The sequence below is a fragment of the Erinaceus europaeus genome, chromosome 7 (genome assembly GCF_950295315.1).
Source record: "Erinaceus europaeus chromosome 7, mEriEur2.1, whole genome shotgun sequence".
Lineage (NCBI taxonomy): Eukaryota > Metazoa > Chordata > Mammalia > Eulipotyphla > Erinaceidae > Erinaceus > Erinaceus europaeus.
Genome location: NC_080168.1, coordinates 132,916,672 through 133,198,753, shown reverse-complemented (window position 1 = coordinate 133,198,753; position 282,082 = coordinate 132,916,672). Strand labels below are relative to the sequence as shown.

General features: G+C 45.3%; 5 protein-coding genes, 1 long non-coding RNA gene and 1 other non-coding gene across 15 annotated transcripts in view; 2 read left to right on the top strand and 5 right to left on the bottom strand.

Annotated features, from left to right (window-relative positions):
- The window catches only part of NR1H4 (nuclear receptor subfamily 1 group H member 4), a 123,739-nt gene extending 93,365 nt beyond the window's left edge, over positions 1-30,374 (bottom strand). For 3 of the 7 annotated variants that reach the window (XM_060195630.1, XM_060195626.1, XM_060195627.1), the window contains exon 1: positions 14,038-14,307. The gene's annotated coding sequence lies outside the window, so the exon portion shown is untranslated. Of the gene's footprint in view, positions 1-14,037; positions 14,309-30,144 lie in introns of those variants that run through there. The other 4 variants (XM_060195628.1, XM_060195631.1, XM_060195625.1 and 1 more) reach the window with 3 other exon arrangements.
- Positions 30,375-93,187: 62,813 nt separating this feature from the next.
- SLC17A8 (solute carrier family 17 member 8) lies at positions 93,188-138,406 on the bottom strand. The gene is made up of 12 exons (XM_060195624.1): positions 138,083-138,406; positions 126,884-127,136; positions 115,470-115,588; positions 114,289-114,403; positions 112,430-112,517; positions 108,922-109,008; positions 108,250-108,389; positions 108,000-108,149; positions 106,412-106,544; positions 102,021-102,131; positions 96,392-96,519; positions 93,188-93,695 (listed from the first exon to the last, which is right to left on the bottom strand). Exons 1-12 carry the CDS (start codon positions 138,181-138,183, stop codon positions 93,339-93,341), a joined length of 1,782 nt encoding a protein of 593 aa, XP_060051607.1. The 5' UTR covers positions 138,184-138,406; the 3' UTR covers positions 93,188-93,338.
- Positions 138,407-141,701: 3,295 nt separating this feature from the next.
- On the bottom strand, positions 141,702-200,192 carry SCYL2 (SCY1 like pseudokinase 2). Of its 2 annotated transcripts, none has more exons than XM_060195622.1 (18): positions 199,803-200,192; positions 187,490-187,694; positions 179,129-179,286; positions 177,150-177,294; positions 171,775-171,924; positions 170,123-170,344; positions 169,587-169,703; positions 168,910-169,035; positions 168,365-168,541; positions 165,947-166,069; positions 158,566-158,679; positions 155,828-155,960; positions 153,516-153,634; positions 150,297-150,397; positions 148,378-148,444; positions 147,852-147,947; positions 146,097-146,216; positions 141,702-144,723 (listed from the first exon to the last, which is right to left on the bottom strand). In XM_060195622.1, exons 2-18 carry the CDS (start codon positions 187,664-187,666, stop codon positions 144,076-144,078), a joined length of 2,793 nt encoding a protein of 930 aa, XP_060051605.1. In that variant the 5' UTR covers positions 187,667-187,694; positions 199,803-200,192; the 3' UTR covers positions 141,702-144,075. The 2 variants fall into 2 exon arrangements, with proteins under 2 accessions (XP_060051605.1, XP_060051606.1); XM_060195623.1 differs by having other exon boundaries at positions 147,852-147,944; positions 199,803-200,189.
- On the bottom strand, positions 156,584-156,685 carry LOC132539646 (U6 spliceosomal RNA). The gene has a single exon (XR_009550979.1). It is a non-coding gene; the product is annotated as a U6 spliceosomal RNA (small nuclear RNA).
- Positions 199,882-227,362, top strand: DEPDC4 (DEP domain containing 4). Its single transcript, XM_060193539.1, is given in 7 exon segments — positions 199,882-200,011; positions 200,714-200,839; positions 210,784-210,942; positions 226,931-227,067; positions 227,159-227,192; positions 227,195-227,276; positions 227,278-227,362. Coding segments are annotated over 7 exon segments (753 nt in total).
- Positions 227,363-249,440: 22,078 nt separating this feature from the next.
- Positions 249,441-272,951, bottom strand: ACTR6 (actin related protein 6). Of its 2 annotated transcripts, XM_007536647.3 has the most exons (11): positions 272,795-272,951; positions 262,398-262,515; positions 261,269-261,337; positions 257,700-257,823; positions 256,661-256,796; positions 256,508-256,564; positions 255,546-255,644; positions 255,374-255,452; positions 253,032-253,203; positions 252,216-252,354; positions 249,441-250,128 (listed from the first exon to the last, which is right to left on the bottom strand). In XM_007536647.3, exons 1-11 carry the CDS (start codon positions 272,860-272,862, stop codon positions 249,999-250,001), a joined length of 1,191 nt encoding a protein of 396 aa, XP_007536709.1. In that variant the 5' UTR covers positions 272,863-272,951; the 3' UTR covers positions 249,441-249,998. The 2 variants fall into 2 exon arrangements, with proteins under 2 accessions (XP_007536709.1, XP_060051577.1); XM_060195594.1 differs by lacking the exon at positions 255,546-255,644.
- An 89-nt stretch (positions 272,952-273,040) lies between these two features.
- LOC132539333 (uncharacterized) lies at positions 273,041-274,347 on the top strand. The gene is made up of 2 exons (XR_009550583.1): positions 273,041-273,183; positions 274,125-274,347. It is a non-coding gene; the product is annotated as an uncharacterized LOC132539333 (long non-coding RNA).
- The last annotated feature ends 7,735 nt before the right edge of the window (positions 274,348-282,082 follow it).

Below are 282,082 nucleotides of genomic sequence, written 5' to 3'. Positions count from 1 at the left end.
TCTTTAATTGGTTTGAGTCACTATCCTCTGATATTTCCAAGAATCAACTATCACTGGTAAAATGTAGTACCTGGAATTTAAATTCTAATCAAAGTTATCTTCTCTACTTATTCCACAGAGCTGTTTGGAGGGTCAAATTGAAAAATTATGTGAAAGTAATGAAATATACACAGTCACTACCATTCATACTGTGCCATAGGCAAAACAAAATGGTGCTGGTGTTCTGAAGACCACAAAGCCAGAAATCTCGACCTTTTGCCTCAGCTTCTAAAGAGAGTTTTTAAGGACAACGTGTGACAGGCACTGAGCACAAGCCAAGGCGGACGCCCGTGGGCTGACGTGTCCCTTGTGTTGACATCTGAGTGGAGCTCTCTGCAGCAACAGGTGACCTTTACCGTTCTTAGTGACCTTGACATTCCATTTCTTGGGAGGAAGCAGAATAAAACAATACAGCCATCATTTTATGAGTACTGACTACGGGGCAGGCACAAGGCTGTGTTATCTCAGTCCATCTACAATAAGACAAGTGCGTAATGATATAGATGCTTTTCAGATGAAAAAGGCAAAGGCCCAGAGCAATTACACAACCTCTCCAAGGCCAATCTGTGACTAAGGAGCAGAGTGGGGCCGTTAGCCCAGGCTTCACTCTGACAGGACGCTGTCCTGGGCAGCTCTCCCACTGAAACTGTCATGAGTCCCTCACTGGTGATTCTGCAGTTCCTTATGCCTAAGACATTCAACACTAGCTACCCCTACTGCACAGACTCAGCAAGCCTGCAGTTTGCTGCTGTTTCGTTTCTCCTCAAGACCATTTGATCGTATGCTAAGAATACCCTCGTCAACCAACACCTGCAGTGTTCAGAGCTTCTGCTCTCTCTGGAGATCACATACAGGGCTGAGGCAGTGCTGGTGTTCATTTCCAAGTAGATGCGTGATGAACACTCGAGCCTCGTGGATGAAGTTGAGAGAGCCTCCCTTAAACCAGGGGCACCTCACTTCCTTGCTCTGCCACCAGCCCTGAACGTCAGCTTCCTCGGCAGAGCAGACCACCTACAATCATTCACAGTACTGGGCACATCGTCTCTCAGTGCTGCTCATAGCTGTGATTCTACCATGCTTTTGTGGTTATGTGATTGTCTACCTCTGTCACTGGATTCTCAGCTCCAAGATAGCTGACAGAGGAGCCCTGGTACGTGACACACTGCCAGGTACATATTAGATAAAGAATAAATACTCATGAGCTGACTGAAGAGGAGATAGATGAACAAATAAACTAATGAGCTATAAACAAATGAAGAAGGGGAAGGCGGGCGGTGGCACACCGGCCTAAGCACACAGTACAAAGCACCGAGACCTGAGTAAGGCTCCCAGTTCCAGCCCCCAGCTCCCCACCAGGGCTCACTTCATAAGTGGTGAAGCAGGTCTGTAGGTGTCTATCTGTCTCTCTCCCTCTCCGTCTTCCCCTCTTCTCTCAATTTCTCCCTGTCCAAAAAAAAAAAAAAAGAAAGGAAGGAAGGAAGGAAGGAAGGAAGAAGTAAGTAGCCACAGGAGCAATGGATTCGTAATGTAAGTACCAAACCCCAGTGATAGAAGAATTTTTTTTCCAGGAGGCAAAAAAAGAAGAAGAGAATAATTTATCTTATTAGAATGATCTTTAGAATCAGTCTGATTTGAATCATGGGATAATTAGTGAAGAAAGAGGCATAGGAACCATTTAAGTACCAGCTGAAGAGGTTTATTTTTTAGGTCACAAGTCGGCTCACCCACTAAGTCGTCGTACCCAATAAACAGTTCTCCTTCTCAAAAGTGCCTTAAGCCGTGAAGAGCTGACCCTCTTCGCCCACCAGAACCATCTTAATCATGGGCCAGGAAGTACTGTTAAGGATTGCCCAAGATGTCTCTGTGTTAGTTTCTCTTTGATTCAAATTATTAGCAGCAGTTGTATTTAATTAATGTTCCCTCTACATAGAGGAAGAAATTGTTTGTTATTTTCTCATTATCTGCTTTAGTAAAAAATGGACAAAAAGTTGTTTCTTACAGGCTGGGGGTGTGGATCAACCTGTCAATGTTCATGCCCATTGGAGAAGTAATTACAGAAGCCAGAACTCCCACCTTCTGCACCCCATGAAGAATTTTGGTTCATATGCCCAGAGAGGGAGAAATGTTAGGAGAAGATGACCAGAGGGCTGTGAATCCTAACGCCATCAGGACCTGGAGAGAGAAGAGAAAATAGGGAAGCACACTCAGAAATGGTAAGAGGTATGGGTGTGGCTGAGAAAGAAAGAAAAGGAAGGACCTTTGGAAAAAATGGGCAAATAAATAGAAAGATGATAGATAGATAGATAGATAGATAGATAGATGGATAAATAGATGGATGGATAGAGAGAGATGGATAGAGATAGATAGATGATAGATAGATGACAGATTAGATAGGTAGGTAGATAGATGGATAGATAGATAGATAGATAGATAGATAGATAGATAGATGGATGGATAGAGAGAGAGAGATAGATGGATAGAGAGAGAGAGATGGATAGAGATAGATGATAGATGACAGATTAGATAGATAGGTAGATAGATAGATAGATAGATAGATAGATAGATAGATAGACAGATAGATAGAGATAGTTAGTAGACAACCCATATCTGTGACCTTGAGAGAACTCTGCAGTTTCCAATGGAGGGAAGAGGGACACTGAACTCTGGTGGTGGGAACGGTGTGGCATTACACTCCTGTTGTCTTATAATTTTTTTTAATCAGTATTAAATCACTAATTTAAAAAATTGTTTTTTATGTCTTTCAATGACTGATCTGTCATCTTTTTTCAAATACTTCATTGAATCTCCTGAAATTTTGCTCTTGGAAAAGTGGCCACAACAACTTCTTCCATCCACCGATACTTGTGTAATGTGAGTTTGTCACTTTCCAGCAACTGCTGACGTCTAAGAAGAAGCCTGTGAACCTTACCTGTTCTGGTGATTTCTTTGACTCACAGAATACAGGTAAAAGTAGCGTGGGGTTTCTGAGTCCAGTCTTGAGACTGCTGTGATGGTGACATTATTCACAACAGCCAAGGAGTGGAAACAGCTTAAATGCCCATCAGATGGCTGGCTATAGGAGCTGGGATATAAATTTCATGAATCACTAGTCTAATAAAAAAAGATGATAGATATTGTGTCCTTTGAGACAAAATGGAGGATATTATACTTAGCAAAACAAGTAAAGAGAAGAAAGACAACTGCCAGAAGGTTTCACTCCTATGTGTACTCCACAAAGCTGAGACACATGAACTTGCAGACAAAACAAACAAAGAGAAGAAGCAAATAAGCTGCCTCTCAGGTTGTGGAAGAACTCTGGTGGTTATATCTGGGGGTGGGATGGTGGGGGCACTCTGGTGGTGTGTGTGGTGTGGAACTGTACCCTGTAATCTTACAATCTTGTGACCTGATATTGATCACAAATAAGAAAAGAAAAGGTTTCTGTTATAGAACTGAGCACAGGCTCCTTCAGGAGCACCAGACCAGACAGTCATTCTCCAGCAGTCACAAGCTCTCCACTTTGGTGCAATTATTACGACAAACAGAATGGCTCATTCTCAAGAAACTAAAAAGGAAACTCACATATTCCACTTACCCCATTTCTGGGGATTTGCACAAAAAGCACAAAATGCTGATTCAAAAGACATATGTCTCCCTGTGTGCATGGCAGAATTATTCACAATGTCCAAGAATCAGAAAAACCCTAAGTGCTAGCTTACAAATAAAGAAGTTGTGGTATGTACACAAACACAAAATGGAATAATATTCAGTCATAATGAAAGATGAAATCCATGGGGTCAGGCAGTGGTGCACCTGGTTAAACACACACATTACAGTGCACAAGGACCCGGTTCAAGTCCCTGGCCCCCACCTGCAGGGGGAAAGTCTTGCAAGTGGTGAAGCAGGGCTGCAGGCATCTCTGTATATATTCTGTATATATTCTTTCTCTGTATATATTCCCCTTCCCTCTCCATTTCGCTCTGTTTCTATCCTATAGTAAATAAACGAAATTTAAGAAAGCCAAAATCTTAATAATTGTGAAAGCATGGACAGGCTTAGATGGTACTACACAAAGTGAAACACATCAGGAAGAGAATAACCTATCAGGTGGCCCCATTCATATCTGACATACAGGAAAGCACGTCAAAGTCAGGGCTTACCTGAAAGGAAGGGGAAAGGCGTGGGGGGGATGGGAGGCACGATTCAGGCAGAGGAGACCCGTACATTCGTTTTCAGTCATTTACACCTGACTCCTAAATGAAGCTACCATGCTATAATATTGCGTAGTTTAATTATTTAATAGTTTAATAGTCCTTTGATTTGAATCTTGGAAAGGAACTGATGGATGAACAGGAAAAATAAATTCTATCCTCGTGGTGCTTCCATTCTAGCAGGAGAGATAGGTTTTGACACAAGTAAGTAAATACTAAATCACGCAGGTGTCCATTGCTGATTGCCGTAAAAGTAAGGAGATGGTGTTTTTCATGGACACTGTTCTAGAGACGGTAATGAAGGAAGACCTCTCAGAAGAGGGGGGGCGGTTTGAACTGAGATGTGGAGAACAAGTAATAAGCCAGGCAGAAAGCGAGTGAGTCAGGCAAAGTCGGCAGCGAGTGTGAAGGGGCTGGGCATGGAGCAGTTCTGGAGAAACTGCAGAATGCTCCCTGAAGCTAGAGACGGTGAGCCAAAGAGCAGAAGGAGACGGGCCCGTAGCAGGCCTGTCTCACGTGACCTTGTCCGACTCTCCCAGGATCAAGAGTCTGGATTGCATGCTACGTGGAAGTCCTTGGTGGGCTCCACAGGGGTCAGGGAATTGGACAAGCATGCTTCACTTCAGACTGTGTCCAGAAATGTCAGGCATGGAATGTCAACCCTTCAGCCTCATTACTCAAGTGAGACCTTTCCTTTCATAAGATTCTCTAATTCCATTGCAGGTCATTCACTTCCTAACAAACCTAGATACAGACCAGGTCCCATGAGATAGAGCATATGTTCACATGTATCCATAAATTAGAGCAAAATATATACCTGAAAACAAAAGTACACAATAGTCAGTACACAGTGAGTCAGTATAAAGTTCATAATGAAATAGTGTCTACTTAGACCTAGATACCCTCCTCACCTACTTCCTATTACTCACTCCAAAGCTATAATTCCCTATAATTCCTATAATTCCCTCACTCACTCCAAAGCTAACCTTGTCAAAGTAAGACTGCAAAAGTTGAATAAGAGCAAGAGACTGGCATACTTTAACGATGACTCTTTAGTCACTATCAGGTCACCCCATCAGCTGGGGCCCTAGTCAGGGAGTCCTGAGATTCCCAAACAGACAGGACAGGTCTAGATCTCGATTAAATCCCTCTCTCCATTGTTACTGGTCATTTCTATCAGGAACAACAGAATAGACCCCTTTGTGGGCCTCCATAGGACCTTGCCCTCAACTTGGATCAACAACGGTAGAGAAAGGAGGATAGACAACATACTTTATGTTCCACCCAAGGAAGACGGGTCCTGATATTGGGGCAGTTTAGAACGTTCCTACTCATGACCACAGAATGTGAGCTCAGATCTACAGGGATGCAGAGATCACATGGGCTCCTAAGTTGAATATGGGCCCAGATCAGATCGAATCGATGGGGTTTAGAGTCAACAATATTTATACCCCTTTCCCATATTAGGAAGCTACTCTCTTTTCTGGTCCTTTTTCCAGCCATGACATCATTTCCCCAGATAATAACTTGGATCCACCTGCAGATCAGATGTTAGGCTCAGGAAAAAACTAGTATAGTCATGGGCTTTTTATTACTAAAATAGGCCTACTAGCTATCTTCAAAATGAAGACCCCCCCCCCCCAACTCTTCATACGAACCATTCCAGCCTTTAGGTCCATGATTAGTCAACAATTTGTTTGGCTTTATATGTTAACTCTTTTCTGAGCCACCAGGTTCCAGATGCTACCATGATGCCAACCAGACTTCCCTTGGCAGACAACCCCACCAATATGTCCAGGACCCCTGCTTCCCCAGAGCTCTGCCCCACTAGGGAAAGAGAGAGGCAGGCTGGGAGTATGGATCCACCTGTCAATACCCATGTTCAGCGGGGAAGCAATTATAGCAGCCAGACCTTCCACCTTCTGCATCCCACAATGACCCTGGGTCCATACTCCCAGAGGGATAAAGAATAGGAAAGCTATCAGGGGAGGGGATGGGATACAGAGTTCTGGTGGTGGGGATTGTGTGGAGTTGTACCCCTCTTATCCTATGGTTTTTGTCAGTATTTCCTTTTTATAAATAAAAATTTTAAAAAGACACCCCAAAATATAAATAAATAAATAGTGTGAAAGTACGGTTTAAAAAAAAATCAATTATATGAAAGAAGCTGGGAGAAAGAAACTGTTTACAGGGTAAATAACAGTAAAAAAAAAAAGTTAGTATAAACAATGTATAAATAACTCTTATAAATAAAAACAGAAAGTGTAAACAATCCAAGGGGAAAACTGGCAAAGGACATAAACTGGAAATTCACCAAAGGAGAAGTATAAGAGAAATATAAGAACATCTGGAACGTGTTAATGTCTAGGTAACACTTCCATTATCCAGCTACCAAAAGTCTTTGAAAGGTCATTCATACTGAAGGGTGGAAAAGGCAGAAAGAAAAAACAAGTATAGTCATGGGCCCCTTGGAATCTAATTAAAATAGGCCTACTAGCTGTCTCCAAATTAGAGACCCCCAAATCTTCATCTGCACTATTCCAGCCTTTAGGTTCAGGATTAGTCAACAACTTGTTTGGCTCTATATGTTAACTCTTCTTTCAGCCACCAGGTTCCAGATGCTACCATGTCACCAACCAGACTTCCCTGGACAGACAACCCCACCATGTGTCCGAGCCCAGCTTCCCCAGAGCCCTGCCCCACTAGCAAAAGAGAGAAGCAGGCTGGGAGTATGGATCCACCTGCCAACACCCATGTTCAGTGGGGAAGCAATTACAGAAGCCAGAACTCCCACAGAAGTACCCACAATGACCCTGGGTCCATATTCCCAGAGGGATAAAGAACAGGAAAGCTATCAGGGGAGAGGATGGGATATGGAGTTCTGGGGGTGGGAACTGTGTGGAGTTGTACCCCTCTTAGCCTATGGTTTAGTCAGTGTTTCCTTTTTATAAATAAAAATTTTAAAAAAAGAAAAGAAAAGTCAACCCTGTTGGGTAGTATGCCACCTCCCCCTGGCTTCTGCTTAACCATATGCCTATATAGGGATTTACTGATCCAAAGCTTTGGTCTATTTACATAAATCACTTTTACATTTACATAAAGCACTCCCTCCAGGGCATTGGTGGTTCAGTGATAGGATTCTTGCCTGTTCCGCCCCCTCCTTGTCACACTCTGATTTTTACCAGTCACTTTTCGCTCCACCCTCTCTATGTCACATCCTGTTTCCACCCTACTTGGAGAGTATAAAAACAGCTGCTCTTCTGATTAAAGACACTTGGAAATTGCTTTCCAGCTCCGAGAGTTCCAGAGTGTATCTCCTGCGGAAGTTAGTGCGGCATGAGTTCCTGATCCCTCTCCCACGCAGCAGCCTAGATCGGCTCCAGTTGAGTTCTCTCCAAGCCAGAGAGCACTAGCTCGGGAAGAAGTACCCTCAGGCTATCCCGGCACAACCCCACCTGAAAAAAGAAAGAAAGAGAGAGAGATAAAGAAAGAGAGAGAGAGAGAGAAAGAAAGAAAGAAAGAAAGAAAGAAAGAAAGAAAGAAAGAAAGATTCTCATACACTGGTAGTGAGGGCACAGTCTCTAGTCTTTCTGGAAAGCCTGTTAACTTTATATTAGTATAAAAATGATCTGATGTCTGGGCATCTGCCTTGGATCAACCTCTTGCAGATATGGACAAGGACGTTGTTTGCATCATGGTTCTAACGGTGGGAAAGCAGAGGCCGTCTACAGGACCAGCAGCTCTGGAGGGACTGAACACGGTGTTCCATGTTCAGCCTCATATCCGGGCCAGTGTTCAGGGGAAATCAGATGAGATTTTAGACTGAGTTATATGATGATGCTACTTCTTTGTAATTTATTCGTTTTGATTTTAATAGGACAGAGGACATTAGAAAGGGGAGAAGACAGAGGAGAGACGAGAAAAAGAGGCACCTGTAGCCCTGCTTCACTGCTTGTGAAGATCCCCCCACTGCAGACGGGGACAGGGGGCTTGAACCCGGCACAAAGCAATAGAGTCTGTGCCCAACAATGTGCGCCACCTCCCAGCCCCAACGATGCAACTTCTTATGAGATAAACACGTTGACATGAGAGTGTCATTTCTGGCTCACCACTCGGCCAGCTGCCCAGTTGGATGCTGTAAAGAGACAAATTTGGAACCGGGGGGGGGATTCTTTTTATATATATATTTATTTATTTGTTGTTTTATTGTTGTAGTTATTATTGATGCCGTTGTTGTTGGATAGGATAGAGAGAAACAGAGAAAGGAGAGAAAGACAGAGAGGAGTAGAGAAAGGTAGTCACCTGCAGACCTGCTTCACCGCCTGTGAAGCGACTCCCCTGCAGGTGGGGAGCCAGGGGCTCGAACCGGGATCCTTACGCCGGTCCTTGTGCTTTGCGCCACATGCGCTTAACCCGCTGCGCTACCACCCGACTCCCGGGGTGGGGGTTCTAACACGCGTGGGATTGTGCAGCATTTCTGCGCTTTAGTGAAAATTACAGACCTTGCTGTCTAGGATCACACGTGCAGATTCTGTTAGTTAACAGCTTCATCTCTTTAGAGCAGTGTGAAGCTTTCAAAAAACTGAAGAGGAAATATGGTGTCCAGGAACGCACCCTTCCCGCGAGTGTGAGATTTCTACCACCACTGGCATCATCATCACTGTGTCTCTTACACTAAAGGCTGTGCACGGACTCAACAATGTCCCCCACACCCCATAGTCCCCACCGGGCGGGTTCCCGGCTGGGGTCACTCTCTGGGTTTTAATAAGTGCAAAGTGTGTGAACCCATCACTGCAACACCTTACCCAACAGCTTCACCACCAAACAGACCCTGTAATGTGAACACACTGCAAAGTACAAAGTCCCGGAGAATTCCGGCCCCCTTGCAGCCCACTCGTGACCTCAGAGAGGAGACCTGGGATGCGTTCCTCTGTCCTGGGCCGCCACCAGCTCCTCTTCCTCAGATCCGGCCTGGTTGTGGGCTCTGCATGCACATCTGTGTTCAGTCAGTGACGGGCCCAGGCTGTGGGTCTCCTCTCATCGGTGACACACCTCAGCACGGCTATCTTTTCTCATGAACAAATAAATGAGTATCACACCTCCTCTCCTCGGCAGCTAGTCACGCAACTTCTCCTTTGCTCTGAATTAATGACACTAATTAAAGTATCAGGGAGCCCAAATCATACCAGGATCTCAGGGGCTTGGAAAAAGGAAACAAAATCTTAATATTCTATTAAGAGTTTTAGCTTGAAAAAGGAAAGTCGGGAGTCCGGCGGTAGCGCAGCGGGTTAAGCACATGCGGCGCAAAGCGCAAGGACCCGTGTTGGGATCCCGGTTTGAACCCCCGGCTCCCCACCTGCAGGGGAGTCGCTTCACAGGTGATGAAGCAGGTCTGCAGGTGTCTGTCTTTCTCTCCTCCTCTCTCCCCCTCCTCTCTCCATTTCTCTCTGTCCTATCCAACAATGACAACATCAATAACAACAGCAATAGTGACTACAACAACACTAAGAAACAAGGGCAACAAAAGGGAAAATAAATAAATATTTAAAAATTAAAGAAAAGAGAAAAGGAAAAGGAAAATCAATTAAAGAGTCATATTCATATATATTAATTTTAGTAAACATAACTCTGCTGTAATTCTTAGATTTAACAAAAAAAATTATATTATTTTTCCAGGCATGATTTCATTTCCTGTGCAATGTGTCACTCTGCAGCCAAGCTGGGTTGTTTAGTATTATATTGAAACAATTGACAGAGAAGAGAAAGAGTAAGAATAGCAGAAATTTCTTCATTAAGAAATTCTGCAGAGGGATAAACCAAGGGAGAAAAAAACTCACTCCAGAAGGCAAAAGGGTCGGGAGATGGCAGGGTGTGGGGAGAGAAAAGGGAGATGAGAGGGAGGAGGGTGGATATTTTTATCAATACACAGTGACAACGCCTGTATCCTCCAGGAGTCAGGAGACTGAGGCACTTGCAGAGTGACTCTTCTGACTATCTCTTCACAGTAGACCACATGGGAGCAACGAGATGCCACAGTGTTCTGAGCAGGGGCACAGAAGACAGACGGGGGATCTGGAACAATGGTGCTGGGACAGCAAGTCTTAGACACACACACACACAGATGTGCAAATAGTCTTAATAGGGCTGGGTGGTAGCACAGCTGGTTAAGTGCATGTATTACCAAGCACAAGGACCCAGGTTCAAGCCCCCAGTCCCCACCTGCAGTGGGGTCACTTAACGAGTGGTGAAGAAGGTCTGCATGTGTCTCTCTGTCTCTCTCCCTCTCTAATCTCCCCTTCCTCTCAATTTCTCTCTGTCCTATTAAATAAAATAAAGTTAAAATGAAAAAAGAAAATATAGTCTTAAATTTTAGAATACTGTAAACCTATTTACAGACTGGGCTCTGGGCTAAAGCAGACAGTGCTGGAAATGTCCTGGCCCCTGCTCACGGTAAAGTCACTAGGAAAGGGAGGGCGTCTAGGAGACGGAGCCCTAGCTTTGCCCATGGAGTGCATGCCTTGCCATGCGTGACGCTTGGGCTCACACCCTTATACCACATGGGAGTGCTACAGAACTGGGAGAAGCTCCAGGGCTGTGTCTGTGTCTCTGTGTGCCTGTGTCTGTGTCTCTGTGTGCCTGTGTCTGTGTCTCTGTATGCCTGTCTCTCTGTGTGCCTGTCTCTGCGTGCCGTCTCTCTGTGTGCCTGTCTCTGCATGCCTGTCTCTCTGTGTGCCTGTGTTTGTGTCTGTGTCTCTGTGCTCCTGTCTCTCTGTGTGCCTGTCTCTCTGCATGCATGTCTTAGTGTGCACATCTCTCTGTGTGCCTGTCTCTCTGTGTGCCTGTGTCTGTGTCTCTGTGTGCCTGTCTCTCTGTGTGCCTGTCTCTCTGTGTGTCTGTCTCTGTGTGCCTGTCTCTGCATGCCTGTCTCTTAGTGTGCATGTCTCTCTGTGTGCCTGTCTCTCTGGTCTCTCTGCGTGTCTGTGTTTCTGTGTGTCTGAAGATGAAAGGAGTCGAATATTCACCTTGGGGGTTAGTAGAATTGCAAGCACCTTAGGCCCAGCTGCTACAAAGAGGAAGTACAAGTAGGCAGTACCCGGTGAGGTTTTAGGAGTCTTCAGAGCTGTGTGGCACTTAACACCTCACACCTGCCAAGTAGAAAGGTCCACAGGGCCGTGCTCAAGATCTCACCTTTCCCAGCCTCCACGGGTAGAAAGGTAAGGACTGACTTTAGAATCAGGTACTGGGGTCAGGTGGCAGCGCACCTGGCTGAGCACACATGTTACAGTGCACAAGGACCCAGGTTCGAGCCCCCATCACCACCTGCTTTGGGAGTGGTGAGGAAGGGATGCAAGTGTCTCTCTGTCTCTCTCCCTTTCTACCTCCCCCAACTCCTCAATTTCTGGCTATCTCTTTCCAGTGAATAAAGGTAATAAATAAATAATAAATCCAGTTCTGCTCCATCCTGCCTGTGTAGCCTAGGCATATGCCCTCCGCCTCCTCATCTGTCAGAAAGGTCAAAGAAAAACAAGCAACTTGGCCAGTGACTGGATGGAAATGCAGGCTTCGTGCACGTGGACCCAGGCCCAATGTCTGGCAGCTGCTTCTGCTGGAATGGTGTTCTTAACACTTCTCTCTCTCATATAAAGAAATGAATTTTTTTCCTTTTTCAGTTTATTATTATTATTGTTTATTCCCTTTGTTGTCCTTGTTTTTTATTGTTGTTGTAGTTGTTATTGTTGTTGTCGTTGGATAGGATAGAGAGAAATGGAGAGGGGAGGGAAGAAAGAGAAGAGGGGAGAAAGACAGACACCTGCAGACCTGCTTCACCACCTGTGAAGTGACTCCCCTGCAGGTGGGGAGCCAGGGGCTCAAACCAGGATCCTTACTCTGGTCCTTGTGCTTTGCACCACGTGCGTGTTAACCGCTGTGCTACCGCCCGACTCCCTGAAATGAGTTATTTTAAAGGAAGAAAATTCCAAGCAGGGCCATTGTGAGAAGGACATTGGAAATGTCGTCAGCAAAAGGTCTCCCTTGTTAATAGACCTTCAGTGAAAGTCAACGTCAATTTACACTCCTGCAAACATGCATTTTCCTAATCCTTACAGTGTAAGGAAGCTTCTTTTTTTTCTTTTGCGACTCTTTTTTTTTTTTTCACAACTGTTGTGCACTCTACTGAAATTGGGTCAGACTTGTGGTGTGTGGGAAAGCACATGGTGGAGGGAGAGGGGGAGGGAAAGCCCTGAGGAGGGTCTGGGGATGAGAGCTTGTCATCTCTGGCCAGAAGTTTATCAGCTCCCCAGGCCTTGCATCAGTCCTATTGCAACATCTGGGCCTGGGCAAAGGTCCACAGCTCCCCAACCTGCAGGCAGGGAGGAGGGGACTCACACATGGAGGTGTGTATGGTTTGCAGAGTCGCACCAGGCAGGTCTACGTGGCTCCTCCCACTGTCCTTCTGCCCCTCCTGTCCTCACCGCTGCAGTGAGGCTACCGCAGCCCTGGTGACAGCCAGGGGTTTCTCTAAAGCTCAGAGAACTTCCGCCCAGATAACAGAACTCCATAGCGGCTACAGAGCCAACCCCATGGCAGACAAGCAATGGCTCCTCTGGGTCGGATCTCTCACACACTCATAAAACAAATAGATCAATAATATTTAAAAGAAAAACATTCTTACATTTTTTTTGAAGAAGTGACCGAGACTCACCTGACAGTTGCCCCATTCACTATGGTAGTAAGCAAAGAGATTTTATTTGATAGACCGTAGACAGCTTGTTAATAAAGCTCTTCTAGCATTTTCAAAAAGCATTTCCATCTTGTGAGACATGGAAAGCAATTGATCTCGTGGCCGACTGTGTTTAGACATCTGTTCTCCTAACTACAGGACGTATCATTGGAATTGGAGAGCACAGAAGTTTGGTAGTGGATGAGGTGTGGAACTACATATACCCTGTGATCTTAAGATTTTGTAAAACACTATTAATCATCAATTTAAGAAATAACTTAGGGAAAAGGGAAAGAAAACATCTATTCTAGGAAAACTTTATTTTATTAAGGATAGCCTGACTTTTTCCCTACTTATGGCTTCCAGGCCACGTAGACGTATTCCCAAACTCACGTCAGGATTTGCTAAGTTGCTCAAATGCACAACATTGTATACATCCTGCTGGATGAGAAGCCAGAACAGAAGCATTTCTGAAATTCACATCCCTGAGTCACTAGAGTGACCCCCCAGTGTTAAAAAAGAAATATTCTAGAGGGTCGTGTGGTGATGCACCTGATTGAGTGCACGTGTTCCAGTGCGTAAGGACCCAGGTTCAAGCCCCCGGTCCCCACCTGCAGGGGGAAAGCTTTGCGAGTGGTGAAGCAGGGCTGCAGGTGTCTCTCTGTCTCTCTCCCATCTCCCCCTTCCCTCTCCATTTCTGGCTGTCTCTAGCCAATGAATAAAGATCATTAAAAAATTAAAGAATTAGTCTTAATTCTTCAGTGAGATAAGCCACCGTTAGACCCTTCAGCTCCTGCTTCCTTGTCCTTGCTTTAAAAAAAAAAAAACATATATATATATATATATATATATATGTATATGGAGCATTGACAAAACCATAGGATAAGAGCTTTTTTAGGGTTTCTTTCCCTTTTTCTGTTTTTAACTTTAAGGACTTTATCATCTAAGTCCAGCAACCCAGAATTCATTCAGCGACTAGACTTGTTGATAATAAAGAGACACTGGAAAGGACTCCTTCCCTTCTGTGGGCTGGAGACACCACCCTCCCCAGAGGAATTAGGTTCTTACTTGGATCCTTGTAGGTGAAAGATGAGCTTCCAAGGCCTGGGCAGAAGCCTGCTCCCGTTGTCTTCCCCAAATCCCACTGACCTCAAGTGCTCAGAATCCACTTTCACACTGAGGGGGAGTCTGGAGGAGCTTGGGGGGAGGAGGAGAAAAAGGATGAGGAGGAGAAAGAGAAGGAGGAGGCGGAGGGGGAGGAGGGGGCTCCAGCACAACCCTGGACGGTCACAGGCGACCTCCGGGCCAGCCGGGCAGCAGCCTGGCTTCCCTGGCTCAGAGCCTCAGGAACACAGATTAGTCATTAACAGCCCTTTCCCTGCTCCATGATATAAACAGAGAGCAGAGCCTTGGGAGAGCCTCAAGATTCCCAGGACAAACTCTCACCCCTCCCTACTCACCCAGAACAGGAAATGTGGCCAGGACCTCATCCTTCAGAACTTCTCCCTGGGCTGCGTTTTAGGGCCCCAGGCACCCAGATTCCTATGCACAGAATCTACTACAGTTCACCTGGCACCTCCCCTGCCCCTCTCCTCTCTTGCCATGGCCCTACCACCGCCCCCCCACCCCCCAGCCACTAAGGTTAGGAGCTCTGGGTCTTGCTTCTTGGTCTTTCCTGGCCTCCAGCACCAAGTGAGGCCAGGTTGTTGACTGTATATCTCTGGAGTGAATGTCTGTCTCTTGTTGTCAGTTCGCCGAGCCCTTCTGCTACCTGGGGCCCTCCACAGCTTCCTTTCTGAGGAATACCAGTCCTCCACGTCTCCTCCCATGCTTCTAATCCTCCATCCTCTGTTCCCAAACTGCACATCCCTTTCAAGAAGAGGCCCTGCTTGGAGGCCAGGACAGACTCCCTTGGCACAGGCTCAGGTGAAGCTCAGCCTCTCTGAGTTTCAGTTTCCTCCCCTGTAAGATGGAGAGAAAATAATACCTGGGCTGAGCTGAGGATTGTAATCATAGTTAAAAATAAGCAAAGTGGCACTGAGATTCCAGCTCACACCTGTGAGCAAGGGCCCATCAAAAGACCCAGAGAAGATCAGTGTGGAGAGGATGTGGCAGGGGGACTCTAACACACTGCTGGTGGAGTGCTAGCTGGGGCGGCCTCTGTGGAGCACAGTGTGGAGACGCCTTAGACAAATGCAAGTGGAAGTGCCTTGTGACCCAGCAGTCCAGCCCTAGGCACACACCCAAAAGATGTGGTGACTCTGATTTGAAGGGATATGTCACCCCATGTTCACAGCAGCTTTGGCTTTATTCACAAGCAAAGGCCTGGAAACAGCCAAAATACCTTTCAACAGATGACTGGATTAAAAAAAAAAAACAGTTGTGGTTCGGGCGGTAGCACAGAGGGTTAAGCACACGTGGCGGGAAGTTCAAGGACAGGTGTAAGGATCCCGGTTCGAGCCCTCCGCTCCCCACCTACAGGGGAGTCACTTCACAGGCGGTGAAGCAGGTCTGCAGGTGTCTGTCTTTCTCTCCCCCTCTCTGTCTTCCCCTCTTCTCTCCATTTCTCTCTGGCCTGTCCAACAACAAACAACATCAACAATAACAATAATAACCACAACAAGGCTACAACAACAATGGCAACAAAAGGGGGAAAAAATGGCCTCCAGGAGCAGTGAATTCATAGTGCAGGCACTGAGCCCAGCAATAACCCTGGAGGCAAAAAATAAAAATAAGTCATGGGATGTACACTCAACAGAAAAGGGCAGTTCCGTGTCGTTTAGGGTGACATGGGTGGAACTGGAGAAGATGATATTCAGTGAAGCCAGTCAGGAGGGGAAGGGCAGCTACAGAGGAGGTTCACTCGTGCAGAATGCAGAGACTTGGGCATATGTATGTGGGGGAGATGTTGACCTATTTCTGAGACAGGGAGAACAAGAGTGGTTATCTCTGGGGGTGGGGACGGGGACACAGACCTTTGGTGACGGGAGTGGTGAAAAAAAGTTTAATAGTGGTTATATGAGCAGACTTCTATACTACAGCTCTGAGGTTCCAGGTTCAATCTGCCAACCACTATAAACCATAGCTGGGAAATGCTCTGGTTAAAAATACATGGTGTGTGTGAGTGTGTGTGTGTGAGTGTGTGTATGTGTGTGAGTGTGCGTATGTGAATGTGTGTGTGAATGTGTGTGTATGTGAGTGTGTGTGTGTATGTGAATGTGAGTGTGCATATGTGAATGTGTGTGTGTGAGTGTGTGTATGTGAATGTGTGTGTGAATGTGTGTGTATGTGAGTGTGTGTGTATGTGAATGTGTGTGTGTGTGAGTGTGTGTGTATGTGAGTGTGTGTGTGTATGTGTGTGTGTGAATGTGAGTGTGTGTGTGTGTGAGTGTGTGTATGTGAATGAGTGTGTGTGTGTCTGTGTATGTGAGTGTGTGTGTGAGTGTGTGTATGTGAATGTGAGTGTGCGTATGTGAATGTGTGTGTGTATGTGAGTGTGTGTGTGTGTATGTGTGTGTGAATGTGAATGTGAGTGTGTGTGTGTGAGTGTGTGTATGTGAATGTGTGTGTGAATGTGTGTGTATGAGTGTGTGTGTGTATGTGAATGTGTGTGTGAGTGTGTGTGTATGTGAGTGTGTGTGTGTATGTGTGTGTGTGAATGTGTGTGTGAGTGTGTGTATGTGAATGTGTGTATGTGAGTGTGTGTGTGAGTGTGTGTGTATGTGAGTGTGTGTGAGTGTGTGTATGTGTGTGTGAATGTGAGTGTGCGTATGTGAATGTGTGTGTGAATGTGTGTGTATGTGAGTGTGTGTGTGTGAGTGTGTGTGTGAGTGTGTGTGTGTGTATGTGAATGTGTGTGTATGTGAGTGTGTGTGTATGTGAGTGTGTGTGTATGTGAATGTGTGTGTGAGTGTGTGTGTATGTGAGTGTGTGTGTATGTGTGTATGTGAATGTGACTGTGTGTGTGTGAGTGTGTGTATGTGAATGTGTGTGTATGTGAGTGTGTGTGTATGTGAGTGTGTGTGAGTGTGTGTATGTGTGTGTGAATGTGAGTGTGTGTATGTGAATGTGTGTGTGAATGTGTGTGTATGTGAGTGTGTGTGTGTGTGAGTGTGTGTGTGTGAGTGTGTGTGTGAATGCCAATGTGAGTGTGTGAGTGTGTGTGTATGTGTGAATGTGAGTGTGTGTGTGAGTGTGTGTGTATGTGAGTGTGTGTGTGAGAGTGTGAGTGTGTGTGTGAGTGTGTGTGTGTGTGTGTGTGAATGTGAGTGTGTGAGTGTGTGTGTGTATGTGAGTGTGAGTGTGTATGTGAGTGTGTGTATGTGAATGTGTGTATATGTGTGTATGTGAGTGTGTGTGTGAGTGTGAATGTGAATGTGAGTGTGTGTATGTGAATGTGTGTGTGAGTGTGTGTATGTGAGTGTGAGTGTGTATGTGAGTGTGTGTATGTGAATGTGTGTGTGAATGTGTGTGTATATGAGTGTGTGTGTGAGAGTGTGAATGTGAGTGTGTGTGTGAGTGTGTGTATGTGAGTGTTAGTGTGTGTGTATGTGAAAGTGTGTGTGAGTGTGTGTGTGTATGTGAATGTGTGTGTGAGTGTGTGTATGTGAGTGTGTGTGTGAATGTGTGTGTATGTATGTGTGTGTATGTGGGGGGTATCTGTGTGTGTTTGTGAGTGTGTGTATGTGTGTGTGAGTGTGTGTATGTGAATATGTATGTGAATGTGTGTGTATGTGTGTGTGAGTGTGTGTGTGTGAGTGTGTGTGTGTATGTGAATGTATGTGAGAGTGTGTGTGTGAGTTTGTGTGAGTGTATGTGTGTGTTGTGTGAGTCTGTGTGAGTCTGCATGTGTGTGTGTATGTGTGAGTGTTGTGTGAATGTGTGTATGTGAGTGTGTGAGTGTGTGTGTGAATGTGTGTATGTGAATGTGTGTGTGAGTTTGTGTGAGTGTATGTGTGTGTTGTGTGAGTCTGTGTGAGTCTGCATGTGTGTGTATGTGTGAGTGTTGTGTGAATGTGTGTGTATGTGAGTGTGTGAGTGTGTGTGTGTGTGTGAGTGTGAGTGAGTGTGTGTGTGAATGTGTGTGTATGTGAATGTGTGTGTATGTGAATGTGTGTGAGAGTGTGTGTGTGTTTGTGTGAGTGTATGTGTGTGTTTTGTGAGTCTGTGTGAGTCTGCATGTGTGTGTGTATGTGTGAGTGTTGTGTGAATGTGAGTGTGTGTGAGATTGTAAGTGTGTACATGTGTGTGTGAGAGAGATTGTGAGTGTGTGCATGTATGAATGTGCGTGTGAGTGTGTGTGCATATGTGTGTGTGTGTGCACACAAAGTGTGTGTCCTGCACATGCTAGATGCTTTCATAATAAAAAAAAAACCCAGTGTGGTGGAGGCTGTGGAGCCGTGCAGGTTGCTCTGTGGCCTTGTGATCTCCAGCAAGTAGAGGAACAGAGCTCCCTCAGGGTGCCGAGAAGCCCGTGGTGGGAGAGTGCGACTTGCACACGCAAGACCCCAACTTCGATGGCTGGCAGCACATATGCCACGGGACCTCCGTTCTCCCCCAGCCCTCTTAGTAAACAGACAGTTCTAACGTCTCAGGAGTTCCTGTTGCCTGGAGATCAAAAGGCCACGGCATGCACTTGGAAGCTGCCTACTCACACAGATCTAGCCTTGAAGTCTTTCTACCAAGTCTTCACGCACTGTCCCTCCCAGGACCTCGAGGGCCAGAGTCCCTGCAGCAAGTCCTCTTGCCTCCATGTCTTTGCTCAAGGTCCCCCCTTGACCTAAGATCAAGCATCGTCCTCCCTGAAGTCAACCTCCTCTTTCCCTGCCCCGACTCAGTCTGGCAAACTTCCCCGACTTGTCTTTCTCTCACCGTCCTTTGATCTATCTCATACTTTATGCTAACGTTTCATGATTATCTTGTATATAAGGACAACATTTTTAAAGGGCAGAAGCAGACCTGCCTTTGATGCCCCCTGGACTTTCCCACAAAAAAAAAAAAATGCTGTAGGACTGTGTGAACTAATCAATAAACAAAATCAGAGAAGAACAGCTTTCCTTTCCTTTAAAAAAAATTTATTTATTTGATTTTATGAGTGAGGGAGATCCTGAGAGAAAGCCCCAGAACCCTGCTGAGAGTAGAGGAGGCCTGAAAACATGGGGCACACAGGGGTGCAGTGCTGTGCTGCTGGGGGCTGACAACCAGTCTCAGAGAGGGCCATGCGGGCAGCAGCAAACACACATTTGTACACATGCACAGACATGCATGCACACAGAGAGATACATGTGCATGCACAGACACATGTGCACAGAGAGACACGTGTGCATGCACAGACACATGCACACAGAGAGACACGTGTGCATGCACAGATATGCATGCACACAGAGAGACACGTGTGCATGCACAGACAGAGAAGAACCCGCAGCCCTGCCTCACTTCTCATGAAGCCTTCCCCCTGCATGTTGCGACTGGGGGCTTGAACCTGGGTCCTTGTGCACTGTGATGTGAGCACTTGCTTAACCAGGTGCTCCACCAACTGGTCCTGTCTATTTCCTTCTTTATCTCCCACTCCCGTCTCAATTTCTCACTATCTCTATGTGATAATAAACAAATAAAAATACTTAAAGAAAAAAACGGACGTCTTTTCTTTGCCACTGTGGAGACCTGGGCATGAGCTCTCAGCCTCAGTTCCTACAGAACAAGCTGCTTCAAGGCCTTAGAGCAAACCCCTGTCAGCAGTCTGCACTGCAAACACACACCAGGAAGACGGCTGAGAACTTCTGTTCTGCCCAAGGCTTGTACTTCATTGTTCCAGCCCCAGCTGGAGAAGGGTGTCCAAACTGCTCTCCACTCTTGTTAAAAAAAAAAAAAAGGTCTTAAAATAGGATGGCCCCCCTTACGCTGGGTTAATTGGATGTGAAATACTCATAGCAGATTCTCAGGGAAAGACAGAACAGGGAGATGAAAGTCTGTGTTGGACCTGAGTGCTATATGATGCCCAACCTGCATTTATAAAAAGACGGGTTGTGGGTAGAACAAAAGGGCTGCATTTGAAGGCACAAAGCATTTTGTTTGGAAAAGTCCCCCTTCAGTTTGGCAAACTAAGTTATCTGTGTTTAACAGAGACAGAGGTCCTTTATCATCATGGCATTCATTTATCTAAATTTTTACAGCAGCAGTGATGTTGCTATTTCTAAACAATTTCTTTAATGGTTAAGGCGCTGGCTACAGGTCATGACTCAGGCAAAAGAAAGACAATGATGCTGGTCTCCTTAGATGCACAGACGTTGGGAGCTGAGCAGTAGCGCAGCGGGTTAAGTGCAGGTGGCACAAAGCGCAAGGACCAGCACAAGGATCCTGATTCGAGCTCCCGGCTCCCCACCTGCAGGGGAGTCACTTCACAGGCGGTGAAGCAGGTCTGCAGGTGTCTGTCTTTCTCTCCCCCTCTCTGTCTTCCCCTCCTCTCTCCATTTCTCTCTGTCCTGTCCAACAACAACAACATCAATAACAACAGCAATAACTACAACAATAAAAAAAAAACAAGGGCAACAAAAGGGAATAAATAAAATATTTTTTTAAAAGAAGCATAGACATCACCCAGGTAACTACAGCAGCAGGAACACATTAGCCATCAGTGCTCAGAGGCTTGTCCTACCCAGAGAGGGCTCTGCTCAATCCTAGCTGTCCTCTGTGCACTGAAAGCATCCCGTACACACCCTCCCAAAGTGTTCTAATTTCTGTGCTTTGCTTTGCTTTCTTTTTTTTTCCCTCACCAGGGCACGGCTCAACTCTGGCTTTTGGTGGCATCTGAGAACTAACCCAGGACCCTGGAGCCTTAGGCATGGAAGTCTTTGCAGAACCACTATACTATCACCCAGCCCTAATTTTCTTTCTTTTTACCCCACATTTATTTCTTTACTGCAGTGTGTATTTCTTATCTGTCTCTTTGTTAAGGAACTCAATTAATAACCAAGATGACTGAAGATGAGCTGGGTGGAGGAAGGAAGGAGCCTTTTATTTAGGTGCCAGCCAGGAGCTCAGATCACTCTGCTAACTCTGGTCCTGAGCAAAGGGACGGTACAGGCTTCTATGGGGAGCAGGCTTGAGAGCGAAGGCGTCATCACAGAAGGAGAGGCCGCAGGTTAAAAGGTGGGACTTGGGCCCACTGCTCAGGGTCTGGCTGCCTGGGTTACTATTATCTTTCCTGCAGAGCTGTGTTTGGGGAGGTTTAGCCTCAGCCTAAGCTACACCACTGGGGGGGGTGCCTTTAGGAATCAGAAGCTGCCAGGATTAGAGCAGCCGCCTTCTCAGTCAAAGCTCAGTCTGACTGTCATTGTCTCTACTCAGAATCACTTGCTCACCCAGGGAAGGCCGGCCTGCACTAGCCACCTGCACTCTCTCAGACTTTCTACACATCCTCAACCCTTTATTATATTTTCAGTCCTTCTGTCCTGTGTTGAGGCCTACTTACAGATGCATCACAACCAGATTATAAGCACATAGTATAAGCATCCCCGGGGGCTAAATACTGGATATTTCCCATCATCCTTCACTACCCATAAGCACTATGGAGACGAACCCTGGCTGTGGTGTTTTCAGTCTCTGTGTACCTAGTGGGAGCACAGCAAACCTGATACAGGTGGCCAATAAATTTCTGTAGTTAACAAAGGATGAATGGCGCACATGAGCAAGTCCTAAAAACAACAGGAATGACCCAGTGTTGTTTAGGTTTGGGCCTCCAGCAGGCCGGGCTGGGTTCGCAGTGGTTCGCAGAGACGACCAGAGACACACGGCTGGGCAGAGAGGTTTTATTCACGAGCGGGCAAACATGTGCTCTCCTGTCTTTCTGCTCTGGCAGCAGAGAGAGACCCTTAAACTAATCACCACACAGATCTGTCCTGCATCCCCTCACGCGGCCGCCCCAAGAACTCCAGAACTACGTAGCATCGGGGGCGGGGAGAAAGAGAGCCTGCGAAACTGGCAAGGGCCAAACCAAAATGAAACATACCAACAATTCCTCCTTTTCTTTTTAACTAAATGACCACAGTATCAGGGGTGTGGGGTGAACAGAAACCTATATCGTACAGGCATTTCCAAAAAAGAAACTGGCACAAACATGGAGGAACATGTAAGACAAGAACCAGTGTGCTGCCAAGGGAAGGCCTGAGGGGGACCTTTTTTTGCCTCTGGGGGGCGTTACTTGCCTCAACGGGCATTTTTTTTTCCTGTGGGCATTACCTAGCATGGTGGGGTATGGCCTAGAATCCCAAGGTAGCTGGCTGCAGTCAGTCTTTGAGAAAACCAGCAGCATAAAGGGAAGCTGCAAAGTGTCCAAGAGGTGTACCAGTTGAGTCCGATAGAAATGCCAGTCCAAAGCAGATGTCCACGGAAGAATGCCAGGGGGTGGAGCGTTGTATGAGGAAGGTCAGCTGCTGGAATTCTGCTTTTCTGTAGAGAACTTGACAGCTGCAATTTACTTACTATGAAACAAACTTGTAGCAGGTTAGAAGTTTACCACAATTCATAACTCTATTACAATCATTAGCATAAACATAGCACAATCTAATGTTTTTAATTGAGAAGGAATTTGAGAATTTTACATATCAACAAGCCTATTTAACCTTTTGTTACACCCATTCAAGATGGAGACACACCCTAGGTGTGCACAGTTTTTCTTTTTTTTAGACTAACTTAATTAAAATATATTGATTTTTAACTAATTTTTAACTCAGACTTTTAATGTAAGTTAATTTTACCTTTACGAGAACTATGTTGAAAACCTTTTTCATTTAACTCTGTCTGGTAAGAATATAGCCTTAAAGTTACATTTTTAACCTTAAAGTTAATGTTTACCAAACTTTAAACACACGTAAACATGGTCTTTAATACACAGGGAGAGAAACCTTTGTTACGAAGACATGTCATTTTAAATTTAATGAATTTAGATCTGTACTGTCTTAGTTGTTGGGGGGGTCACCATCCGGAGGTGGCCTCCCGTGCAGCTCCACTTCTAGGAATCTCTGAACGAATCTCTGCGTATTCTAGCTCTTCTGCCTTCAGACCCAAGCTGGAGATCTTGGCCAGGGGGCCCAGTTTCAGTACGGAGCCCGTGGTCTCCAGGTGGTCCAGGATCTGCCCAGACTTCATAGCAGGAGGGCAGGCAGGCCAGCCGGGCAGAAGGCGTGGGACAAGGTGCCCTGGGGTGGCGGCCATGATGGGCTTTGCCCACCACGTCTGCTGCCCTGCTCCCGGCGGCTGAGCAGCATGGAGGGAGCCCACGCCCAATGCCCCGCGCCACGCGGCGGAAAGCCGGCTCATGCGGGCTGGCTTTGGCCTCTTGCGGGCTGACGTTGGGCGGAAACCACAGAGTGGTCCAGAGATAAATGTTCCAGAAATAGCGAAACAGTCTCGTGAAGAAAGGGCAGAGGCCTTTGGAGATATCTTCACAAGCAGAAGAGAAGGACATAGTGCATAGGCAGCCAAATTGTCACTTATCTGGGGGATGGGCAGGTCACGCCCCACATTGGGCGCCATATGTTGTTCAGGTTCAGGGCTCCAGCAGGCCGGGCTAGCTTCACGACGGTAGACAGAGACGGCCAGAGACACATGGCTGGGCAGAGAGGCTTTATTCACGAGTGGGCAAACATGTGCTCTCCTGTCTTTCTGCTCTGGCAGCAGAGAGAGACCCTTAAACTAATCACCACACAGATCTGTTCTGCATCCCCTCACGTGGCCGCCCCAAGAACTCCAGAACTACGTAGCATCGGGGGCGGGGAGAAAGAGGGCCCGTGAAACTAGCAAGGGTCAAACCAATTCTCCTGGCGGGGGGGAAGGAGACCAAACCAAAATGAAACATACCAACAACCCAGTTTATACTGTGTGCTGCTAGATAGAAAAGGGCAACACAGAGAATTTTGGAGGGTTGTGTGGTGGTGCACGCAGTTAAGCCCATATCCTACTAAACACAAGGACTGGGTTCAAGCCCCCAGTCCCCACCTGCAGGGAGAAAGCTTCACAAGTGCTGAGGCAGGTCTGCAGGTGTCTCTGTGTCTCTCTGTCTCTCCCCTCTCTGTCTTCCACACCTCTCTCAATTTCTCTCTGTCCTATCCAACAGCAGCAGCAGCAACAACAGCAATGGGAAAAAATGACCTCCAGGAGCAGTGGATTCATAGTGCAGGCCCCAGGCCCCAAGCCCCAGCGATAACCCTGGAAGCAAAAAGAAAGAAAAGAAAAGAGAGAGTAAGGAAAAAAGAAAGAGAGAAAGAAAGAAAGAAAGAAAGAAAGAAAGAAAGAAAGAAAGAAAGAAAGGAGAGTAACAAAAGGTGGGTCAGGAGAGGCAAACTACATCCTCTTGACCATCCATTCACAAGAGCTAAACCCATTGTTAGTTATCTTCCCAGCTAGCCAGTTAGTTAGTTTTCTGTTCTAGGGAATGAACCCACAGCACACTTAGCCCTTACATTGTTGGGCCAACTTCCAGTCTGATTATTTTTTTCTTTTTCTTTTCTTTTATTTACCTTTTTTTTTTACTTTTATTAGTGACTTAGTATTGATTTACAAAATTATAAGATAACAAGAGTATAATCCCACATTGTTCCTACCACCAGATTTCTGTATCCCCATTCCCTCCATTGGAATTTACAGTATTCTCCCAAGGTCACAGATATGGGTTGACTATTATTTCTATAACTATCTATCTTTATATATAATTGCTCATTCTTTTCCATGGTCCTGTCTTCTCTTCACTACTTCCAAATGTCCTTCCTCTTTCCTCTTCTCCCAGTCAGCTATTTTTACTGTGTTCCCCAGGAGAGACCACAGCCCAGGGCAGTAGGGCCGTGCACATCACAGCAAAGTGGGAGAGCACCCAGGTGAGTGAGTTGGCCAGCCAGCCCCTCTGTGATCTTCTATATTCTTCTGGGGGGGGGGAGAGGAGGAGAGAGATAGGGGAAGGGGGAACAAGAGGCAACAGCTGGGAGCAGGGTACACCTGCTTCAGCACACACGACCATGCCCATGGACCCAGGTTCAAACCCCCACTCCCCACCTGCAGGGGGGACATTTCACAAGTGATAAAACAGGAGCAGTTGATTCATAGTGCCGGCACCAAACCCCAGAGACAACCCTGGAGGCCAAGAAAAAAATCCATCCTTCTATAAATAAAAATATTTTTAAAAGCAATCTGTCACTTCACTGTCCATGGAGTGGACAGTCCCTGTTCTCTGGAGCTGCCCATGGTGTCCCATGTGGTACAGGGGATCTAACCCAGCCAGGTGCACAAGCGCCTGCAGCACCCCCAGAACCATCTCCTATCCCAAGAGCTGAGCCTTTGACTAGAACCTTTAAAGCTGGGGAAGTTGTGAGAATCTTTGGAGCATGAAGGGAGGAGGACATGACAAGGGGGTGGTCAGAGGTCAAGAGATGTTAGCAGATAAATGAGGGAGAGTTGATGGAAGCCGGCCTCTCTATGTGTGAGGAGACACACAGGACAGGGCGCGTGGTCTGAATGTGGAGGGGTGGGGGAGGGGCTGTAAGAGACCCCCGAGTTTGGGGGAAGGTTAGAAGTTGCAGACGGCCTCCCCCATGTGTCCTGGAGCCTCCCCTCCCCAGAGCCCTGCCCCTCTAGGGAAAGACAGACACAGGCTGGGGGTGTGGATCCACCTGCCAACACCCATGTCCAGTGGAGAAGCAATGACAGAAGCCAGACCTCCCACCTTCTGCTCCCCATAAAGATCTTTGGTCCACACTCCCAGAGGGATAAAGAACAGGGAAGCTTCCAATGGAGGGGATGGGACAGGGAACTCTGGTGGTGGGAACTGTGTGGAATTATACTCCTCTTATCCTACAGTCTTGTCAGTCATTATTAAATCACTAATAAAATCAATAAAAAATTTAAAGAAGTTGTCCCAGTGATTCCCAAAGCAGAGGAACTTCATGGCATAAGGAGAGCCTCTCCCTGCCCCTCTGCTGCGTGGGTAAGGGGTTAAGCCATGAAGCCATCCCTAAAGGACCAAGAAAGAAACAAAGAAGTAATTGATGGGTTTGGGGAAATGGTTCAAGGAGCTGAGGCTGTCAGTTCTGAAGGACAGTGCCAGTCCTCCACTTGACGACACCATTGTCAGTGAGAACTGTACCCAGCTGTTCTCTGTCACCACAAAGGAGACAAAGACGGGAAGGCTTCAACTGCAGCACCAGCAGTCCCAATTAGGGTCCAAGAACATCTTTCTGTGGGAGACAAACAATGCAGTTGTTAACCATGGAGGGAACAGATGATGAGGGGAGACAGAGTAGAGCCAGCCCTCCCGCTCAATTAGATCCAAGTGGTGCAGAGACCAACCTGAGTTCAGTTTAGTCACCGTTTTCTGTAAGCCAGTGTCTTTATTTTAAAATTGGGAGGAGGTGGGAGAGGGTCATATACAGTTCCTAATAAAATGAAAAGAGATCTTCTGAGTAAAAATATTTAGAACAGAGTCCAACATACAGTACATTGTAAATTAACAGCAAAGGGCATTCTATAGAGTCAAATAACGTCCATGAAGCACAAAAGCCCAAGTTGTTGTTGTTGTTTCCAGCATCAGGGAATGAACTGAAGGCCTTAGGTGCAGCCCTCTGTAGCCCCTGTTCTCCCCTCATGCTTAGAGACAGTGAGGAGGAGACGGGGTGAGGCACCACTCTGCCGGAGTTCCCTGTGCAGCCCTGGATGCTGGAGATCAAAGCCGTGGCTGCACCGGGGTGAGGGGGCGTTCCAGCAGCCCGAGTTAGGCAGGTGGCCACATGGAGTGGCACCCAAGATCTCCTTGAGTGAAGCAGGCACCCCAAGAGTCTCATCAATAGTTTTATGGACACAGCCTTAGGATAAAATTCTAACTGTTCTGAAATCAATCTTGAGTCTTTCTGCTCCTCTGCTCCGGTGGTAAAGACTAGGGTGGGAGGTAGAGAGCATAATGGTTCTGCAAAGAGACTCTTATGCCTGAGGCTCCAGAGTGCCAGGTTCAATCCCCCAAACTGTCAACTAGAGCTGAGCAGGGCTTTAGACGAGATCGGGCGTGTTCAGGGTGGTATGGCCGTAGACTGAGCAGGGCTTTAGGAAGGAAGGAAGGAAGGGAAGGAGGGAGGAAGGAAGGAAGGAAGGAAGGAAGGAAGGAAGGAAGGAAGGAAGGGAGGAAGAGTAAAAGACTCCTGGAGCTAGGATCAGTTGGCGGGGCACCAGGCTGAGTGCACATGTCACAGGGCACAAGGACTTGGCTTCGAGCCCTGGTCTCCACCTGCAGGAGGAAAGCTTTGCAAGTGGTGAAGCAGGACTTCAGATGTCTGTCTCTCTCCCTATCTATCATCCCCATCCTCTCTCAATTTATGGCTGTCTCTATTCAATAAATAAATAAAGATAATATATTCTTTGCCTCCAGGGTTACTGCTGGGGCTCGGTGCCTACACTACAAATCCACTGCTCCTGGAAGCTATTTTTTCCCTTTTGTTGCCCTTGTTGTTCATCATTGTTGTTAATGTTATTGTGTTGTTGTTGGATAGGACAGAGAAAAACTGAGAGAGGAGGGGAAGACAGAAAGGAGAGAAAAATAAACACTTGCAAACCTGCTTCACTGCCTGTGAAGTGACTCCCCTGCAGGTGGAGAGCTGGGGCTTGAACCGGAATCCTTACGCCAGTCCTTGTGCTTCACACCATGTGCACTTAACCTGCTGCACTACTGCCCAGCCCCCCAAAATAATAATTTTTATTAAAAAAAAGACTTTAAAAAGGCATCTGGAGTCCGTCATGCTCCAGGAAAGCACGTATCCAACAAGCCCACACTCAAGCATCTCAGAACAGAAGCATCATGAATCCCTGAGAATAGTAGGAAGTCATCCAGTTAAGTCTAGATTTCTCCTTTTGACCAGTAGAATATTTTAATATTAATTCTTTTCATATTTCTTTGTAAAATACATTTATTTATTTACTTGTATATTTCAGATAGAGACATAAATTCAGAGATGGAGAGAGAGATAGGGAGAGAGGAAGAGAGAGAGAGGGAGAGAGAGGGAGAGAGAGGGAGAGGCCTACCACCGCTCAGGAAGCTCTCCCCCTGTAGGTGGGGACCAGAGCCTTGAACCCAGATCCTTTCACTATAATGTGGGTGCTCAACCAGGTGTGCCACTGGCCAGCCCCTCAGTGTTTCTTTATTCTGCGTTGGGGTTTCCAGAATACTGGGTACTTGAAAGAATCGTCCAAACTAGAAAGTAGAAGGTGAGTGAGAACTCGTCCCACTCAGCCCTGGGGAGTGGGGGCACTAGAGCTCGGCTCTGGGCCAGGGCAGTCAGACCTCAAAGCCCCGAGCCCCCTGAGCACGGCACACATGCCTGGGACGCAGGCTCCCCACGGGCTGGGACAGTGGGATGAATCTGCACAAGTTCTGGGACCAAGTCCCAAGAGCTACTAATATTTGATTTCTTTTTAAATCTTATTAGTGATTTAATATTGATTTAAAAATTATAAGATAACAAAGTTATACTTTCATAACGTTCCCACCACCAGAGTTCTCCCTTGGAAACTGCAGTAGTTCTCCAGAGATCACAGATACAAACTCACTATTAGTTCCGTAACTGTCTAGATTTATATATATTTACCCTTTCTCCCCCTATGGTCCTGTCTTCTCTTTCTTTTTATGTCACACATACTGCTTCTGAGTGTCCTCCCCCCCCCTTTTTTTTCTTATTCTTCTCTCTCTGGGTCCTGATGGAGTTCAGGGCCCTCTGGTCATCTTCCCCTGTCATCTCTCCGCCTCTGGGAGTCTGGACCCAGGATCATTTGGGAAGCAGAAGGTGGGAGCTCTGGCTTCTGTCATTGCTTCTCCACTGGACATGGGTGTTGGCAGGTGGATCCACACCCCCAGCCTGTGTCTGTCTTTCCCTAGTGGGGCAGGGCTCTGGGGAGGGGAGGCTCCAGGACACACGGGTGAGGGCGTCTGCCCAGGGGAGTCAGGGTGGTGTCATGGCAGCATCTGCAGCTTGGTGGTTGAGGCTTAGTGAGTTTCTGGAGAGATCCTGGTTGATTTTGTTGAGTTTTCAGGCGATTCTTTCATTCCCCCCCTCCCAGTTTATCAGGAGAAGCCCCTACCCTATATCCATGCCTCAGTATTTAATTTCTTACCTGCCTGGGAAAAGGGAAAATGAGATTGTCTTTAACGTACTTGAGTTGCTGTCCTGAGCTTTAAAACTGCTCACCCCAGGGCTGGGAAGACAGCATAATGCATACACAAACAATTTTCATGCCTGAAGCTCTGAGGTCCCAGGTTTAATCCCCAGCACCATCATAAGCCAGAACAGAGTAGGGTTTTGGTAGAAATAAATAGATAGATAAATAAATAAATAAATAAAATGAGCCTGCTGCTCACTACTGGCTGGACAGTAAGGCTGAGCCTGTGCAGCTGTGGCCCGACTTTTCCTGGGCCGGGCAGAACGGCACCATTGAGAGCCCTGCTTCCAACATGTCACCAGTTTAGTCCGCAGGCCTGCATCTGCCAGTCAGATCTACTCTCTGGATCTAAGGCCTTGGACTGATGTTTGTTTTACCAGAGCAAACCTCAGCTCTTGCTTATGGTGGTGCAGGGGATTAAATCAAGAACTTTGAAGTCTCAGGCATGAGATATTATTGTTATTATTATTATCACTATTGTTATTATTATTATTATTATCATTTTGCTTAACTATTATGCTGTCTCCCCAGCCCACTGGATGGATGTTTTGCAAGCAGGACTAAAGCAACAAGGGAAAGATGAGGTGAAATCTATCCCAGCCTCTGGGGTTTTCCATCTCACAAATAAATTCATTTTCCATCTCACAAATAAATTCATTCCAACTGAAATGAATCATCCATCATACTGGGAGACCATAAGACAAGGTGACAATTGGGGAAACACATCTCACTGGAGAGTGATGATTTATTTCAGACAGAAGGTACTGTCAGCCCACCCTCCTTCCTGTCTCTAGGTGGAGGGAGGGAGCGTGCCTATCAGATTCAAGGACCGGATATCACGGATGCAGCTGGAAACAGCAAATGCTTTGTTATTTTTAACAAAGCCCATTTTCAAAGCTTGTCACTCTGTCGCTGCACTTAGAGAAAATGAGACTGCCGTCAGAACTAGGCCCAGCATTACTTCATAAAGGGAACTGGATTGCTACTCACTGCATTTTAATCATGAGGTTGAATTCTGTGATGCTCTCCCTTTCCTTTTCTCTCTCTGATGAAGATTCTTGGAAATGTCTTCTGTCCTTCCTGCTCTTGGAAGTCCACAGCTATGAGCCCAGAGCCCCTCAGCGTTCCCTCCTGGTGGAGCCGAGCCTTCAGTCAGACTCTCTGAATCACTCTGGTGATATCTTCTCTCTGTGAATCCACAGCCAATGAGCCAAGACAACTGACTGCAGGTTTCTCCTTCTTCCTTCCTTCCTTCCTTCCTTCCTTCCTTCCTTCCTTCCTTCCTTTCTCTTTCTTTTTAAATTGTGTTAGTGATTTAATATTGATTTACAAAATTACAAGATAACAGGGGTATAATTCCACACTGTTCCCTGCACCAGAGTTCTGTGTCCCTACTCCCTCCACTGGAAGCCACAGCCGTTCTCCAAAGGCTGCAGATATGGGCTGACTACTATTTCTACAACTATCTGTCTAGATTTATTTATATTTTCCCATTTTCTCCATGGTCTCATCTTCTCTTCCTGTCCAAGTCACACCTGCACCTTACTCCATCCAAATGTCCCTCTCTTTTTCTCTTCTCTCCCTGGGTCCTGATGGAGTTGGAGTTCAGAGCCCTCTGGTCATCTCCCCCTATCATTTCTCCTCCACTGGGAGTGTGGACTAGCATTCTGTCTTTCTTCACCGCTCACAAAAGCTTTCTCCCTGCAGGTGAGGACCAGGGACTTGAACCTGGGTCCTTATGCACTGTAACATGTGCGCTCAACCAGGTGCACCACCAGCTGGCCCCTGAACCTCAGTTTCCTAATATGTCACATGAGGCTAAGAGTTCAAGTGGCTTGAGACATCTATAAAGATTGAATAAGTTAGTGTACAGAAAGTGCCTCGCACTGCCTGGCACCTAAGTATTTCCGAGTCACTGCTGGTGATGAAAAAGATCCGTACAACAAACATTTCCTCGCACTAGCCCCCGGTCTCTGAGGGTGGCTGTGCTTGGTTTCCATGGACAGTAAATGGACATCTCTGAAACCTCAGGATTCAGATTAATTTGAAACCGTTTCCTCTTGGTTCTCTCCCAAGATTCTCGGCGCTGTTCCATCACCGCGGTTGCTGAGCCCTCTTGTCTAATTATAAACTAAGTTCTGGCTTGTTAGCAGGAAAGACTTTCTCAGGCTCTGTTCTGTAAACAATGACAGAGAAATCACAGATGCTTTGGAAATTGGGAGGGGTCTCTCAGATTGGAGGATGTGTGTGTGTGATGTGTGTGTGTGTGTGTGTGTGTGTGTGTGTGTGTTTGTACCTATATCTATCTATCTAGATAGACAGATATAGATAGATAAACACTTTAATCTTAAAGACCCCAGTAATGACTCTGGCTGTAAAGGTTGTAGCTCAGCTAAAAAGAAGTACAGCACCTTAGGATTTCCTCCTCGGCAGCATCATCCCACTGTGTTAAAATGGTTGCTTTTTCAAAGATGTGTTTGTCTTGTTATGTACTTAAATGCGAACATGTTCATTGCTGGCCCGAGGTGCTGTGAGGACTGCCCTGGAGCCCTGGGTCTCACGCGCGACCGTCCGGCGTGCTCCCGCCTCACTCCACCTGGCGCACCTGAAGTTCCTGCTCTCTGCCGTTGCTCCTGTCAGAGAAAGCTCCTCACAGACTGACCGCAGGTCTCATTCAACGTTGTTTCCTGGCCCTGGCCCTGGCCCCGTGGGAGGCACATAGTAGATGTTGGGTGGTGTCTGTAGTGTCAGGGAACCAGTGGCTGGAAGGAGGCCCACTGGCAAGAATCAGAACGAGTGCATTTGTCTCTCTCTTCTTCACAGTGCCTGAATAGTGAATGGATATAATTTAACTAAGACCACTTCAAACATAAAAGACTTTTTTTTTTTGCCTCCAGGGCTATCGCTGGGGCTCTGTGGCTGCACCACGAATCCACTGCTCCTGGAGGCTTTTTTTTTTTTTTTTGCCTTTGTTGCCCTTATGTTTGCTTTTTTTTTATCATTGTTATGGTTATTATTATTTATTTATTATTATATATAGCATTGCTATCATTGTTGTCGGACAGGACAGAGAGAAATCGAGAGAGGAGGGGAAGACAGAGAGGGGAGAGAAATATAAGACACCTGCAAACCCCAGGGACCCCGCCACAGATGGGGAGCCAGGAGCTCCACTGGGATCCTTAAGCTAGTCCCTGCGCTTCACACCATGTGCGCTTAACCCGCTGCACTGCCACCCGACTCCCTCAAGTATAACTTTTACGCTTACAGCACACAATATTCACTTTACTGAATCCCAAACTCAGTTTTAAGAGAACTTTCAAAGCTGTGCCCAGCATGGAAGACCTCTTTGTCACTGCCCACCAAACACTTTCAGCCTTTCAGCTTGTACCTGCTGTGGTAGGGACCCTCGGCCTTGCACTCTCCCTGGCTGATGAAGGAGGCTTGGGCAGACGCCACAGACTGAGAGCAGGGAGGACACAGCAGACTGAGAGCAGGGACACAGCAGACTGAGAGCAGGGAGGACACAGCAGACTGAGAGCAGGGAGGACACAGCTCGAGCCAGACCATGCTCCTCCTGGAGCCCAGGCACATTTGCAAGATGGGGAAGCCTGCCAGGCTTCTCTCACTATAAACACCCAGGAGACTTGGGAAACAGCTCATCCTCAACTGATTTCAAAGGTCACAAGCCAGTGGAAAGTTGAAGGCTTATTCTGGCTATTCCATTCATGAACATATATTTTAAAAACATATATTTAGTTTTTATTATTATTGGATAGAAACAGAGAAAAATTGAGGGGAGAAGGTTGAGGGAGAGAGACAGAGAGAGACACCTGTATCCCTGTTCACCTCTTAATAAGCTTCCCCCCCTGCAGGTGGGGACCGAGGGCTCGAACCCAGGTCCTTGCACATGGAACACGTGTGCTCAACCAGATGCTCCACTAAGGTTCACCTGGTGAGGAGCCTCCCTGCCATGCAGGCACTTAGCTCTCAAATGAAGCTCAATCTCTTCCTGTACACCTGCACCAGCACATCTAGGAAACCAGCCTCCTGAGTCTTCCCTTTCCCAGACATGAGAGCTAGTGAGGTTCAAGGTCTATCAAGGACCTTGTCATCCTTCTCCCTCGCCTCCTCATTGGGACAGAGGAGGGAGAAGGCCTTCACTTTCTGATGCAGAAAGACACCCCAAGTCTCTTTCCTTTCCCTCCCCTCCCTAGTCTTTGCCCGGATGCAAAGATTTTATTTAGGTCTTCTCTCAAAGCAAAGCACCTCCCTTCCCAAGAAGGCACCACACTAGCTGTCCCAACAGGCACTTGCCGCATGGGGAGATTCCCAACTGTTTCTCAGTACGTGCTCTCCTTGTGGGCACTGGTTTAGTTAATGAGTATTTTATGAAGTGCCGAGATCTTGCAGCTGTGCAGTATTGCTTGGTGGTCTTCTTTTCCTTATAATTTTTCATTATCTTTATTCATTGAATCACCAGAAATTGACAGGAAGGGGGAGATAGAGAGGGAGAGAGACAGACACCTGCAGCCCTGCTGTACCACTCATGAAGCCTCCCCCTGCAGGTGGGGACCAGGGGCTCGAACCCGGGTCCTTTTGCATTGTAGCATGTACACTCAACTGGAGGCACCACCACCTGGCCCCCCCGGCCCAATTTTCTTTCCTTTCTTTTTTTGAATACTTTGTAAAAAATTAATAAGAAGTTGCATTTATTGAATAATTAATTCAAGGATTATATTGAGTAATAGATATAAAGATACAGAGAAACCAAGAGGGAAAGGGGAGATAGAGAGACACAGGAACTGGGTGGTGGTGCATCTGGCTGAACACACACATCATAATATCCAAGGACACAGGTTCGAGCCCCCAGATGGCACCAGCAGAGGGGAGGCTCCATGAGTGGTGAAGCAGTGCTGCAGGTGTCTGTCCCTCTCCTTCTATGTCTCCCTCTTCCTCTCAATTTCTGGATGGCTCTGTCAAATAAATAAAGGTAGTAACTAAAAAAAGAGAGAGGGGGAGAAAGAGAGACATTTGCAGCACTGCTGCGCCACTGGTGAAGCTTTCCCTCTGCAGGTGGAGATCTGAAGCTTGAACCCAAGTCTCTGGGCATTTTAACATGCTCTGGTTTCTCTGCTTAGAGAGAGACACAGAGGAAAGTAACCATGAGAGCAAGACTAGAGCCCTGGACAGCTCTGACATATGGCGTTGCCTGGGACTAAAGCTGGGACCCCAGAGCCTCAGGCAGAAAGTCTGCACAACCATCACACTGTCCCCAGACTCAGGCAGAAAGTCTTTGCACAACCATCACACTGTCCCCAGAGCCTCAGGCAGGAAAGTCTTTGCACAACCATCACACTGTCCCCAGACTCAGGCAGAAAGTCTTTGCACAACCATCACACTGTCCCCAGAGCCTCAGGCAGGAAAGTCTTTGCACAACCATCACACTGTCCCCAGACTCAGGCAGAAAGTCTTGGCACAACCATCACACTGTCCCCAGACTCAGGCAGAAAGCCTTTGCACAACCATCACACTGTCCCCAGAGCCTCAGGCAGAAAGTCTTTGCACAACCATCACGCTGTCCCCAGACTCAGGCAGAAAGTCTTTGCACAACCATCACACTGTCCCCAGAGCCTCAGGCAGGAAAGTCTTTGCACAACCATCACACTGTCCCCAGACTCAGGCAGAAAGTCTTGGCACAACCATCACACTGTCCCCAGACTCAGGCAGAAAGCCTTTGCACAACCATCACACTGTCCCCAGAGCCTCAGGCAGAAAGTCTTTGCACAACCATCACGCTGTCCCCAGACTCAGGCAGAAAGTCTTTGCACAACCATCACACTGTCCCCAGAGCCTCAGGCAGGAAAGTCTTTGCACAACCATCACACTGTCCCCAGACTCAGGCAGAAAGTCTTTGCACAACCATCACACTGTCCCCAGAGCCTCAGGCAGAAAGTCTTTGCACAACCATCACGCTGTCCCCAGACTCAGGCAGGAAAGTCTTTGCACAACCATCACGCTGTCCCCAGACTCAGGCAGAAAGTCTTTGCACAACCATCATGCTGTCCCCAGACTCAGGCAGGAAAGTCTTTGCACAACCATCACACTGTCCCCAGACTCAGGCAGAAAGTCTTTGCACAACCATCACGCTGTCCCCAGACTCAGGCAGAAAGTCTTTGCACAACCATCACACTGTCCCCAGAGCCTCAGGCAGAAAGCCTTGGCATAACCATCACACTGTCCCCAGAGCCTCAGGCAGGAAAGTCTTTGCACAACCATCACACTGTCCCCAGACTCAGGCAGAAAGTCTTTGCACAACCATCACGCTGTCCCCAGACTCAGGCAGAAAGTCTTTGCACAACCATCACACTGTCCCCAGACTCAGGCAGGAAAGTCTTTGCACAACCATCACGCTGTCCCCAGACTCAGGCAGAAAGTCTTTGCACAACCATCATGCTGTCCCCAGACTCAGGCAGGAAAGTCTTTGCACAACCATCACACTGTCCCCAGACTCAGGCAGAAAGTCTTTGCACAACCATCACGCTGTCCCCAGACTCAGGCAGAAAGTCTTTGCACAACCATCACACTGTCCCCAGAGCCTCAGGCAGAAAGCCTTGGCATAACCATCACACTGTCCCCAGAGCCTCAGGCAGGAAAGTCTTTGCACAACCATCACACTGTCCCCAGACTCAGGCAGAAAGTCTTTGCACAACCATTACACTGTCCCCAGACTCAGGCAGAAAGTCTTTGCACAACCATCACACTGTCCCCAGAGCCTCAGGCAGAAAGTCTTTGCACAACCATCACACTGTCCCCAGACTCAGGCAGGAAAGTCTTTGCACAACCATCACACTGTCCCCAGACTCAGGCAGAAAGCCTTGGCACAACCATCACACTGTTCCCAGACTCAGGCAGAAAGTCTTTGCACAACCATCACACTGTCCCCAGACTCAGGCAGAAAGCCTTGGCACAACAATCACACTGTCCCCCCAGCTTACCACACATGCACTCTGCACATGCATTTTGTCACATGCAACAAGGATGCCAGGGTGCCGCCACCTAGTCTCTAAACATTACTTTTCTATCAGTCTGTTTTCTACCTGACCCCAGCCTCCAGCACTCACCTAGTCTCATTCCGGACAGACAGAGGGAGAGAGCACTGCAGAAAGCACAGCACCGTGCCTCCATCCATAGAGCTTCCCCGGCGCTGCCCTAGTGTTCCCGTAAGGTCCCTGAAATCCAGCCCTGTCTTTATGCACACACAGGAAGGCCTGCACTCTACTGGACAAACTGTCTCTGGTCTCTTGTGACCTACTTCCGAATGATTTTTAGGGAGAGAGAGAGACAGGTATGGAAAGAGAAGAGACACCTGCACTGCGCCACCATCTGTGAGCTCTGCAAGCACCCATGACCCTTCCATGTGTACCAGGCCCCAGATCTCAGACATGGCTCTGCCCTGCTGGGTGACCACCTCCCAGCCCTGTGTCATGGACTTGGAATCAGAGAGCTTTGGATCCGTGTGCACCTGTGTTCATAGTATGATTTGTAACAGCCGAAACCTGCAAGCAACCCAGGTGTTGTGGCTGAGTAAGTTCTATACACAGTGGAATACTACTCAGCTATTAAAAATTATGAATTCACCTTCTTCACCTCATCTTGGATGGAGCTTGGAGGAATCTTGTGAAGTGAGATCAGCCAGAATGAAAAGGATGAAGATGGGATTATCTCACTCATGGACAGAAGTCGAAAATAACAGAAGGGGAAACACACAGCAGACTGGACTGGGGTTGGTGTATTGCACCAAAGTCAAGGACTCTGGGGTGGGGGAAAGGGCTCAGGTCCTGGAACATGATGGCAGAGGAGGACCTAGTGGGGGTTGAATTGTGATGTGAAAACTGGGAAATGTTATGCATGTACAAACTATTGCATTTACTGTCAACTGTAAACAATCCCCCAATTAAAAAAAAAATTTAAAAACTCTGGGGAAGAGGGGAGGGTTCAGGTCCTGGCACATGATGGCAGAGGAGGACCTAGTGGGGGCTTGAACAGTGATGCAGAAGGTACCAACTACTATTTTTACTGTATTTACTGTGAAGCATGAATCCCTCCAGTAAAGGGGGAAAAACACAAGAATTTGAATGCTTGAGTTTTAGCGGAAAGCATGGACCAGTTAGTTCCCTCAGTGCCTTTGCTGCCAGGGATTCTCTCGGACTGTGAGCGCTTGAAGGAGCAGCCCTTCTCTGGGGGGCAACGAGAACATGGTGGCACCATCCTCGTGGTCAGAGGGAGAGGGAGTGAGCCCTGAATGATCCAGCAGCAAGACGGAAGGACTTCTGGTCCCCGCAGCTATGGATGGGGATGCTGTTCCAGTCCGCAGCTATTTGTACTCAGGGCATCCATCGTATGTATAAAAATAGGCTTTTCCTTCTACTGAGCAACCTTGGTGCTGGCTCTCTGTGGCGGACACTAAACTGCCTCCTGCCTGGCACAGCCCCACACAGGTACCGGCAAGCGCCAGTGGCATCAGCATGGCGCTGTGACAGGCATGTTAATCAGACTCCTACTCATTTCCTTTCTAAAGCCTTTTTTTTCTTTATGTAGGATCAAATTCTGCAGACTCTTATCAAGTCAACAGATCTCTGTTCTTTGAAATTACAAATATCTTAGCATTTTTATCTGTGATGAATTTTTTTCCAACCATTTTCACTAAAGAATATATGCTTCTGAATTTAATTTGCGTTATAGGTATGTTTTTTTCATTTAATTTTTTAAAAAACTATTAGTGGTTGGGGCACACCTGATTATGTGCACACATTACAATTTTTCATTTAATTTCAATTCAGCTTGTAGTTTATATTTCTGTCAGATTTTTTTAAAATGTCTTTAGAATGAAGCCTTCAACTATATAAACAAACAGAATACCTTTTAGAAAACTTTAAAAAATCACTAGTCATATTTGGGAAATTTTAAGATTTTGTTATATTTGGTTCATTTCTTTAATTGAAAAAGAACATCATATATAATTAAAGGTCGCTTAAATATAAAATAAATTTTATGCATGCAATTCTATAATTTGATTTTTAATTCAGCCTTGGGCTCTAGTTCACTGCCTTCAATTTTATTTTGTAGTTAATTCCTTTTTTCTTTATTATCTTTATTTATTTACTGGATAGAGACAGCCAGAAATTGAGAGGGAAGGAGGAGTTAGAGAGGGAGAGAGACAGAGACACTTTCAGCCCTGCTTCACCACTTGTGAATCTTTCCCCTGAAGGTGGGGGCTGGGGGCTTGAACCCAGAGTCCCTGAGCACTGTAATGTGTGCGCTCAACCGGGAGTGCCACTGCCTGGCCCCTAGTTTATATTCTGCAGTGTACTCTACCTCATAAGAGGACATGAGGACTATTCTCGTTGTTTACTCACTATTTCAACTTCAAGGACACAGAGTGAAATGCTTTTTAGGGGGAGTCAGGCGGTAGTGCAGAGGGTTAAGGACGCGTGGCACCAAGCACAAGGATGGCGTAAGGTTCTTGATTCGAGCCCCCGGCTCCACACCTGCAGGGGAGTCACTTCACAGGCGGTGAAGCAGGTCTGCAGGTGTCTGTCTTTCTCTCCCCATCTCTGTCTTCCCCTCCTCTCTCCACTTCCCTCTGTCCTATCCAACAACGACAACAACAATAATAACTACAATAATAAAAAACAACAAGGGCAACAAAAGGGAAAATAAATAAATATTTTTTAAAGATTTTTTAAAAAAGAAATACTTTTTTAGGATAGGTGCCTAGAAACAGGATGAGAGTATCACAGTATTAGCACATTCTCAGCTCTGAGAAGCTTTGCCAAATGGTTTCCAGACTTGCTTTATCTGCGTGTGCTCTAGCTTCTTCTCAGCGCCACAGGCATAGCATGTTGTCAGGCTCTTTCGTTTTTACCAAACCGACAAGTATGCAAAAAGAACTCACTTTAATTTATGTTTTTTTTACCATTAACTAGATTTATTTGTCATCCTGTTTTCCTAGTCTGTGACTGGTTACTTCATTTTTTTTTTCTTTGCCAATTTTACTACTAGACTGTGTGGATTTTGGATTTGCAGCTGTTCTTTATATATTTGGAATCGTAAGTCTTTCTAATGACATGTATTGGAAGTATCTTCTCTCAGTTTATGAGACAGCGTCTGACTTTGACACACGAAACTTGTGTTTCTTTCTTCTACTGACTTCTTTTCTCTCTGCTCTAGGCCCTTTCCTCCTCCGTCTTTCACCCTCCAGAAAACACTGGCATTTGCATCCTGCTCTGGCTTCTAGAGACCTTACACCCAGAGATCTGCTTGCATTTTAAAGGCACATGTTGTCTTAGAGTTTAAGAAGGCAATAGACAGTTATTATCATAACCAAGTATTTGAGAACTTGGTTTACTTTGAAAATCCCACTGTTGGGATTTGCTGTATCATACAAGATCTCATCACGGTTTGTGTCATTCAACACTATTTACATGTAGCTGCATCCAATATAGTGGCACAACCAGTTGCTTCTGGTCTCCCTGGTCTAAGACTATAGATGATTTAATATGTCAGTTAAACTGTCATTATTAGAAATGTACTAAAAGTTTGAGCCCACTGTTAAAATTCAATATGTTACCAATTTGAAACTTTAAGTGCTTAAATTGAAGGAATTTATACTCATAACTGGGGTCTATGCATCAGAAAGTTCAAGATTTTCTATTTCCCCCTCTCATATTGATTAAATAGTAATTCACAAGACTCTAAGTTAATAGGAGTGTGTATTAACATTATTCCTGCCACCAGAGGTCTGTGTCCCTACCCTAGTAGAGCTGAGAATCCACCCTCACCCTCCACCCAGAGTTTTTTACTCTGGTGCCCTACTCCAAACTCAGTCAAATCTTACTTTGGTTTTTCCCTGTCTGTTCTTCTGTCTCAGCTTTTGTTTATGAGTAGGATCATCCCATACTCGTCTTTTTCATTCTGACTTACCTCACTGAACATAATTTTTCCTAGCTCAATCCAAGATGTGTCAGAGAAGGAGGGTTCATTGTTCTTAATAGCTGTGTACTATTCCATTGAATATATAGACCACAGCTTTCTCAGCCACTCATCTGTTTTTGGGCACCTGGTTTGCTTCCAGGTTTTGGCTATTATGAATTGTGCTGCTAAGAACATAGGTGTACACATTTCTTTCTGGGTGGGTGTGATTGAGTCCTTAGGCTATATCCCTAAGAGAGGAATTAGTGGGTCATAAGGAAGGTCCATTTCAAGCAGGAACCCTCCCCGTTCTCTATAAACCCGTATTTCTCTCGGTCCTGTAACCTCTGGGACATGGCTTGTTGACCTTCACGCTTCTCCTGATCCACACCACCTAATACTGCATCTGCTGAGCTCAGCCAGTCAATGCAGCCAGTACCATCTTGACATATTTCAATTCAGATTATGTCCAGAGACGCCAGGCCGGGGCTGTCAACCCTTCAGCTCCAGTACTCTGGTGAGATCATTCCTAGCTCATAGGATCCTCAATTCCAAATCGGGTGGTGCACCTCCTAACAAAGCCACAGAACCTAGGTCTAGACCAGGGCCCAAGAGACAGAGCACATCTGCACATGTGTCCACAAGTTAGGAGGAGATATACACCTTAATGTACACAATAGTACACAATAGTTTGCAGTGACTCAGTAAGTGCAACAAGCAAGTAGAAAGACGTGAAAAAAGACACTTTTTTTTATTAGGTACCATAAAGTACTTAATCAAATAGCTTCTGCATAGGTATAGACACCCTCATCACCCACTTTCTATTACACATCCCTCAATCACTCCAAAGCTAACCTTGCCAGATAAAATAAGGACGACAAAAGCTGGATAAGGGCAAGAGACTGGCACACGTTAATGATGACTCTAGTCACTACCAGGCCACCCCATCACCTGAGACCGTAGTCAGGGAGTCCTGGGATTCCCACACAGACATGATAGGCCTAGACCTCTAACAGATCCCTCTCTCCACTGTCACTGGTCATCTCCATCTGGAACAACATAGTGGACCCTCTTGTGGGCCCCTACAGGACCTTGCCCTCACTGTGGATCAACAATGGTAGAAGGGAATTTCCATTCTCTGAAGGGAGGCTGGGTTAACATACTCTGCCTCTCAAGGAAGATGGGTCCTGAAAAGAGCAGAGTCCAGAATGTTCCTGGCCATGACCACAGAGTGTGAGCTCAGACCTACAGGGATGCAGAGGTTACACAGGCTTCTGTGCTGACTATGGGCCCCAGATCAAATTGATGGGGTTGACAGTAAACAAGATTTAGATACTTTTCTCATGTTTGGGAGCTAGTCTCTTTCCTGAACCAGCTATCTAGTCCTGTTTCCAACTCTAAAACCCAGACAATATCCACCTGCATGTTAGCTGTCAGGCTCAGGCAAAAACCAGTAAAGTCATGGGTCCCTTGGAATAGACCTAAAATAGACTTATTAGCTTTTTCCAAAATGGAGACTCAAGTTTCATCTGCTGTATTCTTACTTTTAGGTTCCTGATTACTAAACAATTTGTTCTGCTTTATATCTTAATGCTTTTCAGCCACCAAGCTGCAGATGCTGCCATGACTCCATCCTGACCTCCCTGGGCAGACGCCCTCACCATGTGTCCTGGAGCCTCCCCTCCCCAGAGCCCTGCCCCACTAGGGAAAGACAGAGACAGGCTGGGGGTGTGGGTCCACCTGCCAAAACCCATGTCCAGTGGAGAAGCAATGACAGAAGCCAGAACTCCCACCTTCTGAACCTCATAATGATCCTGGGTCCAGGCTCCCGGAGAGATAAAGAACAGGGAACCTTCCAATGGAGGGGATGGGACAGGGAACTCTGGTGGTGGGAACTGTGTGGAATTGGATCCCTCTTATCCTATAGTCTTGTTGATCATTATTAAGTCAATAAAAAATAATAATAAAATAAAACACATATAGTCCATCAGTGACTTAAATTCATAATAGTCACTAAGTCTGGCAGCCAGTTACTCTAGAATATGTTTTTTAAATTAGTATATTGGGGGCCAGGTGGTGGCACATGTGGTTGAGGGCACATGTTACAATGTGCAAGGACCTGGGTTCAAGCCCCCAGTCCCTGCCTGCAGGGGCAAAAGCTTCAGGAGTGGTGAAGTAGTGCTGCAGGTGCGTCTCTGTCTCTCTCTTTCTTTATCTCCCCTTCCCTCTCAATGTCTGGCTGTCTCTATCTAATAAACAAAGATAATTTAAATTTTAATTAGAATATTTAACTCATCAGTCATTTGGCAGTCTGGCTTTCCCTTATGGGAGGGGTGATAAAAAGAACTGCAAAGGGTAGGGGGAAACAGCACACTGGTTCTGCAAACAGACTCTCATGTCTGAGGCTTTAAGGTCCCAGATTCAATCCCCCCACCACCATAAGCCAGAGATGAGCAGGGCTCTGATAAAAAAACAAAACAAAACAAAAAACCTTAAGTCACATTTAAGAAGACTAACTGTGAGTGTGGAGGGAGAGAGGGTGGCGAGTGCTTTACTCAGCTCTCTGTGTGAAAGGCAGTGACAGTCACTCCACTGAAACTGAAGGACTCAAACAGGTGTGGAAGGGCAGGATCTCAGGCTCAGGGCACCCAACTGTCAGGGGAAATGATAAGCTCACAGGCTCTGTGAGGTTGGAGAAGTCTTATAAGCCAGCTATAAATTTCATGAAGTAGACCTGGGATAAACGCAGCAACTGAAACCACTCACTGACCCCAGCAATCCTTTCCATCATCCTTGCTAAGACAACTCCATTGCAAGAGAGGAATAAAAACGACTTGCATCAACTGCAGTGACCCTCTTTCTCCTTGTCAGTGATTATTTGAGATTGCATAGACATGTAATTTCTTTCTTTCTCTTTTGTTCAGCTCTGGCATCTCTTGGTGTTGGGGATTGAACCCAGGACTTGAGAGCTTCAGGCAGGAAAGTCTTTTGCTTACACATGCCATCTCTTCTCTCAGCTAGTTCTTTTCACACCCCTTCCATTTCTGCTTGTTTGTTTGGTCACCAAGGTTTCACTGCAGTGAAATGACTTTTCAGATAGAGAGAAAGGAGCAAATAAAGGGAGGGAGAGAGAGAGGGAAAGAGAGGAAGAAGCACTGCCGCTTTCTCTGGCCCAGCTCTAACCTAGGCTACACCTGGCAGAGCAGCACACTATCTGAATGCACTATTTTGCTGGCCCACCATTTCTAAGGTAAGAGAAGGCCACTCAGGCAACTTCTAGGAAAGACGTTCTCTTCTGCCCTGAAAACATCCTTCTTTCTCACTTTGAATAACTGAGAATCCGCCTTCTTGAAACTGAAACGACTCTGTCAGACAGATCTGGAAGGCAAAAAATGTCACCACAGGATGACACCTCGAAGCCCCTGTGTAATCCTGGAACAGACTTCCTCAAGACCTCTTGTTGCGCTTTGCCATTACTAGGTACTCGGATGTCTGCGGTGAAAACACCCTGAACAGTACAGATATCGCCTTACAGCCTTGATAACTGGAACTGAAGGGTGACAGCGGCAGGAAAGACTTTGGATAGAACTCTAAAAACGCCCATGTTAAAAGAACAGGCTGGAGAGAGGAATCTGTAGGGGCCAGGCAGTGGCGCACCTGGTTAAGCGCACACATCACAGGGCACAAGGACCAGAGTTCAAGCCCCCGGTCCCCACCTGCAGGGGGAAAGCTTCACGAGTGGTGAAGCAGGGCTGCAGGTGTCTCTCTGTCTCTCTCCCTGTCTATCTCCCCCTCCCTTCTCAATTTCTCTCCATCTCTATCTTATATATATATGGTGCTTATAAAGAGACAGACAGACAGAGGAATCTGTCAAGGGATGTGGAAAGAACTAGTCCATGAGGTGTTCAGAATCCTATACAACAAAGGTAAGAGAAATCATAATTAAAACACGAAGAAGAAGAAGAAGAAGAAGAAGAAGAAGAAGAAGAAGAAGAAGAAGAAGAAGAAGAAGAAGAAGAAGGAAAGAAGGAAGGAAGGAAGGAAGGAAGGAAGGAAGGAAGGAAGGAAGGAAGGAAGGGAAGTGTTGTTTTCGCCAGGCTGGCTTCACGGGCGGGAAAGAGACGACCAGGGACTCATGGTTGAGCTGTAGGCAGTATCTCTTTATTCATGCAGGACGCAGCACAATCTAAGACGAGCTAAGCTAAACTCAAGGTGCAGTACTGTACAACTCACAATGCTGTCTTTATATATACTTGCCAAGTAGGGTGGAAACAGGATGTGACATAGAGAGGGTGGAGAGAAAAGTGACTGGTGACAATCAGAGTGTGACAAGGAGGGGGCAGAGCAGGTGAGAATCCTATCACTGAACCACAAATGCCCTGGGGGAGGGTGGTGCTTGTTAACAGTGGTTATGTAAATAGAATGAAGTGGTTATGTAAATAGAATAGTGTTAAGCAGGGGGGATTTAAACCAAATGAAACAGAAGGGGTCTCATGCATACCAACAGGGAAGGAAGGGAAAAGAAAGAAGAAAAAAAAAGAAAAATCCTGCTGATTTAGCTCTTAAATATTTTTATTATCTTTATTTATTGGATAGAGACAGCCAGAACTCAGAAGGAAAGGGGAGACAGAGAGGAAGAGAGACAGAGAGACACCTGCAGCCCTGCTTCACCACTCATGAAGCTTTTCTCCTGCAGGTGGGGACCGGGGATTTGAACCTGGGTCCTTGCACATTGTAACATGTGCGTTCAACCAGGTGCGCCACCACCTGGCCCCCTGATTTAGCTCTTTAATCATGGTTGTACTCAAATATTTGATCAAAGATAAAGTGGATGACAGAAACCACAGGTTATTTTTCCTCTAAATAAATGGGGGTTTTGTTTGTTTTGTTTTGTTTTGTTTTTATTTTTGTTCTAGGGATTTCTACTCCCCTTTTCACACCAGCATGGGCATCAAGCATTGGCTTTCTGTCATTCATTGATAGATACCACAACCAAATAAAATTTCCATGCTTAAGAATTTCCTCTGGGTTTGGTTCATGAAACTCACTTGGCCCTGGAAAAATAATTGCTTGTCAGTGTGAAGCTAGGCTAATGAATAATTGTGACACCAGCACACAGCACATCTGTCAGCCGGCCGACTCCATATTTCTCTCCAAGTCACTGCTTTTGCCAAATTTGTGATTGTGAATGGACACGATAAGCTTATCCCTCTCCCTTCAGTCAGAATAAATATTTACAGGCTCACTGACACTTCACTCCCCACACAGTGCATGCATTCTTTCATTGCACTATCGGTGAGTTAGGGGGACACTGCCCAACAGAGTCAAAAACAAGGTCAGGGAATACTGCATGGGAGATAACGGTGCAATCTGAGAAATGTCCACGGTAAACTAACTTAGCACAAGGAAGAAGAAAGATCATGGGAAAGAGCTCTGAGGCTGGGGCTGGTGTTGAATCTTGGCCCCATCCCTTAGAAACTATGAGAAATTAAACAAATTGCTTGGGCATTCTCCGAATCTCCATTTCCCCTCAGTCAGATCTGACTAATAATGGGGTTCATGGAGTTCTTCTGAATACTAAACCACAGCTTTTTAAACAAAAATAGAGGAAGAGAGAGTGAAAAAGCCCCAGCACCAAAGCTTTTTCAGCACAGTAGGGGCTGAGCGCGCACCTGGGTCGTGCACATGGTAAAGAGTACAAAGAGCTGCACGACTCCTGGTGTCCAGGACATGCTGATAGATAACCAAAAATTCAGAATTAAAGAGCGTGTAGAGGGGCCAGGTGGTGGCGCACCTGGTCGAGCGCACATGTTACAATGCGCAGGGACCCAGGTTTGAGCCCCGGTCCCCACCTGGAGGGGGAAGCTTTGTGAGTGGTGAAGCAGGGCTGCAGGTGTCGCTCTGTCTCTCTCCCTTTCTATCTTCTCCTTCTCTCTCAATTTCTGGCCATCTCTATATTAAAAAAATAAAAATATTAAAATTAAATTAAATTTTAAAAGTATGTATAGGGGGGTCGGGCGGTGGCGCAGTGGGTTAAGCACACGTGGCGCAAAGCACAAGGACCGGCGTAAGGATCCCGGTTCGAGCCCCCGGCTCCCCACCTGCAGGGGAGTCGCTTCACGGGCAGTGAAGCAGGTCTGCAGGTGTCTGTCTTTCTCTCCCCCTCTCTGTCTTCCCCTCCTCTCTCCATTTCTCTCTGTCCTATCTAACAACAAAGCAACGTCAACAATGGCAATAATAACCGCAACAAGGCTGCAACAACTAGGGCAACAAAAAGGGGGAAAAATGGCCTCCAGGAGCGGTGGATTCATGGTGCAGGCACTGAGCCCAGCAATAACCCTGGAGGAAAAAAAAAAAAGTATGTATAGATTTTTAAAAAATACATTGGAATATATTATTGAGGGTAAGTACCTTTTAACAGCTTGCAAAAATATTCTCCAAAGTATTTGAAGTATGTGGTTTTTTCATTGTGTTTTTCTTTGGCACAAAGAGAAAAAGTACAATCAAATCTACATACTTTTTTACTTATGGGTCCTGTGTTTATGTTTACAAAAGTTATGCCATTTTCAGTGCTGCATTGCTCTCCATTTTTTAAATTATCTTCATTTATTTATTGTATAGAGACAGCCAGAAATCAAGCGGGAAAGGGTGATAGAGAGGGAGAGAGACAGAGGGACACCTGCAACCCTGCTTCACCCCTCGGAAAGCTTTCCCCCTGCAGGTGGGGGATGGGGACTCAAACCTGGGTCCTTGTGCACTGTAACATGTGCTCAACCAGGTACAAGGGATGCATTGGATCGACCTTCTCGTGGTGCATCCCGTGAGTACCCATTCATTGGGGAAACTGACGATCCTTCCCAGCCGACTGAATCCACATGGATCCCAGTCACTTTCAAAGCCAGCAACAAGCAGCTCCTGACAGCTTTCAACCTGACGCTGTTGACTGGCTACGGAAGAAGGGCAAACGCTAGAAGAAGAACGAGGTACAAAACCACCCGGCCCTTCCTCTCCATTTTCCACCACTACTTCCTTACTTAAATATATGTAATTAAGTTAGAGGATTGTGCTAGATTACAAGCTAATTTAATATTTTCCCAAATCAACATCCAATAATCTTTTTTAACATGCTATTGGCATGACAGCTATATCGCAGATTAAATCCCACATGTGTATCTTATTGACTGTTTTGCTGACTGAATCACATGTATGGACAAAATACTGCATTTATATTTACTTTTTCTTTTTTCTTTGGGGGTAAATGGTTTACAGTACAGCAGTTGACACCTGGGTACAGTTTTATTTTAAGTAATACAGTTTTACAGTAAGTCTTGATATCTGGTGGGCCAGGATCCTTTACTGTTCTCTGGTGTTTTATCCTATTCTAACCTTTTCGATCAGCTAAATATTAGACTAATCTTTATACTTCCTTATTTTAAAATCTAGCTTTAATTGTTAATAGGGTTAAACTGAATTGATGGTTTAATGTAATTCTGTCTTATTCAGATTGACTCAAAGCTTTTGAATTCTTTAAAAGAGCTCTCTTCCCTAGATCAAAGCGATAGGTTTTACAGTTAATGGTATTTGCATATTTTCCACATATTTGGGAGCTACTGTCTGCCCTGATCCAGCTTTCTAGTTCTAGTCTCAACTCTGACACCATCTTCCTAAACAACACTTTTAGTCCACCTGCATGTTGGCTGTCGGCTCAGGAAAAACTACTAAAGTCATGGGCCACAATGGGACATATCAAAAATAGACTTCCTAGCTTCTTCCCATATGAAGACCCTTAGTTTCATTTGCATATTATTACCTTTAGATTCCTGATTTTTAAAAATTTGTCAGGCTTTATATCTTAGCATCTTTCAGTCACCAAGTTGCAGATGCTGCTATGATGCCATCCTGACCTCCCTGGGCAGACGCCCTCACCCATGTGTCCTGGAGCCTCCCCTCCCCAGAGCCCTGCCCCACTAGGGACAGACAGACACAGGCTGGGGGTAGGAATCCACTTTCCAACACCCATGTCCAGTGGAGAAGCAACTAGAGAAGCCAGATCTCCCACCTTCTACTCCCCATAAAGATCTTTGGTCCAGATTCCCTGAGGGATAAAGAACAGGGAAGCTTCCAATGGAGGGGATGGGACAGGGAACTCTGGTGGTGGGAATTGTGTGGAAATGTAACCAGTACTTTACAATCTTGATAATCATTATTAAATCACTAATAAAAAATAAACAAAAAGGGAGTCGGGCGGTAGCACAGCGGGTTAAGCGCATATGGCGCAAAGCGCAAGGACTGGCGTAAGGATCCCGGTTTGAGTCCCCGGCTCGAGTCCCCGGCTCCCCACCTGCACGGGAGTCACTTCACAGGCGGTGAAGCAGGTCTGCAGGTGTCTGTCTTTCTCTCCCCCTCTCTGTCTTCCCCTCCTCTATTCTATCCAACAACGATGACATCAACAGCAATAATAACTACAACAACAATAAAAACAAGGGCAACAAAAAGGAAATAAATATTAAAAAATAAACAAAATTAAGGGAGCTCTCTGTAAACTTGTTGATGCTATCTCTCTCTATATGCACACTGATTTCTATTGCTTTTTTCAATTCTTGTTAGGTTTTTATATGCACTTTATAGTTTTATTGCTAAGATAAGCAAAGGTTTTTTTTTTTTCTGCTTAATCAACATTGACAGACAGGAGAGTGCTGGTCTTAAGCTTTATGTGAATTATATATGTGACCTTTTAATTTTTCACACTAGTCTTACTAGCTTAATACTGTTTATCTTTTAAAAATAGAACACACACAAAATGTCAATTTTATCTTACACACAAATATTTTTCCTTCCTTCTCATTCTCCTGTTCTGTTTTTTAACAAGAGCATTGTTCAGTTCTGGCTTATCGTGTTGTGGGGGATTGAACCTGGGACTCTACAGAAAAATTGCTACATTTAATTAGGCCTATGTGGCGGGCTCAGTACAGCCCATACCAAGCAAGGTTTGTTTTAAATGTAATAATGACGGCCATTTACAAAAGAACCTGGGACTTTGGAGCCTTTTGCATGCGAGTCTGTTTGCATACCATTATGCTGTCTACTCTCCCTTCCTTCTTAATCTTATTTGATTCTATTTAACCTCTCTAGTATAAACTGTCGTGATAACAGGTTTGTTAGTCTTATCTATTGACAGCAGGAGAAATTTTTCTGATGCTTCATCCTTAATATAATGATTTCTCTGTCTTTTCTAAGAGGATTTATCAGAAATAGGCACCGAACTTTATACTCTCCCATTATCTACTTCCATCTGTGAACAGCTGGCTGAATGTGGAAGCATTCTCATATTCCTGGGATAGGTCCCATTTCACTGTGATACATTAGCATATTGTTAGGTTTAACCTGCTGTAATTGTATTTATTTTATTTTTATGTATAGAAAGGAAACATTGGGGGCCAGGAGGTGGCGCAGCAGGTTAAGCACGGGTGACGCCAAGCACAAGGACCAGCGTAAGGATCCTGGTTCGAGCCCCTGGCTCCCCACCTGCAGGCGGTGAAGCAGGTCTGCAGGTGTCTGTCTTTCTCTCCCCCTCTGTCTTCCCCTCCTCTCTCCATTCCTCTCTGTCCTATCCAACAACAATGACAGCAATAACAATAAGAATAATAACAACAAAAGTGATAAACAACAAGGGCAACAAAAGGGGAAAAAATAGCCTCCAGGAGCAGTGAATTTGTAGTGCAGGCACTGAGCCCCAGTAATAACCCCCCCAAAAAGAAGACACACACACACACACACACCAAAAAAAAAGGCAAAAAAAGAAAACATTGACAAAACCATAGGATAAGAGGGGTACAACTCCACACAGTTCCCCCCATCACAACTCCGTATCCCCTCCCCTCCCCCGATAGCTTTCCTATTCTTTATCCCTCTGGGAGTATGGACCCAGGGTCATTGTGGGATGCAGAAGGTGGAAGGTCTGGCTTCTGTCATTGCTTCCCCGCTGAACATGGGTGTTGATGGGGGATCCACACCCCCAGCCTGTCTCTCTCTTTCCCTAGTGGGCAGGGCTCTGGGGAAGCGGAGCTCCAGGACACATTGGTGGGGTCGTCTGTCCAGGGAAGTCTGGTCACATCCTGCTAGCATCTGGAACCTGGTGGCTGAAAAGAGAGTTAACATACAAAGCCAAACAAATTGTTGAACAATCATGGATCTAAAGGCTGAAATAGTGCAGATGAAGAGTTGGGGGGGGGGTCCTCCATTTTGTGGATAGCTAGTAGGCATATTTTAGTTATATTCCAAAGGGCTTGTGGCTATACTAGTTTGTTGTTTTTGTTTTTTTCCCTGAGTCTGACATCTGATATGCAGGTGGATCCAAGTTATTGTCTGGGGAGGTGATATCATGGCTGGCAGAAGAACCAGAAAGCTGGATCAGAGAAGAGAGTAGCTCCCTAATATGGGAAAGGGGTATAAATATTGTTGACTGTAAACCCCATCGATTTGATGTGATCTGGTTCCCATAATTAGCTTAGGAGCCTGTGTGACCTCTGCATCCCTGTAGGTCTGAGCTCACATTCTGTGGTCATGAGTAGGAACGTTCCAAGCTGCCCCAATATCAGGACCCATCTTCCTCAGGTGGAGCAAAACCTGCTGTAATTTTAGTGATTTTCATTTGTAAACAGCTCGGGCATTGTGCTGCTCGTGTGTTCTGTGCCAGCTGGCACGTCTTTCTCTCCTGCTTTACCCTGTAAACCGGAACTGCTCTAAACTGGACCCTAGACCCCCCAAAGCCCCATTTCAGCTTCCCAGCCTGATGTGCTCTGAGGAGGCTCTAAGTGGAGGACCTGCCTGGCTGAAGAAGAGAAGATGCTTTGTTGCTTCCTGACAGCTTGCTGGGCTCTCCGCCTGCCTCCTGGGTGCGGTATCCCAGCAACCCCTCCTCACCAGTAGCAGCAGTGGCTCCCAGAGTGGTTTGGTTTTCCCAGCACTGGCAGAGGCCTTCTCAGAGCCCCAGCCCTCCGCAGTGGCAGCAAAAGCAGGACCAGCAACAGCAGGACAGCCCCCAGGAAGGAGCCGGTCCTCAGAGAGCAGCAGAGGCCATAAAGACTCCTGCAGACATCTCCATTTTAGTAAATCCAGCTCCTCCCTTCATTCCTTCAGGCCCAGAATAGAGGCCACTTTCAGCAGCTGCTATCACTGTGGTACCTTCTAGTTCTCCTGGTTTGTAAGATGCATCTATGCTTTCATGAGAGAGAAGCCAGAGTGCCTTACAATTCTGTTTCAGTCAAATGTTAACATCTTTACATCTGATTATCTTTTTTCAACTATTTTATCATTTCTCAATAACTAGCAAGGTTTGTCTCCTGACTGGACCTTCACTAAAGCCCTGTTCTTGTATGATTTTGGAAACCACAGTCTGGTTGAATAAGTTAGAAAGCTTTCCCTAAAAATACAATCAGGCTGGAAGTATGGACCAACCTGCCAACGCCCATGTCCAGCGGAGAAGCAATTACAGAAGCCAGACCTCCCACCTTCTGCTCCCTGTAAAGATTTTTGGTCCCGGGGTCCATACACCCAGAGGGATAAAGAATAGGAAAGCTATCAGGGGAAGGGATGGAATACGGAGCTCTGGGGGTGGGAACTATGTGGAGTTGTACCCCTCTTATTCTATGGTTTTTGTCCGTGATTCCTTTTTATAAATAAAACGTTTTTGAAAAAAGAATATTGGTCCATCCTCCCAGAGAAATAAAGAATAGGGAAGCTTCCAATAGAGGGTATGAGGTGTGGAACTCTGGTGGTGGGAATTGTGTGGAGTTGTACCCCTTTTATCTTACAATCTTGGTGATCATTATTAAATCACTAATAAAATATTTATTTATTTACTAATGAGAAATATAGGAGGAGAGAGAAAGAAGCAGATATCACTCTGGTACACTGAACTCAGGACCTCATGCCTGAGAGTCTAGTGCGTTAGCCACTGTGCCACCTCCCAGACCACATAAAAACATTTTTAAAAGAATAAATATCCACATTTACTAAGGAAAAATCTCTCTTTGTTCCTGGAACATCAATAAAAAGATTGTATACATAATTCTGGGCCTGGGGTCTTTTAATATGCACATGCTGCAATTATTTAAGCTCTCCTATGAATCTAGACCTATCCAAAGTTACTCTATGTTCTTGAGTTGATTTTGGTATTTTCTCCAAGAATAATCAGCCATTTTGACTTTACTTTCAAATCTGTCCTACCAAGCAGTTTATTCATCATTCTCTTTAAATTCCCTCAGTTTTTTTTCCTCCAGGATTATCACTGGGGCTCGTTGCCTACACTATGAATCCACTGCTCCTGGAGACCACTTTTTTCATTTTGTTGCCCTTGTTATTGTTGTTCTTATTATCATTGTTGTTACCATTGCTGCTGTTGTTGGATACGACAGAGAGAAATCAAAAGAGGAGGGGAAAACAGAGAGGGGGAGAAAAAGACAGACACCTGCAGATCTGTTTCACCGCTTGTGAAGAGACACACCCCCCCCCCCCCGCAGGTGGGGAGTCAGGGGCTCGAACCGGGATCCTTGTGCGGGTCCTGGCCCTTTGCGCCATGTGCGCTACCACCTGGCCCCCAAATCCTCTCAAATTTTTATCAGCCTTTATATTTTAAATTCAAAATCAAAATTCTGTCAGACTGAGAAGCAGTCACGGAAATCCTTCCTTCTGCACCCCAAAAAAGAACTTTGGTCCCTATTCCAAGGCAGGCAGTCGATAGGGGAAGATGGCCAGAAGGCTCTGAACCCCAGTTCCACTGGGATCTGGAACCTTTGTGACAAGGAACCTTTGTTTTTGCACCCTCACTGAGAGGGAAGAGATTTTGGAGAACACTTTCCCCCTTACCTGAGAGGGAAGAGGGAAAAGGAAAGACAACGATGGCGTATCTTCATCCGTAAGTGGAACATAGAGAACCGAAACACGTGAACTTGAAAGAGGAAAGAATATTTATATGAGAAGTCAACCCATTGCTGTGAGCTTGGGAGAACTATGGCGGTTACCTTGATGGGGAGGGGCGGGACACAGAGCTCTGGAGGTGGGAGTGGTGTGAATTATACCCGCATTATCTTACAATCTGGTAAATCACTGTTAAACAAAAATAGTTTCAAAAATGCTGTCAGACTGTTGTAGATTTGGCCCGCTGTCTTTTGAGCATTCTGCTAGTGAAAAGTGTGGCTACTCAACTTCCTGTTCTTTTGCAAGGAAAGCTGTTTTCCATCAAGAAAAGTTCTCTCTCTCTTTCTCTCCAGGCATCTCTCTCATTATTGTTATTTCCATCAGGGTTATTGCTTGAATCCACTGCTCCCCACAGCCATTTCCTTATTCTTTTTATGTTGCTAGGACAGAGATAAGTTCAGAGGGCGATGGAGGGAGAGATGTTGGTATGCATGAAACCCCTTCTGTTTCATTTGGTTTAAATCCCCCCTGCTTAACACTATTCTATTTACATAACCACTTCATTCTATTTACATAACCGCTGTTAACAAGCACCTCCCTCCAGGGCATTGGTTCAATCCCCACTGTTTCATGATATGTTTTTGCTCCACCCCCCCTCCTTGTCACACCCTGATCCCCTCTTTGTCACACTCTGATTTTCACCAGTCACTTTTCTCTCCACCCTCTCTATGTCACATCCTGTTTCCACCTTACTTGGCAAGTATATATAAAGACAGCATTGTGAGTTTTACTGTACTGTACCTTGAGTTTAGCTTAGCTCGTCTTAGATTGTGCTGCGTCCTGCATGAATAAAGAGATACTGCCTACAGCTCAACCATGAGTCCCTGGTCGTCTGTTACCCACCCGTGAAGCCAGCCCGGCGAAAACAACTTAACCCATCGAAAACAACAGAGAGAGACACCTGCAGCCCGGCTTCACCACTTGTGAAGCGTCACCCAAGCAGCCTGAGCCCGGGTCACTGCACAGGGTGACGTGTGTGCTCAGCTGGGTGCCCCACTGCCCAGCCCCTGAAATATAGGGGGGAGGGGGAGAGGAGAGAGAGGGAGGGGAGAGGGAGAGGAGAGGAGAGAGAGAGGAGGGGGGAGGAGAGGAGAGGGAGGGGAGAGGAAGGGGAGAGAAGAGAGAGGAGGGGGAGGAGAGGAGAGGGAGGGGAGAGGAAGGGGAGGAGGAGAGAGAGAGGAGGGGGAGGAGGGGAAAGGAAGGAAGGGAGGGGGATGAGGAGAAGGAGGGGGAGGGGAGAGGGAGGTGGAGGAGGAAAAGGGAAAGGAAAAAAGAAAAGAGAAGAAGAATCTGGGCTATGGAGAAAGCACAGTGGTTGTGCAAAAAGACTTTCACGCCTGAGGCACCCAGCGCGCAGGCTCAGTGCCCTGTGCCACCATAAGCCCGTGCTGGTCTCTCTCTCTCTGTCTTTCTTTCTGTACTCCTCATACAATAAATAAAATATTTTTAAAGACTTTTTAACAATTTCACCATATGGATGTTGCATTCACACTGCGTGTAATTGTCTAGAACTAATTTGATTTTTTTTAATTTGCCTCCAGGGTTATCACTGGGCTCAGTGCCTGCACTACAAATCCACTGCTCCCAGAGGCCACTTTTTAGTTCATGTTGCCTGTGTTGTTTATCGTTGATGTTATTGTTGTTGGATAGGACAGAGAGAAATGGAGAGAGGAGGGGAAGACAGAGAGGGGGAGAGAAAGACAGACACCTGCAGACCTGCTTCACCGCCTGTGAAGTGACTCCCCTGCAGGTGGGGAGCCGGGGACTCGAACTGGTTTCACACAGTGACTAATGCACTGATAATGCAGCCTGACCCACAGGCATCGTCCCTGCTCAATGGCCTGTAAAGGTAACTCTGAACTGTCTAGAGCTTTTCAGTGGAGGAACACATGCCCATCCAACTCCAGAAGGTGAGTTTACTGCTTTGATAATCTCTGATCATTTCTTTTTTTTTTTTTTAACATTTTTACTTATTTGAATTATAAAGATACAGAGACCAGAGCCCTGCTGAGCTCTGGCTGATGGTGGTGCTGGGGACTGAACCTGGGACCTCAGAGCCTCAGGTGGGAGAGTCTTCTGCAGAACCACCATGCCGTCTCCCCAGCCCAATTATTTCTTATCTAGGTCTAGGAATCTTATCAGATGGACGTTGGACTAGCTGCCACTTCCAGTGAAGATGGAAGTAACAGGTACTGAATTTACATTCTTGCCTTAAACAGTTAGTAAACTGGACAAAACATATATACTTATACATGAAATCAGGCAAAAACAGAAAAGGGGGCCAGGTGGTAGCACAGCGGGTTAAGCGCACATGGTGCAAAGCGCAAGGACCCGCATAAGGATCCTGGTTCGAGCCCCCGGCTCCCCACCTGCAGGGGAGTCGCTTCACAGGCGGTGAAGCAGGTCTGCAGGTGTCTGTCTTTCTATCCCCCTCTCTGTCTCCTCTCCTCTCTCTATTTCTCTGTGTCCTATCCAACAATGACAGCAATAACAATAATAACAACAACAACAATGATAAACAACAAGGGCAACAAAAGGGGAGAAAATAGCCTCCAGGAGCAGTGGATTTGTAGTGTAGGCACTGATCCCCAGCAATAACCCTGGAGGCAATAAATAAATAAGAAAAACAGAAAGGAAGCAAGGAAAGAAGGAAGGAAGGGAGGGAGGGATAGAGGAAGGAAAGGAAGGAGGGATGGAGGACTTTGTATTTGATTAAACAAGTCCATAATCAACAGACTTTGTATTTGATTAAACAAGTCCATAATCAACAGATGCTATGTGACTTCCTAATGTTCTTCATGCTCATTATCACATTTAATTGCAGTCAGCCTTTTGAGTTTAATCAAAATGAGATGAGATGTAGAGGCAGGTTTTAAACGCCCGATGAGAAGGGGACTAAGTGACTCTCTGCTGGGGGCCTGAAACTCTCGGCTTTTCATCAGAATGTGGTGGGTACAATACAGAGAACAGTCAATAAGCAAGACATTGAGGGGGTCGGGCAGTCGTGCAGCGGGTTAAGTGCATGTGGCGCAAAGCGCAAGGACCGGCAGAAGGATCCCAATTTGAACCCCCGGCTCCCCACCTGCAGTGGAGTCGCTTCACAGGTGGTGAAGCAGGTCTGCAGGTGTCTGTCCTTCTCTCCCCCTCTCTGTCTTCCCCTCCTCTCTCCATTTCTCTCTGTCCTATCCAACAACGAACGACATCAACAACAATAATAACCACAAGGCTACAAGGGCAACAAAGGGGGGAAAAATAATCAAGACATCATGTCTGTGCCTCTGAGCACTTGCCCTGCTGGTTTCATGCCCAGCCATCTCTCACGAGGTCAGCAGAGACCCTCACCCTTACTCACATACAGAGAACTCAGCATCGTGTTTAACACAAAAGGGCAAGTACTGAGACGTTTGTCAACAGAAAGATAGCCACGAGACATCACGTCAACGCCATACTGTGCCTTCTCATGCATCTGTTAGAAGTGTTTTCCAAAACAACTTCATGATGAGGGAAGCTCCCAGGATATTGGAAATAATGCAACAGGGAAGTTTGTCTGCATTGAGCTGCCTGCAAGCAGGAACTGTGGGAGAGCAGAAGTTGAGACGTATTTCCACTGGAAGTTTGTTTTGACTGGATTTATTTATTTACTGGATAGAGACTGTCAGAAATCAAGGGGAAGGGAGAGACAGAGAGACACCTGTAGTCCTGCTTCACCACTGGTGAAGCTTCTCCCCTGCAGGTGGGGACCGGGGGCTTGAACCTGGGTCCTTAAGCACTGTAATGTGTGTGCTCAACCAGGTGCACCACCACCAGGCCCCTGGAAGTTCTTTAATTTTTTAAATTTTATTGCCTCCAGGGTTGTCACTGGGGCTCAGTGCCTACACTATGAATCCACTGCTCCTGGCAACCAGTTTTATTTTTTTTCCACTTTATAGGACAGAGAAAAATTGAGAGAGGATGAAGAGATAGAAGGAGGTGACGAGAGACACCTACAGACCTATTTCACCATTGATGAAGCTTCCCCTGCAGGTGCAGAGAAGGGGTCAAACCCAAGTCCTTGTACTTGGCAATGTGTTTGCTTAACCAGATGCACCACCAACCAGCCCCTGGGAGTTTGTATTCTGTACAGCTAAGGTACTTCCTATAAATACGTACTGCTATTTCACACACACGTGTGTCCTTTGGAATGGCCTTGAGTGAACTCTTTTTCAGGAAAAAAAGCCTAAACAAATAGCAATGGGTAGTGGAGACAGGTTGAACTCTCAGTAGAAAAGGGATTATCTTGAGGTAATAGGAGCCCATGGACAGTTATTATTTTCTTCTATGTAGATTAGATATTTTCCAGGTGTTAATTATTTTTATTTATTTTTAATTTTTTAAATCATCTTTATTTATTGTATACAAACAGCCAGAAATCAAGAAGAAGAGGTGATAAGGAGAGAGAAGAGAGAGACCTCGAGCACTACTTCACTTGTGAAGCTTTCCCTCAGCAGGTGGGGACCAGGGACTCAAACCCAGGTCCTTGCGCACTGTAACAGGTGAATTCAACCAAGTACGCCACCACCTGGCCCCTTTATCCATTTTTTTAATTACTTTATTGGGGGATTAATGTTTTACATTCGCCAATAAATACAATAGTTTGTACATGCATAACATTTCTCAGTTTTCCACATAACAATACAACCCCCACTAGGTCCTCTGTCATCCTTCTTGGACCTGTATTCTCCCCACCCACCCCAGAGTCTTTTACTTTGGTGCAAATACACCAATTCCAGTTCAGGTTCTACTTGTGTTTTCTCTTCTGATCTTGTTTTCAACTTCTGCCTGAGAGTGAGATCATCCCATATTCATCCTTCTGTTTCTGACTTATTTCACATGTGCACTCAACCAGGTACGCCCCTACCTGGCCCCTTTATTTATTCATTTATTCATTTATTCATTTATTTTTACCACAGCACTGCTCAGCTCTGACTTACGGTGGTGCAGGCGACTAAACCTGGGACTTTGGAGCCTCCAACATGACAGTCTCTTTGCAGAACCATTGTGCTATCTAGCCCGCCCTCCTAGTAGTTCCCAGACTTTATATCCTAAACGTTGCTTTTACTAATTCTGTTCTTCCTCTCGCCCAGCCAAGAGTCTTGGGGGGCACCCTCCAGCTTTTCCTTTCTCTAAAGCTGCATATCCAGTCCAGCGGCGACTTGTATGAACAGCTGCCACCCTGCTCACTCCCCTCCCTCCACCTGCCACCATCATGAGCTTCCTGGTACCACGCTCAGCCTTCCTGCTGCTCCCCCTGCTTCACTCACCCACACCACCACTGCCTCCAGAAGCACCAGAGTGGGGTCAAAGAAAACAAACTGGGGAGTGGAGCAGAGTCCTTGCTGGGAAGAGGAGAGCCCCGGGCGCAGGAGGTGGTGGACTGGTAAAATACACACATTACAGTGCACAAGGACCTGGGTTCAAGCCCCTGGTCTCCACCTGCAGGTGGAAACTTCACAAGTGGTGAAGCAGAGCTGCAGATGTCTCTCTGTCTCCCCTCCCCTCTCAATTTCTCTGTCACTATCCAATAACTTAAAAATATATATTTAAAATATGAATGAGGCAAGCCAAAACTAGAGTGAGAGACTTCTGGGATAGATCTAATGCATTTCAAGGAGTTTCAAATTTCAATATCACATACAGAGAGTTAAGTTCCCTCTCTGTTTATGTGATTCAGCTTAGTCTGTTTTCCCAACACACACACACACACACACACACGAGAGAGAGAGAGAGAGAGAGAGAGAGAGAGAGAGAGATTACCCATAGCAACCTGGAGTTAAATTCAGAATTAATATAGAGAATGTAGGAGCCATAATAGCAAATGAAGACCAGCACAGACACTGGAGTTAGGAGAGGTTGACGGGATTGCCCAGCTCAGAAGGCGCTGAATGTCCCATAGTGCATCTGGAGACACTCTAGCCAGTTTCTCTTTGTGCAGGGGGTCACGCAGCCTTGATGGACTCGAGGATATGCAAGAAGCATTTCTGCTACTTTAAAATCAATGTTACAGAAAAGATGGGTTGGACAGAAGTCATTTTAACAATTTTTCCCACCAGGGCTTGGTGCCTGCACAACGAATCAAACAGTCCCACCAGCCATTTCTTCTTTTTTATTTTTTTTTCCTGTTATTTTACAGAACAGAGAGGAATGACAAAGGTAAAAACTAGTAAAGTCACGGACGCCTTGGAGTAGACCTAAAATAGACCTAATCAGGTTTTTCCAAAACGGAAACCCCCCCAAATCTTCATCTGCAATATTCTTGCCTTTAGGTTCATGATTACTCAACAATTGGTTCTGCTTTATATCTTAACTCTTTTTCAGCCACCAGGTTTCAGATGCTACCATGACGCCATCCTGACTTCCCTGGGCAGATGACCCCACCATGTGTCCTGGAACTCCGATTCCCCAGAGCCCTGCCCCACTAGGGAAAGAGAGAGACAGGCTGGAGTGTGGATCCACCTGTCAACGCCCATGTTCAGCGGGGAAGCAGTTACAGAAGCCAGACCTTCCACCTTCTGCATCCCACAATGACCCTGGGTCCATGCTCCCAGAGGGATAAAGAATAGGGAAGCTATCAGGGGAGGATATTATCAAGGGATGGGATACAGAGTTCTGGGGATGGGAATTATGTGGAACTGTACCCCTCTTACTCTGTGGTCTTGTCAATATTTCCATTTTATAAATTAAAAAAATCTTCCAACAAAAAAAAAAGAGGCTTGATTAATAAACATTGTCAAAACCCTGAAAAAAAGAAGGGAGGGAGGGGGAGATAGAGAGGGAGAAAGACAGAGAGACATCTGCGGCACTGTTTCATCACTGGAGAAGCTTCCCCCCGCAGGTGGGGACTGGGGGCTTGAACCTGGGTCTTTGCACACTGTGACATGTGTGTTCAGCCTGGGTCCTTGAGCAAGGCGGCACATGTATTCAGCTGCTCCTGCCGCCACCCGGCCCTGGACAGAGGTTTTGTCTGCACTGCTTCCTAATCGGCCTCTGTGGTTCTCGGGAGCAGAGGCCACGTTTCACCCAGCCTCCTACACTGCTCCTGCCACCTGGCACCAGTGTGAGAAAGCAGCCGTCAGACGAGTGGGTCAGTGAGCAAGGACGGGAAGGGCCAGAAGGACGGGAAGGAGAGACAGGAGGAGCAGAATGGCAGGAAAGGAAGAGAGGGAGGGCAGAAGTGAGGAAGGACAAAAAAGAATGAACGAGGGGTCGGGCAGTAGCACAGCGGGTTAAGCAAACGTGGCACAAAGCACAAGGACCGGCGTAAGGATCCCGGTTTGAGCCCCCGGCTCCCCACTGCAGGGGAGTCGCTTCACAGGCAGCGAAGCAGGTCTGCAGGTGTCTGTCTTTCTCTCCCCCTCTCTGTCTTCCCCTTCTCTCTCCATTTCTCTCTGTCCTATTCAACAAGGAACGACATCAACAATAACAATCATAACCACAACAAGGCTACAACAACAAGGGCAATAAAAGGGGGAAAAATGGTCTCCAGGAGCGGTGGATTCATGGTGCAGGCACTGAGCCCCAAATGAATAAGATTACAGATACTATGAATGGCTACTGCTCTCTGAGCACTGACAAGACCAGGTGCTGTTCTATTGACTCACAGACTTACAGTTTAGAGTTTAATCCCCCTGGCTGTATGTGCCTTTATCTTTTCACTGTCAGCTTCTTTATCCTACACTTAATGTTAGCTATCAGTTTATTGATATTTCTGGAATTTTTTAAATTTGTTCTTACTATCTTTATTTACTGGGTATAGACTCCACCCTACAGATGGAGGGGCCAGTAGCTCGAACCAGGGTCCTTGTACATTGTGGCATGTGCTCAACCCAGTGCAGCACTGCCTGGCTCCATCATTGTCAGCATTTCATCAGTGATTATATTCATGGTGCAAATAAACTCTGAGACCAGTTTTATAAAAAAATAGATCAATTAAGGCAGATGTCCTTAATTAAAAAGAGGCTCATTACTTATGTCCTTAATTAAAAAGAGGCTATACTCACCATCACTTACATAAGCTGTCCAGGTGCAGTTCATTTCTGAACATACGTACTAAACACCAGGGGCGAGAAGCTGTCAGGGGGTGTCCTTATTCTTCTCCTACGTGAAGAGTGAGAAGCAGCAGGCTTCTCCGGGACTTCACAGAGCTGCTGGGCAGGGCAGCCATCTCAGTCACTAACAGTGAAAGGAATAGAGCTGGGTGACTGGTCCCATCCCTTCTCATGTGGTCACCTGACAAGAGTGTACTGAGCTCCCACAAAGCGCCCAGCACCACTGTGGTGAGCGAGCACAGCAGTCACCCAGAGGCACTCAGCTCCTGCTGTCCGCAGGGCACGGAGGGGTCCCCAGTGCGGAGACCCGAGAGCTTAGTGACTCGGTGATCAGAGGAGCAGGGTGCTGCAGCCTGACTCCTGGGACGTGGGATCTGAAGCCCTGTCGCTCCTCCAGCCTGGCTGTTTGGAGGCCCTGAGCTCACCACCCCGAGGCATCTCTGTTCCGGAGTGATGTTCTGCTTCTCTTTCTCTCCGCTCCCTCAGAAACAGTGTTTACTGAAATAAACTCTCAGTCTCACCATCTTTGTGGACCTTCACTTTCCCTACACAACTGCAGAGGCGAAAAGCCTTTTCCACACACAGGTGGATCTTGTCTGGCCTCCGCCACACAGATCAGCTGTCGTGTGTTGGTGTGCTTCTAATTCTACTTCTAAAAACCTCTTTTGTTTCATTTGGTTTAATCCCCCCTGCTTAACACTATTCTATTTACATAACCACTGCATTCTATTTACATAACCACTGTTAACAAGCACCACCCTCCATCCAGGGCATTGGTGGTTCAGTGATAGGATTCTCACCTGCTCTGCCCCCTCTCCTTGTCACACCCTGATTTTCACCAGTCACTTTTCTCTCCACCCTCTCTACGTCACATCCTGTTCACACCCTACTTGGAAAGTATATATAAGGACAGCATTGTTAGTTTTAGTTTTTAGTTTAGTTTAGTTTAGCTCGGCTTAGATTGTGCTGCGTCCTGCATGAATAAAGAGATACTGCGTACAGCTCAGCCATGAGTCCCGGGTCGTCTGTCTCCTGTCAGTGAAGCTCAGCCCAACAGTCATGTCCTTGAATAAGTCAGGGGTCTTTGCTATGGCTTACAGAGCTTTGCACAATCTGGCCCCCATCTCACCTGCTCTGTCTCCTCCTCCAAGTCTGACATCCTAGTTATGTTGACCTACCCATTTATTTATTTTTACTTCTTTCTTTAGAATTTTTAAAAAATCTTTATTTATTTTCAATAGAGACAGAGAGAAATTGTGAGGGGAAGGAAAAATAGTGCAGGCGAGAGACAGGGAGACAGACACCTGCAGCCCTGCTTCACCACTCATGAAGCTTTCCCCCTGCAGGTGGGGACCAGACGCTTGAACCCAGATCCTTGCGCACTGTAATGTGTGCGCTTAACCAGGTGCGTCACCGCCTGTCCCCGGCCTATTTATTTACTTATTTAACTTTATGTCCTCCAGGGCTGTTGCTGGGCCTCAGTGCCAGCATGACAAATCCACCACTCCCAACATCCGTTTCCTCCCCCCCTTCCTTATTTCTATCACAATGGACAGGACAGAGAAATTGAGAGAGGGGGATGGTAGAGAGGAGGAGAGAAAGACAGACACCTGCAGCCCTGTTTCACAGCTCCAGAAGCGACCCCCCACCAACAGTGTGTCTGTTGATCATTTTTTACTGCATCTCAGACACAGAGAGCACGTGCCCAACTCAGGCCCTCGGCCTTCAGGCCGACTTTTCCTGTGCCCCCCAATATCTGCCTCTCTGCCTCGTTCAAGCCTTTCTGAAATGATCCACCGCTCTGCCACCTCCAGACCACGGTGTACAAGCAATGTATGTCGATTTCAGAAAGTGATGAACAAGTCAAGAAAAGTGAGCGAAGTAAGATAATAGGATCTGGGAGGATCTGGGAGAATTGTGGGTTAGAGCAGACTGTGATGCTTCAGGCTTGATCGAAGTGAAAAGGTAGATGTGAGGCCCCAAGTTCTATCCCTGGGAGAACATGTACCAGAGTGATGTTCCAGCCATCTTTCTGTCTTTCCTCCTCCTCTCTTGCCGGGATAGCCTGAGGGTACTTCTTCCCGAGCTAGTGCTCTCTGGCTTGGAGAGAACTCAACTGGAGCCATCTAGGCTGCGGCGTGGGAGAGGGACCAGGAACTCATGCCGCACTAACTTCCACAGGAGATACACTCTGGAACTCTCGGAGCCGGAAAGCAATTTCCAGGTGTCTTTAATCAGAAGAGCAGCTGTTTTTATACTCTCCAAGTAGGGTGGAAACAGGATGTGATATAGAGAGGGTGGAGAGAAAAGTGACTGGTGAAAATCAGTGTGACAAGGAGAGGGGGCAGAGCAGGCGAGAATCCTATCACTGAACCACCAATGCCCTGGAGGGAGTGCTTTATGTAAATGTAAAAGTGATTTATATAAATAGACCAAAGCTTTGAATGTGATTAAATCTATCCCTATATAGGCATATGGTTAAGCAGAAGCCAGGGTGAGGTGGCATATTACCCAACATCTCCCCCTTTCTTTTTAACTATTTGCCATAGTATCAGGAGTGCGGGGCACTTTGTGAGGCAGGGAGACTGATAAGAGGCACACCTTTTTGGGGGTTCTACTGTCATTCCTTGCTCAACCTCTCCGTAGAGAGAGAGACTAACAGGATTGACACACCCCTCAGGCTCAAGCCCTTCCAAGCTCAACCATATCCTCACAATTCCCCAACATCTCCCTCTTACTTAATGGCCATATATAACTGGGTCAATGTCTGTAAAAGGCTTCATCTCTGTCAGGGGAATAGCAGTGTAGGGGTGAACAGAAACCTGTTGGGAAGAAAGCAGAATGATAGTGTGTAAGTGTCTTCAAAAAGAACTAGCACAAGACAGGGAGGGATAAGTAAGAGTAGCAAGAGACAGAGTGAGCCTGATGGGTGGAGGAGTGGAGGCCTGATAAGCCGAGGGGCTAGAGGGGTGATCTGGCATTGCAAAAATCCTGAGTCAGCTGGCAGAAAGTTCTATGAACTGCTACAGTCATTCTTCAAGAAGTCCAGCAGTATAAAGGGAGTGCCCAGCAAGTTCTATAGAAGCATCAGTCCAATGTCAACGGCCAGGAAATAAATGCCACACGTCTATCTTGATGGAGGAGGACAGCCACTGGAACTTTTCTTCTCTGTAGAGAGTGACCTGGAATCGCCAAAACATGATGGGTGAAACAGAAGCAGGAAGAGCAGACACCGATGGGTGAGAGAAAGGCAGTAGGAAAGTCTTGTCCTTTGGAGTCTATGAATCAGGTTCTCCAGATCGTGTCAGGTCACATCATGGGTTTCGGGGGATGGCTGTAATTGTGGGTGATGTCAGAGGTCAGGGGTCCAAGATGGATTTCTGGGGATTCTATATGAGCAGATGCTCCTTTATGCTAAGGCTTGTCATAGCTGTAGTCAATTACTTATGAAAAAACTTTGTAACAAATTAGAAGTTTACTACAATTGATAACTCAATGATTATAATTGGTTTAGGCATCTTTATAATTCTGTGTAAAGGTCATCTTATGTGACCTCATGTAGCAGTCTATATAGCAAAATTTTCATACCGAATTTAAGTCACATATATTGATTCTTAACTATTTTTACATTGGGTTTTTAAGCAAACTCAGGTTACTAGAGTTAACACATTTTAGTGACAATTTTTTTTTGGTACATTTACAATATCAGATTGATGCCAAATTTGTTGTGGATTAATTTCCACAAGATAGCTTACAGGACATTTTTGAAGGCCCTCCAAAAATGTCCTGTATAGAGGATTTGTATTATAACTTAGGAGATGATAAATTGTCACATTGAATATTTAGAGTTTTACCTTAAACACTCAGTTACTTTAATGAATTGATTTTACCTCTTCTCGTAAGAATGTAGCTTCGAAGTTACAATTTAACCGTTAAGTTAATGTATACCAAACTTGAAATATGCATATTAAGCATATAGTTTATAACACATAGGAGAAGAAAAACTTGTAAATAAGACATATCATTTCAAATGCGAATTTAGATCTACTGTCATAGTTGAACCATCTTTACTCAAACAGTTTAAGACTAAACATTTCATATTTATATCAAGACTTAAAAAAGAAATCAAAAAGAGGAATGAACAATTTTTGGACTGTTTCTGGACGTCTCCAGAAACCATGGCTGCGTCCAGCCGTTTTATATAAAGTCAGTTAACTTTCAGAGTACTCTGAGCACAATGGGTCATACAAAAATTTTGGTCACTCAACTCACTCATTTTTTTTTTTCACTCACTCACTCACAAAACACAACTGGCCAGTCATAGCATAAGACATTCGGGGGCGGGGGGGAAGAGTTCTGTGAATCAGATTTTTTTTTGATTCTGCCATGCTGTTTTATGGATCCTGGGGTCCATCCTGCAGCCAGTCCTCTTGCAGCCAGTCTTCTTGCAGTGTTTCTTGCTCTTCAGGGATATCAGCGCCATCATGTGGGTATTGCTGGACATGGCGGGCAGGAACCCAAACAGGCTTGGAGTAATTTTGTGGAAAAATGCATGCGAAACCCCTCCCCATAGTCAACAGGGGGTCAGGTCCTTTCCAAATTTTATCAAGTGGGTCTTTCCATTTGACCTTAATAGATGAGAGAGTAGATGGTGTTTGCCAATGAAGAATAATAGGAGGTTGGTCTGAGTTTTTGTAAATATTAAAGAGATTTAATGTAGTTAAGGCTTTTGCCAGCTGGATATTAGGGGGTACATTTCCCCTTTTTATTTATTTAACTGAGCCTTAAGAGTTTGATGGGCCCTCTCAACAATGCCTTGTCCCTGTGGATTATACGGAATGCCTGTAGTATGAGTAATGTTCCAGAGGGAACAAAAATCTTTAAATTGTTTGCTAGTAAAAGCAGATCCATTATCCATTTTAAGTTGAAGAGGTAAGCCCATTACAACAAAACAGGAGAGCATATGGCTTATAAGCTTTTTTGAGTTTTCTCCAGTCTGAGCTGTAGCCCACATAAACTTAGAGAAGGTATCAATTGAGACAAACACATATTTTTGTTTGCCAAAGTTAGGTATGTGGGTAACATCAATTTGCCAAAGAGCGTTGGCTTTTAAACCTCGAGGATTAACCCCCAGAGTTTGAATAGCAGGTGTTTTGATTAGACATGCACAGGAGGAACATGTAGCAAGAATACGTTTTAACTGTGGCAGAGGAATATCAGGAAATTGAGCTCGAAGACCTTTAAGATTAGCATGGGTTAAGGAATGAAAGTCAGCAGGATTAGAGACAGAGGCTAGGAGAATTCCTGTGGAGGCAAGGTGGTCGGGTGCAGCATTCGCTTCAGACAGGGGACCAGGAAGAGGGCTGTGGGAACGTAGGTGCTGAACATACAGTGGTTGGGTTCAAGAACAGAGCATAGAGGCAATTTGAATTAAAAGAAGAGAAAGTGGGTTGTCATCAATTCTTACATAAGATCGAGCAAGCCATGGAATTAAGTTAACAGTATACACACTGTCAGAAAAAAGGTTGAAGGATTCTGGTACAGCTTTTAGTGCAAGGAAAACAGCATAAAGTTCTTTGTACTGAGGGGAATTATCAGGAAGTTCAGTAAAGAGAGGTTTGGGGTATTGCTGGTCTGGATAATATATAAGGGCAGCAGCTCCCTTTTTTCCACCATCAGTGAACACTGTAGGAGCAGAGGCGATGGGATCTCGAGAGAAAAGTTTAGGTACTAGTAGAGGCAACAGAGGTAAAGAAGCTATCAAATTATTAGAGGGAAAATGATTATCTAATTGTCCTGGAAAACCCATTAAACTTATGGCAAAACGAGAATGGTGGCGTATGAGCCATTCTGTATCTGTGAGAGAAAAGGGAAGAATGATTGAATCTGGTTCCCTTCCTAAGACCTGAACCGATCTGTTTCTTCCTTGGCGAACCATAAATGCTAAGGCATCAATCTCGGTAAGGAGTCTTGGATCTCCGCCTACTGGTGTATGAAGCCATTCAAGAATGCCATGTTTCTGCCACAATGCCCCCACTACTGTGGGGGAGGAGTTAAAGATTAGAAGATTTACTGGAGAGGAGGGGGAGAACCAAACAAGGTGCATGTCCTGGAGAGCCTGGTTAACTTTTTCCAGTGCCAAGGAGGCTTCGGGGGTTAACATACGCTTTGAGGAGGGCTGTTTGTTTCCTTTTAACAGATCGAACAGTGGTTGCAGGCAGCTCGTAGGCAGACAAAGATACTGCCTAAGCCAATTCAAATTTCCAAGAAAACTTTGTAAAGAAGCAAGAGTGAGATTAGAAGGAAAAGTAACACAAGGTTTTAAAGGACGAATCTGCGTTAGGGAAATCTCTGAGCCTAAGAAAGATATTGGAGGGATTAGCTGTATCTTCTCAGGAGCTACATTAAGTCCACTTCTCTTTAAGGCAGGGATTAGAAAATCATGTAGGGCGGAGAGATCCGTATCTAATTCTCCCCATATTAACATATCATCCATATAATGAAAAACCTTAAGGCCCTTATGAATATATGGGGAAAGGGCAGATTTAACAGCCTCTTGACAAACAGTAGGACTATTAGTCATGCCCTGGGGCAGTACCACCCATTCAAATCTATCGGCAGGGCTGGCATTATTAATAGAAGGAACAGAGAAAGCAAAACGTTTACAATCTTGTGGGTGTAAGGGAATAGAGAAAAAACAATCCTGTATATCAATAGCTATGATTGGAATTCCTGTGGGAATTGCAGAAGCAAGAGGCAAAACCCTTTGGGAGGACCCCCAAACCTGCATGGTTTTATTAACTGCACGAAGATCTTGGAGGAGGCGCCATTTTCCTGAGCGCTTTTTAATCACAAAGACTGGAGTATTCCATGGGCTCCAAGAATGACGAATGTGTCCCAAAGATAACTGCTCTTGGATGAGTTCTTTTAAAATTTCTAGCTTCTCCCTAGGCAAAGGCCACTGTTCCACCCAGACAGGCTCATTAGAAAGCCAATCTAAGTGGGGAGTTCTGTTACGAACAGTGGCAGTTAGTATTGGGGTTGCTGGTTGGGTCTAGCAGTCTCACAGGAGTGAGTGTGGTGTCCTGCAGAGGTGTCTGAGGATATCACTACATCTAAAGATTCCAGCAAGTCTCTTCCCAATAAATTGGTGCTTATATCAGCTATTAAAGGCTGAAAGCGTCCAGTCATCCCTTCTGGATCTTCCCACACAGGGGAATCTCGTGTGCAGAATGCCTGAGTCAATCCTCCAACACCATGTAAGCGTGGTCCTGGGAGGAGTTCCCAACTCTGGGGAACCTCTGCTTGTCTTAAGATTATCTTATCTGCTCCCATGTCAATCAAACACTTAAAAGGAATATTACCAATCTTTACTGTCATAGTTGGGTGACCCCTTTCTAAAACAGGGGTGGTCCATAAAATCTCAGGCTCTGAATTCGAGCTGTTCTCTTGCTCCAGCCGGTTATTTCTATGCTGGAAGTTCCCACATACCGTGGGTTCCTCCTTCTGCTCACCCTCTGTTATTGTTACTTGGCGTGGTGGTTGTAGCGATGGATAGGGACCCAAGCTGGGCTTCTGTTTGTGGAAGAAGGGGACAGCACCAAGCAGGCGACCTGCTTCCTTCCCTCTTGGGGGCGGGGCTAAGGGAAGCCCCACACCTAGTTTAAATCCCTGTTTACATTTGGCAGAGGCGTGCCGTTCCTATGGAACCTTGACCAACAATCTCTCCTCCAGTGAAATCCTTTCTGGCATCTGGGACAAGGCATTCGTGGTCTCTGGTTCCCTGTCTGGAGGCAGGGTTGCCCTGACTGGAGTTGGGGTCGCCCTGACTGGGGGCGGGGTCGCGGTCTATTTTCTGGACATTGGTTACGCCAATGCCCTTGGCGACCGCACTGAAAGCAAGCCCCTTTTGGCTTATGTAAGGTAGCTGCATAGGCATGTAACATAGGTCCTTGAAAAGAGCTTGATCTGAGATCCTGTGTAGCTAGAATCCAAGTATCTGGGTGTTCGTTTTTAAGAGTGATACAGGCCTGTCGAAAATGCGGAAGCATTCTATCCCAGACTATGGATCACAGGAGGAGAAAACAAGCGTCAGGATTATAAATCTTCCTTTCCAAACTCAACTGGACCCTGGCAATGAATTTAGCGAGGGATTCATCAGGTTCTTGTTGAAGGGAGAGAATGGGGGCTGAGGCCGCTCCCATGGGTGGTGTTAATCGCTCCCATGCTTTTAATGCACACAGGCATACCTGATCAAAATACCCTGGTGGAAACTTGGCTTCCGCCTGTTGAATCCCTGTTTCTAATTGGCCTATTCCAAACAATGCATCAAAATTACCCTCTGGCTGATTTTGAATATTTTTCCGTGATTGTTGTAAACATTCATCGTGAAAGCATGCCTCCCATTGCAAGAAGAGGGGGCCTGGGAGCGTAGTACGAGTTACATCCCTCCCATCTTGGGGGGTATTAAGGTTCTGAAGCAGGCTTTGTAAAATGGACCTGGTCCATGGGGCATGAAAACCGTCATCCTTGATAGCCTGGCGTAGTTCCTTCAGGTCTGTAGTGGAATACAGAAACCAGGAAATGTGTGGACTTGCTCTGATAAGTGTGTAGCGGTAGGAGGAGTCACCAAAGTGGAAGCTTCTGGACAAGCAGCCAAAGAAGTGGTTTTGGAGGCTACAGGAGAATTCGGACATGTGTCTGTCAAAATGGGGGTGGGCGAAGAAGCAGCCGTGGAGGCAGCAGGAGGTTCCGGACACGTGTCTGCCAAAATGGGGGTGGCCGAAGAAGTGGCTGTGGAGTCCAAAGGAGAATTTGGACACGTGTCTGCCAAAATAGGGGCCTCAGGGCAAGATGCCAAAATAGGGGCCTCAGGGCAAGATGCAGAGGAATTAGGGTGGGTCAGGATCACGACAGGCCTTTGCTTCTTCTTGTTTTTAAGGTTCTGGTTAAGTTCTATGATCACTTCCTTTATCTCTTGGACCTCAGCCTCTAGGTCCTTAAGCCTTTTGAGAGGTTGCCCTATATATCCCTTAAAAGCTGCTATGATGATCAACAGGATATAAGGTGCAGCCCCGAGAAAAATGTCCCAGATATATAAAAATTGTATACTGGAAAAAGAATGCAGAATTTGGAAAAGATTTTCCATGGAGAGATCTCAGGAAAACAATAAGAAAGAAAAAAAATCACAGTGCCTTGACACAATATTGCAGATACCCAGAAGGTGTGTACTTATCTAAGATGTCTTCTTGTAAATCTGCTGCTTATGTGTCCCTGTTCTGGGCGCCAGATGCCGGGTTAGCCTGAGGGTACTTCTTCCCGAGCTAGTGCTCTCTGGCTTGGAGAGAACTCAACTGGAGCCGATCTAGGCTGCTGCGTGGGAGAGAGATCAGGAACTCGTGCCACACTAACTTCACAGGAGATACACTCTGGAACTCTCGGAGCTGGAAAGCAATTTCCAAGTGTCTTTAATCAGAAGAGCAGCTGTTTTTATACTCTCCAAGTAGGGTGGAAACAGGATGTGATATAGAGAGGGTGGAGAGAAAAGTGACTGGTGAAAATCAGAGTGTGACAAGGAGGGGGCAGAGCAGGCAAGAATCCTATCACTGAACCACCAATGCCCTGGAGGCAGTGCTTTATGTAAAAGTGATTTATGTAAATAGACCAAAGCTTTGAATGGGATTAAATCTATCCCTATATAGGCATATGGTTAAGCAGAAGCCAGGGGGAGCTGGCATACTATCCAACACTCTCTCTCTCTCTCTCTCAATAATAAATACAATTTTTCTTTTTTCCTCCAGGATTATTGCTAGGGCTCGGTGCCAGGACTACAAATCCACTGCTCCTGGCAATAGTTTTTTCCATTTTACAGGTCAGGACAGAGAGAAATTGAGAAAGGAGGGAGAGACAGACAGGGAGAGAGAACAAGAGACACTGCAGACCTGCTTCACCCCGTGGGAAGTGTCCTCCCTGCAGGTGGGGAGCAGGAGCTTGAACCTGGATCCTTGTACTTAGTGTTATAAGCGCACGTAACTGGGTGTACCACTGCCCTGCCTCCATAAATAAAATCTTTTAATAAATAAATAAATTGCTTTTCCATTATGTTCATTATCTTGCCCTAGAGGATAGAGATCTCCTCGTTTTATTAGGTTTCCAGGAACCAGAATGATGTCCCCAGCAAGCACACATTTTGGCTTTTGTTATTATCACCTTTGTCACTATCTGTGAACAGCAAGGGGCAGGGACCTCTGCAGAAAGAGGTCTTCCTCATCAAAAACAACTAGATTTAAGTCCTAGCTCTGCCCTCTGACTGGGACCCTGAGCAAAGTACTCAGCCTTCATCTCTTGAATGTGAAATCAGAAAGCCTAGCGCATGTCCCACTAAGCTGCAGGCGGATGAGGTGGAGAGTGTCCCAAGTGCCTGATGTCATCAGAGCACCACCACTGGCTTCTCCACACTGCTCGGTGCTTTTGTTTTGCCTCCAGGGTTATGGCTGGGCTCGGTGCCTGCACTACGAATCCACTGCTCCTGGAGGCCATCTTTTCCCATTCTGTTGCCCTTGTTATTGCTATTGTTGTTGGATAGGACAGAAAGGACTCAAGAGAGGAGGGGAAGACAGAGAAGGGGTGTGAAAGACAGACGCCTGCAGACCTGCTTCACCACTTGTGAAGTGACCCTGCTGCAGGTGGGGAGCCGGGGGCTTGAACCAAGATCCTTACGCTGGTCCTTGCACTTGGGCCATGTGCACTTAACCCAATGCACTACCGCCCGGCCCCTTGTCGTTGCTTTTAACTGACTAGATTCTTGGTTGGCAGTGTGAGCACTGGAGACTGAGCTGTCCAGGTAAATGGTCCCTCTCAGCGAGAGCCTGTGGCCCTGAGGAGCTGGGACCTCCCAAGATATTGTTTCTCTCTGTGTCTGGGAGGTTAGTCAGCGGTTGCTGCCGTGTTTATGGCCGGGCCCCTGCAATGTCGATGGTGAAGCAGGAGGTGAATAAGCCTTTGCTGCCTCAGGGTCACAAGCTGCCAAGAGGAGTCACAACAGGGACCTTTGAACAGACCCGTCGTCAGCTGTGTGCTGATAAACAGTTTTGTTTAGAAGACAGCTTTTCTTTCTCTTTTCCTGGAATTTCTCAGTAATTAAGCAACTTGGCACTAACCGAGACCCCTTTACACTGCTTAAACAACATTAGATAGTTGAGAGTACTTGTTCCCAAGCTTCTGACCTCTAGGAACTCCCTCTCACAGATCTATGTTTTCAGCTGTGTTTCTATCAAATTAACCACAGGCCTTGAGAGATAACTCCCGTACTCCCTGCATTCGTGAAACTAATGAGCTCAGTCAAGAACTTAGACTCACTGGCCCCGCCCGCCAGGCAGCATGATGTCCACACTGACAGCCATCTTCCCGGGACGTGGCAGCACGTCCACACTGACGGCCATCTTCCCGGCTCCAGAGAAACGTGATGAGCTAGATAAACCGAGAGCCTGGGGAGCAGATGAGTCCGTCAGTCCTCTGGTGTGTATTCACCAAGCTCACCCCATGGAGCTGGCATCCCACTGGCAGGCGGTCAGCAAGACAAGCCCACACCGTGTGCTGGCAGCAGGAGTCTCAGGGAGACAGAGAGCAGGAAGGCGAAGACGGTCCAGGCACCGTAGTGGGAGGGAGGTGCAGGGTATTTCTCAGTATTGAAATTGAAAAAATCAGAGGGTGAGATCAGAGCAGGGTCTAGAGAAGCTCACTTGGAGAGAGCGTTGCTTTGCCCTGTGGGTGAGCCAGGGTCCAGTCCAGCCCCCACCACACTGAAGGGGCTTTGGTGCTGTGGCCTCTCTCCCTGTCTCTCTCTCTCCTTCCTCTCTCTCCTTCCTCTCTATCCCTTTTCCTTTCTCCCTCTCTCCTTCTTCTCTCTCCCTTTCCCTCACTCCCTTTCTCACTCTCCTTCCTCTCTCTCCCTTTCTCTCTCCTTCTCTCTCCATTTCCCTCTCTCCCTTGCTCTCTCCTTCCTCTCTCTCTCTCTCATTCCCCTTTCTCTCCTTCCTCTCTCTCTCTCTCATTCCCCTTTCTCTCCTTCCTCTCTCTCCCTTTCCCTCTCTCTCCCTTTCCCTCTTTCCCTTTCTCTCTCTTTCCTCTCTCTCCATTTCCCTTTCCCTTTCTCTCTCTTCCTCTTTCCTCTCTCTCCCTTTCCCTCTTTCGCTTTCTCTCTCTCTTTCTCTTTCCTCTCTCTCCCTTTCCTCTCTCTCCTTCTCTCTCTCTTTCTCACACACACAGCAGTTGCTTGTTCTACAGTGATCAAGAAGGTATAAATAAATCTTTAGTGTTTTAAACATGCTATCAATAACAGTTTTATGTTCTAAAGACTAATTTCATCCAAAATACATGGGTGAATAAATAAAATGAAAACACTCTTCAGGGCCCTGGAGGTGAGCCAGCACTATGTGCCTTCCCTAGAAGAGGCCCTGGGTTCTGTCAGCATAGCAGGGAGAGCCACAGACAGCGGTAAGGACAGTGGGGGGGGGGCTCCATGGGTGGTGAATAACACTGAGGCTCTCTCTCTCTCTCTCTCTCTCTCTCTCAAAATATTGTATTAAAAATGGGCTAGGGAGGATCTCAGCAGTATTATACTGGTATTCTGCACCTGGGTTCATTCTCCACCACAAAATGAAAACATAAAACATGCAACCTTTCTTTAAATATGTGCATGACGTAGCCTGCAGAGAGAGAGAGAAAGAGAGAGAGAGAGAACAGTTCACAGACCCGTGTTGGTGCTGGAGCATGAAACACTTGTATTTAAAATGAAATGCTTCCCTTGAATATATTAAACGTATGTAAAGCCACAAACAGTAGACAGAAACAGCCAGGAGTCCTTGGACTTGACTTCATTTTGGCTAAGAACTGAGTAAAGAGAATTCTGATGCAACCAGAATCATAGTTTAGACCAGAACTCACTGTGGAATGAGTCCCTGAGGAGGGACAAAGAGGCCGCATGTGAATTCTAACCGCACAGTTCTGCTTCTGTGTTGTGCTGAGATGGCGGACGTGTCACATCACTCCTAACAAGAAAAGAATATAAAGTACTAAGAATGGTCCCTGGATGAGCTGTCTTGAAAACCTCTTTGGAACAGCCCACACCCTCAGCTGCAAAAGGAGATTGCTGACAGATGTCTGTGATTAGCAAAAGCCAAGAGGCTTCCTCCTGCTGTGCGTGATGATTTGGTCTTCACAGAAATGGATTCCCTTTGGTGTCGTAAACAGCACGCTTCCTTAAGTGGCTCTTTAAGTGGTAACACTTAGCAAGCCTTTAAGGCTTTTTTTTTCCCCTAAAATTTTATTTATTTAATTTGATAGGACAGAGAGAAATTGAGGGGGGGGGACAGAGAAAGAGAGTGACACCTGCAGACCTGCTTCAGCACTCGTGAAGCTTTCCCCTACAGGTAGGGACCGGGGCTTGAACCCGGGTCCTTGCACATGGTAACATGTGTTTAACTAGGTGTGCCACTGCCTGGCCCCCCACCTTTAAAGCTTTTATTCACAGTACTTCACTGTATTTCTGTCTGATTCCTCAAGAACATTGATGTTCTTGTGGGGTAGTTTATTACATATTACGGTCAGATGTTACTTGACTTAAAAGGAAGCTGTAATGTTCCATTCAAAGGAGTTTTATTTAATCATCAATGTTTTAAAACATCTATATATTTATTTTTATGAAAGAGAGAGAGCCCAGAGCACCACTTAGCTTGGGTCATTATATTTTACTGTCAATGGTAAACTATTAATCCCCCAATAAAGAAATTGAAAGAAAGAAAGCGAGAAAGAACGGAGGAAAAGATGGCCGCTGGAGTGGTGGTGTCACAGCACAGGCACTGAGCACCAGCACCCTCCTTCACACCACAGAGAAGCCCTCTGAGAAGCACAGTGCTGAGTGCTGTGCTGGGGACATTTTCTGGGCATGGCAGTGGACCCCGAGGTGAGGAGCCTGAGGGGCCAGGGCAGGTTAGGGCCCTGGAGCAGCTCCCCACACACTTCAGGGGGCTGCCTGCATCCATGTTCTCTCCACAGAAATGTGGGGTTGGGGGAGAGAGGGGGGAGAGGGGGAGGAAAGGGAGGGAGAGAGGGGGAGGGGAAGAAAGGGAGAGGAGAGAGGCGGAGGAAAGGGAGAGGGAGGGAGAGGGAGGGGAGAAGAGGGAGAGAGAGGGAGGGAGGAAGAGGGAGAGGGAAAGGGGGAGGGAAAGAAAGGGAGAGGAGAGAGGGGGGAGGAGAGGGAGGGAGAGGGAGGGAGAGAGGGGGGAGGAGAGGGAGAGGGAGGGGAGGAGAGGGAGAGAGGGAGAGGGAGAGAGAGGTAGAGAGGAAGAGGGAGAGGGAGAGAGGGGGGAGGAGAGGGAGGGAGAGGGAGGGGAGGAGAGGGAGAGAGGGAGAGAGGGAGAGGGAGAGGAAGAGAGCTCGCTCACCTGGGAGGGTGCGGCCCTGTGGCTGGGTTTGGGCCGGAGCTGCAGGGCAGAGGCAGCCTGGTAGCCTGTGCTGTGGCACCTCCTTGTCAGGCTGAGCTTCACGGATGGGAGAGAGACGACCAGGGACTCATGGTTGAGCTGTACGTAGTATCTCTTTATTCATGCAGGACGCAGCCCAATCTATACCCAGCTAGACTAAACTAACAACTAACTAAAACGAACAATGTTGTCTTTATATATACTTCCCAAGTAGGGTGGGGACAGGATGCGACGCAGAGAGGGTGGAGAGAAAAGTGACTGGTGAAAATCAGGGTGTGACAAGGAGAGGATCAGGGTGTGACAAGGAGAGGGGGTGGAGCAGGTGAGAATTCTACCACTAAACCACCAATGCCCTGGAGGGAAGGTGATGCTTTATGTAAATGTAAAAGTGATTTATGTAAATAGATGGCAGTGGTTATGTAAATAGAATACAGTGGTTATGTAAATAGAAGGCAGTGTTAAGCAGGGGGGATTTAAACCAAATGAAACAGAAGGGGTTTTTAGAAGCAGAATTAGAAGATACCAACACCTCCTCACCGGGGCTCAGTCTGGCTTAGCCTGGGGCAAGCGCAAGGCAGCGTGCTGGTGGTTTGGCGTCTGTCCTGGTCGGGATGGGATGGGGGCTGTAGCCAGTGGAGGATTCGGCGTGGAGCCTCTGCCTCCTCCCACCTGTCTGGACTAGCGGCTCAGCTCCCTCTGCCCTGGCAAAACGGTGGAGCCAGCTGCCCACTCCTCCACGGCCCTGCTGGAAGAAGCTGAAGGAGGCCAAGTGGGCCTCAGACATCAGCCTGCCCCACACTCCGGGCACAGAGGCCGTGTTTACTCCAACTGACTCCGGCTTCCCGGAACCCAGCCACGTGTGTGTGCGCGGAGACTCTGAGAGGGGAAGGGAGTGGGGAGGAGCACCAAAGGCGGGAAAGGCAAGCAGACACTCTTCCTTGTGCTTCTCCTCTGCTTGTATGTGCCACCCACCCACTCCAAAAGTAACAGATTCCAGCTGAGCCGCACTGCACAGGACTTGCAGGAGTGAGGTCCTGAACCCTGACAGCACACGTGCCAGTGTGACTCTCCAGTGAGTGCTCTCCCCGATAAATAGCACAGGCCCCCACACCACAATAAGCCAAAACTAAGCAATTCTGGTAAATAATGATAATAATAGGGTGGGGTAGATAGCATAATGGTTATGTAAAGAGACTCTCATGCCTGAGGCTTCGATGTCCCAGGTTCAAACCCCCCCAAGCCCCCACCACCACAAGCCAGAGCTGAGCAGTGCACTGGATTAGCACAGTCAACAGCCAAGCCTTTCCCGCTACGAGACAAGTTCTCAAGGTCTTCCCGCACAATCATCGCTGCCCAACTATCATCCACATTGGTCTCCAGCTCCCACTGATTCTGTGCTCAGAGAAACTAAGATGGAACTTTCGGAAAGCAAACTGGCGTCTGTTCAGTGATCTTGCCAATAAATCTATTCCTGCAACTCCAATTAACTCTATCCCCTCTGAAGATTCCTACAGGCGCTTCTGCCAAGCCATCTTCAAAGCAGCTTCCCAAGCCATTCCTCGTGGGAGACGTGCTAACTATATGCCTTGTCTTGATGCTGAATGCGAGCAACTACTAAAGCAGTATGATGAGTCGGGCGATCCAGATGTGGCTGACCATCTCATTGCCTCGCTGGATGCAGCACGCCAAGCCCACTGGCAACAACTCATGGAAAGTCTTAACTTCACCCACTCAAGTAGGAAGGCCTGGAAGCTTTTTCAGACTGGGTGCCGATAGCCAACCCTCTGCCGTCTCCCATCCTCCCGTATCTCCAAACTCAGTGGCCAGTCACCTAACTCAAGTTGGATGTGCTAAGATCGACCCAGTCTGGAAAAGAGAAATTTCCCATGAGTGGTCATCTCACTTCCGGTTATCTTGTCCATCTCCAAAACTCTCTCCCTTTACACTGTCTGAACTGGAAGACGCTTTGAAGAGGGTTAAACCAGGAATGGCTGCTGGCTATGATAACATCACCCCAGAACTCATTCTTAACTTGGGCCCCGCGGCAAAGAAGTGGCTCACTACATTCCTGTCCCACATCTTGGAATCTGAGTCTATGCCCAAAGTTTGGCGTCGTGCGAAGATAATAGCAGTTTTGAAACCAAAGAAAGACCCAACACTGGCCGCCAGCTATAGACCAATTTCTCTCCTCTCCATGTGTTACAAACTCCTTGAGAGGCTGCTTCTGTCACGTATTTCTCCTCTTACAGAGAAATTCCTATCACCCGCCCAAGCTGGTTTCCACCCAGGAAGATCTACCTGCGAACAAGCCCTGGCCCTCTCAACTTACATTGAAAATGGATTCCAGAAGAATTTAAAGACGGGTGCTGTCTTTGTTGATCTCACAGCAGCCTATGACACGGTCTGGCACCGTGGTCTCCTAGTCAAGATCTCAAGATGCCTGCCTCCATGGGTGGCCAACACTGTTGGTATGCATGAGACCCCTTCTGTTTCATTTGGTTTAAATCCCCCCTGCTTAACACTATTCTATTTACATAATCACTTCATTCTATTTACATAGCCACTGTTAACAAGTTCCACCCTCCCTCCAGGGCATTTGTGGTTCAGTGATAGGATTCTCGCCTAATCTGGCCCCTCTGTCACACTCTGATTTTCACCAGTCACTTTTCTCTCCACCCTCTCTATGTCACATCCTGTTTCCACCTTACTTGGCAAGTATATATAAAGACAGCATTGTGAGTTTTACGGTACTGTACCTTGAGTTTAGCTTAGCTCGGCTTAGATGGTGCTGCGTCCTGCATGAATAAAGAGATACTGCCTACAGCTCAACCATGAGTCCCTGGTCATCTGTTACCCGCCTGTGAAGCCAGCCCAGCGAAAACAACATAACCCATCGAAAACAACACAACACTATATCGTTTCTTCTCCAAAACAGAAGATTCCGGGTGCATCTGGGTGACAAGTCTAGCAGATGGAGACTTGTCTCAAATGGCCTCCCCCAGGGCTCTGTTCTGGCTCCTACGCTATTTAATATTTACATCAATGACCTCCCAGAAACTTCTTCAAGGAAGTTCATCTACGCCGATGACATCTGCTGTGCAACTCAGGCATCCAAGTTCGACATCCTCGAGGAAACACTCACGAAAGACATGTCTCTGATATCTGATTACTGTAAAAAATGGCGACTAATCCCTAGCACTGCAAAAACGGTATCATCTGTTTTCCAACTACACCATGCCTCGGCTTCGCGTGAGCTTAATGTGCAGCTTGACGATGCGAGAATCCGTCATGAAGCCCAGCCAGTCTATCTTGGCGTTACTCTCGATCGCACTCTGTCATTTCACAAATATCTCATAAAAACTGCAGCAAAGGTGGGCGTGAGGAATAACATCATTGCAAGACTGGCCAGCTCCTCATGGGGCGCGAGCGCTTCCACACTACGATCATCATCTCTGCCATTATGCTATTTCACTGCAGAATACTGTGCCCCAGGATGGTTCCGCAGCCCCCATGTCCACTTGGTCGATTCCAAATTATATTCCTCCATGAGGATAATTTCAGGAACCATCCGTTCCACCCCGGTTCCATGGCTGCCAGTTCTTAGCAACATCGCCCCACCAGATATTCGTCAGGATGCGGCATCATCTAAGTTCATTTCCCACGTCTACGCTCGACTGGACCTGCCAATATACGCGGATATCTTCGCCCACCCTGTCCAACGCTTGACATCTCGTCACCCAATCTGGTTCCCTACGCCTACACTGAACTTCTCTGTTCCAGATTCTTGGAAACAGAGTTGGCAGTCAGCTGAGGTCAAGAACAAACACCTCATCACAGACCCCTGCAAGCGTCCACCCGGCTTTGACCTGGCACGTTATGATCGGGCCTTCCTCAATCGCTATCGAACAGGCCATGGCCGGTGCGCCACTATGTTCCATCGCTGGGGAGCCAGAGACGACCCGAACTGCCCCTGCGGCTACAGACAGACTATGACCCACACAGTCAACGACTGCCACCTCTCCAGATTCAAAGGAGGTCTCGAAACTTGACATCAGGCTCAACCTGACGCTATGGAAGAAGGGCAAACGCTAGAAGAAGTGCACTGGTAAAAAAGAAAAAAACAAGGGCGGAGGGTAGACAACATAATGGTTATGCAAAGAGACTCTCATGCCTGAGGCTCCGAAGTCCAAGGTTCAATCCCCCCACCACCACCACCATAAACCAGAGCTGAACAGTGCTCTGGTAACAAAGAAAAAAAGCAATGAAAGGAAGGAAGGAAGGAAAGAAGGAAGGAAGAAAGGAAGGAAGGAAGAAAGGAAGGAAGGAAAAAGAAATGATGATGATGATGATGATGATGATGATGACGATGGGGCCAGGAGGTGGCACACCTTGTAATACTGAGTGCAAGGACCCACACAAGGATCCAGGTTGGGGTCCCGCTCCCCACTTGCAGGGAGGACACTTCCCAAGGGGTGAAGCAGGCCTGCAGGGGTCTCAGAATCTCTCTCTCCCCTCCTCTCTCAATTTCTCTCTTTCCTGTCTAATAAAAGGGGGAAAAGTGGCTTCCAGGAGCAGTAGATTCTTAGTACCATCACTGAGGTCCAGCGATAACACTGAAAAATATAAATAAAACAAAATATAAATAAATAAGTGAAATGCATAGCAAATAAGTAGTTTATCTAGACATTCACATTTACTTACTCTTAAAATTTTTGCTGTTAAATTTGGCTGTTACGAATGATAAAATCAGATGGAAAGTCAGGCTGATTTCCCCTAGAAAATGCCTCTGACAGGTGAAGTCAAGGGTTTCGGGTCAGGAACAGCCATTCATACTAGTCCACATAAAGACACTGCCTAAAACATCTGGTGCCTAGTCTGGGTACCTGATGTGAGAGAGTAACATTCAGTCTTCACACTCTTCATCACAACAGCACAGCTGCTATAAAGAAATGCTTGGCAGTTTCTTTTTTAAAAAAAATTTATTTATTCCCTTTTGTTGCCCTTGTTGTTTTATTGTTGTAGTTATTATTGTTGTCATCATTGCTGGATAGGACAGAAATGGAGAGAAGAGGGGAAGACAGAGAGGAGGAGAGAAAGACACCTGCAGACCTGCTTCACTGCCTATGAAGCAACTCCCCTGCAGGTGGGGAGCCGGGCATCGAACCAGGATCCTTAGGCCGGTCCTTGCTCTTTGCGCCACGTGTGCTTAACCCGCTGCACCACCGCCCGACTCCCGTTTGTCAGTTTCTTATGGAGTTCTCCATGTACCTACCTGATGGCCCAGTGATTCCATTTGTAGAGATCTAAGCACATATCCAAGGAGACAGACACGAGTATTTATAGCCACCTTGTTTGTAATACTCCCACACAATTCAAATGTCATCAGCAGACTTGGGTAGACCCACACAGTGCGGTGCATCAATAATGAGAACTACTGTCAAATATTATAACAGCAGGTTAACATACTGAGAGAAGGAAGAGTGGGCAGAATTCAGACAAGGAGATTCAGTATGATTTTATTTCCATGAAGGCTCAGGACAGGTAAGATGAATTCACAACACCAGACACTGAAGAGTGACTGCCATTGGGGGAGTGGTCACACTATTTGTAGACAGAGGCGTGTTTTAATCTGTCATACAGGCAGAATAGTGTTGCATTTCATTTCCCAGAGTTCTGCTCAGCTCTGGCGTTTGGTGGCACTGGGGGATTGAACCTGGGGCATTCAAGCCTCAGGCATGAGAGTGTTTGCATACTGTTATGCCGTCTCCCCCACCATAGACTGCATGTTTTAAAGAGAAACAAATTTAAAGTATTCTCTTCTCTTTCTTTCCTCATCTTCATGTTTCAACCCTGGCCTAGACCTTCATTTTGATATTATAAGAGACTCTTAACTGACTTCACAGACTCAAGATCCTATCTAGGCCAATCTGTCTCTCTGGGTCACTCCCTCCTTAAAAAAGTGAACTCTATCTTTGTGTGATGCAAACAGTACCTTTTCTTCTCTTTTAAGACTTCGTTCATTCCCTACATTAAGGTCTGGCTTCCTCACCCTCCTTCCTCCCTGTCTTAGTCTCTGTTTTCCATATCAAAACTTTCCTGAAGGCTGCTCAATATCCAGCTATCACTCACATATTAGAGAAAGACAACAAAATGGCCGCTCTTCTGAGTAAGTTGTGGTCTATAAACACAATACGATTATTTAAAAGGGTGGATTCACCATTTTCACCCCATCTTGGATGGAGCTTGAGGGAATCCTGTGAAGTGAGATCAGCCAGAAGAGAAGGATGAAGATGGGATGATCCCACTCATAGACAGAAGCTGAGAAATAAGAACAGAAGGGAAACACAGAGCAGAATCTTGACTGGAGTTGGTGTATTGCACCAAAGTAAGACTGCGGGGGTGAGGGTTCAGGGTCTGGAACATGACGGCAGAGGAGGACCTAGCGGGGTTGTATTGTGATGTGAAAAACTGAGAAATGTTACACATGGACCAACTACTGTATTTTACTGTCAACTGTAAACCATTAATCCCCCCTAAAAAAAAAAAGAGAAAAGCATATTGTGGTCTGGCACAGTGGACAAAGCATTAGACTCTCAAGCATGAGGTCCCAGGTTCAACCCCCAGCAGCACGTGTACCAGAATGTCTGGCTTTCTCTCTCTCTCTCTCTCTCTCTCTCTATCTATCTATCTATCTATCTATCTATCTATCTATCTCCTCCTTTCTCATTAGTAAATAAAATCATTTAAAAATAACAGTAAAATGGCCACTCTCAATTGAGCACACTCCATTCAGAGTCTTGTCATTACAATACTGAAGCTGCTTTCGTCAACGTCCCCAGAGACGTTCATGTCCCCAGACCCAGTGGTGTGTCCTCAGTCTTCCTCTAACCTGACCTAAGAGGAGCCTAGACTATTGACAGTGCTCTCCACCTCCCCGACACACCACGCTCCGTCACCGGGTGCCAGTCTGTTTCTCCCCATCGCTCCCGCTCCCGCTCCCTCTTCTGCTGACTCGTCCCGTGTCCCTGGTGTTACCCGAGGGCTCGGTTACGGTGAGGCCCTGTGGATCTCACCTGCTCCTGCAGTCCCTACTTCCATCTGTGTGACGTGGAGTCTCACAACCGGTCCAGCTCTGACCTTTGTGCTGACTTTCAGGCGGTTTTTCCACGGCCCACCTGAGATGGTATTTGCTCCACTCTGGCCCATGGCACCACCAAGGTTAGAACCTAGGACCTCCAGAGCCTCGGGCATGCAGGCTCTGGTGACACCACTACTGCTGCTTCCTGCCGGGTTCTTGGTTTTCTTTACACGTGCCTCACAGGTTCCCACTTCAGGGCCTGTGAAATTCAGGGCCTTGTAAATTTTCCCGGGGCCCTTGGCTCAGAGCCGCTCCTGACTGTCGCTGCCTTACTGCCTCCAGGCCTCTGACCAGAGCTCCCCTGGCTCAGGAGCCCTCACCCGGCCAGGCCTGCCCTGCCTGCTCGCTCCTCACACCTAACATCCCTGCACACAGTGCTGTCCTGCGCTTATCAGAAACCTGCGCTCCACAAGGTCAGCTCCCAGTGAACAGATCTACTTCACTCACGTATTTTCTCTCCCTCATTCCTAGACTATGATAGGTACTCAGTAATTGAGGTGATCTTTCTTTTATACTTTTTATTAGTGATTTAATAATGGCTAACAAGATTATAAGATAACAGTTCCCACCACCAGAGCTCCATGTCCCAGCCCCTCCATTAGAAGCTTCCCTTTTCTTTTTTTTTTTTTTAAGTGTTAGAAAACAACATAGGTGAATTTTATTCCAGTGGGTTTTTTTTGGTAGAGAATTGTCTACGTTTGATCTCAAATAATAGCATAAAACTAAATAACAAACTGGAAAATATTTGCATTACATATGATAAAGGTCTGTTTCCTTAAATCTACAAAGAACTTTTTAAAATAAGTTTTATTAGTGATTAAATAATAATTAACAAGATTGTAAGATGACAGGGGGACAATTCCACCCAGTTCCTATCACCAGAGTTCCGTGTCCCATCCTCTCCATTGGAAGCTTCCCTATCCTTTTTTTCTTTAAGCTTTTATTTATAAAATGGAAACACTGACAAGACCAGAGCATAAGAGGGGCACAACTCCACACAACCCCCCACCACCAGAACTCCGTGTCCCGTCCCCTCCCCTGATAGCTTTCCTATTCTTTATCTGTCTGGGAGTATGGACCCAGGGTCATTGTGGGATGCAGAAGGTGGAAGGTCTGGCTTCTGTAATTGCTTCCCTGCTGAACATGGGTGTTGACAGGTGGATACACACCCCCAGCCTGTCTCTTTCTTTCCCTAGTGGGGCAGGGCTCTGGGGAGGTGGGGTTCTGGGACACATGGTGAGGTCGTCAGCCATGAGGTGATCATTATGGAAACACTGCATGACGGGATTACCTTCCCCAAGGGCAGTTTATCAAGTGGACTCCTTGTGGAGGAAGTAGCAGGGAACCTCATCCTTTGATGGACAAGTCCCCACATGCTGATGACTATGGGCTTCTCTCTCTGCAAATCACTCCACACCCCTCACCCCATGAGTCCTCCAATCTCCTGTCCCGGGAAGAATAGCCTCACTGCCAACGTGTTTTCCACACGTTTGACTCATTCACTCACTTACTCATTTGACAAATATTTACAAAGTGAAGGTGATCATTAATACTTAGTACAGGGATATATTCTGAAAAACCCCTGCTGTGCAACTCTCTTGTGCAACAGTCGCAAAGCGAGATTACACAGCCTAGACGGGGTGACCTATCCCACACTCATCTGGATGTGATTAGCTAGTCTAGTCTTTCTTTCTCCTCCAGGGCTATTGCTGAGGCTCAGTGCCAGCACTACGAATCCACAGCTCCTGTGGCTAGTTTCTCCATTTTATTGGATGGGACAGAGAGAAATTGAGAGAGGAAGGGGAGATGGAGAGGGAAAGAGAGACACCTGCAGACCTGCTTTGCTTGTTAGGTGTCCCCCCTGCAGATGGGGAGCTGGGAGCTTGAACCCAGATCCCTGCACAGGTCCTGTTGCTTAGCACGATGTGTGCTTGGCCGGGTGCACCACCGCCCGGCCCCTGACTGTCCCAGTCTGCTGGCCCAGTGGGAGCAGCACTGTATAAGGAAGGGGCACATCTCTGGCTGAGATACCACAAGGACCTAAGATCTCATTAAATGCCAGGCATTGTTTTAGGCACTTGAGACCCATCAATGACCCAGTGAACTGAATTCTCTACCTTTGGGGGTTTACATTCAGCTATGACAGTGCTCTTGAGCTCAGAGTCCTCCTGTCCGACTGATACATTCTCCGTCGTCCACTGAGTTATGAAGAGGAACCACTTCCTGAACTGGCAGGAAAGAGGCTGCGACTCTCAGGACTCTGGGTGTGTTTCCATCAGGTCTGCGGATGCTGGCGACTCCAGCCCTCAAGTCGTCCTAGATCTGAAGGTCTTGTCCTCTTGCCCACCTCACCTTGTTCTGAACTTTTCCTGGGTGTGGTGACATAAACCGCTTGTGTCTCTAATCAGCTGGTTCTGCCAAAGTCAGTTAGGATGAATGTAACCTCATCTAACTTCCTAAATGTGATTCAGTCTCTCCACCCCCCACCTCCCAGCCTTCCTCCTTGTCCGGGAAAGTTGCTGTGCTCTTCTATTTTATCCCTTTATCAGAATTTTAGGGAGCAGACAGAGCTGCCTGCATGCATTCCATCTGCAATGTTTAACCAGCCAGCCTGAAAGTCAAATCCAACCTTCTCTTCCTTAAATACATTAGATTGTGGAGAACGCAAATACATTAATTTAAATACATTAGATTGTGTTGACCATCAACTTTCTGCAGTGCAGTCACTGAGTGCCGACTGTTTGTGTTTCTGCATTTGGGGAGTCTCAGAGAAGCCCACCTCCCACCCCGGCCCCCAAGCCCCAAACACATGCACACCCAGTAAGCACTGGGCTCAGCGTTCGGGTTCCACTTCCTGCGTAGCCAGGAAAATTAATGCAGGCCCCTCGTTGTTGCTCCTTACCCAAGCCCAGCAGTTGGTAGAAAGTGAAATCGTGCCTGCTTATGTCTTTCACCTCTTCCTGTACTTGGGTCTGGACTAAACTGCCAGGGATCATTCCGTCAACTTGACTACACCTCAGTGGCTTAACTGGAACATTCTCTGAGCTTCAAGGTTTATCGGTATCACCTTGACCAGGAGATGCAATAGAGAGAAAAGCTGAAAAAAAGGTCTGTTGTATGCTTTACATTGGGTTCTAGTTCTCCCCCGCCAAGAGAATTGGATCAGTCCAGTTAGTTTTCGTGGGGCCCGCTTGGCCCCGCCCCTAGGAACCCCGAGAGAGGGTTCCAAAGTGGGAGAGTGTCAGAGTTCCAGAGTTGAAGAGTTGGAGAGTTCCAGAGTGGCAGAGTTGGAGAGTTCGAGTTAGAGAGAGTGCTTGCGCCACCGCAAAGAGACAGCAGAGTTCTGTTTGGTGATTAGTTTGGTTTAGTTTATGAATCGTTGTTCTTGAATAAAAAAATACAGCTTCCCTGCCCAGCTGTACGTCTCTGGTCATCTCTGTTACCCGCCATGAAGCTAGCCCAGCTGGCTGGAGCCTACGAAATTTTTAACAACAAATGGCGCCCACGTGGACCTGACCTGCGCATCTCTCAGATAAGTAAAGACAATTTGGCTACTTATGCACTATGGCCTTCTCTTCTGCTTGTGAAGAGATCTCCAAAGGCCTCTGCTCTTTCTTCATGAGACTGTTTTGCTGTTTCTGGAACATTTATCTCTGGACCACTCTGTGGTTTCCACTCGCTCGGTGAACTCAGAACAGCCAGCGGGAATAGCCAGCGGGAGGGAGGCGAGGCACGGAGCTGCTGTTTCCACCTGGTTAAACAGCCAGCCAGCCGGCTGTGCCCAGACAACCCCGCGCACTGTGCCCGCAGCCCCGCAGCCCCGCAGCCCGCAGGAGGCCGACGCCTGCACACAAGAGCCCGACGCCAGCACGCAAGAGGCTGACGCCAGCACACAAGAGCCCAATGCCAGCACGCTGGAGCCCAATGACAGCACGCTGGAGCCCGATGCCAACACGCTGGAGCCGGATTCCACCACGCAGGAGCCCGATGCCAGCACGCAGGCCAGCCCACAGGAGCCGGCTCTCCACCGCGTGGCACAGGGCACTGGACACGTGATCCCTCCACGCTGCTCGGCCACTGTAAGCAGGGCAGCAGACATGGCAGGGCCACGGGGCAGGGCCGCGGCGGCCTATCATGGCCGCCACCCCTTGGCACCTAGGCCCACTCGCTTGGCGAACTCAGAACTCGGCCTTCTACAAAACTGGCCTGCCTACCCTCTTGCTATGAATTCTGGAATGATCCCGGACCTCCCAGACCCCCAGGCTCCCTGCCAAAACTGGGCACATGAGATCTCCAGCTGCCGGTCCGGTCTGAAGGCAGACAAGCTGGAGTACACAGAGATTTGTGCAGAGATCGCAACCTGCAATTCCTAGAAGTGAAGCTGCGCGGGAAGCCACCTCCAGATGGTGAACCCCCCCCAACAACTGTTGGTATGCATGAGACCCCTTCTGTTTCATTTGGTTTAAATCCCCCCTGCTTAACACTATTCTATTTACATAACCACTTCATTCTATTTACATAACCGCTGTTAACAAGCACCTCCCTCCAGGGCATTGGTTCAATCCCCAGTTTCATGATATGTTTTTGCTCCACCCCCCTCCTTGTCACACCCTGATCCCTTCTTTATCACACCCTGATTTTCACCAGTCACTTTTCTCTCCACCCTCTCTATGTCACATCCTGTTTCCACCCTACTTGGGAAGTATATATAAAGACAGCATTGTGAGTTTTAGAGTACTGTACTTTGAGTTTAACTTAGCTCGTCTTAGATTGTTCTGCGTCCTGCATGAATAAAGAGATACTGCCTACAGCTCAACCATGAGTCCCTGGTCGTCTGTTACCCGCCCGTGAAGCCAGCCCGGCGAAAACAACCTAACCCGTCGAAAACAACAAACAACTAAGACAGTACAGATTTAAATTCGTGTTTAAAATGACATGTCTTCGTAACAAAGGTTTCTCTCCTTGTGTATTAATGACCGTGTTTATGTGTATGTTTAAAGTTTGGTAAACAGTAACTTTAAGGCTAAATTCTTACTAGTCAAAGTTAAATAAAAAAGGTTTTCAACGTAATTCTCATAAAGATAAAATTAACTTACATTTAAAGTCTGAGGTAAAAATTAGTTAACAATCAATATATTTTAACTAAGTTGGTCTAAACAAAAGGTTAAATAGACTTGTTGATATGTAAAACTCTCCATTACCTTCTCTATTAGAAATGGTAGATCGCACAATGACTATGCTAATTATTCTCATGCCTGAGGTTTCCTTTCCTGACTCCATCTTGAATGGGTGTAACAAAAGGTTAAAAAGACGTTGTTGCTATGTAAAAGTCTCAAATTCCTTCTCTATTAGAAATATGCTAATAACAAGTTTTGTTTCATAGTAAGTAAATTGCAGCCAGCTGCCTTTGGGACTCTAGGCCGTTCCCCGCCCCCATGCAAATGCCCGTCGAGGCAAGTAGCCCCCCAGAGACAAGAAATGTATTTTAAGCTGATAAAGTTTAGCCCACAGAGGCAGATATGGCCCCCTCAGGCCTTCCCTTAGCAGCACACTGGTTCTTGTTACTTGCTTGCATGTTTCTCCATGTTTGTGCCAGCTTCTTTTTATAAAAATGCCTGTATGATATAGGTTTCTGTTCACCCCACACCCTTGATACTGTAGCCATTTAGTTAAAAGAAAAGGGGGAATTCTTGTATGCTTTACGTTGGGTTCTAGTTCTCCCCCGCCAAGAGAATTGGATCAGTCCAGTTAGTTTTCGCGGGCCGCTTGGCCCCGCCCCTAGGAACCCCGAGAGAGGGTTCCAAAGTGGTAGAGTGTCAGAGTTCCAGAGTTGAAGAGTTGCAGAGTTCGAGAGTTCCTGAGTTCCAGAGTTAGAGAGAGTGCTTGCGCCACCGCAAAGAGACAGCAGAGTTCTGTTTGGTGATTAGTTTGTCTTAGTTTATGAATCGTTGTTCGTGAATAAAGAAATACAGCCTCCCTGCCCAGCCGTTGTCTCCGCGTCTCTGTTACCCCTAGCCCGGCCAGCAAGAGCCACCAAAAATTTTAACAACAAAGGTCTTTTTCCTTAAAACAAAAACAAACAAACAACAAAAAAAAAGCACAACTTGCACAATCAATTCTGTGCCTAGGGGCTGGGGAGACAGCATAATGGTTCTGCAAAAGGTCTGCAGGTGTCTGTCTTTCTCTCCCCCTCTCTGTCTTCCCCTCCTCTCTTGATTTCTCTCTGTCCTATCTAACAACAACAATAGCAATAACAACAACAAGGGCAACAAAATAGGAAAAATGGCCTCCAAGAGCAGTGGATTCATACTGCAGGCACTGAGCCCCAGAGATAACCATGGAGGTAAAAAAAAAATTTTAAAAAAAGACTCTGTGCCTGAGGCTCTGAGGTCCCAGGTTCAATCCCCTACACCACCATCAGCCAGAGCTGGGCAGGGCTCTGGGGAAAATAATAGTAAAATAAGTAAATAAAATAATAATAATAATAACCTTGTGCCTAACAAATGAAAATGACTTAGTATTCTTTCTTTTTAATTAAAGCCTTTCCCAAAAAAGATGAAAAGATGAGGTGGTGGTGGTTCTGCTGACTAGTACACACTGGGCACTGTCTCCATGACATGAACAAGGGACTCAAGTGAACTCAGTGGCGACAGGAACACAAAGATATGTCATCAGATAGATCATGCATCAAGTGGCACGAGGAATTCTACTTAATGGAAAGTTAGCAAGTCTTTTTATTTTTCTTCAGCTGCTAGCACAATCAGGGATAGAAATATATATATATGGAAGAAACTTCCGAAAAAGCACTTTAAAACACTACACTACAAATAAATCTATAGACTATTCTGCAATCTTATATTTTTCTTCTAAAAGTAAAAATTTTTTTGTAAACAAGGAGTATAAAAATGATTTAAAATAATCCTTCACATTCTAACTTAAAAAAAATAAAATGTAGCAGGGAATGGACCATGGTGTGCCTGGTTAAGCGCACACATTACAGTGCACAAGGACCTGGGTTCAAGCCCCTAGTCCCCACCCGCAGGGGGAAAGCTTCACGAGTGGTGAAGCAGGGCTGCAGGTGTGTGTCTGTCTCTCACCCTATCTGTCTTCCCCTCCCCCTCTCAATTTTTCTCTGTCCTGGCCACCCCATCAGCTGGGGCCCTATTTGGGAAGTCCTGAGATTCCCAAACAGGCGTGATGTACCTAGACTTTGAATAAATCCCTCTCTCCATTGTTACTGGTCATCTCTATCAGGAACAACACAGTAGACCCCTTTTATGGGCCCCCATAGGACCTTGCCCTCAACGTGGATCAACAATGGTAGAGAATGTTCCATCCTCCGAAGGGAGACTGGACAACATACTCTATGCTACACCTGAGGAAGACGGGTCCTGATATTGGGGCAGCTTGGAATGTTCCTACTCATGACCACAGAATGTGAGCTCAGAGCTACAGGGATGCAGAGGTCACACAGGCTCCTAAGCTGAATATGGGCCCCAGATCAGATCAAATCAATGGGGTTTACAGTCAACAATATTTATACCTCTTTCCCATATTAGGGAGCTACTCTCTTCCCTGATCCAGCTTTCTGGTCCTTTTTCCAGTCATGACATCATCTCCCCAGACAATAACTTGGATCCATCTGCATATCAGATGTCAGGCTCAGGGGAAAAAAAAAAAACTAGTATAGCCACAGGCCCTTTGGAATATAACTAAAATATGCCTGCTAGCTATCTACAAAATGGAGACCCACCCCAACTCTTCATCTGCACTATTCCAGCCTTTAGGTCCATGATTGTTCAACAATTTGTTTGGCTTTGTATGTCAACTCTCTTTTCAGTCACCAGGTTCCAGATGCTAGCAGGATGCGACCAGACTTCCCTGGACAGACAACCCCACCAATGTGTCCTGGAGCTCCGCTTCCCCAGAGCCCTGCCCCACTAGGGAGAGAGACAGGCTGGGAGTATGGATCCACCTGTCAATGCCCATGTTCATCGGGAAAGCAATTACAGAAGCCAGACCTTCCACCTTCTGCATCCCACAATGACCCTGGGTCCATACTCCCAGAGGGATAAAGAACAGGAAAGCTATCAAGGGAGGGGATGGGATACAGAGATCTGGTGGTGGGAATTGTGTGGAGTTGTACCCCTCTTATCTCAGTGTTTCCTTTTTATAAATAAAATAAAAATAAAGAAATTGATCCAAGAGACAATTTTTTTCTCTCTGTCCTAGCAAATATAACAGAGAGGAAAAGAACTGTCTGCCGCTAGTGGTGGATTCACAATGACAGCACCAAGCTTCAGCGATAACCCTGGTAGCAAAAATAAATGAATGAGTGACTAAATAAATAAATAAAAAGATGAGTACAGGATGACCCCACTCATAAACAGAAGTTGAGAAAGAAGAACAGACAGGGGAAATACAAAGCAGAACTTGACTGAATTTGGAGTATTGCACCAAAGTAAAAATCTCTGGGGGAGGGGAGGGTGGCTTTTCAGCTTCACTATACGGGGAGGGGGGTAGGGACACAGACCTTTGGTGGAGGGAACGGTGTTAATATACACCCCTATTAACTTATAGACTGATAAGTCTCATAAATCAATATGAGAGGGGGAAATATGCTTTAAAAATTAAAAATAAATAAATAAATAAAATGTAGCTAGGGTATTTGTGATTCCTTATGTGTTCAAAGACTGATTTTTCAATAGTGCGGACCTTACAGTTAAAGAGACATTCATGCTAGTATTTTGCTGTGAGTACTGCTGTGTTACTGTGGTTCCTGAGTATCAGCCCAAGTAGAGTCCTAGAAATACTGCACTCATAATTTTGCATCATTTGATTTCTTTATATGGTCACCAGCAGATTGCTAAAGGCTTTTTAAATATTTTATTTATTTATTAATGGGGGGGGACCTGAGCATCACTCTGGCACGGGGATGCTGGGAATTAAACTTGAGGTCTCACACATCCAAGTTCAGTGCCCTCATCATGGTACCAACTCCCAGATTTTTAAAACAGAACTCTTTCAGGACTTGTACCTAAAAATGCATAAACATAATTCTTAAATTACTGAGTGGCTTACATATTTATAAGCAAGTTGGGATATCATTTAAGCACATTCTTGATATCATAAAGGGTTTAGATTCAATAAGGTTCATTTACTTTTTAACATCTTGACCATTAGATTCCTGGGAATTTACCTACCTTACCTTATTTTTTTTTCTTTTTTGGATTCTTTTAAAGCTCCCAGATAGTCTGTGGTTCTTATCTGAACCAGCTGGCCCTTATATATGAACCTAGAGGTCTTTGCATGCAGTTCCTCCACCAATGTTCGAATCCCTCTGCCACCCCCATACAAATGCCTACCAAATGGGAAATGCCCACAAGGCAAACTCACACCATTCCTAGTTTTATTATTAATCATCTCTGCCTCACCGCTTCCTAGGCCCCCCCCAAGTCATCTCTCTGGGCGTGCCTCAGCACACAGCCGGCAGAATGATGCTGGGCAAACTAACTTGTTGCCTTAGCTCTCTTGGTTGCAAAAATGAGAACAAGAGGGCTGGAGAGACAGCATAATGGTTATGTAAGACTGTCAAGCCTGAGGCTCCAGGTTCAGTCCCCAGCTCCACCATAAACCACAGCTGAGCAGTGCTCTGGTAGCTCTCTCTGTGTATCTTTCTCCCTGTATCCCTCTTTCACTAAAAGTAAATAAATAAAATATTTTTTAAAAAAACGAGAACAAGAGCTGTGTGTGAAGATGGAGACCCAGTGAGGCTGCCCCAGAGCTCCTGGCTAGGGCACAGGGCCTCCATGAGCAGGCGTCTTTGTCACAACACAGAACTCTCTTCTGCTTGGCTGCTGCCTGCTATGTCTCCCCAAAGCTACTTCTATTTCCTGCCATTTTTCTTTGAAAGTAGGACATTATCTCTCTTATTATTGCATGATTCCTTTCCAAATAAGTCCAGTTCTTTGAAAGAAGAGGCAACAGCCAATCGAGAGAGAGAGAGAGAGGGAACACTGTGTCAACTAAGTGCAAGCTCCATGTCTGAAAGAATCATTGCAGGATAAGATCTTTCTTTTTTTTTTAATATTTATTTATTTAGTCCCTTTTGTTGCCCTTGTTGTTTTATTGTTGTAGTTATTACTGTTGTTGTTGGATAGGACAGAGAGAAATGGAGAGAGGAGGGGAAGACAGAGGGGGAGAGAAAGACAGACACCTGCAGACCTGCTTCACCGCCTGTGAAGCGACTCCCCTGCAGGTGGGGAGCCGGGGCTCGAACCGGGATCCTTACGCCGGTCCCTGCGCTCTGCGCCACCTGCGCTTAGCCCGCTGCGCTACCGCCCGACTCCCGGGATAAGATCTTTCTTTCCTGTGTTGCTCACTGAGTCCTGTCCTCCCCACCCCACCCCCATCATGTTCCCCTCTGTTAGATATCTGCCCCTCTGGCAGGCCAGGGTATGAAGAAGCCAATGGGTCTAGGTCCGTTCTCGTTCTGGGTAGAGGGAAAAAAATGAATGTGCCCTTCAGACATTAGGGTGAGTGTGGGAGGTCTCCTTCTCCGTTCTGGTAAGATGTCGGCTCCTCCTCCTCCCCCTCCTCCTCCTCCAAGGTCACTGCCCTCTGTCCTCTCCACTCCCTCTGGACGTCACAGTTCTGGGTGGTGGCTCCATATGACATCTTCTTTGGGAGGCTTGCGAAGCTCTCGTGGTTGAGCTCTGTCTCCTCCGCTAGCTCATCTTGGTCTATGATTCCACGCTTGTCCTCACAGACGCTCCCGGGGTCAGCCCAGTCCTGCTTCTCCCCAGAAGCAAAGACGCCATAGAAGATGACCCCACTATAGTGCACCAGGGCGGCTATGAGGAACACATTCTGCCATTCCTCGCGGGTCTAAATAAGGAAAGAAAGCGCCGGTTAATACTCCAGCCCAAGACAGACATTAACGGTACGTTCTGGGAGATTCTACTGAGACAAAAACACCTAGCTGCTCCCGAGGAGACTCTAAAGTTAAGGGAAAGATTTGAGTAAGAAACATGTCAGTATCCAAACAGAATCTGAGTGTCTGATAAACAAAAACCAAGAGCTGAGAGATAGCTTGTCCAGCAGAGTCTGTGGTGCACCAACTGGGAGCAGCATCGACGGTGCCCAGAGAGCCCCTTGGATGGTGGACGTGTTATGGTATCTCTCCTCTCTCCCTGACTGTCTCTAAGTAAAAAATAAAAATATTGAGACCTGGGAGGTAGTCCAACTGGTAGAGACACCAGTCTGCAAGCAGGAGGCCCTGAGCTCTGTTCCTGACAGCATCCCATGTGCCCCCACCTCTCTCTCTCATAAGCAAACAGACAAGTCTTTAAAAAACTGAAAATATTGAGACAGGAGGCCTTCAGCAGTATAACGCATGCATGGGGCCAGGTCCATTCTCCAGAGTCACACAGTGTAATCAAAATGGCAAACAAGCATTACGATTACAATGGCTATGCATTAAAAAAAAACTTCACAAAATCAGGCCAAATACAGGACCACTCAGATGGTGCTCTCTCTCAGACAGTGGGTTAGGTTAAGCTTGTATGTAAATCTGAGAGGACTCCTTCTTGCTTGCTGTTGAGTATATCACAGTTTGACTAAGAAAATGCTCATCACTGATGCAAAAGTATATATACAGTATTTTCTGTGGGGCCAGGTGGTGGTGCACCTGGTTGAGCGCATGTTACAATGCACAAGGACCCAGGTTCAAGCCCCCAGTCCCCACCTGCAGGGGGAAAGCTTCACAAATGGTGAAGCAGGGCTGCAGGTGTGTCTCTCTCCCTCTCCTCTCTCCTCATTCCCTCTCAATTTCTGACTGTATCTATCCAATAAATAAATAAAGATAATAAAAAATTGTTTAAATTTTCTGTGTAAACTATAATACAAAAATATCTCAGGTGCTATCTTCCTCTAACTTTAAGCACAAATATGTCATGTTAATAGTCATAATTTCTGGTGCAAGGACCAGTGTAAGGATCCTGGTTCGAGCCCCCGGCTCCCCACCTGCAGGGGAGTTGTTTCACAGGTGGTTAATCAGGTCTGCATGTGTCTTTCTCTCCCCCTCTCTGTCTTCCCCTCCTCTCTCCATTTCTCTCTGTCCTATCCAACAACAATGACATCAATAACAACAACAATAATAATAACCACAACAATAAAACAACAAGGTCAACAAAAGCAATAAATAAATATTTTTAAAGATTAAAAAATAGCATAACTTTTAATATTTTATTTCATCTATTTGATAAGACAAAGAGAAATTGGTAGGGGAGAGAGAGATAGAGAGGGAGAGAGACACCTGCAGAAGTGCTTCACTGCTCATGAAGATTCCCCTGCAGGTAGGGGCTGGGGACTTGAACCTGGGTCCTTGTGCACTGTGATGTGTGCTCTACCCAGCCCTTCAACAGTCGTGGTGCAATCCCATCATCTCACTTGCAAACAGAAAGGGGAAACATAGGCCTATAAGGACTCAAACCTCATCTCCTCCATGAAGCTGGAAGACTTCCTAAAATCATATTTGGGTTTTTACTTTTTTATTATCTTTATTTATTTATTGGATAAAGAAGAGCCAGAAATAGAGAGGGGTGGGGGAGGGAGAGAGACAGAGAGTCACCCGCAGCCCTGCTTCACCACTCGCAAAGCTTTCCCCCTACAGGTGGGGACCGGGGCTAGAACCCAGGACCTTGCGCACTGTGCATTCAACCATGTGTGCCACCACTCAGCCCCCTAAAATTATATTTGTTACAGGCAATCCAATTAAGAAAACATTTGAACAAAAACATATCTGGAAAAAAAAAAAAGGATAAAGATTCAGCATTGCCTGTGGCTGAACTCCTGACTCTGGGATAGCTTTCTACCATCCACCCAATTCCAAACATACAAGGCTCCAGCAGGACCTTTTTTTTTCTTGTAACCAGAGCACTGCTCAGTTCTGAACTATGGTGGGGTGGCAGGGCATTGAACCTGGGACTTTGGAGCCTCAGGCAGGAGAAGCTAGGACCCTTTTACACTCTTACAGGTTCTCAGAAAGGGTCATTAGTGTGTTGTTATTGCAAGATAATAAGGAAGTATAACAGCACTAATATTTTTTTAATGCTGGGTCATGTTAAGCAATAGAGGGAAATAGTCTATAAAGTTTAATTTCTTCAAATTATAAAGCAATCTGTGTGACTCATTTATCCCAAGTTGATGGCCTCTGTTTCTTCTTTGTGTTTCTGAGTAGTCATTACAAGTTTGTTCCCCAAGACACACCTTTTTCTTTCAATTGAGGAAATGTGGAACGAAGCGTTAATCAGGTATGTTGCCATCAGCAATAATTTTGAAGAAAGAGAAGGAGGGGAGGAGGAGGAGATGAAGGAGGAGGAAGCAAGGAAGGAAGGAAGGAAGGAAGGAAGGAAGGAAGGAAGGAAGGAAGGAAGGAAGGAAGGGAGGGAGGGAGGGAGGGAGGGAGGAAGGGAGGGAGGGATGTTTGTATCAGCCAAGTTCAAGGACACAGACAGTTACAGGTCAGGGTGGGCCCTTTCCAGCTCAGGTTTCTGCAATACTTCAGTCTAGGAAGCCATTACCTTGTGCTTGGTCATTGCACCAACAATGAGGGGACAGACCATTCCAGAAAGGGTTCCCACTCCGTTGGAGATGCCCATGAGAATGCTGGCATAGCAGGGAGCAATGTCCAGGTGGTTGACGTTGAAACCTGCAGTCAAGCCAAAACCTCAGAATCAAGAACAGAATTCCAGATGCCTGTGGGGAGGCATGTACCTTCCTGCGAAACCTCATCAGCTGGATGCCTTTTTCTAGTGTACCGTGGTAGATATCTTTTCCTAGTGTACCGTGGGAGAGATCTTTTCCTAGTGTATCATGGGAGATATCTTTTCCTAGTGTACCGTGGGATATATCTTTTCCTAGTGTACTGTGGGATATATCTTTTCCTAGTGTACCGTGGGATATATCTTTTCCTAGTGTACCGTGGGACATCTGGAGCTGCTACCAAGATGGTAACAGAAGGTCTTCAACATGTCACAGGACCAGGAGCCGTGACTGGTGAACAGCGTTTGGCCATGAACTCACCTTCCTGTGAAGAATTACACCTGGCCCTGCCATGGGAAGTTCAGAACTCAAAATAGAAAGATCTTGGAGGGGCTGGGTGGTGACAGACCTGGTTGAGCACATGTTACAACACACAAGGACCTGGGTTTGAGCCCCTGGTCCCCACCTGCAGGAGGAAAGCTTTGCGAGTGGTGAAGCAGGGCTGCAGGTGTCTGTCTGTCTTTCTTCCTATCATCCACTTCCTTCTCGATTACTAGCTGTCTCTATCCAATAAATAAATAAATATAATAAAGGAATTAAAATAAATAGATAAATGTAAAAACGAAATTTGAAAAAAAAAAAAAAAAAAAAGCTGTTGGAGCAGTACGGAAAGCCTGACAGTCTGGGCCACTTCTATTTGAGTCAGCCACAGTCACATCCAGCCTGGGCTGTAATAGCCACACTACCGACTGAGCTGCTACCAGGCATCTGTCTCTCTCAAGGTCTTCTGGCAAGAGACAGTGCCGCTAGGAGTGGCCCAGTGCTAGCTCACCACTGCCTCCTTTCTAGTCCTTTCTTCAGGAGAGAAAAATGAGTGGAGTGGGGGGGGGGCGGTGAGAGAAGGCAGGGGAAACTCAGGAAGAGGAGGCTGCTTGCACCAGGAGTCAACTCTGCCAACTGCCACGGCACGTTTAGGGTCAGACAGGCCTACTCCTGTTGCTAATCTGAACAAAGGATTTCAGCTGATTTACTTTTCTTTTTTCCAATCAGGATTATCCCTGGGACTTAGAGCTAGCACTACAAAGCCACCACTCCAGACTGTCTTTCAAAGCCACCACTCCAGACTTTCTTTCTTTCTTTTCTTTCTCTTTCTTTCTTTCTTTCTTTCTTTCTTTCTTTCTTTCTTTTTGTTCTCTATCTCCATTTCCTTCCTTCCTTCTTTTTTTACTAGGTAGGACAGACAGAAACTGAGAGGGGAGGAGGAGATAGAGAGAGAGAGAAAGAGAGACGCCTGCATATCTGCTTCACTTCTAGTGAATCTTCCCACCTGCAGATGGGGAGTGGGGGGCTCCAACCCGGGTCCTTGCACATGCTAACTTACATGCTTAACCAGCTGTGCCTCTGCTGAGCTGCAGATAGGAGCTTTCTAAATCTCAGTTCTTTCTTTTGTACAGGACGGTATAGATCAGCAGAAGTGCATAGTGCTTACACGCATAAGGTCCCAGGTTCACCACTGGCCCCTCTCTCTCTCTCTCCCTCCCTCCTTCTCTCCATCCCTCTCTCTCTCCATCTCACACACATACACACACACACGCGCACACACACACGCACACACACACACACACACGCACGCACACGCACACACACACACACACACACCAAATTAAATAAGTAAATATTTTAAAAAGTGAAATAAAGGTGAATACTCATCCTTATAGAACTTTGGTAAATATTAAATTCAATATGTTGATTACACAGTACATCAAGGTAAACAAGAAAAAAAGACCCTATGTATTTCTTTCCCTGTATGATTTTAGGTGTGATTAGCCAACCAACGTGTTTCTCACTGTCTTCCCTGAACTACTAAATGTCTGTCACATAGTAGGGACTTAATAAATAATTGTTTAATGAATGACCAATTTGAGCTGTTGAAATCGAACAGGGCAGTATAAGTTTTGTTTATTCATATTTGTGTTTTCCTTTGCTTCTGAGTTCTCTATTCTGTGCAAAGACCCTGAAAATAGGATTTGAAAAAATTCTTTCCTCTAGTCTGGCACTGTGGCCGGTTGCTTCTTTGTACCTACATTCAGAGAGATTAAAGACCGCTTTTGTAATAAGCTTTCTCTTTCAGATCAAAATGGCAGACAATCAGAATATAAAGCAGCTGAAAGATTAATGAATCTCTCTGTTGATCCAAAGGAGATAAACCCTTTATGAGAAAAAGAACCTGGTGATAAGAAACACTTGGTAGGATTGGCGAGTATTCCGTGCTGACACAAAGCCTGGGCACCTGCCCCCAGCCACAGATGGTTGAGGAAAGCCAGGAACAGTCGCCAGAAGGAGGGTCACTGAGAAACAGAGACTGCTGGATCTTTTCTGGTATCGTGTACAAAAAGAGAAAAATAAGTGCACAAAACCTTGAGAGAGCTTTTTCTGTTCCGGCTATTCCGCCGAGTAGGTATCTCCTGTCTCTTATAATATCTCTGGTCTCCCCTCTCTCCAGCACCTTGTTCATAAGCACTTCCTAGACAGTGACTGTCCTTTCAGGCACCCTGGTCACCCCTCATAAAGTCAGCAGACAGCAGATCTTGAGGGACCCAACCCCCAGGTCACAGACCCTTGTGTGGTATCACTGTCATCAGGCAAACTTATCCCCATAGTAGACAGTTCATTAACCTGGACATACTAAGCATTCCAACACATACATGCACATGTGCATACACATGTATATTAAAGAAAGACACTGAGAGGGAAGGGGGTGGTAGAGAGGGAGAGAAAGAACGGCAGCACTGTTTCACCACTCATGAAGCTTCCCCTCTGTGAGGGACAGGGGCTTGAGCCTGTGTCCTTGTGCATGATGACATGTATAGTCTATGAGGTGTGCCATCGCCCAGCCCTACCAGTCATCCTGCTAAAGCTCCGTGAAGTGGACTTAACACAATACCCAACGTGGAGGGTTGCTGTGGGATCATGTCTAGATCATGCCTGCAGTGTTAAAATATATGTAAGTAACTCATTAAATTCACAAAAATAGGTATAAACATGCAAAAGAAAACATGAGGAGACCAAACACCATCAACAGCCAATGAAGCACAATCAAGGCAGAACTGAACTGGAAAATCTACATTAGAAAATCAACTAGTGGGGCGGGGGAGACAGCATAATGGTTATGCAAACAGACTCTCATGCCTGAGGCTCCTAAGTCCCAGGTTCAATCCCCTGCACCACCATAAGCCTGAGCTGAGCAGTGCTCTGGTGTTTCTCTCTTTCTCTCCTCTCTCTTCTCTCTCTCTCCATCTCTCTCAAAAATAAAATTAATAAAAAAAATTTTTTTAATTGACTGGTATCATTCACTTCACTGGCAGAATCATAAATCCTCTCTGCAGACACACATTTGAAGACATTCAATATTTTATTCTCTCTTTCTTTTGTCTCTAGGGTTATCTCTGGGGCTTGGTGCCTACACTACAAAGCCACTGCTCCTGAAGGCCATCTTTTTTCCATTGTTGTTTTTGCTGTTATTGTTGGTCTTATTATTGCCGTTCTTATTGCTGGATAGGACGGAGAGAAATTGATAGAGGAGGGGAAGGTAGAAAGGGGGGAGAGAGAGATACTTACAGACCTGCTTCAACGCTTGTGAAGTGAACCCCCTGCAGGTGGGGAGCCGGGGGCTTGAACTGGGATCCTTACACTTCACACTATGTGCACTTAACCTGGTGAACTACTGCCTGGCCCCCTATTGCTTCTCCTTCTTTATCTTCCTGTTGGTATCAATCTTATATAAACCTGACAGAATCAAGAGTTCCTAGCAAATTAGGACTATCTGCGAATTGACAGTCTCTAACCCTCCCACCCTCGCACCCCAGCAAAGACTGTGGTGCCTGGTGGGGGTGGCTTGCAGATGCTGACCGCAAAGAAATCAGAGGTTATTCCTTGCCAACAACTGTCCTGTAAACCATTATTCCCCTAATAAATCAGAAAAACAAAAAAATAGGAATATATATATATATATATATATGTAAATAAACAAAAGGCACCACTGTGATTTGGGGTGACGGGCTTCTTTCCAGCTGGCAATCTGAGGACAATATGAGCCTGATTTTTTTAGACCCCTGGATACAGGACCTGAATCTTTTTCACATCCCAGAGCTATGAAGGGGAGGCTTTCTTCAAAGCATCCCACTGGAGGCTCGTGGGATTGCCCTACTCTTGCTACTGAGTGTGTGGGCAGTCGACAGGCAGCAGCTGCATGCCTAGGGGCTTGTTAGAAATGCCACTCCTCGGGGGTCGGGCAGGGTGCACCCAGTGAAGCACACAGAATGCGGCGCACAAGGACCCATGCAAGGGCTTGGACTCCATCCCCCGGCTCCCCACCTGCAGGGAGGGACACTTCACAAGTGGTGAGGCAGGGCTGCAGATGTCTCTGTTTCTCTCCCTATCTCCCCTCCCCTTTCAATTTCTCTCTGTCCTGTCCAATAAAATGGAAAAAATGGCCTCTAGGAGCAGTGGATTTGTAGTGCCAGCACAAAACCCCAGTGATAACCCTGGAGGCATTAAAAAAAAAAAAAAGAAACGCCCTATCTCTGCAGAAGCAGAATGTGTATTCCAAATGATCCTAGCTGGTGTTTATACACGCTAAGCACTAGGCTAGGACAGACAATAATGAACATGAATGTTCATTCACTGATTTTACCGCCACCAGAGTTATCACTGGCGCTCATAGCCAACGCCCTAAGGAGTCCATCAATCTGATCTGAGCAGCCATTCCCTACCCCACTTTTTTGATAGAGACAAAGAGAAACTGAAAGGGATGGGGGGATAGAGATGGAGAAAGTGAGCCGCCTGCAGCACTGACCACCATTCGTGGAGCTTCCCTGCTGCAGGTGGGTCAGGGGCCCTTCCACGTGGCAACGTGTGTGCTCTACTGCCTGTCACCACCCAGCCCCGTGAATACTAACTTTTTTGTATAGCTACATTAATTTTGTAGTACATCAGGCACTAGCTAATGGTTAAAATGTCTTTTTACCTTACTGGAATGTAAATTTTATGTGGACATTCATTTATTTTAGTGTTTACTTATTTATGAGAATCTCATTCTATTTACCAGAGTATCATTCTGAATATGAGATACCAGGGATTAAACTCTGTACTTGAGAATTCAGCAATGTATCCACTGTGCCATCTCCCAGGTTACCAGAATCTTCTACTTTTTTTTCATTGCAATATCCCTGTGCTAAGAATAGTGCCTGAGTTCAGGGAGATAGCTCAGCCTGAGACCCCAGGTCCAATATCCAGCATCACCTTATGCCAGAGTTGAGCAGTGTTCTGGTCAGTCTCTTTATCTCTGATAGGAATTTTTCTCTCTGAGATATATAGATATATATTCTCTGATATATTTTCATACACACACATATATATATATTTATATATGAAACCCAAATGCTTTACCTGAAATAGCGAAGCCACTAAACCCCACAGCAAGGACCAGGAAAGATATAGCCACCTCTTTGGTGTGGGAAAAGCCAACCACCAACAGCAACGTTGCCTCCATGCCAAAGCCTGCAAACGGAAACAGCACAGGGAAATCATAACCTTCATGTCCTTCAACCCACGTCCATGAGTTTATCAAATAAGAATCTGCTGTGGCCTGGCGTTGGCACACCTGGTTAAGTGCACACACTACAGTGCACAAGGGCCCAGGTTCAAGCCCCTGGTCCCCAACCACAGGGGGAAAAGTTCACAAGTGGTGGAGCAGGGCTATAGGTGTCTCTCTGCCTCTCCCTCTCTATCTCCGCCTCCCTTCTCAATTTCTTTCTGTCTCTATCCATTAATAAATAAAAAATTAAAAATTAAAAAAGAATCTGCTAACATTCTCATGGCCCTGTGTTTTCAGCACACTTGGTCTGGAGCAGGGCTTATAAATTAGCCAGTGGCTTCATGGCTACACTCTGACAACCAGAACATCACCCAGTTGTTCTGAGAATCTCCCAACATTTAAGATGCACCTTGAATACAACGCTGCCCCCAGAACAGGGAATGTCTACTGTTAACTGCTTTGTGGGCAAATTGCCATTTCTAAACACTGAAACTCTCCTATGAGGCCCCTTGGTTCACAGAAGTTATCTCTCATAGAAAAAACAAAATGAAACAATGCTATGCTATTTATTGCCCAAGTACCCAGAAAACTGAAGTGAAAATCTGAATCAAGAAACAGCACCCAACTATGACAGCATCTCCCCAGACAATAACCTGGGTCCACCTGCATGTTAGCTGTCAGGCTCAGGCAAAAACTAGTAAAGTCATGGGCCCCTTGGAATAGACCTAAAATAAACCTACTAGCTTTTCCCAAAACAGAAGAATCTTCATCTTCATCTGTAATATTCTTGCCATTAAGTTCATGATTAGTCAACAATTTGGAATCACAAGGATGCAGGTTCAAACCTCTAGGCCCCACCTGCAGGGGGGAAGCTTCACGGGTGGTCAAACAGCTGCCGATGTTTATTTCTCTCTCTCTCTACTTCCCTTCCCTCTCAATTTCTCTCTGCCTCTACCCAATATTTAAAAAGATAATTATAAAGAAAGAAGCTGAAAGGAAATCCAGAGAAGCAAAAAGCAGCAGCTATCACTTATAATGCGCAAAGCAAAATTACTGCCTTTCAGAAATTCACCAAACTCCCCAACCACCTTAGAAAAGTTGTGTGTGTGTGTGGGGGGGTTTCGGGCGGTGGCGCAGTGGGTTAAGCGCACGTGGTACAAAGCACAAGGACCGGCGTAAGGATCCCGGTTCGAACCCCCGGCTCCCCACCTTCAGGGGAGTCACTTCACAGGCGGTGAAGCAGGTCTGCAGGTGTCTGTCTTTCTCTCCCCCTCTCTGTCTTCTCCTCCTCTCTCCATTTCTCTCTGTCCTATCCAACAACGAACAACATCAACAATGGTAATAATAATAACCACAACGAGGCTACAACAACAAGGGCAACAAAAGGGGGGAAAATGGCCTCCAGGAGCTGTGGATTCATGGTGCAGGCACCGAGGCCAGCAATAACCCTGGAGGAAAAAAAAAAAAAGAAAAGTTGTGAGGTATGTGCAGAGCAATTACAGCAGAAAAAAAATACTTTCTGTTCTTTTCATTTAGAATAAATGAATCTAGTACCCAAAAGGACGAGAAAAATATAATGTTCCTATTCAGCAACACACACACAGTCAACAGCAGACAGAACAGTGTCACCAGGGCTGAGGAGACAGCTCAGCACTTGGCACAGGACTTGCATGTGAGATCCTTGCAGATCAATACAGAGGTGAACGGCGCTGTCATCTAACCCTGCGTTTATCTAGCTACCCATCCACCATCTCTCAGCCTCGCATAAAAACGTCTCCTTTCTTAAATAAATAAATAAATGTAAATAACCCTGCGTTTATCTAGCTACCCATCCACCATCTCTCCGCCTCGCATAAAAACGTCTCCTTTCTTAAATAAATAAATAAAAATAAATAAATAAATCATAAATTGTTGTTAAAATTTCGGAAGGCTCGCGGCACAAGCACTCCCTCTTACTCTGTAACTCGGGAACTCTCCAACTCTGGGACTCTGGAACTCTTGTACTGGGGAACCCTCTGAAACTCTTCCACCGTGGAACTCTCTCTTACTCTGTAACTCTGAAACTCTCGAACTCCGGAACTCAGGAACTCTCGGACTCAGGAACCCTCTCTCGGGGTTCCTTGGGGCGGGGCCAAGCAGGCCCGCGAAATTAACGGGACTGATGCAATTCTCTTGGCGGGGGAGAACTAGAACCCAATGTAAAGCATACAACAATAAATCTTTCAGAAACAGTCAAATAGTACTATTCCAGGGTCAGGGAATTATAGCGTGTCTGAGGCCCCTGCGGCCCCAGAGGCCCCAGGTTCAATACCCAGAATGCCCACATGCCAGAGCTGTAGTACTCTGTGCCTCACTCTCATTCTCTCCCTCACAACCTCACTTCCCCTCAGGAAAATAAATACATAAATCATTTTAACTGAGGTTTTTGTATCTTTAAAAGCATTTAATGTTTATTTTTATGAGAGAGAAACACAGAGAGCTACAGAGACTAAACACCGCTCATTTCTGGCTTATGGTAGTGCCAGGGAACGCAAGTCCTGTGCTCTAACCACTAAGATATCTTCCTGGTCCCCAACAGTATTTTCATAGATATTTATTATTTTTAATGAAGGAGGAAGAGAGAGAGAGATGGAGAGAGAGAGAGAGAGAGAAGTCAGTCCAGAGTCCTGCTCAGCTCTGGCTTATGGTGCATCTGGGAAGTGAACCTGAGATTTCAGAGCCTCTGGCATGAAAGTCTTTCACACAACCACAATGCTATCTCCTCAGCCACCTATAAATATTTTTTTAAAGGATGATTGTCTCCTTATCGCTATTAGTATGGTGCTACATAGTAACTTCTCCCTGCTGCCCCAATCTTCTGTCAATCCTGAGCTGCCTGTAACACCAGAGAAGGGGAAGGCAGATGGGGGTCAGAGCAGTGAGCCGTGAAGCACACTGCAGGGGATCATGATTGTTTTCATCAACATTTAGAAGTGAATTATCTAACTTCTACATTGTTTTTGCAAAATCAGAACACAAAACAAGAACTTGCTAGAGCAGGAAAGAGGAGTGTATGTGTGTACACATACTTCATTCACAGGGATGTCACAAGAAGCAGCATGCTTTAGAGAAATTACTTTTCTTGTGTTTTGTACCAGAGTAGGTGTGTGTATATAGGAAGGAAAGAGGAGTCAGGTGGTAGCGCATCGGATTAAGTGCAGGTGGCATAAGAATCCTGGTTCGAGGCCTCAGCTCCCCACCTGCAGGGGGGTCGCTTCACAGGCGGTGAAGCAGGTCTGCAGGTGTCTGTCTTTATCTTCCCCTCCTGTCTCCATTCCTCTCTGTCCTATCGAAGAATGCTGACATCAATAACAACAATAATAACTACAACAATAAAACAACAAGGGCAACAAAAAGTGAATAAATAAATATTTTTTAATAAGAGAAAGGAAAGGCAACAAGGGGATGAATGCCATGGGTGCAGGGTCATGCACAGGACGCATGGGAGGGCTGCATAGTAAACCAGTACAGAAAATGAGGCTCAAGTGGACATGAAAGGACCAGTCTGAACTGCAGGTGGATACTGATTTATGGACTAAGTAGTCACAGTGCGTGCCACACAAGCACAGGATGAGCGGCCACTTGGCCAGGGTGGGAGATGGAGCACCCGGTTGAGCACACACATCACAGTGCAATAAGGACCCAGGCTCAAGCCCCCAAACCCCACTTGCAGGAGGGAAGCTTCATGAGTGATAGAGCAGGGCTGAAGGGGTCTCTCTCGCTCTCTCCCCTCTCGATTTCTCTCTGTCTCTATACAAAAATAAATAATGATTTTAAAAAGAGCCTTTCTGTTGGTATGCTTCTAAATTCTGCTTATAAGACCTTCTGTTTTGATCATCAGGTTGTATTACTCAATGCTGTGGTCTATTTACATAATCGTTGTTTTCATTGGTTTAATCCCCACTGGTTTGCTCCTTCTCCTCACCCCCTATCCTACATACTTCCTCTTCCTGACACTTCCGCCTCAGGAGATAATAAGGACAGGATTGTGATTAGAGATAGCTTGGCTTGTACTGCATTCCTCATCAATAAAGATTGAACTGCGTCCCACTCAGCCATGAGTCCCTGGTCGTCTCTCTCCCGCCCGCGAAACTAGACTGGCACCTTTCTAAGGGCTAGAGGTTACTTCCCAAACCTGGCCTGCAGTTCAAGTTCATCTTGTCCTATCAAAACTGGTTTCAGCCACCGAGGAAAGTTACCGTACCTCCACAGTTCATGATTTTTCTGACAGCAGTGGTGGTCAGAATTCTTCTGCTTCTTAAATAATCAGCCAGCTGCCCTCCAATAGGCACAATGATAGTCATGACCATGTGAGGGACCGCTGACAGGAGGCCCACCTGGAATGAGAAGAAAACAAACACTATTTCTAAGTACCTCCAAGAGACGTTGTCCCCAAGACCTCCACCAACTTTAGTGACCTAATTATACAAGACTCACAACAGCCCATATTTTATGACAAATAAACAATGAATAAGAGGGTGCTGTAAAATATAGAGCTATTTGTCTTTTTTCTTCAATTCTCATCTTTTTCTTTTTTTAATTTTATTAGTGACATATATTGATTTACAAAATTATAACAGGGGTACAACTCTGCACCATTCCTACCACCAGAGTTCTGTGTCCCCACTCCCTCCATTGGAAGCTACAGCAGTTCTCCTAAGGCTGCAGATGTGGGTTGACTATTATTTCTACAACTACCTATCTAGATGTATATATCTTTGCCCATTTTTCTATGTCTCTGCCTTCTCTTCTTTTCTAAGTCACACCTATACCTGTTACTACTTCTAAGTGTCTTTCTTTTTTTCTCCTTCTCTGGGTCCTGATGGAGTTGGAGTTCAGAGTCCTCTGGTTATCTTCCCCTAATATTTCTCCCCCTCTGGGAATATGGACCAAAATTCTTTATGGGGAGCAGAAGGCAGGGTTCTGGCTTCTGTAACTGCTTCTCTCTGGACATGGGTGTTAGCAAAGACCTATCTGCCTTATCTCCACCAAAATGAGAGCTCCTAGAGGCAGAGGTGAAGTCATCACAGAGGCCCCAGTACACACAGCAGGGTCACTAACAACTTGCTACATGCTGCTGGGAGTCATGGCTACTTGACCATGTTGCCTCTTCCTTGGTTGCTGCAGACAGGGCCTGGGTCTGTGCAGACTCTGGCTCCCCTGGGCTGCTGTTCCCTCCCTGGCAGGAAGAAGGCTTTATTCTGTTATGATCGTTCATATCTTTTCTCTGTGAAATGCAGACTACTTACTGACAGTAGCTGGTAGCTCAGTGGTCAGTATTGCTATAACCAGCACAGAGAAAACAGATGTGCAGAATGAGCTGTAAGGTCCTTGCACACTCAGTGATTTATAGAAGGAAAGAAACCTTACTCTTTTTCTTCCAGAGCTCTGCTCAGCTCCGGCTTCTGATGATGTGGGGAATTGAACTTGAGATTTCAGAGCCTCAGGCATGAAAGTCTTTTTGCACAGCCATTATGTTATCCACCCCCCCCCCAAACACACACACACAGCCTTGAATATGTTCTGAATTAGTTTCAAAGACACCTGAGACTGGATACAGCATAAATCTTTAAAAATCAACTTAGTATAACTCAGATCCTTACTAGGAAGACACTAAATAACTATGCATGCAATGCACAGAATGTTTAACTTGTCTGACCGCCGGGGTATTAGGTGTCACAGAACCGTTAGAAATCATGATCGACAATTTCGTTGTTTTATCGTGCAAAGTATTTTCTCAGTAGAATCAAGAAATGAAAGTTCAAGAACATCTGAAGTGCTGATGTGTTTACCTTACTTATTGCAAATCCAAAGACCTCTTCAAAATAAGCAGGTTGACTTATTAACAGCAGATAAAAGGTCCAACTTCTGCAAAAATTTGCCACAATGATCGCATAGACCGGCAATGAGGTGAAAAATCTTTTCCATGGGGTGTTAAATTTCTAGAGAGTAAAAATGCCATGAGACATTTGGTGACTATGTTGACAAGTTGCTGAGAGGACAGACAGCACAGTCATGAGAGAGGAGGCAGCCTCTACTTACAGTGAGACTGGCCATGTGGGCCCCTGCTCCTATGCTTGTCTCTATGTAGGTCCTCTCCTCACTGGATATCGTGGGGTGAGCCGCCGGGCACTCGTAGGCCTGCAGCAGCCAGAACCCGTACCAGGTGATCCCAAATATGCCTGCAGTTAGGAAACAAAAGCCTTGATGTCATTCAGACCTCTTTTCTCTGCACCTCTAAATGTTTCAGTTTTTAAAACGTTCCCAGATGGCACTATGCTCAGCTAGGAGGAAGTATTTTTCTTTTGCTGTTATTCTTATTAGCTTATAACTCTTGCATTTTTTTTAATTAAATATCATTATTCATTGGATTGTGACAGTCAGAAATTGAGAGGGAAGTTGTGATAAGAGAGGGAGAGAGACCTGCAGCCCTGCTTCACCACTTGCAAAGCTTTCCCCCCTGCAGGTGGGGACCAGGACTTGAACCTGAGTCTTTGCACACCCAGCCCATTAGCTCATACTTAAAGAAAACCAACTCCCTTCTCAGTAAAAAGAATTAACTTTAATATTAAAACCAAGTTACATATAGCTAGGCAAGTACCCGTTCATACTGAGTTAGTCACATCTTCCTATGATGAGCTCTTGGCTGATCACTACTCTGCATGAATTATGGGCTCTGTGACTCCTGCGAATCCACAAAGCTAAATCACTCACCGTAAATGTAAAAGACAGAGGCCCATCCGATGTACTGTACCAGCACCCCAGCCAGGGGCATGGCGATCACAGCCCCTGCGTAGGATCCTAGGACAAGAGAGCATTGAGGAAGCATACCTGTCTCCACACACGCCTTCCTGCCTGCTTAGGGATGGCGGATAGATCTGTGTTTGAACTGAAGACAGATAAGACCAAGGAGAGGTCACCATACCTCCGCACAGAGGGACAGGCAGACTCCAGTGCAGCCCAAAGCAGCATTTCCAGCTGAAAGGCACCGGGAGGCCCTTCCCCAGCCACACAGAGGTATCAGAAGGGTTGTTCAGGCACGGGTGTGTGTGTGTGTGTGTGTGTGTGTGTGTGTGTGTGTGTGTGTGTGTGTGTGTGTGTTAAATTGTATGCTGTCTTCTCCCTGCCTTTGTGTTTGTGTCTCCTTCCCTCTTGCCCTCTATATACACACACACACACACACACACACACACAGGAATGGTGCAATAGTAACCCTGATATCAAGAGAGACAGAGAAAGAGGAGAGGAAGGGAGGGGAGAGGAGCAAAAGAAAAAGAGAAGGGAAGGGAAGGGAAGGGAAGGGAAGGGAAGGGAAGGGAAGGGAAGGGAAGGGAAGGGAAGGGAAGGGAAGGGAAGGGAAGGGAAGGGAAGGGAAGGGAAGGGGTGTTCCATGATGGAATGGAATCTGGAGATGATACTCATCTAAAAGAAATCTGAGAAGAACACAACCAGGTTCACTACAGGACACTGAACGCAAGAGGAGGGCAGAGGAGCAGCAGGACCACAGGCTCAGTCTTTCAACAAGAGACAGCAAACTATTCAAAACAGTGTGCTTTGCAAAGTCTTGATTTTTAAATATATATATATATATATATATATATATATATATATATATACTTATTATCCTTATTTCCTGGATAGAGACAGCCAGAAATTGATGGGAGGAGGGAGTAGAGAGGGAGACAGAGAGATGTTTGCAGCCCTGCTGAACCACCCGCAAAGCTTTCCCCCTGCAGGTGGGGACTGGGGGTTCGAACCTGGGTCCTTGCACACTGTAACATGTGCACTCAACCAGTGCACAATTATTTTAAGTCAGGACCTCACTAAACTCCAGGGCAACATGTGTGACTGCTATCTTCATCCATGGGTGACTGTATTTTAAGTTGATTTCTCATTTCACAAAGGCCTAGCCTTGTGAATACTCACCCACGCGTGGAGGTTTATCTTGTCTCGACAGGTGACGAGGCCCTGGCCGCCGCCATCTCCTACATATGACTATTATTACTACTTCCTTGATAAGCTAGTGCAGAAACCCAAGCTCTGCCAACTCCCAGTCAGCGTCTACTGACTGGAAACAGGAGGACGAGAGTCTGCTCCTGGGCCAGGAATGGAACAGAACTGTCTTGCCTCGGGAACAAGGGAGGCGCAAGAAGAAATTCTGTATTCCAGTCTCTACATGATGCTAAAGTACTTCAGGAAATGGTGACTTGAGAGTCTTCAAGGAAAGGTGGGAACTCTTGGGGTGGGGGAGGTGGTCGAGCGTACACCTGGTTATGCGAGAAGTTCTGGGTTCAAAGCCGGGGGCCACATGGGAGCACCACAGACACTGGGCAGGAGGGGTGCTCCAGTGGCAGTGAGGCAGGGCCGTGGGACCTCTTGTCTCTTTCAGTCTGCCCCACCCCTAGTAAAGATAGCAACAGTACAGGGATAAATAAGGCAGGGACAGCTGCTCAGCTGCTTGAACCTGCGTCCTTGCACACTGCAATGTGTGCGCTCAGCCAGGTGCACCACCATCTGGCCCCTTGTAGTTATTTTTTATTTTGTAGGACGAAGAGAAATTGAGAGGGTAGGGGGAGACAGAGAGAGAGAGACACCTGCAGCCCTGCTTCACGGCTGGTGAAGCTTTCCCTCTGCACGTGGGGACCGTGGCTTGAACCTGGGTCCTTGCTCACTGTAATGTGAGTGCTTATCCGGGTGCACCACTGCCTGGCCTCTGCCCTGACACTGATTCCAGCCTGCACTGCTCTCTCTACCCTCCTCTCTTTCCCAGGGGATTTGGCTGGGGACTGAAGACTCTCTTCCTCATGCACAGCTAAGTCAAACTCAGATGTTTCTGAACACACGGCTCAGGGACTTGCTTTATTGGCCTGAGGGGTTCTCTGCCGGCGAGAGAAGTGTCATTCTGCACTGGCCAGTCACGCAGCTGGTGGTGGTGTGGCGCCAACAACGGGTCCTGAGGCATCTGCGTGTGTGCAGGGCACCTGATCCTCGAGACACCTGGACTAGGGATTTCGTTCCCATCTCGTGTGTGAGGAAAAGGAGACCCAGAGACAGTGACAGACTTGCACATGCTCAGGTTTGGGATTCTGCTGCTTGGCCTTTCACAGCTGGTCAGACCCAGCCTGGAAGACAGAGTTTTGTTTCTTTCTTTTTTGCTTTCCTCCTTTCTTTCTTTCTTTCTTTCTTTCTTTCTTTCTTTCTTTCTTTCTTTCTTTCTTTCTTTCTTTCTTCTTTTCCTCCAGGGTTACCTCTGGGACTTAGTGCCAGCATTACGAATCCACTGCTCTTGGTGGCCATTTTTTTCCATTTTGTTGGATAGAACAGAGAGAAATTCAGAGTAGAGAGTTAGAGAGGGAGAAAGAGAGACCTGCAGACCATCTTCACCGCTTATGAAGCATCTCTCCCTGTAGGTGGGGAGCCGGGGGCTTGAACTCAGATCCTTACACAGGTCCTTGCACTTGGTACTGTGCACGCCTAACCGGGTGCACTACTGCCTGGCCCCCCATTTCTTTCTATACTCCTTTATTATTATTACTTTTAATGCAAGTCTTGGGAATGAATTGGGGACCTCGTGTTTTTGCAATACCACTCTATTTCCCCCTTCCCCTAAATTTCTCTGTCTCTATCCAATAATAAATAAATAAATATATAATAAATAAATACAATAAATGTAGGTACACAGATAAAGGGAGGGAGAGAGAAGAAGAAATCAGATATTCACAGCCAGCCTGGAAGTCAGTGCAGGGGCAGCACTGGCTTCTCAAGCATGAGGTCCTGAGTCTCACCCATGGCTTTTCTTTAACACTTGCTCACGTTGAAATGAATGAATCCATAGTGTGTCATGAATTGAGACGGTAAAATTAACCTGGTCTAGAAGAAAGCTAGCATGCACACTGTGCTGTGTCCCGAGGCTGCGAGTATTCTGCTAGTGGCTGGCTGTGGGCAAGGATGATGTGATCTGGAAACACGGTTATGGCATTTTAATAGATCGTTAGTCTGCTAGTAAAAGAAGTAAGAAAATAAAGCTACCAGTAAGGTAGCAGAGCATCAGCACAGGCATGGATGCAGGGCCAGTGAGCAGCAAAGGCAGCGCCCGGAGCCACTCACCTCTGGACCTGTGCTACAGGATGAAGGGGGGCCGGGGGCTCTATCTAGCGGCTGTCCCACTACCCAACCCCAAAGCGTTCCTAGAGGAAGTTTGCCAGGGCTCCTCCGCACACACCACAGAACGAAGTCGTGGCCAGCCGGCTCCTCTCCAAAGGCGGGGCCCACTTACTCCACATCCCGTGACAGGCTGGGTAGGTCACTCCCTGGCAAGGAGAAACAAACAGATCACTTGGGGCAGGGGGGTGGAGGGAGGTAGACAGCACAATGGTTATGCAGAGAGCAAGTCCCAGGTTCAATCCCCTTTCAACAATGTAAGGCAGAGCTGAGCAGTGCTCTGGTGAAAAAAAAAAAAAAGCTGGGTTCAAGCCCCCACTCCCCACCTTCATGAATGGTGAAGTAGGTCTGTAGGTGTCTGTATCTATCTATCTATCTATCTATCTATCTATCTATCTATCTATCTATGTCTCCCTCCTCTCTCAATTTCTCTCTGTCCTACCCAGTAAAATGGGAAAAAAAAAATGGCCACCAGAAGCAGTGGATTTGTGGTACCAGCACTGAGCCCCACAATAACCTTAGAAGCAAAAAATTTAAAAAAACATTTGAATGGACCCCATTTTATGTTTAAAAGGTGAATCCTATTTTTTCACACAACTAAAAGCTCAATTCACAGAGCCAATCAACTCTAGATGTCATCCTGCAGTTGAAAAGGTCATGGCATTTTTGCAGAGAAACAGAAAAATACGTCCTGACTTTTCCATCAGCCCAAAGCAGTGGAAGTGAGAGGTGAGTGCTGGGCTGGGGAGAGAGTGCTCTCTCTCAGGCTCCCACTGCGGCCTGATTGGGCCAGTCATCCGCTTCTCTTTGTATAGCATTTGAGCTAAGAATTAGTTTCCCATTTCTAAGTGACATTAAAAAGAATGAGTCAATATATCATGGTGTATATATAAGCATCACGTACATTTCAAGGCCCGGAATGTTTTACTGGTAAACAGTCAAGCCTATTCCTTTATAGTTTCCTTCTTTCTTTCTTTTCATCCAGGGTTATCCCTGGGGCTCAGCGCCTGCACTATGAATCCACCGCTCCTGGAGCCCATTTTTCCCCTTTTGTTGCCTTTGTTGTTTATTGTTGTTGTTGCTGCTATTGCTGTCGTTGTTGTTGGATAGAACAGAAAGAAATTGAGAGAGGAGGGGAAGACAGAGAGAGGGAAAGACAGACACCTGCAGACCTGCTTCACTGCTTATGAAGCGACCCTCCTGCAGGTGGGGAGCCAGGGGCACGAACCAGGATCCTTATACCGGTCCTTGTGCTTCACGCCACGTGCACTTAACCCACTGCGCTACCACCTGGCCCCCTCCTTTATAGTTTCTAGTTGCACCATGACAAGGCCAATAGCCAGCATGTCCATCATTTTTACCCGCCACTGTCTATTATGCTGCTTTCTTCAACACGTTAAATCTCTGTATATGACTACAAAAATGCACAGGCTTGGGAGCAGGAACATAGCATAACGTTAATGCAGAAAGACTTCCATGTCTGATGCTCCATATGACCCAAGTTCAATCCCCTGCAACACCAAAAACCAGAGCTGAGCAATGCTCTGGAAATAAACAACCAAACAAACATAATCAGGCCTAAAAACATATATACAGATATTTCCACTGGAATCGTTTTAGTGGAAAGCCCTTGCAATCTTAGCTGCGGGTTCTGGCCTTCTGCTGTCTCTAGTCAGCTAAGACGGCTGGCTGAGATCATCTCTGAGATCATTCCCAATCTTCTGGAATTTGTGTTTGTCACATATGGATCTGGAATCGCACACATTCTGATCAAAGGATTTATAATTGGAGCCCTCGCCAGAGCTGAGCTAGCAAGACAAAGCACAAAATGAACGAGGCAAGGGGGGACGAGGTTTCTTCAGAAGTCAAGTTTCCTGAGGAACCAGCAATCTTGAGAATCATGAGGAAAGGGTCTCCTACCTCCACCAGACCTTGCAGAATCCGGACACACATGACACAGCCATAATGCGCTCTGGCCGCAGAAGGGATGAACATGTTCAGAGCTGACGTCAGGAAGATGGCGGCTCCAAAGACCCTGAGGGCCAAAACACCGCATCACTGGCTGGGCCCACAGAGGGCAGAGACAGTCCTCAGAGTTCACGGGAGGTCACTGTGGGTGCACAGAGAGATGTGCGGGCGCAGGGGCCCGGCGTGTCCCGAGTTGGACTCTTGACCTGCACTGATCTCTGAGCTCCTGTCCTTGTCCAGACTGTGGGTAGGTTCTAGCAGCATGGGCCCCAACACAGACTCAGACACATACGCCCAAACACTATGTATTTCAAAACCAGTGCTTAAATATGCCATGAGTGGTCTTTTGTCATTTTTGGCTTGCTTTCTTATCATTTTTCCTTACCACAGCACTGCTCTTCAGTTCTGGCTTATGGTGGTGCGGAGGAATTGAACCTGGGACTTCAGGGCCTGAGGAATGATAGCCTCTTTGCATAACAACCATGCCATCTCCCCCGCCTTTCCACTTCTCATTTAGAGATCTCCCACCGGCAAGTCACTCTGCCATTCCATGAGCATCAGTTTAGTCACACAGAGCAGTGGGAAGCACTGCATTTAGGCTCCATTCTTCAAGAAACCCACACGTGTCCGGACACGTAGGAAACTCAAAGCGGCAAGGACACAGCCGGTCTAGCCCTTTTCAGGTGCATAGACAGCCGTTTCCTCCAAGTGGCCAGCTGAACACACACACATCACCATGAGCAAGGACCCAGGTTCAAGCCCCACTTCCCCATTACAGGGGAGATGCTTCACAAGTGGGGAGGCAGGGCTGCAGGTATCTCTCTGCATTTCTCTCTCCCTCCCTATCTCCCCTCCCCTCTCAATTTCTCACTGTTTCTCACTAAGGAGGGAAAGATAAAAGAGGAGAAAAAATGGCTGCCAAGAGCAGCAGATTCATAGCGCCAGCACCAAGCCCCAGCGATAACTGGTGGGAAGGGAAAAAAGTCAGTAAGTAAAAAGAGGTCATTGGGGTAGATGGACATCTGTGAACCAAATCTCTCAGAACGGCCCTGTCTTCACCCCGCACCCCAACTGAGAGTAGACTGTGGGTTCTGCAGACGTGCAAAGTCCCTTCTGCTCTAAGCTTCCCTTACCTGCTAGCAGCAAACTTGTTGGAAATGAAACCTCCTGGAATCTGTGTCACGATATAACCCCAGAAAAATGATCCATGGATAAGGCCCACCGTCTCCGGATCCCAGTCAAACTGGGCTATCTGGAAAGGAGAAATCAGATACCACGTGTTTACATGGAAACTGTCTGGCTGCCATGTCTCACTGGAGATTGGACTTAACTCGCGGCAGCGTTCACTCAGCCGCTCACAGGGCCCTGCGGGGAATGCCTCTTGTCTGCTGGAGACACAGCAATGAGCACAGCCAGTGCCCGCTTCCCAGGAGCCCCTTCTGGTATGAGACAAGAGAGGTCATGTGCAAAGTTACATAGATGGATACGTCTACTGAGTACATCACCATAATATATCTCCAGGTAGTGGTGAGGAGTGAAAAAATGTCTAACAGAAGCATGAATATGGGATGAGCTTATTCACAGACAGAAGTTGAGAAGCCCAGAAGGAAAACTCTAAGCAGAACCTGGACTGGAGTTGGTGTATTGCACCAAAGTAAAGGACTCTGGGGTGGGGGGGGAGGGTTCAGGTCCTGGAACGGGACGGCAGAGGAGGACCTGGTGGGGGTTGAACCATTGTGTGGAAATGTTACGCATGTACAAACGATTGTACTTTACTGTTTACTATAAACCATTAATCCCCCAATAAAGAAATTTTTAAAACTGTTTAACAACCTATGAAGAAAACATTAAGAGGGGGTAGGGGAGATAGCATAATGGTTATACAAAGAGACTCTCTTATCTGAAGCTCCAAAGTCCAAGATTCAATTCCCCCACATGACCATCAGTTGAGCAAAGTTCTAGTAAAAAATAAAAATAAATAAAAATAGAATAAGAAGCTCTGACTTTACTAGGTTATTCAGCTCACATCTGGGTCTGTATGGGCAGATCAACAGTGCTCACTGAGTGGTGAGAGCTGCACTGAGCTTGAGTCTCCCTCCAGACGTGCTCTTTCCCACTTATTCTCTGAAGAAAACGCCACATGAAAAGGAGCAAGTGAGGAGTCTGCTGAGGATGGGCCAGACCTGCCAGGTCCTTTAGATTCCCAGTGGGCCACCACATAAGGCAGGCCCTGTGGTGATGACGTGCCAGCATAGAGACTGGCCCCCAAAAGAAACAGCCAGGATCCCTTGGGACAGAGGAGGAGTGCTACTTTATTTGAGAAGTGGACCTTTGTAAACGTGATGACATCAAAGATCTGGAGAAGAAATATCCCAGCTTATCCGGCTGGGCCCTAAAGTCCAATGACAAGAGCACTTGTGAGAGAAAAGGCAGAGGGAGATGTGACAGAGAAGACAGGAAACGAATCAAGTGAAAATGGAGGCAGAGATGGGAAGGCTGTGGCCATGAGCCAAGGGATGTGGGCAGCCACCATCAGGAGCTAGAAGAGGCTGAGCTTCCCCCAGAGCCTGCAAGGGGAGTATGGCTCAACTGATACCTTGATCTCCACAGACGGGAGAGAATAAATGCGTTGATATTGGGGCTGGGTGGTGGTGTAGCTGGTTGAGCTGAGCGCACATGCTACGATGAGCAAGGACCTGGGTTCAAGCCCCCAGACCCCAACAACAGGAGGAAAGCTTTGCAAGTGGTGAAGCAGTGCTACAGGTGTCTCTCTCCTATATCCCCCTCTCCTCTCAGTTTCTGGCTGTCCCTATCCAATAAATAAATATTTAAATAAATAAATAAATGCATTGATACTTTTAAATCATCATATTTTTGGAATTCTCTATAGTGACCTTAGGAAAATAGCATAGGGGGCTGGGTGGTGGTGCACCTGGTTAAGTGCACATGTTACAGTGCACAAGGACCCAGGTTCAAGCCCCTGGCCCCCACCTATATGGGGAAAACTTCACAAGCAGTGAAGCAGTGCTGCAGGTGTCTCTCTGTCTCTCTCCCTATCTCCCCAGTCCTCTTGATTTCTGGCTGTCTCTATTCAACAAATAAATAAAGATAATAAAAAATTTAACAACAAGGGCAACAAAAGGGAATAAATAAAGAAAATAAATATTTAAAAAAAAATTTTTTTAAAAAAGAAAAGTAACATAGGTGTTTAATATGAGTGCCAAGTTATCTCATTTAACCAGCAGAGACATTCTTTCACTTACATTTCACAAAATGTTGCCAAAAAGCTATCACAAATGCCAGTCTCTCCCTCTGTTTAGATGTCCTTCTAAAAGGACCCTAACCTCTACATCAAGAGGGCCTCTCCTCCACTGTCTACTGAACAAACATCTCTCTAGACAAATGAACATCTCTGTGATGAACATCTCTGTGATGAGCACCTCTGTGATGAACACCTCTGTGATGAGCATCTCTGTGATGAGCATCTCTGTGATGAACATCTCTGTGATGAGCATCTCTGTGATGAACACCTCTGTGATGAGCATCTCTGTGATGAGCATCTCTGTGATGAACATCTCTGTGATGAGCACCTCTGTGATGAACACTTCTGTGATGAGCATCTCTGTGATGAGCACCTCTATGATGAGCATCTCTGTGATGAGCACCTCTGTGATGAACATCTCTGTGATGAGCACCTCTGTGATGAACACTTCTGTGATGAGCATCTCTGTGATGAGCATCTCTGTGATGAGCATCCCTGTGATGAACATCTCTGATCAGTATCTCTGTGATGAACACCTCTGTGATGAACACCTCTGTGATGAACACTTCTGTGATGAGCATCTCTGTGATGAGCATCCCTGTGATGAACATCTCTGATCAGTATCTCTGTGATGAACACCTCTGTGATGAACACCTCTGTGATGAACACTTCTGTGATGAGCATCTCTGTGATGAGCATCTCTGTGATGAGCATCCCTGTGATGAACATCTCTGATCAGTATCTCTGTGATGAACACCTCTGTGATGAACATCTCTGTGATGAACACCTATGTGATGAGCATCTCTGTGATGAGCATCTCTGTGATGAGCATCTCTGTGATGAGCATCTCTGTGATGAACACCTCTGTGATGAACACCTCTGTGATGAGCATCTCTGTGATGAACACCTCTGTGATGAACACCTCTGTGATGAACACCTCTGTGATGAGCATCTCTGTGATGAGCATCTCTGTGATGAGCATCTCTGTGATGAGCACCTCTGTGATGAGCACCTCTGTGATGAACATCTCTGTGATGAGCATCTCTGTGATGAGCATCTCTGTGATGAGCACCTCTGTGATGAGCATCTCTGTGATGAGCACCTCTGTGATGAGCACCTCTGTGATGAACACCTCTGTGATGAGCATCTCTGTGATGAGCATCTCTGTGATGAACACCTCTGTGATGAACACCTCTGTGATGAGCATCTCTGTGATGAGCATCTCTGTGATGAGCATCTCTGTGATGAGCATCTCTGTGATGAACACCTCTGTGATGAATACCTCTGTGATGAGCATCTCTGTGATGAGCATCTCTGTGATGAGCATCTCTGTGATGAGCATCTCTGTGATGAACACCTCTGTGATGAGCATCTCTGTGATGAACACCTCTGTGATGAACACCTCTGTGATGAGCATCTCTGTGATGAACACCTCTGTGATGAACACCTCTGTGATGAACACCTCTGTGATGAGCACCTCTGTGATGAGCACCTCTGTGATGAGCATCTCTGTGATGAACACCTCTGTGATGAACATCTCTGTGATGAGCATCTCTGTGATGAGCATCTCTGTGATGAGCATCTCTGTGATGAGCATCTCTGTGATGAACACCTCTGTGATGAACACCTCTGTGATGAACATCTCTGTGATGAGCATCTCTGTGATGAACACCTCTGTGATGAACATCTCTGTGATGAGCATCTCTGTGATGAGCATCTCTGTGATGAGCATCTCTGTGATGAACACCTCTGTGATGAACATCTCTGTGATGAGCATCTCTGTGATGAACATCTCTGTGATGAGCATCTCTGTGATGAACACCTCTGTGATGAGCATCTCTGTGATGAGCATCTCTGTGATGAACACCTCTGTGATGAACATCTCTGTGATGAGCATCTCTGTGATGAGCATCTCTGTGATGAGCATCTCTGTGATGAGCATCTCTGTGATGAACATCTCTGTGATGAGCATCTCTGTGATGAGCATCTCTGTGATGAGCATCTCTGTGATGAACACCTCTGTGATGAACATCTCTGTGATGAACACCTCTGTGATGAACATCTCTGTGATGAGCATCTCTGTGATGAGCATCTCTGTGATGAACACCTCTGTGATGAACATCTCTGTGATGAGCATCTCTGTGATGAGCATCTCTGTGATGAACACCTCTGTGATGAGCACCTCTGTGATGAGCATCTCTGTGATGAACATCTCTGTGATGAGCACCTCTGTGATGAACATCTCTGTGATGAGCATCTCTGTGATGAACATCTCTGTGATGAGCATCTCTGTGATGAGCATCTCTGTGATGAGCATCTCTTTGATGAACATCTCTATGATGAGCATCTCTGTGATGAGCATCTCTTTGATGAACATCTCTATGATGAACATCTCTGTGATGAGCATCTCTGTGATGAGCATCTCTTTGATGAACATCTCTGTGATGAACACCTCTGTGATGAACATCTCTGTGATGAACATCTCTGTGATGAGCATCTCTGTGATGAGCACCTCTGTGATGAGCACCTCTGTGATGAGCATCTCTGTGATGAGCACCTCTGTGATGAACATCTCTATGATGAACATCTCTGTGATGAGCATCTCTGTAGACAAAGCCAAGACCTGGGCTAGGCCCAACTCTCCAGTCAATCTCTTTCTCTCTCTCTGACTGTTTTCATTCTCCAACGTGAACAGAGATTCTCAGGGCTAGGTGGTGGTGCACCGGGTAGAGTGCCCATCTCATCATGTGTGAGGATCTGTGTTCAAGCCCCTAGCCCCCACCTACTGGGGGAAGCTTCATGAGTGGTGAAATGGGCTGCAGGTGTTTGTTTCTCTCTCCCTCCTCCCCTCTCAATTTCTTCTCTCTCTGTCAAACTACATGATTCACTAATTTTTTAATATTTTATTTTTAATTGAACCCTTCTTAGCCCATGTTTTTGTCAGTGTTTCTGTTTTATAAATAAAAATATAAAAAAGGGAAGGAGGGAGGGAAGAAGGAGAGAAGGAAGGAAAGAAGGAAGAACAAGGAAGAAAGAAAGACGGAAAGGACAGAGGGAAGGAAAGTAAGAGGAGGCAGGAAGACCAACCAAAACTTTCTTTTTGATGGGTTTGAACCAGCTTTTCACAAACAAGTGCTTGGCAGGAATGTTGCAGAGAATGTACCAGATGTGGATGAGAGAAGAGTCCTGCACCCAAGTGCAGAGAGTGCTGCTCACACAGCCCCACTGGGAGATTCTAGCAGGACACAGCCCAGGAAGCTCCCTTCACACGATGCCTTCCTCACTGAACTGTCTACACAGCACTGAGCTGCCAGCCCAGGAAGCTCCCTTCACACGATGCCTTCCTCACTGAACTGTCTACACAGCACTGAGCTGCCAGCCCAGGAAGGGCCCTTCACACGATGCCTTCCTCACTGAACTGTCTACACAGCACTGAGCTGCCAGCCCAGGAAGCTCCCTTCACACGATGCCTTCCTCACTGAACTGTCTACACAGCACTGAGCTGCCAGCCCAGGAAGCTCCCTTCACACGATGCCTTCCTCACTGAACTGTCTACACAGCACTGAGCTACCAGCCCAGGAAGGGCCCTTCACACGATGCTTTCCTCACTGAACTGTCTACACAGCACTGAGCTGTGTTGGTGGGGGTGGTTTACATCAGAGGGTGTTGGTGGGGTGGTTTTCATCAGAGGGTGTGGGGGGGGTACATCAGAGGGTGTGGGTGGAGGTGGTTTACATCAGAGGGTGTTGGTGGAGGTGGTTTACATCAGAGGGTGTTGGTGGAGGTGGTTTCCATCAGAGGGTGTTGATTGAGGTGGTTTACATCAGAGGGTGTTGGTGGAGATGGTTTACTTCAGAGGGTGTTGGGGGATGCATTGGATTGACCTTCCCGTGGTGCATCCTGTGAGTACCCATTCGTTGGGGAAACTGACGATCTTTCCTAGCCGACTGAATCCACATGGATCCCAGTCACTTTCAAAGCCATTAACTGGCTACGGAAGATGGGCAAATGCTAGAAGAAGAAGAAGAAGAGGGTGTTGGTGGAGGTGGTTTCCATAAGAGGGTGGTGGTGGTGGTGGTTTCCAACAGAGGGTGTTGATGGAGGTGGTTTCCATCAGAGGGTGTTGGTGGTGGTGGTTTCCATCAGAGGGTGTTGGTGGAGGTGGTTTCCATCAGAGGGTGTTGGTGGTGGTGGCTTCCATCAGAGGGTGTTGGTGGAGGTGGTTTCCATCAGAGGGTGTTGGTGGTGGTTGTTTCCATCAGAGGGTGTGGGTGGGGGTGGTTTCCATCAGAGGGTGTTGGTGGAGGTGGTTTACATCAGAGGGTGTGGGTGGGGGTGTTTTCCATCAGAGGGTGTGGGTGGAGGTGGTTTCCATCAGAGGGTGTTGGTGGAGGTGGTTTCCATCAGAGGGTGTTGGTGGGGGTGGTTTCCATCAGAGGGTGTTGGTGGGGGTGGTTTCCATCAGAGGGTGTTGGTGGGGGTGGTTTCCATCAGAGGGTGTTGGTGGAGGTGGTTTCCATCAGAGGGTGTTGGTGGTGGTTGTTTCCACCAGAGGGTGTGGGTGGGGGTGGTTTCCATCAGAGGGTGTTGGTGGAGGTGGTTTCCATCAGAGGGTGTTGGCGGTGGTTGTTTCCATCAGAGGGTGTGGGTGGGGGTGGTTTCCATCAGAGGGTGTGGGTGGAGGTGGTTTACATCAGAGGGTGTGGGTGGGGGTGGTTTCCATCAGAGGGTGTGGGTGGAGGTGGTTTCCATCAGAGGGTGTTGGTGGAGGTGGTTTCCATCAGAGGGTGTTGGTGGGGGTGGTTTCCATCAGAGGGTGTTGGTGGAGGTGGTTTCCATCAGAGGGTGTTGGTGGTGGTTGTTTCCACCAGAGGGTGTGGGTGGGGGTGGTTTCCATCAGAGGGTGTTGGTGGAGGTGGTTTCCATCAGAGGGTGTTGGCGGTGGTTGTTTCCATCAGAGGGTGTGGGTGGAGGTGGTTTCCATCAGAGGGTGTGGGTGGAGGTGGTTTCCATCAGAGGGTGTGGGTGGTGGTGGTTTCCATCGGAGGGTGTGGGTGGAGGTGGTTTCCATCAGAGGGTGTTGGTGGAGGTGGTTTCCATCAGAGGGTGTTGGTGGGGGTGGTTTCCATCAGAGGGTGTTGGTGGAGGTGGTTTCCATCAGAGGGTGTTGGCGGTGGTTGTTTCCATCAGAGGGTGGGGGTGGGGGTGGTTTCCATCAGAGGGTGTGGGTGGAGGTGGTTTACATCAGAGGGTGTGGGTGGGGGTGTTTTCCATCAGAGGGTGTGGGTGGAGGTGGTTTCCATCAGAGGGTGTTGGTGGAGGTGGTTTCCATCAGAGGGTGTTGGTGGGGGTGGTTTCCATCAGAGGGTGTTGGTGGAGGTGGTTTCCATCAGAGGGTGTTGGTGGTGGTTGTTTCCACCAGAGGGTGTGGGTGGGGGTGGTTTCCATCAGAGGGTGTTGGTGGAGGTGGTTTACATCAGAGGGTGTTGGCGGTGGTTGTTTCCATCAGAGGGTGTGGGTGGGGGTGGTTTCCATCAGAGGGTGTGGGTGGAGGTGGTTTACATCAGAGGGTGTGGGTGGGGGTGGTTTCCATCAGAGGGTGTGGGTGGAGGTGGTTTCCATCAGAGGGTGTTGGTGGAGGTGGTTTCCATCAGAGGGTGTTGGTGGGGGTGGTTTCCATCAGAGGGTGTTGGTGGAGGTGGTTTCCATCAGAGGGTGTTGGTGGTGGTTGTTTCCACCAGAGGGTGTGGGTGGGGGTGGTTTCCATCAGAGGGTGTTGGTGGTGGTTGTTTCCACCAGAGGGTGTTGGTGGGGGTGGTTTCCATCAGAGGGTGTTGGTGGAGGTGGTTTAGATCAGATGGTGTTGGTGGTGGTTGTTTCCACCAGAGGGTGTGGGTGGGGGTGGTTTCCATCAGAGGGTGTTGGTGGAGGTGGTTTCCATCAGAGGGTGTTGGCGGTGGTTGTTTCCATCAGAGGGTGGGGGTGGGGGTGGTTTCCATCAGAGGGTGTGGGTGGAGGTGGTTTCCATCAGAGGGTGTGGGTGGGGGTGGTTTCCATCAGAGGGTTTGGGTGGAGGTGGTTTCCATCAGAGGGTGTTGGTGGAGGTGGTTTCCATCAGAGGGTGTTGGTGGGGGTGGTTTCCATCAGAGGGTGTTGGTAGGGGTGGTTTCCATCAGAGGGTGTGGGTGGAGGTGGTTTCCATCAGAGGGTGTTGGTGGGGGTGGTTTCCATCAGAGGGTGTGGGTGGAGGTGGTTTCCATCAGAGGGCGTGGGTGGGGGTGGTTTCCATCAGAGGGTGTTGATGGAGGTGGTTTCCATCAGAGGGTGTGGGTGGGGGTGGTTTCCATCAGAGGGTGTGGGTGGAGGTGGTTTCCATCAGAGGGTGTTGATGGAGGTGGTTTCCATCAGAGGGTGTGGGTGGGGGTGGTTTCCATCAGAGGGTGTGGGTGGAGGTGGTTTCCATCAGAGGGTGTGGGTGGGGGTGGTTTCCATCAGAGGGTGTTGGTGGGGGTGGTTTACATCAGAGAGTGTGGGTGTGGGTGGTTTCCATCAGAGGGTGTGGGTGGAGGTGATTTCCATCAGAGGGTGTGGGTGTGGGTGGTTTACATCAGAGGGTGTTGGTGGAGGTGGTTTACATCAGAGGGTGTGGGTGTGGGTGGTTTACATCAGAGGGTGTTGATGGAGGTGGTTTCTTATATCAAAGGGTGTTGGTTTGGTGTGGTTCACATCAGAGGGTGTTGGTGCAGGGTGTCTTATATCAAAGGGTGTTGGTTTGGTGTGGTTTCCATCAGAGGGTGTTGGTGGAGGTGGTTTCCATCAGAGGGTGTTGGTGGGGGTGGTTTCCATCAGAGGGTGTTGGTGGAGGTGGTTTCCATCAGAGGGTGTTGTTGGTGGTTGTTTCCACCAGAGGGTGTGGGTGGGGGTGGTTTCCATCAGAGGGTGTTGGTGGAGGTGGTTTCCATCAGAGGGTGTTGGCGGTGGTTGTTTCCATCAGAGGGTAGGGGTGGGGGTGGTTTCCATCAGAGGGTGTGGGTGGAGGTGGTTTACATCAGAGGGTGTGGGTGGGGGTGTTTTCCATCAGAGGGTGTGGGTGGAGGTGGTTTCCATCAGAGGGTGTTGGTGGAGGTGGTTTCCATCAGAGGGTGTTGGTGGGGGTGGTTTCCATCAGAGGGTGTGGGTGGAGGTGGTTTCCATCAGAGGGTGTTGGTGGTGGTTGTTTCCACCAGAGGGTGTGGGTGGGGGTGGTTTCCATCAGAGGGTGTTGGTGGAGGTGGTTTACATCAGAGGGTGTTGGCGGTGGTTGTTTCCATCAGAGGGTGTGGGTGGGGGTGGTTTCCATCAGAGGGTGTGGGTGTGGGTGGTTTCCATCAGAGGGTGTTGGTGGAGGTGGTTTCCATCAGAGGGTGTTGGTGGGGGTGGTTTCCATCAGAGGGTGTGGGTGGAGGTGGTTTACATCAGAGGGTGTGGGTGGGGGTGGTTTCCATCAGAGGGTGTGGGTGGAGGTGGTTTCCATCAGAGGGTGTGGGTGGGGGTGGTTTCCATCAGAGGGTGTTGGTGGAGGTGGTTTCCATCAGAGGGTGTTGGTGGGGGTGGTTTCCATCAGAGGGTGTTGGTAGGGGTGTTTTCCATCAGAGGGTGTGGGTGGAGGTGGTTTCCATCAGAGGGTGTTGGTGGGGGTGGTTTCCATCAGAGGGTGTGGGTGGAGGTGGTTTCCATCAGAGGGCGTGGGTGGGGGTGGTTTCCATCAGAGGGTGTGGGTGGAGGTGGTTTCCATCAGAGGGTGTGGGTGGGGGTGGTTTCCATCAGAGGGTGTGGGTGGAGGTGGTTTCCATCAGAGGGTGTTGATGGAGGTGGTTTCCATCAGAGGGTGTGGGTGGGGGTGGTTTCCATCAGAGGGTGTGGGTGGAGGTGGTTTCCATCAGAGGGTGTGGGTGGGGGTGGTTTCCATCAGAGGGTGTTGGTGGAGGTGGTTTACATCAGAGGGTGTGGGTGGGGGTGGTTTCCATCAGAGGGTGTGGGTGGAGTTGGTTTCCATCAGAGGGTGTGGGTGTGGGTGGTTTACATCAGAGGGTGTTGTTGGAGGTGGTTTACATCAGAGGGTGTGGGTGTGGGTGGTTTACATCAGAGGGTGTTGATGGAGGTGGTTTCTTATATCAAAGGGTGTTGGTTTGGTGTGGTTCACATCAGAGGGTGTTGGTGCGGGGTGTCTTATATCAAAGGGTGTTGGTTTGGTGTGGTTTCCATCAGAGGGTGTTGGTGGAGGTGGTTTCCATCAGAGGGTGTGGGTGGGGGTGGTTTCCATCAGAGGGTGTTGGTGGAGGTGGTTTCCATCAGAGGGTGTTGGTGGAGGTGGTTTCCATCAAAGGGTGTTGGTTTGGTGTGGTTTCCATCAGAGGGTGTTGGTGGTGGTGGTTTCCATCAGAGGGTGTTGGTGGGGGTGGTTTCCATCAGAGGGTGTGGGTGGGGGTGGTTTCCATCAGAGGGTGTTGGTGGAGGTGGTTTACATCAGAGGGTGTGGGTGGGGGTGGTTTCCATCAGAGGGTGTTGATGGAGGTGGTTTACATCAGAGGGTGTTGGTGGAGGTGGTTTACATCAGAGGGTGTGGTTGGGGGTGGTTTACATCAGAGGGTGTGGGTGGGGATGGTTTACATCAGAGGGTGTGGGTGGAGGTGGTTTACATCAGAGGGTGTGGGTGTGGGTGGTTTACATCAGAGGGTGTGCGTGGAGGTGGTTTCCATCAGAGGGTGTGGGTGGAGGTGGTTTACATCAGAGGGTGTGGGTGGGGGTGGTTTACATCAGAGGGTGTTGATGGAGGTGGTTTCTTATATCAAAAGGTGTTGGTTTGGTGTGGTTTACATCAGAGGGTGTTGGTGGGGGTGGTTTACAGACACCTGTCAAGGGGTGACAGGAGCTGTCCACATGCAACAAGAGGAGTTTTGTAAATTATCATGTCCCCAATAAAATGAATTTTAAAAATGTTATTGCCACCAGGGTTGCTGCTTGTTGGTGACACTACAAATCCACCCCTCCTGGTGGCCATTTTCCCCTCCACCCACCTTTCTATTTTATCAGGTAGAAGAAAAGTTGAAAGGGGAAGAGGAGATGGAGAGAGAAATTCAGACACCTGCAGGTCTGCTTCTCTGCTTGTGAAGCGTCCCTCTGCAGGTGGGGAGCGGGGGCTGGCACCCAGATCTCTGTGCATGGTGATGGGTCTGCTCAAGCAGGTCACCACCACATGCTTAAGAGGAAATCGTTTTAAGGTGCTCCCCAGAGGCCAACACTCACCTGAATTTCTGGCTTGCCATCAACATAGACGGTACTGTTGTTGACCATTTCCACAATGGCGACACCAAGATTGCAGCGAATGCCGAAGGAAATGCAGAATCCCAGGCCGCTCATGATGGCGATGATATAGCGCTTGGGGACGCCCCAGCAGCCGCAGTCACAGGGCAGAGGGCCCCGCCGCGAGGACGGCACTGGCCTTCCTTCCTCATTCAGCTCAATGTGGACTTCCTCCTCATGCGTCCCATCCAGCTTTCTAACACGAAAACCAGGCAGAGAAGAAAGGCAAGGGTTTGAGGAAAAAACAACAGGAGAGAGGTAGCAAGGGTGTAAAAGGGAAACACCTAGAAGAAGCCAGCCTATGTGGGGTTTTTTTGTTTGATTTTTTTTATTAATTTATAAAATAGAAAATATCAACAAGACCACAGGATAAGAGGGGCACAATTATACACAATTTCCACCACCAGAACTCCTTATCCCATCCCCTCCCCCGATAGCTTTCCTATTCTCTATCCCTCTGGAAGTATGGACCCAGGGTCACTGTGGGATGCAGAAGGTGGAAGGTCTGGATTCTGTAATTGCTTCCTGCTGAACATGGGCGTTGACAGGTCGATCCACACTCCCAGCCTGTCTTTTTCCCTAGTGGGGCAGGGCTCTGGGGAAGCAGGGCTCCAAGACACATTGGTGGGGTCGTCTGCCCAGGTAAGTCAGGTTGGCATCATGTTAGTGTCTGGAACCTGGTGGCTGAAAAATTGCTTTCCTGCTGGACATGGGTATTGGCAGGCAGATCCACACCCCTAGCCTGTTTCTATCTTTCCCTAATGGAGCAGGGCTCTGGGGAGGTGGAGTTTCAGGGTACATTGAAAAGCATGTAAGTATCATTTTATGGTGGGATTTTTTTTCCCTCCAGGGTTGTCTCTGGGGCTGGGTGCCTGCACTATGAATCCACTGCTCCTGGAGGCCATTTTTCCATTTTCACTGCCCTTGTTGCACGGTTTCAATCTTAAGCAAACAATTTATCTAGGGCCATTGGTAAGATCTCAGAATTTCTGTCCAAGTTGCAGATGCTACCCTGATGCTAGTCTATGTTTTAAGAGGTTACTGTGACAGACAACCCCACCAATGTGTCCCGGAACCCCACCTCCCCAGAGCCCTGCCCCACTAGGGAAAGAGAGAGACCAGTTGGGAGTATGGATCCACCTGTCAACACCCATGTTCAGCGGGGAAGCAATTACAGAAGCCAGACCTTCCACCTTCTGCATCCCACAATGACCCTGGGTCCATACTCCCAGAGGGATAAAGAATAGGAAAGCTGTCAGGGGAGGGGATGGGATACAGAGTTCTGGTGGTGGGAATTGTGTAGAGTTGTACCCCTCTTATCCTATGGTTTAGTCAATGTTTCCTTTTTATAAATAATAATAATAATAAGAGGTTGCTGTTAGGCAGAGATGACACAGGATCCCCCCCCGGGTCCGCACAGAGAACACAGCATTCCAGACTGCTCTCCCAGAGGGTCACGCTTCATGAGCCAGGGAGGGCTTAGGAGCCAGAAATCATCCCTGCCATGCTTGCTTTTCTCTATGTTGTTTCTCCTCTTGGTTGGGGGTGGTGTTGGTACAATTTGCATCTGTTGACGCACAGGTGCAACTTCTCACCTGCCCACAGCAGGTGTCGCGAGACACTCTCCAGCAGCCTAGGGCCTTTGCCCTCACCAGGCACCAGGACCCTAGAGCCCTCCCTCCCATCTCTCCCTCTCTCGCCAGAGTCCTTTGCTGGTCCACACCTGGTCTAAGTTTCACACTGATTTCCCTTACTGTCTGCAGTTCTCAAGTTCCACCTATGAGTGAGATCATCGGACACTCGCCCGCCTCCTTCTGCTTCACCTCACGCAAGGGCGTGCCTTCCAGTTCTGCCCAAGGTGATGACACAGGAGATGGTTCCCGCATTCTTAACAGCTGCAGTAAAAAATATATACACCTCACAACTCTCTTAGCCACTTATATGTCTCTGGGCACTGGGTTGCTCTGAAGTCTAGGCTGTCACAAATCGTGCTGCTGAGAGCACAGGTGTACAGAGGTCTCTTTGGATGGGTGTCTGTCTCCAGGAGAGGCACTGCCAGGTCATGCGTAGGCCCATTTCTAGCCTTCTGATGATTTTCCAGGGGGGCATGTTTTATTTGTGACCTGACATGTAACCAAGAGGTGCTGTGTTTTCTCTTGTAAAATAAATAGTTAAATCTTTCTTTAAGGGTCCCACCTAGCTCGTTATTTTCAACACGATCACTGAGTTGCTATCCTATGGCAGAAAGGAAACTGAAGGTACTGAGTACCTCATATGCTGTAGACACTTTGAATCGTCTATTGACCTCAAATACATGTTTTTATGTTTATTTATCACATAGGAGATAACCTCACATGAGACAGACACACAGGGAAGTCAGAGCATCACTCTGATATACAGTGTCAGGGGTCAAAATGAACCTCAGACCTGTAAGTCCCATGCTCCAAAGCTTGAGCCATCTCCTCAGTCATGGATCTAACAATCCAGCTATCCATCCATCTATCCATCTATCCGTCTGTCTATCTATCATGTATCATATATCTATCATCTATCTGTCTATCTATCCATCTATCTTTCTATTCTGCCTTAATCTTCAGTCTTGAGAAGTGGAGTTTGTCCTCCTCTTAGAAATTCAGAATAGTTAAAAGGAGAAAACACACAATAAAACTTGGACTTGGGTGTTGACACCAGAGCAAAGGACTCTGGGGAAGGACAGGGAGGGTGGTGGAGGGGCTTTCTGGTCCTGGTACACAATGGTGGGCCTAGTTTGGGGTGAGAGTGTTTTGCAGACAGTCATCTTGATGCAATGAGAAATTGTACCCGTGTGTCAATCACTGAACTGTGAGCCATGAACCTCCCAATTAAAAAATGTGTAATGTCATAATACTAAATACATTCAGATAATATAGTCTTATAAAGAAAAATAAGGAGGTAGCACAATGGTTATGCAAACAGACTCTCCTTCCTGAGGCTCTGAGGTCCCAGATTCAATCCTCCACACCACCATCAGCCAGAGCTGAGCAGGACTCTGGAAGAAAAAAAAAAACCTTGCCCATGAGTAACCCAGCTGCAGTGGGTGAAGCAAAGACACAGACCAAATCTGCCCTCGGTCCTGCTCCCCCAGGATGCCACAGAGAGCTGCACCCTACAAACACCAAGAGCCCACACTGGAGAGGGCTAAGAGCATCCGCTCAGCGCCAGACGTGCTGGGCTCAGGGCTAGGGCTGGCATGCACTAGCTGTGCGACTGTGAGCATGTTACGTGACCTCTCAGCCTCCGTCCCCTGAAGAGAAGACAAACACATGTGAGCATCAAGTGAGGCAGGTTTCATAAAGCAGCTAGCATAACCCCTAGTTCTCAGTGATCAAGAAAGAAGGCAGGGACCAAAAATCTGACACTGAGAGCTAGTTTTAGATCTGAAATAGCACCTTGTCAGTGTGACTTACACAGCTTTAACAGCACTGTAATAACTCTATGAAAACCACACTTGTGTGGTCCGGGAGGTGGCGCACCCATAAAGCTTTGGACTCTCAAGAGTGAGATCCCGAGTTCGATCCCAAGCAGCACACGTGCCAGAGGGATGTCTGGTTCTTTCTCTCTCTCTCCTGTCTTCCTCATAAATAAATAAAATTTTAAAGAAAGAAAGAAAACCACACTTGTGTGATTTTTAAATTAGCATTTGCCTTTCCCTAGATAATATAAACTCATAAAATGAGAAGTCATATATTTCTAGCACTCAGGACAATGCCAAAGAACTTGAGGCATTAAACTATATTGTTTTGGGCTTATTTATTTTCTAAAGTTTTGTAGTATTTTATTTTTGTTTATTTTAATGACTAAGATACAGATACCAGAGCCCTGCTCAGCTCTGGGTTAGGGAGGTCCTGGGGATTGAATATGAAAACTTCAGATATCTTTGCATAATCATAGTACTATCTCCCCAGCCTTTGTCTTCTTTAAAAATAATATTTTAGGGGGTTGGGCAGTAGCACAGCAGGTTAAGCACATGTGGCACAAAGCACAAGGACCTGAAGGATCCAGGTTCGAGCCTGCAGGGGAGTCACTTCACAGGCGGTGAAGCAGGTCTGCAGGTGTCTATCTTTCTCTCCTCCTCTCTGTCTTCCCCTCCTCTCTCCATTTCTCTCTGTCCTACCCAACAACGATGACATCAATAACAACAATAACTGCAACAATAAAACAAGGGCAACAAAAAAGGGAAAATAAATAAATAAACATTTAAAAAATTAAAATGTTATTTTTTATTATTTATTAGATAGAGACAGAGAAATTGAGAGGGAAGGGGAAGATAGAAAGGGAAAGAAGGAGAGAAAGAGAGAGAGAGAGAGAGAGAGAGAGACTCCTACTGGTCGTGAAGCATTCCCCCTGCAGGTGGGGACCAAGGGCTTAAACCCAGGTCCTTGAGCACTGTGACATACACTCTCAACCAGGTGCGCCACTGCCTGGCCCCCTTATCTTTTGTCTCCTTCCTGGTAATTTCACCCTTTCCTGTCCTTTCCCTCAATCAAGGGGTCAGCACTCCACTGAGACAGAGTGGCAGGACGCACACCGGAAAAGCAACACTTAATCTACAGGCTGTCTTGTTCCAACAGAGTGAGTAAGGAGCCAGGCTGAGAGCCTGACACTGCACGGCTCTCCCGTTTCCAGCAGTCCCCACAGCATGGCAGGGAGAACAAAGCTGAGACACAGCCACGGATCCAGAGACTAAGGAGAAAGGATGCCTGAGGGAACATGGACTCCTGGACTGGATCCTGGAACAGGAAAAAGGGCATTCATGGAAAAACAAATGCAAGTTTAATGAATGCAGTGTCAGGACTAATGAGGAAATGTATCGATGCTGGTGCCACCGTTTTGACAAGGGGACTCAGTAATGCAAGATGACACCTGTGGTGGAAACTGGGTACTGGGCATATAGAACCTCTGTGCTGTCTGAAGCTCTGAGTCTAACATGCCAAATGAAAGCTTGTTTGTTTGTTGTTGTTGTTTAATATATATAAAGGAAATACTGACAAAACCATAGGATAAGAGGGGCACAACTCCACACAATTCCCACCACCAGAACTCCGTATCCCATCCCCTCCCCTGATAGCTTTCCTATTCTCTATCCCTCTGGGAGTATGGACCCAGGGTCATTGTGGGATGCAGAAGGTGGAAGGTCTGGCTTCTGTAATTGCTTCCCCGCTGAACATAGGTGTTGGCAGGTGGATCCATACTCCCAGCCTGTTTGTTTTGTTTTTAGAAACAGAGGCACAGAGGGACTGGACAGTGGTGCGCCCAGTTGAGTACACACATTACTACATATAAGGACCCAGGTTCAAGACACCAGCTGGGTCCCACCTGCAGGAGGGAAGCTTCACGATCATGGTCTACAGGTGTCTCTCTTCTTTCTCCCTCTCTGCATCCCCCTCCCCTCTCAATTTATCTCCATCCTATTAAATTTTAAGAAGGAAAAAAAAGAGAGAGAAGTGGCTGTCAGGGAGCTGTAGATGCAATGTGCAGGCACCAGGTCCCAGCAAGAACCCAGTGGCAATAAAAATAAAGCACAATAAAGCACAATAAAATTAAATCAAGTAAAAGCCTGAGCTGGCAAAATAGCTCGTTTGGGTAAGGTGTTGCTTTGTCAGTGCATGACCGGCGCTGACACACGGAAGGGAGCTTCGGTGCTTCTGGCCTCTCTCCCCTCTTGAAGACTAAGAAGGAGGACTCGCCTCTCCCTCTTCCTTGCTGCTATTAATGCTTGACCACAGCCCTGCTCAGCTCTCGCTGAGTGGTGCAGGGAATTGAACCTGGGGCTTTAGAGCCTCAGGCAAGAAAGTCTTTTTGCAGAACCTCTCTCTCCTCTCTCCTTTCTCTCTCCCCTCTCCTGTCTCCTCTCCCCTCCCCTCCCCTTTTTCCTTTTCCCTCTCTCTCCCTCTCTCTCTCCATCTCTCTCACCCCAAGGGGGGAAAAAGGGAACCTCAGAAATAGGCCTGTTAAGTCAAAACAGAAATAAGACCCTGGACACTTGGGGAGGAGGGTATGTGAGAGAACGGATGGAGGGAGAGGCACCTGAATCTGGCTGCTGACATCTTTGATTTCTCTGAACTCTCTAGACCTGTAAGGTGGACAATGCCCCTTGCTAAGAGACAGATGTGCCTCCTATGCAAAAGCCTGAAATGGGCACAGCTGACCTACAAGGCAATGCTGATACCTTTCAGGTGACCCGACCAATTATTAGAACCAAACCGCAGATTGCTGAGTGTGACGAGGGGATGAGGGTTATGCACCACAGGAGCAAAAGCTGACTAGCATTTTAGACAGGACGGAGGAAAGCGTGGGACTTGAGTCTGCTAGATTCCAGGCAGGTAAGTAGTAAGTAGTAAGTTCAGATACAGGAGAGGAGGTCTGTACGGGGCAGGCTGAATTAAAATGATGACCGCTGATGCTTGTGAATGCGGCTATGTGCAGCTGTAATCGATTAAGATATGGTCCTACTGAATTAGGGTGGCCTCTAACTCAGTGACTGGCATCCCTACAAAGGAAGTGAATCTAAACACAGACACAAAGACTTAGAAAGCAAAGCCACACAGCAACACTAGTATGAAAACAGAAAGCAAGTGACATGTCTGCAAGTCAAGGCATGACAGGGGGCTGTGGAGACAGCACAGTGATTCTGCAAAAAGACTCTCCTGCCTGAGGCTCGGAGGTCTCAGGTTCAATCCCCCACACCACCATCAGCCAGAGCGAGGCAGTGCTTAAATAACAAATAAAGAAACATAAAACATTTGGGAGGAGATAGTATAATGGTTCTGCAAAAAGACTCTTGCCTGCAGCTCTAAAGCCCCAGGTTCAGTTCCCTGCACCACTCAGCCAGTTTCTGGTCAAACATTAATAGCAAGGAAGAGGGGAAGATGAGTCCTTCTTAGTCTTCAAGGGCCCTGACAACACTTTGACTTCACACTTGTAGCCCCCAGAATTATGAGAAAATGGATTTAACTTCTTATTTGTCGGGCCACCTGACCTGTGGTCCTTAGGTGCAGTAACTACGCCATGAATGGGGCCACCCCCCATAACACAGGGCCCTACAGCCCAGCAACGGGTTCAGGGAGATGCTTCAGAGCTCCCACTGCGGCTCTCAGGAGCTTAGACCAGGGCTACCCAGAGGAAGCCTAAGGACTTTTTTCAAATTCTGCACTGATATCTAGTCCTGACTGTATGGCGGTCAAAGATTACGGACACTTTTGCTTTTTAAAATAACTTTTTTTAATAACATTTTGATTTTTTAAAATAATTTTTAATGACTTAATTTTTTTTAAGTAACTTGTTTCTTGTGGTTCCGTAATTAAGCAGAGCACCTCTTTGAAGTGGAACTGACTGACTTCTGTCTTTTGAGTAAGAACCTGAAGATGGGCCCCTGGTGAAGCTGGGCCAAAGTTTAATTCAGCTCCACGCTCCCTGGCACCCACAGTCAAACCCAGTGGGAGCTCAAGGCCTCGCGTCTCCCGTGGGTCCCAGGAGCCACCGCCTCTTTTCTCCTTCATTGTCCCGGAAGCAGGAACTACAGGCCCATTTCCCTTACCAACACCTGCTGAATTTGCTGAAGTGTGCTGATGCGCAGGGAAGATTCTACTGACTGGTTTCTGTCGCTTTAACTAGAGACGCAATGCTACATCCTGCACACCTGCTGCCTGGCCGTGGGTACACACACACAGTGAAATCTTAGCTACGTCCTGCACACCTGCTGCCTGGCCGTGGGTACACACACAGGGTGAAAGCTTAGCTACATCCTGCACACCTGCTGCCTGTCCGTGGGCACACACACACAGTGAAAAGTGTATCACAGCACATCCCAGTCGATAAGCAAAGGACCTATTGCCTGGGGCATCTGATTTGATCCCCAATGTTGCATGTGCCAGAGTGGGACCTCTGGTTTTCTCTCAGGTGAACCTTCTTTACCTCATAAAATAAATCTGTTTTTACTTATTATTATTTTTATTAGTTATTTACAAAATTATAAGATGAGTATAATTCTATACTGTTTCCGCCACCAGAGTTCTGTGTCCCTATTCCCTCCATTGGAAACTGCAATAGTTCTCCCAAGGTCACAGAGATGGGTTGATTATCTCTCTCTCTCTAATAAATCTGTTTTAAAAGCATCTCAAGAATTCATGTAGGGGCTAGGTGGTGGCTCACCTGGGGAAGAGTACATGTTCTGCAAGCCAGGACCCAGGTTCAAGCCCCCATTCTCACGTCCAAGGGGGAAACTTCGCAAGTGGAGAAGCAGGACTGCAGGTGTCTCTCTCACTTTCCCCTCTCTATCTTCTCCTTCCCTCTCAATGTCCCTGTTTCTATCAAAAAAAAAAAAATCAACAAAACATTTTTTTTTAAAGAAGGAATCCATTTAGATAACAACCTGTCTCAGAAACTAGAAAGTTTTGTTCGGCACTGCTTGGTAAGTCAGAAAGGCAGCGTCTGTTTGCTTGTTTGTTTTCAGCCGTTCTGATAGCTACTGATATTGCATACACGGCACTGCTGAGAAGCTTCCGGACCCATTTTTTATTTATATTTTGAGAGAGGGAAAAAAAAAAAAAGAGGAGCAAACCACCCAAGAACTATACCCTCTCCAGAGTGCTGTCCAAGGTAGTCCCATGTGGTGCCAGGAATCAAACTCAGGACCTCAAGTCCAGCCAGACAGAGCCGCCTCTCAGACCCCCAGACCAGAGTTCCTAGCTGGTCAGTGCGCCTTCCCTTTGCTCTTTGTGGCTTTCTTTACACTGGATTCTGTCAACTGGCTCTGTGAAAATCAACCAAGGAGGGAGTGTCCCTGACAGGCCAGGCTCTGTGCAAGGAACTTGCTGGGGTGGGAACGTCAGGTGTGGGGTACTGCTGCAAGAGCCTCAGTCCGGGGCTCTGACCACAGAGCACTACAGACAGCCAGCTTGGGTCAGCGGTCAGGAGGCTGCTTGCTCTCTCCTCTGACAGTAACTTCTCCCTCGGCACCGCTGAAAGAGGTGTTCCTTTGGCCTGACTTCCCAGTTCATTCTACAGTTAGAAAAACGAGGACCTCTATTCTGCACCTAGTGCGTGTTCTACCTCCAGAATTGTGGGGTTTTTTTGTTGTTGTTGTTGTTTTGCCTCCAGTTATCACTGGGGCTCAGTGCCTGGACTACAAATCCACTGTTCCTGGAGGCTATTTTTCCCATTTTGTTGCCCTTGTGGTTGTTATTATTGTTATAGCTGTTGTTGTTATTGGACAAAACAGAGAGAAATCAAGAGAGAGGATGGGAAGACAGACAGGAAGAGGGAAAGACAGACACCTGCAGACACAAGCGACTCCCTGCAGGTGGTGAGGCAGGGGCTAGAACCAGGATCTTTACGCCGGATCTTTACGCGCTTTGTACCACATGTGCTTAACCCTCTGTGCTACCGCCTGGCCCCGATTTTTTTTTCTTCTATTATTCATGATGCAACTCTGAGGAAACTGATCCAAGACACACAGTTCAGTTTGGGTTTGAGAACACATGATGGAAATTACTCCTTTTACTGTTTCCCTAAGAAAACAAATCTCAATAATGCAGGGAGTTTCAAGGTTGGAAAACAAAAATCCCAAGTATATTTTTGTCAAGCATTTTCAAATGAAGACAGATTCCGGTGATTTTAAGGGACACTAGGGCCCAAAATTACGGTTTCTAATCCTGACTTTGGCAGACATCATCATCACCACCGAAATAAGCCAATTAAGCCACAGCCCTTTCATTTTGCATTTTGATCAAATGAGCATCACTTGCCTGAGAAAAGCACACAACAGGAGGGTAAAACACTTGAAAATCCGATCACGTCCTCTGTTTGACTGGTTAACTTTGCTGCCACTGGACTCATTTTTCCATGATAAATTAACGTAAGATCCACTGGAACATTTTTTAAAATTTAATGGCTAAAGTAGTAAAGTGCCCAACCCCATTCTTTTACTATGAAAACTCAGCAAGGGTGATACATGGAACATTTAATACTAACAGGAAGTTATATGCTACAAAAAACAAGAAATGGAGCTAATCTCGTGTGTGCCCAGAAACAGTCCTTTCAGTGCTAAAGTTTTTAAGAGACAGCAGATACAGAAAAGTGAAAAGGAAGTGTCACTCACTACAAGTAAAAATGTTCCTTAAGAAGCTTAGCAAGAGTATTTTTCAGCGACTTATATGTCAGAGAGGTAAGAGTTATTTTATCTTGTATGGAAAGACTGCCTTTTCATTCACCTAGGAAGCCATTTCCCATGACAGGAAACATTCACAAGTCAAACTATCACTTCATTCATTCATATATAGCAACCTCTCTTTTGAAAATAACATACCGTACTTGTTGAAAAAGCATGTTGGGAACTTGGACGGGAGTTGGAGCACTGCACCAAAGTGAAAGATTAGGTGGGGGAGGTTCAGATCCTGGAACATGACAGCAGAGGACCTAGTGGGGACTGAATTGTGATGTAGAAAACTGGGAAATGTTATCCATGTACAAACTGTTGTATTTTACTGTTGACTGTAAACCATTAATCCCCCAATAAATAATTTTTTAAAAAATTTTAATTAAAAAAGCATGTTGGTTTTTGGCTTAAACAAAAAAACATTCAATTACTTGTTAATTTCCCACTATAAGGTAAGATCTGCTTTTTAAGAATATCAATTTTCAAAGTCACCTTCTTTAAATTATTGTCTCTCTAAAAACTATACACTTGAAACAAAAACTAAAATAATAAAACTAAAACATTTGTTATATTAGAAATGGCAAATATGGTTCATTAATAGTGAAGATTATATAAAAATCATTTCAGCTCAAAGCATACTTGCAACTACCACTAAATTAACATGAAATATCTCTGGACATATTTCCTCATCAATGCCAAACATACCAATTCCAGCAGTGTCACCCACCCCCAGTATCAGCAGAATGCTTGTCTTGGTATTTTCCCGATTCAACCCATACACTTGGATTCACCTATTTCCCTCCAGGTGTGGCCTTTCCTGGAAGGGGTTCCAGACACCATCCAGCCTGACCCACCCCCTCTGGTCTTCATCAGGAGGCAAAGGCTCCCAGACACTGGCAGTGTGAAACCACTCCGAAACAAGCCTGAAGTTTAGATTCAAACTTTACCTTCTTAAAATCCCCAGTGAATCTCCCAGGACGTTCTTCACTCCTTCTTTTCCAGGCTTCAAGATATTTTCTTTAAAGCTGTGAAAGGCTTGAAAAGGCATTCTGAGTGGAGGGGAGGACCTGCCCGTCCTTAACAGCCAGTCTCAGAAGACGGCATCCTCTCTCCTCTCCAGCGTGGGAATCTGTTTTCCTTGGTGAACACCCTGAAGTCAGTTCTCGTGAAGGTGATGACTGAAAAGCAGATACAATCCAGACCTTTCAAAAGCCAGAGAGCCCCCTACCCACATGCGCGCGCGCACACACACACACACACACACACACACACACACACACGCACCCCCACAAGAGGAGTCCAGGAGGCAGGCAGCTGGCTGGGATTCAGCCCCTGGGAAAGCCACAGGCTCAGGCAGCCTGTCACACGAGGGCAGCCTCCCTCCCCCCGGGGCTGCAGCTGGAGAAGCTAGTGGGCTCCAGCCCTCAAGGTATCCTGAGACCGGCCGGGCATCCGCGCCCAATCTCCAGCCCCTCCTGCTGCATGTCTGCCCACACCCTCTCTCCAGTCTCACTGGGCTCAGCTGTGGCTCTCTGAGCGATCCTTCCCAAGGTGGTGCTGCAGTAACCAGAACAATACCTGCCCCTCAGCCACCGGGCTTGAGGACGGGCTCAGAGCCAGAGCAGGCGCCAGGGTGAGCGAGGGAGACAGACTCTCTGCCTGGGCCAGGGGGTGTGGAAGCCGTGAGAGGCTTGTAACCTGATGCAGGGTCCTCAAATGTGAGCTAACTAAACGCAAAGCCCAGGCCACAGGGCTAGCAAGAATGAGGAGCGGGAGAGAGGGAGAACAAGACACCTGCAGGCCTGCTTCACCCCTGCACTATGACCCAAACACACCCACCCAAAAAGGTCTGTGTACACCTATGTTCACAGCAGCACAATTTGTAATAGCCAAAACCTGGAAGCAACCCAGGTGTCCGACAGCAGATGAGTGGCTGAGCAAGTTGTGGTCTATATACACAATGGAATACTACTCAGCTATTATAAATGGTGAATTCACCCTTTTCACCTCATCTTGGATGGAGCCTGAAGGAATCTTGTGAAGTGAGATCAGCCAGAAGAGAAGGATGAAGATGGGATGATCCCACTCATAGACAGAAGCTGAGAAAAAAGAACAGAAGGGAAACACAGAGCAGAACTTGCACTGGAGTTGGTGTATTGCACCAAAGTTAAGACTCTGGGGGAGAGGGGGCTCAGGTCCTGGAACATGATGGCAGAGGACCTAGAGGGTGTTAGTGTTACGTAGAAAATTGTGGGATATTACATATGTACAAACTACTGTATTTTACTGTCAACTGTAAGCTATTACCCCCCCAATAAAGGAAAATAATAATAGTAAAGTCACTAAGTTTGTGCTAACATGGAAATTGGGGGGGGGGGGGTGTTTGGTGAGCAGGGTGCCTATTGAGAGTCCATACTAATATGTCTCCTTTCCCTAAAAAGGTGCCACCAAAAGTAAAGATAAGCCAACAACACAGAGAAGGTAACACAAAATACTCACTTGGCTAGCGTGCTGCTTTGCCACGTGCGTGACTCATTCTGTCCAGGCCTCCACCACAGGAAACCCCAGTCCTGTGGCCTCTCTGGCTTTCTCTGCCTCAGAACTCTCGTGAGGCATGTAGTGTAGAACTAGAATCCTGTCACCTTATCATCTTGTAAACCGTTACTACATCCTAATTAAAAAAGGGGTGGGGGCGGGTTAAGGGGATGAAAGCAGTGTCATGAAGACCAGTGATGCGCTTTGTTCTTTGGAGGAACTAGTCAAAAGAACGGACTAGAAGTCAAGCCCACCTGGCGGCTCTCACTGCCTGCCTTTGACACATTTGCCGTTTCACCATCCTGTCACTTCTCAGTCTACTGCTGCCTATAAAGGCAGTAGCAATCGTTTCTTTCGAATGTGTTACTACCTTGAGCCTGTTAGCATACACGGGCACAGACTGGGTCTGAGCTCACTGGCTATGTGTAGTCAGGGACATATTGCTTTATTTAAGCCAGCAGTGTAGCACTGTGGAGGCACTCCCCGGTTTGCTTGGTTTGCTTTCACACCCTACGGGGGACGTGAGGAAATCCCATGATAGCTTGGGCCATAGACAAGGTCAAAATAATAGCCAATGCACTCGTGTTGTAATAATGAACCTTAAATGTTAAGATGAGAGAGGTTATATTGAGGGATCTTTCACTACCTCCACGTTTCTCAAAAGTTCAGAGTCCTCAGTGTTCAAGTAATTTCAGTATGTGCAGCAGAAAACAAGATTTTTAAGGAGTCAAAAAAAAAAAATTAAGATGGAACAAAGTCTCCCAGCCTTAACAGGTATATGTGGGGTCCTGTCTCTCTAGTTCAATTAAGACATTAAGACGGGACAGTCTTTGCCAAGGGGAGTCTGAGAGGAATTCCAGCACTCTGCTAGCAGGCGTGCTGTGACAACAACCCTAAGGCACTGAAACAAACACCATGGCGCCATGAACACCGAGATGCACCTCCAGAAAGAGCATAATGGACAACTTGGGAAAGAGTGACACCTTCTGGCAGTGACTAGACTAAGTACAATTAATGCAAAATGAGCCAGGGACAAGTCAATTTTAAATAAGCAGATTTATCTATTTATAAACGTTTAGCGAGTCCCCTGTGTGTGGATACTTAAAGTTCAGAAATGAGCAAGAAAACATCAGTTCCTAGTTAGGAAATCTCTTCCTGGCTTACTTTGTCAGTCCTCTCTCATATGAAAGCAAATACATCTTCTCAAGAATCTGTTGTACTGCTATCTTTGTTTCCCTCTTTAATGTCAACTTACCCAAAATAAACATTTCAGGTACCCAGAACTACTGAACACACACTTGCAACATAAAACAGTCTCAACAAAATCAACTCCAGAAGAATTCGCGCAAGGCTAGAAAGGACGCAACACAACAGACCACTGGGCTGCAGGTTAGAGAAGAGTCCACCTTCTCGTCCCGCGGGGCTTATCTCTAGTCAGGTTGCGCAAGTCTCCGGTCCTTTCTCTACATCTGCTTGGAGAAAGACAGTCAAATTATTTCAGCTTTATTCAGACTACCTCATGAAACTTTTCTAGGGGTTGTAACCAGGCTGTTTGTTTGTTTGTTTGTTTGTTTGTTTGAATAGGGCAGATTCAGAGGCTACAAATGTATTAAAAACATTTTCTGAAAATTTTGTTTCAGGTATATATTTTATATACTTGTTTGCAATCTTAGGTATTTACCTTATTAAGTGTCACACAGTTTGAAAGCCAATGAAGTGGGTAATCTCTGATAATACTGTATTAGTTTGACTTTTTATCAATTTGATTCTAAAACTGAATCAAGACCAGTAATTCACAAGGTGTGAGTCACAACTTAATCTGGGAAGTTTTATCAAAGCTAAGATTCATTAGGTGCACACTTTGCTTGCTACCAGCTACTTTCACATGTACCCTTTCCTTTAACATGTAAAGAGAAGAAAGACAACATGTGAGGCATTTCACAGGTTAAAAAATAACAACCTGACTCCTCAACTTACTCAGGTGAAAAGGATTCTAAGCAATCCAAAATAAAAACAAAACCCAGTCAAGTGTGTACTCTGTTTTCATTGTCTTTAATACAAATCAACATAGATGACAACACAAGGAAAATAAAGAACCGATTCAAATAAAAGGAAACATTCTTGTAGTCTTTTGTTTACCACCCCACAGGTGCCCTTCAACCTACTATTTCCTTACACTAAGCACAAAAGACTTAAATGTTGTTAATATGTGAAATCATTTTGAGTGATCTTGTACTTGGAAAATTTTTTTCATATAGAAACAGAAGCCTAAAAAAAAAATACCAATTTTTCAACAGAAAACAGCAATGAGAACAATTCAATATATGGAAATGAGTTAAATATCCTTAAGAAAGTAGAACGGTGTGATTCAGGAGGTGGCACAATGGACAAAGCACTAGACTCTCAAGCATGCGGTTCCAAGTTCAACCCCAGGCAGCACATGTACCAGTGTGATGTCTGGTTCTTTTTCTCTTCCTATCATTCTCATTAGTAAATAAATAAAATATTTTTTAAAAAGTAGAACATACAGGATAATATTTCTAAAAGTAGCACCATCACCTCAACAAATGAGCACATTTCAATGTGAACATTGCCTAAGAATTACACTTTATATGTTTTCAAAAGCTGTTTTTATATTCAGATGCTCTCCTAGTTAGGAATTCTATACTAACATTAAACTAGTCTACAAAATAAAAGTAATTTCTTAACAGTGTTACTTGTTACAAGGAAAAATTATTCAGCATTAAGAAAATTTATCCCAAGTGTAACAGAGAGACCAATATTGGGTTACAAACAAGGTGAATAATCTAGTCACGGCCTGAATGTATTTGGCAGTAAGCAAACAAACAAAAAAACCACAAAAGTCCATCTTCCTGGTGTTTTCATATACACCTTTCTTCAGTATTCCTCGCTCCTTTCTCTAAAGCCAAGTAAAAAAGCAACAGCACATACAGAAACCAGATACAAAGTTGGATCTTTATTTTGTAAAATGCACTATTGCTTGATGCTGCCAGTAGCATGACTGACAGGTTACATTTTATCAACAAGTGCTATTTATTCGGGGTATAAATTTTGAGTGTGTGTGTGTGTGTGTGTGTGTGTGTGTGTATTTTCCCCATGAATAAACTTAATTTCAGCACACGAAGCTTCAGATGATTTTAAGTGATTGCTGGTTTCAGATAATTAAAAGCCACAAACTCTAAGGCAGCAAGTATCATTTGAAAGTTAGCAAATGTGTTGGAGTAAGTTTTAACAGAGTACAAGTAACATGTACAGCATAAGGCTTTGTGGTTGAATAGTCAGAAAACTGAAGGTCCTGAAAATAAGACATATTACCTGTTAGCATATATTCTTGTCTAAAAATGGCTAATTACAGACATTAAAATATTTGAAGGGAAGGCTCCTGAAATTCCTAGAAAGAATTAAACTTGAGTTGCAGTAACTAGCGAGGTCAGACTTTGTCATGGCAAGCTGAGAACCAGTCAGCTGATAGCCAGAAGATACAACTGCTCATTTTTAGAGAAGTAAAGTTTATTACATTTGAAACAATACATCAGAAATTTCAAAAGTTTACTCATTAAATATAATTTAATTCTTTACAAATCCCCTTTTGAAAACGCAATTCACGTACACTGCAACCTCAGAAATTCAAGTTCAAAATGAAATACGAAGGCAGTAATCAAAGAAGTCACATCAGAAGGCTCTGTCAAGCGTCTGTACAGATTAGTACATACCTGTGATACAGTAAGAAAAAAAGTGACTCTAAACATATCCAAGTAAAGGCAGAAAAATACATTACTATCTGAGGAAGATCATGCTGAAATACAATTTACAGTGATTAGTTTGCATTTAAGATGGTTAATGAAATCAAGTCAGTTAAATCTTTCAGTCTAGCTACTCAGTCTTTTGTACCAAAACATTAGTTCATCTGAGAAGATTGGAAAAAGCAGATGACCTGACCCTTAGGTTACGCTTACCATGTGTTCATACTAAACGCAAACAAATCAACACAGCATCAAGAGTTTTCACATATTAAAATGAAGACTCATGACACACGCAGACTGTGCATCACGTAGAATTTAATAAATGACTCTTACAATTGCTATCAACTCAATTGCTTACTGCCAGGATCTGCAAGCCCAAATAAACAAGAAAAGAAAGAAATCTGCTATTCAAGATACCCAGGTGCCTTTTTCTCCTTGAGACTGGTGTGGGTTTGAAAGCCTGCAGACAAGCTGGCAGGAGGGAGAGATGCCACACTGGCAGGTGCCAGACAGCTGCCGGTCACACAGAGCCGCTCCCGCTCCACGGCGACAGCTCCTCCCCGCCAACTACGCAACCGTGTCGATCAGCTCAACCATGATTAAAACCAAAGTGATCCTTCAAAAGTAGAAGCAAAGAGACCTCACCCAAAAAGGTCTTTTAGATCATTGCTAGCGGAACTGCTGCTGGTCATAGTAGTGGGTGGCTGTGTGAAGTTCTGCGGGCTAAAGAAAGGGTTGGCCTGCATGCCAAAGGCCGACTGCACCATCACGTTCATCTGTGTTCCCGTGGCCGAGCTGCCCGCGCCGGGAGACCCTTGGGGAGGCACGAACTGATTAAGCCACTGATTTGGTTTCTGTTGTGAGAGCTGGTTCATGCTGACCTTAGGCTTCTGGGGGCCAAAGAGATTATTAAGGGCAGACATATCTGGGGGTCTTTGCTGAGTCTGCGTGGCAGCGGCAGGAGGCACACTCACAGCGTTGAAGTTCGGCAGGGTAGAAGGTGTTCCCAGGGCCATCTTGGTCATGCCAGGGGTGCCCGGACTGCTGAAGAAGTTCTGGTTTGGATTAGCTGGCATACTGAATCCCGAAGTCTGAAAGGCCATGTTACCATTCAGGCCGTTGGCCAGATTTCTCTTTGTATTATCAACTGGTGTAGAAAACATCATACTAAGGCCCATGGAGGGAACAGAAGCAAAGGTACTTGGAGCAGAAATTTTAGGCGTGTTAACAGAGAGGCTGGCCAGAGATGACATGTTATTACCCATTAAAGTGTCTGTCAGGTCCTTGGTCTGAAAAATACAAGGGAATGACTTTACTACTAACAAGTTCAAATTACGTAAGTGGAAAGCATTTGGTAGAAGACAACACGATGGACAAGTTGCAGTTAAAACTTAACAGTCTGTGCTAAGTTGGCAAGTCACAGACTCAAGTCAAATCCAGCCTGTCAGATACTTCTGTGCACGTGTGCACTGCAATCTACTTGCTGACAGAAAACAACAACTTTGAATTCCAGTTAAAAGGAATGTTGTCTCTCCCCGCAGGAAAAGAATTTTGTTCTTTCCAATAGTAGATCAGTATTACTAAAAAGGCTACCAAACATTTTCATATCTTGAATCAAATTTTTGTGGAAAATTGTTTTCTTCCTGTCTCCCCCCTCCAATTTGTTGAATAGGACAGAGAGAAATTGAGAGAGGAGGGGGCGACAGAGAGAGAGAGAGAGAAAGAGATGGACCTGCAGACCTGCTTCACTATTTGTGAAGTATCCCCCTGCAGGTGGAGAGTGGGGGCTTGAGCACCCCAGGCCCTGGCACACAGTATTATGTGCACTTAACTGGGTGCATCACCTCCCGGCCCTAAAACTTGTTTTCCCTATTCTTATAAATGTACCTATAAAATACTCTCCTCTCTCTCGGATAAAGACAGGAATTGAGAGGGGAGAGGGGAGAGGGGAGGGAGGGAGAGAGAGACAGAGAGATACATGGCGAAGCAGGTACCCTGTGAGCTACTACGCCAGTGCCACGCCAACCCCCAAAATATTCTTGATTGTACCTTTTGGATCAAAGTGTTCACCGAGGAAATCTGAGTGGCTAAGATGTAACAAAAATGAAACTTTAATAACAGTGTTATTACTGTTCTATTTTGAGACTGAGACACAAAGGCAAAGAGAAGAGACCAACCACAACAGCAGTTTCCTTCAGGATGGTGGGGACTGAACTCCAACTTGGGTGGTACACACGGCAAGGCCGCATACTATCCCAGTGAGCTATTCTGTCCGCCCCAAAATAAACCTAATTTCCTTGATGATTTCAAAGTGAACAGAGGTGAACGGGCACCACAAAGATGGTATCTTTTTGTCCTCACTCCAGGCTAAGGTTTTCCAGAAAGAAAAAAGCCTCCTTCAGCCTGGTGGTGGCCACGCTCATCCCTGGGTGATACTCAAGGCGAGGTAAGCCCACTATCCAGGTGAGCATTTTGCTAGCCAGAAGCTTTATCTTGTTGTTGCTGGCAAGTCCTTAATCCTTAGCACCCACCATCTCTTAGAAGCTGTGTTCAAAGTATGCTGGAGAAACACTCTTACACAAACACAAAGGGAAACTAGGTTCCCCCTGCCTTACGCATCAAGAGGAGCAGTCCTGACACTGTCCCAGAAGTGAACTCTGACCTGTTTGGCTGGAGCGACCGGCGTGTGCACCTGGGGTTTCAGAGGCTGCTGGCTTTTCAATTTCTGTGCCTGCTCCTGTTCTCTCGCTAATCTTTGTTTTTCTTCAAGTGTTAGTGATGCCTTAAAATAAAACAAGAAAACCAACTAGCAATTTAAATTCCATGGCTGCATTTGTAAAAGCAGAACTTTGCTTTTGTTTTGATGGCTCGCTTTCCGGTGAAGCTGCCTGAGGTGCCTGGCAAGGTGTTTTCAAATTGCTGCTGTGCAGGTGTGATCGATCGCCACAGGTGGTTTGCTTCTGATGAATTTATGGTTTAACTTAGGTCTTTCCAGTATGGAAGCAGCTCTAACTCTGAAACCATTCACTACTGTGATCAAGGAGGTAGTAAAGGGAATAGGACACCATTCACTCTCTTTTTACTTTTACTTACTTATTTATTTATTCATTATTGGATAGAGAGAGAAATTGAGAGGGGAGGGGGAGAAAGAGAGGGAAGAGACAGAGACCACTCGCAAAGCTTCCCTCCTGTGGTGTGGACCAGGAGCTTGAACCCAGGTCCTTGTGCTCTGTAATGTGAGCACTTGCCCAGGTGCACCACCACCTGGCCCTGTTCTATTCACTGCATGTGCCAGAGTGACGTTCTGGTTCTCCCTCTACCCTCTCACACAGAAAGAAATCTAAAAAAATATTTTCACTAGAATCAGCTTTTTCTAAATAAGAGAATATGGTTAGGTGATTTTATTTTATAAAACTGCCACAGCTCTACTCTCACTTGTCTTGACCTCAGCAAAAACGCCTTAAAGAAATAATAGTAAGCAGCTTCCTTCACTGCTATTACAGTATCTGCACAGAAGCTGACAACTGTCTTCTTTATCAACTTTGATAAAACTATAAACTCAGTGTGTATGTTTTAAATATTTATTTATTTCCTTTTTGTTGCCCTTATTTTGTTGTTGTTGTTGTAGCTATTGTTGTTGATGTCGTCATTGTTGGATAGGACAGAGAGAAATGGAGAGAGGAGGGGAAGACAGAGAGGGGGAGAGAAAGACAGACACCTGCAGACCTGCTTCACCGCTTGTGAAGCGACTCCCCTGCAGGTGGGGAGCCAGGGGGCTCAAACCGGGATCCTTCTGCCAGTCTTCGCGCTTAACCCGCTGCAGAAAGGCCCGACTCCCTCACAGTGTGTTTTTAGGGCTTGGACGATGTCTGGACGAGGCAGAGACAGCTTGTGGGTAGGGTGTGTGTGCAGCCCCAGTCAGAGCTCAGCACAACGTGGAAACTGCAGTGCCTCTCTCTCCCTTGCTCTCTGCCTGAATGAAAAAAGTGGCTCAGGAAGGTGAGGCTGTGCTCACCAGGCCCCACAAAATAGCAAATCAATAAATTAATTGAATGGGGAAAAAACAAAAGCTCTACGAGACGCAGTAAACAGGAGAGAAAGGGGAACTCGAGGTCACGCGCCCTGTAGTCTCAGGGCAGGAGAGCCGTGAGCAGGGAGCTGAAGTGAGAGGGGAGAGGCTGCCCAGTGCGGGCAAAGGATGAGGAGTCTGGCAACCTACAAACGGGACAACTCGAGGCTCAGAGGAACGTGATGCACCTACGTGTGTCGATCCACAACACGGGTTTGGTTTGTGTCCCATTAATAACTTCAAGTTCACAGAAATAATCAGTTTCCTGTACCCCCAACCCCTCCCCCAAAACACGCTGTGGCTTACAGAAGGCACCAAGAGCCCAGTAAAGACACTCAGGACGCTCACCTTTCTGTGTCTGCTGTGTAGCCCATCCTCTTTATTTTTTGATTCACCACCGGTCAGAAAGTCTGTTCCAATGTTGCTAAAGACTTTGTCAATCTGCTGAAACGGGAAACAGTCCATCACTTGGACAGGCCTCAGAAAGAGCTGACTTTACTGCTTAAAAATCAACTCCTTCTAGCGCATCAATTTTCTTCTTTTTTTTTTTTTTACATTTATTTATTTATTTTCCCTTTTGTTGCCCCTGTTGTTAAAGACTGTTGTGGTTACTGATGTCATCGTTGTTGGATAGGACAAGAGAAATGGAGAGAGGAGGGGAAGACAGAGAGGCGGAGAGAAAGACAGACACCTGCAGACCTGCTTCACCGCCTGTGAAGCAACTCCCCTGCAGGTGGGGAGCCGGGGGCTCAAACCGGAATCCTTACGCCGGTCCTTGCACTTTGCGCCACGTGTGCTTAACTCGCTGCGCCACCGCCCGACTCCCTGCATCAACTTCCAAACAAAAACTAAAGCAACCTAGACTCCGTCTTACCTGAGATCCAACATTTGTGACTTTTGTCTCCTCGGAAGCACTCATTTGGTTTCCTATGTCCAAAGACCTACGAAGGGGTGAATTGTGACAGAGCAATAAACAGAAAAACATGTTTGGAACATGCTCATACAACCAGCAGCTCAACTACAAAAATTATTCAGGGCTGGGCGGTGGCCCACCTAGTTGGGTGTACATGTTACAATGTGCAAGGTCCAGGGTTCAAGCCCCTAGTCCTCACCTGCATGGGGAAAGCTTTACAAGTGGTGGAGCAGGGCTGCCGGTGTATCTGTCTGTCTCCTTTTCTATCTACCCCTTCCCTCTCGATTTCTGGCTGCCTCAACCCAATAAATCAATATAATTTAATTTTATAATTTAATAATTTCAATATAATGAAAAAAATTTGAAAATTTTTCACCACCATAAACCAGAGTTGAGCAGTGCTCTGGTGTTCCTCTCTCTCTCTCCATATATATATATATATGAATTAATAAAAAGAAATGTATTCAACCTAAACTGCAACTTCATTCTTTCAGGAGACCTGAGTATTTTCTAGTATTATTGTCTGCTTGCCTAGAAAGTTTTTAGTGTTGAGTACAAATTTCAACATTTGAGATTCACTCAAGGGGGTCACAAAACCAGACAGATGTTGCTAATAATAGATGCTACACTCACTGTTGTGTGGGTCACAGCTACACCTTGAAAAGTACCCAATTTAGATAGGAAGAAGTAACAGAAGGTTCTTTTACCCTTCACTTTAAATACTAGCTATTAAAAACTTCTGTTACGGGAGCCAGGTGGTAGCGCACCTGGATAAGTGCACATATTACCAAGCACAGGACCCAGGTTCAAGGCCCCGCTCCCCACCTGCAGAGGGAAAGCTTCATGAGTGCTGAAGCAGGGCTGCAGGTGTGTCTGGCTCTGCCTCCCTCTCAATTTCTCTCTCTTCTACCAGATGAAAAAAATAATAAAGCTAAAAAAATCTTTTAAAAACTTCTGTTATCCTTTTTAGAATCACATTTTAGGGCTCCTATGTCTACGCCTGTGTGCCGACAGCCATTCCCAAAGCCGCCAGCTGCCAGATCTCTGGAGAAGCAGGAGCTTTCACGTGGGGATCTCGCTCATGGCTGATGGGCATTCTAGAGCTCATCAGGTGCCTTTGGGCTCAGTTTTCAGTCATCCTAGAGTCATGTGATCTGCTCTAGGGCAAAACAGAATGGAGATCTGATTGTGATAAACCAGCATTATCCACAGAGCAGCTGTCAGCGGTCCTTTCTTCCTCTGAATGCCAGAGCCTTGCAGATAATTTAGGAGACCCTCCCTAAAAACACAAAGAGGAGGGTGGTCGCTCTACCGAATTCTCTGGAGTTAAAGAGAGGGAGAAATCAAAATGCCGGCGTTCTGCAGATTTCAAATATGATTCTGAGTGGTGTTCCTGATCAGCAACATCCACTTACAACGCTGAAACCTTAACAGCTGTTAATGTGACAACATGTCTTTCTCTGGTGCACTGTACCAGAGGACGTGGGGAGAGGTTTACAGGTGCTGGTGCAAGATGGTGGAGGAGGGCAGAGTGTCTGCAGAAAACTGAGAGAGTTGACACAAGTACCAACAACTCTATTTACTGTGGACTGTAAACTATTAGTTCCCCCAATAAAAAAATTTTTAAAGATTCTTCTCAGAGACCAAACTGTCTTTATATAGAGAAAATGCTAAGTTTATATGTCAGCCTTCTGTACTCAAAAGTGGATTTATAGCAACATTCTACTTTAACTCAATGCACTGTGATGAAATTCTTTTAAATGTTTAACATAGGTCATTATCAAAGCCCCTCTGTATTTCTAGTTCACTTTGCAGAAAAGGAATAAGGAGGCAACGTGAACCTCAGCCTGCACCGCAGACACTCCCTGCAGTCTGCTTACCTCTGCTGCTCCTGCATTATATGAAGTTGCTCCAGTTTGGTCTTGTGTTCAGACTCCAATCTATTAAGCATCTCTTTTATGACGGAAATGAAAGAATTGAACTGATATAATAAAAAAATGATAATGTTACGATGTTTGCAACAAAAGTAATCGAATCAGCACAGCATAACTTTTAAAATACATTTGTACAGTGGTAATACAGTTTATGAGAAAATGTTCCTTTTTTAATGTTTTATTTATTTATTTACTTATTTTTGAAGAGACAAAGAGAAACTGAGAGGGAAGGGAGGAAGAGAGAGAGGAAGGTACCTGCAGCACTTCACCATTTGCCAAGCTTTCCCCCCGCAGGTGGGGCCCCAGGTTTGAACTTGCAACCTTGTGCATTATAGCATGTGTGCTCAACCAGGCTGAGCCACCACTCAACCCCTAGATATATGTCTCGAGACTCGGGCAGTAGCACAGCGGGTTAAGCGCACGTGGCGCAAAGCCCAAGGACCAGGGTAAGGATCCTGGTCCCCGGCTCCCCACCTGCAGGGAAGTCGCTTCACAAGCAGTGAAGCAGGTCTGCAGGTGTCTGTCTTTCTCTCCCCCTCTCTCCATTTCTCTCTGTCCTATCCAACAATGATGACAACAATAATAACGACAACAATAAAACAAGGACAACAGAAGGGAATAAGTATTTTTTTAAAAGTGAAAATATGTCTCAATGACGTTTCTATGCTTAAATATCTAATAACTATTATTCAGATCTTACATCGTTCATCTGAATTTAGGCATATTAGAATCCTCAGTCAAAACAGGTCATTTTCATGGTGGCACTGAGGTTTTCTATTACTTATTTTTAATGTGGTTCCGGGGATGAACCAGGGTGTGTGTGAGCACGGTGCTGCGAACATGGCTCCTGCCCATGTTTTGATTCTATATTTGTGTAGAAAAAGGGAGGGAGGGCAAGAAGAAGAGGAGGGAAGAGAAACAGACATCAAACCACTTCTCCACCATCATGGAATCTCTAGGTGCCCTCAGGTGATGCTCGGGGTGGAACACAGCTTCATACTTGTACGCCTGCCTGTCTGCCTGCCTTCCACCAGAGCACTGCCACCACTACTCAGCTCTGGCTTATGGGGGGGGGGGGGGGTTTTGAACCTGGGACCTTAGAGCCTCAGACACGAAAGTCTTGTCTTGTACATAGCCACTATGCTATCTCCCCAGCCCATGTTGTGCTTTCTGCTGTCAGCACTGAGTTTCTAATGAACTTCCTGGTCATCCACCACAACTCGTAAGAAATTAAACACATTCTGTGTGACTCAACCAAGAGCTGATTCTGGAAGCTTATAGCTACTTCCCCCAGACACTGCCCTAGCAGCCTTGCTGATGTTGATTAATGTCCTTTCATTAATATGTCACAGTCATGAGGCGAGCCACACACTAAGGGCCCAGAGGGTCCCTCATGATGCATCACATGGGGGATGTGGCCCTAGGACCCTCTCCCAACACAGCTGAAACTGTGTTTTGGTTGCTACATGTATTCACTGTTTAGTCAAATGTTGAAAAAATACTAAGTAATTTCTTTTTCATCTAATACAGAATGTAATTAGACTGTCTAAATCGGAGCTGACAGAAGAGGGTAGCCTTGAATTAGGAACCCTGTCAACAAGTGAATAGGAAGTCTGATCACACAGTGCTATTGTGAAATGCTAGAAAGATATGGATCAAAGCATTTCTGTTGACAAAAACTGGCTCTTAAAAAAATCAATCATAAAGTTGAAGAAAACAACATTTTCAAATGGAATTATATATCTTGAAATAAGCATTTGGGACTATTTAATAATATCGTAAATCATAACTATAAGAACAAAAAACTAAAAAAGACAAAACATTAAAGGTGGGCATATTATTATTCTATTTTCCCCAGAATTCATTATCTCATTCTTGCCAGCTATAACCTCAAACCAACCATCCAAGATGATGAAATTCTTAAGACCCAAGACACAGACATTCAGAGGCTTGCCCAGTTACTTCAAGTGAAGTTCTGTGCTGGGTCTGATTATGTTTGCAAATTTCCTTCAATATAAAATTCTGTTCACTCGGCACTCTCCCAGTAGCAAAAGGTCTCTTACTTAACCCCACGTTTTCTGCTTCCTTCACTGCTCTTAACTCACCTGCAGTGCTAAATTACAAATCTTAGCAGTTTGCCTGGCACTTGGGCAGTGATCCTTCCCCCCATTTTCTGTTAAGCTGATTAAATCCAGCTCTACAGTGAACAAGATGCCACGTCATTATCATCTCCATACATCTTCTTATTGCTGGCACTGCACCGCCTGCAATAACCAGCCTTCTGGAAGAGCTGGATGCAAAATGCAGAGCTCTAGTGACTACAGTGGCAAAGGTGTGTAGAGAAGTAAATCTAGGATCACCTTTGAACATATCACCCCTGTGCTCAAACATCTGCCACATCTTCAAAGTTCAAACACCTAACGAGAGGCATCTGAAGTCTACCTAGTCCAGTCTCCACTGAGCTTCTGCCGGCACCCCTAGTGTGTCACATCTCTCAACTTGGGCTGCTCGTGCTCTGAGACAGATAGAGACTCAATTAGCTCTTCCTCCTCTTACTCGTGGCTTTGTGTAGGCAAGACCTAGGGTCAGATGAAGCCAGTGGATTCATATCATCTTCCTAAGTATCGAGAGACTACTTTCCCTCTCTAGCTGACTCTGACCAAACAAGCCACCCTGCTGGAGAGGAATCATGACAAAAGGCGCTGCTGCTGGTGGCACCCAGCTACCCAGAGTCAGGAACTAAGCCCAAGGGGTCAGTCACCTGCCAGCGTCACGCGGACCCTTTCTGTAACGAGCCAGAGCTGCTGGAGGCTGAGCAGAGGGCCCAGAGAAACCACACTCAGCAATGTGAACAGTGGCTGTAGTGTGTTTACGACCGGCCGGCCGTGTGTGCTGACCCACTGTACAGTTAGTACTGCACACAGCTCAGGAACGCGACCTGCATTTTGTCCTTTGTTCATGTCAGCCCCAAATTCTACGCCTTTGTCAACAGCCTGCTCATTTCCCACCCGTCACAGGTCCTGTAACGATTCAATATACTCCCAACTTTGAACCCGCAGTCTTTCTTCATTTAACTCAGTAGTCCTCACATGTAGCAGGTTCATATACTCAGTGCCAAGAAGACAGTGCACTGAAGAAGTGAGACACAAAGACACCCAGCCGTACCTGGTTGAGATTCAGGTTGTTTTCAATACTCAGGGGGATCAAGTGGGGCAGCACTTTCCCGGCCAGCTGTTCTTTGGTGATTCCCAACTTTTTATGGGTAAAGGTACATTTGTAAATCCCTGAAAAAAAAAAATTAGATGATTTTAACACCAAAAATAGAAATTGAGAAAAAGTATGTCTATCTCTTGATAAATACTGAAAAGACATATTTTTTTCTTATCAGTGCTTAAGATGAGGCTCTTTAATACAGATCAGACTGGCTTCAGCTTTCTCGTCATTCTTGATTTATTATAGATTTACCCTGCACTCTTTTGAGCACATTTTAATGAGTTTAACATTGAAAACCTATCAGAACTAGGTACAACTCTCACAGTAATGCAATAGTTACAGAATACTCCTCTATCCTGAAAACACCTGCTCACGTTGGGGAATCGGAAAGTCATGACCTGTTTTTCCATGTGAAAGTGCATCATGACTTTTCCAACAACCCAATATATCTTTGAGATATCTACTTCAAAGTGACAGCATAGGCACTAAGCTTCTGTTCACTTCTTTAACCAATCAGAGTCAACATGTTTGAAACAATCACTTAATTCACTCCACAATCATCCCGTTGTCTCAATGAGATATCCAACCTTAAGCCCATGCTTGTCACACTTATAAAGTCTATTTTTCATAAACTGAGCATGATGTTCATCTTTCCCTACATGTCTTCTGTGGCAGTGTTGTGTGTAGAATACATTATACGAAATCATTCTTTTTCTAAAGATCTGCTGTGAGAAAGACAGAAGACAGTGACAAGAAGGGGGAATGAGAGCGTTGTTCACCTTGGGCTTCTGGTGGTGGCAGCAATCCACCCTGAGGCCTCGGGGCTGGAGGCAGGCTCACTGATGCTCCATGTATGAGCTGTTCTCCTGGCCCGCTAGTGTTCCTCCTCTATTATGCCCACTGCACTTCTACATTCAGGGAATCATTTTATTGCGCAGTGGTTACTGCCAGGCACCATACTCACTGCCTTCTCTTCAGCTGGTCTTACTGAACTTTCATCTGACAGGTACAGAAACTTTTCTAAGTCACTTCAGAAACTGGCACAGCCAAGAGTGGGGCCAGAGGTTTTTTTACTATGTCCAGTATCTCAAGAAAAAAATCACTTCCCTGGATCCAAACGTCTTACATCTACAGAGGTCCACAATAAATTCCGGTGACCATTCCTACAAGTATTTACTGAGGGCTTTCTTAAAAATCAGGCACTGAAGCAGAACTATAACAGACAGCTGAGCAATCACTTTTCCTCAAAGCTAAAAAGAACTTCAAGTTTAGTGCAAAGGAAACTTGACGCTTTTGTGATTCCACAGCTCTGGCTATGTACTTCTCTTAGTAGAGCACACCCCTGCCATTTCCAGATTAGATCTGTATGGTTCCAGCTGTAAGTGATCTGAGTTTCACAACCATTTGCAATCATGTTACTATGATAAAAATTGTTACAAGGCTACTCGGAGTCATCAGCACATCCCTTAGAACCAACACATACTTCTAAGATATAAGTGTCTGTAAAGTGAAAACCACTTAATAGATGTGTGATCTTAAAAACACACCTCATGGCCGGTGGTGGTGCACCTGGTTGAGCGCACATATTACAGTGCACAAGGACCCAGGTTCGAGCCCCGGGACCCCACCTGCAGGGGGAAAGCTTCACAAGTGGTGAAGCAGGACTGCAGGTGTCTCTCTCCCTCTCTATCTCCCCCTTTCCTCTCAATTTCTGACTGTCTCTATCCAACAAATAAATAAAGATTAAACAATTTTTTTTAAATACTAAAAGATCACTTAAAAAAAAGCACCTCATTTTTCTGAGTCCCTATTATAAAACAGAAATGATAGTATCTATGTTTCATTAGATTTTGGAGAGGACAAAGTAAAACAGGGCAGCAAAAATACTCAACATAGTGCCTCTTCCAAGGGAATTTCCCCCAGCCCCCTCACAAAAAAAAAAAAAAAAAAAAAAAATCCTCAAATATCATTGTTAGACCAGCATCAACATTTCAAGTCATTTTATTTGCCTCTCTTGTTTGGTACCAGGGAAGACTTATGCTCTCATAGTACTTGTGAAACAAGCATTTCCAAATGTCTAATTCTATTTTAGCAGTTCAGGGTCTACTGCTTGTGCTAAAGTTAACACAAGAAAAGTTAAACCCCATCATTCAATTGCTAAATGCTATATGTATTAAGGAGAGTACAGTAATTCTATAGATCAAAAAGTTTATTTGCATGATTATAAATGAAGCAGCATCAAATGACATTAAGTTTTCAGCTACCTAAAATTCCCATGAGGACTGCAGGTTCCTTTGATGGAATTTGTTGTAAGAAGGGTAGGATATCGTCAAGTACAAACCATTTATCCAAGTATTCCAAAATCTTTCCTAAGCATACTAATGAATTTACACGAACCTATTAAGAGAGGTAAATTGCATTAGTCATTAGTCTTTGCAATCTAAAAGAAACTGAGTTTTCATTTTTTGTTGATGTAGAAATTTCACATATGTATTAATTCTAAGCTTTTTCAGAGAGAATTTATTATTCTTCACCAAACTACTAGTTAGCTAAAGGTAAGGAATGGCCTCAATTTTGTATCACTCAAAATAAAAATAAAGTGACTATAGTTTTCCCAACCACTACTCTTCCAGGTGGACTTTTTTTTTTAGAGAGAGAGAAATGGGTGGGGGGAAGGAAGAGAGAAACCTACGGCCTCCTGCATGAAGCTCTCCTCCCAAGCGCCCCCATAAGTGTGAACCTGGGCTTGAACCCTGCACCTCACACATGGTAGGATACTGGGTACACCACCACCCAGCCCTGATGATTTTTTTAACCAGAATACTGCTAAACTCTGGCTTACGCTGGTGCAGTGGATTGAACCTAGGGCCTCAGAGCCTCCAGCAGGAAGGTCCTTTTGCGTAACTTTTCTTTGGGAACAGCTAAGTTATAAAAAAGGCCTACATCCTACTACCAAGTCACCTACTTCACTGAGTTTCTAGGATTTTTCTCTAACTTAGGTCCAATTCATATTTTTATTTTTTACTCTGCGACGCTTCATGAACTTGCACGTCATCTTTGTGAAGGGGCCATGCTAACTTTATCTGTATAATTTCAGCTTATTGCATATGTTGCTGAAGCATAAAATCCATTCTTTTTTTAAATATTTATTTATTCCCTTTTGTTGCCCTTTTTTTTTTTTATTGTTGTAGTTATTATTGTTGTCTTCGTTGTTGGATAGGACAGAGAGAAATGGACAGAGATGGGGAAGACAGAGAGGGAGAGAGAAAGACAGACACCTGCAGACCTGCTTCACCGCCTGTGAAGCGACCTCCCTGCAAATGGGGAGCTGGGGGCTCGAACCAGGATCCTTATGCCGGTCCTTGTGCTTTGTGCCACCTGCGCTTAACCCGCTTCGCTACCACCCAACTCCCCTAAAATCCATTCTTTAAATGTTTTACTAAAACAAAGACCATTTATATGGGGTCCCACATGAAGCTTCTTATTTCTGTAATGCACTTACTACAACCCAATACTCAGAAATAATTTAAAGAGCAACTATTAACCATGACAATTGATAGTTATCACATTAAGCTATAGCTAAATAAATGTGATATTTATTTATTTAGCTATAGCTTATGACAGAATATGTTTAAGTTTGCAGTAACAGTAAAATTTCAGTTTAAAAAAAATTACACAGTACAAAAAACAGAAAATAATTCGACTAAAAATGATGAGCTGGCTCGTGGCACAAAGCACAAGGACCAGTGAGGACCCCGGTTCGAGCCCCTGGCTCCCCACCTGCAGGGGAGTCGCTTCACAGGCGGTGAAGCAGGTCTGCAGGAGTCTGTCTTTCTCTCCCCCTCTCTGTCCTATCCAACAGCAACGACATCAGTAACAACAACAATGATAACTACAACAACAATAAAAAACAAGGGCAACAAAAGGGAAAAAAATTATTTAAAAAAAAAAAGGTGAGCTGGACTGGTACGGTCAGGAAGGTGACATGACTGTGGAGAGAGCAGGCCTCCCCTGACCCACATGGAAGCATCAAGGATGCAAACACCAAGGATGACGCTCCCCACAGTGGGGAGCCAGGACTCCAGCCAGCACCCTTACGCCAGGCCCCACACTTCACACACGTGGACTTAAACCTCTGCACTACGCCCAGCTCCATTTCCTTCTTTTCTAAAGCAGCTACTAATGTTAGTGCCATAAAGAGATATCATTTAATTAAGGCATTAATTCTTATGACTCAGTGCAGGAGGAAAAGCTAGGAGCATTCATTATTCCCAATATGAGATAAAGATGCGCTATACAAAATTATACATTTATATTATCATATGTACAATCTATATCAATATTATAATTTATTATAGGACACATTGCTATATTATAATCTGTTCTTTTTAAAAATTTTTATTGATTTACTTATTACTGGATAGCACAGAAAGAAACTGAGAGGGGAGGAGGAGGTAGACAGGGAGAGAGGCAGAGAGACACCTGCAGCCCTGCTTCACTTAGTTGTGAAGCTTTCACCCTGAAGATGAGGACAGGGGCTTTAACCTGGGTCCTTGTGCCCTGTAATGTGAACACTTAAACAGGAGCACCACTGCCTGACCTCTATTCCAGTCCATTCCACTTTGACTAGCAAGTAGCTTAGTACTGAGATCGTGTAATTGAATGAAGCAACCACCAGATTTCTCAATACATCTGCCCACACACACTTGTATTCTGATATATACAAGTAAACTACTCATTTCTATTTCAAAATTATAAGCTAGATTAGAAAAGAATTAAGGGAAAATTATTCAAATTTCCTTTTGAAGCACCTAACTTCAGTGGATAGTGACACACAATTAAAGATCAGAAGTACAAAAAAAAAAAGTGTATCAGAAAACTAGTCCTCACTCACTTTTTTAGTTCTATGTGTGTAGTTACCAAATTCACGATGAAATAAACTATTACACAATAAGAAATGTATTAAACCAGTGAAATAAAAAATGCTTATGTCATTACTCACAGCAAGGGAAGACGTCTGTAAGCATGCATTTTTAATTCTTGGTATCAAAGCATTTTTCATAGATGGGTAATCTATAAGATTTGCAAAGGTTGGAATGATGTTTAGACAGAGTTCCTATTGAGAAAATAAATCAGTGTTAAGTAGGAAAAACCTTTTCATCCTTTCTCTCATCTAGTAAAATATACTTTGTATTTATGACTAATTTGTCTCCTGTTTGAAACGAACTCTTATGTGTATTAAATCATTGGGTTCTTTCACAAACTGATTAAAAGAAAAATATTTTGAACACTTTTCAGTTTTACAGATGAGGAGATCTTACTGAAAATCATGCTCACTGATCTAACTTATGGTTCTACAATCCCCTCTCTCATTCCTATCTGCCCTGAGAACACAGTTGTTCATGTATTTTTAAAGGCAGAACACCTAAGGTTTCACTACTTTTCACAACTACTAAGCCATATAAAGTAATTCCTCTTAGAGATGACTTAATGCCCAGTTAGAGAAAATATAAACACACTATGAAATAATTCTATTTTTGATGTGGCTGATGTACACATACCTGATTACAACCTTAAGAAGATTGGAATTTATAGATGCATGCATTTCACAAAGCATTTTAATTTTCAAACATTTAGGTTCTTCCAAATTCTGTAATTTAAGCTAGTGCAACTCACTAGAGAAGGTAAAAGTTACTCAAAAAATTCTTGTGAATGAATGCAGTGGGAAAAAAAAAATTATGCTTTTACTAGTGATCCAAAAACTTTTTTCCAGGGCTGGGGAAACAGCATAATAGTTATACATTCTACTTTTACACCTGTGGCACTGAGGTCCTAGGTTCTATTTCCAGCACCACCATAAGCTAGAGCTCAGCAGTGCTCTGGTATAAAAATGATTAACATTTTATAGTTGACTCCTCTCCCGGGTCAACTAGAAATACCAAAGGAGACCACCTGGGACCTCAACAATACAGGACTAAAACGACTTCAGAAACCCACCAAATTACCGGTGAGTGCAAACACGTGTGGCTCGTGGACAGTGAGGAGCCTAAGGAGACATTAAGTAGCTGGTAACAGTCCTGCAGTTTACCAGTTGAGATACCACCTCCAGTCTTTCACAAGCAAGGGGATGGCCAAAGGGAGGAGAGGACTCCCCTGAGACTCACCAAATGCAACTGAGTCTCCACTGCTACTGCTCTCAGAGTCTGGACCAGCGGCAGGGAGGCCCTGTGCTGACACCAGGGGACAGAGAACTAACTACGAAACTCAGGAGAAGATCTACACCTAGGTGGCCTAGCAGTGGGGCTGTGAGAGTCTCTTTGCATAACCACTGGATTATCTCTGCCCTACCCTGCTTTATCTCTTGGTCAGCAGTCAGTGATTAAGCTAAGAAGCCTACTTACAGTTTAAAAGCCCTCAGGCCCCCATAGCCTACGGGGAAGAAAAAAAAAGAGGCTTTTAAACCACTGAGCTCCAACTCAGGGATTAAAATACTATTGAAACAACTGTCAATTTCCACAACTGTGAACCCTTTAATTTAATTACCTTACTTAGACACAAGTCAATCCAGGCAAGAGAGATCAGTAATTTGAAAAGTTCTGAGAGAGGGACCTCATAACATACTATATAAAATGATTAAACCAACAAGAAGAAATATTGGAGAAATGAAACAGTACTAAAAGCTAAAAGCCCCCCAAAGGTTGAAGCACAAAATAATGAGGTCAACACCCAAACACTAGTTAAGAAAATACTGACAGGAATGAGTAAAGAGTTTGAAAGAACTGCTATCAGAAATTCAGAAACAACAAATGAGACCCTGGAAGAAAACACTAATTATCTCAAGGTTATTAGACAGCTGAAAGCTGAAATAGCTGAACTAAGAACACAACTAGCTGAATAAGCTAAAACAGTATCAGAATAGGGTAACAAAATAGATGAACTCCAGAAAACAGTAGAGGGCAGAGAGAATAGAATCTATGAGGCCGAAGACAGAATTAGCAAGATCGTGGACAAATTAGAGACAACTAAAAAAGAAGAGATCTCAAAAAGAGATTAAGAGATACTGAAAATTACAACAGAGACCTATGGGATGATTTCAAAAGAAATAATATACGAATTATTGGCTTACCAGAGGAAGAAAGAGAAGGGGGGAAGAAAGCATTCTTCAGGACTTAATTGATGAGAACTTTCCTAGTCTAGACAACATAAAAGACATAAAGTATCAAGAAGCCAAGAGGGTCCCAAACAGAATTAACCCAGACTTCAAGACACCAAGACACATCATATTTAAAATGGAAAGGAATAAGGATAAAGAAAGGATCCTGAAAGCTGCAATGGAAAAACAGAGTAAACTACAGAAGAAAACTCATAAGATTAGCAGCAGACTTCTACACACAAACACTAAAGGCCAGAAGAGAATGGCAAGGTATCTATCAAGTGTTCATGAGAAAAGCTTTCAACCAAGACTACTGCATCCCACTAGACTGTCATTCAGACTAGATGGAGGCATCAAAACCTTCTCAGATGAGCAAGAGTTGAAAGAATCAACTAATATCAAGCCTGCCCTGAAAGAAGCTCTGAAAGATCTCCTATCAATAGTCAGACCACCATAAATATGCCATATATAAGAATACTCTAAAGCTCTACAAGAATGGCGTTAAAATATCTTCAATCTTTGATATCAATAAAGGTCAGTAGCCTGAATTCACCTATTAAAAGACACAGAGTAGGAAGATGGATCAGAAAACACAACCCAACAATATGCTGTCTACAGGAAAACCCACCTAACTCAACAAGACAAACACAGACTCAAAGTGAAAGGGTGGAAAACTATCATACAGGCCAATGGCCCACAAAAATGGGCAGGAACAGCTATTCTCATGTCTGACATGATAAGACTTTAAAATAAATAAAATTTAAAAAGATAGGGATGGACACTACTTAATGCTCAGTGGATCAGTCCATCAAGAGGACTTAACAATTATTAACAACTATGCACTCAATGAGAAGCCATCTAAATACACCAAACATCTACTGAAAGAGGTATAGGAATATATTAACAGCAACATAGTCATAGTAGGGGATTTCGACACCGCATTCTCTCAACTTGACAAATCATCCAGGCAGAAAATCAATAAAGACATGAGGGAGCTAAATGAGGAGATAGATAAACTAGAACGATTGGACATTTTCAGAGTCATTCATCCCAAGAAACTGGAATGAATACACATTCTACTCAAGTCCACATGGGTCATTCTCAAGGATAGACCATATGTTAGGCCACAAAGACAGCATCAGCAAATTCAAGAGCATTGAAATCATCCCAAGCATCTTCTCAGACCACAGTGGAATTAAACTAACACTTAACAATCAACAAAAGATTAGTAAGAGTCCCAAAATGTGGAAGCTCAACAGTACATTAACAACTACTGGGTCCAAGAGGAAATCAAGGAAGAAATCAAAATGTTTCAAGAGTTCAATGAAAATGAAGACACAAGATATCAAAGTATTTGGGACACAGCTAAAGCAGTACTGAGAGGGAAGTTCATAGCCATACAAGCACACATTAGGAAACAAGAAAAAGCACAAGTAAACAGCCTGATTGAAAATCTTATAGACCTAGAAGAAGAAGAATAAAAGGACCCTAAAGCAACAATAAGGACAGAAATCACTAAAGTTAAGGCAGAAATCAATAACACTGAAAATAAGAAAACTATACAAAAGATCAATGAAAGTAAATGTTGGTTCATCGAAAGAGTGAACAAAATTGACAAACCTTTAGCCAGACTCACAAAAAAAAAAAAAAAAAAAGATAGAAGACCCAAACAAATCGGACTGTAAATGAAATCGGAAATATCACAACAGACACCTCAGAAATTCAACATATCATGTGAGGCTTCTATAAACAACTATATGCCACCAAGCTAGAGAATCTGGAAAAAATAGACGATCATAGATACCTACGTACTCTCAAAATTAAGTAAAGAGGAACTAGATAATATGAACAGGTCCATCACAGCTAATGAAATTGAAACAGTTATCAAAAACCTTCCCAAGAATAAAAGTCCTAGACCAGATGGTTTCACAAATGAATTCTACAAAACCTTCAAAGAAGAACTAATACCTCTACTTTTAAAAGTCTTCCAGAAGATTGAAGACACTGGAATACTCCCTACAAGCTTCTATGAAGCCAACATCAATTTGCTATCAAAAGCAGACAGGGATACAACCATAAAAGAAAACTAAAGGTTAATAACTCTGATGAACATAGATGCTAAAATATTGAACAAAATTCTAGCCAACTGGATAGAGCAGAGTATTAAAAAGATGGTTCATCATGACCAAGTGGGGTTTATCCCAGGGATGCAAGGTTGGATTAATATACGTAAATCAATCAACATGATCCAGCACATCAACAAAAGCAAGACCAAAAACCACATGGTCATATCAACAGATGCAGAGAAAGCCGTTGACAGAAGACAACATCCCTTTATGATCAAACCACTACAAGAAATGAGAATAGCTGGAAAATTCCTGAATATAGTGGACTTTATATATAGCAAACCTACAGCCAACATCATACTCAATGGTGAAAAAATGGAAGCATTTCCCCTTAGATCAGGTCCTAGACAGGGATGCCCACTATCACCATTACTATTCAACAAAGTGTTGGAAGTTCTTGTCATAGCAATCAGGCAGGAGCAAGGAATTAAAGGCATACAGATTAGAAGAGAAAAAGTCAAACTCTCCCTATTTACAGATGACATATCAGTGGCATTCCTCTATGCAAACACTAAGTTAAAAGAAGTTGAAATCCAGAAATCAATTCCTTTTACTACAGCAACAAAAACAATAAAATATCTAGGAGTAAACCTAGCCAAAGAAGTGAAAGACTTCTTCACTTCTATACTGGAAATTCTGAGTCACTACTCAAGGAAACTGAAAAAAACACAAAGAAGTGGAAATATTCCATGTTCATGGGTTGGAAGAATTAACATCATCAAAATGAATATACTACCCAGAGCCATATACAAATTTAATGCTATCCCCATCAAGATCCCAACCACATTTTTAGAAGAATATAACAAATGCTACAAATGTTTGTCTGGAACCAGAAAAGACCTAGAATTGCCAAGACAATCTTGAGAAGAAAGAACAGAACTAGAGACATCACACTCCCAGATCTCAAAGTGTATTATAGGGCCGTTGTCATCAAAACTGCTTGGTACTGGAACATGAACAGACACACTGACCAGTAGAATAGAACTGAGAGCCCAGAAGCAAGCCCCCACACTTATGGACATCTAATCTTTGACAAAGGTGCCCAGACTATTAAATGGGGAAAGCAGAGTCTCTTCAACAAATGGTGTTGGAAACAATGGGTTGAGACATGCAGAAGAATGAAACTGAATCACTGTATTTCACCAAATACAAAAGCAAATTCCAAGTGGATCGAGGACTTGGATGTTAAACCAGAAACTATCAGATACTTAGAGGGAAATATTGGCAGAACTCTTTTCTGCATAAATTTTAAAGACATCTTCAAAGAAACGAATCCAATTACAAAGAAGACTAAGGCAAGCACAAACCTATGGGACTACATCAAATTAAAAGGCTTCTGCACAGCAAAAGAAACCACTACCCAAACAAAGAGACCCCTCACAGAATGGGAGAAGATCTTTACATACCATATATCAAATAAGAGTTTAATACCCAAAATATATAAAGAGCTTGCCAAACTCAACAACAAAAAAATAAATAACCCCATCCAAAAATGGGGAGAGGACATGGACAGAATATTTACCACAAAAGAGATCCAAAAGGCAGAGAAACACATGAAAAAATGCTCCAAGTCTTTGATTGTCAGAGAAATGCAAATAAAGACAACAATGAGATACCACTTCACTCCTGTGAGAATGTCATACATCAGAAAAGGTAACAGCAACAAATGCTGGAGAGGGTGTGGGGTCAAAGGAACCCTCCTGCACTGCTGGTGGGAATGTCAATTGGTACAACCTCTGTGGAAAACTCTCAGAAGGCTAGAAATACACCTACCCTATGATCCTGCAATTCCTCTCCTGGGGATAGATCCTAAAGAACTCAACACACCCATCCAAAAAGATCTGTGTACACATGCTCTTAGCAGCACAATGTGTAATAGCCAAAACCTGGAAGCAACCCAGGTGTCCAACAACAGATGAGTGGCTGAGCCAGTTGTGGTATATATAAATATACAATGGAGTACTGCTCAGCTATAAAAAATGGTGACTTCACCGTTTTCAATTGATCTTGGATGGACCTTGAAAAATTCATGTTAAGTGAAATAAGCCAGAAACAGAAGGATGAATAGGGGAGGATCTCACTCTCAGGCAGAAGTTGAAAAACAAGATCAGAAGAGAAAACACAAGTAGAACCTGAACTGGAATTGGTGTATTGCACCAAATTAAAAGACTCTGGGGTTTGGGGATGGGGGGAAGAATACAGGTCCAAGAAGGATGACAGAGGACCTAGTGGGGGTTGTATTGTTATGTGGAAAACTGAGAAATGTTATGCATGTACAAACTATTGTATTTACTGTCAAATGTAAAAAAAATAATTAAAAAATAAATAAATAAAATGATTAATAATAGCAGCAATAATAGTAACAACAATAAAGCTCTTTTCCAGACTAGCCCAGAGAATCAAGTATTTTTTATTCTTTTTATTTTAGATGGACAGAGACACCACAGCACCAAAGCTCCAGCTGGCACCACGCCACACTGACATGGTGGCAAGGGGCAAAAAGGGGCTGTGCCTGACGAGGCGTGGCTGACACCCACTGAGCCATGTTCGAGCCCCTGACTCTGTAAATCAACTATCAGCAGATAGATGTTTAAAAATTATTTATTGGGTGGGGGCAGAGAGCATAATGGTCATACAAAGAAAAAGGAAATACAGGGTGGAGGTAGATAGCTTAATGATTATGCAAACAGACTTTCATGCCTGAGGCTCCTAAGTCTCAGGTTCAATCCCCTGCACCACCATAAGCCAGAGCTGAGCAGTGCTCTGGTTAAAAATATATATATATATATTGGATAGAGAAATAAATCGAGATGGGTAAAGAGAGACCTGCAGCCCTGCTTAAGCACCCATTAAGCTTTCCTCCTGCAGGTAGGGACCAGGGGCTTGAACCCAGGTCCTTGCACATTTTAATATGTGTGCTCTATGGGGTTTGCTAGCACCTGGCCCAAGGAGTAGATCTGTTTTAACAATAATGCATCAATAACATAACTGAAAAGACTAATACATACAAGTCAGTTTCATACAGAAGACATTAGGATTCAAACTCAATATGCACTCGAATTCTCTAAGAATTAAGAAGCATTAAATAAAAACAAATAATATACCTGAATCTGAATGGATGGAGCTTCTAGTGCTCTGTAAACCATTGGAAGAACACTGTTTTTTATCTCATCAGGAGGGGTTTTCGTTAGGAGTAAATCCATTTTTTGTAGGAAAATTAACAAAATCTGTTTCAATAAAGAAAAATATTAAAAGTCTAGGATCTTTACGAGATTTTACATACAGAAAATTTTTAAGTCTCTTCAAAAGAATAAGACATATTTTGGCACTCACCATGTTGCTAGCCTGAAAGCATGAAAGACAAAAGTATACATGTGACATCTTTTACCTTTCTGGAATGACAATACTGAACAGCTGCTCTCACTCCACCTTTTTTTCCCTGCCATCAGAGTTATTACGAGGGCTCTAGGCCGGCATCATGCAGCCATTCCCAACTGCCTTTTAACAAAAAGTAAAGAGACAGAGACAGGCAGGAAACAGAGAGAGGAGAGACACCTACCACAGTGCTCCACCACTTGTGAAGAAGCCTCCTCACTGCAGGTGAGGGACACAGGCTTGAACCTGGTTCTCCCACATAGTAACATGTGCCACCACCTGGCCCTTCAATTTAAGCACTTCCATAAACTAATCGCCTCCCACACATCTACACTAATACATAAAATTCACCTACAAACACTATCTAGAAAAGTACTGGGCAAAAAAAAAAATGTGGGGCCAGGTGGTAGCGCACCAGGGAGAACATGTTACAGTGCACAAGGACCGGGGTCTAGCCCTGGTCCCCACCTGGAGGCGGGACGTTTCACCTCTTGATTTCTGTCTCTATCCAATAATGTTTATTTAATGTCTTAGCTAAAGTCTGTGTTCCAAAGAACTTCCATCACTCTTCGTTGTTTTTTTTCTTAAACTGCGTATCATTCATCTCTGACGTACGATGGTGCCACAGACTGAACATGTGCCCTCTGGGACTTCAGGCGTGAGGGTCTGCTGGGTTACTGCTGGCACTACCTCCCTGGCCCCCATCGATTTTCTTACATTCAAGAAGAAAAGGTACACATCTGCAAAGTGTGCTGTGTACACCAACCAAGCTGGAACCTGCTGCCCACCACACAGAAGGACGTTTTGGTAATGGGGTTTATTTTCCTCCCTCTCTCTACCTAAAAAAGTCAGCCTGGACTGATGAAGCTCTGGAAATGAATGAATGAATGAATGAATGAATGAATGAATACCAAGACAGAGAAAAGAAAAAACAAACCCACAGGAATGAAAAAAAAGGAAATGTTTTCAACTGTCTGACTCTAGTGTTTTCACCTCGCTGCCACCATGTACCTAAATTTCAGAAACAAACTCTATCTTCTACTCGTGCAGACTACTTAAGCTGTGCAAAGGCTTAAAGTTTTCAGAAGGAAATTTTAACTAAAATATTAAAGGAAAAAAAAAAGAGCAAAGAACAGAGGCAAATAAGGATGTAAATAGCATGATGGTTCTGCAAAGAGATTCTCTGCCTGAGGCTCCAAAGTCCCAGGTTCAATCCCCCATACGACTGTGAAAGATGGTTAAACCTTCTCTTCAAAAGAACATGAATAGAACAACTGTTTAGTACAAAAATTCTTTTTATAAACTGTTATCTCTGACCGCTGTGGCCAGGAGTTTTGTATTCTCTAGGTCAGCTCCTTGCAGTGCTGGCTAGTCCTCCAGCAGAGACCCGCAGACTCTCTCCCTCCTTCCTTATTTAGGCAGCCGGGAGACTGTGAGCTCTGCAGCCCAGCCCACAGGGCCACAGGTGGAGGAGACATCTGCGTCAGGTATAAAAGATGGGGGAAGGGGGAAGGTGGAGCGCTGCTGCCTGACAGCCACTGTTGGCAACATGCCCTTTTGCAAAAGAATAGATGCCTTGCTTCAACTCCTTATTTTCTGCCTGGATAAGTAACTTTAATTGGACAACAGGACTATAAGCTAGAGCTGAGCAACAGGACTATAAGCTAGAGCTGAGCAGTGCTCTGGGAAAAATAAATAAATAAATAAATAAATAAATAAATAAATGTTGCTCAGGATATTACCTGACTGATTCCTCTGAGCTGTATCTATCATTCACAGCACAAACTATCTACAGATGAAAGACTCTGACCAACAGAGTGAACAGAAACCTTCAAAGCACAGGAAAAGGCACTTTTCCCCCAAAACCTGTACTTTCCATACTGTAATGAGAAAGATACAGTACATGAAAAAAATCTCACTGATTTTCTGAAGTGGTGATGTAAGACAGCTACTGGCATTTACTAAACGAAGTCCAGTTACAATTTTAGGAATAGTTCATATCAAATCTGGTTAACAGCTTCTCCCAGAATACTAAGTATTTTTCAAGTACCTTACTTAGTCCTTTTGTTTGCACTGAAGTCGCCACTTACTAACATCACTGAATAGCAGCAGATAATATGCAATTTTATTTATTTATACACACATACCTGTATTGGCTCCTGCTGTTTAAAGACAGGGCCAAGCTCAGGCAGAATTAACTTGATATATTCTTCTTTGGTGCATTCTTCAGCAATCAACAGAACGTTGGGCAAAACAAAAGGTACCATGTCAGGGTTTACAAATTCTGAAGTCAAACAAGGCAAAATCCTCTGCACAATGACACGCTGAAAAGCAAAACATATGTGTGTGTGTGTGTGTGTGTGTGTATAGACCTAACTAAAGTATATATGTATGTGTGTATATATATATACTTTAGTTAGGTCTTTAAGCTTTAGCATTAACATAAAATCTACACTTTTTTTTTTGGAAGCAAGCCATAAGATTTATGGTTGAAGAAAGTCACATTTGAGAGTAAGATAGGGTATTGTTGAGGTCCACTGAACTTGTGACATTGACTTGCAACCCTTTGGAAGTCATTTCTGTATTTAAGACAAAGGGTATATTTGATTCTCTAAGGGAGTTACTACAGTTAGTCAAAATAAACTTTAAATTTTAAATCCTGAGAACAGTAAGAAATTGATCAACAACAAACCTTAGGTAGTTTTGGTAGAACCTTTGGCAATCCTTTGAAAAACTGTGACTTCTGAAGATTATCTCTTTGGAATAAGGTATCAAAATACTGCAGTGTTACTGCACCAACATCATCAAAAAAAGGAATCTAAAAATTGGAAAGCAAGATTATTTTGATAAATATCAAATTTAAAGTACTTCTCATAAGCTGAAATTGTTCTATGGTGAAAAACTATTCAGAAACATTTACCAAAAGATGCTAATGACCACTGAATAAGAATTCTAATTATAAAAATCGGAAAAGGTGACGTTATTTTTCAAGTTCAGATTTTCAGAATCTGTTTTTGAGCATTAACATCTTCATATGTACTAGTGCATTACACAAAGATTAACAAGCAAAATATCTTGAAGACATAAAGAGTACGTTGATCTATTAAAAGCCATGGTTATATGAGTGAATTAGAGGGATAAATTCTAGAGGAGCCCAGAAATTCTGAACACCTAGTTATGACAAGGATATTGCTGACTGGAAATTTCAATGTTATGTCACAGAAACTATTATTATTATTATTATTATTATTATTATTATTATTATTATTATTCTCCCCAGCCCCCTGCTCAGCTCTGGCTGATGGTGATGATGGTACTGAACTTGGGAGCTCAGAGCAACTAGCTGTCTCCCTGGCCCAGAGCACTCACTTTGGTCATCTGATCTGCATCTGGCCTCACAGTGGGCGTGACATTCAGCAGCAGCTTCACGTGCTCACGGACTTCCTCAGGTATGGTTGTAAGTGAGCTAGCTCCCAGGCGACTCAACTAGAGAAAGAATGGCAGCATTAAACAGAGATCTAAAGCATTCCAAAGATGTGCATTTATGTTGCCAATAGCCTATTTTATAAACTTTTGACATTTATTCAAAAATATGTTTAGACTGAACAAACTATTAATTTGATTGTTGCAAGGTATTTAAAATACTTAACCTTAAAAGCTGCAGTTGCTGCTAGTCCAAAGAAAAATGCTCAGTATTTTAGATTATATTTTAAAGTTCATTCTAGTAAGTAAATCCCATTATTAAAATAATAGTAGTAAAACTTCAGTGGCCCTTGTTACAGAATTAACTACAATAAATTGATTTTAAGTGAACCTAACATAAGACATTTCCTGAACACACTTTAGAAAACTAAATTAGAAACAGCTAATTTTTTAATGCAGTCAAATACTTTGTAGACAAATACCTGATCCAACTGCCTACTGAAACTTTTGTAGATGTCTTGTTTGTTGACTTCAAATATAGGTTTCCCTTTGTTAAATACAGCGTAGACGACAGTCCCTAAAGAGTACATATCACTGGCTGCTTCACAGCTCACAGAGAGTATATATTCAGGAGCCAAGTATTCAGGATTTGGAAGACATAATGATGGTAAATTTGGGTCCCATTCTTTACAGGAAAATTTAGGCTGCAAGACAGAAAAGGGAATAGATTAAGTGCAAATAAATATATTATCATCTTCAGCTCTAAAATCCCAAGCCCCAAGTCTGCAAGTTGCACTCAATAAGTTCAAGCAGGAACTCCTAACTCTGAGATCATTAGGGCTCTATTCCAGAAGACAAATGATCCCTACACGATACACTAGCTGGCTCATGTCACCATAAAAAGGATTCAAATCTTATGGAATCAAATAGATCACTATTTTTTAAGACAGAGAAGAGAACTCTCATGCTTGAGAGCTCAATATTTTACCCACTGTGTCCCTTCCCAGGCTGCTAGACAGCTATGTGAGTCTTGTCCTTTCACTAGCTAGCTCTGTGGGTAGAGTGATAGGTTCAAAAGGTTACTGTAAGATCAAACAAATGTAGGGGAACACACTTAGCATAGTGACTAACTGACCTATATATTCAATGATTACTAATTTTCTGCTTCCCTTAAAAAAATATTTACTTAAATTATAAATCAGTGGGGGGGGGGGGTGCGGGCGGGTGGTGGCACACACATTATCAAGCCCTCACTCCCCACCTGCAGGGGGTCCACTTCACAAGCAGTTAAGCAGGTCTGCAGATGTCTATCTTTCTCAGTTCTCTCGATCTTCCCGTCTTCTCTAAATTTCTCTCTATCCTATCTAAAGAAAAGGAAAAACAATGGCCGCCAGGAGCAGTGGATTCGTAGTGCCAGGACCAAGCCCCCAGCAATTACCCTAGTGGCAAAAAAAAAAAAAAGAAATGTAACTCAATCATATGTCAAATCACAGTCCCTTAACTATATATAGTAAAAACTTGGAATATTATGATGAACAGGTATCATAATCAGGTGCTTAGGGGACAGGAGACAGTTCACGCAACCGAGCACACACATTTCACCAAGTGAGAGCACCCAGTTCCAAGCCCCTGGCGTCACATGGGAGCAGGTACATAAGGGAAAAGCCACTAACAGTTGGCGCACTGTTGTGGTGTCTCTGCCTCTCCTCACGCCCCAAAAAAGGGAGTGGGGAAAACGCGTGTGTGTGTGTGCGTGCGTGCGTGTGCATGTATGTTCAGTGCAACACTAGACTGTAGAGAACTACAGGGCACAGTTCCACCATAGTTTTCACAAGCCTTAAGACTTTGTTGGCTTCTATTAGTTTTCTGCAAGTTCGTGTGTAGCAGTTCCCTAGATTCCATGAGTGAAACCATCCAGTAGTCTTCCATTTCTTTATTTCAATAAGCATATTCACCTCCAGCTCCATCCATATGGAAGTAGTCTATTTCTACTATATACAAGTTTGTAAATTATCTACTATAAGTTTATAAATTTTCTACTACATATTAAGTTTATAAATTCTCTAGTACATTCCAGGCACAATAGTAAGTTTCCAGCTTTGAAAACCTAGACGACCAAACAAACCTTCATTACCTCTTGTTCAGAAGGATTGGCTGATGAAACACAAAAGTCAAAGCCCATTATTTTCCAGGCTCCACTTTTATTCAAAATTATATTTTCAGGTGTAATATTTCCATGAACCATTTTCACACTGCTATGCAAAAATGACAATCCTTCAGAAACCTATCAACAGAAAAACACCAAGCAATTATAATAATAATTTTAAAAAATCATACTTGTGGGGGGCAGTGGTGCACCCAGGTGAGCACATACATTAGTTCCCCTGCATAGGGACCTGGGTTCAAGCCTCTGTTCTCCACCTGCAGGGGGGATGCTTCACAGACAGTGAAGCAGGTCCGTAGGTGTCTTTCTCTCTCCCTCTCTACATCTCCCTCAACCCTCAATTTCTCTCTCTCTTATCTAATAAGAAGGGGGGTGGCACAGGGAGTGGTGGCCTCCCTGTATAGGCACAAGCCCTAGCAATAACCCTGGTGGCAATAAAAAAGAAAAATTAGAAAATCACAATTGTTGCTTGTCTAAGTGAAAGATTTTCACGTGTCAGGTAACAAATTACATCATAAATATGAAAGTGCAGCTATTCTGAGTTACTGAAATTTGTAAGTTGGGGGGAAAAAGCAACACTACTTACAGGCACTTACTAATTTCCTTTCTAAATGCACACAAGCGAAAGAAAACACAAAGGTACTTTGCTGCCAAATGTATTCAGTTCCCAAGTTTGAAAAGTGAAAAGATCTTTGTTTCCTGAGACACAGACAACTGTCAAGAAAATACTTTTATCAGTTTGACGCTAATTTTGTTGCTCTCAGTGGGGTTTCACCACTTCAAGTCAACTTCTTTTCAGATAAAGAAGGAAAGTCAGAGACTGTGAGGCAGAGGGAGCATGGGCAAGCTACCCCAACACCAAAGGTCCCTCCAACGCAGGGGGAGGCCCAGGACCAAAGCAGGAGAGGAGAGCTATCCAGGGGAGAGAGCTTGCTGGCTCCCAGATGGCTTACAGTGCCCAGTTTTCAGGTATTAAACAGCGCGGACTTACTCTCAAATGAGTTTAACACTTGGTGGTCTCTGTATTTCTGCCTGAGGTCACCATGGAATCTGCTCGTCAAAGCCGAGCACTGGATTTCTGCTAGCTGAAGCTGACCTGCGCAAACTCAAGCTCTCTGGCCCGCAGGCTTTCTCCCACTCCCTATGGAAAAGAACACCGAGGTTCCTCAAAACTTCACAAACAGAATTAGCGTGTGATACCCACCAATGCCACCTCAAAGTGTATCCCCTGATGAACCGAAAGCAGAGACCTGAGGAGGGATTTCTGCACCCATGCCGACAGCACTTTCTCCCAACAGCCAAGAAGCAGAAGCAGTCTAAGTGTCCACGGAGTCGTAAATGACTAAGCACAACGCGATAAGCACAAGTGGAATGCTACTCATCCTTATAAAGGAAGGAGGTTCTGACACATGCCGCTACAGGGATGAGACTTGGAAGTATTAGCAGCCCAAAAGGGGGAGCTGTAGATAAAGCATCAGTCTCAGGCAGGAGGTCCCTAGTTCAATACCTGCCACTGCATGTACCCCAAGTGGTACTCTGGTTCTCTCTTTCCCCTCTCTAATAAACAAATAAATAAATCTTTAAAAAATAAAATGTTACACTAAACTAAACCGATCCCAAAAGGAAAAATACTGTGTAATTTCACTTATACAAGGTATCTGAAGTAGTCAGATTCCTACAGAGACAAAGCATGGAATTGAGTCAGCAAGTTGGGGCTAAGGAAGGGGTGTGTGGGTGTTAGTACTTGGTGGGCACTGCTTCCATTTTGCAGAGTCATGAAAATGGAAAAGGGTTCTGGAGATGAAGAGTGGTGATGACTAAAAGTCACTGAGCTGTATACTGCAAATGGTTTAGCTGGCTAAATGATGTCTTTTGTGTCCTTAGTACTAGAAATAATGTGTGTGTTGTTAAAATAACAAAAAGTAGGGAGTTGGGTGGTAGCGCAGCAGGTTAAGCGCATGTGGTGCAAAGCGCAAGGACCAGCATAAGGATCCCGGTTTGAGCCCCCAGCTCCCCACCTGCAGGGGAGTCACTTCACAGGTGGAGAAGCAGGTCTGCAGGTGTCTGTCTTTCTCTCCCCCTGTCTTCCCCTCCTCTCTCCATTTCTCTCTGTCCTATCCAACGACATCAATAACAACAACAATAATAACTATAACAATAAAACAACAAGGGCAATAAAAGGGAATATTTTTTTAAAAAATAAAATAAATAAACCATAAATTGGGAGAAAGTATTTGTATAGTTTATATCTCACAAAGAACTTGGTCCATAATACACCAAACTACTGTAATAATTACTAGGGGAAAATAAACCATTACTTGGGAGAAAATATTTGTATAGTTTACACCTCAGACAGAACTTGGTCCATAACACATAAAGCCACTGTAATAATTAGTAGGAAAAAATAAACCATAAATTGGGAGAAAATATTTGTATATTTTATATCTCACAAAGAACCTGGTCTATGGACCAAAAACCACTGTAACAATTAGTAGGAAAAACGAGTAAAAACCACTGTAACAATTAGTAGGAAAAACAAGACAGTAATCAAGTGGTATGTGTGTGTGATTCGAACTGACACTTCGATGAGAGATACATGTCACAAGGTGGCCAACACATCATTTTTCACCAGGGGAATGCCAGTCATAGCTACACTAGGTTCTGCTCACACAGCTAAAGCTAAAAAAAGGCCCACTCACACCAACTCGCAGCAGAGCTGCGGAGAGAAATGGAACTTGAATCTACTGCAGGAGGGAAATGAGATGCCACTCTCCCTCCTGAAAACAACCTGCCAGTGCAAGTGAAAGGAACAAGTGCCACCTGGCACTCAGCCAGGGAAAGTGACAGCGCGTCTGAAGAAATCTGTGCACACGTTCCCGCTATCGTGTCAAGTGTGTACACGCTGTGAGAAATCGGGTTTACCAAGGCTTTTCTCAGAGCTCTCTCATTTTAAAAGTTCCCCATTTTTTCAGGGGGCAGACAGAGGCCACCTGGCTCCTCAGATACTGGGACACTCCCTCTTGCTGAGCACCCAAGGCCAACTGGCTGTTGAGATGTTAAGAGACTCCCGCTGCTGAACACCCCAAGGACAACTGTTTACAAAGAGTGAGATTACAGAACTCACAAAAAACGCCTTTGCCCCTCTGCCCCTCTAGATAAGAGTGACCATCCTGTTCCTGACCATTATAAAAAGACATGAGTTTAAAGATTCTCTGTCTCTCTCTCCCAGGCAATGGGGCCTCTCTGGGTACTCTGGCTGGGGGTGGGGGAGAGGGGTGCTCCAGCTCTCCTGAGGTCCCTGTATCATTTCCTGTGTCTTTACATGTGTTAAGTTGTTTAGTGGCTATTTTATGTATTTGTCTGGATAAATACTGCATCTTCCTCTGTTTCCTGTGTCGGCCTCAGTTTGTCTCAGTTTGCAATGGGTACAGTCAGAAACAAAGCTTAACACACACATGTTCCCGGCAGCCGTGTCTGCAGTCGTCAGAACTGATCGAATGGCTGACGGACGGGCAGATGAACAAGCTGGTGTATTCACTGCAGACTACTCAACACACATGGCTCCGCGCCATGGAGGAATGACTGAAAGGAATCAGACTGAGCAGAAAGTACTCACTAGATGATACAGCCGTGGACTGTGAGGAAACAGAGCCAGGGTCCATAGTGTAGCCCCCGGACAGGGCACTGCTTTGCCATGTGTGCTGCCCAGGCTCTAACCCAGCCCTCGACTCACTGAAGCAGGCTTCAGTGCTGTGGTCTCTTTCTCTCTCTATCCTCTCTGTCTCTATCTAAGGAGAAGAATGAAAACAAAGAATTCATGATTTTAGAAAGCAGGCAAGTAGCTTCAAGGGCGAGATCAAAAGGCAGCAAAGAACAGGAAGCACAGAGCAGGAGTCTGTGCCGCACCAAGCTGCATTTTCAATCTGCAGGTTACTCCGTGCTGGTCAGACCTTAATAAAGGTGATGAATGAGGTGAGCCTGCCGCCGCAGAACCAAGAATCTAATAGACAAACTTCATCTGCAGAACTGAAGCTATTTCAGAGAAAACAGTGAACCTGAGCCAGCTTGAATAGTGAGCTGCTCTGCCACATGAGGGACTTGGGTTCAAGAACAGCCCCAGGGCACTGAAGGAGCCTAGTGTCTCTTTCACTCTCTCTGCCTCTTTGTCTCTCCGTAAATTTAATTAATTAGAATTTGAAAAAAAAAAAAAGTGAACTCGAGGGCCAGGTGGTGGCACACCAGGTTAAGTGCACACAGTACGAAATTCAAGGACCCACATAAGGATCTCGGTTCAAGCCTCGGCTCCCCACCTGCTGGTGGTGGTGGGGGGAGTGTTTCACAAGCAGTGATGCAGGTCTCCAGGTGTCTCTCTTCCTCTCTATCTTCTCCCCTTTCAATTTCTCTGTCCTATTCAAGAAGGGAGGGAAGGGGGAGGGGAGGGGGGAAGAAAGGGGAAGGGAGAGGGAGGGGAGGGGAGGGGAGGGGAGAAAAGGGATGGGGAGGGGAGGGGAGGAGAGGGAAGAGGGGAAGGGGAGAGGGGGAGGGGAGGGGAGGCTAGGGGAGGAGGAGAGGAGAGGAGGGGAGGAGGAGAGGAGAGGAGAAAGGAGGAGAGGAGAGTAGAGGAGCCACCTGGAGCAGTGGATTTGTAAGTGCTGTCACTGAGCCCCAGTGATAATCCTAGAAGCAGAAAAAAAAAAAGTGAACTCATACAAAAAAGCTAACAATATATGCTGATGCCTACTAAATTAATTTCCTTAAAGATGTAATTTTTATTGCTACAAGTTCTTTATTATTATTATTATTTTATTTATTTAACCAGAGCACTGCTCAGCTCTGGCTTATGGTGGTGTAGAGGACTGGACCTGGGACTTTGGAGCCTCAGGCATCAAAGTCTCTTTGCTTAACTATTATGCTATCTATCCCTGTCCGCTACAAGTTCTCTATTGTTTCAGTTTAATGTTTTGTTTACAATATACATTAATAAGGTTTAAAATTCAAAAGTATCACAAACCTGGCACCAGCCACACTGGAAGAAGTGTCAGTGCCGCACTGTCTCTCTTTTTTTTTTCTTAAAGAAGCCTAGAGTGGTCGTGAAGCCCCCAGAGACGGTAACTCAATTCAACAGTATGGGGGGACTATCAGCAGCACTCTTTTCCAAAGCGTAGAGGTAATATGTTTCACATATTCAAAATATGACTTGAGTCTAACAATACACTGCAGAAAAATTCTAGGACATAGCAATTACTTTTAAACTACTTAAAAGATCTGAAAGTTTACATAAAATAGTTTATGTGGTTATTAAGTTTGAAAAGAGTTAATCAGCATGACAAATAAAAAGTACATACCTGAAGCAAACCATATTTGGTCTCTACATCATAAAGTTTATAATCCTTAATGTCTGGAGACACAGGAGAAGGCAGATTTTCCCAGTTACCAAGAATATTGGCCAAACTGGCAAAAACTGGTTCTGTACAAAATGCCAAGCAATCTCTGTTAGAAAAAAAAAAAAAAAAAAGGAAAAATTATCATTTTTCCCAACACGGCCAGAGTAAAATACAGTTAAAATAGTAGTGAGTCAGGAGTTGGGCGGTAGCGCAGCGGGTTAAGCACAGGTGGCTCAAAGCACAAGGACCAGCTTAAGGATCCTGGTTGGAGCCCCCGGCTCCCCACCTGCAGGGGAGTCGCTTCACAAGCGATGAAGCAGGTCTGCAGGTGTCTGTCTTTCTCTCCCCGTCTGTCTTCTCCACCTCTCTCTATTTCTCTCTGTCCTATCCAACAATGATGACATCAATAACAACAATAATAACTACAACAATAAAAACAATAAGGGCAACAAAATGGGAATAAATAAATATTTATATATTTTAAAAAGTAGTGAGTCTTGGCTTAACAACATAAAGGTAGATAATTTTAAATGTACTACTTTCTGCATGAATATAACACACTGAAACCAAAAAAGCTTTGGTTTCAAGAATTATGCTGAGTGATTTTATTCTTGTCTTACTTTGACAGTGAGACAGCAGAAAACAAACGTACACCAGCACAAACGCCCCAGTGCTGTGAAGCCCCCTGCAGGCAGTGGCCAGGGGCTACAGCCCAGGTTCTCACGACATTTATAGCTTTCTACCTTTTCCTTGCTCCCAGACTACTGTCCCTACCACTAGTCAAATGGGATGAATTTTTCTGTCCTTATTGTTTATTGAAGCCTCGCCAGCCTATATTAGTAGGGCTTGTCTCCCCATTTCTGGCTTCCATCATGAGCTGCTAATTTTTCTCCTGCTTATGTCAAGGACTGTGTGTGTTTTTCCCAGACTCTGCTCTGTCCCTAACATTTCAGTTCTATCTTTAGCATTTTGCTCTTTTAGCTCATGCTCTTAAAATTCCACTCTCTTCGTGGCTTCAGTTTCTGCTTTAGGCCCCCACCCTAAGGTGCATTTTCCGACTTCAGCATTCACTTGGATGCCTTCTAGAGCACATTTATTTGGGATAATCCTGTTATCATTTGCACCTTGTTAACCAACTGAAAACTGCAAAACTTTCTTCCCTAAAGTGTTCCTGTTTCTATCAAAAGGTCCTACTGCATCTGCTGCAATTTATACAAGCAACATGACAATGTATTTTAACATCTGAACTGTCACACTTCAGGGTAGCTAACTCTGGAATAAACTATTAAACTCTCGTTTTCATAGTCTTCTTTAAAAACACCTTAGGATAAGCATAGATAGCATAATGGTTATGCAGAGACTCTCATGCCTGAGGCTCTGGTGTCCCAGGTTCAATCCCCTGCACACCCATAAGCCAGAGTTGAGCAGGGCTCTCGTGATAATAAAAAAAGGCTCTCTCCAATAAATGAGCAAACACTTTTCTAATTAATTAATTTACTTCTTTATGTCAGAGCACCTTCAGCACTGGCTTATGGTGGTGTGGGGGTTGACCTTGCACTCTGGGACATCCGAGGCTCTTCCCGCACGACCATGACTCTGCACTACACCTGCCCAGCACGCTGCTTCAGCTTGTCACCAAGCACAGTCAGCTCCACGGGTGCAGCACAAAACGTGGCTGTGTGTGGCTCAGGGTCAGGCACCAGCACCACATACACCAGAGGGCACCGAGGCTCTCTTCTGATTAATGAACCTGCAGCATGATGGTGGGGATCTTCTGATTAATGAACCTGCAGCATGATGGTGGGGATCTTCTGATTAATGAACCTGCAGCATGATGGTGGGGAAGGGCCTACTGTGCGGGCCAGGGGCCGCTGCAGACACCTAGCACGGGGAGATGAGACACTGAGCCTGTGCCGTCTCCAGTCCGCGTAACAGTCTACCTGGACTCCTCCAGAGGGTGCTGCACCGTGAGAAGCCGGGGGTGTCGCAGTCGGGTCAACTGCTGGACTCCTCGTTTCAGACACTCGATGATCTGATCCTTTTCAAATTTTTGGTATTTGTCAATCAGCTTTTTATCAAAGACGAAAACAGCCACTTCCTAATAAAAGAATTGTGCGACTAATTTTAGTACATAAAATAAAATTTTGCTTGATTATCACAACCACCTACAAATAGACTAATAGATTAATAGAATTAATCCCATGAGAATTTTAGCATCACTGTAATACTGACATTCAGGCACCAAGAAACTGGTTTCTTCATCATCAGTAAAGCAAAATGCTTTTTTTAAGCATGAGACAGAGAGACTGGTACGTGGAGAACAAGGGAAATACCCAGCTCTGGCCTGGAGTCTCAGTAAGAGTCTCAGTAATGCTCATGAGCCATCTGCTAGTCCCCACAGTCTTTTACAATGTAAACAATAATAAAGGAACCAGGGGGCTAGGTAGACAGCACAATGGTTATACAAAGAGCCTTTCATGCCTGAGGCTCTGAGGCCCCATGTTCAATCCTAGTACCACCATCAGCCAGAGCTGAGCAGTGCTCTGGTAAAATAAATAAATAAACAGGAAACCACACATCTCAGCCGTTGTCTTGCTTCTAATCTCTCTCACCTCCTTGCCACGTTGTGAAACAACCAGTCCCAAGCTACCTCTCCTGGGGCTGGTTCTCTGGAGAACATGCAAAGACAGCTGACAAGGCTAAAAGCAAATTTAACAAGGAATTAATGCTACCTTCAAAAACTCTTTGAAACATTTATTATGACTCAGTTTCTAAAAAGTTCTCTTTTAACAGCCTCCAATTAAACCAACTACTGTTTGACTATCTCTTTTCTTGCTTTTTTACTGGTTATTTTTTCTATTTATGACTGTTGCTTTCCCATTTAGATTAGCAACCTAGGAGACTCAAAATTCTGAACCAATAAATTTTCCAAACACCACCGTATGTTTTTTTTTTAAATAATTTATTTCTTTATTGGGGAATTAATGTTTTACATTCAACAGTAAATACAATAGTTTGTACATGCATAACATTCCCCAGATTCCCATTTAACAATACAACCCCCACTATGTCATTCATCATCTTTCATGGACCTGTATTCTCCCCATCCACCCACCCACCCCAGAGTCTTTTACTTTGGTGTAATACTCCAATTCCATTTCAGGTTCGACTTGTGTTTTCTTTTCTGGTCTTGTTTTTCAACTTCGGCCTGAGAGTGAGATCATCCCATATTCATCCTTCTGTTTCTGTTTCTGACTTATTTCACTCAACATGATTTTTTCAAGGTCCATCCAAGATCAGCTGAAAACGGTGAAGTCACCATTTTTTACAGCTGAATAGTATTCCATTGTGTATACAGACCACAACTTGCTCAGCCACTCATCTGTTGTTGGACACCTGGGTTGCTTCCAGGTTTTGGCTATTACAAATTGTGCTGCCAAGAACATATGTGTACACAGATCTTTTTGGATGGATGTGTTGGGTTCCTTAGGATATATCCCCAGGAGGGGAATTGCAGGGTCATAGGGGAGGTCCATTTCTAGCCTTCTGAGAGTTCTCCAGACTGTTCTCCACAGAGGTTGGACCAATTTACATTCCCACCAGCAGTGCAGGAGGGTTCCTTTGACCCCACACCCTCTCCAGCATTTACTGCTGTTACCTTTTCTGATGTATGACATTCTCACAGGAGTGAAGTGATATCTCATTGTTGTCTTGATTTGCATTTCTCTGACCATCAGAGACTTGGAGCATTTTTTCATGTGTTTCTCGGCCTTTTGGATCTCTTCTGTGGTGAATATTCTGTCCAAGTCCTCCGCCCATTTTTGGATGGGGTTATTTGTTGTCTTGTTGTTGAGTCTGGCAAGCTCTTTATATATGTTGGTTATTAAACTCTTATCTGATGTATGGCATATAACAATCTTGAGAAAAAAGAACAGAACCGGAGGCATCACACTGCCAGATCTCAAACTGTATTATAGGGCCACTGTCATCAAAACTGCTTGGTACTGGAACATGAACAGACACACTGACCAGTGGAATAGAATTGAGAGCCCAGAAATGAGGCCCCACAAGTATGGACATCTAATCTTTGACAAAGGGGCCCAGACTATTACATGGGGAAAGCAGAGTCTCTTCAACAAATGGTGTTGGAAACAATGGGTTGTAACATGCAGAAGAATGAAACTGAATCACTGTATTTCACCAAATACAAAAGTAAATTCCAAGTGGATCAAAGACTTGGATGTTAGACCACAAACTATCAGATACTTAGAGGGAAATATTGGCAGAACTTTTTTCTGCATAAATTTTAAAGACATTTTCAATGAAAAGAATCCAATTACAAGGAAGACTAAGGCAAGTATAAACCTATGGGACTACATCAAATTAAAAAGCTTCTTCACAGCAAAAGAAACCACTACCCAAACCAAGAGACCCCCTCACAGAATGGGAGAAGATCTTTACATGCCACACTGTATGTTTTAAGTCAGAAACTTGTTAGGTATAATTAAGGATTTTTTTTTTTTTTTTTTTTTTTGCTGTAGTTATTGTTGTTGTTGTTGGATAGGACAGAGAGAAATGGAGAGAGATGAGGAAGACAGATGGGGGAGAGAAAGATAGACACCTGCAGACCCGCTTCACCACCTGTGAAGAAACTCCCCTGCAGGTGGGGAGCCGTGGGCTCGAACCACGATCCTTATGCCGGTCCTTGTGCTGCGCGTGCGCTTAACCCGCTACACTACCACCCGGCTCCCATAAATAAGGATTTTTTAGCCTCTGAGTAAGTATGGCATAAGGGTGTAACTTAGTAACTCAATTTGATACCCAACCCCCCACCCCCAAGCTCTTGTCAGCCCTCACAGCCACCCTGAGGCAAGTCCACCCTCACACTTCATAGGTGAGATGTCATGAAGCACATTCCCAAGTAGATGGATAAGTGTTCTCTATCATTTCCCAAATGATAAAGTGAGGAGATCAGTATTTCCTCAATGAAGTGGTGAAAGGAAAAAAACAAGCTTCTAGCCCAGCCAGTCTAACTCTAGAGGCCACATCCTTAAATCTGTCTCCCCAAGAATAACACAGGCCTAAAAATATGGAGTACCCTCATAAAACACAGTCCGTCTTCCAGAAAAGGATGGCTTCTAAGTTGAGTGACAGCTCCAAATAGTGCTCACACAAACACAGTCTCGGCTCACTTGATCGTTATCAGACACATGACAGAGGAACTAAGAGTGTTGTGTAATATTCATTTGAACTAAAAACAAATGGCCTAGAAGTTCGGCTTCCTCGCTCACTATTCATGTGTTCTTATTTTGGTTCCTGTCCAGCTATAACACACTTTATAAATGTTTCTAATTCAAATATGTTTATGTCTTCAAGAGGTTTTAAGTCTTGAAAAAAAAGAAGAAAGCTCATGTGAGCTGGCCTTGAGCTCCTGTATTTTCATCACTCCTCAACAAGAAAGCTGTCATCTGTAAAGTCCATAATTACCAACAAGAAATAGCACAAACCTCACTTATTTACTCCCCCCACTGTTGTCATTGGAGCTTCACCACACCAGGATGACATTTTCAGATAGAAAGACGGAGGGGAGATTCCAGGTGTTCCACTCCCCAATAAAGTCCCCAAACCTAGATATAGTCCAGGTCCCCTGAGACAGAGCATAGGTTCACCCGTGCCCATAAACTAGGGGAAAAATATATACCTGAAAGCAAAGTACACAAGAGCATGCAGGGAATACCCCCAACACTTCATCTGCACTATTACAGTCTTTAGGTCCATGATTGTTCAACAATTTGTTTGGCTTTGTATGTTAACTCTCTTTTCAGCCACCAGGTTCCAGATGCCAGCAAGATGCTGACCAGACTTCCCTAGACAGACGATCCCATCAATGTGTCCTGGAGCTCCGCTTCCCCAGAGCCCTGCCCTACTAGGGAAAGAGAGAGACAGGCTGGGAGTATGGATCGACCGGTCAACGCCCATGTTCAGTGGGGAAGCAATTACAGAAGGCAGACCTTCCACCCTCTGCAACCCACAACGACCCTGGATCCATGCTCCCAGAGAGAGAGAGAATGGGAAGGCTATCAGGGGAGGGGGTGGGATGTGGAGATTGAGTTATGGGAATTGTGCGGAATTGTACCCCTCTCATTCTATGGTTTTGTTAATGTCTCCTTTCTTAAACAAATAAATAAATAAAAAGAAAAAAAAAGAAAAGAAAAAGACGGAGGGGAGGGGGAGAAACACCCCAGCTGAGGCTCCCTTCAGTGTGGTCATATGCATCATGCCCATGACAAAGCAAACACACTACCCATGTCAGCTATCCTGCCAGCTCCTCACTGTCTGGAGTCACAGATGAAAGATTCCTAGGGGCCCAGATGGTGGTGCACCTGGTTGAGCAAACATGTTGCAATGTGCAAGGACCCAGATTCAAGTCCCCAGTCGTCACCTGCAAGAAGAAAGCTTTGCGAGTGGTGAAGCAGGGCTGCAGGTGTCTCTGTCTCTTGCTCTGTTTCCCCCTTCTTAATTTCTCTCTCTGATCAAATACAAGAAAAATAAATCAAAAACAAATGATGGATGGGAGGGAGGGAGGGAGGGAGGGGACAAGGGAGGGAGAGAGAAAGAGAAGGAAAGAGAACTAGAGCAAAAATCTGACATGCAATGCTAGGGTACTGCTCAAAGGCCCCTGGTTTTTGTTGATAGCAGAGCTCTGGCTCATGGTGGTGCCAGAGATTGAACCTGGAAGACGCAGGAACAAAAACTTCCTTGGGGGTCAGGGGGAGGGCTCAGGTCCCGGAACATGATGGCAGAGGAGAACCTAGTGGGGGTTGAATTGTTATGTGGAAAACTGGGAAATGTTACACATGTACAAACTTATTGTATTATACTGCTGACTATAAAGCATTAATCCCACAACAAAGAAATAAAAAGAAAAAATTTCTTGTAGTCATTTTGCTATCTCCCTAGCCCAGGACCTCATGTCTTTAAGTTCAATGCTCTAGCCATTGCACCACCTCCTGATAAAATCTGAATTTTTACACTAAAATTATTAATGAAAATGCATACAATACTTGGCAATCATTCATCTAATTTGCATGCATCAAGGATGGTGAGTAGGGAATTACCTGCTACGTCTTTTCTCAAAACAATTATGAAACAGGTTGGGGCTACAGCAGACGGCAGGTCACACATATTTTGTACCTCTGAGGTCCAGGTTCAATCCCAGATACTTCCGATGCCCCAAAAGTCTGAAATAAACTGTTCTAAAACCTGTACTTGTGGGCTAGGGAGACAGTACAATTTATGGTCTGCAGCAACTCTCGTGCCTGAGGCTCAGTGTTCCCCGGTTCAATCCCCAGCATCATCATAAGCCAGGTCTGAGCAGTGCTCTGGTAAAAATAAATATACACACACATACATACATACATACACACACATACATACATACACACACACATCATACATACACACACATACATACATATATACACACACACATACATACATATATACAATTATACTTGTCAGAACAGTGGCCCAGAAGGTGGCACAGTCTACAGCCTTGGACGCAGAGGCACAAGGTCCAGAGTGACAAGTAACGCATACCCAGAATTTTAATATTTTGATTGTCACTAGGAGATGCTGATAATTCCATACACATAATTCACATTTTACTTGTAAGAAGTAAGCAAGTGACTAGACACAGTGACCTGGGTTTCGGCCGCAGGTCCCCACCTGTAGGGAAGTTTCAGGAGCAGCGGAGCAGTGCTGCCTGCGCCTGACATTCTGTCTCTCACCCTCTTACAAGAAGAAAAAGGGAAGAGTGGCTGTCGTGTACCATGCAGTTGCCAAGTCCCAGTGGTACTCGGTTTAAAGAGGCCGCTCACTGGGTAGGTGTGTCCCCTGCCCTGCACAGGCCAGGCCCTAGCACTAGCACCACTGGAAGGTGCTGTGGCAGCAGTAGCAGTGCTATGGGGTCTCCGTCTGGTCGGTCTTTCTCCCAGACTCTACCTGAGTGGAAAGGCCAACTGGTGTGTGATCGCACATGGGTAAAGGCCTGGCTTGTGGGGGGGCAGGAAGGGGACAAGTAACTTCTTTTAAAGAAAACATTTCTACAGAGGCTTAAGATCCAAATAACTTTTTTAAAAATGTTTTATTTACTTATTTACTTTAGATACTTTACTTATTTACTTTAGACAGAAATTGAGGGAGGAGGGGGAGAAACAGGGAGAGAGACAGAGAGACAGAGACACCTACAGCCCTGATTCACCACTCGTGAAGCCCCCCCCCCCCCCCCGCAGGTGGGATCCAGGGGTTTGAACCCAGGTCCTTACACACTATAATGTGTGTGCTTAGCCAGGTGCACCACCTGGCCCCAAATCTGAATAACTTTCAATGCCAATAATTCCAGCAGAACAGCCCAAGAGGTGTCACAGCAGATGACATGCTGGACTCTCAAGGAACAGGCCCTGGGGTGGAGACTGGCATCTCCTGTGTGAGAGCACTGCTCTGATGCCCTCTCTCTCTTTGCCTCCAGGGTTAACACTGGGCTCAGACCTACACTACAAATCCACTGCTCCTGGTGGCCTTTTATTTTATTTTACTTTTATTTTACTGGACAGGACAGAGAGAAATGGAGAGAGGAGGGGAAGACAGGGAGGAGGAGAGAAAGACAGACACCTGCAGACCTGCTTCACCGCCTGTGAAGTGACTCCCCTGCAGGTGGGGGGCCCGGGGCTCAAACTGGGATCCTTATGCTGGTCCTTGTGCTTTGTACTGTGTTGCTTAACCCAGTGTGCCACCACTCAACACCCTGATATTCTTTCTCTCTCTCTCTCTCTCCCCTCCTCCTCCTCCTCTCACTTTCTCGTTCATAAATCTTTTTAAATAAATAGTTGCAATAGAAAACTGCCCATAAGTTCATATTAATGATGCTCCCCATTCTAAGAACATAAGTGGATTATCTAAGCCAAATTAAAAATAATAATAATAAACCCTCATCACTAAAGAATGTTTTATTATTAGTATCTTTCTTTTTAAATTATTTTGAGCATTTTATTGGGAGATTAATGGCTTACAGTAGAGTAAAACTTCTTTCCCATCCCAACAGGGTCTGCAAAGCATTCTCACCCCAATTTAGGCCCTTCACCACCACCACCCTGCACCAGGACCCCCAAAGCCCTCTAATCCTCCCTCCTAGCCCTCCTTCCCCAGAGTCCTTTGCCTTGGAGCAATACACCAAGAAGAGTAGACTGTTTAAAACTAATGTTAAAAATCAATACACCCCAAACACATTGATGACTTTATCCACCTTCTGATGATTAAAAAAAAAGCAGGTAAATAAAGACATCTATTTTCTACAAGAGTTTAGAATAAAAAATGAAGCAGAAATGCATATAATGTTGGGAATTTTCGACTTGCTATTTTGCCAATTAACTTACTGACAAGTATGGAGGGCAAATTTAAGGAGCAAGGTAGTTTTAGTCTAAAATATGCACATTGCTAAATATTATATTCATTTTGTTCGATTGGCATGTTCATTAAGTAATCAGATTAAACGATAAGATGAGAGGCTGAGAAAGTGACTCAGCACCACGTGAGATGGGGAAATTATAGTCTGGTCAGACTTTTTCAATAAAAACAGCAAATCCTACATAAATCTTTAAAAAAGCAAAAAAGATAGAACTTATATTAAAGGGGAGGGGAGAGAAGATGGCATAGCAAACATTTTTTTTTTTTTAATCAGAGTCCGGCTCAGCTCTGGCTTACACTGGTACAAGCAACTTACCTGGGACCTCAGAGCCGCAAGCATGAAAGTCTCTGAGCATAACCATTATGCAAACATCCCAGCCCAAACAATTTATTTCTAATCAGCAGTGGAGGGTGTGTTTAAAAGCACATGGTTTTGTTTTAACACTTAATTAGTAAGAGAGAGGGAGAGAGCTAAAGAGACCACAGCATGGAGCTTCCTTCAGTGCAGTCAGGGCCAGGCTTGAACCCAGGGCAGCAGACAGCAAAGCATCACACTAGCCAGGTGAGCCAGTGTGCTGGTTCTATTTATCTGGACCTGTCATGAGAAACAAAGACCCAGCACTGCCCAGCTCTCAGCCTGGAGCATCAGACACCAAGTTCTGTCCTCTGCCTCTGGCTGTGGCCCAGGGGAAACCAAGCATTTCGTAAGCTTCCATCACGCCCAGGAAGACCTAGAAAACCCATTACTATCGGCATGTAACACAGCAGTGCAAACATGCACATTATGGTCATTATTAGCATGTGTTTCTTTCCAGTTGGGCTGGATTAAAACTCACCTGTTTTGTTGACTTTTTTGTGCCATTAAAAATCTTCCAAGCTAGTCCGTTGCCACCACTGGCAATGTGTCGGCCAACATCGAATTCTCTAGTGACGGGGTTTCCCATCACAGCACTAGTGACATCAGCCGTCACTTTTGTGACAGTACTCTTCAGTTTGTTGAGCATGGACTCCATGGCTGCTGTATGAATTAGTTACTGTTACCTACAAATGGGGGGGGGGGGGGGACAGGGAAGCACTGGTCATTTGTTTTAAGTACTTAACGTATTTAGTCTGAAAAACATGCACAGTGACAGAGCAATGCTACACAGATGAAATCTCCATGCTTGACTTATCTTCACATATTCCAGTATACTTGAATGGGAATTTAAATCTAGCAACCAAAAAACCTCCTATCTGTCTCTCTCTCTCATTGTCTCTCACCCTCTATCTCGAGGAAAGATGAAAAGATGGCTGCTGTGACAATGGACTCAGTATCACTGGGGACTAAGCCCCAGTGATACTCGTGGTGGCAAGGAAATAAAGTGTCGCTCTAGTGGTGACTCTTCAGTGCTTTTGAGCACACTTAGAAGCATGTATCTATCTTCCCTGGGTAAATCCCCACCATGTTCACAGCAGCACAGTTTGTAACAGCCCAAACTTGGAAGCAACCTAGATGCCCAACAGCAGAGGAATGACTAAGGAAGTTGTGGTACGTACACACAGTGGAGTACTATGCAGCTGTTAACAATGATGAGGCCATCTCCTTTGCAATATCATGGTCAGAACTCAAAGGCTGAGTGAGACAAGCCAGAAAGAGAAAGACTAATACTGAATGATCTCACTTACAGGTAGAACTTAAGAACAAACAACAGTAAGAGAAAACTCAGGGTGAAACTTGGACCAGAGGTGGCATATTGCACTGAAGCAAAGGACTCTGGGGAAGGAGGGAGAGGGGCAGGGTGAAGGGTCAGTGGGGCCCTACTCTGTCTCCTAGACACCCGTCAAGGGGAGATGAGAGGCTGTGCCTGTGTGTTAGAGACACAGATTGTGTGTTAGACCGCACACCTTTACCACCACCACCCCCCAAATTGAGGGGGGGGGAGAGAGAGAGAGAGGGAGGGAGAGAGAGAGAGAGAGCTTTGTTTTGTGAGAAGACAATTTTGGACAGCTGAGTTTGAACTGCCTGAGTGACATCCACAGGGTGGTATCCAGTATGTCTTTATTGTTAGGTAGTCTATAAACTTGGAAACAATGTCTCAATCAAAGATAAAACTGCAGCTTCAAGAGATTATCAACAGTATAGTTAGCACTCAAGGAGACAGAAAGAGAGTAAAGGAAATGCAGGAGTAACCACTAGGCAAAGGGCAGAACCATCGAGGAAGCCTGTGCAGTAGGTCATGTGGGGGGCCAGCAAGGAGCTAGCACAGGAGACAGCACAAGCTGCCAAGCATCAAGACTGGCCGCAAGGCCTGCAGAAGCCCGAGAGCCCTTACAGGAGAAGCGTCGTGAGTAGTTTTTCTGTCTCTCAACTTCTCTCTCCAGGGGAAGGGAGGGGAGGGGAAGGGAAGGGAACATGCCCAGCAGGAGTGGTGGAGTCATGTAGACACTGAGCCCCAGCAATACCCTGGTGGGAAAATAAATAAATATGGCCTGAACTAAAATGAGATTGATTTATTAGCAATAGTCTTTTGACATTCATTCAGGATAAAAAAATCTATAGAGTCCAAATATTTTATAAAATGACCGTTCTGCAAATCTCCACATGACTAATAAATAAGCAGGGCTACTAGACAATGTGTCCTGCTTTATATCTTCCTGCTCTTCAGCCACCAAGTTGCAGATGCTGCCATGACGCCATCCTGACCTCCCTGGGCAGACGCCCTCATCCATGTGTCCTGAAGCCTCCCCTCCCCAGAGCCCTGCCCCACTAGGGACAGACAGACACAGGCTGGGGGTGTGGATCCATCCACCTGCCAACACCCATGTCCAGTGGAGAAGCAATGACAGAAGCCAGACCTTCCACCTTCTGCTCCCCGTAAAGAATTTTGGTCCACACTCCCAGAGGGATAAAGCACAAGGAAGCTTCCAGTGGAGGGGATGGAACACCAAACTCTGGTGGTGGGAATTGTACCCCTTATCCCACAATGGTATCAATCATTATTAAGTCACTAATAAATAAGAAATAAAATAATAAAATTTTAAAAATAAGTAAGCAGGGTAAGGGAATAGCATAATGGTTATGCAGAAAAAAATAAAAGTAAATAAGTAAAATAAAAGTAAATAGCATAATGGTTATGCAGAAAAAAATAAAAGTAAATAAGACTATTTCCCAGTTAGGAATGACAGAAATCAATGTTAAGCTATAATGCACCCGGTTAAGTGCACACAGTGCAAGGATCCTGGTTCAAGGCCCTGGCTCCCCACCTGCAGGGTGGTAGCTTTATAAGCAGTGAAGCAGGTCTGCAGGTGTCTTTCTCCAGCCCCACCTGTCTTCCCCTCCTCTCTGTCCTATCCAACAACAGCAATAACAATGGGAAAAAGATAGCCACCAGGAGCAGTGTTACAGGCACTGCGCCCCAGCGATGGCCCTGGGGACAAGAAAAGAAAGGAATGGGGAATGACAGAAGTAGCCATACAAGCCATCTCCCCTCATGCAGCGTTTAAAATAATCACTTGAGGGTCAGTCATCTTCCCCTTCCGTACTCAGATAAAAGTAGATACAGAAGGCAGTGTTGTATGATTCCAAGATTTTTCCTGTCGTCTAGTTCAGACATCGCTTGGTTTGCAGTAAAAACAGCAGGTGTATCTGTTTAAACACTGGATTTTATATGCACCTGGTAAGAAGAGGTTAAGGGTTACATAACTTACAGGCAGGTAGCTAAAAGGCATTGGCAAATTCTGTTGTTGGCACCTCATGAAGTCCAAATATAGCAAGAGCATAGTAAGTAAAATTATATTTGTGCTAAAAAAAAAAAAAAAACGGAGTTTTTACGTAGCACAACTGCAAAAAAAGAAAAAGGGGAGGTGATGGGCAGTGGCACACGCAGGTAAGCACACGTAACACCACGTGCAAGGACCCAGGTTCAAGCCTCTACTCCCCATCTGCAGGGGGACACTCACAAGCATGAAGCAGGCCTGCAGGTATGTCTTTCTCCCTATCTCCCTTCCCCTCTCAATTTCTCTCTCTATTCTGTCACATAAAGTAGAAAGGAAAGAAAGAAAAGAGGACAAGGAGAAGGAAAGAAATGGGGGCCGGGTTGAGTGCATGTTACATTGTGCAGGCTCAGGCTCCAGCCCCCGGTCCCCACCTTCAGGGGAAGCAGAGCTGCAGGTGTCTTTATTTCTCTCTTCCTCTCTACCTCCTCCTTCCCTCTCGATTTCTGGCTTTCTCTATCCAATAAAAAAATAAAGACAATTAAAAAAAAGATTTTTTTAAAAAGGAAAAAATGGGGAGTGGGGCGGTAGCTCAGCGGGTTAAGCGCAGGTGGCGTGAAACTCAGGGACCGGCGTAAGGATCCCGGTTTGAGCCCCCGGCTCCCCATCTGCAGGGGAGTCGCTTCACAGGCGGTGAAGCAGGTCTGCAGGTGTTTGTCTTTCTCTCCCCTTCTCTGTCTTCCCCTCCTCTCTCCATTTCTCTCTGTCCTATCTAACAACAATGACATCAATAACAACAACAATAACTACAACAACAATAAAAACAACAAGGGCAACAAAATGGAAAATAAATAAATAAAATTTGAAAAAAGGAAAAAATGGCCACCAGGAGCAATGGCTTCATTGTACCAGCACCAACTGTGGATGCAAAGAAAACATAAGAGTGACTTATTTCCTGAAGAACAAAACACTTAACAAAACTAGCTTCCACTTTTATGGCAATTAATATAGTGCAAACAAAAAAGATCACTGTGGTGTGGTCTGGGAGGTGGCGCAATGGATAAAGCATTGGACTCTCAAGCATGAGGTCCTGAGTGCAATCCCTGGCAGACCATGTACCAGAGTGATATCTGGTTTTGTCTCTCTCCTATCTTTCTCAGGAATACATAAAATCTAAAAAAAAAAAAAAATTAAAAAAGGTTACTGTGGTTACATTGGTAATAAAACTATGTTTAGTAGCTGTTAGCAAAGAACAATACCTAGTGACTACAAAGAAAAAAAAAGCAGTCAACAAACAGTAACTCTAAACAGCTTGTTGTCTCCTTAAGACCTCCCACCTTCTGCACCCCACAATGACCCTGGGTCCATGCTCCCAGAGGGATAGAGAATAGGAAAGCTGTCAGGGGAGGAGGTGGTATACAGAGGTCTGGTGGTGGGAACTGTGTGAAGCTGTAACCCTTTTATCCTATGGGTTTGTCAATATTTCCTTTTTGTAAATAAAAAATGTACTATTTTGGATAGAGACAGAAAGAAACTTAAAGGGAAAACGGAGGGAGAGAGGGGCAGGAGTAGATGGCATAATGATTATACAAAGAGACTCTCATGCCTGAGGCACCAGTGTCCCAGGTTCAATCCCCCTGCACAACTCTAAGCCAGAGCTGAGCAGGGATCTGATGATTAAAAAAAAAAGAGAGAGAGAGAGAAAGAGGGAGAGAGACACCTGCAGTACTGTTTCATCAGTCAAGAAGACTGCCCCTGCAGATGGGGACTGGGGCCTGGGGGCTTGAACTTGGGTCCTTCTCACTGAAATGTGTGCACTCACCCAGGTGCACAGCGCCCAGCACAGAACTCTTCTACTTCTTAAAAGTGGGATGACTATGACGACAGGTCTCACTCTTCATTACCTCTGGGGAGTGAGGGCGTGAGGGAGAGAAGGAATAAGTCACCATTCGGGTCACACCCTCAGGTTCTAATTCTCCCTTAAGAAACTATGATCTGAAATAGTTTAATACGATGTGCAAAAACTAAAGGCATCAAGTACAGAAGTGCTGCCAAGGTAATGAATGGTTTTCGAGCTCTGGTGAACGCCTAGCTAGCTAGCTAGATACAAACTCGATCTGAGCGCTCATGTACAGTCCCAACCCTTCTGAGGCGGAATCCGCAGAGGTGAGGCCCGGTGGCTGCAGGGACTAGAGGGCCAGCGGGCTCCAGGTGCTCCTCCTAGGGACGAGCTCGAGTGGCCAGAAGACCTGAACTGAGGCGCCCTTTCTAATGCCCTAGCACGTGACCACCACCTAGCTCCCTAACTTTATTTCTGCTTTTTAAAAAGAAATGCCAGGGGTCAGGCAGGGGCACACCTAGTTGAGAGCACACATTACCCTGCTCCCCACCTGCAGGGGGAAGTTTCACAAGCTGTGAAGTGGGGCTGCAGGCGTCTCTCTTTTTCCCTCTCCCTCTCCATTATTTTGTCCCATCAAATAAAATAGAAAGAAGGGGAAATGGCCGCCAAGAGAGGTGATTTTATAGTGAAGATAATCCAAGTAAAATGCGTGGGGAGAGCCATGCAATTAATTCATTCTCAACACACACACACACAGTATATGAGGAGACCTGAAACTATTTCAACTGGGCAAGCCAGTTGAGTGCAAATGTTAGTGAGCAAGGACCAAGGTTCAAGCCCCCAGTCCCCACCCACAGGCGGAAAACCTTGCAAACAGTGAAGCAGTGTTGCAGGTGTATTTCTCTCTTCCTCTCTCCCCCTCACTCTCAATTTCTCTGTCTCTATCTAATAAATAAGTAAATGAAATATTTTAAAGGAAGTAATTTGTGGAGGACAGGTGGTGGTGCACCTGATCAATATGAGCAAGGATCCGGGTGTGAGCCCCACTCCCCACCTACAGGGGGGGTCACTTTGCAAGTGACAAAGCAGGTCTACAGGTGTCCATCTTTCTCTCCCACTCTCTAGCTCCCCCTCCTCTATCAGTCTCTCTCTGTCCTGTCAAATAAAATGTTAAAAGGGGGGACTAGGAACAATGGATTCATAGTGCCAGCACCAAGCCCCAGCAATAACCCTGGAGGTAATGAGTAAATAAATACTAAGCATTGTAGTTCTACAGTGACGTCCTGAGAACATCTAACTAGGAAAATCTCCCCTCCACAAATCTTCCCCGAAATGAGCCAAATGGCACTAGGCATTAGCTGGCAGGGAAGGAGAGCACGCCTGCTTCCAGGTAGAGGAAATGCCGTACCCACAGCAGAACAGGAGCAGACGGGAGAGCAGAGAATGGAGTGTGGGAAGCGATGTGCACACGCTTGGGGAAAGAGGGAGGGAGGGAGGGAAGAAGACTGAAGATTCTAGTTTCTCTTCAAAACAAAGACACTGAAAGCGCGCGCCCTGGAGCCAGCCCAGGTAGGTGTCAGGTGTGGAAAAGCACGGAAGGCCCACAGCAGGTGCAGGACGGCCAGGGAGGTGCGGTGGCTGGAACCAGAGCTGCTGGTGCTCGGACGGAGACTCGGGGAACAGCCACGGGACTTCCTTCATCAGAGAGGTGTGACGTGTGAGAGAAAGCATCCAATTTCTACTCTTCCAGAAAAGGACGGACCAGAAGGCTAGCAGTAACTGGAGTCACTAACATAAGATTTTCTTTCTTTCTCGGGGAAAGGAGACAAATCATGAGTGTCTACAGGCAGGTATTAATACACGTATTTACAATCGGGGCTGAGTGGCACTGTGCGGAATGACAACGTGCCCATACTGATTGTACCGGGTGCTGCTGAATCTTAGAGATGAGGTTTCCACAAGTGCAAAGTGGATCTGAAGAGAATGACAGTTCTCACCGTTTCACAGTTCCCCTGAGTATCTTTTATTGATGATATAGTCTCAAGAATTCTAAATATTCAACAGGGAGTATACATGTTTCTATTCTAAATTCTATACAATAAACAGAATATGTGTGTGTTGATGTACTGTACCAAAGTAAAGGATTGGGGAGGGGGCTCTCGGGTCCTGTACCTGATGGCGGAGGACCTAGGCTGCAGTTGGGAGTAGTCTGCAGAAAACTGAGAAATTTTATTTATTTATTTATTTAGGTCTCCAGGGTTATTGCTGGGGCTCAGTGCCTGCCATACGAATCCACTGCTCCTGGAGGCCATTTTTCCCATTTTGTTGTAGTTGTTGCTGTTGTTGGATAGGACAGAAAATGAGGAGGAAAAGATAGGAGAAAGACACCAGCAGACCTGCTTCACCACTTGTGAAGCAACCCCCCTGCAGGTGGGGAGCCGGGGCCTTGAACCTGGATCCTTGTACTTTGTACTGTGTGTACTTAACTCAGTGCACTACCGCCCTGATTCCCAAGAAAACTGAGAAATTTTACACATGTACGAACAACTGTATCTACTGCGAACCATGAATCCCCCAACAAAAAAAAAAAAAAAAAAAAAAAACGCTCTTGTGGTCCGGGAAGTGGCATAGTGGACAAAGCATTGGACTCTCGAGTTCAATCCCCAGCAGCACATGTACCAGAGTCATGTCTAGTTCCTTCTCTCTTTCCTAAATAAAAAAAATTCTAAAAACAAAAACAAAAAAAAAACCTCTCCCCCCACCCCAAGAATAGCACAGGAAGCCAAAACAAAAAGGCAGCAAGATGCAGGAAGTTTCAAGCACCTCATTGTCAAGCCAAGACCAGAACATCATCACAGTTTAAGACATTTCCCAGAACAGGGAGTCATGCTGCTGTAGGACACTTCTCAGAGAGGAAACTGTCGGGCTTTTGGGGCCTCTTTCCCGAGCACAAACTCCTGGTTTACCTGCTCTGTTGCACACCAGATGCAGGGGCCTAAGAGAATGTTCCAGGGCAGCAGGGGTGGAGCCATACAGGTCTCTCTCTATGCTAGTGTCAGGGCAAGAGAAGACCCAGGGACATGTCTCATGGGCAATCCGTTTATTGAACAGCAAAGTAGGGCTTATAAGGGGTTGTAGGAGGAAGCAAGTTATCCATCCTATATATGGTTTGGGAGAATCGGGACAAAGAGAAACGGGGTTGAGAAAAGGTCAGAGCATCCCTAGTATATGTTGAACAAGGGTTTTAGCTGATCAAAGGAATGAAGGAAGAAGGGTTATCAATAACCAGCAGACAGAGAGGAGCCTTAGGAGATGGATCATGTAGGATTAGAAGGTCCAGAGGAGGTGAAGAAGTCAAGAGGATGTTCTTGGTTAGTGTTTGACAGAGCAGAACAATGATGTGACTCCCCGGAGCAGGGGACACTCCGGGGAGCAGGGGACACTCCGGGGAGCGGGGACACTCCGGGGAGCAGGGGACACTCCGGGGAGAGGGGGACACTCCGGGGAGATGGGGACACTCCGGGGAGCAGGGACACTCCAGGGAGCGGGGACACTCCGGGGAGCAGGGGACACTCCGGGGAGCGGGGGACACTCTGGGGAGCAGGGGGACACTCCGGGGAGATGGAGGACACTCCGGGGAGCAGGGGACACTCCGGGGAGAGGGGGACACTCCGGGGAGAGGGGGACACTCCGGGGAGCAGGGGACACTCCGGGGAGAGGGGGACACTCAGGGGAGCAGGGGGACACTCCGGGGAGCAGGGGGACACTCTGGGGAGAGGGGGACACTCAGGGGAGCAGGGGGACACTCCGGGGAGAGGGGGACACTGAGGAGCAGGGGACACTCCAGGGAGCAGGGGGACACTCCGGGGAGCAGGGGGACACTCCGGGGAGAGGGGGACACTCCGGGGAGCAGGGGGACACTCCGGGGAGAGGGGGACACTCCAGGGAGAGGGGGACACTCCGGGGAGCAGGGGGACACTCCGGGGAGATGGGGGACACTCCGGGGAGATGGGACACTCCGGGGAGATGGGGACACTCCGGGGAGCAGGGGACACTCCGGGGAGATGGGGACACTCCGGGGAGCAGGGGGACACTCCAGGGAGATGGGGACACTCCGGGGAGCGGGGACACTCCGGGGAGCGGGGACACTCCGGGGAGCGGGAGACACTCCGGGGAGAGGGGGACACTCCGGGGAGAGGGGGACACTCCGGGGAGAGGGGGACACTCCGGGGAGCGGGGGACACTCCGGGGAGACGGGGACACTCCGGGGAGACGGGGACACTCCGGGGAGCAGGGGGACACTCCAGGGAGATGGGGACACTCCGGGGAGCAGGGACACTCCGGGGAGCAGGGGGACACTCCGGGGAGCAGGGGGACACTCCGGGGAGCAGGGGACACTCTGGGGAGAGGGGGACACTCCGGGGAGATGGAGGACACTCCGGGGAGCAGGGACACTCCGGGGAGAGGGGGACACTCCGGGAATCAGGGGACACTCTGGGGAGCAGGGGGACACTCCGGGGAGAGGGGGACACTCCGGGGATCAGGGGACACTCTGGGGAGCAGGGGGACGCTCCGGGGAGCGGGGGACACTCCAGGGAGCAGGGGGACACTCCAGGGAGCAGGGGGACACTCCGGGGAGCAGGGGGCACTCCGGGGAGAGGGTGACACTCCGGGAGCAGGGGACACTCCAGGGAGCAGGGGGACACTCCGGGGAGCAGGGGGACACTCCGGGGAGCAGGGGACACTCCGGGGAGCAGGGGACACTCCGGGGAGAGGGGGACACTCCGGGAGCAGGGGACACTCCGGGGAGCAGGGGGACACTCTGGGGAGCAGGGGGACACTCCGGGGAGATGGGACACTCTGGGGAGCAGGGGGACACTCTGGGGAGATGGGACACTCCGGGGAGCAGGGACACTCCGGGGAGCGGGGACACTCCGGGGAGCGGGGGACACTCCGGGAGCGGGGGACACTCCGGGGAGCAGGGGACACTCTGGGGAGTAGGGGGACACTCCGGGGAGCAGGGACACTCCGGGGATCAGGGGACACTCCGGGGAGCAGGGGGACGCTCCGGGGAGAGGGGGACACTCCAGGGAGCAGGGGGACACTCCGGGGAGCGGGGGGGCACTCCGGGGAGCGGGGGGACACTCCGGGGAGATGGGACACTCCGGGGAGTGGGGACACTCCGGGGAGCGGGGACACTCCGGGGAGCGGGGACACACCGGGGAGCGGGGGACACTCCGGGGAGAGGGGGACACTCCGGGGAGAGGGGGACACTCCGGGGAGCGGGGACACTCCGGGAAGCGGGGACACTCCGGGGAGAGGGGGACACTCCTGGGAGCGGGGGACACTCCGGGGAGCGGGGACACTCCGGGGAGCGGGGACACTCCGGGGAGTGGGGACACTCCGGGGAGAGGGGGACACTCCGGGGATCAGGGGACACTCCGGGGAGAGGGGGACACTCCGGGGAGAGGGGGACACTCCGGGGAGCGGGGGACACTCCGGGGAGCGGGGACACTCCGGGGAGCGGGGACACTCCGGGGAGAGGGGGACACTCCGGGGAGCGGGGACACTCCGGGGAGCGGGGACACTCCGGGGAGCGGGGACACTCCGGGGAGAGGGGGACACTCCGGGGAGCGGGGACACTCCGGGGAGCGGGGACACTCGGGGAAGAGGGGGACACTCCGGGGAGCGGGGACACTCCGGGGAGCAGGGACACTCCGGGGAGAGGGGGACACTCCGGGAATCAGGGGACACTCTGGGGAGCAGGGGGACACTCCGGGGAGAGGGGGACACTCCGGGGATCAGGGGACACTCTGGGGAGCAGGGGGACGCTCCGGGGAGCGGGGGACACTCCAGGGAGCAGGGGGACACTCCGGGGAGCAGGGGGCACTCCGGGGAGAGGGTGACACTCCGGGAGCAGGGGACACTCCAGGGAGCAGGGGGACACTCCGGGGAGCAGGGGGACACTCCGGGGAGCAGGGGGACACTCCGGGGAGCAGGGGACACTCCGGGGAGAGGGGGACACTCCGGGGAGATGGGACACTCTGGGGAGCAGGGGGACACTCCGGGGAGATGGGACACTCCGGGGAGCAGGGACACTCCGGGGAGCGGGGACACTCCGGGGAGCGGGGACACTCCGGGGAGCGGGGGACACTCCGGGAGCGGGGGACACTCAGGGGAGCAGGGGACACTCTGGGGAGTAGGGGGACACTCCGGGGAGCAGGGACACTCCGGGGATCAGGGGACACTCCGGGGAGCAGGGGACGCTCCGGGGAGAGGGGGACACTCCAGGGAGCAGGGGGACACTCCGGGGAGCGGGGGGGGGCACTCCGGGGAGATGGGACACTCCGGGGAGCGGGGACACTCCGGGGAGCGGGGACACTCCGGGGAGCGGGGACACACCGGGGAGCAGGGGACACTCCGGGGAGAGGGGGACACTCCGGGGAGAGGGGGACACTCCGGGGAGCGGGGACACTCCGGGAAGCGGGGACACTCCGGGGAGAGGGGGACACTCGGGGGAGAGGGGGACACTCCGGGGAGCGGGGGACACTCCGGGGAGCGGGGACACTCCGGGGAGCGGGGACACTCCGGGGAGCGGGGACACTCCGGGGAGCGGGGACACACCGGGGAGCGGGGACACTCCGGGGAGAGGGGGACACTCCGGGGATCAGGGGACACTCCGGGGAGAGGGGGACACTCCGGGGAGCGGGGGACACTCCGGGGAGCGGGGACACTCGGGGGAGAGGGGGACACTCCGGGGAGCGGGGACACTCCGGGGAGCGGGGACACTCCGGGGAGCGGGGACACTCCGGGGAGAGGGGGACACTCCGGGGATCAGGGGACACTCCGGGGAGAGGGGGACACTCCGGGGATAGGGGGACACTCCGGGGAGCGGGGGACACTCCGGGGAGCGGGGACACTCCGGGGAGCGGGGACACTCGGGGGAGAGGGGGACACTCCGGGGAGCGGGGACACTCCGGGGAGCGGGGGACACTCCGGGGAGAGGGGGACACTCGGGGGAGAGGGGGACACTCCGGGGAGCGGGGACACTCCGGGGAGCGGGGACACTCCGGGGAGAGGGGGACACTCCGGGGAGCGGGGACACTCCGGGGAGAGGGGGACACTCGGGGGAGAGGGGGACACTCCGGGGAGCGGGGACACTCCGGGGAGCAGGGGACACTCCGGGGAGCAGGGACACTCCGGGGAGCGGGGACACTCGGGGAAGAGGGGGACACTCCGGGGAGCGGGGACACTCCGGGGAGCGGGGACACTCGGGGAAGAGGGGGACACTCCGGGGAGCGGGGACACTCCGGGGGCTTCCCCGCAGCAGCGCCCGCCCCGCCGGCCGCCCGGGGGAACCAAGCTGCCCGCCGCCCCGCTGCCCAGCCGGAGCGCCGCCGCCGACACCCCGCCCCGCCCCGCGCGGACCCGGCCCCAAGCCGCCCGGACCCCGCCATCCCCGTCCCCGTCCCCGTCCCCGTCCCCGTCCCCGTCCCCGTCCCCGTCCCCGTCCCCGTCCCCTCCCCGCCCGGACCCCGACCCCGTCCCCTCCCCGCCCCGCCCCGCCCCGCCACAGCGAGCGGCGCCCAGGTGCCCGGAGCCTCGCCGTCACTCACCGCTTCCCGTCCTCCCCGCCCCGCGGACGCCTCCGGGACTCCTGCTCAGTGTCGCTGCCCGGCCCCGGCCGCGGACTCCATGGCCGCCTCCACCCTCACGGAGGACGAGGCCGAGCTCAAGGAGGGGAGGGACCCGGAGGGGAGGGACGGGGAGGAAGAGCGAGTACGGGGAGAAAGGCCGCGGGACCGCCTCGCGTCACTTCCTGTTGGTGCGGAAGGGGCGGGGCCTGGTTTTGTCCCGCCTCTGGGCGGGGCTACCGGCGGGGCGGGGCCTCCAGGGAGCAGGGGGCGGGTCTTCTTTTTTTTCTTTATTTTTTTCTTAGTGATTTCACAATGATTAGCAAGATTGTAAGACGGGTAGTGCGGCGGATTAAGCCCACAGGGGACGAAGCGCAAGGGGCCGAGGTAAAGATCCCAGTTCGAGCCCCGGGCTCCCCACCTGCAGAGAGGGTCCCTTCGCAAGCAGTGAAGCAGGTCTGCAGGCGTCAGTCTTTCTCTCCCCCTCCTCTGTGGATTTCTCTCTGTTAGCCAAAAAAAAAAAAAAAAAAAAAAAAAAAAATCGAAAAAATGGCCACAGGAGCTGTGGATTTGTGGTGCAGGCACTGAGCCCCAGCAATAACCCTGGAGGCAAAAAAAAAAAAAAAAGCAAGATTGTAAGCTTTCCCCTGAAGGTGGGCGCTGGGGGCTCAAACCCAGGTCCTTCCTTGCGCGCTCAACCAGGTGCACCACCACATGGCCCCCAATTTTTATCTTTAGTTATGGTCGTGTTAAAGAGAAATAGGCAGAAAGACAGCGAAAGATACTTTAGAGCCCTGCAGCTACGTGGGCCGCTTCTCTCCCTGCACCTGGGTCCCCGCCTGGCGGCTCGGGTGCTTGCCGGCCGCTCCGTTTACCAAGGTTTCCCCGGACAGTTCTCTGCAGGCTCCGTGCCAGCCCGCACCCGCACCCGCACCCGCACCCGCACCCGCACCCGCACAGCGGCATCGTGGCGTTCCTCCGCACCCGGCCCTGCACCTGGCCGTCTCTGTCACGGGTGTGTGAGCTGGGATCTCAGTGCGGGCCTCATTTGCATTTTTCTATGGCTAGATGAGATCCTCCCATGTTGGGAATATCAACTTTCCTAGTTATTTCTTCACATTCCTCAGTAAGGCTATGTCCTAATTTACTTACATACCAGGTGGTGCGCATTCCGAACGTTTACAGGCTTTCCATATGTCACACAAACTTTTTTTTTTTTTTCCAAGAAGGAGATTTTGACAGATTGTTTGGTTTCATTCAGCTCCTCACACTAGATCTCTTTGACGAAGAATTCATCATCTAGTCTAATAGGAGAAAGGGGGAAAAAAGAAGGAAGGAATAAAAGAAATAAAAAGCTACCCACCACCATAAGGAAAAAATAAAGAAAGAGGGGTCGGGTGGTAGTGCCACGGGTTAAGCGCAGGTGGCGCAAAGCGCAGGGACCGGCTCAAGGACTCTGGTTCGAATCCCCGGCTCCCCACCTGCAGGGGAGTCACTTCACAGGCGGTGAAGCAGGTCTGCAGGTGCCTGTCTTTCTCTCCCCCCCCCCCCCCCGTCTTCCCCTCCTCTCTCCATTTCTCTCTGTCCTATCCAACAACGAACAACATCAATAACAACAACAATAAAACAACAAGGGCAACAAAAGGGGGAAAAATGGCCTCCAGGAGCAGTGGATTCATGGTGCAGGCACTGAGCCCCAGCAATAACCCTGGAGGCAATAAATAAATAAATAAATAAATAAATATAAAAAAAGAGGGAGTCAGGCTGTAGCGCAGCAGGTTAAGCACAGGTGACTCAAAGTGCAAGGATCCCGTTTGGAGTCCTGGCTCCCCACCTGCAGGGGAGTCGCTTCACAAACAGTGAAGCAGGTCTGCAGGTGTCTATCTGTCTCTCCCTCTCTTTGTCTTCCCCCATCTCTCTCCATTTCTCTCTGTCCTATCCAACAATGACGACAACAATAATAAAAACTACAACTATAAAACAAGGGCAACAAGAGGGAATAAATAAAAAGAGAGAGAAAGAAAGAAAGAGAAAGTAGATAATATGGTAAGAGAGACGAGTATAATAGCTGACTTGAATAGTGTATTGCCTTGCCATGTGTGCAGCCCAGGTACAAGCCCATTACACTGAAGGAGGCTTCCCAGCTGTGGTCTCTCTCTGAGAAATTCGGCCTAAAGTAGTGAGATCCTGGAGACTACCAAAAGGAAATAGAATGCAGTAAAACCCCAGTACTGTAATAATAAAAATTCAAATGTCAGTGCATTTCTTTAAAAATGTGTCCTGCCTACTCTATGACCCTGCAATTCCTCTCCTGGGGCTATATCCTAAGGAACCCAACACACCCATCCAAAAAGATCTGTGTACACATATGTCCTTGGCAGCACGATTTGTAATAGCCAAAACCTGGAAGCAACCCAGCTGTCCAACAACAGATGAGTGGCTGAGCAAGTTGTGGTCTAGATACACAATGGAATACTACTCAGCTATAAAAAATGGTGACTTCACGTTTTCAGCTGATCTTGGATAGAACTTGAAAAAAATCATGTAAAGTGAAATAAGTCAGAAACAGAAGGATGAATATGGGATGATCTCACTCTCAAGAAGAAGCTGAAAAAGAAGATCAGAAGAGAAAACACAAGTAGAACCTGAACTGGAATTGGCATATTTCACCAAAGTAAAAGGCTGGGGTGGGGGGGAGAGTACAGGTTCAAAAAGGGTGACAGAGAACCTAGTGGGGGTTGTATTGTTATGTGGAAAACTGGGAAACGTTATGCATGTACAAACTATTGTATTTACTGGTGAATGTAAATTAATTCCCCAGCAAAGAAATTTTTTTTAAAAGCATTAATTTCCCAATAAAAAATTAAAATAATAAATAAATTAAAATGTGTCCTGGAGATTAAATATAGCTTACAGTTTACCATGTAATATTAAAGGTATATAAATTCTTAGATCCCTAAATTTACTCTGGTTTTATTTGTCTTTTTTAATGTATTTATTTATAAGATGAAAACATGAACAAGACCATAGGATAAGAAGGGTACAACTCCACACAGTTCCCACCACCAGAACTCTGTATCCCATCCCCTCCCCTGACAGCTTTCCTATTCTTTATCCCTCTGGGAGTATGGACCCAGGGTCATTGTGGGATGCAGAAGGTGGAAGGTCTGGTTTCTGTCATTGCTTCCCCACTGAACGTGGGCCTTGGTAGGTGGATCCATACTCCCAGCCTGCCTCTCTCTTTTCCTAGTGGGCCAGGGCTCTGGGGAAGCAGGGCTCCAGGACACATTGGTGGGGTCATCTGTCCAGGGAAGTCCGGTTGGCATCATGGTAGCATCTGGAACCTGGTGGCTGAAAAAGATTTAACATATAGAACCATTCAAATTGTTGATTAATCATGAAACTAAAGGCTTGAATATTGCAAATGAAGATTTGGAGTCTCCATTTTAGAAATAGCTAGTAAGCATATTTTAGGTATATTCCAAAGGGCCCATGACTTTATTGGGTTTTGCCTGAGCCTGTCATCTGATATGCAGGTGGACCCAGGTTATTGTCTAGGGGGGGAAGATGATGTCATGGCTGGAAAAGGGCTAGAAAGCTGGATCAGGGAAGAGAGTAGCTCCCTAATATGGGAAAGGTGTATACATGTTGTTGACTGTAAACCCCATCGATTTGATCTGGGGCCCATATTCAGCACAGAAACCTGTGTGACCTCTGCATCCCTGTAGGTCTGAACGTGCATTCTGTGGTCATGAGTAGGAACGTTCCAAGCTGCCCCAATATCAGGACCCATCTTCTTCAGGTGGTAGATAGAGTATGTTGTCCATCCTCACTTCAGAGGATGGAACATTCTCTACCATTATTGATCCACATTGAGGGCAAGGTCCTATGGGGGCCCACAAAGGGGTCGATTATGTTGTTCCTGATGGAGATAAGCAGTGATAATGGAGAGAAGGATCTATTCAAGGTTTAGGCTCATCTTGTCTGTGTGGGAACCCCAGGACTCCCCAAATAGGGCCCCAGCTGATGGGTTGGCCTGATAGTGACTAAAGAGTCATCATTCAAGTGTGCCAGTCTCTTGCCCTTATTCAGCTTTTGTAGTCCTTCCTTTGATAAGGTTAGCTTTGGAGTAACTAAGGGAAGTGTAATAGGAAGTAGATGAGGAGGGTATCTAGGTCTAAGTAGACACTATTTTATTATGAACTTTATGGTGTCTTTTTAGGTCTTTCTACTTGCTTGCTTCATTAATTGACTCACTGCAAACTTTTGTGCACTTTTGCTCTCAGGTATATATTTTGTCCTAATTTATGGAAACGTGAACACATGCCCTATCTTATGGGACCTGGTGTATATCTTGGTTTTGTTAGGAAGTGGACCACCTGAAATGGAATTAAGGAGTCCTATGAGAAAGGAAAGGTTTCAGCCGAGTAATTAAGCCGAAGGGTTGACATTCCACACCTAAGGTCTCTGGACGCAGTCTGAAGTGAAGCATGACGGGGTGGTACTCATTGTATTGATTAGGATGGGATAAGCAGATACAGTAAAAGTTGGTATGAATTGAGAGAGGCATGCTGGAAAATGAGCCCCACCCTAGAGGATCCATGACTGGGGGAAATTTGGGCTTTATAAAGAAAGTGGGAGGTTCCTGCTATCTTAGGGTTTAAGAAGGCAATAGATAGTTATTGCTATAATCGTATTATTTGGCAATTGTGTTAACTTTGAAAATCCAATTGTTAGGATTTGCTGTATCATACACAACCTCACCATTATTTGTCCTTTGATGTCATATATATATATATATATATATATATGTATGTATGTATTTTATAACGTAACGCCACCTGTTGCTTCTGCTCTCCTGGTCTAAGCTTTTAGGAGAGTCAACATTTCAAAAATTCAGCCTATGGTCTGTGCATTAAAAAGTTTGAGACATTAAATCAATTTTCCCTTCTCATATTAATTAAATAGTGATTTATATGACTACAAGTTTATAGGAGTGTACATAAACACCATTCCCATCATTCCCACCCACCCCCCACCACCAGTGAAGCCAAACATCCACCCTCACCCTCCACCCAGAGATTTTTACTTTGGTGCCCTACTCCAAACTCAGTCAGATTCTGCTTTGAGTTTCCCTCTCTGTTCTTCTTTCTCAACTTCTGTTTATGAGTTTGTGAGTGGGATCATCCCATACTCGTCTTTGTCTTTCTGACTTAGCTCACTTAACATAATTCCATCTAGCTCCATCCAGGATGAGCCAGAGAAGGTAGGTTCATTGTTCTTCATAGCTGATAGTAGATTTACTCTGTTTTTTATTGGCTGACAGTGAAAAATCTTAGTATATATATTACAGTTTACATAACAAGGGAGATGAAGGAACTGTAAAAAAAAAAAAAAAAAAAGACTGGCAACAGATATGCCATAAAAAGCAGAAGGTTGGGGGAGTCAGGTGGTAGTGCAGCCGGTTAAGCACACGTGGTGCAAAGCACAAAGACCAGAGTAAGGACCCTGGTTCGAGCCCCTGGCTCCCCACCTGCAGGGAAGTCACTTCACAGGCAGTGAAGCAGGTCTGCAGGTGTCTGTCTTTCTCTCCCCCTCTCTGTCTTCCCCTCCTCTCTCCATTTCTCTCTGTCCTGTCCAACAACAATAAAACAACAAGGGCAACAAAAGGGAATAAATAAATAAAATTAAAATATATATATAAACTTTTAATAAATTTATCTTTAAAAAAGAATATCTAAAAAAACAAGCAACAAAAGGGAAAATAAATAAATATATATTTTAAAAAAAAAGTAACAGAGGGAGTCAGATGGTAGCACAGCAGGTTAAGTGCATGTGGCGCAAAGCGCAAGGACCGGCATAAGGATCCTAGTTCAAGCCCCTGGCTCCCCACCTGCAGGGAAGTCACTTCACAGGTGGTGAAGCAGGTCTGCAGGTGTCTGTCTTTCTCTCCCCCTCTCTGTCTTCCCCTCCTCTCTCCATTTCTCTCTGTCCTATCCAACAACAGTGACATCAATAACAACAACAATAGTAACTACAACTATGAAAACAACAAGGGCAACAAAAGGGAAAATAAATAAATATTTTTTAAAATACATTTAAAAACAAAGTAAGAGAATCTTTAAGGTCAATATTAAGCAAGATAGGTTGGAAATTGTACTTAGACTTGGCAGAAGAGTCATTCTTGAGTTAAACTTGAATGCTATGCAATCATCTTCTTTCAGAAGTCAGTAAAAGAAATGACCACATTAGAAATTGATTCAATATTTGCTTTAAAACTATGTGAGACATTGGCACATGCTTCTCTCTTTCTCTCAGAACTTATATACAGAAAACATTATCTCTCTGATAAAATCCTATGCTTCCTAACCTTGAAAACTGACCTAGACAAAGGGGAAAAAAAGGCAAGATTTTCTGGAAGCCCAAAGCAAAAATATTTTCACTCATAGCAATCCTGCTTTGAATCCTTACACTGAGTATATATTATTTCTCTTTAGATTTTTACATTTGTTAAATTTTATTTACTTATTTTTTTTTATTTTTACTAGAGCACTGCTGAGCTCTGGCTTATGGTGGTGTGGGGGGATTGAACCTGAGACCTTGGAGCCTCAGTCAGGAGAGTCTCTTTGCAGAACCATTATGCTATTTCCCCCACCCAATTTTTACAGTTTTAATTTGTCCTTTTTTGATTACAGTGTTCTGTCAAATCTTTTCCTTTTGTCTTTACTATATCCATTATCTGTGTCTTGTTTATTATTACAAGCTGCCTGAAATTCTCTTGGGAAATATAGACATACTCCTTAATAAATATGGATTTTTTAAAAATATATTTTTAATTTATTTATTATTTTCCATTTTGTTTTTTTTTACCCAATTTTTACAGTTTTAATTTGTCCTTTTTTGATTACAGTGTTCTGTCAAATCTTTTACTTTTGTTTTTACTATATCCATTATCTGTGTCTTGTATATTATTACAAGCTGCCTGAAATTCTCTTGGGAAATACAGACATACTCCTTAATAAATATGGATTTTTAAAAAATATTTTATTTATTTATTTATTTATTTTCCCTTTTGTTGCCCTTGTTGGTTTTTATTGTTGTAGTTATTAATTCTGTTGTTGTTGTCATCATTGTTGGATAGGACAGAGAGAAATGGAGAGGGGAGGGGAAGACAGAGAGGGGGAGAGAAAGACAGACAGCTGCAGACCTGCTTCACCACCTGTGAAGCGACTCCCCTGCAGATAGGGAGCCGGGGGCTCGAACCGGGATCCTTACACCGGTCCTTGCGCTTTGTCCCACCTGTGCTTAACCCGCTGCGCTACTGCTGTACTCCCAATAAATATGGATTTACTGTGGTCCAGGAGGAGGTGCACTGGATAAAGCCCTGGCTCTCAAGCCTGAGGTCCCAAATTTAATCCCCAGAAGCACATGTACCAGAGTGATGTCTGTTTCTCTCTCTCTCTCTCTCTCTTCCTGTCTCTCTCATTAATAAAAAAAGTTTTAAATAAATATTATTTAAAATTTTATTCTGATACATAATAGAAAATTTGCATATTATTTCTTAAACAGACCAGAGAATGAAAGTATCTCAAATCCTGCAACACAAGCAAGAAATTGCTGAGGAAAGAACTGAAGAGCTAATTCACACAGTGAGTGGGAAGCTGGCTTCACCTCCACATAACAACGCTGATAAACCTGTTCTCCCACTTTCAAAAGAAGGCCATTACAACTTTTATTATCTTTTCTCAAATGCTTGTAAAGAAGACTCGGCTTTTTAAAGAAATGGGCTTAGCTTTTTGGAAGTTTCCCATTCTCAGTGTCCTTTATTCTTTTTTTTTTTTCTTCCAGGGTTATTGCTGGGGCCCAGTGCCTGCATCATGAATCCACTGCTCCTGGAGGCCATATGTTTCCCTTTTGTTGCCCTTGTTTTGTTGTTGTTGTGGCTATTATTATTGTTACTGATGTCGTTGTTGTTGGATAGGACAAAGAGAAATAGAGAGAGGAGGGAGTCAGAGAGGGGGAGAGAAAGACAGACACCTGCAGACCTGCTTCACCGCCAGTGAAGTGACTCCCCTGCAGGTGGGGGGCTCTAACGCTTCGTGCCATGTGCGCTTAACCGCTGCACTACCATCCAACCCCCAGTGACCTTTATTCTTTGGATATTTTACTGCCTAGTAACCTGTAGAGACTATAGCTTGAATCTTCAAATTCCGGCTTTCATTTTTCCATGGAACTATGGGTCACTTCTATATAGCCCTCACTAAAGATGGCCGCGATTTTACCCACCCGTAAAGATGATCATGAAAATATTTTTTCACTTATTGGGGCTTTCTTTGTGGTCATCTGTTTTTATGGGTCTTGTATTTATTGACTCTGATAATTGTTATGTCTCTGGTAATTGTTATGAAAGTATTGGTCTTGAGCATAGACAAAACACAGAAGCTTGCTCAGGGAGATATCAGAGTGGTCATGCAAAGGGACCTTCATGCCTCAGCTGTGAAGTGAGATTAACCAGAAGTTCCTCTCTCTTATTTGGTTAGATATTAGATATTCACTCAAAGCTAGGATTCAGAAGGAGAGTCTTTTTTTTTTTTTTTGAGAAGCTGGAAAGCCAGGTATAAAATCTCTCATATTTAAAAACCACTTTCTATTTTGAATTTTGGAATCTTTATTATTTTTTTTTTCTTGCTTGCTTGGTTGCTAGCTTGCTTGTTCCAGAGTCCTGCTCAGCTCTGGCTTATGGTAGTACTAGGGATTGAACCGTGGACTTCGGATCCTCAGGCATGAAAGCTTTCTGTAAAACCATTACACTGCTACCTGAACCCATCTTTTCCTTTCTTCCTTAATAGAGATAAAAATAAACAGAGAAGAGAGAGGAAAAGAGAAAAACATCTACAGCACTGCTCCACCACTAGTGAGTCCTTCAGTCTGCAGTTTGGGACCTGGGGTTTGAACCCAGGTCCTAGTACTTAGTAACATGCACGTTCTACCTGACACATCACTTCCCAGCCCTGAAATTTACCATTTTTATACAAGTTAATTTTACTCAAAATGCTCTGTAACCAAAAAAAACTGTAATGGCTATAGTCCAATTCTTATTTATTATTATTATTACTTTAACCAGAGCACTGCTCAACTCCAGTTTATGGTGGTTCTGGGATTAAACCTGGGAGATGATAGTCTCAGATATAAAACCTGGGAGATGATAGTCTCAGATGTATCCTCAGACATGTATGCCAAATTTATTTATTCATTTATTTATTTGACCTGAGCCCTGCTCAGCTCTAGCTTATGATGGTGCTGGGACTGGACCTTAGACCTCAGAGCCTCAGGCATGAAAGTCTTTTGCAGAACCATGATGCTATATCCCCAGCCCTATATGCCAAATTTAATACATAGGACATTGGGTGAGGAATTCTGTAAGATAGTTACTATAGTTGTTGCTTTTATGATTTTTGTTTCATTAAAAAAATAATGTTCCCCACCTGCAGAGGAGTCACTTCACAAGCGGTGAGACAGGTCTGCAGGTGTCTATCTTTCTCTCCCCATCTCTATCTTCCCCTCCCCTCTCGATTTCTCTCTATCCTATCCAAAAGAAGAAAACAAAAAGTTATGTTCTGATGATTAGGATAATGAAGCCTTAATTAACTTCTAACAGGAATAACCAGAACCCCAAATTAAGATTAACCTAGTTGTGTATTTTCATTTAAAAACAATGAATGACAAGAGTCGGGTGGTAGCGCAGTGGGTTAAGCCACATGGTGCGAAGCACAAGCACCGGCGTAAGGATCCCAGTTCGAATCCCCGGCTCCCCACCTGCAGGGGAGTCATTTCACAGGCATTGAAGAAGGTCTGCAGGTGTCTGTCTTTCTCTCCCCCTCTCTGTCTTCTCCTCCTCTCTCCATTTCTCTCTGTCCTATCCAACAAAAACAACATCAATAAAAACAACAATAATAACTACAACAATAAAACAACATGGGCATCAAAAGGGAATTAATTAATTAATTAAAAAAGACAATAGATTACAATTCTCTGTGCTGCTTTGAGAGCTTGTCTGGAGTTTCTAGCGGGGGAGCACAGCTACTCTTGTACCCTTGACTGATTCGGGAAGGCGGGCCTCTTCCACCAAGCAGCTCCGACATGGAGCAGTGAGGGAGGAAGAGGACACCCGCCTAGCCAGCCAGATCAGAGAAATGAACCTTGGCCATCAAGTAGGGTAACGGATGTCACAGCCAAATCGCCCTCACATCTCTGTGTGCTGCTTTGAATAGTGAATGACAAGTAAATGATAATTTCACATCCTGTCAGATGTACAAAATACTTTATTAGCATGACCAAAATTTTTTATATTTGGAGTTATCTTATTATTGGCTTTAAAAGCTAGAGAATATTCCTTAAGAATCATCTTAATCAGAAAATTAATATGTTAACCTAAATTATCCTAATTAAACTAATCCATTATATTACCAAAAGTAACTTTTATTTTGGGTTATGTAGAAATGGATGAATTTCATAATAACAACTTAGTTTGTTTATGTGTTTTGTCCACCTGGTAATCATATTACTTTTTTTTCTTTTCTTTTCTTTTTTTGCCTCCAGGGTTATCACTGGAGCTTGGTGTCAGAACTATGAATCCACTGCTCCTGGAGGCTATTTTTCCCATTTTGTTGCCCTTGCTGTGGTTGTTATTGTTATTGTTGGTTTTGTTATTGTTATTGTTGTTTTAGCTGCTGTTGTTGTTGGGTAAGGCAGAGAGAAATCGAGAGAGGAGGAGAGAAAGATAGACACCTGTAGACCTGATTCACCACTTGCAAAGCGACCCCCCTGCAAGTGGGGAGCTGGAGGCTGGAACCGGGATCCTTATGCCAGTCCTTGCAATGGTCCTTGCACTTTGCACCATGTGTGCTTAACCCACTGAGCTACCTCCCAGCCCCCCATTAGTTTTCTTTCTTTTTTTTCTAAGCTGTGGAAGTTTGGAAACAACATATCTTGTAGTGTGTTCTCCAGATAACTCACCTTCCATCCTTGGAAAATGTGTTGGAGCCTCCAAATAAAGCACAAAGTCTTCAATTAGATAAAGTGGAAGCTCTCACTATATCAGATACTTGTCTAGACATGTCGGGTAATTGTGAGGAGCCTCACAAAGCACCCTGCATTCCTGACTCTATGGCCTATCTACATAATCATTGTTTTGCCTAGTCTAGCAGAGGGAGACTTGTCTCAAGTGGCCTCCCCCAGGGCTCTGTTCTGGCTCCTACGCTATTTAATATTTACATCAGTGACCTCCCAGAAACTTCTTCACGGAAGTTCATCTACCGATGACATCTGCTGTGCAACTCAGGCATCCAAGTTTGACATCCTCGAGGAAACACTCACGAAAGACATGTCTTTGATATCTGATGACTGTAAAAAATGGCAACTAATCCCTAGCACTGCAAAAACGGTATCATCTGTTTTCCATCTACACCATGCCTCGGCCTCACGTGAGCTTAATGTGCAGCTTGACAATATGAGAATCCGGCATGAAGCCCAGCCAGTCTATCTTGGCGTTACTCTCGATCACACTCTGTCATTTCACGAACATCTCATAAAAACTGCAGCAAAGGTGGGCACGAGGAGTAACATCATTGCAAGACTGGCCAGCTCCTCATGGGGCGTGAGCGCTTCCACACTACGATCATCATCTCTGGCATTATGCTATTCCACTGCAGAATACTGTGCCCCAGTATGGTTCCGTAGCCCCCATGTCCACTTGGTCGATTCCAAATTATATTCCTCCATGAGGATAATTTCTGGAACCATCCGTTCCACCCCGGTTCCATGGCTGCCAGTTCTTAGCAACATCGCCCCGCCAGATATTCGTTGGGATGCGGCATCATCTAAGTTCATTTCCCACGTCTACGCTCAACTGGACCTGCCAATATACGCAGATATCTTCGCCCACCCTGTCCAACGCTTGACGTCTCATCATCCAATCTGGTCCCCTATGCCTACACTGAACTTCTCTGTTCCAGACTCTTGGAAACAGAGTTGGCAGTCAGCTGAGGTAAAGAACAAACAGCTCATCACAGACCCCTGCAAGCGTCAACCCGGCTTTGACCTAGCACGTTATCGCTACCGAACAGGCCATGGCCGGTGCACCGCTATGTTCCATCGCTGGGGAGCCAGAGACAACCCGAACTGCCCCTGCGGCTACCGACAGACTATGACCCACATAGTCAACAACTGCCACCTCTCCAGATTCAAAGGAGGTCTCGAAACTTTACATCAGGCTCAACCTGACACTGTTGACTGGCTACGGAAGAAGGGCAAACACTAGAAGAAGAAGATTGTTTTGCCTGAGAGATCCCCACCCATTCATTTCCTTTGATCTGTCTTCTTTCTACCCTCAAGACCCCCCCTGTCTGCAAGGTAGTATTAATCCTTGCAGTTAAAACCCTCACAACAGTTGCTAAGGAAGTTCCTACCTTTCCAGCTCGCTTTTGCCTTTCTCCACCCCCTTCCTAGCTGTTGTTTTCGACGGGTTATGTTGTTTTTGCCGGGCTGGCTTCACGGGCAGGTAACAGATGACCAGGGACTCATGGTTGAGCTGTAGGCAGCATCTCTTTATTCATTCAGGACGCAGCCCAATCTAAGACGAGCTAAGCTAAACTCAAGGTACAGTACCGTAAAACTCACAATGCTGTCTTTATATATACTTGCCAAGTAAGGTGGAAACAGGATGTGACATAGAAAGGGTGGAGAGAAAAGTGACTGGTGAAAATCAGAGTGTGACAAAGAGGGGGCAGATTAGGCGAGAATCCTATCACTGAACCACAAATGCCCTGGAGGGAGGGTGGAACTTGTTAACAGTGGTTATGTAAATAGAATAGTGTTAAGCAGGGGGGATTTAAACCAAATGAAACAGAAGGGGTCTCATGCATACCAACAATTCCCCCTTTCTTTTTAACTAATGGCCATTGTGGGGTGAACAGAAACGTATATCGTACAGGCGTTTTCAAAAGAACTGGCATAAGACATGGAAAACAAAATAGGCGAGCAGCAATAACCAATGTGATGTCAAGGGGAACTTTTCTTGCCTCAAAGGGCAAGGCCTAGCAGGCAAAAGGGCATTTCTTGCCTCTTGGAACGCTTCATGCCTCTGGGGGCATCTCTTGCCTCAAAGGGCGTTTCCTGCCTCTGTGGGCATCTCTTGCCTCTTGGGGCGCTTCATGCCTCTGTGGGCATAACCTAATAAGGAGGGGGAGTTTTCTGCCTCTGGGACAGAGCCTGCAGGCGAGGGGACATGGTCTATAAAGTCTCAAGGCAATTGGCTGAAGTTAGTCTTTGAGAAACACAGCAGTGTGTACCAGTAAGTCTGATGGAGGTGTCAGTCCAAAGTAGCTGACCACAGAAGAAAATGCCAGAGGATGAAACGCTGCACGTCTGTCTCGATGGGGAATGTCAGCCACCAGAATTCTGCTTTTCTGTAGAGAGTGAGCTTTGGAGTCTGTGAATCTGTTTCTTCAGGTCGTGCCAGGTCACATCATTGGTATCCGGGGTGTGTTGTTGTCATTCCATCTTGTGGGTGATGTCAGAGAACAGGATCCAAATGGATTTCCAGGAATTTTCATTTGAGTAGATGCTTTTTCATGTGAAGACTTTTGACAGCTGAAATTCACTTACTTATCAAACAAAACTTATAGCAGATTAGAAGTTTACTATAATTGATAACTCCATTATAATTGGAAGTCCTTTCTAGTATGATTTTAAGGTTGTTTAAACAGTTTAAACTCAATAAAATGTGGAAAGGTAAACAGAAGAACCACGGTTAAAAGCCTCAGGCATGAGAATAATTAACATAATCATTGCACTATCTGCCCCACCCATAACTCATACGGTTTCTAGGATTAAACATTTCAGATTCATGTCAAGATGTAAAAGAGAAATCAAAGGAGGAAAAAAAACAATTTTTTGGATTGTTTCTGGATGTCTCTAGAAATCATGGCTGTATCCAGCATTTTTTTAAGTCAATGTCAAACAAAAATTCAGTCATTCAAATCATTCTCTTATGAAACGCAACTTGAAGCAGATTATCAAGATCTCACCATGTAGGATTAAGAGTCCCTGGAGGGCGTCCTAGTCCAAAAAGCTCCTCGAAATTCCATTTAGGGTGCTTCGGACTGTTCCTGCTGGATTGCTTCAGGCACCCATTTTTAAAAGTGTCTTCCCATCGAAGAAAGAATCTAATCAGGAGAGTAGAACTAACCACGTATCTCCATACTTGGGAACTGCCAGGGTACTCGAGAATGTTCTTCAAATTAGAGTAGTCCTTCTCCACGGGAAACATTCGAGAAGTCCAGAAAGTCCCAGTGGAAATCCCTATGCATATCCCAAGGTCTACGATCGCGGTCATAAAGAACCAAACTGTGGCCCGGAGCAAAATGTAGTCCTTTTCTTCAGGAAACATGGGAGAGGGAATCCAGGAAGTCCAAGGAGAAATCTCCGTGCATCTCCCAAGCTCTATGATCCCGGTCATAAGAAACCAAAGTCCCCGGTCAGGGAACCGAAATGTGGCCCAGAGTAAAATGTTCCAGAGACAGACTAACCGTCTCATGATGAAACAGTAGAGGCTTTGGCAAACCTCTTCATAAGTAGAAAGGCAACCCATGGTGGATGGGTAGCCAAGTTTACTTATCTGGACGATGGGTGGGTAGGGTCCCACGTTGATGCCGGTCCATGTTTCAGGGCTTATTTCAGTCCCTGTTCGGGCGCCATATGTTGTTTTCGACGGGTTATGTTGTTTTTGCCGGGCTGGCTTCACGGGCGGGTAACAGATGACCAGGGACTCATGGTTGAGCTGTAGGCAGTATCTCTTTATTCATGCAGGACGCAGCCCAATCTAAGATGAGCTAAGCTAAACTCAAGGTACAGTACCGTAAAACTCACAATGCTGTCTTTATATATACTTGCCAAGTAAGGTGGAAACAGGATGTGACATAGAAAGGGTGGAGAGAAAAGTGACTGGTGAAAATCAGAGTGTGACAAAGAGGGGGCAGATTAGGCGAGAATCCTATCACTGAACCACAAATGCCCTGGAGGGGGGGTGGAACTTGTTAACAGTGGTTATGTAAATAGAATGAAGTGGTTATGTAAATAGAATAGTGTTAAGCAGGGGGGATTTAAACCAAATGAAACAGAAGGGGTCTCATGCATACCAACACCTAGCCATTTCCGTTTCCAACTTGCCACTTCCGGGTCTGCCCTTTAAAAGCGTTGGCTCTCTGATCAATAAAGACATTGCATTGCCCCTCCACCACGAGTTCATGAGTCATCTCTCCCACATCGCTGAGTGAGTAGCAGCCCAGGCCGGCTCCAGTCAAGTTCTCTCCAACCCAGAGAGTACGCGCCTGGCAAGAGGCACCCCCACGCTATCCCGGCATAGATAAAAAGATTATTCCAAACTTAAGTCCACATAAGTGAGTGGCCATTTTTATTATCAAATATTTTATGAGTAGACAGTCCTGTGGCATAATTTCCCCCTTAGCGTTTGAAAGTGTGAGGACTTATGCACATGCATAAGCTGGCAGCATCTCTGGTTTGCAGATTTAATCACTGAATTCTCATTTGCTCTAACAAAGGAAGTCCCTCAGTATGACCTGTGAGAGGCTTGTTGGGAGTCAGAGTGGATTCATTCTGAGGATTCAGTATTAATTCACCCATCATCCCCCCTGCAGAAGCCCTGAGGATTTGTAAAGTTCTGCCATTTCTGTTTTGTGTCTTAACATAGCCGTTACAGTTTCTACGAGTTTGTTCCTGCCCCCTTAAATCCAATTTAAGGGGACCAGGTGGTGGCGTACCTGTTTAAGCGCACACACTACAGTGTGCAAGGACCCAGGTTCAAGCCCCTGGTCTCCACCCAAAGGGGTTGGGGGGAGGAATACTTCTCAAGTGGTAAAGCAGGGTTGCAGATGTCTCTCTGTGACCTTCCCCTCTCAATTTCTCTCCGTTTCTATCCAATAATAAATAAATAAATAATCCACTTTAGTAGAGCAGCCATTCATGGAACAAAAATTTATAGTCAATGAGTTAAGCCCTATCATAAAAGGAAATTCATTTGTGAAGAGCTTCAGCGAACCTCAATGCAACACAGTCTCTCTCTCACTGCCACCTTCCCATCTCCAAGACAGGTGTCCCTCTTAGGTGAACCACTGCTGGGACAATGGCTCAGGGGCTGTAGGGATACAAGTGGGGTTCTAGCATATAGAACTGCTATGATGCTTTAGTGACTGAAACAGTTTTTTTGCCTGCAGCATTATCACTGAGGCTCAGTGCCTGCACTAGGAATCCACTGCTCCTGGTGGCCATTTATGTTTCATTGTTGTTGCTGTTGCTGTTGTTGTTGTTGGGTAGGACAGAGAGAAATGGAAGGAGGAGGGGAAGACAGAGGGGGGAGAGAAAGACAGACACCTGCAGACCTGCTTCATCGCCTACAGGTGGGCAGCCGGGGGCTCGAACCAGTGACCCTCCTGCAGGTGGGGAGCTGGGGGCTCGAACCAGGATCCTTGCACCAGTCCCTGGGCTTCGTACAATGTGCAATTAACCCTATGTGCTACTGCCCGTCCCCCCCCTTTTGTAATTATTATCTTTATTTATTTACTGGATAGAGACAGCCAGAAATTGAAAGGAATGGAGGAGATAGGGAGAAAGATAGAGAGACACCTGCAGCACTGCTTCACTACTCATGAAGCATCCCCTGCAGGGGTGACCAGGGGCCCTTGTGCATTGTAACATGTGCACTCAACCAGGTGCACCACCTCCACCTGGCCCCAAGAACGCAAAGTTCTAAGCTTCAGATGGCAGAAAACACTTGGTAGTCAGAGACCAGTGGGTTCCCTCAGCCAACCATGGTTCTGTTTGTACATAACAGCTTACCTTCATTTATACAAAACCACAAAGAGACAAAAACTTTCCACCAGACACCTAGTAGGAGAAAACACAGGGAAAGCAGAAAGGAAACTGTGGATTTAGGATTCAACTTCCGGAGGCGGAGCTACGAGCAGCAGATCGCTTTCTCTCCTCTCCTCTCCTCTCCCGGATCAACTAGGAATACCAAAGGAGACCACCCAGACCGAAACAAGACAAGACTAGAATGACCACAGAAACCCAGTAAATCACCCGTGAGTACAAACACGCATGGCTGGTGACAGAGAGGAGAGAGGGGCCTAAGGAGAGATTAAGTGACTGCTAACAGTTCGACAGTTTGTCAGTGGAGACACCACCTCCAGTCTGCTCCACCAACAAGGGGACAGCTGAAGGGAGGAAAGGACTCCCCAGAGACTCACCAAGTGCAACTCTGAGTCTCCATTGCTACTACCCTCAGAATCTGGAGCAGCAACAGGGAGGGACACCAGGGGACAGAGATCTAACCGGGAAACTCAGGAGAAAACCTATACCTCGGTGGCATAGCTGAGGGGCTGTGAAAGTCTCTTTGCATAACCACTGGATTATCTCTGCCACACCCTGCTTTATCTCTTGGTCAGGAGTCAGTGATTAAGCTAAGAAGCCTATTGATAGTTTAAAAGCCCTCAGGCTCCCATAGCCTACAGGGGAAAAAAAAAGGCTTTTACACCACTGAACTCCAACTCAGGGATTGAAAAAACTGTTAACTTATATAAAATGGTTAAAACAACAAGAAAAAATATTGGAGACTCGAACCAGGACAAGAGTCCAGCTAAAAGTCCTCCAGAGGGTGAAGCAAAAAACAACAAGTTCAACATCCAAACATTAGCTAAGGAAATAATAACAGGAGTGAGTAAAGAATTTGAAAAAATTGTAATCAGAAATGCAGGAACAACAAATGAGAATATGGAAGAAAATTCTAATAATCTCATGGTTATTAGAGAGATGAAAGCTGAAATCGCTGAGCTAAGAAGGCAACTAGCTGAACAAGCTAAAACAGTATCAGAGCAGGGCAACAAAATAGATGAACTCCAGAAAGCAGTAGAGGGCAGAGAGAATAGAATCAATGAGGCTGAAGACAGAATTAGCAAGATTGAGGATGAATTAGAGACAACTAAAAAAGAAGTAAGAGATCTAAAAAAGAGATTAAGAGATGCTGAAAACAACAACAGAGTCCTATGGGATGACTTCAAAAGAAACAATATACGCATTATTGGCTTACCAGAGGAAGAAAGAGAAGGGGAAGAAGAAAGCGTTCCCCAGGCCATAATAGCTGAAAATTTCTCTAGTCTAGACAACACCAAAGACATAAAGATTCAAGAAGCCCATAGGGTCCCAAACAGAATTAACCCAGACCTAAAGATACCAAGACATGTCATACTTAGAATGGAAAGGAATAAGGATAAAGAAAGGATCCTCAAGGCTGCAAGAGAAAAACAAAGAGTCACCTACAAAGGAAAACCCATAAGATTAGCAGCAGATTTCTCCATACAAACACGTAGGCCAGAAGAGAATGGCAAGATATCTATCGAGTGCTCAATGAGAAAGGCTTTCAGCCAAGAATACTATATCCTGCTAGATTGTCATTCAGACTAGATGGAAGCATCAAAACCTTCTCAGACAAGCAACAGTTGAAGGAAGCAACCATCACCAAGCCTGCCCTGAAAGAAGTTCTGAAAGGTCTCCTATAAACAACCAGACCACCACAAATAGGACATATATCAAAACACTCTAAAACTCTACAAGAATGGCGTTAAAATATCTTCAATCTTTGATATCAATAAATGTCAATGGCCTGAATTCACCTATTAAAAGACACAGAGTAGGAAGATGGATCAGAAAACACAACCCAACAATATGTTGTCTACAGGAAACTCACCTAACGCAACAAGACAAACACAGACTTAAAGTGAAAGGATGGAAAACTATCATTCAAGCCAATGGCCCACAAAAAAGGACAGGAACAGCTATTCTCATATCTGACATGATAGACTTTAAAATAGATAAGATTAAAAAAGATAGGAATGGACACTACTTAATGCTCAGAGGATCAGTCAATCAAGAGGACTTAACAATTATTAACATCTATGCACCCAATGAGAAGCCATCTAAATACATCAAACTTCTACTGAAAGAGCTACAGCAATATATTAACAGTAACACAATCATAGTAGGGGACTTCAACACCCCATTCTCTCAACTTGACAGATCATCCAGGCAGAAAATCAGTAAAGACATAAGGGAGCTAAATGAAGAGATAGATAAACTAGAACTATTGGACATTTTCAGAGTCATTCATCCCAAGAAACTGGAATACACATTTTACTCAAATCCACATGGATCATTCTCAAGGATAGAACATATGTTAGGCCACAAAGACAGCATCAGTCTATTCAAGAGCACTGAAATCATCCCAAGCATCTTCTCAGACCACAGTGGAATTAAACTAACACTTAACAATCAACAAAAGATTAGTAACAGTGCCAAAATGTGGAAGCTCAACAGTACACTTCTTAACAACTTCTGGGTCAAAGAGGAAATCAAGGAAGAAATCAAAATGTTTCGAGAGTTCAATGAAAATGAAGACACAAGCGATCAAAATATTTGGGACACAGCTAAAGCAGTCCTAAGAGGGAAGTTCATAGCTATACAAGCACACATTAGGAAACAAGAAAAGGCACAAATAAACAGCCTGATTGCACATCTTAAAGACCTAGAAGAACAACAACAAAGGAATCCTAAAGCAACCAGAAGGACAGAAATCACTAAAGTTAGGGCAGAAATAAATAACATTGAGAATAGGAAAACCATACAAAAGATCAATGAAAGTAAATGTTGGTTCTTCAAAAGAGTAAACAAAATCGACAAACCTTTAGCCAGACTCACAAAACAAAAAAGGGAGAAGACCCAAATAAATCGGATAGTAAATGAAAGAGGAGATATCACAACAGACATTGCAGAAATTCAACATATCATGCGAGGCTTCTATGAACAACTATATGCCACCAAACTAGAGAACCTGGAAGAAATGAATGATTTCCTAGATACCTACCAACTTCCAAAACTAAGAGGAAGTGGATAACATGAACAGGCCCATCACAGCTAATGAAATTGAAACAGTTATCAAAAATCTTCCCAAAAATAAAAGTCCTGGACCAGATGGTTTTACAAATGAATTCTACAAAACTTTCAAAGAAGAACTAATACCTCTACTTTTAAAAGTCTTCCAGAAGATTGAAGACACTGGAATACTCCCTGCCAGCTTCTATGAAGCCAACATCACCCTGATACCAAAAGCACACAGGGACACAACCAAAAAAGAAAACTACAGACCAATATCTCTGATGAACATAGATGCGAAAATATTGAACAAAATTCTAGCCAACCGGATACAGCAGTATATCAAAAAGATTGTTCATCATGACCAAGTGGGGTTTATCCCAGGCATGCAAGGTTGGTTTAATATACGTAAATCAATCAATGTGATCCACCACATCAACAAAAGCAAGACCAAAAACCACATGGTCATATCAATAGATGCAGAGAAAGCCTTTGACAAAATACAACATCCCTTTATGATCAAAACACTACAAAAAATAGGAATAGATGGAAAATTCCTGAAGATAGTGGAGTCTATATATAGCAAACCTACAGCCAACATCATACTCAATGGTGAAAAACTGGAAGCATTTCCACTCAGATCAGGTACTAGACAGGGCTGCCCACTATCACCATTACTATTCAACATAGTGTTGGAAGTTCTTGCCATAGCAATCAGGCAGGAGCAAGGAATTAAAGGCATACAGATTGGAAGAGAAGAAGTCAAACTCTCCTTATTTGCAGATGACATGATAGTATACATGGAAAAACCTAAGGAATCCAGCATGAAGCTTTTGGAAATCATCAGGCAATACAGTAATGTGTCAGGCTATAAAATTAACATTCAAAAGTCAGTGGCATTCCTCTATGCAAACACTAAGTTAGAAGAAATTGAAATCCAGAAGTCAGTTCCTTTTTCTATAGCAACAAAACCAATAAAATATCTAGGAGTAAACCTAACCAAAGAAGTGAAAGACTTGTATACTGAAAATTATGAGTCACTACTCAAAGAAATTGAAAAAGACACAAAGAAGTGGAAAGATATTCCATGTTCATGGGTTGGAAGAATTAACATCATCAAAATGAATATATTACCCAGAGCCATCTACAAATTGAATGCTATCCCCATCAATATCCCAAGCACATTTTTTAGGAGAATAGAAAAAATGCTACAAATGTTTATCTGGAACCAGAAAAGACCTAGAATTGCCAAAACAATCTTGAGAAAAAAGAACAGAACCGGAGGCATCACACTGCCAGATCTCAAACTGTATTATAGGGCCATTGTCATCAAAACTGCTTGGTACTGGAACATGAACAGACACACTGACCAGTGGAATAGAATTGAGAGCCCAGAAATGAGGCCCCACACGTATGGACATCTAATCTTTGACAAAGGGGCCCACACTATTATATGGGGGAAGCAGAGTCTCTTCAACAAATGGTGTTGGAAACAATGGGTTGAAACATGCAGAAGAATGAAACTGAATCACTGTATTTCACCAAATACAAAAGTAAATTCCAAGTGGATCAAGGACTTGGATGTTAGACCACAAACTATCAGATACTTAGAGGAAAATATTGGCAGAACTTTTTTCCGCATAAATTTTAAAGACATTTTCAATGAAAAGAATCCAATTACAAGGAAGACTAAGGCAAGTATAAACCTATGGGACTACATCAAATTAAAAAGCTTCTTCACAGCAAAAGAAACCACTACCCAAATCAAGAGACCCCTCACAGAATGGGAGAAGATCTTTACATGCCATACATCAGATAAGAGTTTAATAACCAACATATATAAAGAGCTTGCCATTCTCAGCAACAAGACAACAAATAACCCCATCCAAAAATGGGGGGAGGACTTGGACAGAATATTCACCACAGAAGAGATCCAAAAGGCTGAGAAACACATGAAAAAATGCTCCAAGTCTCTGATTGTCAGAGAAATGCAAATCAAGACAACAATGAGATATCACTTCACTCCTGTGAGAATGTCACACATCAGAAAAGGTAACAGCAGCAAATGCTGGAGAGGGTGTGGGGTCAAAGGAACCCTCCTGCACTGCTGGTGGGAATGTCAATTGGTCCAGCCTCTGTGGAGAACAGTCTGGAGAACTCTCAGAAGGCTAGAAATGGACCTACCCTATGACCCTGCAATTCCCCTCCTGGGGATATATCCTAAGGAACCCAACACATCCATCCAAAAAGATCTGTGTACACATATGTTCTTGGCAGCACAATTTGTAATAGCCAAAACCTGGAAGCAACCCAGGTGTCCAACAACAGATGAGTGGCTGAGCAAGTTGTGGTATATATACACAATGGAATACTATTCAGCTGTAAAAAATGGTGACTTCACCGTTTTCAGCCGATCTTGGATGGACCTTGAAAAAATCATGTTGAGTGAAATAAGTCAGAAACAGAAGGATGAATACGGGATGATCTCACTCTGAGGCCGAAGTTGAAAAACAAGATTAGAAAAGAAAACACAAGTCGAACCTGAAATGGAATTGGAGTATTACACCAAAGTAAAAGACTCTGGGGTGGGTGGGTGGGTGGGGAGAATACAGGTCCATGAAAAATGATGAATGAAATAGTGGGGGTTGTATTGTTAAATGGGAATCTGGGGAATGTTATGCATGTAAAAAAAAAAAAAAAAAGAAGTAGAAACGCAAAGCAGAAATTGACTGAGTTTGGAGTATGGCACCAAAGTAAGAAAGCAGAAGTACACTAGAGTTTGCAGTGAGTACCTCCCTAATACTTCCTCTCCACTTTTCCAAGCTTTGGGTCCATGATTGCTCAACAATTTGTTTGGCTTTGTATGTTAACTCTCTTTTCAGTCACCAGGTTCCAGGTGTCATCAGGATGCCGGCCAGGCTTCCCTGGACTGAAGACCCCACCAATGTGTCCTGGAGCTCAGCTTCCCCAGAGACCCACCCTACTAGGGAAAGAGAGAGGCAGACTGGGAGTATGGACCGACCAGTCAACGCCCATGTTCAGCGGGGAAGCAATTACAGAAGCCAGGCCTTCTACCTTCTGCAACCCACAATGACCCTGGGTCCATGCTCCCAGAGGGCTAGAGAATGGGAAAGCTATCGGGGGAGGGGGTGGGATATGGAGATTGGGTGGTGGGAATTGTGTGGAGTTGTACCCCTCCTACCCTATGGTTTTGTTAATTAATCCTTTCTTAAATAAAAAAAAAATTTAAAAAAAAGAAAGGAAACTGTGTTTCTTGACCTGTCTTTGCAGACAGCAGGTGGCAGCTCGGTGGAGAAGGTCATCTGAGAGAGAAGAGTACTCAGCTGGGGCCTGGGAATTGACAGGGTGGGTAAAGTGCTGGTCTCTCAAGCATGATGTCCCAGGTTTGCTCTCCACCAGCCCATGTTCCAGAGCGAGGCTCTGGTTCTTACCCCTACACTGCCCCATTAATAAATAATAAACAAATTAAAAAGAAAAACACTGGGAGTCGGGCAGTAACACAGCGGCTTAAGCGTGAAGACCAGAGTGAGGATCCTGGTTCAAGCCCCCGGCTCCCCACCTGCTGGGGAGTCGCTTCACAGGAGGTGAAGCAGGTCTGCAGGTGTCTTTCTCTCCCCCTCTCTGTCTTCCCCTCCTCTCTCCATTTCTCTCTGTCTTGTCAACAACAATGACATCAATAACAACAACAATAATAACTACAACAATAATAAAAAACACAAAAGCAACACAAGGGAAAAGAAATAGATAAATATATATAAAAACCCTAGAATTGTTATTCATTGGTTCATCTGTCAGACTAGAACCTAGACACTAATGAATTGCACATGTTAGGCAAGATTTTCATTCATCTGTCAGGAGAAATAGAATGAGATGGAAGGGAAAGATACTTGAAAGATTCTTGAGAATTCCCAGGGCTGTGACAATAACTCACTTGAACACTGTGCTGCTCTGCCATGTGTCCAACAGACGTTCACACCCGGCCCCCATCATGGTAAAGGAAACTTCAGCTCTGTGGTGATATTCTCTCTCTCTCTCTCTCTTCCTCTCTTCCTCTCTCTCTCTCTCTATCTCTCTCTTCCTCTCTCCCTGTTTCTCTCTCTCTCAAGAATTCACTAAATACACTACTCAGGAATCCCATCTAAAGAAAAGTTTTAATCTCATGACTATGAAGTGGGGACTAGGAGACCCAACACTGGTGTCACCTTGTCCAAGGACACAGGTTTAACCTCCACCTATCCCCACCAGCAGGGGGCGAGCTTCACGAGGAGTGAAGCAGGGCTGCAAGTGTGACTCTATCTCTTCCTGTCTCCCCCTTCCCACTCAGTTTCTCTCTGTCCTATCAAAGAAGCTGGGGGGAAGTGGCCACCAGCAGCGGTGGATTCTTTGTGCTGGCATGGAGACCTAGTGATAACCTTGATGATAATTTAAAAAATAATAATAAAATAAAGGTGGCCAGGAGGTGGCGCACCTGGCTAAGCACATGTTCCATTGCGCAAAGACCTGGGTTCAAGCCTCTGGCCCCCACCTGCAGGGGGAAAGCTTTGCAAGTGGTGAAGCAGGGCTGCAGGTGTCTCTCTGTCTCTCTCCCTCTCTACCTCCCCCTTCCCTTTTGATTTCTGGCTGTCTCTATGCAACAAATAAAAATAATAAAAATTTAAATAAAATAAAATAGAAATGACAAATGAGCAATAGAATGAGACAAGCAAAGCCCCAGGAGAAATAGTGGTGAAAAAAGGAAGCATCAGCTTAGCCTGTTCTTTCTTTTTATACATACACACATATATTAACTAAACATAAACTATATATATTAAATATATATTTATACATACACACATATATAAACATATATTAAATATATATTTATACATACACATATATATAACTATACATATATAATATATTAAATATATATTTATACATACACATATATATAACTATACATATATAATATATTAAATATATATTTATACATACACACATATAAATAAACATATATTATATATATTTATACATACACACATATATTATATATCTTAAATATATATATTTATACATACACACATATATAGCTAAACATATATTATATATCTTAAATATATATTTATACATACACACATATATAAGTAAACATATATCATATATCTTAAATATATATTTATACATACACACATATATAACTAAACATATATAATATATAAAATATATATTTATACACACATATATAAACATATATTATATATTAAATATATATTTATACATACACACATATAAATAAACATATATATCTTAAATATATATTTATACATACACACATATATAAGTAAACATATATCATATATATTAAATATATATTTATACATACATGCATATAACTAAACATATATCATATATGTTAAATATATATTTATACATACACACATATATAAACATATATTACATATTAAATATATATTTATACATACACACATATATAGCTAAACATATATTATATATCTTAAATATATATTTATACATACACACATATATAGCTAAACATATATTATATATCTTAAATATATATTTATACATGCACACATATATAACTAAACATATATATTAAATATATATTTATACATACACACATATATAGCTAAACATATATTATATATCTTAAATATATATCTATAAATACACACATATATAGCTAAACATATATTATATATCTTAAATATATATCTATACGTACACACATATATAGCTAAACATATATTATATATCTTAAATATATATCTATACATACACACATATATAGCTAAACATATATTATATATCTTAAATATATATCTATACATACACACATATATAGCTAAACATATATTATATATCTTAAATATATATTTATACATGCACACATATATAACTAAACATATATATATTAAATATATATTTATACATACACATATATAACTAAACATATATTATATATATTAAATATATATTAAATTTATATAAATATATATGGATCTTCCCTTTTGTTGCTCTCTTTGTTGTTGTAGTTATTATTGTTGTTGTTATTGATGTCGTCGTTGTTGGATAGGACAGAGAGAAATGGAGAGAGGAGGGGAAGACAGAGAGGGGGAGAGAAAGAAAGACACCTGCAGACCTGCTTCACCACCTGGGAAGTGACTTCCCTGCAGGTGGGGAGCCGGGGGTTCGAACCGGGATCCTTATGCTGGTCCTTGCGCTTTGCGCCACGTGCACTTAACCCACTGCGCCACCGCCAGACCCCCAACCTGTTTTTTCTTACTGTTGTCCCAGGGTCCCTTCAGACACCCAAGTGGATAGGGTAAGAGTTTTTGAGAATGTATCAAGTGCAGGTGCTGAAAAGAAAGCAGCCCAGGAAGTGGCCTGGGAGTACAGAGAAAGACTGGAAAGCCTGTGGTTCAGAGTTCCGTTCCTGGCACCCCATGTGCTGGGAAAAGTCTCTGGTTCTCTCTATAAACACTCAACTTACCTCAGCAACACCTGGAGGTTGGAAAGGTAACAGACAGACAGACAGGACGAGAGTGGGTTTCCAAAGGAGTCACTGTCAGGAAGGAGAAATGAAAGGATTCACATTCTCATGTTTAAAAAGTACTTCTCAGGGTTGGGTGGTGGTGCACCTGGTTGAGCGCACATGTTACAGTGCTCAAGGACCCAGGTTCAAGCCCCGGTCTCCACCTGCAGGGGGGAAGCTTCACAAGTGGTGAAGCAGGGCTGCAGGGGTCTCTCTGCCTCTCTCCCTCTCTATCTCCCCCTTCCTTCTGGATTTCTGGCTGTTTCTATCCAAAAAAAAATTAATAAAGATAATAAAAAGATTTTTAAGTACTTCTCTCCCTCTCTTCTTCTCTCTCTCCCTCCCTCCATCTCCCTCTCTCTCTCTCTCTTTTTTTTTTTCCAGAGCACTGCTCAACTCTGGCTTACAGTAGTGTGGGGAAATGAACCTGGGAACCCCCAGCATGAGAGTGTTTTAGCACAGACTTTATGCCTTTATGCTATCTGCTGCCACCCACTATCTGCTGCCACCCACTCTCCATTTTTGTGCCATGTTTTGTCTTCTTGTTCCACAGGAAGTGAGAAAAGGACTGAAGCACTTGAGGCAACACTTTATCTGAGACTGTTGCCCAATGTTACAGAAGAATTGTGATGACTACGGATTCATGTGGCTATTGCATCAGACCCTCGTGCCTACAGGTTACAAAAACAGGTGCAAACATGACCAGAACACTCTCTACAAACTTCTAGTATTGCCTTTTTTGAAAAAAACCTTCAAACAAATGTTGTCATTCTGTTGACAGTGTGGTAGCGAAACAGGGGTCCTGAAGACTCTTGCCAGAGCGCTTTGCAGACCAAGTCCTTATTACAGGGACAGGCAGAACAACTAATCTGGTTTCTACTGGAGCTTCCCTCTGAGCTCGCCTTTGGCACCTCACCTGGGCACATTTATCACTAAACGGTCTGTGTCAAGCACAAGCACAGATCATTCCCTTATAAATAATTGACTTAGTGCCCAAGAAGCATGATGTTTACAAGAACACTGTCTCCCCATAGCCACTGAAGAGAAAGAAGGAAGCAGATCTAAAACGTCAGAGTTTGCAAGCGTACTGATTAACCTCATCTACCCATTTGTGGTACATGGCTCTGTGCCAGGTGCTAGGTGCTTATAATACAGCAGAAAGGAAAAAAAATAAAAACACTTGGAGGGTAGATATCATAACGGTTCTGCAAAGAGACTCATGCCTGAGGCTCCAAAGTCCCAGGTCCAACCCCCCGCACCACCATAAGCCAGAGCTGAGCAGTGCTCTGGTAAAAAAACAGAACAAGGGAGTCGGGTGGTAGTGCAGCGGGTTAAGTGCACGTGGGGCAAAGTGCAAGGGTCGGTGTTAGGATCCCAGTTCGAGCCCCAGGCTCCCCACCTGCAGGGGAGTCGCTTCACAGGAGGTGAAGCAGGTCTGCAGGTGTCTGTCTTTCTCTCCCCTTCTCTGTCTTCCCCTCCTCTCTCCATTTCTCTCTGCCCTATCCAACAATGACGACAAGAATAAGCACAACAATAAAACAACAAGGGCAGCAAAAGGGAATACATAAATAAACAAATATATGTTTAAAAAATAAAAATGGAAAAAATGTTCAGGTGAAGGTGACTTATGAGTGCTTGTGACTCAAAGGACGGTGAGCAGGGACCTCCAGTACTAAACGGGGGCTAAGCTGCCCTGACTGAGGGACAGTGAGATCTAAGCTAAGATATAAAGTAGGAGAGAGAGTCGACCAAACAGCTGTGAGAATGCTGGTGCTCTCTTAAGTCAGAGAGTAGAGACTGGTGATAGTGTCTGAATGCAAGGAACTAGTAAGAGGTTGGAAAGGCAACTCAACATGATTTTGGTCCATACTCCCAAAGGGAAAAGTCTTAGGGGAAGATGAAAAAGAGAGAGAGGCAGGCAGGCATTTAGAAGTCACTGGAGGGGTGTCACTCTACACTGCCTCCTTTTTTATTATTATTATTATTATTATTATTATTATTATTATTATTATCATTTAATCTTGGAATTTGGAGTTTATTTAAAGGAAAATTTGCCTTTTCCTTTACATTTTTTTAAATTTATTTTTTATTTCTTTTTGGGGCCCAGTGGTGGTGCACCTGGTTGAGTGCACATGTTACAGTGCACAAGGACCCAGTTTCAAGCCCCTGGTCCCCACCTACAGGGGCAAAGCTTTGCGAGTGGTAGAGCAGGGCTGCAGGGGTCTCTCTGTCTCTCTCCTGCTCTATCTCTTCTTTTATTTTTATTTATTTATATTTATTTTTCCCTTTTTGTTGCCCTTGTTGTTTTCTGTTGTAATTATTATTGTTGTTGATGTCGTTGTTGTTAGATAGGACAGACAGAAATGGAGAGAGGAGGGGAAGACAAGGGGGGAGAGAAAGACAGACACCTGCAGGCCTGCTTCACTGCCTGTGAAGCAACTCCCCTGCAGGTGGGGAGCTGGGGGCTGGAACCAGGATCCTTAGCCTTACCCAGGTCCTTTGTGCTTTGCACCACATGCGCTTAACCTGCTGTGCTACCGCCGACTCCCGCTTCTCTATCTCTTCTTACTCTCTCAATTTCTGGTTGTCTCTAGCCAATAAAGATAATTTAAAAGAATTCTTTAAAAAAAAGATTTGTTTACTAATGTGAGGAGAAAGAGTGATAGAAAGTGTGAGAGAGAGAGAGAGAGAGAGACTCCCGGAACACCACCCTGGCACATGCAATTCTGGGGCCCAAGGTGAGACTTCATGCCTGAGGGCTCGGTGCTTTATCCACATGCCACTTGCTGGACTGCTTCACTTGGTCCTTTTTCTCTCCCTGCTTTCTCTGTACAAATGAATCCATCTCTTTCCTACAGCTGGCTTGAGAGCTGAAAGGACTTTTAGCTTTTGAGAGGGAGCTCCCTATCAGTTCAGAACTGTTGGCCTCATATAGAAACACTCGTTCACATTTTGTAACAAGGGGAGAAGAGGAACTTGCCAGGGGCTGGAGGAAATGAGATTTCAGGAAGCTGGATGAAGGGGCTCTGATAACACCTCAGTATAAACTCATTTGTTAGGAACATTGAAAATCATTCTTTCTTTATTTATTTATTGTTGGACAGAGACAGAGAAGTTGAGGGAGGAGGGGCAGATAGAGAGGGATAAAGAAAGAGGCCCTTGCAGCCCTGCTTCACCACTTGCAAAGCTTTCCCCCTGCAGGTGGGAACCAGGGGCTCATACCTGGGTCCTTATGCATTGTAATGTGAGCGCTTAACCTGTAATCACTGGTCAAAATATCGAGCACTCTTTTTTTCCTCTGCTATATTCTTGGCTTAGAACCATATTAAATATTTGTTGGTGTATTGCACCAAAGTAAAAGATTCTGGGGCTTGGGGGAGTGTTCAGGTCCTGGAACATGATGGCAGAGGAGGACCTAGTGGGGGTTGGATTGGTATGTGGAAAACTGAGAAATGTTATACATGTACAAGCTGTATTTTACTGTGGAGTGTAAACCATAAATCCCCGCATAAAGAAAAAAAAATATTTGGAAATTCCTGTTTTAATGCAGACACCTGTTACATTTTAAAATTATTTAATTGATATTTATATTATGGAATTACATGTTAACAGAGGTTTGAATCCACACCATTCCCACCACCAGAGTTCTGAATCTTCACTCTCTCCACTGCAATCTACCAGAGTTCCCCTAAAGTTGTAGACATGGGCCAACCATCATCTCCACAACTATCTGTCCATGTTTATAGTAGTTGCCCCCATTTTTTCTCTGATTCAACCGTCCCTTCCCCTCCAAGCCGCTCATAACATCATAGCTACATCCACATGTCCCTCTCCTTTTCCTTCTGTCTCTCTGGTGCTGATGGAGCTGGAGTCAGAGTCCCCTTATCTTCATCCTGTCATTTCTCCCTCACTGGGATAAATCAAGATTATTTTTGGGGTGCAGAAGGTGGGAGTTCTGGCTTCTGTAGCTGCTTCTCTGCTGAGCATGGGTGTTGACAGGTCTATCCACACCCACAGCCTGTTTCTGTCTCTCCCTAGTGGGGCAGGACTCTGGAGATGGGAGGGTCCAGGACACATGGGTGAGGTCGTCTGCTCAGAGAAGTCGGGGTGGAGCATCTGTAACTTGGTGTCTGGAAGGTGGCATGACCTAAGTTGAGACAGGATGGTTAATGAACAAGAACCAAAAAGTAGGATTAGAGCAGATGAGATTAGTGCTTTTAGGGTAGAAGAAAGCTAGGAAATTAATTTTAGGCATGCTCCTGGGGGCACACAACTATGGTAGTTTTTTAAAAATATTTATTTATTTATTTATTTATTCCCTTTTTGTTGCCCTTGTTGTTTTATTGTTGTAGTTATTATTGATGTCACTGTTGTTGGATAGGACAGAGAGAAATGGAGAGAGGAGGGGAAGACAGGAGGAGAGAGTTTGGCAGCTAGCCTGAGGGTTGGATGAGAATACTGTCTGAGAGCATGGTGTCAGAGTAGAGTAAAGGCCTAGAAAGTTGTATTAGGGAAGGGCGTAGCTCTCATTCTTGAAAAAAAATTCTGTGGCTAAAATTAACTATTTACCTCCATCCACCTGCTCCGGCGTGTGCGTGTGCGTGTGTGTTTAGCACCAGAGCCTGTGTCACCTGAGGCCCTGCTGCTCTGAGCTGGCAGCTCATGGTCACAGCTGGGAACACTGCAGGCTGCACTCATTTCAGGACCAGTCTTCAGAGAGTGACAGGTGCAGGATACCCCCAGCCTCCCTTCAGAGATGGGGCTTCCCTCCCACTGTTGCTTTATGGTGAGGTCCTGGGAGGGCCCGCATGATGCCGTCCCTTGTGGAAGTGACCAGTGGTGGAAACCTGCTACTTTATTGCATCTGGTTAGCAGGAAACTTAAGCATCTTCTCCATGGAGGAGATGCAGGGGCCATTAAGTGACTCCTAATGCCAAGTGAGTCAGCAAAGAGACCGGGGTAAGCGTGGACTAAGTAGATTACACTAGAACAGTGATTACATTCGAGTTGTCTTTACATGTCTCCAGGGAGAGTCCTCTTTGTTTCCTTCCCCTGTGGTGCCAGGCTCTCTTGCAGGCCCTGCACTACTGCTCCTGGACCAACTCCTTCACTCTTTCTGTGAGAGGAAGAAGCCACAGATCATTCTATCATTCATGGAAGTTCCCTAAATGATAGTCCCATCTGGTGGCAGGGTCGGACCCAGGATCTCATGTGTAATATGGGCTACATGCTGCCAAGTGAGCTATATGTAGCATCAAAAGATGAAAACTTAAAAAAGTAATTAATTTATGAGGGAGACAGAGAGAGCTAGAGCATAATACACTGAGATTCAGACTCAGGACCTTGTGCAGGGTAGCTCAGTGCTTTACCCTCAGTACCACCTGCCAGGCTGCATGATAAAGACTTTCTCCTGCTGCTCCAGTTCTCTCTCCCCTTCTACATACCACATACATGTCTGGTTCTTTGCTTCTAAACTTTCTTATTAAAAAGGATATTGGGAGTCGGCCGGTAGCGCAGCGGGTTAAGCGAAGGTAGCGCGAAATGCAAGGACCAGTTTAAGGATCCCGGTTCGAACCCCGGCTCCCCACCTGCAGGGGAGTCGCTTCACAGGAGGTGAAGCAGGTCTGCAGGTGTCTGTCTTTCTCTCACCCTCTCTGTCTTCCCCTCCTCTCTCCATTTCTCTCTGTCCTACCCAACAACAACATTAATAACAACAATAATAATAACTACAACAACAAAACAACAAGGGCAACAAAAGGGAATAAATAAATATAAAAGATGTGTGGCATCAAAGTAAAAACCCTGTGGTGAGGGGTAGACATGCAGCTTCCTGGGACAGTGGGGGGTGGGAGTGGGTGGGAGGGATGGGTCACAGTCTTTTGGTGGTGGGAATGGTGTGTATGTACACTCCTAGTAAAATGTAGTCATATAAATCACTAGTTAATTAATATGACAGGGGGAAATTAATTGTATGTCTCGAAGTTTTTCAAAACATAAACTGAATCTTTTCAATATATAGGCTGTGTAATTGATATGTGGACTCTCTCAAAAGCCTAGACCAAGTAGATCAGAAGCAACCAATAGCACAGCTATATACAAGATACTGGGTACTGTACAGCAAACCCTAACAAAAGGACTTTTCAAAGTTAACCCAATTACCAAACAATATGATGATAACATTAACTATCCATTGTCTTTTTGAACCCTAAGACAGCAGGAACCTCACATCTCCACTATAGAGCCCCTACTTCCCCCAGTCCTGGAACCCTTGGATAGGGCCCACTTTCCCATATGCCTCTCCCAATCCATATCAAATAATATTGCATCCACCGATCACAACCTAACCAACGTAACGATGGCCACCTCAACATGCTTCACTTCAGACTGTGTCCAGAGACTACACGTGTGGAATGACAACCCTTCAGCTTCATTATTCAGGTGAGACCTTTCCTTTCATAGTATACTCTAATTCCATCTCAGGTGGTTCACTTTCTAACAAAGTCCCAAAACCTAGATATACACCAGGTTCTGTGAGAGAGAGCATATGTTCACACGTATCCGTAAACTACTGCAAAATATATGCCTGAAAGCAGAAGTGCACTAGAGTTTGCAGTGAGTACCCCCCTAACACTTCCTCTCCACTATTTCAAGCTTTGTGTCCATGATTGCTCAACAATTTGTTTGGCTTCATATGTTAACTCTCTTTTCAGTCACCAGGTTCCAGATGTCATCAGGATGCCGGCCAGGCTTCCCTGAACTGAAGACCCCACCAATGTGTCCTGGAGCTCCGCTTCCCCAGAGACCCACCCCACTAGGGAAAGAGAGAGGCAGACTGGGAGTATGGACCAACCAGTCAATGCCCATGTTCAGCAGGGAAGCAATTACAGAAGCCAGGCCTTCCACCTTCTGCATCCCACAATGACCCTGGGTCCATGCTCCCAGAGGGATAGAGAATGGGAAAGCTATCAGGGGAGGGGGTGGAATATGGAGGTTGGGTGGTGGGAATTGTGTGGAATTGTACCCCTCCTACCCTATGGTTTTGTTAATTAATCCTTTCTTAAATAATATATATTATAAGATATTTTATTTTAAACTTTATTTTTTATTTTCTAGAGTTCCTTCTTTTCAAAAAAAAAATTTTATTTATAAAAAGAGAACATTGACTAAACCATAGGATCAGAGGGGTACAACTCCACACAATTCCCACCACCAGAACTCCACAAAATTCCCACCACCAGAACCTCCCTTCCCCTGATAGCTTTCCTACTCTGTATCCCTCTGGGAGTGTGGACCCAAGATCATTGTGGGTGCAGAAGGTGGAAGGTCTGGCTTCTGTAATTGCTTCCCCACTGAACATGGGTGTTGGCAGGTGGATCCATACTCCCAGCCTATCTATCTCTTTCCTTAGTGGGACAGGGCTCTGGGGAAGCGGGGCTCCAGGACACATTGGTGGGGTTCTCTGTCCAGGGAAGTCTGGTCAGCATCATGTTAGCATCTGGAACCTGGTGGTTGAAAAGAGAGTTAACATACAAGGCCAAACAAATTTTTGACCAGTCATGGACCTAAGAGTTGGAATAGTGCAGATGAAGAGTTGGGGGGGGGGCCCTCCATTTTGTGGATAGCTAGTAGGCATATTTTAGTTATATCCCAAAGGGCCTCTGGGTATACTAGATTTTTTTTTCTTTTTCTTTTTTCCCCCGAGCCTGAAATCTGATATGCCGGTGAATCCAAGTTATTGTTGGGGAGATGATGTCATGGATGGAAAAAGGATCAGAAAGCTGGATCAGGGAAGAGAGTAGCTCCCTAATATGGGAAAGGGGTATAAATATTGTTGACTGTAAACCCCACTGATTTGATCTGATCTGGGGCCAATAATCAGCTTAGGAGCCTATGTGAACTCTGCATCCCTGTAGATCTGAGCTCACATTCTGTGGTCATGAGTAGGAACGTTCCAAGCTGCCCCAATATCAGGACCCATCTTCCTCAGGTGTAGCATAGAGGATGTTGTCCAGTCAGAGGATGGAATATTCTCTACCATTGTTGATCCAAGTTGAGGGCAAGGTCCTATGGGGGCCCACAAAGGGGTCTGTTCTGTTGTTCCTGATAGGAATGACCAGTAACAATGGAGAAAGGGATTTATTTGAGGTCTGGGCCCATCATGTCTGTTTGGGAATCTCATGGCTCCCCAATTAGGGCCCCAGTTGAGGGGTGGCCTGATAGTTACTAAAGAGTCATTATTAAAGTATGCCAGTCTCTTGCCCTTATTCAGCTTTTGCAGTCCTTGCTTTTATAAGGTTAGCTTTGGAGTGAGTGAGAGAACTGTAATAGGAAGTAGGTGAGGAGGGTAACATTTTTACTTTTAGATATATGTTTTCCCCTTATCTGGAAAAGTAAATTTTATTGAGGAAGTGACTGACCCTCACATCTTCCATGATTCTTTTTGTTTAGTATGCTGACAGTTGATCTAATTCCTTGATCTAGAATTCCTTTCAACTGTAATATCTATTTATGTTTTTTTTTTAAAAATTTTAAAAATATTTATTTATTAATTCCCTTTTGTTACCCTTGTTGTTTTATTGTTGTAGTTATTATTGTTGTTGTTGGACAGAACAGAGAAAAGTGGAGAGAGGAGGGAAGACTGAGGGGGGAGAGAAAGACAGACACCTGCAGACCTGCTTCACTGCCTGTGAAGCGACTCCCCTGTGTCGGGTAGTATGCCACCTCCCCCTGGCTTCTGCTTAACCATATGCCTATATAGGGATTTACTGATCCAAAGCTTTGGTCTATTTACATAAATCACTTTTACATAAAGCACTCCAGGGCATAAGTTTAATGGGTTTTCCAGGACAATTAGATAATCATTTTCCCTCTAATAATTTGATAGCTTCTTTACCTCTGTTGCTTCTACTAGTACCTAAACTTTTCTCTCGAGATCCCATCCCCTTTGCTCCTACAGTGTTCACTGATGGTGGAAAAAAGGGAGCTGCTGCCCTTATATATTATCCAGACCAGCAATACCCCAAACCTCTCTTTACTGAACTTCCTGATAATTCCCCTCAGTACAAAGAACTTTATGCTGTTTTCCTTGCATGAAAAGCTGTACCAGAATCCTTCAACCTTTTTTCTGACAGTGTGTATACTGTTAACTTACTTCCATGGCTTGCTCGATCTTATGTAAGAATTGATGACAACCCACTTTCTCCTCTTTTAATTCAAATTGCCTCTATGCTCTGTTCTCGAACCCATCCACTGTATGTTCAGCACCTACGTTCCCACAGCCCTCTTCCTGGTCCCCTGTCAGAAGGGAATGCTGCAGCCGACCACCTTGCCTCCACAGGAATTCTCCTAGCCTCTGTCTCTAATCCTGCTGACTTTCATTCCCTAACCCATGTTAATCTTAAAGGTCTTCGAGCTCGATTTCCTGATATTCCTCTGCCACAGTTAAAACGTATTCTTGCTACATGTTCCTCCTGTGCAGGTCTAATCAAAACACCTGCTATTCAGACTCTGGGGGTTAATCCTCGAGGTTTAAAAGCCAACGCTCTTTGGCAAATTGATGTTACTCACATACCTAACTTTGGCAAACAAAAATATGTGTTCGTCTCAATTGATACCTTCTCTAAGTTTATGTGGGCTACAGCTCAGACTGGAGAAAACTCAAAAAAGCTTATAAGCCATATGCTCTCCTGTTTTGCTGTAATGGGCTTACTTCTTCAACTTAAAACGGATAATGGACCTGCTTTTACCAGCAAACAATTTAAAGATTTTTGTTCCCTCTGGAACATTACTCATACTACAGGCATTCCGTATAATACACAGGGACAAGGCATTGTTGAGAGGGCCCATCAAACTCTTAAGGCTCAATTAAATAAAGAAAAAGGGAAATGTACCCCCCTAATATCCAGCTGGCAAAAGCCTTAACTACATTAAATCTCTTTAATATTTACAAAAACTCAGACCAACCTCCTATAATTCTTCATTGGCAAACACCACCCACCCTCCCAGCTATTAAAGTCAAATGGAAAGACCCACTTGATAAAATTTGGAAAGGACCTGACCCCCTGTTGACTATGGGGAGGGGTTTCGCATGTATTTTTCCACAAAATTACTCCAAGCCTGTTTGGGTTCCTGCCCGCCATGTTCAGCAATACCCACATGATGGCGCTGATATCCCTGAAGAACAAGAAACACTGCAAGAAGACTGGCTGCAAGAGGACTGGCTACAGGATGCACCCCAGGACCCATAATACAGCATGGCAGAATCAAAAAAAAAATCTGATTCACAGAACTCTTCCCCCTCCCCCGAATGAATGTCTTATGCTATGACTGGCCAGTTGTGTTTTGTGAGTGAGTGAGTGAGTGAGTGAGTGAAAAAAAAATTGAGTGAGTTGAGTGACCAAAATTTTTGTATGACCCATTGTGCTCAGAGTACTCTGAAAGTTAACTGACTTTATATAAAACGGCTGGACGCAGCCATGGTTTCTGGAGACGTCCAGAAACAGTCCAAAAATTGTTCATTCCCCCTTTTGATGTCTTTTTTAAGTCTTGATATCAATATGAAATGTTTAGTCTTAAACTGTGTGAGTAAAGATGGTTCAACTATGACAGTAGATCTAAATTCACATTTGAAATGATATATCTTATTTACAAGTTTTTCTCCTCCTGTGTGTTATAAACTATATGTTTAATATGTGTGTTTCAAGTTTTGTAAACATTAACTTAACAGTTAAATTGTAACTTCGAAGCTACATTTTTACGAGAAGAGGTGAAATCAATTCATTTAAGTAACTGAGTGTTTAAGGTAAAACTCTAAATATTCAATGTGACAATTCATCATCTCCTAAGTTAAAATACAAATTCTCTATACAGGACATTTTTGGAGGGCCCCCAAAAATGTCCTGTAAGCTATCTTGTGGAAATTAATCCACAACAAATTTGGCATCAATCTGATATTGTAAATGTACCAAAAAAAAAAAATTGTCACTAAAATGTGTTAACTCTAGTAACCTGAGTTTGCTTAAAAACCAATGTAAAAATAGTTAAGAATCAATATATGTGACTTAAATTCGGTATGAAAACTTTGCTATATAAAGACTGCTACATGAGGTCACGTAAGATGACCTTTACACGAAATTATAAAGATACCTAAACCAGTTATAATCATTGAGTTATCAATTGTAGTAAACTTCTAATTTGTTACAAAGTTTTTTCATAAGTAATTGACTACAGCTATGACAAGCCTTCGCATAAAGAAGCATCTGCTCATATAGAATCCCCAGAAATCCATCTTGGACCCCTGACCTCTGACATCACCCACAATTACAGCCATCCCCCAAAACCCATGATGTGACCTGACACGATCTGGAGAACCTGATTCACAGACTCCAAAGGACAAGACTTTCCTACTGCCTTTCTCTCAACCATTGGTGTCTGCTCTTCCTGCTTCTGTTTCGCCCACCATGTTTTGGCGGTTCCAGGTCACTCTCTACAGAGAAGAAAAGTTCCAGTGGCCGTCCTCCTCCATCAAGATAGACGTGTGGCATTTATTTCCTGGCCTTTGACATTGGACTGATGCTTCTATAGAACTTGCTGGACACTCCTTTTATACTGCTGGACTTCTTGAAGAATGACTGTAGCAGTTCATAGAACTTACCGCCAGCTGACTCGGTATTTTGCAATGCCAGATCACCCCTCTAGCCCCTCGGCTTATCAGGCCCCCACTCCTCCACCCATCAGCTCACTCTGTCTCTTGCTACTCTTACTTATCCCTCCCTGTCTTGTGCTAGTTCTTTTTGAAGACACTTACACACTATCATTCTGCTTTCTTCCCAACAGGTTTCTGTTCACCCCTACACTGCTATTCCCCTGACAGAGATGAAGCCTTTTACAGACATTGACCCAGTTATATATGGCCATTAAGTAAGAGGAAGATGTTGGGGAATTGTGAGGATATGGTTGAACTTGGAAGGGCTTGAGCCTGAGGGGTGTGTCAATCCTGTTAGTCTCTCTCTCCACGGAGAGGTTGAGCAAGGAGGGACAGTAGAACCCCAAAAAAGGTGTGCCTCTTATCAGTCTCCCTGCCTCACAAAGTGCCCCGCACTCCTGATAGTATGGCAAATAGTTAAAAAGAAAGTGGGAGATGTTGGGTAGTATGCCACCTCCCCCTGGCTTCTGCTTAACCATATGCCTATATAGGGATTTACTGATCCAAAGCTTTGGTCTATTTACATAAATCACTTTTACATAAAGCACTCCAGGGCATTGGTGGTTCAGTGATAGGATTCTCGCCTGTTCCGCCCCCTCCTTGTCACACTCTGATTTTCACCAGTCACTTTTCTCTCCACCCTCTCTATATCACATCCTGTTTCCACCCTACTTGGAGAGTATAAAAACAGCTGCTCTTCTGATTAAAGACACCTGGAAATTGCTTTCCGGCTCCAAGAGTTCCAGAGTGTATCTCCTGCGGAAGTTAGTGCGGCACGAGTTCCTGATCCCTCTCCCACGCAGCAGCCTAGATCGGCTCCAGTTGAGTTCTCTCCAAGCCAGAGAGCACTAGCTCAGGAAGAAGTACCCTCAGGCTATCCCGGCACCCCTGCAGGTGGGGAGCCCGAGGCTCGAACCGGGATCCTTACACTGGTCCTTGCACTTTGCTCCAGGTGCGCTTAACCCACTGCGCTACCGCCCAACTCCCTACTTATGTTTTTTTAAGAGCACTATTTAGCTCTGGATTAAGATGATACCAGAGACTGAACCACAGACCTCAGAGTCTCAAGAATATGAGAGTCTTTTATATAACCATTATGTTACCTCCCTGCTCCTCAGAAGTAATTTTTTGTTTTATTTTTTTCTAAGATTTCATTTGTTTATTAATGAGAAAGATAGGAGAAGAGAGAGAAAGAACCAGATATCACTCTGGTACATGTGCTGCTGGGGATTGAACTCAGGACCTCATGCTTGAGAGTCTAGTGCCTTAGCCACTGCACCATCTCCCAGACCACTCAAAAGTCATTTTTAAAGAGTTTCTTGTGTATAGTTTTGCCTATTTATTATTTGGTAGAGACAGAGAGAAGTTGAGAGGAATGGGGAGATAGGGAGAGAGACAGAGAGACACCTGCAGCCCTACTTCAAAACTTGTGAAGCTTTTCCCCCACAGGTGGGGACCAGGGGCTTGAACCCGGGTTCTTGTGCACTGTAACATGTGCCCTTAGCCAGGTGTGCCACGCCTGGCCCCCTCAAAAATAGTTTTAGTACAGTCTGTGGGGTAGAACCGGGTAAGGCCAAAGGGCTCAGGCGAGTTGGTGCCTGGTCAGACAGCCTGTTAGTGCTCCTGCAACCTCAGCTACCAGGTGAGAAAAATAAGGGTGCCTATCTCAGAGAGATACCAGTAACCTGTGACTGTGAATCGTAAATGCTACAGATACGTGCATGGTGTGCCCCAAGCAGTGTCCCTGGCAGAGCTGTGGACTCTGAAGCACAAAGTCCTGAGTTCAACCCCTGGCACTGCACCTGCTGGGGTGATGCTCTGGTTCTCCATCTCCTCTTTCTCTGTCCCTAGTTAGTCAATAAATATTTGTTAAGATAACAAAGTAGGAGCTGGGCAGTGAAGACATGTCTCTATACAATAACTATTAAGTAATTCATTAAAAATAAGAATGTTGTAAGGTATAGAACATATTTTCAAGGAACCGTATTCTGAAGCAATGAAAACTCGAGTACCAGTAATAATCATCTACCAACATGAGGCCAGATGGGATAATAACAAGACTGTAGTCCTTTTCTTGACTTGCTTTTTCCGATTGTACTTTCTCCCAAAGCCTTTACGTTTTGCCAATGCTTGGCATGTAAGGACTTTAAAACACAAGAAAGAAAAAATAAGTCATTATTTTCACCAGTGGGTTCAAGAGATTGATAGTCACCCCAACATCTCTTTGAAACAAAAGAAGAAAGCAGTTAAGGAATTCAAACATCACCCTCAAGCTTCGCAGCAACATTTCTGTGGCAAGAAACTCCTTGGCAGACAAGAACGACCATTGGTTTCCACTGACCGCTATGCTTACTCTTCAGAGGCAGAGTAGGCTTCGAGGAGACACTGAAAAAGTGTAATCATGCTTAACACGTATGTTAAGGATTGTTTTAGGGCAGGCGTAGATAGCATAATGGTTCTGCAAACAGACTCTCATGCCTGAAGCTCCAAGGTCCCAGGTTCAATTCCCAGCACCGCCATGAGCCAGAGCTGAGCAATGCTCTGGTTAAAAAATAAATAGAAGCTGAAAAACAAGATCAGAAAAGAAAACACAAGTAGAACCTGAAATGGAATTGGCATATCACACCAAAGTAAAAGACTCTGGGGTGGGTGGGTGGGGAGAATACAGATCCAAGAAGGATTCAGAGGACCTAGTGGGGGTTGTATTGTTATGTGGAAAACTGGGGAATGTTATGCATGTACAAACTACTGTATTTACTGTTGAATGTAAAACATTCATTCCCCAATAAAAAAAAAGAAAAAAAAAATAAAGATAAGAAAAATGAAAAAATAAATAAATAGATAGATAGATAGGTAGATAGATAGATAAGATAGATAGATAGATAGATAGATAGATAGATAGATAGATGATAGATGGATAAGTGGGAGAGAAACAGACACCTGCAGACTTGCCTGACCGCTTGTAAAGCATCCCCCCTGCAGGTGGGGGCCAGGGGCTCAAACCCGGATCCTCACTTAGGTCCTTGCGCTTCATGTTATGTGTGCTTAACCGGTATGCCCCCCTTTTTGTTCTTTACTTTATATATTATTGGATAGAGTCGAGAAAAATTGAGAGGGCGGGGCCAGGGAGTTAGAGAGGGAAAGGGATAAAGAGACACCGGCCGCCCTGCTTCACCACTCGTGAAGCTTTCCCCCTGCAGGGCTTGAACCTGGGTCCTTGTGCTTAACCAGGTGCACCACTGCCTGGCCCTTCTTCTCTTCCTCTATCTCCCCTGCCCCTAATATATATATAATTTAAATTTGTTTCTTAAAAAGTTGGCTTATGCTGAGGCATTAATTTCTAAAGAACAATTAATTCCTGTCCCAGGACTGTCGCTCCACCTAGTGACAGGTTCATAAATCACAGTTATTAGGTTTAGAACTATCCAAGGGGGTGAATCATTTCAGCTTTAGGCTAAATTTTTCGGGACTTACACGCAAACATTTGGGGGGGGGCAGAAATGGCGCACTCAGTTAAGTGCACATAATTCTAAGCGTAAGGACCCAGGTTGTAGCCCCAGGTCCCCACCTGCAGAGGGGTCGCTTGCTTCACAAGCAGTGAAGCAGGTCTGCAGGTGTCTGTCTTTCTCTCCCCTCTCTACCTGCCCCTCCCCTCTCAATGTCTCTCGGTCCTATCCAATAAAATGGAAAACAGCCACCAGGAGCAGCGGATGCGTAGTGCTGTCACCAAGCCCCAGCAATAACCCTGGAGGCAAAAAATAAATAAATATATTTTCCTGTGTAAGCTAAGTGCGGCCCCAAGGCCAGTGAAATAGTTCACCTGGATAGTGTGCGGCTCTGCCACGTGCAGACTCAGTTCCGGGTCGCCCCACTGCGCTGAAGGAAGCTGGGTTGCTGTGGTCTCTTTCACTCTTTCTATCTGGGGGAAAATAGCTCAATCAAATTCAATCCTAAACACTCAAAAATGTGTCTCCTAGTAGATTCAGTACATTTCTGGTCGACTTAGTGGTTTTATTCATGGCGAGTAATACGCTGCTTGAACATCTCAGACTATTCACATTCTCAGGTACTATGATCCAGGCAAGTAAGAAAGTTTTCTTCTTCTTTAATGTTTTGAATACAGCACTTATTGTATAGTTAATTTAATTATTGAATAGGGACAGAGATACTGAGAGAAGTGAGGGAGATAGAGAGACAGAGAGACACCTGCAGCCCTTCTCGACCACTCGTGAAGCTTTTCCCCTGCAGGTGGGGACCAGGGACTTGAACCTGAGTCCTTGTGCGCTGTGATGTGTGCGCTCAACCAGGTGCGCCACTGCCTGACACCTTTTTCTTCTTTATTGTCATCAAGGTTCTTGCTGAGGCTCTGCACCAGCACTACAAACCCACCTACCCTTCCCAGTGGCCATTGTTTCCTCTTTCTTTCTCTCTTTCTTTCTTTCTCTCTTTCTTTCTTTCTTTTCTTTTTTGCCTCCAAGGTTATTGCTGGGGCTCAGTGCCTACACTATGATTCTACTGCTCCTGGAGGCCATTTTTTTTGCCTTTGTTGCCACTATTGTTATTGTTGTCATCACTGTTGCTGTTGTTATTGTTGCTGTTGGATAGGCCAGAGAGAAATGGAGAGAGGAGGGGAAGACAGGAGGAGAGAAAAACAGACACCTGCAGACCTGCTTCACTGCCTGTGAAGTGACCCTTCTGCAGGTGGGGAGCCTGGAGAATGTGTCCTGGAGCCCTGCTTCCCCAGAGCCCTGCCCCACTAGGGAGAGAGAGAGGCAGGCTGGGAGTATGGATCCACCTGTCAACGCCCATGTTCAGCAGGGAAGCAATGACAGAAGCCAGACCTTCCACCTTCTGCACCCACAATGACCCTGGATCCATGCTCCCAGAGGGATAAAGAATAGGAAAGCTGGGTGTCGGGCTGTAGCACAGAGGACTAAGTGCAAGTGGCGGAAAGTGCAAGGAATAGTGTAAGGATCCCGGTTCAAGTCCCTGACTCCCCAACTGTAAGGGGCCTGCTTCACAGGCAGTGAAGCAGGTCTGCAGTTGTCTATCTTTCTCTCCCCCTCTCTGTCTTCCCCTCCTCTCTCCATTTCTCTCTGTCCTATCCAACAACAACGACATCAACAAAAAGAATAATAACTACAACAATAAAACAACAGGGCAACAAAAGGGAATAAATAAATGAATATTTAAAAAAGAATAGGAAAGCTATCAGGGGAGGGGGTAGGATACAGAGTTCTGGTGGTGGGTATTATGTGGAGTTGTATCCCTCTTATCCTATGGTTTTGCCAATGTTTCCTTTTTATAAATTAAAAAATGCAAATTGTTACTACCCTCTTGCAGGGGGTACGCTTCACAAGTGGTGAAGCAGGATTCAAGTAAGATGGCAGTGGGGGTGTTTTAAGTCCAGGCTTTACCAGGACAAAATGATGCCCAGGGTGTATGATATCAAACCAAAACAAAAACGAAACTTAAAATAGTGTCTATCAATGACTTTCTGGCCCTGCGCTTTATGTTCTAGGTCAATTTTTTCAGGTAGAAAGTCAGAAAAAAAGATTGAGAAGAAGACACCAAAGTGTGGAAGAGGTAGGGTTTTGCCTGTGACAAATCAAACCTATTATGGAACGAGTTAAAAATAGTTCGTCCCAATTCTTCTCTGTGTATTCAGATGAATCTGGAGTCACAAAACACACTTTGCTTATGCTCTATGGGTCTTTTCAGTATGCCTTTATTCCAGTTCTTTTCTACTTGCTTACTCAAATATTCAAGAGAAGAGTCTTCCCCATCATATGAAAATGTTAAAGAACTTGCAAAACATAGACTTGTATGCATAGAGGAAATATAGCAAAGGACACAATTCCTACGGTAGTGGTTAAATGAGTATTTTACAGACTCCAACCAGGTAATAAAAAAAAAAAAAGTGGTGAAGCAGGGCTGCAACTGTCTCTCTGTCTCCCCCCTTCAATTTCTGTCTTACCAAAAAACAGAGAGAGAAAAAAAAAAAAGGAGGAGCCAGGTGGTGGCACACTTGATTACATGCACACATTACAGTGCACAAGGACCCAGATGCAAGTCCCTGGTCGCAACCTGCAGGGGGAAGCTTCTTTACAAGTGGTGAAGCAGGGCTGCAGGGGCCTGTCTCTCTCCATCTCTTTGCCCCCCTCAGCTCTCAATTTCTCTCTGACTGTATCCAATAATAAATCAATAATAAAAAAAAAAGAGTGGTTTGGGAGGTGGCGCAGTGATAAAGCTTTGGACTCTCAAGCATGAGGTCCTGAGTTCGATCCCCGGTAGTACATGTGCCAGGGTGATGTCTGGTTCTTTCTCTCTCCTCCTATCTTCCTCATTAATAAATAAATAAAATCTTTTAAAAAATTTAAAAAAAGAAAGAAAGAAAGAGGGGGCCGGGCAGTGGTGCAGTGGGTTAAGAGCACATAGCAAGAAATGGAAGGACTGGCGCAAGGATCCCGGTTCGAGCCAGTCCATCCAGTGGGGTTGTCTGTCCAGGCAAGTCTGGTTGGCATCATGATAGCATCTGGAACCTGGTGGTTGAAAAAGAGTTACCACATAAAGCCAAACAAGTTGTTTACTAATCATGAACCTAAGGCTGGAATAGTGCAGATGAAGAGTTGGGGGGTCTCTGTTTTGTAGAGAGCTAGTAGGCCTATTTTAGTTCTATTCCAAAGGGCCTGTGGCTATACAAGTTCTTTTTTTCCCTGAGCTTAAATTCTGAAATGCAGGTGGATCTAAATTATTGTCTGGGGAGATGATGTCATGGATGGAAAAAGGATCAGAAAGCTGGATCAGGGAAGAGAGTAGCTCCCTAATATGAAGAAGGGGTATAAATATTGTTGACTATAAACCTCATCGATTTGATGTGATCTGGGGCCCATATTCAGCTTAGGAGCCTGTGTGACCTCTGAATCCCTGTAGATCTGAGCTCACATTCTGTGGTCATGAGTAGGAACGTTCCAAGCTGCCCCAATATCAGGACCCGTCTTCCTCAGGTGTAGCATAGAGTATGTTGTCCATCTTCCCTTCAGAGGATGGAACATTCTCTACCATTGTTGATCCAAGTTAAGGGCAAGGTCCTATGGAGGCCCACAAAGGGGTCTATATTGTTGTTCCTGATAGAGATGACTGGTAATATTAGGGAGAGGGATTTATTTGAGGTCTAGGCCCATCATGTCTGTTTGGGAATCTCAGGACTCCCTGACTAGGCCCCCAGCTCTTGGGGTGGCCTGATAGTGACTAAAGAATCATTGTTAAAAGTCTGCCAGTCTCTTGCCCTTATTCAGCTTTCGCAGTCCTTGCTCTGATAAGGTTAGCTTTGGAGTGAGTGAGGGAAGTGTAATAGGAAGTAGGTGAAGAAGGTATCTAAGTCTAATTAGACACTATTTCATCATGAACTTCATATAGATTCACTGCAGATTATTGTGTATTTTTGCTTTCAGGTATATATTTTGCCCTAATTTATGGATACATGTGAACATATGCCCTATCTCACGGGACCTGGTTCTATATCTAGGTTTTAGGACTTTGTTAGGAAGTGAACCTCCTGGAATGGAATTAGAGAATCCTATGAAAGGAAAGGTCTCACTCGAGTAATGAGGGTGAAAGGTTGACATTCCGTGCCTGATGTCTCTGGACAGAGTCTGAAGTGAAGCATGCTGAGGTAGTACTCGTTGAATTAATTAGGTTGGGATCGCCAGATGCAATATCATTTGGTATGAATTGTGAGAAGTATGCAGGAAAGTGAGGCCCACCCTAGTGGTTCCAGGACTGGGGGGAAATATAGGCTCTGCAGAGGAAGCGGGAGGTTCCTGCTGTCTTAGGTTTAAGAAGACAATAGATAGTCATTGCTATAATCACATTATTTGGCAATTGGATTAACTTTGAAAATCCCTTTGTTAGGATTTACTGTATCATACACAACATCACCATAATTTATGTCCCTTGTATATAGCTGTGACACCGGTTGCTTCTGTTCTCCCTGGTCTAAGCTTTTAAGAGAGTCAATATATCAAAGACTCAGCCTATGTATGGTCTGTGCATTAAAATGTTTGAGACATTCAATCAGTTTACCCCTCATAATTATTAGTGATTTATATGACTACACTTTAATAGGAGTGTACATAAACACCATTCCCACCACCAGAAGACTATGTCCCATCCCAACAACCCTCCCCACACTCCATGAAGCCAAACTTCCGCCCTCAACCCAGAGATTTTTATTTTGGTGCCCTACTCCAAAACGGGATTAATACTTTGAACCCAGGTCTTCCTGTGCATAGTAATGTGTGCACTCAACTGGGTGTGCCAACACAGTGTTCCAAATTTTTCTTAGTGTTCAAAAGTTTTCTCACCGCCTGGGAGATGATCCAGTGATGAGAGTAGTGGTCTTGCAAACTTGAGGTCCACACTTGACTTCTTGCATTACATGTATTCACCAAATAACTCTCTCTCACAAACAAATCTTTCAAAAAAGGTTCTCCTATCATGCAATTTAGTTTTAAAGTAATTTATTTATTTATTTTGCCTCCAGGGTTATTGCTGGGGCTCAGTGCCTGCACCATGAATTCACTGCTCCTGAAAGCCATTTTTTTCCCATTTTTGTTGCCGTTATTATTGTTATTGCTGTTGTTGTTGTTGGATAGGACAGAGAGAAATGGAGAGAGATGGGGAAGACAGAGAGGGGGAGAAAAAGACAGACACCTGCGAACCTGCTTCACCACTTGTGAAGCGACTCCCCTGCAGGTGGGGTTAAGTAACATTTTAATTATATTTATGTATTTATTTATTCATTCATTTATTTACCAGAACACGGATCAGTTCTTGCTTATGATGGTGCGGGAGATTGAACCTGGAACTTTGGAGCCTGAGGGCATGAGAGCCTCTTTGCATAACCATTATGCTATCTACCCCAACCCAGGTTTTTAATGAGTGGGATACAGAGAAAAAACAAGAGAGGACTACCAGAGCCCTGTTCAGCTCTGGCTGATGGTGGTGCTGGGATTGAACTTGGGACCTCAGAGTCTCAGGCTGGAAAAGAAACCACTCTGCTGTCTCCCCAGCCATGATCAATAAATATATAAAGAATGTTCAAGACTGAAAGTTGTTTTTAAGAACTCTTTTTATGGAAACTTTTCTCTCCTATATGCTCTACAGGTGGATTTGGAACTGCCTTTATTTATCTATTTAAAATATTTATTTACTTATTTTGGATAGAGAGACAAACTGAGAGGGAAGGGGGAGGTAGAGAGGGAGAGACACCTGCAGCCCTGTTCCATCACGTGTGAGGCTCCCCTACAGGCAGGGATTGCAGGCTTGAACCCAAGTCCTTGCACATGGCAGCATGTGTGCCCTACTGGCTCAACCACAGCCATCCCTCTGCTTTTGTTACGCAATTGTTTATGTATGTGTGTGTGTTGGTATGCTTTTAAAAACCCCTTCTGTTTCATTTGGTTTAAATTCCCCTGCTTAACACTATTCTATTTACATAACCACTTCAGTCTATTTACATAACCGCTGTTAACAAGCACCACCCTCCCTCCAGGGCATTGGTTCAATCCCCACTGTTTCATGATATGTTTTTGCTCCGCCCCCTCTCCTTGTCACACCCTGATTTTCACCAGTCACTTTTCTCTCCACCCTCTCTATGTCACATCCTGTTCACACCCTACTTGGGAAGTATATATAAAGACAACATTGTTCGTTTTAGTAGAGTTTAGCTTAGCTCGGCTTAGATTGTGCTGCGTCCTGCATGAATAAAGAGATACTGCCTACAGCTCAACCATGAGTCCCTGGTCGTGAAGCCAGCCCGGGCTATGTTGTTGAACATAGCCCGGCGAAAACAACATGTGTGTATTTTAAAGGTCATTTATTTTTTTTTTAATTTATCTTGGATAGAAAGAAATTGAGAGGGGAGAGGGATTTAGAGAGACCGTGCTGCCCTGCTTCACCATTTGTGAAGTTTCCCCCTACTATAGGGGACGAAGAGTTTGAACTGGGGTCCTTGAGCACTGTAATGTGTGCACTCCACCAGGTGCACCACCAAATTCCCCTGATAGAAAATATCTTTAACACAAAAACAGTAACTGAAAACCACCTGCCCAGAAGTTGGTACAGTTTTTGAGCAGATACTGTGTTTGACTCCTAGGGCTACATACAGAGGAGAGTAATATTCTGGTTCTCATTCTTTCTCCCCTTACTCATTTTTCCCTTGCCATCCTAGGCTTTGTTCCTGCATCATTCCAATACTTTTGAGACAGCACAGCACTGGCCCTGAAGTACTGGCGAGAGGACTTGAATCTGGTCCTGTCGCAAGGTAGTGTGTGCTCTACCAGGTGAGCTGTCTCTCAACCCTTACAAAGACATCAGTCTTAAAAAAGTCAGCATTGTAGTCCAGGCTGAGATACCTTTTTTTTTTTTTTGCTTCCAGGTTATCACTGGGGCTCGGTGTCAGCACTAGGAATCCACTGCTCCTGGAGGTTATTTTTTCTCATTTTGTTGCCCTTGTTGTTCTTGTTATAATATGTTGTTGGATAGGACAGAGAGAAATAGAAAGAGGAGGGGAAGACAGAGGGGGAGAGAAAGACAGACACCTGCAGGCCTATTTCACCACTTGTGAAGCGACTCCCCTGCAGGTGGGGAACCGGGGACTCACTGGTATCCTTACGCTGGTCCTTACATTTCACGCATGTGCGCTTAACCCGGGGCTCTACCACCCGGCCCCCCACTCACCACTTCTATGGCCTAAGGTGCTGTCAGGCAACTCTTTGCTGAGCAAAGCTTCCATTCACAAGGTGTAGTAAATAATCAAACATGCTCTGTGCCAGTACTCCACTTCTAGCAGGTGCAGCCTTGGAGACTCCCGCAACCCAGAGCTGATCTTCTCTCTGGTACTAGGAAACCTCCATGAAGTGACAGGTGTAGGTTTGGCAGAAAAGCAAACACAACACAGGAAGACAAAGATGCCTTCAGTACAAGCTGATGCTGCATCTGGCCAGCCCAGGCCCAGTCCTGCGCACAAAGTGTTGGCCTGACAGTGACCGCCGCCATGCAGGTCTTACATGAGGTCTTATTTCATTTTTAATTTGCCTATTACCATTATTTATTCATTACTGGAGAGAGACAGCCAGAAATTCAGAGGGAAGCGGGTGATAGAGGAGAGAGACACCTGCAGCCCTGCTTCACCACTCACAAAGCTTTCCCTCTGCAAGTGGGGACCAGGGGCTGGAACCTGGGTTCTGTACACTTTGTAACAAGCATGAGAGTCTGTTGCATAACCATTATGCTATCTACCCTCTGCCCTCGGCTCAGCATTTTAGAGTGAAATGATACATTTCTGACAACAAAATGGTCAAAAACAATTTATTACTTTGGTATTAGTCTCTCCCTGCTCAAATTTACTCAAGAAATTTTAACATGAAACATGTCAGGATAGTCTAGACAGCTTGAATATGTATAAATAACAATGACAATAAACAATATATAAAAACAATAACCTTAAAATAAGACAATTCGTTCTCAAATCAAGAGAGAGGTCCTAACAGCCTGGAAATACACTGGCCAGTTGCTAGTTACAACTATAAGGAAAATTAGCTAACTAAACTGTTAAGTTTGTGCTTTCTGCAATTAAGATTTTTAACTTAAAACACATTCACTCTTTCATTTTCCAATGAAAGATAATCTACTCTCAGAAGTAGGGTTAGCATCGTCATAGCAGTCTGGCTCCTTAACAAAAATACGTGAAGTCCAGTGTACTATAATGGCCTACGAAGCCTTTGAAATTAGCTGTGAACCAAAGTATTTACGCAAATTCAAGACACTATCTAAGGATGAAAGGTAACAGATCTGTCGTCTCCTTTAGAGGGAACCTAGAACTCAAACGTAAAGACTTCATTCGGAGCTGTCCTTAAATATCGAATCTCTCCTCACAAACACCGTGTCCGTTTTCTTCATAGTCGTCTCTTGTCACCACCATATCTTCAAAATCATCGTTCTCAGAGATGAGTTTTCCACCTTCCCAAGAATAAGTAATGGGGCTAAAGACGTGAAAGTGAGGCACATGAAACAGATGATTTACAGAAACACTAAGTTGTGAACATTACTCTGAGGCAATCTCTACCCCCCCCCCCATGTGACAGGAAATCAGAGCAGGTGTGAACTGAGCCTAAGCTTCCTAAGAGTAAAGTCACTCCGAACAAAAGGAACCTTGGAGGCCACTACTAGGAAATCTTCCCCCCAACATACACCTGGGTCCTGATTTTACAGATATTCTAAATGATTTTTTTTTGTTTGTTTATTTATTATTGGACAGAGACAGAAATTGAGAGGGGGAGGGAAGGTAGAGTGGGAAAGACACAGAGAGACATCTGCAGCCCTGCTTCACCACTCGTGAAGCTTCTCCCCTGCAACTGGGGACCAGGGGCTTGAATCTGTGTCCTTGTGCACTTAACCAGGTGTGCCATGCCTGGCCCCAAGATATTCTACTTCTCATAAAAAATAAGACTACAGGGGGCCAGGAGGCAGCTCAGTGAACAGAGTACTGGAGTTTCATGGTGAGGTTACTAGCTCAACCTCTAGTATCAAATATGCCACAATGATGTTCTGGTTCTCCCTGTCTCTCATTAATGAGTAAAAAGAGCTTTAAAATACTGGAAGAACGGAAGGCAGGCAGGAAGGCACAGCAATGAGTGGGGCAATGTAGCTCAGTGGGGTCAAGCCTAGGGCCCTGTACTCCAGCTGCAGAGCCACTGGCTGTTCCCCCAACCCCTCCCTCCTTTATTTTCTTTGTTTTATTCACCAGAGCCCTGCTCAACTCTAGTTTATGGTGGTTGTGGGGATTGAACCTAGGACCTCAGAGACACAAGAATGAAAGCTTTGTTGCATACCATTATGCTGTCTCCACAGTCCAATAACTAAATATTAAACATAAACTCTTGCTGGCAGAGGACCAGGGGTAGGTGGGGAGCGCAAGCTCAACCTCCAGAGCACATGTCAGGGCTGACTCTCCAAGAATATGAATCTGAGAAGCAGTTCAAGGAGAAAGAAGCCATCAATGAATGCAGGAGAACTGGCTTGGCCAAACCAGAGCCCTCAACTCCAGGAACATTTTTAAAGACATGTCTAAAACTGCTGTCACTACCTCCAGTGTCAGGATAGCTGCATCCTCCTCTCTGAAGTGTACTACTAGAATTCCATCCTGACCTCCCTGAGCAGACGATCTCACCAATGTGTCCTAGAACCCCACTTCCCCAGAGCCCTGCCCCACTAGGGAAAGACAGACACAGGCTGGGGGTGTGGATCCACCTGCCAACACCCATGTCCAGCAGAGAAGCAATGACAGAAGCCAGACCTCCCACCTTCTGCTCCCCATAAAGAATTTGGGTCCATATTCCAGAGGGATAAAGTATGGGGAAGCTTTAGAGTTGGGTGGTAGCGCAGCGGGTAAAGCGTACTTGGCACATAGCACAAGGACTGGAGGAAGGATCCCAGTTCGAGCCCCCAGCCCCCCACCTACAGGGAGGTCATTTAACAAGCGGTGAAGCAGGTCTGCATGTGTCTATCTTTCTCTCCCCCTCTGTACTCCCCATCCTCTCTCCATTTCTCTCTGTCCTATCTAACCATGACATCAATAACTACAACAATAAAACAAGGGCAACAAAAGGGAGTAAAGTGGATCTTTTAAAAAAAAAAAAGAAAGAAAGTAGTTGACCTAAAGAAATTTTAAAATTTCTCTAGAATAAAAACTGATTTACTATAGGAAAGTGGCCTTATGTTAATTAATCAACCTTTGTGGCTGGCACTCTCCATACTTTAATTGTTTATTTGTGGAGTGAACTATGAACTGAGCACTACGAAATTTTGGCTTATGGTGATGAAGGGGATTCAACCTGGGACTCCTAGTGTTTCAGGCATAAAAGGCTATGGTGCTATCTCCCGGGCCCACTTCACTCCACTCCGTTCTCTGAAATGCAAACATTCATTTCAACTTCTGAGAATAAAATGATGACTCAACATTGAAGTATGGCAGCCAAGGTGACAGAAGCAGGCTTTAAACTCAGGTTTCAGCCCCCCTTTCTATATGAAATGGCCTCACTGTTTTGCTTCTATGTAAGCCAACACTTACTTTTCAGGCAACACAACAGAAACATCGTAATCTGTTGGAGTGAGACATCGAACTTCTGAATAAACCCGATCCCTAAATCCTGGGAAGAGGGAATTTCCTCCTGTCAAAACGATATTCTTGAAAAAATGCGGCTGCATTTCTTTAAAAAAAAAGAAGAAGAAAAAGGATTAGAATCTGTTTAGATTTCTACAGAGGGAATGAGAGTTTAAGTAAAAGCAATTAGGGGTTACAGTTACTGGTTGAAATACCATTTTTATAACTAAATAAATTACAATTTATGGCATTCTATAATGAAGTTATAGTTTACATAAGTAAATGCATTAAGCTGTGAAATATGGTCTCATAGCTCTTTTCAAGTAAGGATGTGAGAAAGGATTTGAACTATTGGCTTTTATTTGAACTTTTGTACACAGAGCTGTGCAGAGATGAGCCACAAATGCTTCACCATGACTGGTCTTAACCAGAAACGAGGGTCTGGCTTAGAATGTCAGCCAGTGTAAGGTCAGAACCGAGAACCAGGATGACATTGTGACTTGAAAGCGCAAATTTCCATCTATCTGAGACAAGACACATTTATTATACAACACCTACATTTCCTGGTGAAAGAACCCAGCTCAAAGAGTCTCAGTGCAAGCAGCTCTAATGACGCAAGATTCAAGGGCATTACGTGATCTGGAACTCTGCAAGTAAAACAGACTTGCCATTTGCTGGAAATGAATCAGAAGAAACAGATGGCTCCTCTGGAGTTCAGAGCTAATGGCATTTAAATATACATACATACATATACCAGTATATATTGTTACATTATTCATGTACCTTCAGGTAAATTCTGAATGGAATAGACAATAGCTTCTGGAATTCCCATCTCTTGAATGCCTATGTCAGAAGGATTAAAAAGGATTTCTGGAACAGCAAATCTCTCATTTGCCAGACGAAGAATTTGTTCCCCTGATTTATATTTTCCACTTAACACCATTTCTTCCCTAGGCTTAAAGAAAAAATAAAAGTTTAGACAGTATTACCTAGTTCAAATGACTAATAGTAATTAGTAATATGCAACATGAAAATATTAACCAAGTTCTTGGAAGTTGCAGGGCTTTCAAAAATCATGTTGGCACTACATTGCCTGCCCCACCTCACCACCACCCTTTTAAGACAGGCTGGTGAAAGAGACCACAATACCAACACATCCTCTGTGGCAGGGCTTGAACCTGGGTCCTGAACATGGTAACACAGCACACTATCCAGGTAACCTATTTCATTAGCCTTGCACTGCTTGTCTTAACCTGGACATGAATGATAATTTGAAAATTCTATCTTCAAAGTAATTTAATTACAATAATTCTAAAAAGATACACTATTCATAATACTCTAGGAAAAACGGAGACTATAAACTGCTTGTAACCAATCAAGCTACTATAGTAAAAAATATTATTTCTTACAAAGATATTATTATTCTTTCACAACAGAATGGAAAATATGTCCAATAAATTTATGAACTCATTTAAAAGTGACCTTGGCTTGGAATATAACTAAAATAGACCTACTAGCTATTTCTAAAATGGAGACCCCAAATCTTCATCTATAATATTCCAGTCTTTAGGCTCATGATTAGTCAACAATTTGGCTTTATATGCTAATTCTTCTTTAGCCACCAGGATCCAGATGCTACCATGATGCCAACCAGACTTCCCTGGACAGACAACCCCACCAATGTGTCCTGGAGCCCCACTTCCCCAGAGTTCTGCCCCGCTAGGGAAAAAGAGAGACAGGCTGGGAGTGTGGGTCCACCAGTCAATGCCCATGTTCAGCAGGGAAGCAATTACAGAAGGCAGACTTCCACCTTCTGCATCCCACAATGACCCTGGGTCCATACTCCCAGAAGGATAGAGAATAGGAAAGCTATCAGGGGAGGGGATGGGATACAGAGTTCTGGTGGTGGGAATTGTGTGGAGTTGTACCCCTCTTATCCTATGGTCTTGTCAGTGTTTCCATTTTATAAATATTTTTTTAAGTGACCTTGGCTTGAAATTAAAGGAGAAAATGAAGTTTGTCAGTACTCAAAATAGTTTGATAGATGTAGACTTCAACCCTAGGTAACAAAAGATGAAAGTCTACCTAGGTTGACTGCCCTGAGTTTACAAATGATCATGTGACTTACCCCGGCTTAAATATCTTAACAGGGAAAAAAGGCCAGAACTAGATATCTTTGTAGAACATCAGCTCTAAGCCATTACTGCAGCTATAGTAGTTTCTATTTCTTTCTTTTTTCTTTTTTTTTTTTTTACCAGAGCACTGCTCAGCTCTGGCTTATGGTTGTGTGGGGGATTGAACCTGGGACTTGAGAGGCTCAGGCATGAAAGTCTCTTTGCAGAACCATTATGCTATACCCCCAACCAGTAGTTTCTATTTCCAAGTACAATTCCAGAAAAGATTTTTATCTTAAGATATGATATGAACAAAGGAATTTACGGGATTATGGTTTGGTGCCTGCAGGATGAATTCATGACTCCCAGCAGCCTTTTTTTTTTTTTTTTTTTTTAAAAGAATTTCTAGGGATGACCAGGAATTGCTATTTTAGTCAATGTGTACCACGGTTACTGAACAACTTTCCTACATTTCATTCTGGCCATTAAAGAAGTCACAGGGAAGCAGTGGTGGTACATGCAGTTGAGCATACATGTTACAATGCACAAAGACATAGGTCCAAGTCCACTCATCCCCAACCTTCGGGGAGAAGCTTTCCAAGTGGTGAGGCAGTGCTGCTGTCTCTTCCTTCCCCTCTGTCTCCCTCTTCCTTCCTGATTTCTGTCTCTACACAATAAAAAATATATATATATATAATTAATCCCCAATAAAAATAAACAAAAATAATAATTTCATTATTGTTTAAAAAAAAAAGAAGAAAGAGAAGTGACCAGTTCACATCACAGTGGCTCATGCTCCAAGACAATGTACCTATAAAGTGCATGCCTGACCACACAAGAAGGCCAGGGCTCACGTCTCCAGCACCTAAATCTATTTGTGCTGGAGAAATGCCCACCAGTCAGTCATCAACAACTCTGTACGAGCCTGCTAATCCTAAGTAGATATGAAATGTTTTTCAAGTTATGACGGAGGTGGCTGCTAAAGGAAATACTGATGATTTTTTTAATTACCTTACAAAAGCCCTTTTTAATTGTACTGAAGTCAGGTAAAACATAATCTATCATTACTGTATTTTCTTCTCCTTTCAACCTGGAAAACAAAAGAGACTTATGAACTATTTTAATTATACATAAGACTAACCAAGAGTCAACTTGCCAGTTCTCAGATTACCATTATACGTACTTTGCAATATCCATGTCTCTGTAGAAATCCTGAGATACATAACACACATCTTCTTTCACTTGATTAATCACATGTGTTTCATCCATAACGTGTAGCTGCCTAAGAAAGAAATGACGTTGTGTTGTGTGCGGCCCAGGAGTTTGAGTGGTGGCCAGGACAGTGGCAGACTGACACCATGGACGCTGGAGCAGTGTGCTAGTTGTCTTTACCATAAATAACACAATCTTTTTTTTTTTTAATTATAAAATGTGAAATAAAGGGGGCAAGGCAGTAGCACAGTGGGTTAAGTGCACATGGTGTGAAGCGAAAGGACCATCGGAAGGATCCTGGTTCAAGCCCCCGGCTCCCCACCTGAAGGGAGGTTGCTTCACAGGCGGTGAAGCAGGTCTGCAGGTGTCTCTTTCTCTCCCCCTCTCCATCTCCCCCTCCTCTCTCCATTTCTCTCTGTCCTATCCAACAACAACGACAGCAATAACAACAATGATAAACAACAAGGGCAAAAAAAGGGAAAAAAATAGCCTCCAGGAGCAGTACATTCATAGTGCTGGCACAGAGCTCAGCAATAACCCTAAAGGCAAAAAAAAAAGCCTTTTTTTAATTAAAAAATAAATAAATAAAATAAAGTAAAAAGTGAAATAAGAAATAAATGTCACTGGATAGAGGAAATATAGCATAAGGATTATACAAAAAAGATTGTCATGCCTGAGGCTCCAAAATCGCAGGTTCATTAATTAATTTTACTTTTGACACTTTCCTCTGTTTATGTTGAGGGAGCTGTGCATAAAAGTGACTGTGGCCCAGGTCTTACACGTGTGCGCCAGGCACTCTTTACAGCCGTCTCCTTAGCCCGTCTCTTAGACAGTCAGAGAACTGCCAGCTGATGCTGCAGCCAAGGGCAAGAAATCATTCCAAGTCCTTCCACATACTACCCCTCACCCTGACAAATCAACGCTGAATATCACCTGTAAGATATGATCTCCTTCAGATGATTGGTCAGGAGCTTCCCCCCTACATTTATCCTAAAGAGAAGAAAATGAAATTTGGTTCATTTATCACGTTTCTCTCAGTTTTATCCTAAAAAAAAATTAAGAGCATGGAAACTGAATGTAACTCACCGGATGATTGCCTCTTTTTTCTTTTTGCTTCTACAGTAAGGGACTATGTGTGTAAAGGAGTAGCCACTATCCACTATGATACAGCACAATTCAGAGGGGTTATCTCGAAAGTATCTATGTGCACTGAGAGCTCCAGCTGTTTCAAAAGAAAAGAAGAGAAAAGTAAATTAAATTAAAAAGTATAACTAATTTTAAATTTGAGCCAACAAGATAATCACAAAGATAAGAAAATTTAGTTAGAAATAATGGTCATGGAGTCACAAGTTCTTTGCAGGATTTAATCTTTAAAACATCAACATCACATTCACATATTTATAGTTTGAGTCCCCAGCTCCCCACCTGCAGGGAATTTGCTTCACAAGCAGCGAAGCAGGGCTGCAGGTGTCTATCTTTCTCTCTCCCTCTGTATCTCCCCTACCCTCTCAACTTCTCTGTCCTATACAATTGAAAAATAAATAAATAAAAGCCCCACTCCCCACCTGCAGTGGGGATGCTTCACAAGTGATGAACCAGGGCTGCAGGTGTCTCTCTCTTTTTTAAAACCCAGGTAGTTTTAAACTTTATTGGAACAAAAACATGTTGAGAGAGAGAGATTTAAAAAAAAAAAAAAGGGAGAGAGATGGAGAGCTGACCCATTTACAAGCTAGATGGTCACATGGTGGTGCTGGGAGAGAGAGAGAATGGTAGAGAAAGACTTACATGATGCCGTCTAACTTACAAAGAGAGCCAGGTGTCTTTCGCTATCCCTCCCTATCTCCCCTTCCCCTCTACACTTCTCTCTGTCCTGTCTAATAAAAATGAAAAATAAAAAAGGAAAAATGGCCACCAGGAGCAGACCCCAGCAATAAAATTTAAATAAATAAGTATACGTATGTACATATAGAGAGGGAGGAGTCTGATCACATCATTTCTAAGGGTGTATTTAGTTTTTTTAAATTCTGTATTTCATTTAACGCAAATATAAAAGAATATCATCCAGTGTGTCTTCACCCTACTAATACCCATATTCATAGAACTTCAATCAAAAACTGCTACTCACCATTTACTCTTAATACCGCTTGAAACTGGTATTCTTCAAATAGGATTTCATTCATTGATTCTTGAATTGAAGTGAAGTTAAAATATGGCTCTGTGATAATAATATTAGTATCTAAAAAGTCAACCTATGTGAGAAACAGATATCAAAAGCTTTATAACTTCACTGTTATAATCACAAGCACTAATTAACTGTTTTTTTCAACTGTCAATGCAAGTTTTTATTGGCCGTATATACAATTTAAGCTATTAAAATCTGTACAATATCTACAAATTAAATAATTATATGTCTCCAGCAACTCTTGTAACACAAAACTGATGGGCCAGGGGAAAACAGAGCAGGCAGGCTGAGTGCCTGCCTGGCCGGGAACCTTTCCTAAACCCAAAAGGCGAGGGGGCCTGGCCCTACTGCTCCCCGCTCCCAGGTTCAGGCTTTCCAATCCAAAGACAAAAATCAAAACTCGAAGCCGGGAAGACAACCACAAGGAAGCAATTTCCCATCCTTGATCCTTCCTCTGAGTATAGCGGGGGTGGGGGTGGGGGTGGGGGGGTGGGGGGGTGGTCGCGGTTTTCAGGGTTCAGGAGCAGCCCGCGGATTTTGACCTGCTCAAAAGAGTCTTGGGAGGGGCTAGGTGGTGGCACATGTTGAGTGCACATGTTACAATGTGCAAGGACCAGGGTTCAAGCCCCCAGTCCCCATCTGCAGGGGGAAAGCTTTGCAAGTGGTGAAGCGGGGCTGCAGGTGTCTCTCTGTCTCTGTCCCTTTCTATCTTCCCCTTCCTTCTTGAATTCTGGCTGTCTCTATCCAATAAATAAATAAATATAATTTTAAAAATTTAAGAAAAAAGTTTTTTAAAAAGCCTTGGGTGTTGGTCTGCTTCTAAATCCTGCTTCTAAGACCCCTTCTGTTGCGTTGCTTGAGGCTGTGGTCTATTTACATCATCACTGTTTTCATTGGTTTAATCCCCACTGGTTTGCGCTATTTTCCTTCTCCTCACCCCCTATTCTACGTACTTCCCCTTCCTGACACTTCGGCCTCAGGAGACATAAAAGACAGGGCATTCTAATGAAGAGAGACTGGAAGAGATCACTGTTGAACTGCATCCCCGCTCATCAATAAAGATTGAACTGCGTTCCCAGCTCAGCCACGAGTCCCTGGTCGTCTGTCTCCTGTGAAGCTAGCCCGGCATTGGGGAGGGGGCGGATTCCCTGACGCTGCCCGCCTGCCCCGCCACCTCCGGACATTCCTTCCCCTGAGTTGTGTGGTTGCCGAAAAAGTTGTGGGAATGCCACAGGGCACAAAGGGCACAGCCACTGTCACAAAGGGCTCCTGGGGGGGCTGGACGAAGGAAGCCCAGAAGGGGCCAGGCTGTGGGCTCCTTGTGGGCTGACCCCGGGGACTCACACTTGGGACCCACACTGGGGACTCATACTGGGGAGTCACACTTGGGGACCCACACTTGGGGACCCACACTTGGGGATCCACACTGGGGACTCACACTTGGGGACTCACACTTGGGACCCACACTGGGGACTCATACTGGGGAGTCACACTTGGGGACCCACACTTGGGGACCCACACTTGGGGACCCACACTTGGGGATCCACACTGGGGACTCACACTTGGGGACTCACACTGGGGACCCACACTGGGGACTCACACTTGGGGACCCACACTGGGGACCCACACTTGGGGACTCATACTTGGGGACCCACACTGGGGACTCACACTGGGGGACCCACACTGGGGACTCACACTGGGGACCCACACTGGGGACCCACACTTGGGGACTCACACTTGGGGACCCACACTGGGGACTCACACTTGGAGACTCATACTGGGGACCCACACTTGGGGACCCACACCGGGGACTCACACTTGGGACCCACACTTGGGACTCACACTTGGGGACCCACACTTGGGACTCATACTTGGGGACCTACACTTGGGGACTCATACTGGGGACCCACACTGGGGACTCACACTTGGAGACTCATACTTGGAGACTCATACTGGGGACCCACACTAGGGACTCACACTTGGGGACCCACACTTGGAGACGGAGTGAATACTGCTGGGCACTGCGGCACAGCTTCACGCAAGTGGGGCTCGGAGGGGCTGCCTCTCTCAGGAGGGCGGGAGACTGGGCTCCTGGGGCTGTTTGACTTCTATAAGGCTCTCAGGGGACAGGACTTGCCATGTCACTATCTAATGAGGGGACAAAGTGAAGTACACAACTAGTGACATGGCTAGGATTTAAATCCAAGGGTTCTAGGTACAGAATTCATGCACTTTAAGCATTACTCAAGTCTAATGCTCTTAACGGACCATTAATAAAGTGCTACTGCCTAGTTTTTACAAGACAGTTATGCAGAAATGACATCATCACAAGTACTGGGGCTGTGTGCTTCATCATGTCTTCCCACCCATTGTTAAGAAGATTCAAAGGAGGGGCCAGGTGGTGGCGCACCTGGTTGAGTGCACGTTACAATGTGCAAGGACACAGGTTCAAGTCCCCGGTCCCCACCTGCAGGGGGAAAGCTTCATGAGTGGTGAAGCAGTGCTGCAGGTGTCTCTCTTCCTCTCTATCCGCCCTTCTCTCTCGATTTCTGGCTGTCTCTATCCAATAAATAAATAGATAATTTAATAAAAGAAAATTTAAAGCTTGTGGTCCGGGAGGTGGCTCAGTAGATAAAGCATTGGACTCTCAAGCATGAGGTCCTGAGTTCAATCCCTGGCAGCACATGTACCAGAGTGATGCCTGGTTCTTTCTCTCTCTCTCCTCCTATCTTTCTCATTAATAAATAAATAAAATCTTTAAATAAAAAAGGAAAAGAAAAGTTAAAGCTTAATATTTCCTCAGTACACCTAAAATCACTCTGTAGACATCAAAAGCACTAAGCTCCATTTTAAGTCACACATTCAGATATGCAGGTGCAAGGTTTTATAAAATAAGACAGTGAATTGATCTAATGAAAGTCAAAGTTTAAAATTTTAATCTTGGACTTCATACAGAGTATCTCTCCTCAGGGGCTGGGTGGTGGTGCATCCACACACAGTGCTCAAGGACCCTCGCCTCATCTAAAGGGGAGAAGCTTCAGAAGCAGTAAAGCAGTATCACAGGTCTCTTTCTCTCCCTCTCTCTCCCTATGCCCCTACCCTTTCCATTTCTGTCTTTATCCAATATAAGTAAAATTAAAAAAAAAATCAGAGTATTTCTTCTCAAGTTCCACTTCAAAATTACGTCCAGTTGCATTTTCTTAATAGTTAGAACATGTGGTCCAGGAGGTGGCGCAGTGGCTAAGGCACTGAACTCTCAAGCATGAGGTCCTAAGTTCGATCCCTGGCAGCACATGTACCAGAGTAATGGCTGGTTCTTTCTCTCCTCCTATCTTCCTCATGAATAAATAAATAAATTATTTAAAAAATATATTCAGAACATTAGAATTAAGTACAATATGTTAGGTGGCTTCAATATGTACTATAAACTATTCAAAGGTTGATAAAGCTTAAAATATAAATATTAGAAAGACATGGAAATAGAAATTTGAATACATACGCCCACTTGTTACCTGATACATTTCTTTTCCAAAAAGGTAATCCCAAACTTGTCTCTGAACATCCCAATTCACCAAGTAGCCCTGGAATTTAAAAATATAAATTTAATTATCAAGAACATATTAACAGTTTTTGTTAAATAAGACAGCTACATCCTAAGCCACTGACATCCATACACCAAATGTTGTTAGATTTTCAAAGCAATTATATGGCTATATATTTCATCTTTAAAAAATTAAAAGGAGGGGGTGGGGTGGCACATTTGATTGAGCACACACATTAACAAGCACAAGGACCTGGGTTCTAGCCCTGGGGCCCCACCCACAGAGGGTAATTTCATGAGTTGTGAAGCAATGCTACAGGTGTCTCTTCTTTCTCCTATTTCCAACTCCCCTCTCAATTCTCTGTCTTATCAAATATAAGACCCCCCCAAAAAAATAAAAGGTTAAAAGAATTCAAATACACACCTATATGCAGAGATACTTCTATTTGCTTAAATTAATGTAGTTATCTCATTTAGCTTTAACATAACTACATAAAAAAATTTTTTTTTGATTCAATAGAAATACCTATGACCCATAACTAAATCATGGTTATTTCTCTATCTTTACTTCTTTTTTCTTTCTTTCTTTTTAATTTTTATTTATTTTAATGAGAGAGATATACAGAGCCAGAGACCAGAGCCCTGCTCAGTTCTGAACTATGGTGGTGCTGGGGATTGAACCCAGGACTTCAGAGCCTCAGGCACAAATCTTCTGAATAACCATTATGCTGTCTCCCCAGCCCTGTGGTTATTTTTCTAGCAAGACAACGTGAATCTTTGGTTTTAATAATTAGTTATAATTTAAATAACTTTTTCCAAGGCTGAGGAGACAGAGTAATGGTTCTGAAAAGACTCTTGCCTGAGACTCTGAGGTCCCAAGTTCAATGCCCAGCACCACCATAAGCCAGAGCTGGGCAGGGCTCTGGGCTCTCTCACTCTATATATTACTCTCAATAAAATAAATAAATAACATTTAATAACTTTTTCCTTCCCATCAGTCTAAATAAATATTTTCTCGCATACAGAAATATACATATAGATTTAAATACTACCTTTAAATCCAGGTCTGTAATGCTAGAAATCACATAGTACTGAAGTACCTTCTGAAAAGGGAGGATGTAGAAGAGTCCAGAAGGGTCTTTTATTTCCTCTATCTGGTTAGCAGTAAAAGTTTTAAGCCGTGCTGTTTTTGACCTGAACTGACAGTTAGGAATAACTCTACAAGCAAAGAAATAAATAACGAGTGCTTAGTTCACAGAAAATACAAGTAGCTGGCCACCACATCTGATGCCCGCCATCCATGGAGCTTGGTGCTGTTGACATTCGTATGCAGAACGCAGGCGGGGGTTCAAGGCTCCTGCGTGCCAGACACCTGAGCTGCTGGCGTCCAACTTGCTCATTGATTTTAGTGAGAGAGAGCAAGGAGAGGGGAACATGGACAGAGAGACATCACTCCCCCAGCCCTCCAGTCCCCACCACAGTGCTCCTGTGTGGTGCTGAGGCTTGAACTCCGGACCTTGTGCACCATGAGGCACTCGCGCTACTGCCTCCTATCCCTGGCTGCCATCTTAAAAGTGAAAAGGATCTCATGCCTGAGGTTCTAATGTCCCAGGTTCAATTCCCTGTACTACAAACTGGAGGGAGCTGAAATAAACCAGCGCTGAGTAGCTCTGGAGAGGGAGAGGGAGAGGGTGGAGGGGAGGGAGAGAGAAGGGCTTGCAGACAGGGAGGTGGTGCAGTGTTAGCATCTCAATCTTGAGGTCCCGAGTCAATCCCCAGCATGCCATGTGCCAGAATGACGCTCTAGTTCCCTCGTCCTCATCAATAAAGGAATTAGGGGCCAGGGCAGTGGCACAGCCCACTGAGCACACATGCTACCAAGCACAAGGACCCAGGTTTGAGTCTCAGTTCTCCAGCTGCAGGGGGGGGGTCACTTCACAAGCAGTGAAGCAGGCCTCCAGGGGTCTATTCTCTCTCCCTTTCTTTTTTTTTTAAATTAATTAATTTATTTATTTATTTATTCCTTTTGTTGCCCTTGTTGTTTTGTTGCTGTAGTTATTATTGATATCGTTGTTGGATAGGACAGAGAGAAATGGAGAGAGGAGGGGAAGACAGAGAGGGGGAGAGAAAGACAGACACCTGCAGACCTGCTTCACCGCCTGTGAAGTGACTCCCCTGCAGGTGGGGAGCCGGGGGCTCGAACCGGGATCCTTAGGCCGGTCCTTGTGCTTAGCGCCACCTGCGCTTAAGCCGCTGCGCCACCGCCCAACTCCCTCTCTCTCCCTTTCTATCTCCCCGTCCTCTCTCAATTTCTCTATGTCCTGTCAAATAAAAATTACAGTGGTCTGGGAGGTAAATAAAGGTTTGGACTCTCAAGCGTGAGGTCCCTAGTTCAATCCCCGGATGCGCATGTGCCAGAGTGATGTCTGGTTCTTTCTCTCTCCTCCTATTGTTCTCATAAATAAATAAATAAAATCTTTAAAAATAAAAATAAATACATAAATAAAATAGAAAATAATTAAAATTACAAAGAAAAAAGGGGAGGAATTGACAATCAGGAGTGGTGGATTCATAATGCAGGCACGGAGCTCCAGCGATAACCCTGGTGGCAATAAAAAAGTAACAGAGGGCTGGGGAGATAGCATAATGGTTATGCAAATGCCTTAAAAGGCTGAAGCTCTGAGATCTCAGGTTCAATCCCCAGCACCACCATAAGCCAGAACTGAGCAGTGCTCTGGTCTAAAACATAAATTTTAAAAAAAGTAACAAAGAAAGAAATTACATACTTTCTTTTTTGACTGTAGTTATCATTGTTGTTGCTGATGCCGTTGTTGTTGGATAAGACAGAGAAATGGAGAGAGGAGGGGAAGACAGAAAGAGGGAGAGAAAGACAGACACCTGCAGACCTGCTTCACCGCTTGTGAAGCGACTTCCCTGCAGGTGGGGAGCTGGGGGCTTGAACCGAGATCCTTACGCCTGTCCTTGCACTTTGCACCACCTACACTTAACCCGCTGCGCTACCACCCAACTCCCAAGAAATTACTTACTTTTAAAAGAGATAGCATAATGGTTATGCAAAAAGACTTTCATATCTGAAACTCCAGAGTTCCAGGTCAATTCCCAATACCACCATAAGCCAGAGCTCAACAGTGCTTTGGAAAAGAGGAGAGAAGAGAAGAAAAAAATATAGGGAAGGGGTAGATAGCATAATGGTTATGCAAACAGACTCTCATGCCTGAGGCTCCCAAGTCCCAGGTCCAGTCCTCTGCGCCACCATAAGTCATAGCTGAGCACTGCTCTGGTAAAAAAAAAGAAAGAAAAGAAAAGAAAAAAGAAAAAAGAAAGAAAGGAAGAAAAGGGGGCCGGGTGGTGGTGCACCTGGTTGAGCGCATGTGTTACAATGTTCAAGGACCCAGGTTCAAGCCCCCAGTCCCCACTTGCAGGAGGGAAGCTTCAGAAGTGGTGAAGCAGTACTACAGGTGTCTGTCTCTGTCTCCCCTTTCCTCTCAATTTCTGGCTGTCTCTATCCAATAAATAAAAGACAATTTAAAAATTTAAAAAGAAATATGCATATACTTTTTTTTTTAAGGAGAGGACTGGAAGATAGCATAGTGGTTATGCAAAATGTCTTTCATTATCTAAGGCACCAAAGGACTGAGGTTCAATTCCCAGCACCACCATAAGCCAGAGCTGAGCAGTTTTCTGGTAGAGAGAGAGAGAGAGCAAGTTTGAGAAACAACTCAATATCAGACATGTTTTGCCAAGTAGGAGACCCTGGACTTCATGGCAGAGCATACACTTTGTACCAGACATGCCCCCGGAGTTCCACTCTTTCTACACAAACCTATTCACAGGCCAAAAAGGGGTGGGGTGAGAGAGAAAGAATCTGTGAATACGACAGACCACTGTGGCTTTAAATTTTATTCTTACGGAGACAGTATCGTGGTTATGCAAAAGGACGACCATGACTCCAAGGTCCCAGAACTAGAGCTGAGCAGTGTGCTGGGCGGGAAATGTTGTAAATAAATCTATTTATTTGTGTATGAATGATACTGCAGAATTTCTGCTTAACTATCAACCAGGTCAGTCCAAATGAACACTTCAAAAGGCTTAGGCACGAAGCCTTCAAAGTCACCAGCCATTATGGATACTGCTATTTTGGGGGGTGGGGTGCGGTAAGGATGGAGAGATGTTTGAGGATCAACAAGGAACTCTGAGAATTTGATGACAACGATACCATAATGGGGGAGTGAGGAGGTGGCATATCAGGTTAAGCACATAGTACAAAAGACGAGGACCCACTCAGGGATCCGACTAAGATTCCCTGGCTCCTCGTTTATGGGGGGGAGGTCGCTTCACAAGTGGTGAAGCAGGTCTGCAGGTGTCTTTCTCCCTCTCTGTCTTACCCTCCTCTCTCGATTTCTCTCTGTCCTATCAAAATATAAACAAATAAAGGTAGAGCCACAGAAGCAATGAATTCACAGTGCCAGCACTGAGCCCCAATGATAATCCTGGAGGGGGGAAAAAAAAAATAACACCAAAGTCGGGTGGTAGGGCAGTGGGTTAAGCGCAAGGACCATGTAAGGATCCCGGTTCGAGCCCCAGCTCCCCACCTGCAGGGAAGTCGCTTCACAGGCGGTGAAGCAGGTCTGCAGGTGTCTTTCTCTCCTCCTCTCTGTCTTCCCCTCCTCTCTCCATTTCTCTCTGTCCTATCCAACAACGATGACATCAATAACAACAGCGATAACTACAACAGTAAAACAAGGGCAACATAAGGGAATAACTAAATATCTAAAAAAAAACCACACACACTATAATTGGGTCCCCACGAAAATGCTTAAATACACAGAATACTGTGCACTGTTGCTGAGGAGTTATTCTGATGCAGTCTCCGCCCCTAGGTTTTTCTACGCCCTGCAAAATCCTAGAGTGCCCCCTTCAACCAATCCTGGCCCTACACGTCACCCCTGGTTGTCGCCCAATAAAAAGCCCCCTCACCCCCCCCCTCGCTCTGGGCTCTCAGCTCTCCCTCTCTGAGGTCTCGCTCCCTGCCCTCCCCCCATGGTCAGGTAGTGGGGACGGCCATTGCCGGCTGGCTCCACGTGGTCTGAACCAAACCCCCCCCCCCATCCTATAATAAAGATTTGTGTACCCCTTTGCCCTGGACGTCCGCTCTCTTCTCCGCGGTGCAGCCCGACACCAGACCACCACAACAACATCTGGCGCCCATCGTGTTCCGTACCCACACCACGCCCGGCCTGAGGTCTCCGAAACTGCCCAGACACAGTTTTCTAGGAAATTTAAATTGGCTTAGGCAGTATCTCTATCTGCCCACAAGCTGCCTCCAACCACTGTTTGACCTGTTGAAAGGAAACAAACAGCCCTCTTCAAAACGTAAGTTAACTCCCGAGGCCTCCTTGGCACTGGAAAGGGTTAACCAGGCCCTCCAGGACATGCACCTTGTTCGATGATTCTCCTCCTCCTCTACGGTAAACCTTCAAATCTTCAACTCCACCCCCACAGTAGTAGGGGTACTGTGGCAAGACCATGGGGTTCTCGAATGGCTTCACACGCCAGTAGGCGGAGCTCCAAGACTCCTCACTGAGATAGACGTGTTAGCATTCATGGTTCGCCAAGGGAGAAATAGGTCTGTGCAGGTCTTAGGGAAAGAACCGGATTTAATCATTCTGCCCTTTTCTCTCACAGATACAGAGTGGCTTATACGCCATCATTCCCGCTTTGCCATAAGCTTCGTGGGGTTTCCAGGACAAATAGATAACCATTTTCCTTCTAATAAATTGATAGCTTCTTTACCTCTTCTGCCTCTACTAGCACCTAAACTTTTCTCTCGGGATCCCATTCCCTCTGCTCCTATAATCTTTACTGATGGCGGAAAAAGGGGAGCTGCTGCCCTTATATATTACCCAGACAAACAATCTCCTAAACCTCTCTTTACTGAGCTTCCTGATAATTCCCCTCAGTACAAAGAACTTTATGCTGTTTTTCTTGCACTAAAAGCTGTACCAGAATCCTTCAACCTTTTTTCTGACAGTGTGTACACTGTTAACTTACTTCCATGGCTTGCTCGTTCGTATGTGAAAATTGATGACAACCCACTTTCCCCTCTCTTGATTCAAATCGCCTCTATGCTCTGTTCTCGAACCCAACCACTGTATATTCAGCACCTTCGTTCCCACAGCCCTCTTCCTGGTTCCCTGTCTGAAGGGAATGCCGCAGTTGACCGCCTTGCCTCCACAGGAACTTTCCCAGTCTCTGTCTCTGATCCTGCTAATTTTCATTCTCTAACCCATGTTAATCTTAAAGGCCTTCGAGCTCGATTCCCTGATGTTCCTGTACCACAGTTAAAACATATCCTCGCTACATGCTCTTCTTGTGCAAGTCTCATAAAGGCACCTGCTATCCAGACCCTTGGGGTTAACCCCCGATGTTTAAAAGCTAATGCTATTTGGCAAATTGATGTCACCCACATACCAAACTTTGGCAAACAAAAATATGTGTTTGTCTCAATTGATACCTTTTCTAAATTTATGTGGGCTACAGCTCAGACAGGAGAAAGTGCTAAAAAGCCTGTAAGCCATATGCTCTCTTGTTTTGCCGTTATGGGGGTCCCATTATTTTTGAAAACAGACAATGCACCTATGTTTACAAGCAAACAATTTAAAGATTTTTGTTCCCTCTGGAAGATTACTCATACCACGGGCATTCCCTACAATCCACAGGGACAAGGCATTGTCGAGAGGGCCCATCAAACTCTGAAGGCTCAACTAAATAAAGATAAAGGAGGAACATATCCCCCCAATATCCAGCTAGCAAAAGCCTTAACTACGTTAAATCTCTTTAATATTTACAATAACTCGGTCTTACCCCCTATTATTCTTCACTGGCAAACACCATCTACCCTCCCATCTATTAAGGTCAAATGGAGAGACCCACTCGATAAAATTTGGAAAGGGCCTGACCCATTATTGACCATGGGAAGGGGTTTCGCATGCATTTTTCCTCAAAATTTCTCTAAACCTGTCTGGGTTCCTGCCCGCCATGTCCGACAATACCCGCAGGATGGCGCTGTTATTCCTGAAGAACAAGAAATACTACAAGAGGACCAGATGCAGGATACATCCCAGGACCCGTAATACGACATGGCAGAACCTACAGAATCTGGCTCACAGAGACCTCTATCCTATGTATGTCTTATGTTATAACTGGCCAGTTGTTTTTGTGAGTGAGTGTGTTGAATGACAAGAAAACTTTTTTTTTGCATGACCCAGATGGAGTACTCTAAAAGGAGTACTCTAAAAGGTAATTGGCCTTATATAAAAATGCTGGACGCAGCCAAAGTTTCTGGAGACGTCCAGAAACATTCCAAAATTTTTTTTCTTTCTCCCTCTTTTGATTTTTATATATAGTTTTGGTATATATGTAAGTGTTTAGTCTTAAACTGTGTGACTAATGACAGATTTAAATTTGTTTTTAAATAATGTGTTTTTATAACAAAAGTTCTTTTTCCTCCAGTTTGTTATAACTAAATGTTTATGGGTATGTCTCAAGTTTGGTAACACTAACTTAACGGTCAAAAGTGTAACCCTACAGCTACACTTTTACCAGACAAGGTAAAAATTAATTTGTTAAAGTAACTTACTATTTAGGTAAAAGTCTAAATGTTCAACGTGACTATTCATTCCCAAAACTAAACTATATAAATTTTATATACAGGACACCTTTGAAGGGCCCCCAAAGGTGCCCTGTAAACTATCTTGTGGAAATTAATCCACAACAGATCTGGCATCAATCTGGCACTGTAAACGTTAAAATCATTGTCACGAATATGCGTTAACTCTCTAAGCAATTTGAGTCTGTTTAAAATACATATTTTAGCTAAAATTGGTCTCAAGATCCTGCGGTAGAGGCTGCTACAGGAGGTCACATTAGATGACCTTTAAATAAAATCATAAAGAGATTCTAAACCAATTATAATCATCGAGGTATCAACTATAACAAACCTATAAATTGTTACAAGTTCAAATTAACCACGAGAACCAGATTGTTTGTGTTTCTTTCACAGGAATCCCGGAAAAACCATCTGAACCCCTGCACACCCTGACGTCACCCACTAGATGGCACGACTACCGTGGCACACCCACCGAAACCCTAGATGTCACTCAACGCGATCTGAAGAACCTGATACACGAACTCCAAGGACAGAACTTTCTTCATGCCTGGTTACCGTTCCTGCTTCTGACCTGCTTGTCACGTGTTGGCAGTTCCAGCTGGCTATCTACAGAAAAGCAACATTCCAGCGGCTGACCTCCCTCATGCAGCGTTGCATCCCCTGCCAATTCTTCCCCTAGCCATCTACTTCGGACTGAGACTTGTATCGGACTTTCTGACATACCCTATATACATTTTACACAATTTTGAAGCAACTTATTTCCCTTCACGCTGCTGGGTTTTCATAGACTGATCCTGAGTAATTCATAGACTTTACAGACTGTTGCCTTGAGGACTATACAATGCCAAATAGCCCCTCTGTTTGGTGGGTCATGCCTCCCGCCTCCCCCTCATTATGTACCCTTGCCCCTTTCCCCACCCAAGCAGGAAATGTTCCTTTACACACCAATCCCTCCCTTCACACCACACTGGCTTTTACTTCTCCCCTACTTGTCCCTTCCTGTTTTGTTATATCATTTAGGTTTATGCCCAAAAGGTTTCTGCCCCATGATAGTCTTTTACAGACTTTGTACATCTTATGCAATTACTAGATAGAAAGATAGAAAAGATGTAGAGATATTGTGAAGAGATGGTTGAGCAGGCTGCGCTTAAACCTATGAGATGAGTCTCTCCAGGTAAGTCTCTCTCTCTAAAGAGGGGTTGAGCACAGGAGGATGCATAAATCTCACAAGGTTGGCAGCCATTTAAGCCTTCCCTCCTCCACAGAAAGTCCTACATCTTCCCACCTGAGCATGGCATTCCTCTAAAACATTTAAGCCTGCTCCATTCCATTTTTCTTTACTGTGTCCATTTAGATATAAAGGGATAGGAGGAGATGTTGCTGAGGAGTAATTCTGATGCAGTCTCCGCCCCCAGGTTTTTCTACGACCCACAAAATCCTAGAGTGCCCCCTTCAACCAATCCTGGCCCTACACATCACCCCTGGTTGTCGCCCAATAAAAAGCCCCCTCACCCCTCCCCTCTCTCTCTCTGGGCTCTCGGCTCTCCCTCTCTGAGGTCTCGCTCCCTGCTCTCCCCCGTGGTCGGCCATTGCCGGCTGGCTCCACGTGGTCTGAACCAACCCCCCCCCCCATCATATTATAAAGATCTGTGTACCCCTTTGCTCTGGACGTCCGCTCTCTTCTCTGCAGTGCATCCCGACACCAGACCACCACAACAACAGTGCACAATTCCTGAGAGCTAGACTTGGGGTAGTAGGGATACTCAGGAATTGCTTCTTAGCTATTTCCAGCTGCAAGGTTAAGACACAGATCCCACTTGGGGAGCCCTTTAACACAAACTGACAATGGAGTCCTGAATGTCCCAGCTGTGACCATGGACTGTGAGCTCAGACTGACAGGGACTCAGAGGTCACACAGGCTCCTGTGCTGAATGTGAACAGACATGGGCCCTGGGTCAGATCAATGGGTTTACAGTTAAGTATTTATATACTTCCTTCATGTTTGAGGGCAACTCTCTGCCCTTATTCAGTTTTCTAGTTCTATTCCCAACTCTGACACCAACTCCCAGACCATATATATATTTTTTGTTTGTTTGTTTGTTTGTTTGTTTTTTAACCAGAGCACTGCTCAGCTCTGACTTATGGTGGTGCAGGAGATTGAACCTGGGTACTTGGAGCCCCAGGCATAAGAGTCTGTTTGCATAACCATTATGTTATCTATCCCCTTCCCTGTAATGTTTTTAGCCCCCCTACATGTTACTGTCAGGCTCAGGCAAAAATCACTAGTCATGGGCCTCTTGGAATATACCTAAAACAGACTTCCTAGCTTCTTTCCACCTAATGGCCCCTAATTCCTTCCACTCTACTCTTACCTTTAGGTTCCTGGTTATTAAACATTTTTAAAAATATTTTTATATTTATTTATTTTCCCTTTTGTTGCCCTTTTATTGCTGTATTTATTATTGTTGTTATTGATGTCGTCATTGTTGGATAGGACAGAGAGAAATGGAGAGAGGAGGGGAAGACAGAGAGGGGGAGAGAAAGACAGACACCTGCAGACCTGCTTCACCGCCTGGGAAGCGACTCCCCTGCAGGTGGGGAGCCGTGGCTCAAACCGGGAACCTAACTCCGGTCCTTGCTTTGTGCCACGTGCGCTTAACCCGCTGCTACCACCGACTCCCGTTATTAAACATTTTTCTCTGCTTTATATCTTAACCGCCTTTCAGCCACCAAGCTGCAGATGCTGCCATGACACCATCCTGACCTCCCTGGGCAGACGGCCTCACCCATGTGTCCTGGAGCCTCCCCTCCCCAGAGCCCTGCCCCACTAGGGACAGACAGACACAGGCTGGGGGTGTGGATCCACCTGCCAACACCCATGTCCAGTGGAGAAGCAATGACAGAAGCCAGAACTCCCACCTTCTGCTCCCCACAAAGAATTTGGGTCCATGCTCCCAGAGGGGGAGAAATGTCAGGGGAAGGTGCCCAGAGGCCTCTGAACACCAACGCCATCATGACCCAGAGAGAGAACAGGAAGAAAGGAGGAACATTTGGATGTAGTAACAGGTGTAGGTGTGACTTGGAAAGGAAGAGAAGATGGGATCATTAAAAAAAAAAAAAAAAGATTATTGTTATATGGGAAACATATATAGGGAATGTTATGCATGTACAAACTATTGTATTTACTGTTGAATGGAAAACATTAATTCCCCAAGAAAGAAATAAAAATAAATTAAAAAAAAATAATAATAAATGGCATGGGCGGGGGAGACAGCATAACGGTTATGCAAACAGACTGTCTTGCCTGAGGTTCCTAAGTCCCAGGTTCAATCCCCCCGCACCACCATGAGCCAGAGCCGAGCAGGGCTCTGCTGTTTCTCTGTCTGCATCTCTCTCAAAAATAAAATAAGTAAAAATAATCAAAAAGGGCGCGTCTATACAAACGCTGACCTCTAGACGGCTGTAGAAATAACAAACAGCCCATATCGGCGACCTCGGGAGAACTGCCGCTCAGGAGCCTCCATGGAGGGACCGGGGGCTCCGGACTCCGGGGGTGGGGACGGCTTGTCATGTTGTAGGTAAACAGCAAATCACTGATGGAAAACGAGGGGCCAGTGCTGGTCCGCACTCCCAGATAAAGGTAAAGAGGGACAAAGACAGGAAGCTTCCAGAGGGGATGGGACCCGAACCCGGCGGCGGCACTGCGCTCAGGACGGCCGTCGCTACAAGTCACTAACAGAGCATTACAATGAACCCGCAGGAGCTGCAGCGGCATGTCCGCGCGCCCGGCCCGGGACCAGCACTCACGAAACGCTGTCATGGCTGTAGCCGATCTTGGCGTTGTAGGCTCCGTTATCCAGCACCAGGGTAGCCATGCTGGCCGGAAGCGCTGCCCTGCGACCCGGTCCTCCTCGGCCCTCTGCTCACGCTGCTTCCGGCACTCTATGGTGACGGTGGGCGGGGCCTGACGCGAACTTCCTGTCTCCCGCGGCAACGGAGGACGCCGGAAGCCAGAAGCCGGAAGCCCGAAACCGGAAGCTGCACACGGCAGTGATGATGTGGCCGCCGCGGTGCTTCCGAGCCTGCTGAGCCTAAGAGTGCGCGGGCGCGCAAAGCACAAGGACCAGCTCAAGGATACCGGTTCGAGCCCCCGGCTCCCCACCTGCAGGGGAGTCGCTTCCCAGGCGGTGAAGCAGGTCTGCAGGTGTCTGTCTTTCTCTCCCCCTCTCTGTCTTCCCTCCTCTCTCCATTTCTCTCTGTCCTGTCCAACAACAATGACATCAATAACAATAATAATAACTACAACAATAATGAAAAACAACAGGGGCAACAAAAGGGAAAATAAATTTTTTTTTAAAGTTAAAATTATAGGGTTTTAGAGTGGTCTGCAATTAGACTCAGATTAAATAATAAGGCCATTAATATTCTGTGTTCAATTTATGTATTTTAAATGAAACTGCAGGGTAATCTTTCAAGATTTTTCATTATAAATATAGAAGTAGTCTTGGGGCTGGGTGGTGGCGGGTCTGCTTGAGCCACATGTTATAGTGCACAAGGTCCAGGGTTCAATACCCCAGTCCCCACCTGCAGGGGAGTCGCTTCCCAGGCGGTGAAGCAGGTCTGCAGGTGTCTATCTTTCTCTCCCCCTCTGTCTTCCCCTCCTCTCTGCATTTCTCTCTGTCCTAACAACGACGACATCAATGACAACAACAATAATTACAATAAAAAAAAAAAAAAAGGGCAACAGAAGGGAAAATAAATAAATAAATAAATATAAAATTTTTAAAACATTTTTTAAAGAAAGAGTCTGCGGGCTAGAGGGTGGGCATATAGCATAATGGTTCTGCAAAGAGACATTCATGCCTGAGGCTCTCAAGTCCCAGGTTCAATCCCCCACACCGCCATAAGCCAGAGCTGAGCAGTGCTCTGGTACAAGTAAATAAATAAATAAATAAAGTCTTTAAAAAATAAGTAAATAAAGATATATATATATTTGAAAAAAAAAAAAAAAAAAGAGGCCGCCGCTCGACCGCCGGGGAGGCTGTTTGCTCCCACGCTGTCTGTCTGTCCTCCCAGCTTGGCCCGCTGCCCGCTGCTTTGACCGCCTGTGTCTAATGGTATTTTCACACCTTTCTAGGGACGTTGCTCGGAGACTGAACTGGAAAACGGCGCCATAGAACTGGTGTCAGTGTCTCTGGCCAGCAGCTGAACAGAGGCCAGCCACCTGGAGTCTCAAATAGATGTATATAGGGGTCAAGTGGTGAAGCAGGGCTGCAGTTGTCTCTCTCCCTCTCTGTCATTCCCTTCCCTCTTGATTTCTGTCTGTCTCTATTCAATAAGTAAAGATAATAAAATTTATACATATACATGTAATATATATATATTTATTTTTTAATTTTATTTATAAAAAGGAAACACTGACAAGACCATAGGATAAGAGGGGTACAACTCCACACAATTCCCACCACCAGAACTCCGTATCCCATCCCCTCCCCTGACAGCTTTCCTATTCTTTATCCCTCTGGGAGCATGGACCCAGGGTCATTGTGGGATGCAGAAGGTGAAGGTCTGGCTTCTGTAATTGCTTCCTGCTGAACATGGGCATATATATTATATATATTACAGTGCACAAGGACCCGGGTTCAGACCCCTGGTCCCCACCTGCAGGGGGGAAGCTTTGCTAGTGGTGAAGCAGGGGTCTCTCTGTCTCTCTCCCTGTCTGTCTTCCCTACCCTCCTGATTTCTGGCTGTCTCTAGCCAATAAATAAACACACCACAAGCTGGAGAGATAGCATAATGGTTGTGTGAAACACTTTCATGCCTGAGGCTCCAAGGTCCCAGGTTCATTCTCTGGCACCGCCATAAGCCAGAGCTGAAAAGTGCTAATATATATATTTTAAACATGGGGAGGGCAGTTGGCAGTGTTTGTCGCAGAGCACATGTTACAGTGCCTGAGGACCTGGGTTCAAGCCCCCAGTTCCCACATGCAGGAGGGAAGTGTTAACCAGTGGTGAAATAACACTGCTGGTTTCTCTCCTCCTCTCTCCCTTTTTCCCCTTTCTCTCTTTAATCAATAAACACTATAGCATTATAAAACAAAAGGCACTGGACACATGGTAAGACATTTGCCACGGTCAATGACCAGAGATCACACCCCCACTTCCCATCTGCAGAGAGGAAGGAAGCTTCAAGAGTGGTGAAGCTATGATGCATGTGTCTCTGTCTTGCTCCCTTTCTATGTCCACCCCTCCTCTCAGTTTCTCTCAAATCAAATTCGTTTAAAAAAAAGAGAGAGAGAGAGAGAGAGAGAGAGAGAGAAAATGGTACCAGCAGCAGTGGATTCATCATACAGGCACTGATCCCCTAAATGATAACCCCAAATGCCATAGGAATAAAATCAGAGATCAGATTTGCTTTATTGAAAGTATAATTGGCCATCATACCACCTAGCAAGTATGACAGCACTGCAAAATGTCATTCAAAAATGGAAGGTTCTTTTACAATCAGAGAGAGGGTGGGATAAGGTTATGATCAAAAGGAAAGGGATTACAGCTTTCCAAGCCACCTTCCAAGGAGAGAGAAATACTTAACATTCACTAGTGCTAACCAAGGAGAACCTGACACACTACCCTGAAATTCTACTTTGTCTGGGGTGGGGAGAGATGAAAATAAAATAAAATTCAAGAGCCAGGCAATAGTGTATTCAGTAGAGCAGACATGTTACTCTGTGCAAGAACCTGGGCTCAAGCCTCTGGTTCACATCTGCAGGGTGAAAGTTAAGCAAGCAGTGAAGCAATATTGCAGTTGTCTCCTTTTCTCTTCCCATCTCTATCTCCCTCTTTCCTTTCATTTTCTGTCTGTATACAATAAACACAATAATCAAAAAAATTTTAAAATATGATTTTTTTGTCTCCAGGGTTATTGCTGGGGCTCAGTGCCTGCACCATGAATCCACCACCCAACCCCCCAAAAAATACAATTTCTGGAGTCGGACGGTAGCACAGCAGGTTAAGCACACATGGAGCAAAGTGCAAGGACCTGCGTAAGGATCCCAGTTCGAGCCTCCAGCTGCCCATCTGCAGGGGAGCCACTTCACAGGCGGTGAAGCAGGTCTGCAGGTGTCTGTCTTTCTCTCCCCCTCTCTGTCTTCCCCTTCTCTCTCCATTTCTCTCTGTCCTAGCCAACAACGACAACATCAATAACAATAACTATAACAACAATAAAAAAAGACAACAAGGACAACAAAAGGGAAAATAAATAAATAAATAAAATTTTAAAAATACAATTTCATAAAATACAGAAACATCTTTAAGGTTAAATCTTGGTGGGGGTGTGGCATAAATGACTCTGGGGTTGTTCATATTTTTAAAACTAATCTTACAGGGGGCCAGGAAGTGGCACACCTGGTTACCAAGCTTTGGGACCCAAGTTCAAGCCCCTGTTGCCACCTGCAGAGGGAACGCTTTGTGAACATTGAAGGAGGTCTGCAGGTTTTTTGTCTGTTTGTTTGTTTTGCTTTCAGGGTTATTGCTGGGGCGCGGTGCCTGCACTATAAATTCACTGCTACTGTGGCCATTTTTTCAATTTTTTTTAATAGTACAGAGAGAAATTGAGAGAGGAGGGGAAGAAGATAGAGAGGGAGAGAGAAAGAAAGGCACCTGCAGACCTGCTTCTTGGCTTGTGAAGTGACTCCCCTGCAGGTGGGGAACTGAGGGCTCGAACTAAGCAGGTCCTTGAGCTTAAACTATGTGCACTTAACCCAGTATACCACCACCTGGCCCCCTCTTACCTCCCCTCTCAATTTCTCTTTGTCTTATAAAGTAAAAATAGTGGGGAGGGGAAAGAAAAATGTGGGTGCCAGGAGTGGTGGATTTGTAGTGATGACACTGGGCCCCAGCAATAACCCTGCTTATAAATGTTTAGGAGCTACTCTCTGCCCTGATCCAGCTTTCTAGTTCTGTTCTCAACTCTGGCACCATCTTCCCAGACAATACTTTTAGCTCACCTTCATGCTAGCTGTCAGGCTTAGAAGAAGAAAAACTACTAAAGTTATGGGCCCCTTGGAATATAACTAAAATAGATTTCCTAGCTTCTTCACACATGAAGACCCCAAATCTCACCTGCTCTATTTCTATCTCTAGGATCCTATGTATTAAACAATTTGTTCTAATATATATATATTTCTGCTTTATATTTTACTATGTTTCAGCCACCAAGTTGCAGATGATACCATGACGCAGATGACCTCACCAATGTGTCCTGGAGCCTCCCCTCCCCAGAATCCTGCCCCACTAGGGAAAGACAGAGACAGGCTGGAGGTGTGGATCCACCTGCCAAAACCCATGTCCAGTGGAGAAGCAATTACAGAAGCTGCATCCCATGAGGATTGTTGGTTCAAACTCCCAGAGGGATAGAGAATAGGGAAGCTTCCAATGGAGGGGATGGAACAGGGAACTCTGGTGGTGGGAACTGTGTGGAATTGTATCCCTGTTATCTTACAATCTTGTTCATCATTATTAAATCACCAATAAAAATAATTAGTTAGTGGGCTAACCACACACGTATACATACACACACACACACACACACACACACAAAGTCACTTTCATGTCTGAGGCTCCAAAGTCCCAGGTTCAATCCCATGCACCACCATAAGCCAGAGTTGAGCAGTGCTCTGTAAAAAAAAAAAAAAGAAAGAAAGAAAAAAGAAAAAGAAAAGAAAGAAAACAAAATAACTATTTTAAAAAATATATTTATTTATTTATTTATTTGTTTTGGTTGCCCTTGTTGTTTATCATTATTGTAGTTATTGATGTCATTGTTGTTGGATAGGACAGAGAGAAATGGAGAAAGGAGGGAAAGACAGAGGGGGAGAGAAAGACAGACACCTGCAGACCTGATTCACCACCTGTGAAATGACTCCCCTGCAGGTGGGGGGCTGGGGGCTCGAACCAGGTTCCATACGCCGGACCTTGCGCTTTGTGCCACATGCGCTTAACCCACTGCGCTACTGCCCAAGTTCCCAAAATAACTATTAAAAAAATTAATGCAAGGGGCAGGGTGGTAGCACATCAGGTTAAGCACACATGGTGCAAAGCATTCAGACCGTTGTAAGGATACAGTTTGAGCCCTCGGCTCCCTACCTTCATGGGGGTCATGTCACAAATTGTGAAGCAGGTCTGCAGGTGTCTGTCTCTCCCTTTCCCTGTCTCCCCCTCCTCTCTCTATTTCTTTCTGTCCTATCCAACAATAGCAATAACAACAATGGTAAAAAAAAAAAAAAAAAAAAACAAGGGCAACAAAAGGGAAAAAATAGCATCCAGGAGCAGTGGATTTGTAATGCAGGCACTAAGCCTCAGCAATAACTCTGGAGTCAAAAAGAAAGAAAGAAATTAATGCAGGGGCAGGCACACATTACCCTGCCCAAAGACCAGGGTTCAAATCCCTGTTTTCCACCTGCAGGGGGAAAGCTTCAGGAGTGGTGACACAGAGCTACAGGTGTCTCTCCCCCTTTCTTCCTCCCCTTCCCTTCTCAATTTCTTTCTGTCCTATCAAATAAATTAAAGGGATGGGAAAGATTAGGGAAATAGCCATAGGAAGCAGTGGATCAAGCTCCAGCAATAACCCTAGTGAGGATAATCATGATGATAGTATTTGTAAAGAGTTTCCCATGCACTGGGCACATAATGTTACAAAATTCTGAGTTGGAGACTATTATCTCCAGCAAATGAGGTAATAGACAGACAGATGAAATAACTTGCCAAGTTTACACAGCAACAAAGTAGCTGAGCCAACCTTTGAACTAGAGTCTAATGACCGAGCTCAGAGTCTTACTGCTATCAGTCTACATTATCAGGCTAGGTTGTTCATGCTTTCATGGAGCAACAGAGCTTTTGTTGCTGTTTAGGCAACCTTAGATAGTTGAGCAGTGTCTTGTTTATAATGTGTGATGAAGGTTAACTGGATACATAACTCCTCTTCTTGAAAAAGGACATCCCACTTCCCACATACCTACTGACACATTGTACTGATATAACCCTTAGCGGTAATGTACTTTCTTTCCCCCTTTTAGACATCTGCCAGTATTTTCACCTGTGAAAAGTGTGGGTGTGTGCAGCTTCAGAAGTGACATAGTGGATAGAATGCTGAACTCTCTTTTTTTAAAATCATCTTTATTTATTTATTGGATAGAGACAGGTAGAAATTGAGAGGGAAGGGTGTGATAGAAAGGGAGAGAGACAGAGAGACACCTGCAGCCCTGCTTCACCACCTATGAAGCTTTCCCCCTGCCAGTGGGGACCGGGGGATCGAACCTGGATCCTCGTGCACTGTAACACGTGTACTCAGCCAGGTGCGCCACCACCCAGCCCCCAAATGCTGAACTCTTAAGCATGAGGTCCCAAGTTTGATCACTAGCATTGCACATATGGCTGATGGTGCTCTAGTTCCTTACTCTTTGCTCATGCTAACAAATTAATATTTAAAAAATGGGGTGAGGGTGGGGTAGAGAGCATAATGGTTATGTAAAGACACTCTCATGCCTGAGGCTTCAAAGTCACAGGTTTAATCCCCGACATCACTGTAAGCCAGAGCCAAATAGTGCTATGGTAAAACAAAACAAAGGCGGGGGTTGGGCAGTAGCGCATGTGGTCCAAAGTGCAAGGACCGGCTTAAGGATCCCGGTTTGAGCCCCCAGCTCCCCACCTGCTGGGGAGTCATTTCACAGGGGGTGAAGCAGATCTGCAGGTGTCTGTCTTTCTCTCCGTCTCTCTGTCTTCCCCTCCTCTCTCCATTTCTCTCTGTCCTATCCAACAATGATGACACTAACAACAATAACTACAGCAACAACAACAAAAAAACAAACAAAAGCAAAACCAATAAATAAATAAAATTTAAAAATGGGGGTGGGGTAGAGGCTGCATAGTGGTATACTTGGTTGAATGCACACATTACAGAGTGCCAGGACCCAGGATCAAGCCCCCATCCAACCTGCAGGGGAAAACCAAAAGTCTCCCTCTCTCCTCCTTATCTCCCCTTTCCCTACTCTAAATAAATAAATAAAAGTATATGTTAAGTGGTGTGGGTCTGTGTGGGGCACAGGTGCACAGCAATAACGGCTATTCATGCTATTTCAACAGCTTCCTTCTTTGTTACAGAGGATTTCAAGTGAAATTTGATATCCTTATTTCTTTACAAGCGCATTGCATTAGCCATCAGGCAACTAGGGCTGTGTTTATTTCTTTACTTATACACCTCCAAATGGTGGGTAAGGGTGATAGTATTAATTATATTGCTGCCAGGGCTATTGCCAGGGCTCAGTGCCTGCTAGATGAACACATCACTCCTGGTAGCCATTTTTCCTTTATTTATTTATTATTATTATTTAAAATATTTATTTATTTCCTTTTGTTGCCCTTGTTTTATTATTGTAGTTATCATTGTTGTTGTTATTGATGTCGTTGTTGTTGGATAGGACAGAGAGAAAATGGAGAGAGGAGGGGAAGACAGAGAGGGGAAGAGAAAGACACCTGCAGACCTGCTTCACCGCTTGTGAGGCTACTCCCCTGTAGGTGGGGAGCCAGGGACTTGAACCGGGATCCTTATGCAGGTCCTTGCGATTTGCGTCATGTGCACTTAACCCGCTGCACTACTGCCTGACTCCCTTCTTTTTCTAATTTTAATTTTTCTTTCTTTTCCTTCATGTCTTTCTTCCTTTCTCTCTCTCTCTCCCTCTCCCTCTCCCTCTTTCTTTTTTTGCCTCCAGGGTTGTCACTGAAATCCACTGCTTCTGGTAGCCATTTTTTCCCATTTTACTGGAGAGGACAGAGAGAAATAGAGAGAGGAGGGGGGAAGATACAGAGGGAGAGTGGTCTGGGAGGTGATACAGTGGATAAAGCACTGGATTATCAACCATGAGGTCCCAAGTTCAATCCCTGCAGTACATGTACCAGAGAGATGTCTGGCTCTTTCTCTCCTACCTTTCTCATGAATAAATAAGTTCGTTAAAAAAGAAAGAAGGAAGGAAAGGAAGGAAGAGAGAAAAGAAATGGGGCCAGGCGGGGTGCACCTGGTTCAGAGCCCACACTACAGTGTGCAAGGACTGGGGTTCAAGCCCCTGGTTCCTGCCTGCAGGGGGAAAGCTTCACAAGTGGTGAAGCAGGGCTGCAGGTGTCTCTCTCCATCTCTATCTTCCTCTCCTCTCAATTTCTCTCTGTCTCTATATAATAAAAATAAATAAATAAATAAATTTAAGAAAGGGAGTCGGGCTGTAGCGCAGCGGGTTAAGCGCAGGTGGCGCAAAGCACAAGGACTGGCATAAGGATTCCGGTTCGAACCCCGGCTCCCCACCTGCAGGGGAGTCACGTCACAGGCAGTGAAGCAGGTCTGCAGGTGTCTATCTTTCTCTCCTCCTCTCTGTCTTCCCCTCCTCTCTCCATTTCTCTCTGTCCTATCCAGCAATGACAACAACAATAAAAAAAAAAAACAAGGGCAACAAAAGGGAATAAATAAATAAAATAAATATTTAAAAAATAAAAAAAATTTTAAAAAAATGTAAAAAAAATAATAAATTTAAGAAAAAGATAGAGAGGGAGAAAGATAGACACTTGCAGGCCTGCTTCACTGGTTGTGAAGCATCCTCGATGCAGGTGGGGACCAGGGACTTGAACCCAGATCCTTAATCATGGTAATATGTGTGCTTAACCAGGTGTGCCACCACCTGGCTCCTTTTTCTTTCTTTTATTTCATAGACAGAGAAATGTTGAGAGGAGGTGAGGAGATAGGAGAGAGAGGAAAACACATCTGTAGCACTGTTTCACCCCTACCTCTGGCCCTGCAGGTGGGGATGGGAGGCTTGAACCCAGGTCCTTGAACACAGTAATGTGTGCTAACAAGCAGATGCATCACTGCCCACCCCCCTGACTTATTTTTAGTCAGAGCAATGCTTATTTATTTATTTATTATGGTAGTGCTTGGAGATTGAACCTCGGAGCCTTGGAGCCTCAGGTATGAAAGTTTCTTGCATAACCGTTATGATGTCTCCCCAGCCCCTTAGGCCATTTTTTAAATTTCTCCATTGGGGGGGTTAATGGTTTA

What these genes read in the sequence shown, in the direction of transcription:
- ACTR6 (XM_007536647.3), bottom strand. Translation starts at nt 272,862, where the DNA reads ATGGCTACCCTGGTGCTGGATAACGGAGCCTACAACGCCAAGATCGGC. An exon ending in AGCGGTATTAAGAGTAAATG is followed by an intron (nt 256,797 to 257,699) that starts GTGAGTAGCAGT and finishes CTTTTGAAACAG; the next exon opens with CTGGAGCTCTCAGTGCACAT. An exon ending in AGAGACATGGATATTGCAAA is followed by an intron (nt 255,453 to 255,545) that starts GTACGTATAATG and finishes TTTGTTTTCCAG; the next exon opens with GTTGAAAGGAGAAGAAAATA.
- SCYL2 (XM_060195622.1), bottom strand. Translation starts at nt 187,666, where the DNA reads ATGGAGTCCATGCTCAACAAACTGAAGAGTACTGTCACAAAAGTGACG. An exon ending in CCAATCCTTCTGAACAAGAG is followed by an intron (nt 170,345 to 171,774) that starts GTAATGAAGGTT and finishes TCTGTCTTGCAG; the next exon opens with CCTAAATTTTCCTGTAAAGA. An exon ending in CGGTCGCTCCAGCCAAACAG is followed by an intron (nt 144,724 to 146,096) that starts GTCAGAGTTCAC and finishes TGTATTTTTCAG; the next exon opens with ACCAAGGACCTGACAGACAC.
- SLC17A8 (XM_060195624.1), bottom strand. Translation starts at nt 138,183, where the DNA reads ATGCCTTTTCAAGCCTTTCACAGCTTTAAAGAAAATATCTTGAAGCCT. An exon ending in ATGGCAAGCCAGAAATTCAG is followed by an intron (nt 115,589 to 126,883) that starts GTGAGTGTTGGC and finishes TCTCCTTTCCAG; the next exon opens with ATAGCCCAGTTTGACTGGGA. An exon ending in CTCTGTCTTTTACATTTACG is followed by an intron (nt 108,390 to 108,921) that starts GTGAGTGATTTA and finishes TCCTAACTGCAG; the next exon opens with GCATATTTGGGATCACCTGG.